The 244666-nt window shown below is 40.7% G+C and overlaps 4 protein-coding genes across 7 annotated transcripts in view; 3 read left to right on the plus strand and 1 right to left on the minus strand.

Annotated features, from left to right (window-relative positions):
• The first annotated feature begins 2870 nt into the window (after positions 1-2870).
• Positions 2871-30282, plus strand: ADSS1 (adenylosuccinate synthase 1). Its single transcript, XM_070733310.1, has 13 exons — positions 2871-3128; positions 12346-12448; positions 14293-14355; positions 15578-15628; positions 16275-16341; positions 19171-19278; positions 19871-19952; positions 20922-21048; positions 22478-22632; positions 24475-24599; positions 25417-25514; positions 27248-27397; positions 28545-30282. The coding sequence occupies exons 1-13, from the start codon at positions 2922-2924 to the stop codon at positions 28595-28597; spliced, it is 1389 nt and encodes a 462-aa protein (XP_070589411.1). The 5' UTR covers positions 2871-2921; the 3' UTR covers positions 28598-30282.
• A 3680-nt stretch (positions 30283-33962) lies between these two features.
• On the plus strand, positions 33963-38964 carry SIVA1 (SIVA1 apoptosis inducing factor). The gene is made up of 4 exons (XM_070733322.1): positions 33963-34268; positions 35851-36054; positions 38124-38280; positions 38758-38964. Exons 1-4 carry the CDS (start codon positions 34151-34153, stop codon positions 38813-38815), a joined length of 537 nt encoding a protein of 178 aa, XP_070589423.1. The 5' UTR covers positions 33963-34150; the 3' UTR covers positions 38816-38964.
• A 5739-nt stretch (positions 38965-44703) lies between these two features.
• AKT1 (AKT serine/threonine kinase 1) lies at positions 44704-200410 on the minus strand. 3 transcript variants are annotated; one of them, XM_070751237.1, is made up of 15 exons: positions 200364-200410; positions 199736-199959; positions 165392-165539; positions 92085-92213; positions 77317-77428; positions 75983-76130; positions 73858-73989; positions 72430-72495; positions 66732-66800; positions 65554-65679; positions 63661-63789; positions 54622-54836; positions 52149-52236; positions 47524-47626; positions 44704-46523 (listed from the first exon to the last, which is right to left on the minus strand). In XM_070751237.1, exons 3-15 carry the CDS (start codon positions 165435-165437, stop codon positions 46444-46446), a joined length of 1443 nt encoding a protein of 480 aa, XP_070607338.1. In that variant the 5' UTR covers positions 165438-165539; positions 199736-199959; positions 200364-200410; the 3' UTR covers positions 44704-46443. The 3 variants fall into 3 exon arrangements, with proteins under 3 accessions (XP_070607338.1, XP_070607346.1, XP_070607355.1); XM_070751245.1 differs by lacking the exon at positions 199736-199959 and having other exon boundaries at positions 200364-200405; XM_070751254.1 differs by lacking the exon at positions 199736-199959 and having other exon boundaries at positions 200225-200365.
• A 38785-nt stretch (positions 200411-239195) lies between these two features.
• The window catches only part of ZBTB42 (zinc finger and BTB domain containing 42), an 8352-nt gene continuing 2881 nt past the window's right edge, over positions 239196-244666 (plus strand). The window contains exons 1-2 of one of the 2 annotated variants that reach the window (XM_070751269.1): positions 239196-239465; positions 241287-244666. The exon at positions 241287-244666 is cut by the window's right edge and continues 2881 nt beyond it. In XM_070751269.1, coding sequence (XP_070607370.1) covers positions 241301-242737 — 1437 coding nt within the window. In that variant the 5' untranslated portion in view covers positions 239196-239465; positions 241287-241300 and the 3' untranslated portion in view covers positions 242738-244666. The remainder of the gene's footprint in view (positions 239466-241286) is intronic. The other variant, XM_070751279.1, reaches the window with a different exon arrangement.

Consider the following 244666-nt stretch of genomic DNA (forward strand, 5'->3'; position numbering starts at 1 on the left):
GGAAGGAAGGAAAGAGGGAAGGGACAGGAACAGAGGAAGGGTGCAAAGAAAGCAAGGAAAGGTGTGAAAGGGGAGAGTAAGAGAAGAAGGAGTGAAAGAAGGGAATGAGGGAGGAAACAAGGGAGGAAGGAGAAGGAAAGCAAGAAATGGAGGGAGGGAAGGAAGGAAGGAAGGAAAGAAAGAAAGGAAGAAAGAAAGGGGGAAGGGACAGGAACAGAGGAAGGAAGCAAGGAAACTTATGAAAGGGGAGAGTAAGAGAGGAAGGACTGAAGGAAGGGAGGGAGGGAAGAAGGTAGGAAGGAGAAAGAAAAGAAGAAATAGAGGAAGGGAAGGTAAAAGAGAGAAAGAAAAAGAGCAAGAAAGAAAGCAAGAAAGAGAGAAAGAAAGAATGAAAGAGAAATAAAAATAGAGAGGGGGAATGAAAGAAATGGAAGGAGGGAAGGAAGGAGAGAAAGAAAGCAAGAGAAAGAAAAAAGAATGAAAGAGCAAGAGAGCAAGAGAGAAAGAGAAAGAGAGAAAGAAAGAAAGAAAGAAAGAAAGGCAACTTCAAAGAAAGGCTCACTGAGCATCTCTCACTCTCTCTCTCTTTCTATCCCTCTTTCTTTCTCTCTCTTCCTTTCTATCTCTCCTCTTCCTTTCTCTCTCCTCTCTCTCTCCCTCTCTTTCTACCCTCCTTTCTCTTCCTTCCTTCCTTCTCTCCCTCCCTCCCCTCCCTCCCTCCTTCCTTCCTCTCCATTTCTCTTTCCCTCCCTCTCTTTCCCTTTTCTTTCTTTTGGTCCACTTCTCTCTCTCTCCGCTTCTCCACTTGCCTCCCCCTCGCGCCTCGCCCTTCCCACCCGGCCACCCGCGCGCGCTTACCAGCAGCAGGAATTCAAGTACTGTAAGCCCAAAAGAAGCCATTGGCTCCGGGCGGCGTTCATGGCCCCCCCGAACCCCCAGCCCAGCTGGAGCTCCCTCTCGCCGCCGCCATCTCCCTGCGACTGCCTGCGGCCGCTGCAGCCCCCCCCCTCCCACTGGGCCACAAAGGACATTTGCCGCCGACGCCAGTAAAGCTTCAGCTGGGCGGGGCGCTGCCGGTACTTCCCTCCTGGGGCTCCCGCTCGCAGCTGTCCCCCGGCTTCTGCTCGATGCCGCGGTTTTCGGCGCTGTCCTGCTGTGCCCCAAAGACGGAAGGCGGGAAAAAGGCGAGAAGAATGGAGCGGAGCTCTCCTTCTTCCTGCCTTCCGTCTTTGGGGCCCAGCAGGACAACGCCGAAAACCGTGGCATCGAGCAGGAGCCAGGGGACAGCTGCGAGCGGGAGCTCAGTGCTAGGAGCCCTGTCTGCGAGCCAGATACGGCCATCAAAAGAGCCATATCTGGCTCGCGAGCCATAGGTTCCCGACCCCTGCTCTATCCCATCCCTAGCCTTAAGGTCTCTCTATGTGTACAGGTATGGGTAGATACTAGTAGTTCTCGTCTTACAACAGTTCATTTAGTGACCAAAGATACGACACTGAAAAAAGCGACTTATGACCATTTTTCACATTTATGACCACTGCAGCATCCCCATGGTCATGTGATTCACTGGACAACTGACTCACATTTATGACGGTTGCAGTGTCCCGGGATCATGTGATCTTCTTTAGTGACCTTCTGAAAAGGAAAGTCAATGGAGAAACCAGATTCACTTAACAGCTATGTTACCAATTTAAGGACTGCACTGATTCACTTCACAAATTTTATTCATTCATTCATTTATTTATTTCATTTATTTATTTATTATTTCATTTCATTTATAGGCTGCCCAACTCCAGACTCAGGACTGCGTACAACATATAAAGAAAACAGTATAAAAACAATCTAAAACCCATTAAAAACCATTCATCTCATTTTGTAGCTGGATCAAGGTGTTATCTTGAGTCCCATGGGATTGGGCGACATATAAATCAAATCAAATTAAATTAAATTATCGAGTTGCTCAACAGCCACAGACCTGCTGGCAAAGTGTACAACACTTAATGATTGTCACAGGGGTCAAATAAGCAATGAAGAAACAATCAATATTAATAAAAATCTTAGGATACAAGCAACAAGTTACAGTCATACAGTCCTAAGTGGGAGGGAATGGGTGATAGCAATGATGAGGAAACAAAACCTAGTAGAAATAGAAGTGTAGACTTAGTAAAAGGTTTGACAGTGTTGAGGGAATTATTTATTTAATTTATTATTAATTATTTGTATATTTACCTTTAAGCCTGTCACATGACCTTTAAGCCAACCCCATCACGATTGTCAAGCCACTCCCACCTGGTCACGTGGCCAGCAAGCCACACCCACAGTGTGATAGTAAAATATTTTTGCAGCCCTTCACTGTGTATATCAGGGGTAGGCAAAGTTGTCTCTTCTATGACTTGTGGACTTCAACTCCCAGAATTCCTGTGCCAATCATGCTAGCTCAGGGATTCTGGGAGTTGAAGTCCACATGTCATGGAACAGCCAACTTTGCCTACCCCTGGTGTATATCATACACACCGATTACCCTCAACGCCTGTATGCTGTTGCTATTCTTGTACTGTAAACATTTTCACCTTTATCCGGCTACAGTAATTACTATGCGCAGCCATAGGTTGAAGTTGAACAGGTTGCCCCCGCGAAGCCTGCACCCGCCTCTCGCTTTCCCCGCGGAGATATCCCCCCTCCTCATCCTTCCCACTGCACGTCTAATGGTTGCAACCGCCCTTCCCACCCTCTCCATTCAAGCCCACGACACCCACGCGACGAGGGCGAGAGCGACTTCTGCTCCTCTCCGCCGACGTCAAAAGCCCCGGCTGCGCTCTGATTGGCTCCCGGTGTCCTTAAAAGGCGACGAGCGAGCTTTGGGTGGCGAGAGCGCGCGAGTGTCTGATCGGAGCCGTCCCGTAGGAGTGACCCGTTTCGCCGCGATGTCGGGCACACGGGCTGCTGTGGCGGCTTCCAACGACCGCGCCTCTCGCCCTGCCGCCGCTCTCGGCGCGGGTTTGAAGCGGTTGCGAAGTGAGCCGGGCGGCAACCGGGTGACGGTAGTGCTGGGCTCTCAGTGGGGCGACGAAGGGAAGGGGAAAGTGGTGGATCTCCTGGCCACCGAAGCCGACCTCGTCTGTAGGTGCCAGGTGAGTCAGGGTTGCCCCGGGACAGAAACAGCAGCACCTCGACCGGCCTCCTTGTCTGCTGCTACACTGGAGCCAATTTCGCCGCTCGATTTTTTAAATTTTGCTGCTGTGGCTTTTAGGATGCTACTTGTTCACCTGCGCAGGTGAAAGGTTGGGTCCCTGGAATGTTTGAACACTGGTGTGGATTATGGAAAAATAAACAAGGGCATGCTGAAATATTGGTAATGGCATATTGCTTCTCTGTTCTGATTCTTCTTCTTTTATTTCAAAATTTTATTTAAAATTTTATTTAAAAAATTTCCTCCACATGGTTAATGCATCCTTCCCCTGCTTTTACGCTTTAGAATATTGGATCGTGTAGCACATCATTTCCAGCTACATTATCCAGTTAGGAATTGTAATTGTACACAGGAGGTAAATGGATTACTTGGCTGGTGGGCCTAATGTGTGTTTTCTTAAACTTTATGGCAATTTTTTTACCCTGTTGCCAGGTAGTCTTTTCTGTTTTGTTCTATCCTTGTCCAAGGGTGAATTTTGTTCAAAATTTACCTCATCATTATTTTTTCCTTATTTATTTATTTATTTATATTATTATTATTATTAATAATAATAATAATTAGATTTGTATGCCACCCCTCTCCACAGATTATGTATTTATGTATGCATGTTTTAGCTGTGTTTTTGTAAAAAAATTTATTAGATTTATTTCGTACATTTTGTATCCTGTCAGCCGCCCCGAGTTTTTGGAGAAATGCGACATACAAATCTAATAATAATAATTATTATTATTATTATTATTAATAATAATAATAATAATAATAATAATAATAATAATAATAATTACTATTTATTTATTTGGACTTCTATGCCGCCCAATCTCAAAGGACTCAGGGCGGCTTACAACAATATAAAAATACAAGAACAATTAAAATAAGTCAGATATACAATTTTAACTATAAAATCCAAATTAAAACCTACACTAACTAAACAATCAACATGCATACACGACATTCATACGAGCCTGATGGTTGATTAATTCATGGGCCTCAGGCCTGCCTTTTCTGTCTTTGACTTCTGTCATTTCTCTGCAAATAACATTTCTTTTGGCCTTTCTTGTAATCTTTTTTAGGAGCTTAGTGAAATGGTCTGATCCCAAAATGTACCATTAATCTAAGGCTACCAATGCACATAATGCACTCCCATAATTTGAACTGTTTATTTATTCTTGTTTTTGTGATTTACTTCCATTTTAGTCTTTGGCTTCTGTTGCACATGTCTTTCTTATCCATGTCTAGAATGAAGCTGCTGTAGATAGGGAGAGAGGTTTTTAAAGACTGGCTACAGACTAAATGCCATCTGGGAAGTGGAGGGGAAAACAGTTCGGGGTTATAAATAGAAATAGCTGAGCCTTGGTGACAAATGACATAAGATCTGGAAGTACAGACAAGCATGATGAATCTACCAAAATTGTGTGCGTCTGGAGAGTGGCACATATGCCGGGGTGTCTGGTGACGGCTGTCTGCAAGAAAGGTTGAAGGTGAGAAGAGGAACAGAGTGGAGATTTATTACATGTTGCTTTGGACTCATCAGCTTCATGCTTCTTTGCTATGGTACATTATTTGAAGCCAACTTTGATCACTCGATCAATGTTGTGTGTGGGAAGAATGTCTCTCTGAGCCCTTGGAGCTGAAGGATTATTTTAAGTGTAGCCCCGGAGGGATGCTCTTTGTTTATTCTGGAACCCCAGAGGAACAGGTGTTTTTTTTCTTCTCAGACTGGCTTCATACAATGTGCTAAACCAAACCAAATAAATTCTGTTGCAACTTAGTGTAGTCTTATAAGCAGTAGCTTATGGCAAGACTTTGTAGGAATGTTTTTTTTTTTTTTTGGTGGTTGAACAAAATGTAAAACTTATCAGGAAAGACTTAATGAACTCAATCTGTATAGCCTGGAGGACAGAAGGAAAAGCGGGGATATGATCGAAACATTTAAATATGTTAAAGGGCTAAATATAAGTTCAGGAGAGAAGTGTTTTTAATAGGAAAGTGAACACAAGGACAAGGGATCACAATGTGAAAATAGTTGGACAGAAGCAATGTGAGAAAATATTATTTTACTGAAGGAGTAGTAGATGCTTGGAACAAACTTCCAGCAGATATGTTTGGTAAATCCACAGTAACTGAATTTAAACGTGCCTGGGATAAATATATATCCATCCTAAGATAAAATACAGAAAATAGTATAAGGGCAGACTAGATGGACGGCGAGGTCTTTTTCTGCCGTCAATATTCTATGTTTCTAGATGGAAATAATGGTCTAAAGATCTACATATTCTTTAGGCAGTTCCAAAACATGGAGAGATTAAGGAGTTTGTTCATTCATTCATTCATTTGGACTTATATATATGTTTCCCTGAAAATAAGTCACCCCCGAAAGTAAGACATAGGAGAGATTTCATTTTGCAGCATTCCCAAACAGAACATATATCTGAGGCACAATCTGAGGTTAGTTGGGGGGAAGATCAGAAGCAACATGAGAAAATATTATTTTACTGAAAGAGTGGTAGATGCTTGGAACAAACTTCCAGCAGATGTGTTTGGTAAATCCACAGTAACTGAATTTAATTGTGCCTGGGATAATATATATCCATCTTAAGATAAAATGCAGGAAATAGTATAAGGGTAGACTAGATGGACCATGAGGTCTTTTTCTGCCGTCAATCTTCTATGTTTCTATGTGACTTAGCATAAGGTGTGAATCCATGCTTGGCGTAGTCTGCCTTATATGTAGGATTATTGTGAAAATAAAAATATCATTTAGACTTAGATTTGTATACTGCTTCAAAGTGCTTTACAGCCCTCTCTAAGTGGTTTACAGAGAGTCAGCATATTGTCCCCAACAACCTGGGGCCTCATTTTACGAACTTTTGAAGGATGGAAGGCTGAGTCAACCTTGAGCCTACTGAGATTTGATCTGCTAAACCGCTGGCAGCCGGTGATCAGCAGAAGTAGCAAAAGTGGCTTGCAGTACCGCACTCTAACCATTTCACCACCGAGTGTGTATTGCCTTGAGTAGTTTGGAATAATTGTCAAAGAAAGATTAAAGGTGGTGAACTGAACTCACATATCTTCTTGCATTATTATTATTATTATTATTATTATTATTATTAATTAGATTTGTATGCCGCCCCTCTCCGTAGACTTGGGGTGGCTTACAGCAATGATAAAAACAATATATAATGACAAATCTAATAGTTAGAATCTAAAATAACAATAATACATTTAAAAAGTCTAAAAAACAAGAAACCCCAATATATATATAAAAAACAAAAAAACATATATACAGTCATACCATACACATAGTTTCTCATAGGATCATTTTTCACCATCGTTAAAGCAAAAGGGTACAAAGTACCAAAGCTGACAGTGTATGTGTAGGTGTGTAATGAACACACATTGTAGAGCTTTGAATAATAAACATGACTACATTTCATCTAGTCCTGCATTCATTCTGCTTTAAATTAATTGCAGGTTCTCATAAATAAGTTAAATTTATTTTAATGTTTTTTGTTTTGTTTTAAGATCTAAAGCAATTGTTTTGGAGTTATTCTAAGGGATTGTACAAATAATCTAGTTCAGTGTTTCACCATCCAGCAACATATCCCACAACATACTTAAAGCTGGAAAACAGCTTTCCTACCTATTTTCTTTGATTCAAATTAGATACATGAAATATCTGCTTATATTCTAGAAATTGGTTCAAAATGTGAAGCTACCATGTGGCGATGGAGTTGTAAAACTGCATATGGAGAAAATAATTGAACATTTTCTTCTGTGCTTTTGCCGCCATGAAAATTGCCAGCAATTCTGTAGTTGCAAAGAAAAGTTAGTATACACAGCATCTTCCAAGGAAACATTATGAGATTGTAGTAAAAAAGAAGAGAGGACTTAGTAACCTTGGATGATCTCAAAAGCTAAGCAGAGTAAGTACTTAGATCAAAGGCAGACATGAAAGGCCAGGGCTGTAGGATAGACAGCAATGACAACCACATTCCTATTCCTGAGAAGACAAAAAAAAAACCACCATGATCCATCTGTGTAAGTCACTAAGAGTCATGCACAATGCATTTCATGTGCAATCTGCTCTTGGTCTGTGTTTTTAGACAGCTGTTCTAAAACAGGATGAAGAACTTTTGAGTATCAGGAACCATCTTTTTTTTTTTTTTTGAGTGGGAGCTGAGCTGGCGATGTGGTTGGATTAAAACTCTAATAAGAAGTGTGGGATTTAGGGGGAGGAGAGGGTTGTTGGTTATCTACCTTAACCTTGCAGCAAGAAGGAAGATTCCTGTTATAAAATTTATGTGATACAACATTGGGCCTTGGGATTCACTTTTAATTGCTTTAAGTCAGGGCTGCAAAAGTGATACTTCTGAAAAACAGAGGTCTTTGCCAAGCAGGAAATCAGATAGATAGCTCCTAGCTAACATTCTTGAAAGACATGCTGTTTTAAATGCAGATCATTAACCTAACAGATTTGAAAAGTGGTATGCATGATAACTGTTTTTTAAAACCTGGAATTCAAATAAAGGGAAACTGTTGGTACAAATGAAATTTAATATTTGTGATACAATTGTTTATCTAAGGTAGTGTTACCTACTCCCTCAAATAATTTTAACATTTCAAATAGCTCCAGAAATAAAAATCAACACGAGAGAACAGTGTTGAACAGTTCAATTTTAACAGTGTTAAAATCCCTAAACCTTGTAGGCTAACAATATAGATAACCCACTTAGTCTACAGCTATAATTCAGTCTTTTGGGTTCCATATTTACTTAATATAGAGCTCATTGCCGAATGAGTGCATTTACTTGATAAATCTTAAAGTTGGACTTTCTCTTTAGTAAGGAGACTGAAGTTTTTGGTTTTGGCTTTCTGACGATCATCTGTTTGACCAATGCTGGAATAAAATGATGACCTGATATGACTTAGTTCCTCTAACAGTACTATAATTAGTTATTATAAGCTTTTCCAAAATATTCAATCTTAAACTGACAGAATGAATCAGAGTAGTAAAGAATTGGGAAAGGGACTGGACATGGCAGTATGGGAGCAGGTATGAAGTGGTAATGATGACTGTGATAAAAATATATCTATGTTTCTTTAGATGTAGGAATCTTAATTTTATTTATTTATTAATTTATTATTGATTGATTGATTGATTGATTGATTGATTGATTGATTGGATTTGTATGCTGCCCCACTCCGGAGACTCGGGGCGGCTAACAGCAATAATAAAACAGCATATAATAATAATCCAATACTAAAAACAATTAAAAACCCATTATTATAAAAAACCAAACATACATACAGACATACCATGCATAAAATTGTAAAGGCCTAGGGGGAAAGAGTATCTCAATTCCCCCATGCCTGGTGGCAGAGGTGGGTTTTAAGTAGCTTACGAAAGGCAAGGAGGGTGGGGGAAATTCTAATCTCTGGGGGGAGTTGGTTCCAGAGAAGGCTCTTCCCCTGGGTCCCGCCAAGCAGCATTGTTTAGTTGACGGGACCCGGAGAAGACCCACTCAATTTTGTTAGTAAAACTAGAATGACTAAACACTTTGAATAACATACTACATTTTAAATATTTTTATTTATTATGACCGGTCTTTACTTCAAAGTCTCAGAGGTTTTTATCTGTGTTAGTCACATGTTGATTCTTTCTAGTCCTCAAATGTAGTGACAGATTGATGCATTTTACGACTGAGTAGGAATATATTTCACCACCAAGTCCAATAGATTCTTGACAGCTTACAAAATCTAATGCAGAGTTGAAACAATTAAAAACAGACAAAACAAGATAGGTTGGAATAAAAATAGCCAGAATAAACTATGATACAGCAGCAAATACGTTAACCTCAGGCTTAGGAACCAAACCAGGTTTAAAGTGTTTTTCAAGACTCCAGGAGAATGGTTGCCATCCATACTTCTGATAGAATGCTGCAGCATAGAAGTCTGGAATCTGAAAAAATAATGGAAATTCATATCCCAGTCCTTTATTTGAAAATTGTGCATTTCACACAACGTACAATATTCAAAGGTAGATTGGAATAATAGAGAACATTGTGAGATGTAGAGGCTTTGAATAAAGTCACAACTTCTAATTGGAAGTTGTGTGTTGTATCTAACCATCATTAGCAAGGTAGCTAGTTATGTATACATAGTAATACAGGTGGGATACAAATCAAATACATAAATGTTTTGTATGGACATATATGTCATGCTGCCATAATTGAACATGTACCGTTTGCCATCCATAAAGTTTTGCCCACATTTTATGGGGACTAGGATTACAACAATAAATATGAATAAGGTGATTTATTTCACATGTTGCTTTTTAAAAGCCAAGTAAACTGATACAAAATAGAAACTTATGGACTTAGCATCTGTTAAACACCTGCTTGCACTAAGAGGAAAAAAAAATGGTGACATTGCTATTTTAAACTTGGTTTTCTCCTTGGGTACTTATAAAATTGCAGCCGGATCACCCATATTCCATGAAAAGGTCAAGTTTAAAGTTACCGACCTCTGTCAGAAAACAAGGTTGGTTTCCTAGGCTCTTGTTTGTGCTTCAAGCTCAGCTATAGGTTAAATAAATAAAAACAAGATAAGTCTGCTGTTTTGTGTAATAGGTCAAGCAGTCAACTAAATGCAAATGGCATTTGTTTAATCTTTTTCCTTACTTTCTAAGATTTGCAAGTCATTTAATAGCAAAATGCAATTACTTTGGCTATTTAGTTCTCTAAGAAAGTAGAAATTGACACAGCAGTGTTAATACTGCTATAACATCAGAAAAGTAATTTTTGGCAGCAGTTCTGTTAATGTCTTTTAGCCTTTGTGCTACTGCAGCGGGGGACATAAAATTATGGGGAAGAAAACAAATAAGAGCTTTTAAGTAAATCCTGAGTAGCTTATCAGTATAATCTTTTGACTATACAGTACATGCACATATAGAAGACACAAAAGGTCCAACTTATGAAATTGATCTCTTTAACAGTGAACAAATCCCTGGGCCATTTGCCGGTTGATTTAAAATTAGTCACAACTAAGTTTAGGCAGTTTTTCAGGTTTTAACCATTTAGGTTTAACATTGACACTGTTGTTCTGAGCTGATAGATCCTGCAGGCCAGGTCTTTGAAGCCTTTTGGTGAAAAAGTGGTCACTATGGACCTCAATTAAATATGTTTTCATTTAGGTGCATCACACTTTCCTCAAATAAAATGTTAAAAGAAATATTTAACAGGAGTTTGCCTCTCTATCAAAAGGTTAATGGTAATACAGTACTCTAAGGCCATGGCCTGTTTTTCCATGATACAGTACTGCTCTCATCTTGTCCTAGCCCATGGATGCAACTACGGGAATCTTGAAGCTGAAATAATCTAACTGCTTGTGAATGTAATCAAATAAGTGTCTGGGGACATTATTTCTTTATTACCATATTAATTTGGTAATTAATATGATCACCCTTTAGAATTTATTGATCTTAAATGAAATTTAGGAATTTCATTTAAGATCAATAAATTCTAAAGGGTGATCATAGGTCAGCTTTCACTTTAGCCATTCTCTTTGCAGCATTCAGAAAATAAAAGGAATCAAGCATTTTGTTGTGGTTTCCCCTTCAATTGTCAGTTTCAATCACTATAGAAACATAGAAGACTGACGACAGAAAAAGACCTCATGATCCATCTAGTCTGCCCTTATACTATTTTCTGTATTTTATCTTAGGATGGATATATGTTTATCCCAGGCATGTTTAAATTACTGTGGATTTATCAACCACGTCTGCTGGAAGTTTGTTCCAAGGATCTACTACTCTTTCAATAAAATAATATTTTCTCATGTTGCTTTTGATCTTTCCCCCAACTAACTTCAGATTGTGTCCCCTTGTTCTTGTGTTCACTTTCCTATTAAAAACACTTCCCTCCTGGACCTTATTTAACATATTTAAATGTTTCGATCATGTCCCCCCCTTTTCCTTCTGTCCTCCAGACTATACAGATTGAGTTCATTAAGTCTTTCCTGATACGTTTTATGCTTAAGACCTTCCACCATTCTTGTAGCCCGTCTTTGGACCCGTTCAATTTTGTCAATATCTTTTTGTAGGTGAGGCCTCCAGAACTGAACACAGTATTCCAAATGTGGTCTCACCAGCACTCTATATAGTGGGATCATAATCTCCTTCTTCCTGCTTGTTATACCTCTAGCTATGCAGCCAAGCATCCTACTTGCTTTCCCTACCGCCTGACTGCACTGTTCACCCATTTTGAGACTGTCAGAAATCACTACCCTTAAATCCTTCTCTTCTGAAGTTTTTGCTAACACAGAACTGCCAATACAATACTCAGATTGAGGATTCCTTTTCCCCAAGTGCATTATTTTACATTTGGAAACATTAAACTGCAGTTTCCATTGCTTTGACCATTTATCTAGTAAAGCTAAATCATTTACCATATTACAGACGCCTCCAGGAATATCAACCCTATTGCACACTTTAGAGTCATCGGCAAATAGGCAAACCTTCCCCTACCAAACCTTCCCCTATGTCACTCACAAACATATTAAAAAGAATAGGACCCAGAACAGACCCTTGTGGCACACCGCTTGTAACCTGTCTCTGCTCAGAATACTCGCCATTAACAATAGCTCTCTGATGTCTACGCTTCAGCCAGCTGCAAATCCATTGAACTATAATAGAAAAATATAAAAGAGCGAGTTTGGTCTAGTCTAGTGGTAGAGGCACCACACTAGAAACCAGGAGATTGAGAGGCTTTAAATATGAAAGCTATCTGGGTGACTTTGGGCCAGTTACTCTCTCAGCTCAAGCCACCACACAATTGTAGTGAAAATTGGAGGAGAGGATTAGATAAGTTCACCACCTTGATTTATTTATAAATATGGTAAAGGTGGCATATAAATAAAAAGCAATTGCCACAAATTACAAATCTGATTGCTCAACAGCTAGTTAGTATCAATTTATAGGAGAAACGAGAAACTTTTTGCAGTCTCTTTTTTGTTTAGAACTATTTCCATCCTATTACTATCTGTAATCTTCATATTATCTATCTCTGCTGTAGTATCACAATAAAAAAATTCTGCTGGCTGTATTGTTTTTCACCAATAGTAATCAATGAAAATACCGTATCTTATTTTATTTTTGGCAGGGTGGAAATAATGCAGGTCATACTGTCGTTGTTGATGGGAAGGAATATGATTTTCACCTCTTTCCTAGTGGTATAATTAATCCTAAAGCGGTTTCTTTTATTGGTAAGTATTCCATTCAGACTCATAAGATCCAAATTTAAATGTACTGTAGTTAGATGTTTAATATTAGGATGTATTAATTTGCAAAATTTGGATTAGAATTTTAGAACTACAGTGGTACCTCAAGATACGAACCCCTCGTCTTACGAACAACTCGTGATACGAACCCTGGGTTCAGAAAAAATTTGCCTCTTCTTACGAACTTTTTTCGAGTTACGAACCGGCGTTCGAAGACTGCTGGGAAGCCGCGCGGCTGTTTTAAAAGGTGACAGCCGGGCGGCGGGGCTTCCCAGAAGCCTCCCGAACGCCGGTTCGTAACTCGAACAAAGTTCGTAAGAAGAGGCAAAATTTTTCTGAACCCCGGGTTCGGTTCGGGAGGTTGCTGGGAAGCCCCCCAGGCCGGCTGCGACCTTTTAAAACAGGCGCGGCGCTTCCCAGCTGTCTCCCGAAGCCGAACGCGGAAGTTCGGCTTTAGCGTTCGGCTTCAGGAGACAGCTGGGAAGCGGCGCGCCTGTTTTAAAAGGTCGCAGCCGGCCTGGGGGGCTTCCCAGCACCCCCCGAACCCCGAACCCGAAAATGTGTTTGTTTGTTTGTTTGTTTGTTTGTTTGTTTGTTTATCAAACACTATACTTTTCTGCCCACACTGAAAAAAAATTAGAGGGAACATTGATTGCAATGTCTCACTTTGAGAGTTACAAGATTGATTTCAGTCTTGGGGGCGGGGGAACAAGATAGAAATTGCAACAGGCTGAGCTAATTCTACTTCACTGTAAAGCTATCATGCATATACATGCATGTCTGAAAATACACATCTGCTTTATAGCTCAAGGAACTAGGGAGGGTCCCTTCTGAGCCGCTTGCCCTTCCCACTCTTCAGTTGCAGGTTATGCTATCTCTTATATGACCATTCCTTGATCCAGTCTCCCAAGATCTTTCCCACATACCATCATAAAGGAAAAGATACTAGATTAAGCTGGCTTCAAGTCATAGAAAACTTCAGAAAGACTTCTAAGGGAATGGAAATTCAGATTAAATTGGAGTAGACAATAAATGGCTGTTGAAGTTGGACTGTTAGTTATGGGACAGAAAAAGGTTGACTGGTAAGCCTAAAATAGCCTGCTTAGTGTTAATGCTGCTGAAAGCTCATTAGTTCCAAAGTGGTTCAACATCGACAAATTAATCTGGGGAAGTGCACTAAAGACCAGAAAAGGATGAATGGAACTGGGGGGCAATCATTCAACTAATGCAGAGGGTATCCAATGAGGGTGGCAGAATGTGCCAAAAGGTAAATCAAAGCCTTCCAGTTAGATAAAGGCCAGCTGTAGATTTTCTGAGAGCACAGAAAAAAACTTTGCAATCAATCTCTAATCCTTCCTTAGAGGAGAAGGCAGAGAGACACAGCAAAGTGAAACCTTATACAGTAATATGGAACCTAACTCAACAGTCTATTCTCTAATAATTCCATTTTAAACTTTAATTAGAAAAGCTGGAAAAATCCAATCTGTTGCAAATTCTTCTGATATAAGAATAGCTATATTTAATAATAATAATAATTTATTAGATTTGTATGCCGCCCCTCTCCGAACACTCGGGGCGGCTCACAACAATAGTAAAAAACAAAATTATAGTGAAACAAATCTAATATTAAAAAAGAAGCATATAAAACCCTACCATATTTAAAAACCAAACAATACATACATACCAAACATAAAATATAAAGAGCCTGGGGGAAAGGTGTCTCAACTCCCCCATGCCTGCGGTATAGATGGGTCTTGAGTAGTTTACGAATATTTGCCTAATGCTTACTATTTTAAGGATGATATTTTACTTTTGTGTGTACATTTTAGGTAATGGAGTGGTTATACACTTACCTGGCTTATTTGAAGAAGCCGATAAAAATGTGAAGAAAGGTTTGTACCTAATATTTTTCTTTTAAAGAGGGGGGCTTGTTGTGTTGAATGGTATGCATATGTATTTTTGATTGGATTATTTGCTTTGCGGGTTTTTATAAATGGGGTTTATTGTTTTAGCAAATAATATTTGACTTCTTTTTATTGTACTATACTTTTTTTATATTGTTGTAAGCCGCTCTGAATTCCATTGGGATTGGGCAGCACAGAAGTCGAAATAGATAGATAGATAGATAGATAGATAGATAGATAGATAGATAGATAGATAGATAGATAGATAGATAGATAGATAGAGGTACTCACCCTTATTTTAAAAGGATATTTTAACATTCCAAAACCAGAGAAAATGTACCTACCTCAGTTATTGTGGATGAAAAAAAAATCAAGAGATGGCAAATTACACTTCCTTTAAAGACGCTTTTAGTGACTGTTTCCAGTCACAATTCAAAGTGTTGGTTATGACCTATCAAAGCCCTTCATGGCATCGGACCAGAATATCTCCGAGACTGCCTTCTGCCGCACGAATCCCAGCGACCAGTTAGGTCCCAGAGAGTTGGCCTTCTCCTGGTCCTGTCGACGAAACAATGTCGTCTGGCGGGACCCGGGGGAAGAGCCTTCTCTGTGGCGGCCTCGAAACTCTGGAACCAACTCCCCCCGGAGATTAGGATTGCCCCCACCCTCCTTGCCTTTCGCAAACTCCTTAAAACTCATCTCTGCCATCAGGCATGGGGAAATTGATTCCCCTGGGCTGTTTCCGCTTCACGTATGGTTTGTATGAGATGTATGATTGTTTTTTATATTAAGGGTTTTAAATTGTTTTTAACTATTGGATTTGTACTGCTTTGTTGTTGTGAGACGCTCCGAGACTCCGGAGAGGGGCGGCATACAAATCTAATTATTAATAATAATAATAATAATAATAATAATAATAATAATAATAATAATAAAGGTTTAGTTGGGGAATTCTGGGAGCTGAAGTCCATATATCTTCAAGTTGCCAGTTGAGAAAGACTACTGTAGATTTTTCAGTCCTCTATATCAGTGTTTCCCAACCTTGGCAACTTGAAGATATTTGGACTTCAACTCCCAGAATTCCCCAGCCAGCAAATGCTGGCTGGGGAATTCTGGGAGTTGAGGTCCAGATATCTTCAAGTTGCCAAGGTTGGGAAACACTGCTCTATATAGCCTAATTCTTGTAACTGGTACATATTTCTTCTGATAGGATTAAGAGACTGGGAGAAAAGACTTATAATATCAGACAGAGCACATCTTGGTAAGTAGTATTCAGAGAGAAAAAACAAATACAGCATTTTCATATTGTTAATTTTATTTATACGGGGGACAATTCATATTTTTGTATACATTTTCTTTAAAGTTTTAACAAGAACATGAAAACTAATACAAACTAATATGGCATAAAGAGAACAAAGAAAGAAAAAAGAAAAGGAAATAAAGTGCAGAAAAAATATAAATAAAATATATAAATTTGCAGCAAATACAAGTCTGATTGCAAAGAAGCTTTTTTGATTCCCCAATCTTTTTCTAATCATGAAAACTACAAGTCATAAAGGCATTTTTTTCTCTTTCATGCAAAAAGTCTGCAAGAGTTTTCCAGTTAGCCATAAATATAGATACTGTCTTCTCTCTAATTAAAAAGGATAATTTAGAAGCTTCGTATTTTTGTCTATGAACAGATAATTCTTATTTTAATATATTTGATACAACTGATGGCAAATTAAAATTAATACTGGTTTGACATGAGCAATTTCTTTATTTTGAAGCATGCTGCTGCTAATATTTACACCAGTTTGATGCCTTCATTGTTAGAACATCAAAAGCATAATTGTATGAAATATTTGAAAATCAAACCTTGCTTTATCTCCCTCAAATCTTCACGTGAATTTTCCTCTGCTGTGCAGTGTTTGATTTTCACCAAGCAGTTGATGGACTTCAAGAAGTACAGCGTCAAGTACAAGAGGGGAAAAAGTAATTATATATCTTGGAATACTTGAATTCTGCTGCTAGATGTGGCATACGTCTGGAAATAAAACATATAAAATGCAATGTAATGCAGCAATTTTGGGGGGGGGCTGTTCTTGCTTAAAATATCAACTTACATAGCATGCATGCACCAGTTTGATTCAAACGTGCAAGAGTCACAAATTGTATAAGAACACTCTGGTCCCTATATGTGTCATGCATATATGTCACTTCGACCAGTGTTTCCCAACCATGGCAACTTGAAGATATTTGGACTTCAACTCCCAGAATTCCTCAGCCAGCATTCGCTGGCTGGGGAATTCTGGGAGTTGAAGTCCAAATATCTTCAAGTTGCCAAGGTTGGGAAACATTGACTTAGACTGTGCTTGTATAAAAGGGATGCACCAATAAAAACTGTACCTCTATATCCCTGGCATCTGTTCTGAAGAAAAATAAATGTGCTTTACAAGCAGTGCATGGCGAGGCAGGTATGGCATGGCGAGGTTTTTGTTATGTGAAGACTTGAATGCCGGTCCGTGTCTGATGCCCATATTTATTTATCTTGCTGTCTTCTTCCTATCTACACTGTTATTTATTTTATTTATTTATTTTATTCGATTTTTATGCCGCCCTTCTCCTTAGACTCAGGGCGGCTTACAACGTGTTAGCAATAGCACTTTTTACCAGAGCCAGCCTATTGCCCCCACAATCCGGGTCCTCATTTTACCCATCTCGGAAGGATGGAAGGCTGAGTCAACCTTGAGCCGGTGATGAGATTTGAACCGCTGACCTTCAGATCTGCAGTCAGCTTCAGTGGCCTGCAGTATGGCAGCTCTTCACGACACAGCACACAAATAGAAACCTTGCTGTTATCTCTTTGGGAAAATGATGAAGCTATGGGAACACTGACTAATGTAAAATTTAGACAATGAATCATATGTAATACCTTTCCTGAGGCAAATTTAGTGACATAGCATTACCGCTCAGATTATTTGTGAGAATCTCTTCAGGTTTATTCAGTTATACAACTGCCACTGCTGAATTAGTATTGCAGCAAAGCTGAACAATGAACAAAAAGGCACCTTTGTATTAGGGTTTTGGATTCTAAAAGTATTTTGAACTGCCAGAATCCGCCTCAGATGATATTAAGCTTAATTATGAGGTGACATTTATTTATTTAGTTATTTATTGGATTTGTATGCCGCCCCGCTCCGTAGACACAGGGCAGCTAACAACAGTGATAAAAACAACATGTAACAATCCAATACTAAAATCAAATATACATACAAACATACCATGCATAAATTGTAAAGGCCTGGGGGAAAGAATATCTCATTTCCCCCATGCCTGACGGCAGAGGTGGGTTTTAAGGAGCTTACGAAAGGCGAGGAGGGTGGGGGCAATTCTAATTTCCGGGGGGAGTTGGTTCCAGAGGGCCAGGGCCGCCACAGAGAAGGCTCTTCCCCTGGGCCCCGCCAAACGACATTGTGATAGAAATGGATCATTGTGTAGAAAAATCTCTTTCATTATTAACGCCAGGTTACGCTGGTGAGTATTTACGGATATAATCACTAGGACACTGAATCAGAACGGCACATGGTAGGGAGGAAAGTAATTATTAGTAAACTTTTGGGGAAAAGATGATATAGTTATTCACATGCTTTTTTTCCCTTCCAGTTGCCCACAGTCATGTCTCTCGGCTAGAGGTTATGTTTAATAGGTCACTCAGCTGGAAAATGATATCCAGTTAATCTATTTAGAACAATTCTGAAACATCTGGCAGTGAATTAGTGAAAGGAAGCATCCTCATAGCAACCTTGGCCCACAGTACAGTATGGAAAAGTACTTGTACGTGGATAGCTTTCTGATCCAGTTCAATTAATCAGTGTGTGGTAATATAGCTACTGCTGGATTCCCTAAAAGAAAGACATTGTGATCTTTGAGATGATCAGAACTTTCCAAACATAGAGGACTGGAGTTTGGAGGATGTGCAGCCGAGAGGAATAATGCCTTGCAAAGACAATATATCACTCAGTAACCTTAAAGAAATAGAGATTGGGAGCATTCTACTTTTCCAGTTATATTTGTTGTTTACCTTTTGCCTGAGAATCTTCAGAATATAAATGCCTGAGAATATAAGAAAGATAAATATTTAAGGATCTATATAAATATAAGGAAGATAAATATTTCCATCTCGATCATTTATTTTAAAAATTACTGTATATAATCTTTCGTTAAAGACAAAACTCTGTGAGGCTCACCACATAAAAATTAAACAATATATAGAGCAATAAATTTCAAAAATAAAGACCAGTAAAACCCAAAAAGAAAAATGTGGTGCCAGAATCACACTTTTAATTTTAAAGGGATAGTTCCTGTTATCCCTTTATTTGTTGCTACTTTTAAATTGGGGTTTGTCCTGATTTCTTTTAAAAAGAAAATGAAGTTGACAGTTGATAAAACAGGAGATTATGTTGTTATTCCAATTATACCAGCCTTCCCCAATGTCAACTTGAGTTTCAAAATAATATCGTTCTGTGAGAGTCATCTCTGCAATCCATACAACTTTCTTCTGTTCAAGCATGAAAAAGGAGGAAGCTTTTCCCACAATTTTGTTAGTTTTCTTTTCTTTTGAGAAATCAATCTGTTGTGGACCTGAAAAGATCAAAGATCACATAGGCGAATATTTTTTTCTAATGCATGCCTGCATGCATGCACATCCAGACTACTCATTTTAACCAATTCCCATTACAAAGCATTTGGAAATATCTGTACTACTAAATAACTAAACAATTCAACAGCTGATTCCACTCAATTGTCTTTTCCCCCCGTTAGCATTGGCACAACAAAAAAGGGAATCGGACCAACTTATTCTTCCAAAGCTGCACGGACAGGACTTCGGATTTGCGATCTTCTTTCAGACTTCAGTGAATTTTCATTAAGGTATTCTAGTCCACTGCACAGCAAGGAACCTCTTGGATGAGAACTTTTGTTTACTCTTAAGATACTGTAGAGAAGGGAGAGTATGTATGAATGCGCTCTGTGGGAAAGAGTTGGGGGAAAGATCAAAAGCAACATGAGAAAATATTATTTTACTGAAAGAGTAGTAGATCCTTGGAACAAACTTCCACCAGATGTGGTTGGTATATCCACAATAACTGAATTTAAACATGCCTGGGATAAACATAGATCCATCCTAAGATAAAATACAAAAAATAGTATAAGGGCAGACTAGATGGATCGGGAGGTCTTTTTCTGCCGTCAGTCTTCTATGTTTCTAAGATAGTTGTGCATATATTGCTGAAGATAGTTATGCATATATTACTGAAAATGAGCTGGATTTGGAGATATATTTATTTCATTGACTTTAATAAGAAATTCTGATTATTTTCAACACTTAAAAACCTGTTGTTTTAACATACAACCTGGTCTTCGTGCATATTTCAGATTTTTTTTTTGCTTGTGATTTGTAGGGAAAAATAGAATTTAAAATATCTATATACAGTGTAGGCTGCTAATTGTTGATGTTTTGCAGATTTAAAAATCTGGCTCATCAGTACAAGTCAATGTTTCCTTCTTTAGAAGTTGACATAGAAGGACAACTAAAAAAACTAAAGGTAAACCACTAACATTCCCATCTTGAAACTTTGAATTTTAACAGAATAAATAAACCTAGATTCAGTAGTGGATTGCTACAGTAGAGCAGTGTTTCCCAACCTTGGCAACTTGAAGATATCTGTACTTCAACTCCCAGAATTCCCCTGCCAGCATTCGCTGGCTGGGGAATTCTGGGAGTTGAAGTACAGATATCTTCAATTCACCTAAAGAATTTATAACCTCCTGGACAAAGCTGAATATTTTTTTGTCCTATATGCTATTAAAGGAAGTCCTCAACTTACAACCATAATTAAGGCAAACGTTTTATGTTGCGAGTTAACCCCCTTTTACTACCTTTCTTGCCCCAGTTGTTAAGTGAATCATTGAAGCTGTTAGGTTAGTAACATGGCTGTTAAGCGAATGTTGTTTATTCATTTGCTTGTCAGAAGATAGCAAAATGTGATCACAATATACCAGGGCACTACAACTGTCATAAATGGGGGATAATTGCCAACAATCTGAATTTTGATGACATGACTATGGGAATATTGCAGTTGTAAGTGTGAAAAATAGTCATGTCACTTTTTTCAGTGATGATGTAACTTTGAACGGTCACTAAATGACTTATTGTACCTGTAAGTCCAGAACTATCTGTAGTTATTAACTATTTCAGCCTGAAGGGGTCTAACTGTTCCAGTCATCTTGTTCAGATCCTTGAATGCTCAAAGTCATCCAAAAGAATCTGACAAGATGCCATTTATTCTTCTGTAGATTAAACTGGGAAAAATTCAGAATTTGCCATAATAAATATAATCAAACTTATTCTCGTGTCTAACCAGCCTATCACAGTTAGCAACCTGTATATTTCTTCCTTGATTGCCTAGAAATTGTGGTTTTTCTGGTTTGGCTTCTGATATGCTTCTATTCTTAATTTCCAGTCAATATAGGAAAAATATAATAACTATATATACATATGTGGAATATTGCAGGGATATGCTGAAACAATAAGACCAATGGTGAAGGATGGAGTTTATTTTATGTACGAAGCACTACACGGCCCTCCAAAGAAAATTCTGGTGGAGGGGGCCAATGCAGCATTGCTTGACATTGATTTTGGTATGTCACTTGATACAATATATGGTTGTCTAGCTATGTAGAAATCTGTGTAATAAATTATTTTGTCCAGGCACTTAGATATGAGAAGTGTTAGATTATTATTTCATGCGTAAGATCCATATTAATGACATAATAATGCATACAGATAGAAATAAAGCATGTCTTTCCTGAAGCCTGACAGGCCACTGAGATAAATGGTGGTTTCACACATTCTTGAATATTCATATTTTGTATGATCACGAGTCTTAATAATGCTAAGAGTAATTGAAATTAATGGGGACCTGGTACTGTGATTTCAATGGGTATAATTATGACTTAATTTGGATCCAACCATATCAGTGCATCCCAAAGTGTATCTTATATAGAGGTTAACATGAGAATGTTAATAATTATTATTAATAATAATAATAATGCAAGTGAGTAAAGATTAGGAGCAGAATTCCAAGAAGGAATTTGTTTTGTGCTGTATATATGGGATTTCTTCAAAGTTGGCTTTTTAAACCATTTGTTTAATTTGTTGCATTCCAGAACCAAATGTATAACATATTTTTACAAGCATACAGTTATTCCTTGTTTTAGAACTGTAGTTGGAACTGGCAATTCCATTGCTAAGCATGGCCACACCAACTTACAATAGCAGTTGCAACAATTTTGGCTGCCATTGTTAAGCAAATCCCACCCAGTTGTTAAGCACAGTCACCCGATCACCATTTGCAATGTCCTCCTGTCATCCTCTTTGACTTTGCTTTTCGGAAGTCAGTAGAGATGCTGCAACCATCATAACTGCAAGGTGCTTGTCAAGTGCCCAGATGGTCATCATGTGACTATGGCGACACAATGATGCTGCAAGTATGAGGAACAGTTGTAAGACTCCTCACTGAGCACTGTCATAATTCTGAACAGTTGCTGAATGGAACAGTTGCTAAGTAAGCACTACCTGCATATGGATGTTAAATGTACAGCGCCATGGTGGTGCAGTGGTTAGAATGCAGTACTGCAGGTTAATTGTGCTAGCTGCCAGCTGTTTGGCAGTTTGATTTTGACTGGCTCAAGGTTGACTCAGCCTTCCATCCTTATTATTATTATTATTATTATTATTACTTGGATTTGTATGCCGCCCCTCTCCGAAGAGGTCAGAAAAATGAGGACCCAGGTTGTTGGGGGCAATGTGCTGATTCTGTAAAGCATTTAGGAGAGGGCTGTAAAGCACTATCGAGTGGTATATAAGTCCATTGTGTTTTTTAATAGTATAGAAGAGCATAATGTGCTTGATAAACCTTCTGGACTATGCAGATTTCTCCAGCACATGTTCATGTGATTCCCTGATCTTTAAAAGTCTTTAAGAAAGTGATATGTTGAACATCTGTTTGAAATAAAGTGCATTCGTTTACTAAAAGCAAGATGTACCTAATTTTTTACTTTTTGCTAGGCACATATCCTTTTGTGACATCATCAAACTGCACCGTGGGTGGTGTATGCACTGGGCTGGGCATTCCTCCTCAGTATATTGGAGAGGTTTATGGAGTAGTAAAAGCCTACACAACGAGAGTGGGAATTGGAGCCTTTCCAACTGAACAAATAAATGTAAGTTTGTTATTATAATTAAAATAGTACAAATAAATTAAAATAAGTATAATACAGACTTGAGTATTTTATAGCCCACATCTGCCCCTTTTGTTGTCCCTATCCAGTCCACATGAGGTCAGTCAGAAATTAGAAATAAAATGTAAATAGGTGCACCGCAAGCAGCAGGACAGGGGTGGGTTCTGGCTTACCTTGCTATCGGTTCGCTTCCTGATACGTTGCATGGTGTATGTTACGCCACATGCACACATGCGCAGTGCTAAAACCCCAGCTTCTGCGCATGCACAGAAGCAAAACCCAAAATGGTGGCACTTATGGCACCGCCGAGAGAGCCAGTTTGGGGGTGTGGCAGGCCTGGGTCGCTGCTGGTTCTATCGGTTCCATAGAACTGGTCTGAACCGGGAGGAACGCATTTCTGGAGCAGGTGAAGCTGAATCAGGTCTGGTTCTGCATGATTGCTATGCACTTCGTCAGCCAGTTGACAGCCATGGGAGGGGGAGGAGGGGGAAGAGAGAAAGCACTTTTCGGTATCTATGCAGCACTCACTCCCTGCCTGGAGTAGCCTGAGGAGACAAGAGCAACTACGGTTTAGGGCAGGCAAAGTTGGCTCTTGTATGACATATAGACTTCAACTCCCAGAATTCCTGAGCTAGCATGATTGCCCCAGGAATTCTGGGAGTTGAAGTCCACAAGTCATAGAAGAGCCAACTTTGCCTACCCCTGGTTTAAGGGGGACACAGGCTCATCCACCCACCACCTACCTGAAAGTGAAGCCATGCGGGCAAGCAGGTGGAATATAACCAGGAGAGCAGCGGTGGTGGCAGAAGAGTAGCAGCTGGGCCAGGCTAGACTGAGGTTAGGCTTTACATTCCCATCCCCTCAAAATGTTGGTCCCAGTAGCTAAAAGTTACCAAGACGCCACAATGGGGCTGATAACCTCTCTGACAAAGAGCAACAGGAAGCCAATTGGTTTGGCCCTCAACAACAGTTCGTTTCTCATATGGCCCCTTGGGAAAATTAAATTATAATATGTTGTAATGATCCTGTGCTAATATATTATATGCCAGTATTATGCCAATCTCAAACTTTATTATAAAATAGAAAATGTGCGGATGCTCTCCCAATTGTCTTAATTTGAAGTGTGATTCCTCACCACCATCATAGCTCCATTTTATAGCATACTTTCAAATGTCTTCTTACAAAGTATCCTGATCTGAATCTGATTTGAAAAATTGTGTCATCTCCCACATACACTCCATGATTCTCTCAATTTGGAACTCTTAATTGGTTTAAATTATTAATTTTTTACTGTAGCTTGTAAACCACTGGAATAGTGGACACAGTGGTATAATAGAGTAAAGTTAATCCAGAGTCACATTAGACACAGATTGGATTGAATCAATAAATAGACTATTAGGGGAAACGAGCATCATAAAGAACTGCACCCCAAATTCTGTATTTTGGGTTGAATTAAAAATACACAATATTCTTAAATCCAAAGTATGATTTGAATGACTAAATGAGGATTAGATTTTGTTTTCTTATGTACATTTATTTCACGCATATATTAAATGCTTTTATATATATATTTACATACGTTAACATATTTTTGCTGATAATGAAAAGGGAGACTAGTATAAATCTATTTGTTATAACATACGTTATAATCTACAGTTATTACCCTTCATCAATGTTAATTTTGTTTCACTTAGTGTGCCATGTTGAACATCTTTTGTCTTCTAAATTTGTATTTTTGACATGACAACAGTTCATTTACTAGTGGCTTTTGACACCTGGCTATGACTACTGTTCCAATCTTCTGGGTATCTTTGTCTCTGTTAGGAAATTGGCGACCTTTTACAGTCACGAGGTCATGAATGGGGTGTGACTACAGGCAGGAAAAGACGTTGCGGCTGGCTAGACCTTGTCATTTTGAGATACGCTCATATGATCAACGGCTTTACTGCGTAAGCATCACAGATTTTGACCTACAGTTGGAACTCATAACTTTTAACCCGGTGGAGTACAAATATGTAGGTAACATTATAATTAGTCTAGCAAAATTATGTTTTATATTTTGATAAGAAGCAGTAGCACTTTATCCCAAAGAAAATAATTTTTTTCTTCAGTGGCCTTAAACGTCTTGTGTCAATAGTACTGTACAATAAACAGCAGTCATTTTAGGGGCTCTAAACCAGAAAGAAGCAGGAAATTGAAAGTAGTATTTAAATGGTACATACTTGCTATTTCTGTCTCATCATAAAGTTTTGCATCACTGTTTGGTCTTGCAATCTGAAATACTGTGTATCCCCTTGATACACAGTGTTTGTTATAAATTCTGACTGATGTGGAAGGTCAATTAGCACTAACTAAAATTAAAGAGAGGCCAAGTGATATCTGTGATTGACCTGTAAGTTCCTCTGAAAATAGGTTCTGAATTCTTGAAGCTTGAAAAAATAAGCTTGATATCTGTGGATTGCTCATACTTGAAAAAATTTAAATTCACACTCTTTTTAAAATATGGAACATTTAATTCTTAAGTGCCATAACTAAATTATTATTTGTATGTATCTAAAATTTACTATGTGATATATACCTGAGTATTTTAAATGCTCCTTAATGTGTATATTAATTTAAACTTTATCCGACTTGTAACATTTTTTTATGGTTATTGCAGAACAGATCATGCTGTTGGGATATCCCATAAACTTAAAAAAACAGGTAGAAGGGATTCAATGAGATGTTGAAAGAGACTAATGTATCTATCTAATATTTTCTGGGCAGTTTGGCATTGACAAAACTCGATATTATGGATGTCCTTGATGAAATCAAAATTGGTGTGGCTTACAGGCTAGATGGGAAAAGAATTCCATACTTTCCAGGTATGTTAATAACTGAATATGTTACTTTGAACTAGGTTGATCATTTTAATTAGGTCACTCCAAACATCAGGAGACAAAACTGATGAAGATTTTGCTGCCCACTTTTATTTCCCTTTCAATTTTCTTGCATCCCTTGGGAAGGTTAAAGAAGATTTTAAATAAACATATGGCTATAGCCCTTCAAAAAATTTAATTTCCAAGAAAGCCTAAGAGTTCATACAGAAACTGCAGCTGGGCTTCATAGCATGCAATATTCCTTTATAAAGAAAAAAGAAAAATCTGAAAGATATTTAAAAGGATGTGTGACACAGGAACCTGACAATTATCAAAGGTCAGGTTTGTACATGTGCATTTTGACACATTTGTGCACCACATATACACATTGTGTAATGGTAATAATTAAGAACTGAGAGGATCTGGTCTTTTCCCACTCTCTTTTAATTGTTAACTATTACAGAACTTATATATAACACTGCCACTTCTGTGAACCAGCCTGCAAATAGACTTCATATAAGTGCCAATACTTTCCTCCATTATTTCACTAAAGATACTTCTAGACAAATAGATAATTATACAGTTATTCTGTCTTTTTGAAGTCAAGAAAATGACACCTATATTCTGTAAATAAAGTAGAGTGATTGTTCAGTAATGATCTCACCTTTTTGTTCTATATAATGTGATTTATTCTAAAAGCAATGATAACCCTTTTTGAGAAAAAGGGCTTTTGAGACCAATGGTCATGAAAAGGGAGGAAGTTTCCAAGGTTAGGTTAAAGGTTTGTCTATTGCAATGATTGCAAATCTTTTTTCCCTCAGGTGCCGAAAGCACACACTCTACCGTGCGCGTGTGTGCGCCCACACCCATAATTCAATGTCCCACATGTACCCCACCCATACCCTATGTATGCATGCATGACCCTCTCCACACTGCCCCATCCCCTTGTATGCGGGCACGCCTCCGGTCCTGTTTTCCAACTTCTAGTGGCCTGGCAGGCCCGTTTTTCACCCTCCACAGGTTCCAGAGGCTTCCCTGGAGCCTGGAGAGGGTGAAAACAACCTCCCCTGCCCCCCTGGGCCCTCTGGATGCCAGAAACATCTTGTTTCCCAACTTCTGGTGTGCCCAATAAGCCCGTTTTTTTGTCTTCCTCAGGCTCCAGAGCAGTGGTTCTCAACCTTTCTAATGCCGCGACCCCTTAATACAGTTCTTCCTGTTGTGGTGACCCCCAATCATAAGTCTAGCGCCAATTCTCCCAACAGAGCTTTAAGCTGATTGGCAGGAAGGTCAGAGGGACACCCCCACTGTAAACGCCCGATTGGTCGGATTGTAAAAATATGTTCCAAGGCGCCAGGGTAGAAGCTTTAGTTCCCAACATCATGGGAAATTTGTCTTTCCCCATGGTCTTAGGTGACCCATGTGAAACGGTCGTTCGACCCACAAAGGGGTCCCAACCCCCAGGTTGAGAACCACTGCTCTAGCCTGGGGAGGTGAACATGCCCTCCCCTCTCCTCTGGAGGCCGAAAATGCTCTCCCAGCCAAAAATCAGCTGGCCGGCACGCACATGCACAGTGGAGCTGAGCTAGGGCTTGCATGCTGGTAGATATGGCTCCATGTGCCACCTGTGGCATACATGCCATAGGTTCACCATCACAGGTCTATTATGTTTTCAAATGTGAACGCTAAATAATGATTACATTGTTCTTATAACCTGAATAGTTGCCTTTTCACTTTTAAAGCTAATCAGGAAATATTACAAAAAGTGGAAGTGGAATATGAAACAATGCCAGGTTGGAAAACTGATACAACTTGTGCCAGAAAATGGGAGGACCTTCCACCTAAGGCACAAAATTACATTAGATTTGTGGAAAACCATGTTGGTGTGTCAAGTATGTATTTTCATCATTACTGTTCTAACAGAGTTTGCTTTGTTTATTAAGTTGTACATGGAAAGATTTTTGCCAATTAGAAAAGCAGCAACTTTCTAGGGATAGAGATAGATTAGAGGTCCTAAGCAATTCCTTTTGCTGAAAGAAAAATTAACTAGAGTTATTGTCATGCTTTTGTGAAACTAGTATTTGGTAGATTTCCTGCTCTACAGATATTTGAAAGATGTTTAGTAGCTGCATATTATTATTATTATTATTTATTAGATTTGTATGCCGCCCCTCTCCGTTGACTAACTGATCAACTTTAACTTAATCCATCTCAGTATTGATGGCATTTGTTAGAGACTTGCTGATTAAATAATGCCATTGCTAATACTTCAGTGACTAAGAATTATATAATATGATTCACCATAGTATTTGAACCGCAGCAGTGAAACAAAATTAATATATTTTTTTAAAATAGTATATTAAAAATGCTAATGGATTCTGGTTTTTTTTGCTGTTTCCTACCAGATAACAAGCAACTTTTATTACATGGTTGCCTTTGAATTAATTGCTTTTATATTTAGATTCTTAATTTACTCTCTAGAATTATAGCCTAAATGGAATCCTCAATTTAAGAGCATAATAGAGCCCAGAATCATGATCGTACAGTATGGTGGTCATTAAACAGGTCAGAAATAACAATGCCCAATTTTACCACCATTTTGTGGTGGCCATTAAAAGAAAGCCATGGTTGTTAAGCACCACTGTCATTAAGAGAAACCTGTCTTCCCCAATGGGCGGGGTGGCTTTTATTTGGCCAGAAATTGGAAGTAAAAGCCTATCAGGGATGGTTTGCAAGGTGACAAAGCTGGAAACTAGCAAAAAAACCTCACACCAAAAATAAATGACCATGTGATGCTGCAAATGGCCATAAATGTGCACCAATTGCCAAGCGGCCAAAACTGGTCATGTGATCATGGGGGTTTATGTGGCTGGCCATTGGAACTTTAAAAATGAATTGAAAGTATCTCTGGGGAGGTCTATCATAACCTTGAATGGTCACTAAGTGACCAGGACTACTTGTAATATATTTCATTATGTTATTTATTCGCTATTTATTCATTGTGTTATTTCTAATTATTTCTCTTTTTTTCCTTTTCAGTTAAATGGGTTGGAGTTGGAAAATCAAGAGAATCAATGATCCAGCTCTTTTAAGGGGCCCATAGAAGAGCTGCACTGAGAAAGGGTTCGCCTAATCTTTTCTGATCCCAGACTAAGATGCAGATGCTTTTAAAATCAAAACAACCTTCATAGACTATGATTAGAAAAGAACGTTTCCTCTTATTTTAAAGTATTAAAATGGCTTGAAAACTACATAAAAATAATTAGAGTGGATTGGTTGAGGAGAATATTAAGATGTATATACTACTAAAACTCTCCTGTTGGTCTGTTTGTAATCTTCAGGTGGGTGAAATGGTGCCTTATAGGGCAACTATTTTTAATCAATGTTCTTTAAGTGGACTAACTTAAAGGATGCATCAAAAACCCAGAGCCCATTACTCCCATGGAATTGAAACTGCCACATACCGTAATCATCATTTACAATGCTCCCTGCCAACTTCCCACAAGGAAAGTCAATAGGACATTAGCAGGCAATAGGAAGCCACTCATACTCCAATTGCATTTTTTACCTTCCCATATTCATTCTGTTTCTCTATTGGTAAAGAAATTTATTTATTTATTCGATTTTTATGCTGCCCTTCTCCTTAGACTCAGGGCGGCTTACAACGTGTTAGCAATAGCACTTTTTAACAGAGCCAGCTTATTGCTCCCACAATCCGGGTCCTCATTTTACCCACCTCGGAAGGATGGAAGGCTGAGTCAACCTTGAGCCGGTGATGGGATTTGAACCGCTGACCTACAGATCTACAGTCAGCTTCAGTGGCCTGCAGTACAGCACTCTACCTGCTGCGGCACCCTGGCTCTCTGGAAATATCTCTGGAACAATAATAGTGTTCCCATTTGTATGTGAGGAAATAGTGAGATATGCATATATGTTATTGAAAACAAAGTGCCTAATGGTGCACTGAAATAAGCCACTCCTTTTAAGTCTGTGAGCCAAACCAGAATTATTTTGGCGTCTGCATTTGTTATAAATAAACATTCTTCAAATAACAAAACACAAGCAAAAGAGATTATGTCATAGAAAAGGAGGCAAGCCAATATCTGAAATCATTTGTCGGCAGTGGTCAGACTGGAATGGATACAACTGTTAGAACCTAAGATATGGAACTTCCTTCATTCAATATTTTCTGATAGTGCTCCACATGAAGTCCTCGCAAGTTCTGTATGTTTAACATAAAGCAATGAAAATGTATTTTAAAAGACCATAGCAAAATATTATCTTGCTGTATATCACTGTGAAAATAAATACCATCTGTAACGTTACTGAAGAGTGATAAAAAAATATTATATTTTGATGAAAGTCAAGGGAATAAGCAATTCAGAATGTTAGTCTGTAAAAATAAACTATTCTGGAGCAACCTTTAAAAAGGCAGTGACTATTGACAACAAAATAAGTAGCATACACAAAGAAGTGTTCTGGTTGTGGATCTGGCAGCATGTCTACATTTATATAATTTTGATGTAGCATTCCTGAAAAATTGGGACTATGATATACCCCTTCAAGAAAATGGAAAGCATGCAGCAGTGCGCCAAATGCTGCTCTTTTAAGATCACTATTTTCAATAACAAAGGCAGTTATGAAAAAGGGAAACCTTTCAGAAAAGATTATATCATATATTGTTTTTGTTGCATTTCCTGTGTGCTAATTTTTATAGGCGGTCTGAATTGAGTGGCAATATTAATGCTATTAATGCAATAAATATATGACACACTTGTTACCTGACTGGGATTTGAAAAATTGTCAGTTTGGGTATTGCCACATCATAAATGTCTTTTTTGCTAGATAGGAGTAGGATCACAATCATCATCGGACTTAATAGCAGTTCCTATATGGATGCTGGTACTTTGGGCATTGATTGCGTATATTAAGTATTTACCAGTCCCTTAGTTAAGATGTTACACAAGTGAATATACCGGTAATCATTAAAAAGTCTAAAGAGTTTGAGTGAGAATACGTTCCACAAAGCCAAGTGTTCTACCCTGTTTTTCATTGTAGCTCTCACATGTTAGATAATGTGTAGTAAAATCTTTGTTCCTAATTTACTGAGAATGTGGTCTCTTCTTAAAAATAGAAAAGATGGTGGAAATTCTCTTTCCTGCTGATCAGTAGCAATTTTGTATACAGGCACCACTTACATGACTACTTTTCTCAGCGACTGCAATCCTGGCTCTCATAATTGTGATCATTAAGCAACAGTGCAGACCATTAAGCAGAGCACCAGAGATAGGGCCCACTCCACCATGCCCAGGAGACTCAGGCCCTTCCTGCCCCACCATGCCTGGGTCCTTTTTTTTTTTTTTGCTTTTGTTCCTGTAGCTTCAGGGATACCCAGTCAATGCAAGGAGGGGCATTCCTCCTGAGACAGGTCTGTATGCAGATCCAATTCTCATAATTTTTGGTTGCCTCCATCTCCATATTATGCACCTTGGAGATAGAGACTTCCAAATGATCACAAGAATGATTGTGTTTGCGAGCCTTCCTAAGCATTCCGGCTCTCCTCTGGCTGGACAGCTAGCAAATGTCTCTCTAGTCTTCATAATGGTGTCAAATCCTGGAAAGAGAGCTAGAAAATTAGCAAACACCATAGTTATGAAGGCTAAACAATTTTCTAACCTTCAGAACTAGTTATCCCACCTGATTGGATGTCTCATAGCCTTCCCTATGGATTAAACATTGCGCCAGAAAAAATTCAGCTATAATCTCCTTCTTTGTATCTATGACATAAGATGGTTCAACATTATGCTGCACCAGTTATTCCACAATTACAAATCAAATCTATTACCTTAGTTGTATTGCAACAATTGCTGGGAGCTATCAATTGGTTATGCCCTTTAAATTATCTACTTCTCAATAATTTTTTAAAAATAAAATATCTACGGTACTTCTCTATTAAGCATAATTTTGGAAAACAGACATAATCCCTACAAACACCATGATAATGACCAAAATACTGGAATGTGCAGATTTGTAAAATGACAATACAATTACAGGATAAAGAGGACACAGAATTTTACAAAATTTGGGAGAACTGGTATAAGTGGTTGGAACACAAAAAAGAAAATAACAAATAACAGACAGGATACTATGGGTGGTGGAAAGATAATAAGAATAAAAAACACTAAAAGTAACGAATATAATTCACCATTGTGATAGGTAAAGCCGTAATATATACATATAATTTCTTTTTTCTTTTTTCCCTTCACTTTTTTCTTCTTGTTTTTCCACGTTCTATGTTCTTAGGTTATGTTCCTCATGTTCGTATATATTTTTTTGTATGTCTGTTTTGTATATATGTCTATTTTGTATATTGCATGTTGTTTTAAATTAACTCAATAAAAATTATTTTTAAAAATAAATTACCTACTTCTCCATTAAGTCCATTATTTACTTTATTAACTAAAGCGAAACATCCTAGTAATCTTATCTCAATCTTTTCAAATAGCCTTGGCAGATTTTGTAAGAGAGATTACCTTTCATCTTCCAAAGGATTCCCATCTTTCTGCACCTTTACAACTGATTCATTCACAACCATGTATGTGCACTGATGGCCTGCTACCGGAACAGTAAGGTGCTACATTCTGGTAGTGATTTTCGAGATGCGTGCACAGCTGCACACCCTTGAAGCATACACATGCGCCCTTGCATGAGATTTGGCTTCTGTGCATGCGCAGCAAGTGAAATCTCACATGAAAATTTCATACAAATTAATAAATTAATAAATTATTATGAAGACAAAATCTCGTGTGAAGCAAAAATATCAGCGAAAATTACAAAAATCTCGCTTGTGCGAAATTTCACTTGCTGTCCAAGTGCAGAAGCCAAATCTCAGGCCTTCGTAGTCATTTGCTGCATGTATGCCTTTGAAACATGCTCCTACCATCTTCAGGGATAAAGGAAAAACTCTGTGCTATTGCTTTTCAGGACGATTCTTCCCTGCAATGGAGAACTCGGTATATTCTTCCTCAAATTACCCCTCAACATTCTGAATTGGTAGCCGTCACTTTAGCCTTTCAGCAATTTTCTTCTAGTGTTGTTATTTTGGATACTCATTATGTTTGCCAATCGGTTCATAATCTCCCTGTAGCTTACTTAGAACCTAGGATTGATGCTAATCTTATGGCTCTTTTCCTTACTCTTCAAAAATTTGTCTTCAGGAACAACAGTACCCTTATTTCATAGCCCATATTCGAAGCCAGGATTTCTATCAGAAAGGTAATCGCTATGTTAATCGTGCTGTACATTCTTCTACCTTGTGTTCACTCTTTACTGATCCACTTCAAAGCCATCATTTTTTTCATCAAAATATTAAGGTTGTGGCTCAATATTGTGGTATTTCTCTATCACAAGCCCAACAAATTGTAAATGTAAATGTAAACCCCCAAAGAAGAGGTAAATGACTGTATGGCTGTTGTCTGAATGTATATGATTGATTTTAACGTATCTCAGGATTTTACATTGTTTGTTTATTGTAAATAATTGGATTTATCTATTGTATTTTATTGATTGATTGATCGATTTTGTCCAATACACGATAAGGGTTTTAGTGGGTATACACATAGTAAAATACATAATGAAGCTAATAGAGGATATACCCATAGTAAAATATATCTAAGAAAGAAGAGAAGATATAGGAATAAAATATATCAATGTAAGAACAGAAGAAGAGATATAGGAATAGAAGAAAGGTATAGGAGATATAGGAGAGCAATAGGACTGGAGACGGAAGGCACTCTAGTGCACTTATGCATGCCCCTTACTGACCTCTTAGGAATCTGGATAGGTCAACCATTGATAATCATGGGTAAAGTGTTGGGGGTTTGGGGATGACACTACAGAGTCCGGTAATGAGTTCCACGCTTCCACAACTGGGTTACTGAAGTCATATTTTTTACAGTCAAGTTTGGAGTGGTTAATATTAAATTTAAATCTGTTGTGTGCTCTTGTGTTGTTGTGGTTGAAGCTGAAGTAGTCGCCAACAGGCAGGACGTTGCAGCATATGATCTTGTGGGCAATAATGTTTAAGGCGTCTTAGTTCTAAGCTTTCTAGACCCAGGATTAAAAGTCTAGTCTCGTACGAGTGGAGGAGTGAAGGGCTCTTCTAGTGAAGTATCTTTGGATATTTGTATGTTGTAAACCTCCCCGAGTCCTTGGAGAGGGGCAGCATATAAATCCAACCAACCAATCAATGCCCCTGTCATTTACGGACACGACTTCGCAACTAACAACAACAAATTGCAACGCGACTCGCTTGAACGCTTTCATCCTCCGCGCCGGCGCCCTTTTTCGACCCCGGCCCCGCCCCGCTTAGCATCACATCTCTCCCCGCCAATGCGAGCGGCCTCTAGCAGACTCCCACGTTCCCCATCTCGCTTCCCGATTGGCCGAAACTCCGACGACGTAAGCACGGGCGACCAAGCAGGCGGGCCCTCTCAGGGGAGTCTTGTTTACGGCCCGAGCTCCGTTTTTGCCGCGCAGGAAAGGCAGGCAGGGCTTGATAATAAGCCTCGGGTGCCTGAATCGTTCCTGGCTAAGCCAGAGTCTGCGGAATTCCCCGAGCCGCGGTCGGCGGGGTGGGGGAAGAGATGCCGAAGCGCTCCTACCCGTTCGCGGACTCGGCCCCCGTGCAGCTGAAGACGCGCGTGCGGCTGAAGGAGCTGAGCCAGGGCGTCATGGGCGAGAGGTACCGGCGCGAGATCTTCGGTGAGGTGACGCGGGTGGGGGCGCTTCCCCCCCTTTTTGTCCCCCCCACGCGCGGGGGGCCTTTCCGCCCTGGCTTTAGCGAGATGCGCCTTCTTTTCTCCGGCTCGGCCTCCGGAAAGGCGACTGTTTCGGAGGAAGAAAGAAAGCGAGTCTCTCTTCTTTCCTGATAACTGTAACACGGCGGGACCGGTCGCCCTAGCTTGGCTGGGGTGTGACCAATTTTTTTTTAAAGCACTCTGTGTATGCTCAGAGATGCTCCGCCTCGCTTTCGAAAGCCTGGGACGCACAAGCCATTTGATAAAAAAGACGGAGCTCGTTATTCATCTGTCAAGAGTCCGAGTCAATCAGTTATATCTATCTATCTATCTATCTATCTATCTATCTATCTATCTATCTATCTATCTATCTATCTATCTATCTATCTATCTATCTACAGTAAGACCTCACCTATCGCTGGTGTTATGTTCCAGACCCCACCGCGATAGGTGAAATCCGCGATGGGGAATTTATCTTCTGATAGTACTTATTTAAGTATTTATATTGTAATTGTTTGATAAGTTTTCATTGTTTTAAGTGTTTATAAACCTTTCCCACACAGTATTTATTTTAGATACAGTATTTAAATAGAGTATTTACAATTTTAGATATATATTTTTTGAAAAACCTGCCGATCGAGTTCCGTGGGCTGTTTAAATCTGCCCATCGACTTCCTCAGAAACCCGCGAACCAGCGAAGATCCGCGAATGATTTTTCTCATTAATATTTCTTGAAAATCCACGATGAAGTGAAGCCGCAGTAGGTGAAGCGCGGTATAGCGAGGGACTACTATATATCTATCCATCCATCCATCATCCTCATATGCATATGCATATACATACAAACACACACATAACGCACACACAATAGGACAAAACCCCTTAAAAATAGGATAAAACAAATAATAGGACAAATCTAAAACCCACAATTAACACTCACAATGGCTAAAAACCAAGATCCAAGAAATTTGATTGCCTTGCTTTCCCTAAACACCCTTGATTGCAGAACCAGGGTCCATTCTACCACAAATATAAGTGCACAGTTCTCAGTGTTTTGTGTTCCATCTTCGAGGCTGTTTTATGTTCTTGCTGGCTTAAAAGACTACAATCTCTAATTTGTAATTTAATATTGCATAGAGATGTTCCATGTTTTAAGTACCATACCGTGATGAGCTCATATCAAACCAGCTTGAACCGAGGTATTTAACTATTATATATAATTTTGACGCAATATGGTTTGGTTTTAGGTAAATCACACGGCTGTGATTTCCAACACCTAGAAATTCTTTTGCAGGAAAAAGAAATTTAGAAGTTGCTCACAATTTTCTTTTTTGGTTAGCTTGAAGGGTACAATATTTGGTTTGAAAAGTCCAGCTAGCCACCAGAAGGCAGAAAAAAGTAACTGAAGTCATATTTGTTGGTATAAATTTGTACTTAAGAGGTTATACAGTAGACAAAATTGAATGATGCACTCTATTGTCACTCTGGACAGTACAATTACAATATTAATAACATTATAATCATTGTTCTTGTTCTCATTCTTACAGAAAAAACCAAACAACTGCTCTTCAAGGGTGCTCAAACATACATGAACAATAGTTGCAATGCAAGTGCAGTGGGAACATATCAAATTGCACAATATCCAGAATCATGTATAGACAAATCAGAAATTTGTTCCCGACACAAATGTAATGGACAAATGTTAATTGGGCAGGATGGAAAACTTCGGCAACCCTGCACAAGTGAAATGGGTAAGGATGGTTAGTTAGTTACCAAGCATTTATGTAGTACGGTATTAATTTTCCATTTGCAGTTTTCAACCTGTTTCGTATATTTATATCTAGACATGCTGTTTTCTTGTAGTTGTTTTCAACCATAAGAGAATTCAGAAGTTGTGGTTACGTATGACTAACCTTCTCATATATTACTGTCATTGGATCATGGTGGTAGTAGCTGCATTTCAGTACTTAAGTTTGTGTTGGGAATGTCCTCACATTATATGCTCTGCGGCACCAACTTTTTTGCAACATGGATCTTTAGAATATGAAATTATAATTGGAAAAGACCTTAGAAGTAATTTCATTTAGGCAGTGCAGAAATGATACAGGTATATAAATTGTAAGGATATACAGCCAGCCTCCATCAAGTTTTCTCAGTTGTCATTCATAGTTTATTATTTCTCTCACAACTACTAGCCTGTAGTTTCCAAGAAAACTCCAAGAGCAATGCAACTATATTTGTACTAGAAGAATATATGATTAAGTTATGCTAAATTGAATGTTTGTTTATACTCAGGATTACTGTATCAATGTATAATTGCTGTATCAATGTATAATTTACAACAAATTATAGATTATTGCAATGCGGTTTTAATTGGTTGGATGTTTGTGGATGTATCTAGCTAGTTTCCTTTTAAAAAGAGAAAACAGCAAATAATAGCAAGGCTGGTTCACAATGTATGAAGTTTTGTAAGTATGTATACAGTGATCCCTCGATTTTCACGGGGGTTATGTTCCAAGACCTCCCGCGAAAATCGATTTTCCGCGATGTAGCGGCACGGAAGTAAGAACACAATTTTTGGCGCCCGCCCGCCCGATTTCCCTCTGCCCGGCTGGGGAGGTGGATTCGCCGCCCCCACCAGCCCGATCTCCCTCCGGTGGCTGGGGACGCGGATCCAACGCCCTCGCCAGTCCGATCTCCCTCCGCCCGGCTGGGGAGGTGGATTCACCGCCCCTGCCAGCCCGATCTCCCTCCGGTGGCTGGGGACGCAGATCCACTGCCCTCGCAGCCCGATCTCCCTCTGGGGGGGGGGATGAACCGACGATTGGGGGCTGTCCGTCCCTGTTGGGTGGCGCAGGGCAGGCACAGGGAGGGAGGGAGAGAAAGGAAAGAGAGAGAAAGGGAGGGAGAGAAAATTGAATGAAGGAGGGAGAGAAAGACAGAGTAAGAGGTAGAAAGGATAGAGAAAAAGGAAGAGAAAGGGAGGGGGAGCACTTTCGTCCCAGCTATCAGCGAGGGGGCTGCAGGAGAGGTGGGGGCAGGCGTTCTCACAGAGAGGGAGAAAGAGAGAGAGAGCAAGAGGGGGGAGAGTGGAAGGTAGAGAGAGAGAGAAAAATGATAGAAAAAGGGAGAAAAAAGAGAAATGAGAAAATGATTGAAGCCTAGAATGACAGGAAAGAAAGAGAAAGAGAGAGAGAAGTGACTCTTGGTGATGACGTATGACGTCATCGGGTGGGAAAAACCATGGTATAGGAAAAAAAACGTGGAGTATTTTTTAATTATTATTTGTTTAAAAACCGTGGTATAGAGTTTCGCGAAAATCGAGACCGCGAAAATCGAGGGATCACTGTATAGAATATTGTATTTTTATAAATAAATTTCTGAATATATTATGTAAAAATTAAATGCAATGTTATATTCATTGGATAAGTGCAATTGATCCTGATATTGTATTTAAATGATGTTATCTGGTGTGGGAATGGGTGAAAAGTAGTATCACCTGATTTGCATCTAGAAAGTCCCAGGCTTGCTCCCTGCTAACTTCAACTCCACTAAGTGATACCTTATATATTGGATAAATCTATCTTGATCAATATAAACGATTATGTACTAGAGTCCAAATAATCTGATTGGATTATATTAGAAATACAGTAGATAGAATAGATAGAATTCTTTATTGGCCAAGTGTGATTGGACACACAAGGAATTTGTCTTGGTGCATATGCTCTCAGTGTACATAAAAGAAAAGATAAAAGAAAAGGAGATGTTTATGGCAAACAGTGCTGAAATCTAATTTACCAATGTCTTTGTTTATACACAGTTTTGCCGGGTGCAGTATCAAAAGCCTGTTCCTCCTGTATAAGAACAGTTGACATCAAAGACGTTTGTACGCAGTGTGATCAGTACATATGCCAGAACTGCAGCAAACTCTGCAGCTGTTGCAGCACCATTGTCTGTTCATTATGCTCAGTTATAGAGTAAGTGCTTATCCAGATAAGCTTTAATTTCCTTTGGTTGTATTTAACTTGTAAATTCTGGAGGGAATTTGACAAAAACTGTATGCAAAGTTAATAAAGGTGGTATGAGATGAGGCTGCAGAAAGTTTTGCATTAAGAATTTTAAGAACTTGATACCCAGAAATCAAATTCATTTTTAATTCTTGACAGAAGGGAATGCTTTTACATACTACAATTTATTACTTGAATTCAGTAACATTGGAGACTGTTAGATATGGCTGAATTAATTACTATAGTATATAACTAATTCAATCTTTTATGTCAGGATTGCCTAGTTGGATCTTATTTGAATTCAGTAAGGCAATTCTTATGTTTTTCTCCTCACAGCTTAATTTTTTTACAGCATTATGGTATATGGAAGAGCCATAACAAAAGTTGTGTCCTCTTTGAATTTACTAATCAAAATGAGACATTAAACTATTGTCTTTTTTTTTTTAGATCAGAGGATGTTGGAGATCAGGTCTTTTGCAGTGGCTGCTCAATGTACAGAGAATAAACAGCTGTTTTTAGGAAATGGTTGTCATTAGTGTAAATAAAGTATTGCTTTTAAATAATTAGGTTTTTGAGATACTGGAGTGCCTTTTTCTAAATATTGTATATTCTGTAATTGTAGTTTAAAATAATAAATATTTTCTATTTTGATAATACCTTATTTTTTGTGATTATTTAATATAATATGGATCTTATGTTCCTTGTAGAGAATATAGAAGGGATTCTTAATATCCCCAGATAAGCCCTTAGATTTGGTTTGTAGATCTTGTAGACCTAGTAGAGAATATTTGTTGTATCAGCCGGGGGGATAGGAGTTGGAGAGTGATAAAATATCTGAGTAAGCAGGGTGCGTTTACTTGAACATAACCTGACATATTGTTTTTGCAGTATCTAAAGAAAATTGTTTGTAGATTTAATTTCTAATTGAAAATCACTATCCCAATCTTAAAACAATTCTTGTATTTTAACAGTTCTATGTGAAAAAACCTTGATAACATATTTAAGAAGTTAACAGTATTTTTTATTTTAAAAGATGCATGTTTCTTTGTATTAAGCTAAATGATACTAGTGCTTGCCATACAAATCCAGTCTTTAGACAGGTTAAGCTAAACACAGAGTCTCTCTTTTTATCTTATATAAAATATACCAGGTATGCTACATAATTGACACAGGCCCTTAAAATAATGCCTGCTAATGTGTATGATATACAAAATTTACTTATAAGGATATGTTATAGGTTAGTATGATTAGTAGTATGATTAGTTTTATCATACTTTAAGATCATTACAACTTTAACTTCAATGTGAAATTAATACTACAAATCCCACATTGAAAAAATATTGCTTGTTTCCTTGTACCCCAGCAAATATTGCATTCAAATATTCTTAGCATTCTTAATACTGTGTTTCTGAGGACTGAATTATCGTATTAAATAGTATTTCATATCTGTAATTAAATTCTTAGGTGAGAAAATGTAAGACTTTGTTGGGAAATATGTAAGATTCAGTTTGACCAGTCAGGATCAACAATAAAATTGTCTTGTGTGATCTGAATTGCGCTAGAGAAACAATATGACTCAACTAATTTAGGGTGGGAATGGGGAAGAACTCTTAGCTACTTTCACTGCTATTAGTAATGATCTTCCTACACAGGACTTTAGTGTAGAACTGTTTCTAGACAGTATTGTTTTCAACCACATACCATTGAAATTGCAGGGTGCCATGATCTGTCCAAACACTTGTGCCATAATTCCCATACTTGAGGAATAATATTTTTCAAACATTCAAATTAAGAATCTAGTACTAACTCAACAAATCCCCACTGCATATGTCTGAGTTCCATTGGATTATTGAGTTGGATTACTTAGCTATGATTCTGATCCTCTTGGGGAAAAAATCAATGTAGAACTTTAGGAATGGCTGCAGTTTTATTACCATTTGTTTTACAGAATAATTGCAATTAAAGTGACTAGTCTTCATTAAAAACAATATTACTATTTCAAACACTTTCAGTCCCCCTACCTACGATGTGGCTTTATACATGGTAATGTATTTACGCTAAGCAACAGCAAGACAGAAACCAAATCTGAAATATTACTTGCAACATGTTTTGATCTTTAACAAACTAACCAATCAATTGAAATTTAAGCATTTAATTAGAATTGTAAAACACCTTGGAAAGAGGTAATAACTATTGGTTCCACCATGAAATAGGAAGTAGGGACGCATTAGGAGCGGAAAGAGGTGTTTGGCCTTCACTTCATGATTAAATACTCTGACTTGTATTTTTCCAAACCATTTAAATTTGAACTAACATATTTTGGGGAGTATAAGATATAACAGAATATAAGACGCACCTTAGTTTTGGGGGAGGAAAACAAGGAAAAAACAAATCTGCTTTTGTTTCCCAGAAATTTGCCTCCCAGCAATCAGCACACATAATATACACTGTTTGCTGTGTATTAGTTTATAGTTTGTGTTGGAAGGGGTCCTGTGGGTCTTCTAGTCCAACATCCTGCTGTTGCAGGAGACCCTATGGCAGTCCAGTCTCTTCTTGAAGGTCTCCAGTATTCACCACCTCTGCAGGCAGGCCATTCCACCAGTTGATCGCTCTCACTGTCAGAAAGTTCTTCCTTATTTATAGGTTGAATCTCTCCTTAATCAGCTTCCATCCGTTGCTCTTTGTCTGGCCCTCCGGTGCTTTGGAAAATAGGTTCACCATCAGTGCCCTAAGCCATTTTGTTCAACCTTTTTTACTCGTGCATCAGGATGAGAAGGGCTTCAAACTGTATGTGGGGAATTACATGTTCAGTTATAGACTTATAGACACTTCTGCTTTGGGGATAGGTTTGGAGATCTAGAATCACTATGGAGTGGGGAGCAGCTAATTTGCATCAGTTCCTTTGGACTTGTAGCCTCTCTCACTATCCCTTCAGTGTCATTCTACAGTGATTCAGATTATCGTAAATCGTATTGAATATGAGTTAGCTTTAAATAATAGAACCCTTTTTTTTCTCCTATGTTTTTTCTTGCTCTGGATCATGTCACAAATATAATGGGTGTGGAAGTGGAATCTACTATTGGATGATGATTTCTTACCAAGTGAGTTTCCTGGGTTCTAGGATTTTGGTCAAGAAGCTCCTGGTTGGGTAAAATTCAGTCTCCACCTGGGAGATTATATTCTTTAGACTTCAGTGCTACATTGTTTCTCCAGCCTTGTTTATTGATAAATGTCAAGTCTATGGAAATAACTGTATTCATCAAGCACTAATACAAATCTATGAAAATGAACAATACATTATCCATGTTCAAACAGGGAGATTGAGTTGCAGTACTGCCTCTCAGCCGTAAAAGCCTTGCGGTGACTGGGCTAGTTGCTCTTTCAGCCCAATTTTCTGACCTCACCCAATCTGCTTAGTGGACCAGGGCAATGAGCTGTAGAATTTTTTTCTTTTAAACCCAGCCAGCTTTTGCCCCATGTATTATGTTCTTACCTGCTAGAATCTCTTCTATCTGGAACCTATCTTTGAAAGTGTTTTGAAGTGACAGTTAATTCAGAATATGGTGGCATCTTTATGAATTCTTAGTTTTCTAATTTATAAAACCTTATATAGCTTACGGCCCAAGTAGCCTAAGAGCAGCCAGGCTCTGTCAGTGGTTCTCAATGCCAGGAACCCTTAATACAGTTCCTCATGTTGTGGTGATCCCCAACAATAAGTCTAGCACCAATTCTCCTAATAGAGCTTTAAACTGATTGGCAGGAAGGTCAGAGGGACACCCCCACTGTAAAAGCCTGATTGGTCGGATTTTAAAAATATTTTCCAAGGTGCCAGAATAGAACCTTTAGTTCCTAACACCATGGGAAATTTGTATTTTCCCATGGTCTTAGGCGACCCCTGTGAAACGGTTGTTCGACCTCCCCGCCCAAAGGGCTTCTTGACCCCCACGTTGAGAACTACTGCATCTACTTGATCTTGCTTCCTAAAATTGGCCATGAAAATTCTATCCCATTATCCTGAAGTACATTGTATAAGTGACTTATGAGGAATCTCTGTCAATTAGGACATTCTTCCTGCCTTGAATCCCAACTGATTTGCTTGTAATATCTCTGGATGCCTTTCCAGTGACAACTGAATATTCCATTTGTTTTGAAGAAGCTATATTTTATCATATACATTTATCTGTTTTGAGAGTTCTATCAGGTGTTCCAGACTGACCAAGCTAAAGGAAAACAAAGCACAAACCGTCCTGTTTCTGCTTGCAACAGTTGTCAGTTTAGGTGTTAAGGCCGAACGACAGAGTTGACACCAGCATGCATCAGTCCTGTTAGGACCTACTGCGAACACTTAGCCTTGAGGTGCCTCCTCACTCTCCGAGAAACAGTTGGAAGCTTAATTTAGCAGGGTTTCTTTTTTTTTATTTCCCCAAAACGCTTTTCTCATCAACACTCCGTTCTGGGGAAAATGTAAAACAAAACCAAGCTGCTTTGTGCACAACTATTGCATCACAATTAACCTTCCAATGTTGGCTTAATAGAAGATCAAGTAATATTTTGCCCTGCAAAGCTCCAAGTTAGAGCCAGGTAATTAAACCATTAAACCATTTTCTTCCCTGCATGCTTAACGTTACAGAAAATCTTTCTTGGGGACCTTTCAAAGTTTATATCTGGAGGTGGAAGAATTTTTAGGAGTAAAACCAGGACTTTGTAGCTCATTCCTGAGGAAAGATACACTGCTCCCTCTTTAGAAACATAGAAGACTGATGGCAGAAAAAGACCTCATGGTCCATCTAGTCTGCCCTTATACTATTTCCTGTATTTTATCTTACAATGGATATATGTTTATCCCAGGCATGTTTAAATTCAGTTACTGTGGATTTATCAACCACGTCTGCTGGAAGTTTGTTCCAAGGATCTACTACTCTTTCAGTAAAATAATATTTTCTCATGTTGCTTTTGATCTTTCCCCCAGCTAACTTCAGATTGTGTCCCCTTGTTCTTGTGTTTACTTTCCTGTTAAAAACACTTCCCTCCTGAACCTTATTTAACCCTTTAACATACTTAAATGTTTCGATCATGTCCCCCCTTTTCCTTCTGTCCTCCAGACTATACAGATTGAGTTCATTACGTCTTTCCTGATACGCTTTATGCTTAAGACCTTCCACCATTCTTGTAGCCCAGGCTCATTTATGCTTAAGACCTTCCACCATTCTTGTAGCTCAGGCTCATCATTTAAGCAGAGTTTAAGAAACGTCTTGATTAAGAAGATCCTTTGCACAATTTATCACTTGTCAAACTTAATTGGTTCCAGGAGGAGGTTCATAAGTTGAAAAGTTCGTAAGACGAAACAATGCTTCCCATAGGAATCAATGTAAAAGCAAATAATGAGTACAAATCCTTCAGGAAAATCCCAAACTTTAGAAGGGAGGCGAACAGAGGGCAGGGAGGAGCAGCTAAAGGGGGCGAGTGGAAGAAGCAAGGCTAGGCTAAAGGGTGAGTGGGAAGAAAGAAAGGCAAGGGGGGCGCCCCTCCCTTTTCTTTCTTTAAAAGACACCCTTTCAGTGCCTCTGCAAGCACACTGTTCTCTGCACTCTTTCCCCCTCCAAGCCGCCCCTCCCTTTTCTTTCTTCAAAAGACACCCTTTCAGTGCCTCTGCAAGCACTCTGTTCTCTGCAAACTCTTTCCCCCTCCAAGCCACCCCTCCCTTTTCTTTCTTCAAAAGACACCCTTTCAGTGCCTCTGCAAGCACGCTGTTCTCTGCAAACTCTTTCCCCCTCCAAGCCGCCCCTCCCTTTTCTTTCTTCAAGACATCCTTTCAGTGCCTCTGCAAGCACACTGTTCTCCTACTTTTGTTAATGCAAAGTCTTTCCCCCTCCAAGCCGCCCCTCCCTTTTCTTTCTTCAAAAAAGGGGGAAAAAAGAAACCCCTTCATCCCAGCAGCAGCGGCTTGGGTTCGTAAGATGAAAATAGTTCGGAAGAAGAGGCAAAAAAATCTTAAACATCGGGTTCGTATCTTGAAAACTTTGTTAGAAGAGGCGTTCGTAAGATGAGGTACCACTGTATAAGGTCAGGAGTTTGTTTCAGAAATTTGTCACATTCGCAAATTCCTCTTCTTGCAGCTGAAAATACAGATATAACCTTCATACATTTTCAATGAAATCAAACTGACTTTGTCAAGATCATAGGACTAAAGACTTTATCAATTTCAGTATGCTTACGACCCAACACATTAAATCCCTGCTAATATAGATCAACTATTTTAATAAGTAACATTAATCCTCATAGCTACTGTTCAGTCTTGGCTACTGAGAAAAGTGCATTATATAGAAACGTCTACATCAATTTTGCTTCTTTTTCAATCCCCTATACATTCTACCAAAACCAAGACAAAACTAATTTGTTAAAGCACATTTTATTGAAGTACTTTTGAGGGAAACTTTCATATCATAAGTAAAAATACTAGAACTGAATGTTGTTTAAAAAAAAAATACAACACACACAACAATGGAATTTTGTGTAAAGGGAAAGTTGTGGGTATTTTAAATAAATTCCCTTTCAAATAAAAAAAAAACGTTAAGGAACTGTAACATAGGTCTTTTCTTTTAAAACAGGTAAGAGAAACAGAAACACAAGCGTGTCTAAAAGAACATAAAGCCACAACTGAATAAATTCATTCACAGTACGAGAGCTTAAAATCCTGGCCCGTGTCAAAAAGCAAAAATATAATTTTGTTTGGTAAATCCAGAATGATGTGGCTGTGAAAATACAAAATAAAGTGACAAAAGATTTTAAAAAAAGAAATAACAAGGGAAAAAAACCTTGATCGTATAAAGTTTCACCTTAATATTTTTTTTTACATATAGCCATTGCAACCACTGATGGACTTTTGCCCATGCCTCGTGGTACCAATCCAGCTTGCCCTCCCTCCCCCGTATAACTTTAAAAATGTACATTGAAGAGTGGAAAACAGATGGACGGGATTTCAACGTGCGAAATATCTCGCCATGTTAATGCCTCTCTAAAACCTGCGGCTGCAATCTGGTGCCCTCCAGATGTATCAGGATTATGCACTGCAGAATTCTGTGGCAGCTGAAAGCCCACGCTGCACAAAAATATTTGCAGCTGTGACCCGTTTTCTGGAAGGCACCAGGCTGTGAAAAGATGTAATACATATATGAACAGGGCCTATCGCTTCACTGCCAAAAATATGACTCCACTGCCAAAAATATGACTTTTGCTCAGTAAGATAGATGTTTCTTCATTTAAGACTATTGTGCGTGGTTTGCTTTTTAATGTGTACAAATCCTGTCCTCTCTCCTGGTCAATTTTTGCATCTTTAAAGTGTTTTCAGTTGAAATAGGTAAAACTGATTTGTTTTTCTAAAGTATAACATCCCAGAAACATGCTGGGACAAGAATGTAGTATAACTAATGTGTTGTCTTCATTAGGACATTATGTAATTTTGAAAACAGATCATTCAGCTCTGTTTGATATGTAATGTGTAGTAGCAGTTGTGCTAACGTCTTTTTCTTCTTGACTATCTCTCTGAAGTCCCACATGCCATTCCTATAAAAGGCTTCCTAGAATTGCCAGCAGATTTCTCGTGGCCGTGATGGCCCAGAGTTTGTTCGTTTCTTGTGTTGCTGCTCTAATTATTGCACTACCAAAGTCTGCCTCTCATCCTAAATAAATCTAATTGTTCAGAGTGCAGCTTTCCTATTTACACATAATGAACAATATGAAATAAATTAAAAAAACAGTTGTGTTTTTGCTTTGTTTTTTTTTAAACCGCCAACATTTGCTTTAGACTTTTTGAAAGAAAACTTTTGGTGCACATTCTTAAAAACCTAAAATGTCCTTTTGTCTCTCCAGGAAAAAAAAAAGTTTTTTGTTTTTTTTAATAATGCATTAAGAATGGTTTCGTATCTTCCTTCTCAAAATTGCAGAGATTCTGACTCAAAAATTCATCAGGATTGTTTTAAATACATAGCCTGTGAGGCTTCCTACAAATTCAACTAAACCGTAATACAAACATAGTTTGTAATTCATGTATCGTAGAGAGTTCTCTAGTGTCCATTGAAATTAAAGGTCCCCAAAATGCAGTCTGATTGGTTGAAGTTATGGACAAGTGAAACATTAAGCTGTTCCACTGGCGGAGTAAGAGAACTGAGGGAAGTGTGGCCTCCGTTCGTTATCAACACAATCCATGCTGTCATCTGTAAACAGAACGAAAGTATGGTTAAAGCATTGATACTGTGGTATGGAAAGTACACTGCGCATTAAAGCACGACTAGATCTTGGCTACACACACACACACACACACACACACACACACACACACACACGAGGCTTGCCTGTTCACAAATTACAGTCATGGTTACTCACAAAACGCACATTTACTAGAAAGTAAACCAGGGTGTTCTCTACCAATGCAACCAATGCATTTGAATCATTTCAAATGATTATAATCCTAGAGTCTGGCTATGGGTTTTCCACTTTAGCAATTACTTATTCATTTATTTTAATTTTTTTTAAAAGTCACATTAGAAATCAGTCCAATCCCCTCCCAATTTTGAATGTGAACTAGCTGTTTATGCCAAAAACGTTGTCTACATCCCACAGACCTCTTTTGCATTCATGTATTTGTGTATTAGCAACAATGTGATTTAAATTTGCTTTGCTGTTCAAAAAAATATTGCTAACGGCATAAAGAATTCAGTGGATAGGAATCTTCGTGTTTATATTCTTAAAGAAGTCCAATACAAATAAATGTGCTTTGGTTTTGATAAACAAACAAATAAATTTATCCAATTAAGGATATAGAATTGTAGTGAACTGGGCACCGTAATTGTAATACCGCTAATATTCTCACAAGGATAATTGTTTCCCAGAAATAAGATATTCATTTTTGTCTCAAGTTGAACACCTGTACAGCAAGCAGAACCCCTCGCAAAACCACCTCTTTCTATTAATATTTGTAATTTTATTTTTATAAATAACTAAAGTAGATAGAGAAAGAAAGAAAGAAAGAAAGAAAGAAAGAAAGAAAGAAAGAAAGAAAGAAAGAAAAAACTTTGGTAGCTTCAAGCACTCTTTAAAAAAAAAAAAAAACCCTGGCATTTTGTGGAAAGAAAGAGTCAAAGGCGAGAATTTATTAAGCTTTCAGTTGAGCCATGTGTCCTCTTGCCCAACTAAAGCACTTTCAAGTAGTATTACCTTGATCAGGGGGGGTGATAGTGATCATCTGTGCTGTAAATTCTTCATCAAAATAGCGTGTATCTGTTTCAGACGTCACCTGGGGTTTAAATGGAGGTACCAGCTGTAAAAAGAAATAAAACATGGAATTGAGTTATTAGCATAGGGAAATCTCAGCAACCCTCCACAGGTAGCCGAGTCTGAGTTGCTGAAATTTGGCAGCCAGATAACCAACTTTTGGCAGTATAATATTTTTATATTCTTTTAAAAATGTAGTATAGGAATGGCAACACTTCTATTTCAGCTTTAAGCCCACTCAGATCTCTAATCCCATATTGCATGAACTCACTGATGCTTGAGCCAGTTGAGCTTATTTTCTGGCTTTTAGTTAAATTTCAGATAAATTGTTACAGAATAATACTAACAATAACAGTACTACTACTACTACTACTACTAGTAGTAGTAGTAATAATAATAATAATAATAATAATAGTAATAATAATAATAGTAGTAGTAATAATAATAATAGTAATAGTAGTAATAACAACAACAGCATTATAGCCCTCTTATAAAGGAGAATAATGTAATTAAATGAAAAGCCACTTCTCTGATTCTGTGCTGGTTGGTAGTTTTGATTTCAACACACCTTGAAAATGATCACCTTTTCCCTCTACAAACAGGTATCTCAATATCTCTTCAACGAGTCATGTTGGACGCAAACTTCCCTAAGCTCTATTCCTTATTCTGCCTGCCACTAGTATTAAAATTTCATGTCCTGACAGTTTTTGCTCATCCTGGACCTAATTGATTAGTGCAAAATCCTTGCTATGGTTAAGCTAGAACCATGATGGTGAACTTGTGGCATGTGGAGCCATGTCACCTGGCCCATTCCCCTTCTTGGCTTCTAGCATGCATGCGCGAGCAACTCTTAGCTGGCCCTTGTGTAAGCATACACGCCAGGCAGCTGATCGTTGCGTGCACATGCGCGGCAGTAACAGGAAGACTTGTTGACTGGAAGTTCATTTCCCCTGGGCAGCTCCTTTTCCTGGTCACGGCCCAGACAAGTGCGTGAAGTGCTCCCTTTTCGGCACTCAGTGCCGTGCATGTGCCAAAAAGGTTTCCCTTGCCAGTCATGTCCAACTCTCGGTAGCGGTGGTTCAATTTCGCACTCAGCATTGTCCAAAAACCCTTGGGAACTGTGATGAGATACAGCCTAGAACTGTACTGGCTTCTTTGGCAGCTGCTGCACACTGTTGGCTCATATTTAAATGGTTGTCCACTAGGACTCCAAGATCTCTTTCACAGTTGAGCAATGTACCACATAAACTGTACGTGTGCATTTTGTTTTTCTTGCCTAAATGTTGAACCTTACTTTTTTCACCATTGAATTTTATTTTGTTATGGCTCCACATGCCTCCTGTGGCACCTGTGCCATAGGTTCGCCATCACTATGATAGGCTGAAGACTTAAATGGCTTGGCTGTCATTGTGCTGTATTTTTCCCTAAAGAACGGGATACCGAAACTCTATGAGGCTAGTGTTTTTAATTCTGTGGCTTTACCAGTTTAGCACCAGGTTGGGACAGCCAAAGTTCAGAGACTGGACTAGTCTCCCCTGTCCTTATTGCTTCCCAAACATGGCAAACAAGGATATGAAGTCACCATCTCTTGCTGATCAAAAAGAAAGGTGGGGAGGAGCAACAAAACCCAAGTGTCCTCATCACCTTCCGTGACTTGGCTTTGCTGGGTTTTTAAAAAACCTGTTACTCCTCCTATGTTATAACAGGATGGGGCAGAGGAGGAGAAGAAGCTGAAGTAGAAAGCCTAGAACGACTGTGTCCTGCAAAGAGACCAGCCTCAGGCCTTCTGCAGAGCCGTGACTGGCAGATTTATTCTTGCCAGCTGGACATAAGAGACAGAATAGCAAAGTCAGCATCCTTCTTCAGTGAGTCACACAGCTGCAATACTGGTGGTGTAGTTTGGTGGCACGGAAAACGAATGTTGCACTCAAGGATCAGTGGATAGCATTTTAATTCTGCAGTGGAGAAAGGTCCAGACTTTTCAAAACTGTCTTTTTTTAAAAAAAAAAAGCATTTAATGGTGTGGAAGTTTCATTAGTGCAGGATAGAAGGTTAAGGAATTAAACAAATTTAGCCTTTCATTCTCAAATTAAAATCAACCATCCTCCAGTGTAGGATTTGCCCCCACTCCCACCCTGAAGTTTGGGAATTTCTAGCTGTGTTTCAGAAGCTTCAAACTAGAAGAATGGTATGTATTGCAGCTGGTTTATTTTTTAAAATAATTGCTTTGATGCTTTGAACTATTGTGAACGCTGACAGCATGTTCATAGAAATATCCAGAGTTTAAATTTTTTAAAAAGCATTATGTAGAAGAAGTCAAACATCTTTGAGACCAAGTTACAAAAAGGATTTAGAGGCAGCAGTACATTTTTAAAAAAAGATAAAATCAGAATACTCTTAGCTTTATAAAGCAAGAAACTATTTTTTTTCCTTTGATGTTTCAGTGGATATGTTTTTTGCCTTGAACCATCTCCAATACTTTTTGTATTTATAAAAATGCTGGATATATTCTCCCATGGACAATTGGAGATGTAGAATTTATATTCATCATAAGTCATCAGCAAACTGAAGACATGATCATTAAAACCTTGATTCCAAATAGACAGAATGCATTAACCACAAGGCAAGCGAACAATGCCTGCTAAAGAAAATGGGTATTTTATATACCCAATACAATTAGCATTTTGGGAGTTACACCTGCAAAGAAATCCAAATATTGAAGGGAAAATGACAGCCCAAAATAGCCCCAACAGCAATATGATTAATGTTGCCATATATACTGTATATATATGTTGTGGTTAGCTCTGGCCCAGCTCCTGCCCCAAGGACTGTGGATGTGGGGGAGACATCCACATGCTGCAGGCCTGTTTTGCCCCCGGTGAAATCTGATGATGAAGGCTCCTCTGACCAAGAAGACATGAGTGACAGGGAGGAGGAGAGTGTGGCAGACAGCTCAGAAGGAGATCAATTATCTAGCTCCTCCTTGGATTCAGAACAAGAGTTAGTGATACAGCCACGCATGAGGAGAGCGATGCATAGGCAACAACAACTGAGAGATTATTATCAAAGAAAATGAGGCCACCTGTGGTTGGGTGGGGTTGTGGTAATTAGTGAGGCTGCTATAAATAGCAGCCTGTGGGTTTGGCCATTGTGGAGGATTATCTGATCGTTGGGTTTCGTGACTGCTTTACTGACTTTGACTTTTTGTGTGCTGATTTTTCCCGCTTTGAAACTAAACCAGAGCAAAGTGTGTTTCACTTTGTGAAAGAAGAAGGACTGTGAATTGCCTCACAGCTGCAAGCTAAGTATCTCAGAACTGATAAGGGACTTGTACAAATTACCAGTTTGTTTGGAGACGAGTGCTCTTTGCTATACCAAAAGAGGGCTTGGTTTAAGTGAATTTTCATTATAAAGAACATTGTTTTGAATTTTCAAACGAGTGTGTGTCTGAACTTTGTACCTGTGAATTTTTGGGAGGATTCTACCAGAGAGCCCGACAGAACAATATATATATATATATAAAATCACAAAACAAAGCTGAGCTTTTCAAAGATGTCTTGAGGCATTAACTAAAATTCATGCTAATCAGACAGCATGGCTAGCTCTTTTCTTCATTTTTCTCTTTTAAGTCCCACTGCCAAAATGGAGGGAATAGTGGAGAAAAGAAAGTGAGCCTCAGAGCAAGTTTGTGAACTTAAAAGAAGAAAAGTGGAAGCACGTTGCCAAGTACTGGTACATTTAACTATAAACAACGTTTTCATCTTAATGCATTAGGCTCTTTTAATTAACTCAAATGGCAATATGCTTGGAAGTGTTCGTGCTGACCTCAACATTCAATAAAAGATTAATGAAAAAATCAGCTTCAAGGGCCTTGTCTTCAGTGCCTGAGCCAAAAAATCCATCTCAATCAGCAAAAAGTTGGTGCAGTTCAATGCAGTAGCTAGGATCATTTATGTGCAGTGCCACTAAGGGGCAGCAGAGAGCTACTCTAGGAAGGATATTAGTTTTGCAGAAAGAGAGAAAGAGAGAGAAGGCTGGACTTTTGGGACAGAACAATTCTTGCAATGCAACATTTGCAAATATGGGGGACAGGTTGGGACCTTGCAATTCTAACTTGTTGATGGGAACCTTTTGCAAACTGAGCTGCATTCAGGAATTTTTAAAAAAAACTGCAAATAGAAGAACGGCTGAAAAAAGCACAGAAGTAAAATGACTGTTTTGGATAGTTTTATAAGCTGGTTAAATTCTTTTTTTTAATTAAAGTGGCATAAAACCCAATTAATTGATCAATTCTGCATTATGTACAGATATGCAAAGTGCATATCTGTACTTTGGATCATATCTAAGATTACCTAATCTGCACCACGTCAATTTGGATATATAAAATTTCAAGATGAAACAAAAAAGTTTAGGTTTTGTGTACAATAGAGGTTTTTTTTTAATGGTGGGGGGGAAATTAGGAATGTGAGGAGACCCATCTTCTCCAACTGCAGCATGCTAGCTGACCCGGGAGTTTAACGCCATTAACACAATCTAAAAAAAAATCCCATCTTAAAAGCTGTAAATACCTTTTTCTCATATACATCTTGCCAAACAATGCCAGAAAAAAATTTGTGCTGCATAATCTCCTTTGCATCATCTGGTCCACCACCTAACCTGTTTTGGGGAGTAGGGGAGAAAGGAAATCACCAACATTAATACGGTGCATTTATTTTAAATTCATTTGCTTTGATGTGCTCCTAATGGCATATTTTCATTCACAATAAAAGTACATTGCTAAGAAATAATGAAGAAATGCCAGTTCTATTAATCCTTTAAAAAAAAAAAAACTTTTTAGGAGCTTCCTGGAAGTGTTGGACACATGCAATTAAAATTATAAGCAAACCACAATAAAGCCATGTCAACTTGACCAAAATACTTGAACATCAACCCACAGACTATCAGGCTTTTGAAAACCCACTCTTCCCACATCACTGCCTTGCTGCCCAACTCACTGTGGCCTATGAACACCCCTCAAGATACAGAAGGTTTTGTTCTATATATCAAGGAGAAAGACTTGAGACATTCTTTACTGTTTATTATCCAGGGATAATGAAGAGCATTCACAACAATTGTTTCTTTAGAAGGCAGCTATGTCCCAAACATAATTAAGAAACAGCACTGAAACAAAAGGAAACACTGTGTTTGAAATGAAACACATAGCACACGTAGTGATTTTATGGGGAAAAACATCTTCATTTGTTTTAAGAGTTTCTATTTCCCCACTACAATAGAGTTTCTCAAATATGTATGCATCTATTGATACAAAGACTTTCGTAGTGTTTATCTCTTTGAACCCACAAGTTAGCCCAAACCCTCAGGGGTGGGTTCTAATCAGTGAAGGGCTGCCCTGTCACCGGCACTACCGGCACGCTCCCGGAGGCTGGCCCGGGGAGCTGTGCATGCGTTGGCAAGAGATTCAGCTTTTGCGCATGCATAGGAAACCGAATCTCATGCAAGGATGCTCTCGCAAATGAAATTTCAGTGACTTTCACCGATTTCTTTGCTTCTCTGCATGCGCAGAAGCAAAAAACCCGGTGAAAATGGCTGAAAACTACTGCGGGTGAGTGTCTTTGCGTGAGATTTGGCTTTCTTTGCATGCACAGAAGCCAAATCGCGCACCGGGTGTGTGTGTGTGTGCCCAGCAATCACGCACAGCTGCACATGCATCAATTTTACTACCACTCTATAGAGCAGCCTACACCACCAGCAGCCCATCTCTGGTTGCAATGTATCTTGCAGCCGGTTCGCTTCATTGGTTCTAATGTACTTTACTGCTGGTTTGCTTCCTCCATGCCACATGGCTGTGTGCATGTACAGTGCCAAAAAAAAACCAATTTTTTAAAAAAGCAGAAAACAAGATGGTGCCCTCATGCACAGTGCCAGAAACTCAGCTTCTGTGCATGCTCAGAAGAAAAAAAATAAATTCAAAAAAACATCTCAATAAATTTTTTTAAAAAAAGATGGTGGCACCCACAGACCAGCACCTACCCAACTAGTTCCGTGATGTCATCATGACATCACCAGCGCGTCACTACTGGTTCGGGTGAACTGGTCCAAACTGGGAGGAACCCACCTCTGCCAACACTGCATTATACTGCAACACTTTCGGAATCACGGCACGTAAAAATGTGTAAAAATCTGATTCCTATGAAATTGAAATTTCCACCATATTTAGGCCAGTTTTATTTGTAAAGTTATGGCCACTGCACTGTCCCTGTGGTCAGGTGGTCATGATGTCTGATGCTCCCTGTCAGCTTCCACAAGGTCAACGGGGAAAATATATGCTCTTCTTAAGTTGTTCATGGAGCCATCCAACATTGGGGTAAAGATAAATATGGTCAGCCTAAAATTTCATATTTATTCTACTCATATCAAATTGCATTACCTTTCCCTCAAGGGATGACCAACTAATGTGTGCCTATGTGTAGATTATATGTTTGAAACTTTATCAGGGGACATAAAACAGCTAAATGATAACAAACAACGCACATAACAAGATTTGGATATACAGTGGTACCTCTACTTACGAACTTAATTCGTTCCATGACCGGGTTCTTAAGTAGAAAAGTTTGTAAGAAGAAGCATTTTTTGCATAGGAATTAATGTTAAAGCAAATAATGTGTGTGATTGGGGAAACCACAGGGTGGGTGGAGGCCCTGTTTCCTCCCAGGAGAGGCCCCATTGAGCCTTCTCCCCGCCTTTTTCAGCCATTTTCCTTGCCAGGAGATTCCTAGAGAGGCCCCACAGAGGCTTCTCCCTGCCTTTTCCGGTTACAGTTTCGGAGGCTCGGGTTTGTAAGTGGAAAATGGTTCTTGAGAAGAGGCAAAAAAATCTTCTTATCTAGAAAAGTTTGTAAGTAGAGGCGTTCTTAGGTCGAGGTACCACTGTACTGAGAAATCAAAATCACAATGAATGGAATAATGCAAAACATACAGAAGACACCTGACTGGTCAATCAAGAATCTGGGAAGCATTCAGGTCAAATGCATTAAACCTTCACCTTTGCTTTGGATCCTTCTTCAGCAAACCCGACAGAAGAGACTTTGCTTCGGGTGACAACGTACGTGGGAACCTAATCTCTTCCATTAGGATGAGCTCAAAGAGTTTCTCATGGTCCTGATTATAGAAGGGAAGACGTCCACACATCATTTCATACATGACAACTCCTAAACCCCACCAATCCACTGCACGGCCATAGTCATTATCCTCCAGCACCTGTAGACAATGGCAAGAATTCTAGATCAATGGCAAGCTTTTCACAAAACAAAGTAAAATGGTATTGTTTCCTCTAACAAGTTGACAACATTAAAAAAAAATCCTACTGAACATCCATCATCAGGTACAATGCAGTAAGTACATCTAAATAGAATAGAATAACAGAGTTGGAAGGGATCTTGGAGATCTTCTAGTCCAACCCCCTGCTTAGGCAGGGAACCCTAGACCACCTCAGACAAATGATTATCCAACAACTTCTTTAAAATTTTCAGTGTTGGAGCATTCACAACTTCTGGAGGCAAGCTCTTTCACGGATTAATTGTTCTGTCAGGAAATTTCTCCTTACTTCTATGCTGCTTCTCCTTTGATTAGTTTTCACCCCTACCCTCAGGTGCTTTGGAGAATAGTTTGACTCCCTCTTCTTTGTGGCAACCCCTGAGATATTGGAACACTGCTACCATGTCTCATCTAGTCCTTCTTTTCATTAAACTAGACATACCCAGGTCCTGCAATCGTTTTTCATATGTTTTAGCATCCAGTCCCCTAATCATTACCTTTTAACCTTTTCTCTGTAGTCTCAACATCCTTTTTCATCGTGGCAATCAAAACTGGATGCAGTATTCCAAGTGTGGCCTTACCAAGGCATTGTAAAGTGGTATTAACAATTCACGTATCCCTCTGTTAATGCAGCCTAGAATTGTGTTGGCTTTTTTGGCAGCTGCTGCACACTCCTGGCTCATATTTAAATAATTATGGACTAGGACTCCAAGGTCCCACTCACAGTTACTACTGTTGAGCAAGGTACCACATATACTATACCTCTGCATTTTGTTTTTCTTGCCTAAATGCAGAACTTTACTTTTTTAACCATTGAATTTCATTTTGTTAGATAACGCCCAATGTTCAGGTCTGTCAAGATCCTTCTGTATATTGAGTGGAGTGTTGGCTATTCCTGCAAGTTTGGTGTCATTTGCAAATTTGCATATATCCCCTTGTCCAAGTCATTGATGAAGATGTTGAAGCGTACTGGGCCTAAAACAGAGCCTTGGGGTACACCACTGCATGCTTTCCTCCATGTAGATGCAGTTCCATTGAGCACTACACCTGATGTGCTTGGTCAGCCAATTTCAATTCTGGTGGTGGTGGTGTCTAACCCATTTTTCTACTTTGTCGAGTAGTAGGTTATGGTCTACTTTATCAAATGCCTTACTGAAACACAAGTAAATTATATTGACAGCATTCCTCTGGTCCACTAATTTTGTCACTTCAATCTCACATCATCCTTAGCCAGTTATATTATCTAAGATGCCATATCCTCGTGGAAAGCTACCTATCTTCCTCTTTAAGGAAATGTCCTTCAGAGATCTGAACTACACATCATCTCCAGCGAACAACACTGGTTGTGCTGGATATCAATGATGGGTATTGCAATTTGGAGGCACCAAATTAAGGAGTGTCTGCTGTAAGACTTTGCAGCAGACTTGTTATTTCAAAGTTAGAAATCTGTGACAACTTTCCGCCGCCCCAAAATGAAAAGTTGTTCAACTTCCATCTCCTACCATTTCTGCTGCCTAGGCACAATACAAACTGGAGTTCTGCATCTTCTGATCAGTTTCTAACAACATGGTCATAATGAAGATCTCAAATATATGACACTGAAAGCATCAAGAGCAGGGATAGAACATCTTGGAAGTTTGTTCTCTATTTATTAGTGCCTCCCTGTTTGCTACTTTGCTTCGGGGAAAAAAAAATTGGAACCTAGAAGATGGCTTGCAGTGAAAAACCAAAGGCTGCCAGGTATTGGATTACCCCACACAGGTCTATTTACAGCATCTTCTGCTGTATGATTCACACTAAGCGACAGCTGGTTCTGCAGCTGCCCCATATATGTAGAAGCCCAACACAGCTGCTTCATCTGCTAGGATTCCAGGAGCCAGGCTCATCAGCCTCTATGAGCAATCCGGGAACAGGGAGGAGGGCTTTGACACTCCTCATGTGGGGTTGTGCAGCATGCCAGTTGACCCCTGTTCAACCAGTGTCACTCTGGGAGGACATTTCATCTCCCTGGACAGAACTTAAATCAGGGCTGGAGTTTGCTAGTGCAGGAGACACAGCAGTATATTGCCTTTCTTTTTTTTTGGCTACTTATTCCTCCTTCTCATTTAAAAAAAAACAAGACTCAATACATTTTACAAGGCCATTTACAAAATTGCATTTCTCCCAAATATTCTTGGGATGGTCTACATGATTTTCTGGGAATGTTTTTGAAACAAGAGACAGTTTTTTTAAAAATGCAAACATTGAACAGTTTGTTAAAAAGGCACACATCCATCAAAGTAAACTATCCTAAACCTTAAGCAAACAGCTACATAATTTATTTCAATGATTAGCAATAGTAGCCAGAGGGCAAGAAACTCTCTTATACACGGATATGGAGATTAATTGGAAGGAAATTTTAATAAAAGTGAATTTCCTGCATTGGTTCTATTAAAGACATTATGACGAACCATAGAAGACATATTATACAGTAATAGCTACACTCTCATTAATACTGTAGTAGTCTAATACTGCTTCTAAATCTAGCAGAACGAATACTTCAATGACCAAGAGTAGCCCCAAATACAATCCTCAACTGTATGTTTTAAACTTCTTACTGGCTATATGTTTAGTACATCTGGATTCTGCTAAGTAAAGGAGATTTGAACATGCAGAATTATTTTGTTGAACCTCCTAGGTGGAAAATAGGTTTTAATGTTTTTTTTTTAATGGATTAATGTTATTTTTGGCAAATATCTTCAATATGGAAAGCCAGATGTTCTCTGAGTAATGCTCCCTTGCAGTGGATTCAAGTAGCTAGCTTGGAAGACTATCATCAGCCTCCAAGAAGAGTTCTCTTAAGTACTGAGAACCTAAGATTTGCAAAGCAAAAGCATGTTCTACTAGTTTTCCCCCGGACGCCATCACTCTGCTAAACAAATAATTCCCTCAACACTGTCAAACTATTTACAAAGTCTGCACTGCTATTACTACTAGTTTTTTCATACTGACAAGCTCAAACATTTTCTCCCACTTATGACTATATGACTGTAACTTGTTGCTTGTATCCTTAACATTTTTATTAATGTTGATTGTGGCCTCATTGCTTATTTGACCCCTAGGATATTCATTAAGTGTTGTACTTTTATGTACACTGAGAGCATATGTACCAAAGACAAATTCTGTGTGTGTCCAATCACACTTGGCCAATAAAGAATTCTATCCTGTTCTGTTCTATTCTACATCAAGATGCTATTTCAAACTTGTCAGTATTTGAAACACAAATGAAAAGGGAAAAATCTACATATGGTAGGAGAAATATTAATGCCCTTGCATGGTTTTTAATTGGAGGAATAAATAAGGATAGGATTTAAAAGAAGGTCATTTTACTTAAAATAACTGACTGGTCAAGTTGGAAGCCAACAATGCTGAACAGCTGCATGGTTGGAATTTACAAGAGGAGGCACAGCAGCTGTAAACACCTTGGTGACCAATACATCTAACACATCAAAGCTGACGTGGTACAGCCGCAGCCATCTATGTACCAAATTCCAGCATGACCCTAAAACAACTATGCAGCAACTGTACAAACAAGTTCGAAGGCCGGGTTCCAATTACAAACAGATGACAACAAGGCAAGCCTCACTTTCCACTTTTAAAAAAAGGTTAAGTGACTTCATTGATGTGGGACATTTGCTAGTACATGCTCATCGGTGGGTTTGAAAGCCAACTCACTTGACATGATATCTAAAGGCCAAGAGAAGTTGAATAACACCCCCCCACCCCCCCGGAGATGTTGTTCCCAAATTCAGGTTATTTAGTATTCTTTGAAAATTCAAACATGCTTATAAGAACATAAGAAGAGCCATGCTGAATCGGGCCAAAGCCCATCGAGTCCAGCATTCTGTGTCACACAGTGGCCCACCAATTGTCCATGGGGATCTTGAGCAGAAAGAGAAGGCAAGACCCTCCCTTTCCCTTGACCCCCAACAAATGGTAGTCAAGGGAATCCAGCCTGCCTCAACCAACATAGAGGCAGCACTTGGACATCCATTTCAATAACCATCGATACACTTGGCATCCGTGAATCTGTCTAATCCTGCCTTGAAGCAATCCAGGCTGACACTATCCAAGCTGCTCCCCATATTATCCAGGTAACTGTTTCAACATTCATGTAAACGGGCCATATTTTTAGTTCCATCTTGCAAAGTTGCGATGGACCTATGGACTGAAACAGAGTAGCTTTTCTCTGAATCTATTCCTCCCCCCCGCCCCGCGCCATATGTTGGATTGTAATTCTTGTCACCTTTACTCAGCACAGACAGTTGTGGGGACAGAAAAGAGCTGGAGGGAAATGGAACTGGATTTGCAGAGACCAATTTCCCCAAGAGAAACCAAGAAACCACCTTAATCTTATGTGCAGGCAGTGATGGGCTAGCAAAATTTTTACTACCACACTGTGGGTATGTTTTATGCATTTTGTTTCAACATCTTTCAGTGCAAATTGGGTGCTCTGGGGTGGGGCTCCAAATTTTGCTACCGGTACTGCGCTCCTGACTGTACCCGTAGGAGCCCATGACTGTGTGCAGGGTTACTGTGAGGACCAAATGAGTACAGAGAAAAGTCATGTACAATGTCATGTTTCCCTGGGAAGGAGGCTGGGATAAAAATGTACTAGATAAATAATTTGGGTTAGACTACACAGCTTACTTAATATATACACAGGGGTGGGCTACTGCCCGGACAGGAGGTGTTGTGGTTGGCTCTGGTCCAGCTCCTGCCCCAAGGAGTGTGGAGGTGGATGTGGGGGAGACATCCACATGCCGCAGGCCTGTTTTGCTCCCAGTAGAATCTGCCGACAAAGTCTCCTCTGACCAAGGAAGCATGAGTGACAGGGAAGAGGGGAGTTTGGCAGGCAGCCCAGGAGGAGATCAGTCATCTGTATCATCCCTGGATTCTGAACAAGAATTAATAACACATCCATGCATGCATAGAGTGATGCATAGGAGACAACAACTGAAGGATTATTACAAGAGAAAATGAGGCCACCTGTGGTTGGGTGGGGCTGCTGTAATTAGTGCTACAGATAAAAGTGCAGCCTGGTGTTTTAGCCTCATGGCAGTTTATTTGATTCATTGTTTCGTCAAGATCGTGGTTTTTGCTCTTCAGGATTGTGTGTGTGGACTCTCTGGACTTTAGAATTGGACTCAATTTCCCCGTTATTGGGTGAGCAATTGGACTGCGTTTAACCTGTGCCTTGTGTGTACCAGAAAATCCCTTTGACATTTAAAAAGGGAGCGGTTTCTGTTTTTCTGTTTACAAAAACTTTTGGGTTTTCCTTTTATCATGTGGTGTGTGTCTTCGTGGACTAATTACCCTGTAATTACGGGTGGTTGAGACACGCAGGCCGAACAGGAGGGGACGCAGTGGGGTAGCAAAAATGAAGCTCCACCCCAGAGCACCCAATTTGCACTGAAAGATATTGAAAGAAAATGCAGGGCGTCCTGCATAAGCCACACCCACAGTGTGATAGTAAAAAATTTGGTAGCCCTTCACTATATATACACCACATGCAGTATCGGGTTCCTACCACTACGGATTTTTGCTTCTGCACATGCGGGGAAGCAAAAAAATCACAAATTTCTCTCTCGCACACACATCCCTTCACCAGATTTTGCCTCCTGCGCATGCGCAGAAGCAAAATCTCACTCGGACGTGCACACACACCTGAGACATAAAGCTGTGCGCACAGTGCACCAGTAGCAGCAACCCCTGCCTGACCACATTTATTTATTTATTTATTATTTGGATTTGTATGCCGCCCCTCTCCGAAAACTCGGGGCGGCATACATGGTGTGTATATTCTCATAACTTCTGGAGTCATTAATCACAAGAAGAAAAAGCACAAACACTTGGTTTGAACTCATGATAGAAAATTAATTTTGCTGATGTAATTCATTGCCATGATATACACTGTTCAAAAAAATAAAGGGAACACTTAAACAACACAATATAACTCCAAGTAAATCAAATGTCTGTAAAATCAAACTGTCCACTTAGGAAGCAACACTGATTGACAATCAATTTCACATGTTGTCATCACATTCAACTTTATACAGTACAAAGTATTCAATGAGAATATTTCATTCATTCAGATCTAGGATGTGTTCTTTGAGTGTTCCCTTCATTTTTTTAAGCAGTGTATTTTGCCAACTGCTAGAGAGGTGATGGTTTTTATTGTTCTTATACCTTTATGTCACTCCTGACTCTTGCACTATGAGTCTAAAAAAAGACTAATTTGACTCCTGGAAATTACTAAAAGTAGATTAGACCAAAGTTTCTCCACTTCAACAACTTTAAGATATGTGGACTTCATGCTTTCGGCTGCATGCAACCTGAGGAATTGAAGGAGTTGCACTCCACACACCTTAATGTCAGTGAAGTGCAGAAACAATAGATTGGATTAATTCTTTGAAGACCATTCATGCGGCATTTTCACCATTTGATCCTGTTGCAATTATAAACCTTTATATTCTCATTCATTCATTCAACTCAAGAATGGCAAACATGCCTAATACTCCTGTATTCTATTTTCTCCACAACAACAACTCTTGTGAAACGGATTGGACTGAGAGATGGAGGCTGTCTGAAGTCACTCAACTGGTTTCCATGCCTAAAGTGGGTTTAGAGCTCAGAGTCTCCTGGTAGCTAGAACACACCTTAATAGTTAAATCAAAATTTCTCTACTAGTTCACAAGACTTGGGCAATGCAAATTCAGAAAAGCCAAACCGAATTCTCAACAGCTTCTATCTACATGTCTAAGTAACAAATTTCAAATCAGATTCAGACAGAAAGATATCAAACTATGCTCCTTAAGGCAACCCAAGGCAAACCAAGAAAGGATGTTTTCTCTGCTTTTATTCCAATCCCCAACTTTGCATTTTCTCAGATGGAAGTTAATGTTTAATCTTTTTTTATGGGAAACCCTAACGAAAGACAGTGTATGAAAAGCAAAATCTGTTTTTTGTGCATTTCAAAGTGATTAATTTGTTACATTTATATCACAACATAACCCAATTAACTCTCAGAAATTCACACCAACACATATAAAAATCTAAAGATAAGTTGTTTGCAGAAGATGCATAGGAAGAGAGTAAATCTAATTTCAAATAGAAGCTATTCAAAGGTCTGGTGCTATTACTGAGGTGCAAAGCCTCATGATTTTCAGCTCTTGGGAGTGGGAACCATAAGCTCCTTCTTATGAAAAGATCACGGAATTGCCAATTTTATTAGAGAATGCAGTCCTGACAGGAACCTGACGCCAAGCTGCTGAGGGCTTTATAGTTAAAACCAACACTTTACATTGCACCCAGAAGCTCCTTGGTGACCAGTGCAGGTGTGACATGCTCCCAACACCAGGTGTTAGTGAGCTCATGGACAACTGTATTCTTAGTTTCTTAGTTCTGAAGCACACTCCCATGTTATAGTTCAAACCAGGTGTGATAAGAACATGAGATATTGCAAGTTTTTCCCTCTCTGTGTAAATGATTTAGCTTTACTAGATAAATGGTCAAAGCAATGTAAACTGCAGTTTAATGTTTCCAAATGTAAAATAATGCACTTGGGGAAAAGGAATCCTCAATCTGAGTATTGCATTGGCAGTTCTGTGTTAGCAAAAACTTCAGAAGAGAAGGATTTAGGGGTAGTGATTTCTGACAGTCTCAAAATGGGTGAGCAGTGTGGTCGGGCAGTAGGAAAAGCAAGTAGGATGCTTGGCTGCATAGCTAGAGGTATAACAAGCAGGAAGAGGGAGATTGTGATCCCCTTATATAGAGCACTGGTGAGACCACATTTGGAATACTGTGTTCAGTTCTGGAGACCTCATGGACAATACAAAAAGATATTAACAAAATTGAACGGGTCCAAAGACAGGCTACAAGAATGGTGGAAGGTCTTAAGCATAAAACGTATCAGGAAAGACTTAATGAACTCAATCTGTATAGTCTGGAGGACAGAAGAAAAAGGGGGGACATGATCGAAATATTTAAATATGTTAAAGGGTTAAATAAGGTTCAGGAGGGAAGTGTTTATAATAGGAAAGTGAACACAAGAACAAGGGGACACAATCTGAAGTTAGTTGGGGGAAAGATCAAAAGCAACATGAGAAAATATTATTTTACTGAAAGAGTAGTAGATCCTTGGAACAAACTTCCAGCAGACGTGGTTGGTAAATCCACAGTAACTGAATTTAAACATGCCTGGGATAAACATATATCCATTGTAAGATAAAATACAGGAAATAGTATAAGGGCAGACTAGATGGACCATGAGGTCTTTTTCTGCCGTCAGTCTTCTATGTTTCTATGTTTCTGATAGTGCTGCAACTGGCATGTCAGCCAAAGCTGGGCCAAGGTCCCTGGCCATGGCATCTGTTTACTATTGAGTAGAAACTGGATATCCATGAGGACCCCAAGTCATAGATCTGCTCCTTCAGGGATATCTAGATCCACCTAGAGATAATTTTGGAGCAGACAGAGACCTCTTGCTTGGGTTCAACTTCAGCTTGTTCTCTCCCATCCCAGAAAAGTGAAGTGGCTTTCAATAAAAGAGATACTTTAGCAGAGTTAACTCCAGCCTTTAGTGTCAAGGCAACATACAAACCAGAATTCATGAACACTCACAACATTTACTTGACTTTTATACAGTAATATTTTGGGAAATATCTTAGCATCTATTTTTGATGAAGGAAAATCCCTGGTGATAATATAAATATAATATGAATGGTACCTCTGGGGCAAGGTATTCTGGTGTTCCACAGAAAGTCTTCATTGTTGCTCCATCCTTGATCCCTTCTTTACATAACCCAAAATCTGTTATTTTTATGTGTCCATCTTTATCCAGCATCAAGTTTTCCAACTTAAATAAAAACATATAAAAAGTTAGACATGAAATTATCAGGATAAGTACTGAGAATCTTCAACATATTTGTAAAATTATCTTTAACACGTTTGTAAAAGTATCCTAAAATGATGTTATTTGGAAGAAGTGCTACAGATCTTACACTTACACTTTAAGTGTTTATTACTGTAACACTTAGGCTCCTCCATTTCCAATGATTCTGAGCAGCCTTCCGTATTAGTATCAGAAAATTAAAACCAAAATCAATATATATGACTACCATTTATCAGTCCTATGTGCTTTGCTGTGCTGTGCAGGTGTATGAGTCTTTGAGTTGAGGTTGATTTCTGATGACTGCTTGGACAAGTCCCTGACATTTTCCTTGCAAGATTTCAGAGGTTATTTGCAATTGATTACTTCCTAGGGTTGAGAGAGAGTGACTGGCCCAAGATCACCCAGATGGCTTTATGCTTAAAGTGAGATTAGGACTCCTGGTCTCCAAGTTTGTACCCTGATGTCTTAACCACTACATCAAACTATCCTCACAGCCTTATTCGTTCCCAATGTCTTCTGAAAACTCATGTTTTTCTATTGCTGTCTGAAACTATGGTAACCAGAAGTTGTATTGGGTATTTGGGGTACATTATAATCTCTACATAGTAATTTGATTTATTTATTAATGTTTCACACTTCTACACTGCTCATCTCACCTACCTGGCTTTTTAAAAGCAATTCTAAACATTACTATGATGTGGCAGCTTTTTTCCAAAGATATTCTCTGGGTGTTTTAGGGCATTTTGGGAATTGCAATTCAGATTTATCAGATTTATTGATGATTTTATCAAGGAAACCAGAGTTATCTTCATACTTGCTCAATCCTATATTTTTGATTGGGAGCCACCCAGATTTTTTTATAAGATAGGTGAATATATATAAATCTATAAACCTATAAACCAACCAACCAACCAACCAATAAATAAATAAATGTTGCCGATATGGGATTTGGAGATTAGATAATGATATATTCTTGTATAAGTCTGTCAAGAAATTAAAATTGCATGGAGAATATTCTTGATTAAACTACAGAGGACTAATCGCCCAAAGCATCGGCTATCCATGCTTACATCCTTTGCTTAAAAGCTGCTGAAACAGAATCAGGACTGCATTGTTTCTTTCAGAATGATGGAATAAATTAGGAGTTTGGAGAACTCTATCCCTAACCCTAAATCCAGCTGTTTAGAGTTTTGACTAGGGAAATGCCCCTCCTGTCAGTTTTTACTTGAATTTATTAGGCTTAATGTAGAACAGCACTTTATAAAAGGAGAGGAGCTGCGAGTGATATTAGTGATATTAGAAATGTGATCAATGAGTCATCCAATACAATCAACTGATGAGACCAAATTTAAAAGTTCAGAGCGCTTTGATTTTATTTTTATTCTGAGGATGATTTCCAATTTAGCTTCTTTAAAATGTTGGTGTTTTGTACTGAGACTGTATTGTACAAGTGAAGACCTCCAAGATCCCTTCCAAATCCGTTATTCTGTATTTTGCAAATGTATTTAAATGTTGATTTTGTATTGATTTTATCTCTCTCTCTATATATTCAATATATTGATTTTCAATACAAACTGAAAAAGAACGTACTGAAGAGGTATTTGTACAACTGAATGGGGTTTTTGACACGTGAGGAGAGGAACCCTGTCTCATGCAGAGATGGGGAATCATTGATCAAACTAGCACTTTTTAACAGATTTAGCACCACTCCACCTCCAATCTACATACCTTTAAGTCTCTATATACCACATTTTTCTCTGAATGTAGGTAGTCCAACGCCGATACAATTTCAGCCCCATAGAACCGGGCACGATCTTCAGAAAAAACACGTTCTCGTGATAGGTGGAAAAATAGCTGCAATGGCAAATCATTACATATGAAAAGAAATTTATGCACTGGCTATAAAGGAAAGTCAGTGAAAATAATTAACATGCATTGCTTATTTCATGTTTCCACTTGGAATATTTCCTTCTGGTTTTGTTAGATTTTTAAATGATTTTTTAAAAGCACTTTTTAATGTCTTATACTAGAGCAGTGATTTTCAACCTTTTTTGAGTCGGGGCACATTTTTTACATTTACAAAATCCTGGGGCACACCACCGACCAAAATGACACAAAATGACACTCTAACACAGTACATACTATACATATAGTTAATAATATAGTTTCTAAATGTATTTATACCTCACTCGCCAGGGCCACACAATGACAAGTGTGCGGCAGCAGTGGGGACCTTCCTAAGTGCGGATGAGAGGCGGCCTGCTATTGATTCATTGCTAGTGGTCGGGATGAATCCTAGGTGGTGATTGATTAGTGAGCGTTCCCTGAGCCTACATTCTTCCTGTCACTGATAGCTGGAGGGATTGTGAGGGGAATGTTTATGTTCGGATGGAGGTGGCTGGTGGCGGGGTGGATAAATGGCCTCCGTGGGCCATATCTGGCACATGGGCCGTAGTTTGGGGACCCATGTTTAATTTCCCCACAGCACACTGGTTGAAAAACACTGTACTAGAGTATGTTTAGTCTAGTGGTTAAGGCCCTATGCTAGAAACTGGGAGGCTATGAGTTCTAATCCTGCACTAGGCATGAAAGCTACTTGAGTTTCTTTGGGCAAGTCAGCCTCTTTGAGCCCAACCACTTCAAGAAAGTAGGATGAAACATGAGTGCTATATTCAACACATTTATTATTTATTAAAATAATAAAGGCGGGATATAAATAAATAAATTTAAGAAATGCCAAGGAGCAGTATTTCCTCCTTATACATACAAAGCTTCTGCTCTATCATTAATCAAGGGCTGGATCTTTGCAAACTTTTTTAAAAAGTTAATAGGCAAACTGAGAGGTTTTCCAACCATTAAAATGACATCACTTAACAACATTTGATTTTGAGGAATATAATCCTTACCTCCCCTCCATTAGCATATTCCATAACAAAACACAAACGGTCATGCGTCTGAAAGGAATATTTCAATGCCTATAAAAAAAGTAGACAAAAATCTTAATTTTATAACATCTGTAATACTTTATAACCTACCAGTAGTTTACTGGTGTTGGACCGTCCCCTGAAACTTCCACAAATTGCATTTGCTGTTAACAGAAAATGATGAATTCCTCTCTACCAATGCTCCTTTCTAAAAAGTGAACACTTTTAGTATACATTATGAATACAGTGATCCCCCGGTTATTGCGTCCCTGACCATTGCGAACAGGGTAATTTGCGATTTTTGAACCCGGAAGTCAAAACACCATCTGCGCATGCGTGCCCTTTTTTCTATGGGCACGCATGCGTAGATGGCGCCGGGCAGATCAGCTGCTGGGCGGCTTCCCTGGGTCTTCCCCCTCTTGCTGGCGGGAGGGCGAAGCCCCCCCCAGCACCCGCTCGCCCACCCTTCGCCCGGGAAGTTCGCCAGGAGTCAGCGGAGAACGGCGCGCCTGTTTTAAAACGATCGGAGCCGGCCAGCTCCGATCGTTTTAAGCAGGCGCGCCGTTCTCCGCTGACTCCTAAAGCGGGGAAGTTCGCCAGGAGTCAGCGGAGAACGGTGCGCCTGTTTTAAAACGATCGGAGCCGGCCGGCTCTGATCGTTTTAAAGCAGGCGCGCCGTTCTCCGCTGACTCCTAAAGCGGGGAAGTGCGCCAGGAGTCAGCGGAGAACGGCGCGCCTGTTTTAAAACGATCGGAGCTTTCCAATGAGTCCCGAAGACAAACGTCAAACTTCCGCGTTTGTCTTCGGAACTCATTGGAAAGCCGCGCGGGTGTTTTAAAACGTCGCCGCCGACATGGGGGGCTTGCTAGCACCCCCCCAAACCCGGGTTGGGGGTTCGGGGGGTGCTAGCGAGCCCCCCATGTCGGCGGCGACGTTTTAAAACACCCGCGCGGCTTTCCAATGAGTCCCGAAGACAAACGCGGAAGTTTGACGTTTGTCTTCGGGACTCATTGGAAAGCCGCGCGGGTGTTTTAAAACGTCGCCGCCGACATGGGGGGCTTGCTAGCACCCCCCAAACCCGGGTTGGGGGTTCGGGGGGGTGCTAGCGAGCCCCCCATGTCGGCGCCGACGTTTTAAAACAGCCGCGCCGCCCCCAATCTTCGGCTCCTTGCTAGCGCTGCGGAAGTTAAAAACACCATCTGCACATGCGCAGATGGTGTTTTTACTTCCGCAGCGCTACTTCGCGAAAACCCGCTCGTTGCGGGGGGTCCTGGAACGGAACCCTCGCAACGAGCGGGGGATCACTGTATTCTTGTTTTAATTGCAATTTCTTTCTTTCTTTTCTCTTGCTTTTTATGCATATTCCTCTATGGCACAGACTTTTAGATTGTACTGAACAATACAATGCCGAACAGGTATAATAAAATTTGTGGAAGAGTTTGCAATGAACAGAACAGTGTCAACAATGATGTTGTTTATATTGGAATGAAAGAACTTTAACAATATTAAAGTTCAGAGAGGGGCGGCATACAAATCTAATAAATAATAATAATAATAATAATAATAATAATAATAATAATAATAATAATAATATTATTCGATAGTGTTCAATATTCTCCCTAATTTAATGTTTCCCTCTGATGACTGTTAGATGCATATTGTTGAATAATGGAATGATGGTAGCAGTTGTAATAAAACTGCTAAAGTGTACAATATATGAATAACAAAATAAAATACACTTTATTTACCTTGGACATTTCTTATAATTCAGTAACGACATTCAGCTAAACTCAAGAAGTGAAGATAGATACAAGAAAGATGCTGGAGTATTTCACAGAGAAGGCCGATAGGGAAGATTATGCCCAATTCTGTTGCCAAAATTGTGCACCAAGAAGACATCCTAACTATATATTTTATTATTTACTTATTCACATTTATAGACATTATTGGTTTTTAAAATTAATATTAATGTGCTTTGAATCACTTCTGTTGTATGATTCTGAATTTTTTGTACTTTTCTACGAGCGGTGAATCGCTCAGAGTTTATTTTATTTTATATTTATGTATTTATGTATTTATTCATTCATTCAATCAATCAATCAATCAATCAATCAATCAATCAATCAATCAGATTATCTCAGGGACCGCCTTCTGCTGCACGAATCCCAGCGGCCAGTTAGGTCCCACAGAGTGGGCCTTCTCCCAGTCCCGTCAACTAAACAATGTCGTTTGGCGGGGCCCAGGGGAAGAGCCTTCTCTGTGGTGACCCCAGCCCTCTGGAACCAACTCCCCCCGGAGATTAGAATTGCCCCCACCCTCCTCGCCTTTCGTAAGCTCCTTAAAACCCAGCTCTGCCGTCAGGCATGGGGGAACTGAGATACTCTTTCCCCCCAGGCCTTTACAATTTATGCATGGTATGTTTGCTTGTAGGTATGATTGGTTTTAAAATAAGGTTTTTTAGCTGTTGTAGTATTGGATTTACATGCTGTTTTTATTATTGTTGTTAGCCGCCCCGAGTCTACGGAGAGGGGCGGCATACAAATCCAATAAATAAATAAATAAATAAATAAATGAATGAATGAATGAATGAATGAATGAATGAATGAATGAATGAATGAATGAATGAATGAATGAATAAATTCATTCATTCATTCATTCATTCATTCATTTGATTTTTTATGCCACCCTTCTCCTTACAGCTGTTGCAGCTTACAACATTTTAGCAATAGCACTTTTTAACAGAGCCAGCATATTGCCCCCACAATCCAGGTCCTCATTTTACCCACCTCGGAAGGATGGAAGGCTGAGTCAACCTTGAGCCAGTGATGAGATTTGAACTGCTGATCTGCAGATCTAGCAGTCAGCTTTAGTGGCTACAGTACAGCACTCTACCTGCTGCGCCACTGGTGGTTATATAAATTGAGCAAATAAATAAACAAATGAAAGAGCTCTACTATATCTGATCAAAAGCTCCATCTAGTTTCCCTTCCACTAATGTTTTGCTCTAGGCAACCAGAAACGCACTGCTTCTGGATAGGAAGCCACCAAGTGGTGATGCCTCCACTCATCATGCAGATTTTTGTAGCGCAAAGGAGTGCCAGCTTGGTTTGACATGCTCTCTATTCCATTTTGCTTGGGCTGCAGCCCAGAAGTAACAGCTGGGGTTTCAGAGCCAGAGAAGGAGTCACAACGCTGGCCTTAAGATAAAAATAAACATATCCATAAATAATAATGGATTGTATAAGACACCATTTTCTGGATCCACAACAAGAACTCCCCCCCCCCCCACATTGCCCCAGCTCTGGCAAGTCCTGCTGAAGATACATTACCTGATCATGAATCACCTGGTTCCCTTAATGAAAGTAGGACAAAAGGACTTTATGTTCTAAAAGTTAAGGAAGTTAAAAGTGCCGCTTATCCAAACTTTTCACTTATTTACTTTGTTTTTTATGCTTCTCGATTCCTATTTGCTGAAGTAACAGAAGATTCAAACCGATCTAAGGCAAATACATGTGTTAATCTGATGTTCAGGAGTATGTATGTATGTATGTATGTATGTATGTATAGTTTGTTTGGAAGGGACCCTGTGGGTCTTCTAGTCCAACATCCTGCTGGTGCAGGAGACCCTATACCAGCGATGGCGAACTTATGGCACGGGTGCCACAGGCACGCGGAACCATATTTGCTGCCATGCAAGCCATTGCCCTAGTTCAGCTCCAATGTGCATGTGTGTGCCGTCCAGCTGATTTTTGGCTGGCACAGAGGCTCTGGGAGGGCGTCTTTGGTTTCCAGAGAGCCTCCGGGGGAATGGGGGAGGGCATGAGTTTTCAGAAGACATTGGGAATGAATAAGGCTGTGAGGATAGCTTGATGTAGTGGTTAAGACATCAGGGTACAAACTTGGAGACCAGGGAAGTCTTTGGAGTCTGAGGAGGGAGAAATACAAGACTACTGGGCCCTCTAGAAGTTGAGAAACAGGCCATTTCTGGCCTCCAGAGGGCTGGGGAAGCTGATTTTGTCCTTCCCAGGAATAGAATTATGAGTGTGGGCACTTGTGCATGTGTCATAGTGCGTGCCCACCCACTTTCGACACCTGAGGAAAAAAAGATTTGCCATCACTGTCTGATACCATCCCAAACATATGGAAGTCCAGTCTCCTCTTGAAGGTATCCAGTGTTGGGGCGTTCACAACCTCTGCAGGCAGGCCATTCCATGAGTTGATTGCTCTTACCATCAGAAAGTTTTTCCTTATTTCTTGGTTGAATCTCTCCTTGGTCAGCTTCCACCTATTGCTCCTTGTCTGGCCCTCTGGTGCTTTGGAAAACAGTGTGACCCTCTCCTCACTGTGGTAGCTCCTCAAGTATTTGAAGACTGCCATCATGTCCCCCTTTGATAACAAACTTTTTAGATTCAAATGCTCTCCTGAAGAATCATGTCTTTGCTGGTCTTTGGGAGAAAACTAATGTCTAGGGCTACATGTCTCACAAGAGGGAGCTATGATTACAAGATTGACCTTCCAAGCAGCTGTAGCAACTTGGGTTATCATATGCTGAACCAGCTGAAGGTTCTACGTAGTCTTCAAGGACAGCCTTATATGCAGTGAGTTGGACTAGCGCATAGACTGGGTGACAAAGAGTCTGAGTTGAGTTGGGAAGACAAAAAAATGGATCTTTCTTTCCCCTATAATCTGCAACAATGCTTGCCAGGTAACCAAGCACAACTGCAAGATTAGCTCTCAGATCTAAAGACTCTGAGGAATTAAGGACTTTTGAAATGAAAAAGGATAGGCAGATGATTATTTTTCCCCCAAAGTAAACTAGCCTCAATCAAAAATGGATTTTTTTAAAAAACAACAACATGTTTTAGAAGTGTGTTCCTAAATAAATAATGCTAGATAAATTTTTGTATCTCTGAAAAATTGCTTACATGGTATTTAGATTGATTGCGAGCATCCTGCTATTTGCTGGAAAGCAAATGTGTGCGTAAGGAACTGCACGCCTGGAAGAATATGAAGATTACAAGATATGATGCTGTTTGGGTACAAAAAGAGTTGGACTAATTCATAGAAGCCATAGGGACCATTGGCTAGTAGACGTGATGGCTGGTTGTCTCCCTCTGGAGGCCATCTGCTGGGAGAAATATGGGCTTCCTCGTGCAGTTGGTTTGCCACTGTAAGAATAGAATGCGGGACTTGATGGATCACAGGTCCAACCCACTAGGGCACTGCTCATGTTCTAAACTTTTGGCACCTTACATATTTTTAAAGCTTATTTCCAAGGCTGTACTAAAAACAAATTGCCAGCAATACTAGAAATACTATTCAATCATCATGATGAGCAGGCACTAATTGCTTTATCTAATATTTTCCAGGTTCTAGAATCACTAAGGTCCCATCTGTACCTTTTTGGATGAAAAAAAAATTGAGTGTGCGTGGACATGTGTCGATGCATGCACGTCAGATAAAGTTCATTCCCTTACAATTTTGGCATAATAAAGCACTATTTGTCCACAAATTTGCTCCAAGTTGTAGAACATAATTAGGTTGCTTATCGTATATTCCATCCAATTTTGAGAAACATATGCCTCTGAAATTTGCTTCTGTTGGTGAGAACAAACACAGAGGTAACTATCTTTTTTCATTCATAAGCGACTTTAAAAAAAATCACACAAGTAATGCTTACTGTCAAAAATGGATGCCTAGAATTCTGCAAAACCCGGTTTTCTGTCAGAGTATGTGCCACTTCATCCTGTAAGATAACCCAAATAGTAAGGTGAATATGTGACAATTCAATTTTACTTATTAAAAACTACTTTTGACAAAAGAGTACATAATACAATCTTTCTAAATGTCCTAGAAAATGAAGCAGAGCACTCAAAAGTCATTTGATATAATACAGATAAGAAAAATATGGAATCCTTCCAGACTGCATCTTCTCCTTACTTCAGAAACCCAAATTCAAGCATCTCTGCCAGATGGCTCTCTACCCTCCATGTAAATACATCCAAGGAAGAAGACTCATCACTCTCAGAATAACTGGCACCACCGCTGAAGGTTACTGCTACTGTCAGAAGGCATTTTTGCACCTTATAGTAACTTAAACGTATTATTCTATTTTGCATTCTGAACTGTTGAAGAATAGGCCATGATCTGTGCAACAACTTGTTAGAAAATGGAAAATTGATATTGTATGCCCTGATCCCAAACTATTCAGACCTTTTAATCTCTCTTTCCTGGACTCTGTTCCTAGTGTCCTGACCATCTTCATAGTTATTCCTTTAACCTTTTTTCCAGTTTATCTGAATCCCTACGTGTGATGCCAAAACTAGAGAGAATACTCCAGAGGTAGGAACTGACCAGTACAGCATAAAGTGAAATTATGATTTCCCTTTGTTTAGAAACTATACTTCTGTTGATGTATCTTAAAACCTCATTTGTTTTTTTGTAGCCACATCGTAGCTGTTTCATACTCAGTTTGCACTCAACTACTACTACAGATTTCAAATACTGTATTTTAAGATTAATATTGCTAAGCCTGTTCTTCTGCATCTATTTCCTGTTTTCTAAGTGAGGGAACTTGCACTTGCTTCTATCAAATGTCTATAGTCTATCTTGCTTCTATCGAGTTTTATTTTGTGAGCTTGAGTCCAATTTTGTAAGATCATTTGAATTTTATTTCTGTCTTCTAAAGCATCGGCTGCTATTCCATAAATTTGATAAGGATTCCTTCTCCATCTTCATCGAAAACATCAATAAAATGCTGTAGAGTGAAGAAACAAGGTTGAACTAGAGAAGCTCACTTCATATTTCAAATGCACATCTGATGAGAACCCTGGGTAGTATGATATTTGAAATAACTACATATCCACTTAAGTGCCCCATCGTTTAGCTTACACTTAGCCTGTGTTAGCTTGCTAATCAGTATATTATGCTTTTTCAGATTCTTTGTTATATTAGAGGGAAAATGATGTCAATTCTCTGAGAATTTAATTCATAAACGAGATGAAATACATCTTGATGTTCAAAAACCTCAAGTTTGAAAAGTCCTGACATATTCAGCATCTAGAACAAGGTTCTAGAAATCAGAAGAGGTAAACCATGACATCTTTACCTTTGCAACAATTACTTCTTTCTTCAAAATTTTCATAGCATAATAGCGTCCAGTTGCTTTCTCTTTCACCAGAATGACTTTTCCAAAAGTACCTTTTCCCAAGAGCTTAAGATACTCAAATTCATTCATAGTCTGTTTGAAGACAGGTTTAAAATGTTACAGGCCAATTAAAAAGTAAATGAAGGAAAATAACTAACAACTTAGACAGATCAACCAATACTCTTTATCACAAGAATCCGGATTTTCAAAAGAAGGATAAATCGTAGTGGCTAAGGTTGTACATTATGCTAAAAACCAAAAATAGACTGAATAAACTATGGGTTAAAAGGATGAATGAACCCAGATACTCTATGGCATGGGTGTCAAACTTGCGGCATCACATTGTCATAACACGACATCTTGTGACACGTTCCCCTTTTGTGGAGCTGGGGTGGGTGTGCCTTTGTGTGACACATCCATCCCACGGGCGGCCAGTTTGATACCCCTGCCCTATGCATTTACATAGAGATGTAAATAAATTCCTTACTAACTATATTCCAGAATTATCTGAACAAACAACTGTTTCAATGTATGTCACTATCTAATGTTTGTCAACTTCAGCAATTTTAAGCAACTACCAGAATGCTGCTGGCCAGAGAATTCTGGGAGTTGAAGTTCATACAGCCTGAATTTGCTGAGTTTGAGAAACACTGACCTAAGCAAATGAATTAAACTTTCCTATTTGCTACAGTAAATACAACAAATTTAGTACTCTGGATAAGGTACAGATTACAACTTAATAATAGCACTTACAATTATATACCACTCCATAGTGCTTTACAGCAATTTATAAACTGCTTTATGTCAATATATTGCCTCCAACAATCTAAGTCCTCATTTTACTGACCTTGGAAGGATGGAAGGCTGAGTATTCTAACCACTGTATCACCAGAGCTCTTTAATTTATATTTAAGGTATATTAAGCTATACCTGCCTTACAGTCTAAAATGCAGATATGGTTAAGCATAATCCAATTTCCAGCCTTCTGGATATTTCCCTGTTTTAAAATTTTATTAGAAAGTATTGAATCCAATCATATAATTTGTCCCTTACCTCTAAAGGGACTTGCCATGATCCCTCAGAAAATGTTTAATTCATTTAATTTTTCAAGAAGAAACTCGTGTAAAGTTACCCCAGACATTTCTACATCAGTTTCTAAACCCCAACCAACACAGTTATTGCTTAGGAATAGTAAATGCTGAAATCAAAATAACTTGAAGAACACAAAGCTATAAAAGATATTCAAATTGGTGGTCTCCCAATTTGAAGGTCATTAGATGCATTGAGACTACATGAGGATTTTGGAAATTGACAGGTACCAAATTGAAAAAGGCAGCATACGTAAATTGCTATTTTTTCAAGTTGTTTTTGTTGGATATTTTTCTTGATGAGTAATTTTTAGATAATTCCTTTTTTTTAACCAGAGGTACCATTTATCCCAAGCTTTGTAGAAATCTGTCTCATCCTTGTTTTGCAGTTCCATTGTTAGTTTGGACATTTCTGCGCATTCCATTATTTTAATCAAGAGTGATAGAGTAGTTGGGGTTTTTTCTTGCTTCCAAAATTGTGCATATAAAATCTGTGCGGCTGTAATAATATGGATTATAATATATCTGTTTTCTTTACTAAAATTTTGTCTTGTGATTCCTAGTAGAAATAGTTCGGGTTTCGCATGGATAGTCTGAGAAGTAATTTGTTCTAGTATAGTTTTAATTTTTTCCCTTAGGGCAAAACACACCAACTACGAGCTCAAACTACAGGCCGCAAATCATGAAAGACCCAGCTCTAACGCTGGTTTTCGCTTCTCTATCCCCCCCCCTCCTTCTTTTCCCTATCCCCCTTCCTTCTATATCTACTTCCCTCCCTTCACAACCCCTTCTCCCACTCCCCAATTACTACATAAGTAGAGTGTAAAAAATGTACAATATGCATATCTCTTTTGTCTTTCTGTATTTGGTTTTTATTGTATACTGTATATTTAATAAATTTATTTTTTTTTAAAAAGAAAGAAAGAAAAAGGCAGCATACGACACCAAAAGACATGTGGAATTCACATGAGTGTGTGTGACTGAGAAATAATACTTACTACTTTGTGTTTTGGTTTTATCATTGAAATTTCCATTTCTTCAGCCCCTGAATTATCACTGGGCGAACCAGATCGAAAATCCATGTTTTCTTCCTCTTGCTTCTTCAGGCTGTCTGCTACTGTTTGGATGGCTTTTGTCCATTCTTCCCTAAGAAAAAAAAATATTTCATTACGATGTGTGATTTTGGAAGAGAGTAGGGGAAAATACAAAGCTTACTTCCATGCTTACTTTCCCAAAAAATAATTGGGCTTCAATCATGTTTGAAATGTAGAAAACAGGAATAGGAATACTGTTACGAACCACCATTTTCCTTCCTAAGATATTTTAAATTCTAGTCTGGAGTAAAAAGTGTTCCTCTGGTTTATTTATTTATTTATTGGATTTGTATGCCGCCCCTCTCCGTAGACTCGGGGCGGCTAACAACAATAATAAAAACAGCATGTAAATCCAATACAGTACTACAACAACTAAAAAACCCTTATTTTAAAACCAATCATACCTACAAGCAAACATACCATGCATAAATTGTAAAGGCCTAGGGGGAAAGAGTATCTCAGTTCCCCCATGCCTGATGGCAGAGGTGGGTTTTAAGGAGCTTACGAAAGGCGAGGAGGGTGGGGGGCAATTCTAATCTCCGGGGGGAGTTGGTTCCAGAGGGCCGGGGCCGCCACAGAGAACGCTCTTCCCCTGGGCCCCGCCAAATGACATTGTTTAGTTGACAGGACCCGGAGAATGCCAACTCTGTGGGACCTAACTGGTCGCTGGGATTCGTGCAGCAGAAGGCGGTCCCTGAGATAATCTGGTCCGGTGCCATGAAGGGCTTTATAGGTCATAACCTACACTTTGAATTGTGACCGGAAACTGATCGGCAACCAATGCAGACTGCGGAGTGTTGGTGTTATATGGGCATTTTTGGGAAAGCCCATGATTGCTCTCGCAGCTGCATTCTGCACGATCTGAAGTTATTATATATATTATATGGTTGTTATATAGGACAGCAGGACACCTGGTTGGCAGCAGATGACATAAATTTCAATCTTTAAGGCTATTTTTTGGGAGAGGTAGAATTACTAGACTCTGTTGTGTATGCATGCAATGCACACTTTTATTAGTGATGCACAATTGCAAGCCGTTCCTTCTATAAGAGTTCTCTATTCCATCCCAACCCAGTCTGATGAAAAAAGTGAATTTCATGGGAAAGGAGAGTGTAAAGCCCACAGCACCAAACCAATAAAAAAGGAAGCATTTGAGAAGATGGAGCTCTCTAATAATGCTGAACATTTACATCTGCTTTTGCAAGTTGTTTTTGTATTTAAGACTGAAGGAAACATACCGCTCCTCTGGAGTCTCCACATGAAATGTTCTTTCAATTACTGTGGTCCACTGGAGGCATCTGATGATGAATGTGTTTGGTTTAGGTCTCTCTGTCTTCATCAACTGGCACTCTAGCGCAGATTGGGGAAAGAAAGTCATGGTATGTAAGCAGGTTTAAATAATCATTTGTCTTTATTCTTATCCAGCAAACAGTTGTGATTAATCAGGCATATAAATTTCTGTAAGTAGTTCTTCAAGAAAGAGACTAACAGGACAGATTAAAATGGGACTTCACTTACAGTGGCTGCTTTATGATATGGAAAGCCATCAGCACTTTCGCCTGGCCACAAATCAAAACAATATGATGTGCCCATTTCACCAAGCATATAAAAATGAAATTACTATGAAAAAATGTTCCACATTTCTGACCATTTAGGAGGGTCGCCTAGAAAGTAATGCACCACATTTTTTTTCCTCAGCCTACAGTAATGGTACGAATGAGAAACTTTAGGTATACATTCTTTGAATTGTCAGTAGTGCATGTGTAAATTTTGCGTTTCTTCAGATAGAGCAGCTGCAGCAGTGTTACGAAATGGCATCTGAAAGTGATGTACGTTACAAGCAGTGTGTCGTCATTGAATTTCTCACTGCAGACAAAGAAACTGTTGCAAACATTCACAAATATTTGTCTACAGTTTATGGAGAATCTTCAGTCGACAGAAGTACGGTTAGTCACTGGGCACTGAGGGTGAGGCTATTAGAAGACGGTTCGGAAGATTTGCAGCATTTGGGGCAGCCAACCACAGCTGTCACACCTGACAAGACGCAGCTTGCTGATGCGCTCATTCGCGAGGACCAATGCAATAACGACTCGGCAGTTGGCGCTGAAGCTGTCAATCAGCAAAGGAAGTGTGGAAGAGATGATTTGCACCGTGCAGAAATGGCTTCGTGACCAGAACAAGGAGTGGTACCCACAGCGCATACATGTCCTTGTGTCTCGTTGGAGATAGACCATAGAACAAGGTGGACATTACGTGGAAAAATAAGGAGTGTAGAAGAAACATAATTCTTTCTTGTGTGTAAGATTCATTGTGTTCAATAAATAATTGTTGAAGAAAAAAATGTGGTGCATTACTTTCTGGGCGAGCCTCGTAATGTACATCACTTACAGATGCCATTTCGGAACACTGCTGCAGCTACGTTGTGTGTCTGAAGAAATGCAAACTATACATACGCACTCCTGACAATTCAAATAAGGTATATCTAAAGTTTCACATTTGTACCAATACTGTAGCCTGAGAAAAAAAAGTGAAATACTTTCTGCGTGACCTTCACAGTATAGTTAGACCATGTGTAATTGACATACCATAGATTTTAGTTGTTATTTATTGCTTTATACTAAAATGTTTAATTATACATTTACTGAGTGTTTTAATTTGTTCTGGTCTCTGGTCTATGACTGTAATAAACTAAATTGAATTAAATATTTCTGACTGAAATAAATAGCTCACCATATAGCCACCTCACTTTGTGAAAAAGCATAACTGCCTTCAAATAATTTAAATCCTGCACCAAGAACTTATTTCAGCTCGTTGGCATTTTTATCCTGCACCTTTTACAGCTTTCCCTTACTCTAACTACAGGTAGTCTTTGAGTTACAAACAGTACCTGCGGGGCACTGAGACCCAGGGAAAGAGAGTGCAGTACGTGTACTCTACAGTAGGGGTCTCCAACCTTTGCAACTTTAAGATTTTGGACTTGAAATGCCAGAGTTCCTCAGCCAGAAGCTGGCTTCCACTCTGGGAGTTGAAGTCCACAAGTCTTAAAAGTTATAAAGGTTGGAGACCCCTGCTCTACAGTATATGCATGTGTAAACTCAAGAAGGCCTAGGAACAGTGTGGCATTCAAAAAGGCAGCAGGGGAAGAGGAGAATAACCACAGTGACGTGTGACTTTCCATGCTGGCTTCTGCATTGATTTTGGAAAAGGCAGCAGGGAAGATCACAAATGGCAATTGTGTCACTGTGGGATGCTGCAACCGCTGTAAGTGTGAGCTGGTTGCCAAGCACCTATATGATGATGACGTGACTCTGGGAATACTGCAACAGCCAGAATCCCAAGGACTGGTTGCAAGTATCTGTTATTCAGCACATGGTTGATAAATGGATGGTCAGTATGTGATATATACTCGTGGTATACAGTAATCCCTCGCTACTTCACGAATCATCTTTCACGGATTCGCTATTTCACGGGTTTTCAAAGAGGGCTTAAGTCCATTAAAAATTCATAAAATTCTTCTACAGTACTATTGTACTCTATTAAAGAAACTGGTAGGATATCACATGTAGTTCCAGCTGAGAAACATTACAGAATGACTGTTTAATGCAAAGGGTGGGTTTTAAAAGTCCATTTATTTATTTATTTATTTATTTATTTATTTACTTACTTACTTACTTACTTACTTACTTACTTACTTACTTACTTACTTACTTACTTACTTACTTACTTATCTATTTACCTATTTAAAAGTCCAAATTTATCTATCTATCTATCTATCTATCTATCTATCTATCTATCTATCTATCTATCTATCTATCTATCTATCTATCTATCTATCTATTGGATTTGTATGCCGCCCCTCTCCCTGAACTCGGGGAGGCTAACAACAGTGACAAAAACAGAATGTAAAAATCCAATACTAAAAACAGCTAAAAACCCTTGTTATAAAAACCAATCATACATACAAACATACCATGCATAAATTGTAGAAGCCTACGGGGAAAGATTATCTTAGTTCCCCCATGCCTGACGGCAGAGGTGGGTTTTGAGAAGCTTACGAAAGGCAAGGAGGGTGGGGGCTACATTAAAAATATCTTTCCTCTACTTCACGGAAATTCGTTTTTCACGGGTGGTCTTGGAATGCATCCCCAGTGAAAAATGAGGGATCACTGTACTTGTAATCAGATGAAGAGGAAGCTTCAAGAAGACAACCATTTCAATGAAATGTCATCTTCTAATACCATTCTGGTTTCATTCTTAAATGGTTGTATGAAGCTCAAGAGCTAAAAGAGCCACTTTTAAATTTAAATATCAAATGCCAAAGCAGACCTGATTACTGATGTCCAAGTGTTAATAACGGCGATATAAACATAATCTACTATCAAGAGAATGTAGCACATTTCAGTTGCAATCATTAGATTTTCGGATGTTTTTGTCTTTATAGTCTGGTATTATTAAGGCAGCAACTCAAAGTTCATGCTTCCTTATAAAACTAAAAGCTTCCAACTTGCACACTTACAAAACGATTAAGTATTCATCATCCCTGGCTGAATTTCTTTCCTCTGCTTTCTCTTCACTGCTGCATTTGAGTCCATATATTTATGCCTAATTTCCTGCTGAACTTGTGAAGCCCCTCAAAAAGTACTTTGCTTTTTTTCTAATGACATGAAGATTTAGTTCTTCATTCAAAGCACACCAAGGATACTCTGCATCCAACTGAAAGAATTCAAGTAGACTTAAAAGGAAAGAGTGCATTACATGACTACAAAAAGATATTGACAAAATTGAACGGGTCCAAAGATGGGCTACAAGAATGGTGGAAGGTCTTAAGCATAAAACGTATCAGGAAAGACTTAATGAACTCAATCTGTATAGTCTGGAGGACAGAAGAGAAAGGAGGGATATGATAGAAACATTTAGATATGTTAAAGGGTTGAATAAGGTCCAGGAGGGAAGTGTTTTTAATAGGAAAGTGAACACAAGAACAAGGGGACACAATCTGAAATTAGTTGGGGGAAAGATCAAAAGCAACATGAGAAAATATTATTTTACTGAAAGAGTAGTAGATCCTTGGAACAAACTTCCAGCAGACGTGGTAGATAAATCCACAGTAACTGAATTTAAACATGCCTGGGATAAACATATATCCATCCTAAGATAAAATACAGAAAATAGTATAAGGGCAGACTAGATGGACCATGAGGTCTTTTTCTGCAGTCAGACTTCTATGTTTCTATGACTAAAGAAAATATGTTTTACCAAGAAAAGTGCACAATTTTAGGTGAGGAAATGTCACTGTTTATATTTGTGTTAATTCTGTAGTCATGGGCATCACTTTTTAAACTGGACCTGAATTCATAAAACAATTCTGCCAGAGTAGATAACCTGGCATTATCCTGATCATTGGGAATACAACTTCAATAAGCTTCAGCAACTATAAGAATTGCATTCAAAAATTGAATTCGTCGGGAAACTACGAGCTCACCTACTGCTTGTTTGTCCAGTAATCTATTTACGGAAAAATCGATGTTTTGGCCAGAACAATTTGAAGTCCTAGGACATGATATGGTTGGAGTGCAGTTTAAAGCACCTACTCCCACAAAGTGAAGCATGAAACTTTGAAAAGTGATTATGGCAGACTCACATGAGTGTCAGCTTGATGGCCTTCTCTGAGGTGGAAGAAAGCCAGAGAATATCTATCAGCTGCTGTCAAGGGGCTTATTTGTGCAGTTCACATAGTATGTGCAAAAGAACAGCCTTGAGGCCAAAGGTCAAGAGGAAAGCCTCAACAAACCCTATCTCAAACGGGGAGAAAAGGGCTAAGGACATAAGGGCAACCAGAAAAAATGAAGTAACAGAATACTAATTGCTGAATACTCCAGGCACTTCAAAACATTTCCAATGTGGCAAAAGAACAGAAGCAGGGGGATATCTTGCAGAATGGAATGTGCATTAGGAGATCACTAGAATAGATAGAAGATAATTCTGTCATAATGCTCAGCTTTGGAAAATTCCTAGAAGAGTCAGTACTGAATAGGTGAACGTCCCATAAATGTGATGTATAAAGACTATAAAGAGTAATTGTGTTTCCTATCCCTGAGCAAATGCTAAGCCAGATATACAGTGATACCTTGTCTTACAAACTTAATTGGTTCCGGGATGAGGTTCTTAAGGTGAAATGTTTGTAAGACGAAACAATGTTTCCCATAGGAATCAATGGAAAAGCAATTAATGTGTGCAAGCTTAAAATTCACCCCTTTTGCCAGCCGAAGTGCCCATTTTTGAGCTGCTGGGATTCCTCTGAGGCGCCCCTCCATGGGAAACCCCACCTCTGGACTTCTGTGTTTTTGCGATGCTGCAGGGGAATCCCAGCAGGGGAATCCCAGCATCACAAAAATGAGCGCTTCACTGGCAACGGAAGTCCAGAGGTGGGGTTTCCCAGCGAAGGGAGCATCAGTGAAATCACAGCATCAAAAACACCGAAGTCCTCGAAACTCCACCTCCAGACCTCTGTGTTTTTGCGATGCTGCGATTTCACTGAGGTTCCCCTCGCTGGGAAACCCCACCTCCGGACTTCCGTTGCCAGCGAAGCGCCCATTTTTGTGCTGCTGGGATTCCCCTGCAGCATCACAAAAACACAGAAGTCCGGAGGTGGGGTTTCCCATGGAGGGGAGCCTCAGGGAAATCCCAGCAGCGCAAAAATGGGTGCTTCGCTGGCAACAGAAGTCTGGAGGCGGGGCATCCCAGCGGTGGCAGTGGGTTTGTAAGGTGGAAATAGTTTGTAAGAAGAGGCAAAAAAATCTTAAACCACGGGTTTGTATCTTGAAAGGTTTGTATGACGAGGCGTTTGTAAGATGAGGTATCACTGTATATGGAAACTTAAATGGAAACAAATGAATAAAGTATGTATACATAGGCAAATCTGGTACACTCAAAAAGATTTGGACTACATATCCTACAACCCTGAATCCGTCTGGCCAAAGAGAAGAAACTAGAGGAGTTATAGACCAATACAATTCAAGGGCATCAGATTAACTCATTTCCTCCCACTTATGACTGTAACTTGTTGCTTGTATCCTTAAGATTTTTATTAATATTGATTGTTTCTTCATTGCTTCTTTGATCCCTATGACAATCATTAAGTGCTGTACCACATGATTCTTGACAAATGTATTTTTTCTTTTATGTACACTGACAGCATATGCACCAGAGACAAATTCCTTGTGTGTCCAATCACACTTGGCCAATAAAGAATTCTATTCTATTTTAATTATTAATACAGGGGGAAGATGGCACAATTAACTAAAATGATGGCATGAAACTTTCACTCACACTTTTGATGATTTTATTTATTTATTTATCTATGTATCTCTCTCTCTCTCTCTCTCTCTCTCTCAGATTTGTATGCTGCCCCTCTCTGTAGACTCGGGGAGGCTAACAGCAATAATAATACAATGTAAACAAATCTAATATTTAAGTTAATTTAAAAAAACCCAATTGCTGGGTATCACTATCATCCAAATGAAATCCAAATCCAAAGAATACAGGTACATTTCTTATTGCTGCACAATCAATACATCTAGTTGTAACTACAGTATATTTTTTGAAAACTCGGTCTCCTCACAAGAAGGAAAAGGGGAAAAAGAAAATCCGGACCTTCTGATTTATAGGAATCAAATTCTTTAATAATACAATGGTAAAAATCTAAATATTATCAGATTCTAGTTGTCTTTGTTGTCTGCATTGACCTATGGATTTATGTATCCCAGAAGCAAGGATAAGCCTTAATATACCAACAAGAGCCATGAACAGATGAATATTTTCCTGGTGTGGGCCAAAATTATTCCGTCCTCCCTTGGCAATTGTTGACCCCCACCCTGATCCATATGCAGTATTTTTTTAGTACTCTAACAAGAGAAGATTGGAAGAGGAAATGTCGTAAGAGAGTTAAAATTATTTTGACCTCAAATGTGACAAATTGTACTATTATTGCTGTATGCTACAAGCAATGGAATAAGACCAATTAAAATCGACATGTTTCCTCTAAATCAGCACTCTCCCATTGATATTTGTTAAGCTTGCTGATCTAGCAATCTTTAAAAGTACACAACAAGATGAATAATAAGAGATTTGTCAGTTAATAACCACTATAATTCAAGAATGTCACAGAGAAATGTTTTGTTTAGTGAACAATATGCTGTCTAATTACCCTGCTCAATCATTACAGAATACATCAAGAAGCAAAATTTATCTGGAAAAAAAAATCTTGTAGAATACAGTGGAACCCCGACATAAGAGCTGCTCTACTTAAGAGCAACTCGAGATAAGAGCTGGGAGGGGAGAGATATTTTTGTTCTACTTACAAGCCCAAATTCGAGATACAAGCGCCAAGGAGCTGTCCCCTGAAGCCAAACGCTAACTTCCGCGTTCGGCTTCAGGAGACAGCTGCGAAGCGGCGCACGTGTTTTAAAAGGTTGCAGCCGGCCTGGGGGGCTCGGGGGGGTGCTTGCAGCTTTCTTTCTTGCTCTTTTTCTTTCTCTCTTTTACCTTCCCTTCCTCTATTTCTTCTTTTCTTTCTCCTTCCCACCTTCTTCCCTCCCTCCCTCCCTTCACTCATTCCTCTCTTACTCTCCCCTTTCATAAGTTTCCTTGCTTCCTTCCTCTGTTCCTGTCCCTTCCCCCTTTCTTTCTTTCTTTCTTTCTTGCTCTTTTTCTTTCTCTCTTTTACCTTCCCTTCCTCTATTTCTTCTTTTCTTTCTCCTTCCCACCTTCTTCCCTCCCTCCCTCCCTTCACTCATTCCTCTCTTACTCTCCCCTTTCATAAGTTTCCTTGCTTCCTTCCTCTGTTTCTGTCCCTTCCCTCTTTCCTTCCTTCCTTCCCACCCTCCGTCCATTCATTCACCCATTCCTCTCTTGATCGCTTAAAGCCGGTCCCTGGTGCAAAAAGGGTTGGGGACCTCTGTCCTACAGGATTGGGTGGCAGAGAAGTTGAACATATGTAAATTTAAAAGTTTAAGAAAGTTTACAAGTTAAGTGAAAGAAACTTCATTATTCATTTATATGTACATGTACATTTCTTCATTAAAAACATGTCTTTCTGCATAATTTAGACTAACTTTGTGAGTTTTTTGAGGGCTGGAACCAATTAAAATTATTTACATTAATTCCTATGGGGAAAAGTCGTTCGAGATAAGAGCTGCTCGACTTAAGAGCCCAGGTCCGGAACGAATTAAACTCGTATCTCGAGGTACCACTGTACTTTGAAGAAAAATAATCACACTATATTTCACCAAAATTGCTTCTGGCATCATCATCCTCAACTCCATTAAGTTGCTTAGATTCATTGTTATTAATTAATTAATTTATTATGGTATCAATTTATTTCCTAACTTCTAATGTAGCAGACAAAGGGGGGGAAATAGAACAAACCCGCAAATTATAATTTAAAGCACAAGCAGCTACATCTGATCTAAAAGCAGACAGAGTGATGGCCAAATGTAACCATAGTGAATTCAAATTAGGTAATGTGCCAAACACCCCTTTTCATATTTACAATAAACAGGTTTAGAATAGAATAGAATAGAATTTTTATTGGCCAAGTGTGATTGGACACACAAGGAATTTGTCTTGGTGCATATGCTCTCAGCGTACATAAAATAAAATATACATTTGTCAAGAATCATGTGGTACAGCACTTAATGATTGTCATAGGGGTCAAATAAGCAATGAAGAAGCACTATTAATAAAAATCTTAGGATATAAGCAACAAGTTACAGTCATACAGTCAACATGGGAGGAAATGGGTGATAGGAATTATGAGAAAAATTAGTAGAATAGAAGTACAGATTTAGAAGAAAGTCTGACAGTGTTGAGGGAATTATTTGTTTAGTAGAGTGATGGCGTTCGGAAAAAAACTGTTCTTGTGTCTAGTTGCCCTGGTGTGCAGTGCTCTGTAGCGATGTTTTGAGGGTAGGAGTTGAAACAATTTGTGTCCAGGATGTGAGGGGTCAGTAAATATTTTCCCCGCCCTCTTTTTGACTCGTGCAGTATACAGGTCCTCAATGGAAGGCAAGTTGGCAGCAATTGTTTTTTCTGCAGTTCTGATTATCCTCTGAAGTCTGTGTCGATCCTGTTGGGTTGCAGCACCAAACCAGACAGTTATAGAGGTGCAGATGACAGACTCAATGATTCCTCTGTAGAACTGTATCAGCAGCTCCTTGGGCAGTTTGAGCTTCCTGAGCTGGTGCAGAAAGAACATTCTTTGTTGTGCTTTTTTGATGATGTTTTTGATGTTAGGTGACCATTTTAGGTCTTGAGATATGATAGAACCTAGAAATTTGAAGGTCTCTACTGTTGATACTGTGTTGTCTAGTATTGTGAGAGGTGGAAGGGTTTCTCTTAAAGTCTACCACCATTTCTACGGTTTTGAGTGTGTTCAGTTCTAGATTGTTCTGGTCACACCACAAGGATACTTGTTCAACTTCCCATCTGTATGTGGATTCATCATTGTCTCGAATGAGTCCGATCACTGTTCTATCATCGGCAAACTTCAGTAGTTTAACAGATGGATCGTTTGAGGTGCAGTCATTAGTGTATAGAGAGAAGAGAAGTGGTGAGAGTACACAGCCTTGGGGGGCACCTGTGCTAATTGTACATGTTTACAAATATATTGAGCTGAAGAGAAGCGCAGGAAAGGGAAGATCCACAGGAATACCTTCCTACAATTTTCAAACTTTCTAAGGCAGGATCTGAAATATGTTCTCTTGGGTAAGGTCCAAGGCTACAGCTGGATAACCATCATCTGATCTGCCATTGCTTAGGTGAACCACTCTTAGGTATTTTGCATTTCCATGATTTTGTAGGGAAAGCAGCTTTAGGCTCCCGTGTCTAGATATCTGATATCATCAAAACTGACTGGATGTAGAAAAGAAAACAACATGATTTCTCTCCAGAAGATTTAGCACTTGCATGGGAGACTTTTAATTATCTATTTTATCAAGTTACTTAATAAAGTAAACAGTCAAATATAATTATCATAAGCAATGGAAAATCAGAATTTAAAAAAGGCTGGGAAACTGTTTAAAAAAACAAAACTAAAACATCTGACCCTTATTACTCAAATCATATTCTTTGCAACTTTGTGGAGAAATGCTAATATTAATTCAAATGTGGGAAAACAATACATTCAATAGCTTCAAATGAGACATAGATTTCTACTTCCAATATGCTATAATAAATCTTTCAGGCAGTTCCTATGCCCTAAAAATCACCATTCCTGAATCTTCGGAGAGGGGCGGCATACAAATCTAATAAATTATTATTATTATTATTATTATTATTATTATTATTATTATTATTAATACATTTCAAATACTTCCGTGTGTGCCAATAAGATTGTATGTATCTTTAACTTACAATGACTGAACAGCAACCCCTAAGTCATATGAACAATACTACTGATTTTAATTAAAAATCTGCCAACAAGATTTAAGCGTAAGGAAAGAGCACTAACCTTCTAAGGAATTAATGACATCACAAAAGATTTAGATTCTGATTTTTGAGTAGGGGAAAGAGATCTGCTAGAAAATATTCTATTCTATTCTATCTATTATTCTTTCCCAGTGGAAAACAAAAGATGCAACAGAAACAATTAGCCAATCACAAAGCTAAGATGGGTCTGACCTGGTTATGGGAGACTACCAAGAAATCTGACCCTGTTATTTAGGTGAGGAAATCAAACCAAGAAAATCTTGAAAGTGGATAGCAACAAACCATTTCTCTAGTTTTGGCAAAAATAGATAAGACCATTAAGTCACTAGGAGTAAAGTATTGGAAGCTGAATTCAAAACACATTTACTTCTTCAGGAATACTGTAACATTCCAAAAATTTATCTTGAGGGGAAAATAACTGCAATCCATTCCTGAATCTTGCAGAGATTTAAAATGTGCAGAAATTTGGCTGACACATAAAAGAGCAACAATAAGAGAGGCAGATCTCAGCTAGTGCACAAAACGCAAGTAGAGGCAGAAGATGATCAGGAAATACTTTGCCAAAAGATTATGTGAGTAGATTGATACTTAGGAGGACAAGCTACATGCAACAATTTGCCAGAAAATATACAATGCAAACCTGTGTTTTAGAAGGGCATGAACAGGTAAAGGCAAAGAAGTTGTGGGGGGGTTTTCCCTGTTGTTTCCAGCAGATCAACTAGACATTTTTGACAACCATACAGCAAGAATAAAACAAAATAAGGCAAAGTCTGCGCTAAATCATAACCTTTATAGACCAAGACTGACACAGCGTTATTGTTTGGTTAGCATCATGTTATGAACCCTGCATAATGGCCTAATGAGATACCCAGAAACAATGGCTTATAAAATGAACCCAAATTAAACAAACAATAGCAAACAAACAAATCCTATCTTAATTTTTATGAAGAGATAACACACTCAAAAAAATATTTTGCAATTAACTTCAGCGGGAAGACCTTGCAGTTTAAGTGAAAAGTGGTGACATTTCTACAAGACTGGTATCTACTTTATATTATGTTTTAAAAGCACCAGAAACTAATCATGTTGGGTTTTGAATGTATGGTGCAATAATATTTAGCATGGCTGGGGCACCTGAAGGCACCATGGTTCATGGTACATCGCCTGATTTACATATATAAAGGATAAATGTCTTGGATCTTCAAGGAGAGATGGAACAATTTTCTGAAACAATAAAAGACAAGTTCCAATATTCCTGTTGTTTATGAGTGTCAAGTTCTTATACCTAGATGTGGAAAACATACTTATTGATTGATTGATTGATTGATTGATTGTTAGAGTTGAAAGGGACCATGAAGGCCATCGAGTTCAACCCCCTGCCCAAGCAGGAACTCTATAGTACACCAGTCAAGTGGCAGTTCAATCTTCTCTTAAAAATGTCCATTGTTGGAGTTCACAATGTCCGCTGGTAGGTTGTTCCATTGGTTAATCGCTCTGACCATCAGGAAGTTCCTCCTTATCTCCATGTTGAATCTCTCCTTGGTCAGCTTCCAGCCGTTGTTCCTCGTCCGGCCCTCTGGTGCCCTGAAGAATAAAGTGATCCCCTCCTCTCTGTGACATCCCCTCGTATACTTGTAGACTGCTATCATGTCCGCTCTGGCCCTCCTTCTCTCTAGGCTATCCATACCCAGTTCCCTCAGTCTCTCTTCTTAAGTCTTGGTTTCCAATCCCTTAATCATCTTGGTTGCTCTTTTTTGCACCTTCTCCAGAGTTTCAATGTCTCTTTTGAATTGTGGTGACCAGAACTGAATACAGTACTCCAGATGTGGTCGGACCAGGGCATAGTAGAGTGGTATTAAGACTTTCCTGGTCTTGGAGTGTATTCCCCTGTTGATGCAGCTTAGGATTGTGTTGGCTTTTTTAGCTGCTGCTGCACATTGTTGCCTCATGTTTAATTGATTGTCCACCAAGACTACATATTCTCAGATGTACTTTTCTGATGTAGTTATTTTTTGTAGTACCTTCATTGATAAACCTGCATCACACACACCTAATTCCTCATTTTTCAAAAGAGAACTAAATCAGATTAAAATATCATTAATTCCTATTTGTGATCAACTGTTCCTTCTACCCCAAATATATTTCTTCAACAAAATAAGGAAGTTCAAGTGTGTTTAAAAAGTCTGTTGTTAGGAGAACTCTAAATTCCAATTCACTCATGGTGGCTGGGTCTTTGAAATATAACTAGGAGGTGAACAGTGTTTCTGACATAAACAGATACCAGTGCATTCAGATGCAAATTGCCATTATGTGGTTGAGAGGCACCCTAAATTAGCCTAGTATCTTCCTAGAATGTCAAAATATTTACTCTACCCAAGCACTTAAAACAAAAAAAGAGTCAGATTTCACATGACATGACGGAAGTTCAAACATCTTTCTCTGCCTTTGTTGGCATCATCTCACAGACTGATTAATGTCAATAAAAGAACCTTCCTTCTCCTTTTATCTGTAAATGACTCTCTAGGAACCTGAGGGAAAGGAGAGCTGAAATACTAGGACAGAGAACATGACTTTCAGAAGGACAAATATATGATTGAATTTCAAGACTATTTACTACCATGCTTCAGTAACATCACTTTGCCTATAAGAAGTAGATTGTTTTTGTAAAAAAAAAGAAGTAGGTTGTTTATGGCTATGTTGCAAGCTGGAGAACAGCTTCATAACAAGAGATGAGATAAAATATAGCAAAAAAATAAAAGGGGAGTGTGAGGGGAGAGGAAGTTTTGGTAATAAAAAATATGCAAAACCCATTTTGTTAATTGGTTTGCACATTTCTATCTGTTTCACTTTCTTTTTAAGCTATGGTCATCAATAGATTAAAATTGTCGTCACACAGTTCTGACGCTGTGTAACAATTTATTTATTATTTATTTCTTAGATTTGTATGCCGCCCCTCTCCGCAGACTCGGGGCGGCTAACAACAACAATAAAACAACATGAAACAAATCTAATATTAAAAATGACTAAAAACCCTTATTAAAACCAAACATACATACAAACATACCATGCGTAAATTGTATGGGCCTGAGAGGGGGAAGGAATATCTCAGTTCCCCCATGCCTGACGACAAAGGTGGGTTTAAAGGAGTTTACGGAAGGCAAGGAGGGTGGGGGCAATTCTAATCTCTGGGGGGAGCTGGTTCCAGAGGGTCGGGGCCACCACAGAGAAGGCTCTTCCCCTGGGTCCCGCCAACCGACATTGTTTGGTCAATAGGACCCGGAGAAGGCCAACTCTGTGGGACCTAATCGGTTGCTGGAATTTGTGTGGCAGAAGGCGGTCCCAGAGATATTCTGGTCCGATGCCATGAAGGGCTTTATAGATCATAACCAACACTTTGAATTGTGAGCGGAAACAGATCGGCAACCAATGTAGACTGCGGATTGCTTAGGTAGTGCTAGGTTTATTTCATTAAAGCTGTTATTTATTTATTTTACATGGGGCTTTAGAGCAGATGAGGTGCAAGTAGATTGCTGCAATCTGCTTCTGTTCAGGATTTTGATCAGATACACGATCAATTTTGTTAGCTTTACCTTCAAGCAGTTTTTTCCTGGACCTAATAAACAGATTCCCCTATAAAGCAGTCCCTATTAAGGACTGCTTTGAGGGTTTCTCCCTTGTTTCTTCTATTTTTTGCTTATTTCTACACACACACCCCTTGCTAAACTTCCCCTGTAAGCAGAAAGGGTCATTTTCATTAAAAATGAATATAAAAATAATGAATTTTTTATTATTTATTTATAATATATACAAGGTAACTGAATGATGATTCAGCTACTAAATATTACATGGAAAAAAAATCTTTATCCCCCATTTTTTTGGGAAGTGGAGGGTATGTCCTTTTATTCATAAAAGAGAGGTAGAACAGAGCTTGCATATCAATAAAAGTAAAAACTTCCAAAAAATGTACATGGAGTCCCTGGGTGGAAAGTCTGGATTCCACACATATTTTAGTAAAACTTTAACCCTCTATGAGACTGAAATGATGGCAGCAGTTCAACCCCTACATCCCTTATATTTTCTTTCCTTCTCTTTCTACCTCTTCCCTCGTCTACTCCCTTTTCTTTGGCTCTTTCTGGTGGAAGGAAGGAAGGAAGGAAGGAAGGAAGGAAGGAAGGAAGGAAGGAAGGAAGGAAGGAAAGAAGGAAGGAAGGACAAGCATGTGTATGTACTTGTATTTTTTCTGCGAGAATTCTATTTGTACATGTGTGCACATGCTTTTATAAATTCTTAGTTTCTTTTAAAGGGGAACTAATTTTAATCAATACTAATTATTTCCAAATTATTTATTTAGGGGTGTTCCTTTCTTTTGGAATACGATTTGGCCATGTACAAATACACTTATAATAAGTATGTCGAACATACAGGTTAGCAGAAAAATGACTTAAGTAGCTAAATCATTTTCAAAAGGTACAATTTGTTAGGGATAGATCTTGAAGCCTAAATCTTGTGAAATACTTACGAGCCACTGAAAAATTATTTAAGGGAGATTCTCGTTGGTCAACATCTTGAGGTCGCTCTTTATAGCCAATAAATGTTCCGTCGTTCATCAATAGAAAGTACCTTGGCCTCCATGTTTTAATGTACTCTCCTGAAATAGACAAAAGAAGAACCAAAATTAAGAATGAAAGTTTGGGATATAGTATTTTCTTCATACCAATATTACTGCTATAGGATATATTTAAAAAATGACCATATGCCCTATATTTCAGAAAGCTTTTTAGATTTTATTTTTTTAAAACTCACTTTTGCCATTTATTTTTACCATTTAACTTTTACTATACAAATGGTACCACTTAATACATACTTTGATTGCAGAAATCCTTTTTAATATTTCTGTCTCTCTCACCCCACTCAACCATTTTGTTCAATCAGGTCTGATTCTCAGAGACTGCCTGTTCCTACAGCTTTCTTGGCAAGATTTTTCAAAAATGGTTTGCCATTGCAGCATTCCAAGGGCTGGGAGAAAATGACTGGCCCAAGGTGGGACTAGAACACTTAGTCTCCTATTACCTAGCCTGATTATTTAATCAGCCAGATGTTCAGATTGGATTTGGCATTTTTATCCAGCTACCAGTCCTTCCTAAGCATCTGGGATAGGCAGATGTTGATGCCTGATGGTGTTAGAGATATCATTGACGGATGTAAGGTCAAAACATGTTTTGGCAGAGTCATCCAAAAAAAAAATCTCTAACATTGTCATCCAAATCTTTTGCTTCCCCTTTTTTCTAACATTTTAGAATTTAACCCCAAAGTAATTCAAAAACTGCATAGATTGTCTAAGCCGGGGCAGGCAAAGTTGGCTCTTCTATGACTTGTGGACTTCAACTCCCAGAATTCCTGAGCCAATCATGCTAACTCAGGAATTCTGGGAGTTGAAGTCCACATGTCATAGAAGAGCCAACTTTGCCTACCCCTGGTCTAGGCAAATGTCATACCTTTTTAATACAGACTAATTAATTTATAAATAAATTGATGCATAACATAAAATGCAATAAACTCATCTGCTTTTTCCATTCAACACAAACTCCATGATAAGCAAATATTTTCTACCATGTTTATAAATGTCAGCTTCAAAATAGAAAGCATACTTTCTTCTTCTTCTTGCTTATTTACACTGTGTGTGGTTAAAGATTGTATTTATTTAATCTTCTTTTTAAAAAAAATACTGAGGCAAAATGTCACGATATTTTTTATATACTTTTTTTATAAATGGCAAGAAAAAACAAAAATATTTGCTTTAAAATATTATTGAACAGAAATTTTTATACATTCCTGTTTGTAGACTATATCTTCTGAGTGAAATTCCAAGTCCATGTATTAGAAATGAACCCCTTCTCTGAGTCTTTATGTGGACAATGTAACCCCATGTACAATATATGGTGAGAGCCATAGTTCCCTCTAAGCTGAGCAGTGAGCCATCGCTCACTTAAAAATCATCATCAACTCAGAGTTTTTCAAACCTGCCCAGAAGCTGAGAGGGAAAGAGTGAGAGGGAAGGAGAGAGAGAGGAAGAGAGGAAGAGAGAGAAACAGATAGAAAAAAGAGAGGAAGGAAAAGAGAAAGAAAAAGAATGGGAGTAAGGAAGAGAGAAAGAAAATCAAAATCTAGTTTGAAACTAGCTCAACTATTTAAGTGGCATTTTGATATTGATAGAGTTGCCCTATTATGAGCTCACTGTTATAGACACACAGTACAGTATTTTATTTTGAAATTTTCTGAGGCAAAACAGGGTGGGTTTTTTGTTTGTTTGTTTATTAATTTATTTATTTATTATTTCTGTGCCACCCAGTCCCAAAGGGATTGCCGCTCAGACACTATACTTTTCCGCCCCCCTCCCCCAAAAAAATTAGAGGGAACACTGGTGAGAGCCACTAAGATTTATGGAATTACAAAAGAATTTATGAAGACCGTCAACCTTAAAAATACTCTCTTTCCCCAAAATAAGACCTCCCTTGATAATAAGCCCAATCAGGACTTTGAGTGCATGGCAATAGGGCCAAGCGCTTATTTCAGAGTTCAAAAAACATATAAGACAGGGTCTTATTTTCAGGGAAACATATAAGACAGGGTCTTACTTTAAGGAAAGCATCCTACACAACTGATTCCTGCAGCTAGGTGTGGCCTTAGAATGATCTCCAACTTTAGGGAAGGGTAAAGGAAGATCTTAGCAGGAGGCACAATTGGCTGGCTGAACAGCTCTTTGCCACAAGTCTATTCATGCAACTCTATAGTTCAGGGGGGTCAAACTGGCAGCCTGCAGGCCGGATGCATCATGCCATGTCCACATCAGCTCCGCAAAGGCGAAAAAGTCACGATACGTCATGTCATGTCATGCAATTGAGTTTGACACCAGTGGTATAGCTATAAGTCTTCTGTAAATGAAAAATCTAATACATCAATACATGCTACACATATATTAGACCAGGGGTAGGCAAAGTTGGCTCTTCTATGACATGTGGACTACAACTTCCAGAATTCCTGAGCTAGCATGATTGACTCAGGAATTCTGGGAGTTGAAGTCCACAAGAAGTGCCAACTTTGCTGTGTTAAGACAAATTGAGAGTGGAGGAAAGAGTAAGATGTGAATCTTGCCTTTCAACTCTTACTGTTTCTCCCATCCAATAAGCCAGGGCTGTTAGACTCACAGGCCCGCGAGCCGGATGAGTCATGTAGTGGCCACACCCATGGCCTGGTTTAGTAAAGGGGGGGGGGGAGTCCCGATACGTCACGTGACAACACGAGTTTGACACTCCTGCAATAAGCAATACTTCCAGCAATTTTTCTGCTAGGCTGGCAAAAAGTCATTAATTTATCACAAGATACACCTGGTACTGATTTAGCAACTGGAATTCATAACTTTCAAAGAAAATGTTCAGTGTTTCCTTGACATGCCCAGATACCTCACTTCCATTTGTGGTTTAATGCACTATTTTTCCATTGCAGTAGAAGGGCTTTTGAAAAGCAATTTCATACCAGATAGAGCTTTAACAGTTTCACAATAGCATTACCTACTGAACTTGTAAATCGTTAACACAGCTTTGTTTTACTTTTTAATCTGCTTGCAATTTGGGGTTTGAATTCTATATTATTTTCCTGGAATGCATTTTAAAAATCCTGTGTAACCTCAAAAAAGAAAAGAAAAGTCAAAACAGATGTCCTACATATTATTTTTCTGTTATTGTCATTTTTCATTCTGACAAGTGAAGGGATTTTTTTTCACATTTACATTTTGCAGTGCAAGTATTTTAAAACAATGGGTTGTGTCACTAATTAGCCTGCTGTTTTCTCAAAGCAACAGCCTTATTTAAGCAAATAAACTGACACACCTGACCTTTTGGGGCAAAACTACTCATTAAGCTTATATTTTTTTTAAAGCATACTTATCTTAATGCTGATTGCTGTTTTTTCTTTTTTTAAAGAACAAGAAATTAATTGCATATCCTTATCTAGATTGATGCACTTGTGGAAAGGTGTTTTTTTGTGTGAAGAATCAAGGTCATACTTTGGAAATGCTGAAGAACATTATATATACACACCTTATAGAATGGTGGAAGGTCTTAAGCATAAAATGTATGCGTAAGTCAGGAAAGACTTAATGAACTCAATCTGTATAGTCTGGAGGACAGAAGGGAAAGGGGGAATATGATCGAAACATTTAAATATGTTAAAGGGTTAAATAAGGTTCAGGAGGGAAGTGTTTTTAATAGGAAAGTGAACACAAGAACAAGGGGACACAATCTGAAGTTAGTTGGGGGAAAGATCAAAAGCAACATGAGAAAATATTTTTTTTACTGAAAGAGTAGTAGATCCTTGGAACAAACTTCCAGCAGACGTGGTAGATAAATCCACAGTACAACTGAATTTAAACATGCCTGGGATAAACATATATCCATCCTAAGATAAAATACAGAAAATAGTATAAGGGCAGACTAGATGGACCATGAGATCTTTTTCTGCCGTCAGACTTCTATGTTTCTATTATCTTTTTCAGACTAGAACCCATATACTTTAACTGACCAAGTAGTACATACAGAGACTGTTCACTGGAACACAGATAACTTGCATAATATAATTTCATAAAATACGAAAGTTTATTAGAACCATTATAGGAACATAATGTATTTGGTTTGTATTCCTCATGTGTAAAAAATGTCTCTTTAAGGTCACAGTTCTACATTTGAAGTAACTCAAGGCAGCTTTCACTTAGCATTCCAAATAAAATTTTCCTAAAAGCTCAACATAAGGGTTTCTCTAGTAACCAGTTTCTGCTGAAACATCCCTTTCACATTTTATTCCTTATTTTTCTAGGAACAACTGCCCAAGAACTATTGTGCAGCAGCTGATATATTCATCAGTAGCAAATACTTCAAAAGTGGAATGAAATCAACCAACGTAAATTCAAGTCAAACCCAATGGAAAGTACCAGTTATACCCAGAGTGTTGACTTTTCTCCCAGAGAAAAGTTGTTATGGTTTTTGTTATGGTTTTTCAGGGACAACGAGGAGACACCTGGAGATAAAGGAAACCTTTAGGTACTTTCTGGAGACAAAGGAGACCTTTAGGTACTTTCTCAAGGGGAAGAAAAAAGAGTCCATTCTTTACCCACTGTAAATAAAATGGCAGTAAGCAGAAAGAAATGCAGCATTGCAGACAATTTGTATTTTTAATTTTTTTAAATGAAAAATCCAATTAATGGCCTATTCAAGGACAGGGATGAGTTATTTATTCACAACCCAGGCAAAATATTCCACTTGCCATCCCAAAACAAACAAACAAAAATAAAATCTGCCACTGATTGATTGGAATAGTTATTGCCCAACTCAATTTTTATTTATGAGCTTCAGAACCAGACTTCGATCTCATTTATTTCTGGCTTTCCATCTCAAACTCCAGCTGTTCTAACTTCTTCCAAGAAATGTTTCCCTTGGGAATATGGACTGTGCCCTAGACACTCCTCTACAGATGGGACTCTCTTCCTCTCCCCATCTCACAGACCTCCTCTCCCTCTGTAGCACAGCCTGCCATCACTTCTCCCACCTGCTATAGGGCCACTTCCTCCTCATCAATTGCTGACCTTCCTCTACCACCACCATCCGTCCACCCCCAAAATATGAAGAACTAGCTGGCTTGACTATCACATTAGTTTTCTTTCTAAGTTGCTCTTAGCTATAATTGCACAAAGAGGTTTCATTTGTCTGAATTTTACAAAGCGCATCATAGGAGAGACCAAGACCAAGATTCCTTGCCTAGATGAGAGATGTTATGTTTATTTCTAGCTACGTAATTTTATTTGTGAAATAGCACTATGGTAGAGGCAGAAAAACTTAGATTTGGCTTTTCAAAGTATCAGAAAAGCTGAAAACTTCTCAGCTGTCTCTACTACAGTATTCTGTTTTCCCCAAAATAAGGCATCCTCTGATAATAAGCCCAATTGGGCTTTTGGGTGCAGGGCAATAAGGCCAAGCAATTTCTTCAGGGTTCAAATAAAATAAAATAAGACAGGGTCTTATTTTGGGGAAAACAGGGTAGGGAAACAATTTAGTACAATTAATCCAATTATTTATTAATTTATTAAAAATAAAATAAGTAAATAAATAAATAAATCCATTTACTTTAACATGTCCCATTCACACATACTTATCAAATGAATACTCATTCTTGATTTAAAATAAAATTATGACTTTAGTAGGTGGAAAAGGATATCTTAGATAGATGACAACTAATGGTGATAAAAACAAGGTATTCAGGAAGTCTTCGACTTATGACCACAATTGAGCCCAAAGTTTCTGTTATTGAGATATTTGTTAAGTGCCCCATTTTACGACCTATCTTGCCACAGTTGTTAAGTGAACCACTGCAGTTAATAAGTTGCAAAGGTTGACCACATGACCTTAGAACACAACGGTCATAAGTATGAAGCAGTTTCCAAGCATCTGAATTTTGATCACATAATCATGAAGATGCTACCAACGTTGTAACAAGTCATTTTCTTTTAGTACCACTGTAACTTTGAACAGAACTGTTGTAAATCAAAGACTACCTATACATATTGGGAATACAGTGTACCCTTGACATTCGCGGGGATGCGTTCCAAGACCGCCCGCGAAAGTCAAATTTCCATGAAGTAGAGATGCGGAAGTAAATACACTATTTTTGGCTATGAACAGTATCACAAGCCTTCCCTTAACACTTTAAACCCCTAAATTACAATTTCCCATTCCCTTAGCAACCATTTAGATTATTACTCACCATGCTTATTTATTAAAGTTTATTAAAAATATATTTATTAAAGGCGGACAAAAGTTTGGCAATGACATATGACGTCATTGGGCAGGAAAAACCGTGGTATAGAAAAAAAACCCAGCAAAATATTTTTTAATTAATATTTTTTGAAAAACTGTGGTATAGACTTTTCGCGAAGTTCGGACCCGCGAAAATCGAAGGAACACTGTACAGTATTTCTTTTTAAGTTGACTTCATTTTGACTCTTGCTCATTGCACAATCAAGTCCATGTGTAAATGGTTTGTCACTGCCTCCCTCCTACACCTTAGAGAAACTGACTTGGTTATCCTTCTAGTATGTGGATCTAATACATGATCTCATAACTAAACTACTTCTTTGGCCCACAATTCACTGGGGCATCTGACCTTTTAACAGTTCTGATTTCCTCCTCATCGTATCACACAATTCATTCCATCTTCTTGGTATACAGTATGTATCCTAAGTTCTCTCTATTGTACCAGATAGATAGATGTTCCAATTACTGGAGTGAAACATGGAAACATTTATGAAATAGCAGAATGAGAGGAAAGGGAAACTTTAAAATGAAGTTATGAATGAATTTACATTATATAAAAAAACCTTCTGATTTTTAAAAAACTGCATCTCTGCTTTCAGGCATTATTCAGAAAATACTTCCGCATTTATGAGTACCGTAGTAGAAAACCAAATGTCACTCTAACTTGTGTTAAGAATCCTTTGACAACCAAGTAAATCCATTATGCAAAGTTTTGAATGTTAACTATCTTGTATATTGAAAAGACAGGAAAATTATTCACAGGGAAAGGAAAAATATAAAGCTTTTTCAATTGCTCTGTCCTACTTAAGATGTAGCAATATAGAATTGCTTTTTTGGGAGGGTGTAGTTACCCTGGATGAAATAGATATATACCCTTAAGTTCCTCTTCCAATACTCTCATAAATACTTTCCGAAGAAAAGAGAAGTGGAACACCCACCCAATAGCCATCTGTATTCAGAATAAAGCACCCTTTTAATTTTAAATGTTAAAATAACCACATTTGTACTATGTCCCAACCTGAAAATAAACAAGCAAAGGAAAAAAAGGAAGATAATGAATGCCTGATTATGGTTTCACAAAATATCTGTTTCTGTTTCTTATAGCTTATACTACAACTATTATTGTTTGCAATGGTGCTTGCTTCCATAATAGAATGCCAAATTCAGCATGTATCTGGCTCATTCTTGAGTTTTAATTTTAATTATTTTATTCTTATGTTAAAATGTTTTCAAATTTATATAAAGCTTTTATGTTTTTGTGTCTATTTAAACACAATCCAGATTCACTTAATGAGGGTGATAGATGGTTTCTAAATTAGGTAGGTAGGTAGGTAGGTAGGTAGATGATAGATAGATTCAGAAACGAGATGGATGATAGACAGACAGAAAGACAGTCAGACTATAAAAACTGTATATGTAGCATAGACCAAGTCAACCCTATGAGTCATATACTATGACCAAAAAAGTGAGAATTCTTAACACACTTGAAATTTCTCCAGTATTTTGGAAGGAATAGTATGCATTAACAATCAGAAGGAAAATTACACAGAAAATTTGGTTCATTTTGTATTTCAAGGTGAAATTTTATCCTCAGAACAAATCCCACCCCGATACTTCTGTTGAATAATTTCCCACTGCAATTCTAACCCACAAAAATTGCCTGAATTGAATCTACAAAAGTTGCTTTAACTGAATGCTTTTTCTAATGTCAATGCTGTATGGCTTTCTTTTACAATCCCAAGCTTCTTTCCTTTTTTGGATAGAGAGCAGAAGCTATTATTCCTTGGTTACATTTTTTTTATATTACATACAAATCACTTTTCTCTAGGTTTAAAAATTACTCAGGGTGTCCCGGGGGAAAGGATTTTGGTATTTCCCTGGTATTTCCCTGTAACTTGCGGTCTAGTTAAGGTGCGGTTGTAGATGTCGTGATACCAAATGACTAAGCCATGGAGAAATATTGGTAGCTGAGGAAGCAAGTTGTTGCCAGCTTTGCTTGACTCTGCCAGACTGCGCGATCCGTTTTTTTTTTTAACATGATTTTCCCCTGACTTTTAAACATTTTAATACAGTTTGGTCCCGTCCGTCCCCCCCCCCCCCGATTTATTCCGGGTTTTTTCACAAATTCCCTCATAATTCCTTAATATTTCCCGAACCGCCGATTTCCCAGATAATTCTCTGATTTCCCTGTTTCCCAGGGTTTCTAGACAACCTGATTATTACAGTGTAAGTTTAATACTTTAGATAGGATAGAGTCAATAAATTCCATCTGAACCTATACTAATTTTTGTCACATTTGCAATACAGTTTAATTGATTTCTGCTTGATGCAATTACTACTGTGTAAATGACATTCATAGTTTTTCATACATCTCTATTTATGATCCTTTTAAAATTGGTTATGGCTCTCTCAATCAGAACCATGGCTCAAGCATTAACCTTTTCTCATTTAAGAACAGTGCCAGTTACACAGGCATACTGAACAATTATATTTTCACAATTCAATTGTGGTTTAGCATTGAATACAATTGTTATCAACAAAGCTGCAAGAAATCTAAAACCTACCTAAACAGCCTAAAAACAATAAGAGGAGTTCTCAGGTAGTCTGTTCAGTCTGCTGTATTATTTTGACAATCCTTTGAAACCTGATGCACTTCTGGTTAGTTAAATTTTATTTCCAATAATTCCAAGTCAACATTGCCACAATGATAGGAGGTTATGGGGACTAAAATCGGAAGTACTTTGAGTTAGGGAAGGCTGATGTAATAACACAAGTCTGTTTCAGCAAGCATAATTATATAATGAGTGGTCTGCTGTCTACCTTCAAGGCAGCAGTTCTTACTGCTAAAGGAAGGAAAAACAAAGCAAAGCCAAACCAAAGAAGAGGCTATTAATTTTAAAACCAGCAGTTGAGTTATATGAGTAATTCTTCCCCAGACATACATACCACATCTTTGGAATTAAGCCATTATACTGTAGGGGCTATAGGATGAATACAGCAGCCAGTTTGTTTTCCCCTTTTCTCTTTATACAATCACAAAATATAAAGTATATACATATATATAAAGTGGTACTGTATATGAAAGTGGTACGTTCACTGCAAAATATCATAGAACGAAAAGGAGGTTTCGCTGCTTTACATGGAATTTCAATATAGCAAGTGAGGCTAATTCTTTTTCACATCCTGGAAAATGACTCAAAAGTTGAATTTACATTATGGGAATGACCATGGCTAAATGGTTCAGCACAAAATTTTGCATTCAGAAGATCTTAAATTCTACCTTGAGTTCTCTTTAAAATGTTTCAGATAGCTGATGTTCCCTGCTTAACAGGCTGATGTGTTGCCTCAATAAAAGAATCATTAACTAGATAGACCAAGAATCCTCAAACTTTTTAAACAGGGGTCCAATTCACAGTCCCTCAGATTGTTGGGGGAGCGGGACCAGCTGGGTAGCCATTTTCACTTGTCGTTTTGCCTTATGGGGAATTTGTGTGCCCCATTTTTCATCTCCTCCGCCTCCAGCAGATTCTACAGGCCAAAAATAGGCAAAACCAGCCCTTTTTTATGGCCAAAAAGACCCGGGTTTTTTGCCTTCTGGAGCTTCTGTGTGCCATGTGTTTCACCTTCCCCCCCCCCCTCAGGAACCTCTCCGCAGGCCAAAATTGTTGTCCTTGTATTTGGCCGAAGGGTGGGCAGGGAGATGTGGGCAGGGAAGCCTTGTGGTCCTGCGGAGGTGGATTATTGGCTTCAATAGGCTGCATGTGGCCCGCAGGCCGTAGTTTGAGGGCCCAAGAGATAGAGAATAAAATAGAATAGAATGAATAGAACAGAACAGAACAGGATAACAGAGTTGGAAGGGACCTTGGAGGTCTTCTAGTCCACAGGATGTGAGGGGAAGCATTTTGAAATTCTCTGATATTTCCCTGACATTTCCCTATAACTTGCAATCTAGTTAAGGCACGGTCGTAGATGATGTCATACCAAACAGCTAAGCCGTGGAGAAATATTGGTAGCTGAGGAAGCAAGTTGTTGCCACAGTTTTGCTAATTTGTGCTTGACTCTGCCGGGCAGCTCGGTCCATTTTTCTAACATGATTTTTCCCTGACTTTTAAACATTTTTATACAGTTTGTTTTTATTTCATTGATTTATTCTGGTTTTTTTCACGAATTCCCTGATAATTCCCTGATTTCCGTTTTCCAGGTTTGCTGGACACCCTGAGTCCATCCCCCTGCTTAGGCAGGAAATCCTACACCTTTTCAGATAAATGGTTATCCAACATCTTCTTAAAAACTTCCAGTGTTGGAGTATTCACTACTTCTGGAGGCAAGCCGTTCCACTGATGAATTGTTCTTGCAGGAATTTTCTCCTTAGTTGTAAGTTGCTTCTCTCCTTGATTAGTTTCCACTCATTGCTTCTTGTTCTACCCTTAGTGGAGAATAGGTTGACTCCTTCTTCTTTGTGGCAAACCCTGAGATATTGGAACACTGCTATCATTTCTCCCCTCGTCCTTTTCATTAAACTAGGCATACTCAGCTCCTGTAACTGTTCTTCCTATATTTTAGCCTCCAGTCCCTAATCATCTTTGTTGCTCTTCTTTGCACACTTTCTAGAGTCTCGATATCCTTTTTGCATTGTGGAGACCAAAACTGAATGCAGTATCCCAAGTGTGGCCTTACCAAGGGGTGGTAAAGTGGTATTAACACTTCACGTGATCTTGATTCTATCCCCGTTAATACAACCTACAACTGTGTTGACATTTTGGCATCTGCTGCACACTGCTGGCTCATATTTAAATGGTTGTCCACTAGGATTCCAAAATTCCTCAAACAGTTATTACTGTTGAGCAAGGTACCATATATACTATACCTCTGCATTTTGTTTTTCTTGCCTAAATGTAGAACCTTATCTTTTCACTATTGAATTTCATTTTGTTAAATAGTGCCCAATGTTCAAGCCTGTCAAGATCCTTCTGTATATCTTGAATCTATCTTCTGGAGAATTGGCTGTCAGTTTGGTGTCATCTGCAAATTTGATGACTTTCCCATCTATCACCTCATCCAAGTCATTGATGAAGATGTTGAAGAGTACTGGGTCTAAAACAGAGCCTTGAGATACTCCACTGCATACATCTCTCCCTGTGGATGAAGTTCCATTGAGCATTACATGTTGAGTGCAGTTGGTCAGCCAGTTTTGATTCCATCTGGCGGCATTGCTGTCTAACCTACATTTTTCAACTTTATCTAATAGTAGGTTATGGTCTACTTTATCAAATGCTTTACTGAAGTCCAAGTAAATTAAATTGACAGCATTCCTCTGGTCCACTAATTTTCTCACTTTGTCAAAGAATGCAATAAGATTAGTTGATCATGATCTGTTTTTGACAAACCCACGTTAGCTTTTGGTTTCCATAATGGCAACAATATCATATCTTCCCTCATTTACTTGAATTAGTAATTCACCCTGTTTATTCCTCATACTTTTTGCATCGATGTATAGACATTTGCCTGCAATTTGACTGACCCTGTGTTTATTGTCTGCATAACCTGTGTTGTGCCTGATTACCCTTACTTTCTTGTCACCTGTTGCACATGGTATGGCACTCACTATTCAATGCTTGGTTTTGCTTGAAAACAGGGCTGATAATCTTACCCGCACACTCATCTATGTTGCATAAACCGATAACCCTATTAATTTTAGATTTTTGGGAACAGAAATGATTTGTATCAATTAATTCTCTGTCCCCGCTGTTCAGTTTAAATGTTTATCCAGAAAATCTGTGAATTTACTACCAAGTACCTCAGTACCTCAGTCCCTTTCTTTGATGGATGTTAACCATCTCTTTTGTCCAGTTTTTCATTGGACCAGCTGCAGACATCCTGACTAATAAAACCAAAGCCTTTCATTTTAAACCACTCCTTTAGCCACACACTAAACTCGGCTACACTTTCCCTTTTTGTTACTTATATACTGATAAAACCTCTGAAAAAAATAAGCCTACAACCTATACTATTAAATTCATGCCCCAAGCACTGGAAGTCATTCTGCACAGAAAGTACATCTTATAGGAATATCACTTAGACTTATATATTGCAATATCACTTACGGCAGGGGTCCCCAAACTTTTTACACAGGGGGCCAGTTCACTGTCCCTCGGGCTGTTGGAGGGCCGGACTATAAAAAAACTTGAACAAATCCCTATGCACACTGCACATACCTTATCTTAAAGTAAAAAACAAAATGGGAATGTACTATTTAGAGGGGGGGGGAAGAAGTCTGAAATTCATATATGTTTATGTTTTGTTTTTAGCTTTCTTTTGTTAACATCTGATTGGCTATACAGTACAAGGTTTTCTTGGCTTATAGAAAAATGTATAAAGAAAGAAGGAAGCACTTTGGCATAATGGTTAATAAGTTAGAAAAATAATTGATGTACTTTTTGAAGGAACATTAAGGAGGGAATTTAATTTAAAAAATGAATGTAACTGGATGACTAAATTAGAAAAAAAAACTTTTGCAACTTTTTTGATGATTGAATCATGGAAAATTAGATGGTACATTGTATTGTTTGAATGTATGTTAAGAGAAAAATAAAAAAATTACCCCCCAAAAAAACAGTCCTTTCCTCTGTCCCTCCATTTCTCCTTCCTTCCTTCCTTCCTTCCTTCCTTCCTTCCTTCCTTCCTTCCTTCCTTCCTTCCTTCCTTCCTTCCCTCCTTCATTCCTCTCCACTTCTCTTTCCCTCCCTCTCTTTCCTCTTTCTTTCTTTCTTGCTCTCTTTTCCCTGTGCTCCTGTCAATCACCGGCGGGCCGGATAAATGGCCTCAGCGGGCCGCATGCGGCCTACGGGCCATAGTTTGGGGACCGCTGACTTACGGTATATACCGCTTTACAGTGCTTTAGACCTCTCTCTAAGTGGTTACAGAGTCAGCATATTGCCCCAAACAATTTGTGTTCTCATTTTACCAACCTCAGAAGGATGGAAGGATGAATCAACCTTGAGTCTGGTAAGATTTGAACTGCCAAATTGCAGGCAGACAGCAGTCAGCAGATGTAGCCTGCAGTACTGCACTCTAATCACTGCACCATCGTAGCTCATTGTCACTAGATGTACCAAGAGAGTCACATCTAGTAAATGGAAGATTTTCATGCTCCAAGAACAGTTTCACATCAATAGTAAGTACACCAATATTTTCTCAAAGCATTATAGACAGAGAGAAAAGCTTTGACAAATACCAGACATGTAATAATAATAATAATAATAATAATAATAATAATAATAATAATAATAATAATAATATATTAGATTTGTATGCCGCCCCTCTCCGCAGACTCGTATCATATGTTATATCTTCATTATAAAAAATGTTAATTCTCCACCAATCAAACAAGAATGCCACATTAAGTAGGGAGATATTCTGAATCTGGATGCTATCATCCTTGATTGTTAGATTCTTACATTAGCAGTAATACAGAAATAAAAGGTGTTATTTGAAAGGCAGGACACTGCCTGATATTTAACTTGCATTGCCTTCACTGATTTAGCCCTCCGGATTTCAGACCTTTGATTTCAGACTTATCCTTTGGAGAATAGCATAAATTTTAATACAGAGCACCAATCTATTTTTATAATAGCCCTGATATGCTGCATTCATTTAGAGATAAAATGAATATTCCAGGACTAGGAAAATGCATTAAAATCTAAGTACAAATTCATTTTCTGAATACAATCCAACCGTGTTAAGTAATCTGTTCGATTCTAATAGATTTAAAGACTAAGTTAGCCCTGCTATAAAAATCTATGAAAATTTATTATAAATACAGGTAGACCTTACTTCCCAACTCCTTCATGCAGCCATTAAAAGTTGTGGTAATGCTGAAAACTGACTTTGCAATCAAGGCAACATATATGACATTTAAAGTGTCCCTCAGTCATGTGATTCTTACTATCCAATTAGTATACATTGTCATGTGCCTGACCCATTGTTTTTCTTTATTTTCCCATCACAAAAAGATTTGTTTCTACCTATTTACTTTTATTTGTGGGTCCCAGCTATCAAAATATGTAAGACAGATGTTATTCCATACAATCTGAATTAATTAGACCGAATCAACAGAAATGAACTTTGAACGATTTAATATTGCAAAGGCATGTGTACATATTGTAAGCATACAGTACAGGCACATGGAAATTTATATAGTAATTACTACATATGGGAAAACATCATATAAAGCTATGTTTCTTTTAAATATATACAAGTGTGCACATTTATGTATTAAATTCTGGTAACCAGAGTAAGTCTGAGGCAATATGCAGAAGGAAGGATGATTTATTTATTTATACTGATATGCCACCAATCTCACAGAAATATGACTCAGGTGGCATACAATAAAACTACAAAAACAGTCATTACAAAAACACTCTGTAAAAGCGCTAGGGAGAGCAAAGGAGCTTTAGATATTACATACAAGGTAGCCACTCATTAAATGTAATAATAATAATAATAATAATAATAATAATAATAATAATAATCAATCGGTACTATTGATTGATGAAGCAGTTCTGATTATTTTACATTTACTAAAAAGTCGTATTATTAAAAAATTGTCAGAAAAGGTGAACAGTTTATTAAGTATAGTTTAATTGAATGATTCAGAGTTCTGTAACACCTTAGCTTATGTTCTCAAACAAAAGATTAACTGAACAAAGATACCTGGATTAACAATTCAAGATTATAAAATGCTTTCTTAGAAATCTATTCATCTTCCAAACTGCCTGCTTTTAAGCAGACAATTTAAACTCTTCCATCGGTTGCCCCAAAGCGGTTTCCAGATAATGCGCACAATCATACAATGGTTTATCATGTATAAAGACTTTATGTCCATTGTATCCAACCCATATGCACAGCACATTAAAATTTCACATTTGTACCATCTTACGGCAACTCAAAAAAGCTCCCCTAATTATCTTTAAAAAAACAAAACAAAACAAAAGTAGTGTACTGTATATGCTTTTAAATATTTTAGAACAGGAAACCCTTTTGTTTCATGAAAAGTTAATTCTGCAGAGAGCTGCATTATGGTCTCTTTCACCCAACTTTCCACTAGTGTATTCACCAAATTGGGAGCTGTCTACAACTGATGGAGTGCTGAACATCAGAAACAGCTGCCACTCCCTGGGAAGTAAGTAGAGAATAATGAAGAGCAAAGCACCAGTGGAACAAAAGGAAATCCATCTTTATTTACCAACTGCTGCAAGCTTCTTGACGCATCAAGCTTATTTGAACATCAGTCTCCAATTCAGAGCAGAGTGCAATTAAAAAATAGCAACTTAACAGCCAGATTATCACTATTTTGGAAGGACTTTTTTAAAAAACCAGCAGCAGTTTAAAGCACCAGTAGTTCTGCAACCCAACAAGAAAGACGCAGACTTCAAAGGATAATTAGACCTGTAAAAAAAACAATTGCTACCAACCTGCCTTCCACTGAGGACCTGTATACAGCGGGAGTCAAAAAGAGGGCTGTGAAAATATTTAGAAACATAGAAACATAGAAGATTGACGGCAGAAAAAGACCTCATGGTCCATCTAGTCTGCCCTTATACTATTTCCTGTATTTTATCTTAGGATGGATATACAGTATGTTTATCCCAGGCATGTTTAAACTCAGTTACTGTGGATTTACCAACCATGTCTGCTGGGAGCTTCTTCCAAATATCTACTACTCTTTCAGTAAAATAATATTTTCTCACGTTGCTTCTGATCTTTACCCCAACTAACCTCAGATTGTGCCTCCTTGTTCTTGTATCCATATACAGACACTTCACATCCTGGACACAAACTGTTTCAACTCCTATCCTCGAAACGATGCTATAGAGCACTGCACACCAGAAAAACTAGATACAAGAACAGTTTTATCCCAAACGCCATCATTCTGCTAAGCAAATAATCCCCTCACCACTGTCACTAAGCATTCACTAAGGGTGCATTACTATTACTATTAGTCTTTTCATCATTCCCATCACCCATCTCCTTCCTCTTATGACTGTATGACTGTAACATGTTGCTTGTATCCTTACAAATTTATATCAATAGCTTACTAATATAATTTGATTTCTTATATGTACCCAGACTGTCATTAAGTGTTGTACCTTATGATTCTTAACAAATCTATACAGTATTTTCTTTTATGTACACTGAGAGCATATGCACCAAGACAAATTCCTTGTTTGTCCAATCACACTTGGTCAATAAAATTCTATTCTGTTCTGTTCTGTTCTAATTCTATTCTACTCTACTCTATTCTGCATAGTCTACATCTTGCAACCCTGAAAGTTCCCATAAAAATGTTGTGTGTGTGTGTGTGTATCCTAATGACAAAAGAATTAAGAAATAAATGGTACTACATAGTCCATGTATTAATTCTAGAATCCTAAAATTACTAAAATAATAACTGATTTAATTAAAAAGGGCAGAACACATTCTATTCAGCAAGTTCCATGTTTACTTAAGGTTTAAATTGCCAAAAAATGCTGGGGTCGTGTTCTAAACCGACTTGCATTATATAGGTAATATGGACCTTGTATTATAACCACTGCTTCAGTTCCGGAATTCACCACCACTTTGAAGGAGGACAATTGCTGGGACAGTTGGAGAAGGCCACGACTCAGAAGTGTTTGGTTTTCTACAATGGAAACTTGGATGCAGACTCTATTGAAGCTCCCATTCCAATCTCTGTGCAAGAGAACTTATGCAGAACTTGGGCAGAAAAGCAATTCTAGGATTTGCATTCACTTGCGCTATAAAAAATAGTGTTAACAGCCCTCCTCCATTACTCATAATCACAGGGTGGCTTTGATTCCAGTTGGCTGTGTGGAAAGGCAAGGAAGATAGAGATCAAGGACCAGGACAAGAAAGGATGGCTGGAAAATAATAAAAAAGAGAAGCAACCTAGAATTAAGGAGCGACTTCCTAGCAGTGAGGATAATTAATCAGTGGAAGAGCTTGCATCCAGAAATCATAGGCGGTCCATCACTCGAGGTTGATAAGAAGTCAATATTCTGAAATAGTATAGATTTTCCTGCTTGAGCAGGGGGCTGGACTAGAAGACCTCCAAGGTCCCTTCCAGCTCATTCATTCTGAAGTCCTTTCACTTATCTTTCAAATATACTGCTCAAAAAAAATAAAGGGAGCACTCAAAGAATACATCCATGAAATTATTCTCATTGAAATTGATTGTCAATCAGTGTTGCTTCCTAAGTGGACAGTTTGATTCCTTGGACTTATATTATGTTGCTTAAGTGTTCCCTTTATATTTTTGAGCAGTTTATAAGGATTAAATAATCCTCCTACACTGTGGTGGCATCCAGGTGTGACAAGTCTTCACATCTGGACGGAACCAGGTTGGGAAAGGCTCAATCAGATCCTTCCTTCAACTTGGCTGTTACTTTTGTGACTATGCTGGCCCTGCATTGAGAGCAGAGTGTAGATCAAAGCTAAAAGCTTCTAGTTCCCAGATCAGATTTTCTTAGCTGCAAAACAACTATACTGCTCAAAAAACCCAAAAAGGGAACACTCAAAGAACACATCCTAGATCTGAATGAATGATATATTCTCATTGAATACTTTGTTCTGTACAAAGTTGAATGTGCACAACAGCAGGTGAAATTGACTGTCAATCAATGTTGCTTCCTAAGTGGACAGTTCGATTTAACAGAGGTTTAATTTACTTGAAGTTATATTCTGTTTTTTAAGTGTTCCCCTTATTTTTTTGAGCAGTGTATAATAGGAGAGCCAATCCATTAAATATAGAATTGAATAAATAACTGTGATTGTATAAATAAAAATAGTAATGTAGCAAAATGTAAAATATAATCTTCGGAGAGGGGCGGCAACTCTATCTATCCATCTATATAGTCTTCAGAGAGGGGCAGCATACAAGTCTAATAAATTATTATTTGCTCGGAGTTATATTGTGTTGTTTAAGTGTTCCCTTTATTTTTTTTTGAGCAGTGTATTTTCAGTTTTTAAAAAATCCACTCACCTTCATGTCCACATTTATTTTTCTATCCTAGACGTCCAGTGTTTCCCAATCTCGACAACTTGGAAGATGTCTAGAATTCAACTCCCAGAATTCCCCAGCTGGCTGGGGAATTCTGGGAGTTGAAGTCCACACATCTTCAAGTTGCCAAAGTTGGGGAACACTGCCCTAGAATATGCATGTAGCTCATTGCCCCTTTTAGATTATTATTATTATGGAAAAAAGAGAGAAATTCCAGTTGAGGAATCTATTCAGCAGAATTTTGTGGGATGGGGTGGAAAGGGAGATGGGGAAAAGGAAAAGGAGAGAAAGGGGGGAAACGGAGAGAGAATGTGAGTGCAAACCCCCAAACATGCTAATGTGGCCGCAAATATGCTTTTGAGGCCATGAAGAGTTCTGGGTTGCCCCTTGAGGAGAGGCACACAAAGGCAACAATCCTGCAGATTATTTTGTTATTTTGCCATGCCCAGTCAGTCTTTTGGGATGCACATTCAGACTCAAGAGACAGCTGCAGGAGACTGGACTGTGCTCTGCATTTCAATCAGCCCGTGGAGACTCCCATGGAGGATGCTCCCCAATAGGAGAGGTCAAGCCCGAGTCAGCAGACCGTCTGCACCCAGACCCTTTGCTCTGGCAGCTTAGCTTTCTTTCACTGACCATATATGGGAAGCCTGTCTTGATGGCAGCCCTATTCCGAGGAAGGCCAATTAAACAGCAACGTGGATCGGCCTCCGCCTCCTTCCACAGGCTACTGCAGAGAGGACCCCAACCGCTTTTTCCATCTCCCCCCTCCCTCCTGCAGTTCAACCCTACATGGCCATGATTGACAGGAATGGCAACAGGTTAAGAGTGGCCTCTGCTTCATGTATCGCTCTGAATTGACTGCTGTTTCTCACGGCCAGCCGAAAACCAACAATATATTTGGCACCTGCTTCATTATCGTATCTTCAGGGAATTTGAGGGCGGGGAGTGTAAGGAATGATTAAATAGTCTCATGTTTAGAGCAACATTCACATAAAGGACAGATGGGAGGAGAAAAGGTTTTGCACTGTATCTGAAAAGAACCTCATTAAAAAAACAGAGGAATTTATCTATCTGGTACCAGCGCACATCTGCACATCAAATGGAATAAATGGACGGTTGATTAGACTAACCTTCTCCAACTTGGAGACCCCCCCAAGAGGCGGCCGGCTTTAGTTTTCATAATTCCTAACTTCATTCACATAATTCCTAACATCAAGAAGTAACGAATGGAAACTTATCAAGGAAAGATCCATCCTAGATCTAAGGAGAAATTTCCTGACAGTGAGAACAATTAATCAATGGAATAACTTGCCTACAGAAGTTGTGGATGCTCCAACACTGGAAGTTTTTAAAGAAGATTAGGGGACTGGAGGCTAAAACATACAAAGAACAGTTGCAGGAACTGGGTATGTCTAGTTTAATGAAAAGAAGGACCAGGGGAGACATAATAGCAGTCTTCCAATATCTTAAGGGTGCTACAAAGAAGAAGGATTCAACCTATTCTCCAAAGCACCTGAGGGTAGAACAAGAAGCAATGGGTAGAAACTAAATAAGGAGAGAAGTAACTTAGAACTTAGGTGAAATTTTCTGAGTTAGAAAAAGTTAACCAGTGGAACTACAGTACCTGCCTCCAGAAGATGTGAATGCTCCAACACTGGAAGTTTTTAAGAAAATATTGGATAACCATCTGTTTGAAGTAGTGTAGGGTTTCCTGCCTAAGCATGGGGTTGGACTAGAAGACCTCCAAGGTCCCTTCCAACTCTGTTGTTGTTGTTGATGATAATGATTTTGTTTTTGCTATGAGACTGGACAAGCTATTTGTCTGAAATGGTAGTCCTGCTTAAGCAGGGGACTGGGCTAGAAGATTTCCAAGGTCACTCCCAACTAATGCTTGTTATTCTTATTTCTCCCTCTTACACCTGAAGAACAAGAGTAGTTTCAACAAGAAAAAACCACAAGTGCTTTTGTACAGAATCACAAAGACATTTTTATATACAATTTCAAAACTTCGGGAATTGTGAAAACACTTTATGATGAATTGTTAAAGGACTTAAATTGCAAAGAAAAGCTCTTTAGAAATTACTTAATTGAAGTAAAACATTTAATTAAACAAGGATTCTTCACATCAAAGTTTTATGTTTGAGAAAGAGGTGGGAAAACACAAAGCCTACATTCCCAATTCTAATTTAACCTGTCTTAAAATCATTTCTTTTTTGGGTGTGTGTGTAAGGAACTGAAAACGTAATGTGCTTAGGTTTTTATTTTTATTTGTTATTAAAGGGTCTTTTGGTACTCTCTGAATGCACTGAGCTACTCAGCCAGAATAGTCATGGTTGTCTATCACACCTGGAAGGCACTAGGCTGGGAAAAGATAATTTAGCAGGTCCAAACAAACAAGCAAACAAACCTTCCACTGTATTGCTTACAGCAATTAATTTTCACTAATGCAAGATATTCCCAAAGGAACAAAAGAGAATTAATCAGCATACAAAATCCCTGATGCTCTCCTTTGGCACAGCTTACTCAAACTGCTTCTCAAGCTACAGCTGCCTCTGATGGAAAAAATGCAAATGAAATCTTATTAAGCGCAAACATATTTTTTTGAAAGGCTTTAATAGCGCTCCGTTTTTGTTACTTTGAAAAAAATGATTTAAGTGTCACATCACAAGATATTAAGACATCAGGGTTATGCAGAATACCATAATCTGGTTATGCTTTATGGGAGTTAAAAAATCATTGTTGTAGCTTGTTCTCATTCATTGATAGAATAAGACTGCTTAGATCCAGCCATGAGTGAAAGTGTGAGTTGTGTATGTTTTATTGGGATTTTTAAATTCAGTATTTTAACCTGTTTTTAATAATTGTTTTGCCTTGTGGGAAGCCGCCCAGAGTCCTTCAGGAGTTGGGTGGCATATAAATAAGACAAATAAATAAAGACCAATAAATTGTTATCTGGAGGAAGAAGTCTCAAGTTAGGTTTACAGTGCTAAAATATGTAATTGATATATTAATGATAAGAAGAAAAACTGCGGCATCACGAAGCTTAGTACCGGGAATAATACATGCATTAATGGGAATAAGGAGATCGCTGACCATTTCAATAGCTACTTCTGTTCAGTTTTCTCAAAAGACACCTTACAAAATAATACTATAGAGGTATATAGCATTGCTTCCAGCTGTACGGATTCAGCTCCAGTGATCTTAGAAGCCGATGTCTTAGAAGAACTTGAACGATTAAAGATAAATAAGGCAATGGGTCCAGATGGCATCCACCCCAGAGTTCTTAAAGAACTCAGATCTGTCATTGCTACCCCCCTGACTGATTTGTTTAACCAATCCTTGTTAACAGGAGAAGTTCCTGAGGATTGGAGAATGGCCAGTGTTGTGCCTATTCACAAGAAGGGCAGTAGAGAAGAAGCTGGTAACTACAGGCCAGTTAGCTTGACATCAGTTGTAGTTAAAATGATGGAGACTCTACTCAAAAAGAGGATAAATCAGCACCTAAAAAACAATAACTTATTAGACCCAAATCAGCATGGCTTTACTGAAGGCAAATCATGTCAGACTAATCTCATTGATTTCTTTGACTATGTCACAAAGGTGTTGGATGAAGGTGGTGCCGTGGATATTGCCTACCTGGACTTCAGCAAAGCCTTTGATACGGTTCCACATAAAGAGCTGATAGATAAATTAGTGAAGATTGGACTTAATCCCTGGATAGTTCAATGGATTTGCAGCTGGCTGAAGCGTAGACATCAGAGAGTTATTGTTAATGGCGAGTATTCTGAGCAGAGTCAGGTTACAAGCAGTGTGCCACAAGGATCTGTTCTGGGTCCTATTCTTTTTAATATATTTGTGAGTGACATAGGGGAAGGTTTGGTAGGGAAGGTTTGCCTATTTGCCGATGACTCTAAAGTGTGCAATAGGGTTGATATTCCTGGAGGCGTCTGTAATAAGGTAAATGGTTTAGCTTTACTAGATAAATGGTCTAAGCAATGGAAACTGCAGTTTAATGTTTCCAAATGTAAAATAATGCACTTGGGGAAAAGGAATCCTCAATCTGAGTATTGCATTGGCAGTTCAGTGTTGGCAAATACTTCAAAAGAAAAGGATTTAGGGGTAGTGATTTCTGACAGTCTCAAAATGGGTGAACAGTGCAGTCAGGCGGTAGGGAAAGCAAGTAGGATGCTTGGCTGCATAGCTAGAGGTATAACAAGCAGGAAGAGGGAGATTGTGATCCCGCTATATAGAGCACTGGTGAGACCACATTTGGAATACTGTGTTCAGTTCTGGAGACCTCACCTACAAAAAGATATTGACAAAATTGAACGGGTCCAAAGACGGGCTACAAGAATGGTGGAAGGTCTTAAGCATAAAACGTATCAGGAAAGACTTAATGAACTCAATCTGTATAGTCTGGAGGATAGAAGGAAAAGGGGGGACATGATCGAAACATTTAAATATATTAAAGGGTTAAATAAGGTCCAGGAGGGAAGTGTTTTTAATAGGAAAGTGAACACAAGAACAAGGGGACACAATCTGAAGTTAGTTGGGGGAAAGATCAAAAGCAACATGAGAAAATATTATTTTACTGAAAGAGTAGTAGATCCTTGGAACAAACTTCCAGCAGATGTGGTAGATAAATCCACAGTAACTGAATTTAAACATGCCTGGGATAAACATATATCCATCCTAAGATAAAATACAGAAAATAGTATAAGGGCAGACTAGATGGACCATGAGGTCTTTTTCTGCCGTCAGACTTCTATGTTTCTATGTTTCTATGTAATTGCACTTATCCATTATAATCTCAATGCGCTTTTCGCCATCCGTGCATCCAAATTTAAGTTGTATGCAGCTTTGGGCAGAAATGATTAGGCGAGCCATGCCCTTACGAAACCAGGTTGCTGAAGCTACATAAGATCTGATTGGTGTCAAACTTGGAGAACATGTGACAATTGTACTTCTTGCCCCATATGTATTTCATCTTGATGAATCAAGGAAGAACCAACATAAAGTTGCTACATAAGACCAGTACAGTGTGGAAGATTAACTCTTAATAAATTCCTGTACTGAGCCCCACTTACATCAACTGATATACTCTTCCTTTCCAGCTGTTTTTGCTGATACTATAATAATAATAATAATTAATAAATTATTAGACTGTTATGCCGCCCCTCTCCAAAGACTCAGGGCAGCTCACAACAATGGAATAATACAGATATAAATCTAATAATTTAAAACTAACTAAAACCCATTACCTTAAAAAAATAGAATTACTAATAATTCATGGGTAAATTACTAACTACTGCCGGTAATAATTTACCCATGTTATAAACTGAGTACAGGTAGTCCTTGACTTATGGCCATAACCGAGCCCAAAACTTCTGTTGCTAAGTGAAACATTTGTTAAATGGGTTTGCCCCATTTTACGACCCTTCTTGAGTTTTTAAGTCAGCCTCCACAGTTGTTAACTCAGTCAAACTGTTGTTAAGTGAACCTGGCTTCACCAAAGACTTGGCTTGTCAGAAGGTGGCAAAAGGGGATTGCGTGACTCTGGGATAATAATAATAGCAATAGCATTTAGATTTATATACCGCTTCATAGGGATTTCACAGCCCTCTCTAAGTGGTTTACAGAATCAGCATATTGTCCCCCAACAATCTGGGTGCTCATTTTACCCACCTTGGAAGGATGGAAGGCTGAGTCAACCTTGAGCTAGTGGCGAGATTTGAACTGCTGAACTAGAGCTCGCAGTTAGCTGAAGTAGCCTGCAGTGCTGCACTCCAACCACTGTGCAACCCCGGCTCTTTTAATGCAACCATCATAAATAAGAATTGATTGCCAAGCATCTGAATTCTGATCACATGAAAACGGGGATGCTACCACGGTCCTTAACTGTAAAAACTGGTCACAAGTCCCATTTTTCAGGGCTGTTATAACTAAACATATTGTTGCAAGTCGGGGACTACCTGTACATGAAACAAGACTAAATGCTGAGAACTTTGCAAGGCTAAAGGAAAGGCCGGGGGAGGGGGGAGAGAAATGTTGCAGCTAAGTATCTCAATTCTTCCCTGCCCAGGGGTGAAATGCTCCAGGTTTGCTCGTACCTGTCAATCATCGGAGAGCCGGTCGCGAAGGGAGTGCGAGGCTCCACCCACCCACCGCCATTTGGGTTCTTTTACCCTCTGCGCATGCACAGAACTCTTCGCACATGCGCAGAGGGTAAAGGAACCCAAATGGTGGCGTCTGGACAGGTGGGAGGAACCTCGCGCTCCCTTCGCGACCCGCTTTCCGATGACTGACAGGCATGAGCAAACCGGGAGCATTTCAGCCCTGCCCCCGCCCCAAACTTTTCATTGCTTCTGATCAGTTCCTGCCTTCTTCGCCCAATGCAGCTGCTGAAGTCTTATTACTGCTGCTGCTGCTGCAAAGGTCAAGCAGACAGAGGCCACCCTGGAGAATCTCGCTGGTGCCAGCAACTTCAAGGCAGCGGAGTGGGGGAGAAAATAAGCCTAACAGCGATTGATTAAGATATTCTCCAGCTGGGATCAGCTGCAGTGGAAATTCCTGCTCTGGATACTGAAAAAGGAAGAGAGAATGAATGTAAAGGGAGCCCCCCCCCCTCCCTCCCCTACTCTGCAAGCACACACACACACACACACACACATATGAGGTCATTTTTTCTGGCAGCACCTGCTGCCAATGCTGGGACCAGAAGCCATGAATATATAGCATTCCTTCCTTTAAACATCAGCTCTCTCATCCTTCTGGGAAGCACGGAGAGGAAAAAGGACGTATAGAAACCTGTTTGCTGACCGCAGCAAGAATATTGCTAATGAGAGCAGAGAGAACTGTGCTGGTTGTGTATAATTCGGTGCATGGTACAGAAGACCACATTCATAGAAACATAGAAACATAGAAGACTGACGGCAGAAAAAGACCCCATGGTCCATCTAGTCTGCCCTTTTACTATTTCCTGTATTTTATCTTACAATGGATATATGTTTATCCCAGGCATGTTTAAATTCGGTTACTGTGGATTTACCAACCACGTCTGCTGGAAGTTTGTTCCAAGGATCTACTACTCTTTCAGTAAAATAATACTTTCTCATGTTGCCTTTGATCTTTCCCCCAACTAACTTCAGATTGTGTCCCCTTGTTCTTGTGTTCACTTTCCTGTTAAAAACACTTCCCTCCTGAACCCTATTTAACCCTTTAACATATTTAAATGTTTCGATCATGTCCCCCCTTTTCCTTCTGTCTTCCAGACTATACAGATTGAGTTCATTAAGTCTTTCCTGATATGTTTTATACTTCAGACCTTCCACCATTCTTGTAGCCCGTCTTTGGACCCGTTCAATTTTGTCAATATCTTTTTGTAGGTGAGGTCTCCAGAACTGAACACAGTACTCCAAATGTGGTCTCACCAGCGCTCTATATAAGGGGATCACAATCTCCCTCTTCCTGCTTGTTATACCTCTAGCTATGCAGCCAAGCATCCTACTTGCCTTTCCTACCGCCCGACCACACTGCTCACCCATTTTGAGACTGTCAGAAATCACTACCCCTAAATCCTTCTCTTCTGAAGTTTTTGCTAACACAGAACTGCCAATGCAATACTCAGATTGAGGATTCCTTTTCCCCAAGTGCATTATTTTACATTTGGAAACATTAAACTGCAGTTTCCATTGCTTTGACCATTTATCTAGTAACCCTAAATCATTTACCATATTACAGACCCTTCATCTCCAGGAAGCAGTGATGGACTGCTACCCCCACGGGGGGTGAGGGGGCATGCAGTGGGGGTAGTAAGTTTATGCACTATTTATTGAATACTTAATAGTTTTTTAATTGTCCTTCCTTCTCTAGGACCTTAGCATGATCCTTAATTATTTTTAAAATAGGAAAGAATTAAATAGCATGTTTTTACCCATTAAAGGCTTTAATCATTTTAATCATTATCTAGAACTGAACTTTTATTGCAATTAAAGAAAATTGGGCTACTTGCCCAATTTGTTATCATACTGGGTTCAGTATAAAACCTTACTCCTCAAGAAATGATGCTGTCTATCATTTGTCCTTTTGGTGGCTATTTAAGTAATGTGACTTAATCAACTGAAAGAGTCCAAGCACCTATTTGAAAATTTATCTTAGTCGGTAAGCCACTCCCACCCAGTCACATGACCTTTAAGCCACCCCCCGGCCACATGATTGTCAGGCCACTCCCACTTGGTCACATGGCCAGCAAGCCACTCCTATCCGGTCACATGGCCAGCAAGCTACACCCACATAATAAGCCACACCCACAGTGTGGTAGTAAAATTTTTTGCAGCCCTTCATTGCCGGGAAGGAAATATTCAAACTTCGCGAATAGCCTATACCAAGGTTTTTCAAAAATATATTAATTGAAAAATACTTCACGAGTTTTTTTCTATACCACGGTTTTTCCTGCCCGATGACATCATATGTCATCACCAAACTAATAGTTTTTTGCAAATAAATAACAAAAAAAATAATTATTGTTAATAAATAATTATGTTTAGAAATATCAGGATCACTAAGTGTCTTATTCAATGGTGAGTACCAGTAATAATGATGAGTAAATGGTTGTTAAGGGAATGGGAAATGGTAATTTAGGGGTTTAAAGTGTTAAGGGAAGGCTTGTGATACTGTCCAAAGCCAAAAATTGTGTATTTACCTCCGCATCTCTACTTCGTGGAAATTCAACTTTCGCGGGGGGTCTCGGAACGCATCCCCCGCGAAAATCGTAGTAAATCTTTTTCTTTGCTATTCTAATGCTTTTAAACCCAGTCATAGCCTTCATATCCTCATATAGAAAGAGACATTCATTTAAAGTACTTTCCCGTCCCTATGATTTTTATTTATTTTTTGCTCAGCATCTAACGCAAAACAGATACAGTACAGCATCAGAGGTATCAGGGAGATAGCAGGATTTCACACAGCAAAAAGTTCTCTCTCATAAGCTCAGTTAGGTATAGGAAATAGTTTGTTGTAATTAAATTCTATTTCCCATTAACGTCAGATGGGGCTGATGGGATTGGGAGTACGAAATCATTTGGGGAATGGAAAAATTCTCTAGGAGTCAACTTCATGGACAAACTAGCTCAACCCAGCCACATACTGAGCATTCAGCAAAACAATTCTTAACGTCATTCATGCCAGCATGATAAATTTGCAAATGAGAGATGCAAAATAAGCAAACATTCCAACCTCAAGCTTAGCAACAGCAAACTCAGAGGCCAAAAGAGGAGGGTGTCATCTATTCCCATGAGATTTTAGCAATTAAATAGAAAGGACTCAGTCAAATCTTGCTAAAATGTATAGCTTAATATTTAATCAAGAATTTTAGAGCCATAGTTGGGCACAATTTAGTGGGGAAAGTTTCATGTTTCAATTTATTTTTTTTCAACCCAATGCGCAATTCAAATCTGATCCCCTCCCAGACTAAAAATATTTTTAATTAAACTATTTAAATTGATGTAATTTATTTTCAAAAGGCATCCACATAGACAACCGAAACCAAATTTGATGACTTCAAATTTAATCGTTTTCCATGCACATGTTTTACCATTCATCCCTACATTTCATATAAAGACATAATGGAGGTGTGGATGTTTGTTATGGATATGCACCAGGATCTGAAAAGTGTCAGGAATTACAATGGAAGCTTCAAGGATGCAAATTGTGCCCATGGTATAAACAAGTGATTTTCAACCTTTTTTCAGCCGCGGCACATTTTTTACATTTACGAAACCCTGGGGAACATTTTTGGGGGGGGGGGGGGCTAAAAAAGTTTGGACCAAAAAATTATCTCTCTCTCTCTTCCTCCCTTTGCTCTATTTCTCCCTCCCTCCCTCTTTCTCTCCCTTCCTCTTTCTCTCTCTCTCTCTCTCTCTCCATCCCTCTTTCTTTCTCTTCCTTCCTCTCTTTTTTGCTCTTTCTCCCTCCCTCCCTCCCTCTATGTCTTTCTCTCTCTCTCCTTCCTTCCCTCTTTCTCTCTCTCTCTTTCTTTCTCTCTCTTCCTTTCTTTCTCTCTCTCTTCCTTTCTTTCTCTCTGAGCTTCGCGGCACACCTGACCATGTCTCATGGCACACTAGTGTGCCGCGGCACACTGGTTGAAAAACACTGGTATAAAGGAATGTTTCCCTATAAAGAAAGAAAGAGAAAAGATTCTACACTGTGATCAGCTTTCTTGGGGAAAAGAAAACAATGAGATACAAAACAAGCAAGCAAACAAGAAAGAAACAGCTTTTACTCTCGTTCTCTTCGCTTCCTTATTGAAGTTTAATACACATTATTGTGGAGCTACCAGTGTTAAGAAAATTGCTGGATAAACACTTGTGTTAAACTCAGCGGAATGGCTTCGTGCCAAGCATAATGCTAAAGTTCCCCAGTTGTGAAATGAGCTGTTTTTACACACCAAAGTAACCACACAGCAGGCCTGTGGAGCCTGAAGACAGCTGACAGAGATGACTGTGGCCATCCCCCTGTTGTACAGACAGCCACCCAAATACCAACATCTGCTGTGGCACGATTTACTTTTTACACAACATTTAGCAAAACAGTGCCTTACGACTGCAGCATCGTTAAAAGGGAAGGAACAACAAATAAATAGCTTAAGACGCGAGTCTCATCAGACAATCCCAAAATTAAAGAGCAGTTTTTCTTGTGCAAGTTGAGCTTTGGATTCAGATTCTTTTTTTACTTCTCAAGTCTTAAACAAGATAACTGGTTTTATTTATTTATTTATTTATTTATTTATTTATTTATTTATTTATTTATTTATTTATTTATTTATTTATTTATTTATTTATTTATTTATTTATTTATTTATTTATTTATTATTAGATTTGGATGCCGCCCCTCTCCGTAGACTCGGGGCGGCTCACAACAATAACAAAGACCATGTAAGAACAAATCTAATAATTTAAAAACACTAAAAATCCCATTATTAAAAGCAAACATACACACAAACATACCATGTATAAACTGTATAGGCCCGGGGGAGATGTCTCAATTCCCCCATGCCTGATGGCAGAGATGCGTCTTAAGAAATTTACGAAAGGCAAGGAGGGTGGGGGCAGTTCTAATCTCCGGGGGGAGTTGGTTCCAGAGGGTCGGGGGCGCCACAGAGAAGGCTCTTCCCCTGGGTCCCGCCAAACGACATTGTTTAGTTGATGGGACCCGGAGAAGGCCCACTCTGTGGGACCTAACTGGTCACTGGGATTCATGCAGCAGAAGGCGGTCCTGGAGATATTCTGGTCCGATGCCATGAAGGGCTTTATAGGTCATAACCAACACTTTGAATTGTGACCGGAAATTGATCGGCAACCAATGCAGACTGCGGAGTGTTGGTGTAACATGGGCATATTTAGGGAAGCCCATGATTGCTCTCGCAGCTGCATTCTGCACGATCTGAAGTTTCCGAACACTTTTCAAAGGTAGCCCCATGTAGAGAGCATTACAGTAGTCAAACCTCGAGGTGATGTGGACATGAGTGACTGTGAGCAGTGAGTCCCGGTCCAGATAGGGCCGCAACTGGTGCACCAGGCAAACCTGGGCAAACGTCCCCCTCGCCACAGCTGAAAGACATTTCTCTAATGTGAGCTGTGGATCGAGGAGGACACCCAAGTTGCGGACCCTCTCTGAGGGGGTTAGTGATTCCCCCCCCCAGGGTTATGGACGGACAAATGGGATTGTCCTTTGGAGGCAGAACCCACAGCCACTCCGTCTTATCCGGGTTGAGTTTGAGTCTGTTGACACCCATCCAGACCCCAACAGCCTCCAGGCACCGGCACATCACTTCCACTGCTTTATTATAACTTTAAGAAAAATAAAAATAAATGAGGAGGGTGGGAGGATTGTGGAGATGAAGTGGGGGAAAGAAGAGGAGAACCAAAATGCAAAAACCAGATTTCTATCAAGTATGACAAACATAATCCATCATTACAGTGAAAATTACAGTTTGGAAGAGAATGAGGTTGATGCAATCGGCAGAAAAAGCAGATGTTGATGAGGCATCTTGACCAGTTCCAGCTTTCTCTTTGTAATTCTAAAGGATGAAAAGGATTATACAGTATGACTGGAAGCATACATTGCAGTATGAGGGAAGGCAAGTTAGGAGAGAATAATGCCTATTCTTTCGCCAAACAACTAAAGACTTTAGTTTGTGAAGTAAGGAACTTCCAACTTTAAAGTTCGTGGTTTAGAATCAATATATTAAGGCAAAGAAGGAAAACAGAGCTTGTATCCACAGGTGTTGTGTAGGTGCCCAGCCAGAAAATATTCAAGTGTTCATAAGTGTTCATTGCATTCATAACATTGCCACAGAAGTGGCCAAAGCAACCTACAGAGCAATACATAGAAGGATGGAAATTCTCCCTATTCTGATTGACCATGAAAGACCAGACACCCTCCAAAACTTAATTTTCAAAGGCATCCAAGTACAGAAAAGCATGCTAATTCCATCTGAAGACTATACTAAGTATTAAAATTGAAACATCCGATGCATGTCCTACTGTGTGGTTACTTTGGTGTGTAAAAACCACATCTCGGACATCAACACCCTAGAAAATAGGCGTTGATTGCTTACCTGAACGCCTCTTCTCGTACGGTGAGCGGGTACAGCAGTCACATGGGTTGCTCATGTCCAATCCGGTGGAACTGAGCCTAGTGTTAAAAAAGCTTGCCGGATCCGCCCCTTCCCCAGAATTCGCGAATCCATAGACTAGGCTCAGCTGTGAAGCTCTGTAGTGTTCAACTTTCATTGTTAGAGGAAGAAAGGTTATAGGAAGGTAAAGAAGACACATACAAGGGCGGGAAGTGACTGCTGTACCCGCTCACCGTACGAGAAGAGGCGTTCAGGTAAGCAATCAACGCCTATTCTCCGTACTGAAGGAGCGGATCCAGCAGTCACATGGGACATACCCAATAGATGGTCCCTAGGGTGGGATTAGATTGCTATCGTGTGAGATAACGGATTGGAGTACCCTTCTGCCGAAGGCAGCGTCCGCTGAAGCATAAGAATCAATCTTGTAGTGCCTGATGAAGGAATTTGGCGAGGCCCAAGTGGCTGCTTTGCAGACCTCCTCCAACGGGGCTTCAGTCGCCCAAGCGGCCGAGGTGGCTGCGCTCCTGGTGGAATGCGCTGTGATGTTCCTTGGAACTGAGAGGGAGGCCGACTCATAGGCCTTAGATATAGTCCCTCTGATCCAACGGCCTATTACTGTTGAAGACACTTTGGCACCCATGACTCTGGGGTGATAGGCTATAAAAAGTGCTTCTGACCTCCGAAAGGGTCCTGTGCGTTGGATATAGATTCTCAGCGCTCTAATGAGATCCAGGGTGTGCCATCTAATTGCCAAGGGATGGTCTCGTTGGAGGCAGAAGGAAGGTAGGACAATATCCTGAGTTCTGTGGAACATGGAACTGACCTTGGGTAAGAAGGTGGGGTCCAGTCGCAAGACTACCTTGTCCTGATGAAATTGACAAAGGTCCTGCCTGATTGAGAGGGCAGCCAGCTCCGAAATGCGTCGGGCCGAGGTAATAGCCACCAGGAATGCTACTTTAAAGGATAGGTACCTGAGGGACGCCGATTTTAGGGGTTCGTATGGTGCCTGCGTGAGGGAATGGAGAACCCGTGGCAAATCCCAGGATGGATACCTGTGGACCTTGGAAGGTCTGAGGTTGGCTATGCCCTTGAGGAATTCCTGAACTTCTGGGAAGGATCGGAGAGGCTGTCTGCGGGGACCCCCTAGGACAGAGGAAATGGCCGCCAGATGACGCCGGAGGGTGCTGGTGGAAAGTCCTTTATGGAAACCTTGCATCAGGAAGGAAATGATTCTGTGTATGGGAATGCACAGGGGAGAAAGGCCTTCCTGTAGACACCACTGGTGAAACTTGGACCACGTGTGGTCGTAGATTCGATTGGTCGAACCCCTTCTGGCCTTTAAAATGACCTCCACTGTATCGGGGTCGTGACCACGCAGTTCTAAGTCTCTCCTGATAACAGCCAGGCGGTGAGGTGGAACCACTCCGGGTCTGGATGGAATGAGGCCCCCTGCCGCAGCATATCCCCCGAAACGGGGAGTCGCCAAGGGTCCTGGACGGACAACTGTTGGAGATCCGCGAACCAGGGCCGGCGGGGCCAATGAGGGGCGATTAAGATTACTCGGGCCCTCTCGGTGAGGACCTTGTGAATCACGTCCGGGAGAATTGGAATTGGAGGGAATGCGTAAAGTAGGCCTGGAGGCCATGGGCTCCGGAGGGCATTGATTGCTTCCGCTCCCGGGGATGGAAATCTGGAAAAGAAGCGAGGGAGTTGGGCGTTCGCATTGGTCGCGAAGAGATCCAGAATTGGTAGGCCGAATCTGAGGCTGATTTGATGGAACAGGTCTTGATGGAGATTCCACTCTCCTGGGTCTATCGTTGCTCGAGATAGCCAATCCGCCTGGACGTTGAGGCTCCCCGAGATGTGGTCGGCTAGGAGCGACCGAAGATGTTTTTCCGCCCAAAGGCCTAACTTGAGGGCCTCCCTCATGAGGGCCTTGGATCTCGTGCCCCCCTGTCTGCAGATATGGCTTTTTGTGGCAATGTTGTCGGTGAGAATGAGAACGTGCCGGTTGGGAATGCGAGGAGAGAAATGCTTCAGAGCCAGGGAAACGGCTCTTAACTCTAGCCAATTGATTGGCTTGGAAGCTTCCTCCGGGGACCACGTGCCCTGGGCTATCATCCCCTGGGCGTGAGCGCCCCATCCCGATAGACTGGCATCTGTGGTGATGACAAATTGATCCGGGCACCTGAACGGGGATCCTTTGTCCATGGCCGGAGACTTCCACCACTTGAAGGATCTGCGAACCATTGGTGGGATGACAATGCGACGATTTGAGTTGCTGTGCCCCGATCTCTGAAAGGGTAATAGGAGCCACTGTAGTTCCCTAGCATGAAGGCGAGCCCAGGGAATGATGCCTATGCATGACACCATCTTCCCCAAAAGGGAAGACAGGGTTACTATGGAAACTGAAGGTTTAGACAAAATGCAAGAAATTAACTCCCCTATACTGAATTTTCTCTCGGGAGAGAGAAAGACCTGGGAGGATTCTGAATTAATAATGGATCCCAGGTGTAAGATGGATGTGGAAGGTTGGAGATGACTTTTATCAAAGTTGATGGAAAATCCATGGTCCTGAAGGACAGACATGGTGACAGAAAGGTCTGTTTTCACTTTCTCTAGGGAGTTCCCATGAATCAAAATATCATCAAGATAACATAAAATGTGAATGGGAGACGCCCGGATATAGGCCACCAGGGACCCCAAGAGCTTTGTAAAGACCCGAGGGGCCGAGGAAAGGCCAAATGGCATCGCCCTATACTGGAAATGCCTGCCTTGAAAGGAGAAACGTAAAAATTTTCTGTGGCATTTGGCTATAGGAATGTGGAGGTAGGCCTCAGTGAGGTCTAAAGAGACCATGAAATCTCCCGTGTGGATGGCGGCCAAAATAGATGATAAGGAGTGCATCTTAAACTTCCTATATTTGATGAATAGGTTCAGCTTCTTTAGATCCAAAATAGCTCTCCAACCTCCGGAGGATTTTGGAACCATAAATAGGATGGAATAAAAACCTAGACCCTTCTGACCGGAGGGAACCGGTTGAATGGCTCTGATGGACAATAAGTGGGAAATGGCCTCCTCCATACGGTTACAATCTGAGGAGGACCGGGGAGAAGGGCAGGAAATAAAACGTTTCGGGGGGGGAGAAATAAATTCTAAAAGAAGGCCTGTTTGAACAGTGTCAATGACCCAGGGGTCCTTGGAGGTGAGACGCCAATTAGAGGCGAAATGGGCTAGGCGACCACCTATGGGAATTGAGGAAAAATTACCATCTAGGTTTCTTTGAAGCCCTGTTAGAGGACGCTCCCCTTTGGAAGCGAAAACCTCTGCCCCTGGAGTTCCTACCTTGGGAACGAAAGCGGGGGGAATACTGACCTGGAGATCTCTGATAGGAAGCCGCTTGATCTTGCTGACGCCCTGGGCGACGAAAGGACTGCGTTTTGGTAGCCTTTTTGGTGGTTGGACCCAAAACTTTCTTCTTGTCCGTGGTTTCCGTGAGGAGTGGATCCAGAAGATCACCGAAAAGAAGGTCGCGCTTTAAGGGTCCCAGAGATAACTGCCACTTCTGGCGTACTCCCGCTTGCCAAGGGCGAATCCATAGGAGTCTTCTTGCCGTTGTAGAAGCTGCAATAGACTTAGCAGAAAATCTAGTAGATTGTAAAGTGGCATCAGCCACGTACTGAGCAGCTGCAAAGACCTTGTTGAAGTCTTGTTGACCTCTCAAGTCATCGGGAGGAATATGCTGTTGAAGTTGGCGAAGCCACAGAAGCATGGCTCTGGAGAAAAAGGAAGCCGCTGCAGAACTTTTAATGGCCCAGGAATCTGCGGTGAATCCTCTTTTGAGCATTTGCTCGATGCGCTTGTCCTCTGGGCGGAGGACTTCCTCTGCTTCGCCTGGCACAGCAGCTGCCGAGTGAAGGATCTTGACAGGTTCATCCGGTTTAGGAAAGGATAGGAGCTCCTCATAGGAAGAGGAAAGTTTGTACAATTTTCTGTCCTTGGTTGAGGGATTAAGCCCAGAGGCTGGGAAATCCCACTGCTTAAGTAAGGCATCTTTAAACAATTTAGGCATAGGAATTACCTCGTTATCCTCCTGTTCCTCTGTGAAGTAAGGTAAATTCTCCTCCGGGGGATCAGTGGATGTGGAGGCCTGTTTCTCCTGGGCCGCCAATCCCGTAGAAATTCTAGCTTTGAGGAGGAGAGATTTGAACAATTGAGAAGGAAAAATAGTAATTGGAGAAGGAACCTTTATTTGGGATTCCTCATCATCTGAGAGGCCTTGAAAAGGATCCTCATCCTCCTCCATATCCTCATATTCGTCCTGAGAGGAATCTGAATCATCCTGAATAGGAGCTCTAACCGCTGGGGAAGAACCCAAGGGGCGGGAGGGACGAGGAGGTGGAAGAGGTAAGGCAAGCTCATTGATGGTAGAGAATTTAGCATCAATGGCCTTGGACAACACAGAAAAAATAGATTGGAATTCAGGAGGTAAACTAGAAATATCAGCAGGAATGGCAGAAGAATCCCTGAAGGCCTGGGAGGATCCTGGCTGGGGGGAATCTTCAATAATATCTGGTTCCTCTGGACCTATTCCCCATAGGTTAGGTTGGGGTCTGTCTAGGTTTGGCTCATCCAGAGATAACACAGGGACCCCAGAAGGAGGCAGACTAGAAGCCTCTGGGGGGTCTTGACTACTGAGTACTTGGGCCTGTACTTTCAAACGCTTTGCTGATTTGTCATGGATTCTTTGTAGGGCTAGGTCCCTTCTCTTCTCAGCCCTGGTGACCTTGGTCGAGGGGCGGGCCCCTGAAGAAGAGGAGGTCGAGGCCTGGGGGATACTGGTAATCTCATCGCCTGTAGGCCTGGCCTCTCTGGGACCTTTAGTTGTGCCTCTCTTGGGAAAAGTAGCCATAGTCTGACAATTAACAGAAGACCAGGCTGAGCCAAATAACTGAATAATTAGGGAGAAGAATTTCAAAGCCTTCCCAAGAGGAATGGATCCTGCTCCGAGGCCTCGGAGCTGCTGAGACTTGAGGGCAATCTGGGCAAACCCAGAGTTCGTGTCCCCAAATACAGCGTGGCCAGCCTCCCTAAACTTTAATTAAAGTAACCAAGGCACTCTGGTTGGAGGCTTAGCCGGTGGAGAATTAAGCCTGAGCGTCCCAAAGCCCACTCCGGGATCCACGCGGTGGACTGAGGCCTACGCGGCTGGCAGGAGGCCAACACGAGAGGCCTAAATTTAAAAAGGGCGCGAAGGCCTTCGCGCCGAAAAATCGCTCCGTAATAGAATTCTTAAAGGGGAAGCGATCGACTAAGTCCAGGAGACTAGAAACAAGCGTCTCACTCCGCAGGAGGTATTTCTTAAGCCCTTTAACAATAATACAATAATGAATCAATGAATCAATACTTGCACCAAGACCTCCAGGCCAAAGGATTAAAGGAATCCACAAGCGGCAGCGGGGATCGTAAACGGCAAAACAGCCGGGGGAAAACGAAACCGCAACTTCTCCCAAGGAAAAAAGCCGAGCCACAAACGGCTGGCGCTATTAGTGCAAGTAAATAAATAAGGATAAACAATTCTTACTACTTTTGAAGGAAAAGATCGAAGGGAAGGTGTTAGAATGTTGAACGAGCTATCACAATACAACCGCAGGATATGCGAACTGAGCGAATTCTGGGGAAGGGGCGGATCCGGCAAGCTTTTTTAACACTAGGCTCAGTTCCACCGGATTGGACATGAGCAACCCATGTGACTGCTGGACCCGCTCCTTCAGTACGGAGAATGTCCAAAGATACTTCACCAGAAGAGCCTTTCACTCCTCCACTCGAAACAGAATGCCCTACGAAAGCAGACTATCAATCCTAGGTCTAGAAAGCTTAGAACTACGACGCCTAAAACACGATCTACGGTAAGTATTGCCCACAAAATCATATGCTGCAATGTCCTGCCTGTCAATGACTACTTCAGCTTCAACCGCAACAACACAAGAGCACGCAACAAATACAAACTTAATATTACTGCACCAAGCTTGACTGTAAAAAATATGACTTTAGCAATCGAGTTGTCGAAGCGTGGAACTCATTACCGGACTCAGTAGTGTCAACCCCTAACCCCTAACATTTCTCCCTTAGATTATCCACGATTGACTTCTCTAGGTTCCTAAGAGGTCAGTAAGGGGCGTACATAAGTGCACTAGCCCGCCTTTTGTCCCCTGTCCAATTGTCTTTCCTTATCTCATATATCATATATCTTTTCTTCCTTTCATATATCTTCTCCTCTACTTTTACATCTTTTCTTTATATATAACACTTCGTGTCTATCCTCTTCAATATGTATTGTGTATTGGACAAAATAAATAAATAAATAAATAAATAAAAAATAAATGTCATTATCTGATGTTCATGATTGTTGATTCAAATGGAAATTAACGTGAAAGCGCTTCAGTCACTCCCAGCTTTGGTGGTATCCCAATAAACATCAGAACTACTAACTACTAAGACATGTAAAAGCAATGAGTCCGAAAAACATGTTTCTTTTTAAAAAAAATTCTTTTCAAATATGATGGTAGTAGACAGCAGAAGCATTCATAAATGTTTTTGAGGTCAAATGTTCTGACCCCAAATGCCCTCTTCTGACTGAGAAAAGATACTCCAACTGCACAACAGATGTTCAAATAGCTCATTCCAACACTGCACCACTTTGAGTGAAATTGCAATAAGACTTCTGAGGTCAAAATATTTGGACCTCAAAACATTTTGCACACTATTATTGGATAGACTGTGCACAGTGGAAACACATGAGTTGCCGGATTTTCTTTATAGTTGGCCTTAATTTTGTTTAAAAATCCAATCTCAAATCCAGCTTCTTTCTCCCTCAGCCGTTTCCTTGACTTTGCTCTAAAACAGTGTTTCTCAAATAGTGGGGTGGGGCCCCCTAGGGGGGGCGTTGAGCAATGCCGGGGGGGACGCGTGTCTCCGGGGAATGTGCTTTTTTTGCTGCAGAGAGTAGGGGGTTTCTTTGCACCGAAGTAAGAGATATGAAGCACAAAGTAAGAGATATGAAGTGCATATTACAAACCTTAAGAGACACCATGGAAAAATATTTACAGTGGTACCTCATCTTACGAACGCCTCTTCTAACGAACTGTTCAAGATACGAACCCAGTGTTTAAGATTTTTTTGCCTCTTCTTCCAAACTATTTTCACCTTACCAACCCAAGCAGCTGCTGCTGGGATGAAGGGGTTTCTTTCCCCCCCCTTTTTTGAAGAAAGAAAAGGGAGGGGCGGCTTGGAGGAGGAAAGATTTTGCAGAGAACAACGTGCTTGCAAAGGCACTGAAACGGTGTCTTGTGGTGTCTTTTGAAGAAAGAAAAGGGAAGGGCGCCCCCCCTTGCCTTTCTTCCTTCCTGCTCACCCTTTAGCCTAGCCTTGCTTCTTCCACCTGCCCCCTTTAGCTGCTCCTCCCTGCCCTCTGTTCGCCTCCCTTCTAAAGTTTGGGATTTTCCTGAAGGATTTGAATGCATTATTTGCTTTTATATTGATTCCTATGGGAAACATTGTTTCATCTTACGAACTTTTCACCTTACGAACCTCCTCCTGGAACCAATTATGTTCGTATGATGAGGTACCACTGTACTAGATTTTTCAACTAAAGTGATTCACTAAATGTTGCAAGAAAGGTCGTAAAATGGAGCAAAATTCACTTAACAAATGTCTCACTTAACAACAGACATTTTAGGCTCAATTGTGGTCATAAGTTAAGGACTACCTCTTGCAGATTTACAACAACTGTGGCAGAAAGAATGACAGAATAACAGAGTTGCAAGGGACCCTAGAGGCCTTCTAGTCCAACCCCCTGCTCAGACAGGAAATCCTATATCATTTCAGACACACGGTTGTCCGATCTCTTCTTAAAAACATTCAGTGTTGAAGCACCCACAACTTTTGGAGCTAAGTCGTTCCATTGATGAATTGTCCTGTCAGAAATGCCTCCTTACTTCTAGGAATACACCAATAGTAGTACACCATCTGGACCATCATTTAAACACCACAAGCATTGACCAAATCACCATCAATCAATTGCAAAAGGCAGCTTTTCCAGGAACAGCTTACTTCCTATGGTAACTTTTAATATTATTAAGCAACAACATATGCCTGTTCTAGGTCTTTAGGAAAGATCTGATAGGTGGACAAAAACGACAAATTGTAACTGAACTTCTGGTTGATGTGAGATCAATAATGATAAAAACAGGGCTTTTCAAAATACCAGTTAGGGTGGGTACTGTTCAAATTTGAGGAGGGAACTTCATTAGAGAGAAGAGCAAAATATTAGTATGAAGAAGGCATGCTTCCTAGCAGTTTTTATTTGATGGAAACTGCTAAATCAGGGGTGTCAAACTCAAGGCCCAGGGGCCCCATCTGGCCCATGGGGTTGCCCTGGAAACAGTGAAGGACCAGCCCATTGTGCCTCTGCCAGCAAAAATGGAGTTAAGGAGAGCCGCAGGTGGCCCTTGAGAGTTCCATTTTCGCCAGCAGAGGGTTGCAGGAGACCATCACAGCCAAAAATGGAGTTCAGGAACCCATTTTCAATAGCAGAGCGCTCGTGCCGCCACAGGCACCCCCAACACAACTAATGTTGAGCTGGCCACAACCACCTTGGCCTCCCAAAGTCAAACACAACCCCGATGTGGCCCTCAATGAAATTTGATGCCCCTGTGCTAAATTATTGCAAAAATACTACAAAAAGCAAAAATGTCAATTCACATTATGAGTTAAGAACAACACTAAACCCAGAACACAAGAGTCGTACTTGAAAGCAAAACTTCTCAAACTCTGGAAGTATGGGTTGCATTTTTAAAAAAGCTTTTCAGGCTTGTGTAGACAAACCAGGAACAATGTTAGAACCTGCTCCTGCTAAACTAAGTTAGGGCCTGTTCATGATAAACAGGGGAACAAAGCCTGAAGTGAATTTTGAGAGATGGATGAGCCATCTTAAAACCATACACCAATCACATCAGGGCAATAATTGAGGAATAGTATCCAGCTAGTCATTATGTTCATTGTCACCGGAGTGTCCGTATAAGGGTATATACTGTATATACTCATGTATAAGTCCTTATGTGGACATTAAATTTGTAATAAAAATATCAAGGAAAACACACCACCCATGGATAAGACAACCTGCATTTTTCATGGCATTTTAGTTAAAAATTTGAGGAGCAGCTTATATGCAAATGGGCTTATACATGATATATTCAGGAAATAGGGGTACGTCAAAAGAAAAGTATTACCATCTATACTGAAAATAAGCCAAAAAACCCTGTTTTTTTGGGGTGTGCCTCAGCACCTGAAATTTCACCATGAGCATACATGGTATTAATGAAGTACATATGTTTATCCTCTATTTTAGAAATGAACAGCGTACATTGAAATAATTAAATAATGACACATTTCATTATAACGTTTTGTTGCAACGGATTGCAGTCAATTAAATTTATGCTATAATACATCTATTAATCTTCAAGATGTTTAAAGACTCCATTGATTGTGTTGCAAGAAACAACCAATAAATTATTAAGCAGAGATTTCAGCCTGGTTCTGTTAGGTCTGCAGAATTCTGACTCAAATAACCTTAAGAAAAATCCAACTCTTCCCCAAGAGCTAAACCCAAGGTTTGCAAAGGTATTTTAACTAATATATAGATATAATTTTGCCTAAGATTTCTTGCTAACTGTACAGTTCATTAATAATGTATCTCTTGTGGACAAAAAAAAAATCCATTGAGGAAGCACATTTCAATCGAAGTGGCCAGATATGAATGTAAACAGTAATGGATTCTACACTGCTGACCACTAGTATTTGCACCAGCTTGTATTCCAACCACAGAAACCCAGGATAAAACACCAGCAGAGAACATAATAGCATATCATATGAGAGATACATACAGATAAGCAACACAAGTGTGCATTTCTGAACTACCACAACCGGTTGTAGGCCATTTAATATCTAAAATGGAGCATGGAAAAATGAAGACTTTTGGACCACAAGATATCCTTCCAAAGTTACACCCTGCTAGCCAGACTATGGAACAAATCACTCACCAGGGTGAGGTACCAGAGGGCAAGTTTGTGAGGAAGCAGTCTCTTTGACAATTGGCAGCGGTGCAGAAAAAATGCTGTGTAACTATGGAAACTTCAACATACGTCAAAGAGGGCATCACATGAAACAGGCTTTATTTAAGTCACTTAAAATACGAGAACTCGTCAATCTTCCGTTCATACATATACACACACTTCAAGGCAATGGTTCCAGCACTGTGACTACTACATTGCAAAAAAGGGTTAAATGTTGCCTGGAGCAGCTAAGCTTGGTTGAAGGATGCAACATTGATCCCTTCTCTGCTTCCGTCAGCCTAGGCGTAGCAATAAATCTCTCATGAGCTCAACAGATTCACGGTCAGAGTTCAGATGATGCTATTACTGCAGATATGAAAGATGCTCTCATAATGAGGATGATTAGCTACCGCAGACTCCAGCCACATTTACGTGTCTTTCTCCTTCCCTTACAGAGTAATGGACTTTTTACCCATGTTTGTCATGTTCGCCTTGGAAGGCGAAGGCACCTACATAATGTTTTCCTAACAGTCTTGTCAGATCTCAGACTCCTTATTTTCCTGCTTTGCGGGATTCAACCCTCACGCCTTCCTAGGAGCAGTAACATTATCCTGAGAGCAGAGTAACATTGTCTTGATGAAGCTTTGCCAATGCTGACGAGCCTGGGAAAATTTCAGAGGATCTCATTCTTATCCCCAAAGCACAACCCTATTTCTGATCTCTAACAGAGAGTGTGAAGTGGCTGGGATCAACATTAATGAGGATCTCCCATGTGTAGCAATATGTGTGGTCCTAGTCCTGGGAAGTGACTGGATATTTCTTTTTCTATGTAAACTGAAGTATGTTCCCAACTTGAATCCAGAAATGGATATTTTTGCCTCAGTTATCAAGTTCCATGGGAAACAGCCTCTGACCAACACATAACAGCTAACTTCTGCCGCATGAATCCCAGCGACCAATTAGGTCCCACAGAGTGGGCCTTCTCCGGGTCCCGTCAACTAAACAATGTCGGTTGGCGGGCCCCAGGGGAAGAGCCTTCTCTGTGGCGGCCCCGACTCTCTGGAACCAGCTCCCCCCAGATATTAGAACTGCCCCCACCCTCCTTGCCTTTCGTAAACTCCTTAAAACCCACCTTTCTCGTCAGGCATGGGGGAACTGAGATATCTCCCCCGGGCCTATACAATTTATGTATGGTATGCTTGTATGCATGTCTGCTTAATAATAGGGTTTTTAAAATATTTTAAATTGTAAATTATTAGATTTGTCATGAACTGTTTTTATTGTGTTGTGAGCCGCCCCGAGTCTACGGAAAGGGGCGGCATACAAATCTAATAAATAAATAAATAAATATATAAAATAAGTAAACTTCTGTGGCGTCCACAAGAGTGAGAAGACTAACCAAGCATTCTTGGATGAAAGCAAAATCGGGTAAGGCAGCAAGGAAGCCCCATCTTGCTCCATGCGCCTCAAAATAATAAGCCCTCCCTAAAAAAAATAATGTAAAATAATGCACTTGGGGAAAAGGAATCCTCAATCTGAGTACAGTGATCCCCCGAGTTTCGCGATCTCGATCTTTGCAAAACGCTATATCGCGATTTTTTCACCCGATGACGTCACTCCCTTCCTTTCTCATCTTTCTTTCTCTCTCTCTTTCTCTATCTTGCTTCTTCCTCTCTCACACTCTCTTCCTCCCTCTCTCATCTCTTTCTTTCCTTCTCTCTCTTTCTCTATCTCTCCCCCTCTTGCTCTCGAGCGGCGGGCGGCACCCAGGGAAGGTTCCTTCGGCCGCCCACCAGCTGATCTGCTCGGCAGCGCAGTAGCAGCGAGGAGCCGAAGATGGGGTTTCCCCTTTGCGTGGGCAACGGGGAAACCCCATCTTCGGCTCCTTGCTGCTACTGCGCTGCCGAGCAGATCAGCTGCGGCGGGTGGACAAGCGGCGGAAAAGCGGCGGCCGGACAAGCGGAAAAGCGGCGGACAAGCGGGCAGGCAGACGGCTCCTCAGCTGCTGGGTCTTCCCAGGTGTGGAAGTAAAAACACCATCTGCGCATGCGCGGCCATGGAAAAAGGGGCGCGCATGCGCAGATGGTGTTTTTACTTCCGCACCACTACATCCCGAAAAATCGATTATCGCGAGGGGTCTTGGAACGGAACCCTCGCGATAATAGAGGGATCACTGTATTGCATTGGCAATTCTGTGTTAGCAAAAACTTCAGAAGAGAAGGATTTAGGGGTAGTGATTTCTGATAGTCTCAAAATGGGTGAGCAGTGTGGTCGGGCGGTAGGAAAAGCAAGTAGGATGCTTGGCTGAATAGCTAGAGGTATAACAAGCAGGAAGAGGGAGATTGTGATCCCCTTATAAAGAGCGCTGGTGAGACCACATTTGGAGTACTGTGTTCAGTTCTGGAGACCTCACCTACAAAAAGATATTGACAAAATTGAACGGGTCCAAAGACGGGCTACAAGAATGGTGGAGAGTCTTAAGCATAAAACGTATCAGGAAAGACTTAATGAACTCAATCTGTATAGTCTGGAGGACCGAAGGAAAAGGGGGGACATGATCGAAACATTTAAATATGTTAATATTTAGTTGGGGGAAAGATCAAAAGCAACATGAGAAAATATTATTTTACTGAAAGAGTAGTAGATCCTTGGAACAAACTTCCAGCAGATGTGGTTGGTAAATCCACAGTAACTGAATTTAAACATGCCTGGGATAAACATATATCCATTGTAAGATAAAATACAGGAAATAGTATAAGAGCAGACTAGATGGACCATGAGGTCTTTTTCTGCCGTCAGTCTTCTATGTTTCTATGTAAAGCAAAAGAGGACTACAAGTGTGCCTGAAAATAGGTTACTACTGCGTTTCTCTGAAAATAAGCCCTCGCCTTAAAATAAGCCCTCCCCAAAAATATTTAAACACATACGCAGCTAGTCCCTGCCATTTTCTCTTAGGGAGACAGACTGAAAATCGGGTAAGGCAGCAAGGAAGCCCCATCTTGCTCCATGCGACCAAAAATAATAAGCCCTCCCTAAAAAAAAATATAAGACAGCATCTCATTTTCAGGAAAACACAGTAAGCTTCAGAATAAGGTGAAGTGCATCTAAAAGGATTGTCATGTACAATATAGGTGTGTAAAGGAAAGAGAGAACCAGGAAGGTCACCTAAGAGTAATACAGGATAGCTGTCAGAACTGTTTATGCCCAGTTCCCACATCTTCAATGGTCATTAGAAAAACCCTGGAATGTTCCAAAATGTGTAAACTGACAATGGAAAGTTATGAAAAGGAAGACACAGGATGTTACGACGCCTGGAAGAATTAGTAGATGTTTAAAACCGTTAACAAAAAATTACAAAACTGGTTATAAAAGGTGAATTATAAAGAATATATAAACATTCTCAACTCCACGATATATGTATATAAGTAGAAGTTTATGTAAATAAAATGGAAGAAATATATACTGTTTATATACTGCTCAAAAAAAAAATAAAGGGAACACTCAAATAACACATCGTAGATCTGAAGGAATTTGCACATTTGCACAACAGTATGTGAAATTGACTGTCAATCAGTGTTGCTTCCCAAGTAGACAGTTTGATTTCACAGAAGTTTGATTTACTTGAAGTTATATTCTGTTTTTTAAGTGTTCCCTTTATTTTTTTGCCAATCCGTTAAATATAGAATTGAATAAATAACTGAGATTGTATAAATAAAAATAGTAATGTAGAAAAATGTAAAATATAATGGAAAGGGGTGGCATTTCTATCTATCCATCTATAGTCTTCAGAGAGGGGCAGCATACAAGTCTAGTAAATTATTATTATTATTATTATTATTATTATTATTATTATTATTGAAAATGAAATAAGCTGTAGAAGCGATTAGTTTAGCTATGTTTGTATGTATTTTGTATGTTTTTTGTTGTTGGTTCTTTTTTTCTTTCTTGTTTTGTATTTTGTATTTCTTTTTTGGATGTTGCTATGCGATTTTTAATCAGAAAATTTAATAAAGACTTAAATATATAAAAAGAGTGATACAGGATGAGACCATTTAAAGGTGGCTTCTCTGGAGAGGCAATTCGTTCTTCTTAATTGGTTTTGAAAGTATAAAATAAAAATCTAGATGCCAGACTAAAACATTTATTTATGACGTCAACATATAGAAAGTCTTTTAAAATGCTGAAAAGTAACTTTAGAACCAAATAGACCAACAATAAGATATTAAGTACTAAATGCTATTACTAAAACTAAACAGAGATAAAGTTTACTCTATGACAATTTATTCAGAGAGTGTTCCAGCCCAAAATTTCTGCTAAATTTTGTTAAGTGAGTTTTGCCCCATTTTACGACCTTTGACTTTGCTTGTCAGAAGGTCGTAAAAGGTGATCATATGATTCTGGAACATAAAAACAAGTCAGATGCCAAGCATCTAGATTTTGATCATATGAATCCTGCAATGGTCGTTAAGTGTGAAAAACAGCCGTAAGTTACTTTTTTCATTGTATGAGCGATCACTAAATGAACTGTTGTTAAATCGAGGACTACCTATACTTGTCAAAAGAAGCAGTTGCCACTAGAAGCAATTTTAAGGCATTCTCCACTTTTGCAAACATACTCAAGAGAGAATACAGTTGAGAGTTAATTAAATCTTTTGCCTTCAGTTTAACATCCAGCATTCATAAAATCAGGCTAACACTGCTGCTCCAAGAAAAATAATCAGCTCTCTTTTCTTGAATGATGCAGAAAAGCCATAAAAATTATAGTACAAGACCAAAACCATTAGCAGAATGTTTATGTTCAAATTAGCAACATTGGATGAATGGCCAACTTCATTTTAGCAATGAATGTTTGCATTGTCATTTTTTTTAATATTAAAAAAAAAGGGAAATATGCTATTCTATTCTACTGTGTTTCAATGCTGGAAAAACTGTAACAGAGGAAGGAACTGTTCCAGCAGCTAGAAAACCTACAAAATTCTTACCATAACTTTGGCACAGTGCATTTTTAAGCATCACAACAGCCCCATTATGCTGCATGGTTTGCTTTTTTCTTCATAAATTTACCATCCACTCTACCACTCTCCAAATGTTAGTTTTTATCTTTCTTAAGATAGAGGATGGGGAGAAGGATCAGTCCTTGCTTAATAACTGCTATGCTAAATGGACAGGCTCAACTATTGATTGTTATCTCTATTTCCACTTCAAAGGGAAACACATCTATTTCTTGACATCTGAGAACCACAGTGAAGTGAATAATCAAGAGGGCAAAATTTCAGCCTTCAGAATACTTTGGTGGAAGAATTACTTTTATTTTTAAAACTGTTATGTTGAGCACGACAGAATATTAATGCATCAATTTTATTTGGTTTTCCCAGCACTGTGCTAAACTTGTGCTGTATTGCCATCCTTGGAATAAAGAAAGAATTCAATGTAAATTTTAATTTGGATGATCTCAAAGCATTTTTGGCTTATTTATAGCCATTCAAAACATAACGAGTCTACTGAGAGGGGCGGCATACAAATTAAATAAATAAATAAATAAATAAATAAATAACTAGGCCAAAGAAATATGACTGAGGCCACAGTCTAAAATGAAATTCAAGAAGCCAATCAAAGAGCAAAGCATTATGCACAATGGAAGCAGTAGCATTATTCAGAAATACACATGCATATTTTTCCCATCTAAAGCACTGCCTACCAAACGATGCCTTGGGTAAATTCTGGATTCTTCAAAATCTGGAATTTTTCTCTATTAATTTTTGACATAGAAACATAGAAGATTGACGGCAGAAAAAGACCTCATGGTCCATCTAGTCTGCCCTTATACTATTTCCTGTATTTTATCTTAGGATGGATATATGTTTATCCCAGGCAGGTTTAAATTCAGTTACTGTGGATTTACCAACTACGTCTGCTGGAAGTTTGTTCCAAGCATCTGCTACTCTTTCAGTAAAATAATACTTTCTCATGTTGCTTCTGATCTTTCCCCCAACTAACCTCAGATTGTGCCCCCTTGTTCTTGTGTTCACTTTCCTATTAAATACACTTCCCTCCTGAACCTTATTTAACCCTTAATATATTTAAATGTTTTAATTATGTCCCCACTTTCCCTTCTGTCTTCCAGACTATACAGATTAAGTTCATTAAGTCTTTCCTGATAAGTTCTATGCTTAAGACCTTCCACCATTTTTGTAGCCTGTCTTTGGACCTGTTCAATTTTATCAACATCTTTTTGTAGGTGAGGTCTCCAGAACTGAACACAGTACAGTATTCCAAATGTGGTCTCCCCAGCGCTATATACAGTGGGGTCACAATCTCCCTCTTCTTGCCTGTTACATCTCTAGCTATGCAGCCAAGCACTCTACTGCCTGACCACACTGTTCTCCCATTATGAGACTGTCAGAAATCACTACCCCTAAATCCTTCTCTTCTGAAGTTTCTGCTAACACAGAACTGCCATTACAATACTCAGATTGAGGATTCCTTTTCCCCAAGTGCATTATTTTCCATTTGGAAACATTAAACTGCAGTTTCCATTGCTTTGACCACTTATCTAGTAAAGCTAAATCATTTGCCATATTACAGATGCCTCCAGGAATATCAACCCTATTGCACACTTTAGAGTCATCAGCAAATAGGCATACCTTCCCTACCAAACCTTCCCCTATGTCACTCACAAACATATTAAAAAGAATAGGACCCAGAACAGACCCTTGTGGCACATCGCTTGTAAGCAGTCTCTGCTCAGAATACTCGCCATTAACAACTCTCTGATATCTATGCTTCAGTCAGCTGCAAATCCACTGAACTATCTCCAAGGATTAAGTCCACTCTTCACTAATTTATCATGCAACTTAAAATTTGGGAGCAGATCCTGAAATTGGATGTGTTTTTTATACCTGAATACCATGCTCTAAGAGCTCCAAATAAAACCAATTTAAAAAGCTTACTAATGAAAAATTCATTTAATTCACAGTCTCCTCCAGCCTTACACCTCTTGGGAACCTTACAGCTCTGTATACTTCAATTCCTAGAATTCCCCAATAAGCATAGCAGATGAAATGTGGAAGATAAAACTCATGAATCTGATGTCTAGATTTGGAAAGCTGCACTAGACTATTTTCCCTGTTTCAATCTATAACAATATTGTTGTTATAACAAAGAGAGAAATATGCATAGCAAGATTTATTTTTTGGTTTCTACAACACTCTATTGGTTTTTATTTCTGTACAGACTATAGACAAGCAAACATACCATATTTTTCAGAATATAAGATGCACCTAAATTTTGGGGGACAAAAACAGGAAAAAAAGATTTCTGCCTCTGCCTACCAGCATCAGGATTACCAGTGTCCTCACTTCCACTCAGATTTTGATAACAAGCAGCATAGATCTTTTTGTCTGTTCTAACAATAAAAATGAATTTTGCTTTGTAAGATTAAAGAAATGTGAAGTGAATAAGAAATTACAAGTAATCATATATGATTATATAATATGTGTTTTTGTATTATTAATAAAAAATGTTAGCATCAGATATTCCTTGATTTTTTCAGAATCTACTTTTGTTGCATAAGGTAAATCTCAGATTTCTCCTATGGAAATGATCAGTTTACTTATATAAAGTGACTAACTAAGAAAAGCCTCCTCAAGTAATACAGTAGTACCTCGTGATATGAACCCCTCGTCATATGAACTTTTCAAGATTCGAACCCAGGGTTCGGAAAAAAATTGTCTCTTCTTACAAACTTTTTTCACCTTACAAACCCACCACCCGAACCCAGAAGTTCGGCAAAAGTTCGGGTTAGGCGTTCGGGTTCGTAAGGCCACCGAGAAGCCCCGCCGCCCGGCTGTCGCCTTTTGAAACAGCCGGGGGGCTTCTCGGCGTTCTCCTGAACGCCGAACCTGGAAGTTCAGCAAAAGTTTGGGTTCGGCATTCGGGAGGCCGCCGAAAAGCCCCACCGCCCGGCTGTCACCTTACCAGAAGAGCCGCAGAGCTGTTGGCCGGTCGGGAGGTTCAAACGAAGGTGGGGAATCCCAATAGGGAATTCCATGGGCGGAGCTTTGACGTCACAAAGACATCCTTCCTGGCATTGTCTATTGTGGCGCAACTGAGTCGGCCCGCCTGTATGTTTGAAACCCCCAAAATGTGTTCCGCTGTCATGGAGCTGAGCTGTTTCTCCATCCAAAGACCCAATCGGTGTGCCTCGTTCATGAGGGCCCTGGAATGAGTACCCCCTTGTTGATTTATGTGAGCCTTGGGCAGCCACATTGTCCATGAGGACATGCTATTCCTGCATTAGAGGTTGGAAACATCTGAGAGCAAGATGTATTGCTCTGAGTTCCAGTCAATTGTTGAATAAGTCCTCTGGAGACCAACACCCCTGGATCATGTGAGACTGAAAATGGGCACCCCAGCCGAAGAGGCTGGCATCTGATGTAATTGTGAGATGACTGACCTCTTTGAAGGTGCAGCCACTGGTCAGGGCTGCACCTTCCTTCCATCGGAAGGAAACTAGCATGGCTGGAGTGACTCGAACTCTGACTAATGAATTGCTGGTGCCCAAGGATTGGAAAGGCAACAGGAACCGGTGAAGTGCTCTTGCATGAAGCCGAGGACAGGGGATGCTCAATATGCACGATATCATCTTCTCTAGCAGCTGGGACAGAAGGGTGATAGATGTGGTATCTTTCCCCTGTTCATAAGAGAAAATGGACTGTCCCGCCATTTCTGGGACAGAAATACCTGGCACAGATTGGTGTTGATCCCAGGTGTAGCAGGTGAGTGGTGGGGTCCAGGTGGCTCTTCTCGACATTCACCGAAAAGCTGTAGTCCTGGAGGACCCAAATTGTGGCCTCACCAAAGGTTAGCTTCTTCAATGAGAATATCATCCACATAACACTGCAGCCAGATTGGAATGGACCTGAGATGTGCTACCAGTGTTGCCAGTACCTTTGTAAATGACCTGGGTACAGACGCAAGACCGAAGGGTAAATGGCCTTTACCGGAAGTGCGTTCCTGCATAGCAAAACCACAGGAACAGACAATGGGCCGGCAGGATCAGTATATGTAAATATGCTTCTGTCAAATCAATGGAAGTAAGAAATTTGCCTTCCCATATGCTTTCCAAAATGTACTGGAGGGAACTCATTTTGAATTGCTTCTAAATCAAATAGGCATCCAGCTTTTTAAGATCTAAAATAGACCTCCACCCCCCTCCTCCCCAAACTCTTTGGAACCACGAACAGGATTAGAGTAGAACCTCTGTCTTCTTTGGTCCCGAGGGATCGATGGCCTGAATATCTAGAAGATACAGAATGGCCGCCTCGATGAAGTCTCTCTTTACTTGGTTCCTGGAGACCAGGCAATGAATGAAGCGGTTCATGTGGCTCGCACTTCTATACTCAAGGTGGGGTTTGCGCTCGACCTGCACAGTGTGGGCTGGCGTGTGGGCGGGATGATGTTGGGCAGTGCAGCGCATGGGCTGAATTCATTGCTTTTGGCCACATTCAGCCCAGGGGGCAAGATTTTTCCACAGACCACCAAAATTTTCTCACGGACTACAAGTGGTCCATGGACCACCAGTTGGTGACCTATGCCCTAGATCAGTGATGGCGAACCTATGGCATGGGTGCCACAGGTGGCACACGGAGCCATATCTGCTGGTATGCGAGCTATTGCCCTAGCTCAGCTCCAGTACGCATGTGTGCACTGGCTAACTGATATTTGGCTCCCACAGAGGCTCTGGGAGGGCATTTTTTGTTTCTGGAGGGCCCCTGGGGGCGTATTGGGGGCGTTTTTGTCCTCCCCAGGCTCCAGGGAGACCTCTGGAGCCTGGGTGGGGGGTGAAACACAAGCCTATCAGAAGTTGGGAAATGGGCTGTTTCTGGCCTCCAGAGGGCCTCTGGGAGGGCAGGAGAGGCAGTTTTTGCCCTCCCGTGCATTGAATTATGGATGTGGGCACTTGCACAAGCGCGATAGTGTGTGCACACATGCTTTCGGCACCTGAGGGAAAAAAGGTTCGTCATCACTGCCCTAGACTATACAACTCCACAAACACTTGGAAGCTTTGCATTCAGACAAATTAGCCACCAATGGACTGACAGAAATAAACGGTATTACATACCAGTCAAGAGAGACAATACAAAGCTAAAAAAGGAAGTAAATAGGCGTTGATTGCTTACCTGAACGCCTCTTCTCGTACGGTGAGCGGGTACAGCAGTCACATGGGTTGCTCATGTCCAATCCGGTGGAACTGAGCCTAGTGTTAAAAAAGCTTGCTGGATCCGCCCCTTCCCCAGAATTCGCGAATCCATAGACTAGGCTCAGCTGTGAAGCTCTGTAGTGTTCAACTCTCATTGTTAGAGGAAGAAAGGTTATAGGAAGGTAAAGAAGACACATACAAGGGCGGGAAGTGACTGCTGTACCCGCTCACCGTACGAGAAGAGGCGTTCAGGTAAGCAATCAACGCCTATTCTCCGTACTGAAGGAGCGGGTCCAGCAGTCACATGGGACATACCCAATAGATGGTCCCTAGGGTGGGATTAGATTGCTATCGTAAGAGATAACGGATTGGAGTACCCTTCTGCCGAAGGCAGCGTCCGCTGAAGCGTAAGAGTCAATCTTGTAGTGCCTGATGAAGGAATTTGGCGAGGCCCAAGTGGCTGCTTTGCAGACCTCCTCCAACGGGGCTTGAGTCGCCCAAGCGGCCGAGGTGGCTGCGCTCCTGGTGGAATGCGCTGTGATGTTCCTTGGAACTGAGAGGGAGGCCGACTCGTAGGCCTTAGATATAGTCCCTCTGATCCAACGGCCAATCACTGTTGAAGACACTTTGGTACCCATGACTCTGGGGTGATAGGCTATAAAAAGTGCTTCTGACCTCCGAAAGGGTCCTGTGCGTTGGATATAGATCCTCAGCGCTCTGATGAGATCCAGGGTGTGCCATCTAATTGCCAAAGGATGGTCCCGTTGGAGACAGAAGGAAGGTAAGACAATATCTTGAGTTCTGTGGAACATGGAACTGACCTTGGGTAAGAAGGTGGGGTCCAGTCGTAAGACTACCTTGTCCTGATGAAATTGGCAGAGGTCCTGCCTGATTGAAAGGGCTGCCAACTCCGAGATGCGTCGGGCAGAGGTAATTGCCACCAGGAATGCTACCTTAAAAGATAGGTACCTTAGGGACGCAGATTTTAGGGGTTCGTATGGTGCCTGCGTGAGGGAATGGAGAACCCGTGGCAAATCCCAGGATGGATACCTGTGGACCTTGGAAGGTCTGAGGTTGGCTATACCCTTGAGGAATTCCTGAACTTCTGGAAAGGAACGGAGAGGCTGTCTGCGGGGCCCCGCTAGGACAGAGGAAATGGCCGCCAGATGATGCCGGAGGGTGCTGGTGGAAAGTCCTTGATGGAAACCTTGCATAAGGAAGGAAATGATCCTGTGTATGGGGATGCACAGGGGAGAGAGGCCTTCCTGTAGACACCACTGGTGAAACTTGGACCACGTATGGTCGTAGATTCGATTGGTCGAACCCCTTCTGGCCTTTAAAATGACCTCCACTGTATCGGGGTCGTGACCACGCAGTTCTAAGTCTCTCCTGATAACAGCCAGGCGGTGAGGTGGAACCACTCCGGGTCTGGATGGAATGAGGCCCCCTGCCGCAGCATATCCCCCGAAACGGGGAGTCGCCAAGGGTCCTGGACGGACAACTGTTGGAGATCCGCGAACCAGGGCCGGCGGGGCCAATGAGGGGCGATTAGGATTACTCGGGCCCTCTCGGTGAGGACCTTGTGAATCACGTCCGGGAGAATTGGAATTGGAGGGAATGCGTAAAGTAGGCCTGGAGGCCATGGGCTCCGGAGGGCATTGATTGCTTCCGCTCCCGGGGATGGAAATCTGGAAAAAAAGCGAGGGAGTTGGGCGTTCGCATTGGTCGCGAAGAGATCCAGAACTGGTAGGCTGAATCTGAGGCTGATTTGATGGAACAGGTCTTGATGGAGATTCCACTCTCCTGGGTCTATCGTTGCTCGAGATAGCCAATCCGCCTGGACGTTGAGGCTCCCCGAGATGTGGTCGGCTAGGAGCGACCGAAGATGTTTTTCCGCCCAAAGGCCTAACTTGAGGGCCTCCCTCATGAGGGCCTTGGATCTCGTGCCCCCCTGTCTGCAGATATGGCTTTTTGTGGCAATGTTGTCGGTGAGAATGAGAACGTGCCGGTTGGGAATGCGAGGAGAGAAATGCTTCAGAGCCAGGGATACGGCTCTTAACTCTAGCCAATTGATTGGCTTGGAAGCTTCCTCCGGGGACCACGTGCCCTGGGCTATCATCCCCTGGGCGTGGGCGCCCCATCCCGATAGACTGGCATCTGTGGTGATGACAAATTGATCCGGGCACCTGAACGGGGATCCTTTGTCCATGGCCGGAGACTTCCACCACTTGAAGGATCTGCGAACAATTGGTGGGATGACAATGCGACGACTTGAGTTGCTGAGCCCCAATCTCTGAAAGGGTAATAGGAGCCACTGTAGTTCCCTAGCATGAAGGCGAGCCCAGGGAATGATGCCTATGCATGACACCATCTTCCCCAAAAGGCAAGACAGGGTTACTATGGAAACTGAAGGTTGAGATAAAATGCAAGAAATTAACTCCCCTATACTGATTTTTCTCTCAGGAGAGAGAAAGACCTGGGAGGATTCTGAATTAATAACGGATCCCAGGTGTAAAATGGATGTGGAAGGTTGGAGATGACTTTTGTCAAAGTTGATGGAAAATCCATGGTCCTGAAGAACTGACATGGTGACAGAAAGGTCTGTTTTCACTTTCTCTAGGGAGTTCCCATGAATCAAAATATCATCAAGGTAACATAAAATGTGGATGGGAGACGCCCGGATATAGGCCGCCAGGGACCCCAAGAGCTTTGTAAAGACCCGAGGGGCCGAGGAAAGGCCAAATGGCATCGCCCTATACTGGAAATGCCTGCCCTGAAAGGAGAAACGTAAAAATTTTCTGTGGCATTTGGCTATAGGAATATGGAGGTAGGCCTCAGTGAGGTCTAAAGAGACCATGAAATCTCCCGGGAGGATGGCGGCCAAAATGGATGATAAGGAGTGCATCCTAAACTTCCTATATTTGATGAATAGGTTCAGCTTCTTTAAATCCAAAATAGCTCTCCAACCTCCGGAGGATTTTGGAACCATAAATAGGATGGAATAAAAACCTAGACCCTTCTGACCGGGGGGAACCGGTTGAATGGCTCTGATGGACAATAAGTGGGAAATGGCCTCCTCCATACGGTTACAGTCTGAGGAGGACCTGGGAGAAGGGCAGGAAATAAAACGTTTCGGGGGGGAGAAGTAAATTCTAAAAGAAGGCCTGTTTGAACAGTGTCAATGACCCAGGGGTCCTTGGAGGTGAGACGCCAATTAGAGGCGAAATGGGCTAGGCGACCACCTATGGGAATCGAGGAAAAACTACCATCTAGGTTTTTTTGAAGCCCTGTTAGAGGACGCTCCCCTTTGGAAGCGAAAACCTCTGCCCCTGGAGTTCCTACCTTGGGAACGAAAGCGGGGGGAATACTGACCTGGAGATCTCTGATAGGAAGCCGCTTGATCTTGCTGACGCCCTGGGCGACGAAAGGACTGCGTTTTGGTAGCCTTTTTGGTGGTTGGACCCAATACTTTCTTCTTGTCCGTGGTTTCCGTGAGGAGTGGATCCAGAAGATCCCCGAAAAGAAGGTCGCGCTTTAAGGGTCCCAGAGATAACTGCCACTTCTGACGTACTCCTGCTTGCCAAGGGCGAAGCCATAGGAGTCTTCTTGCCGTTGTAGAAGCTGCAATAGACTTAGCAGAAAATCTAGTAGATTGTAAAGTGGCATCAGCCACGTACTGAGCAGCTGCAAAGACCTTGTTGAAGTCTTGTTGACCTCTCAAGTCATCGGGAGGAATATGCTGTTGAAGTTGGCGAAGCCACAGAAGCATGGCTCTGGAGAAAAAGGAAGCCGCTGCAGAACTTTTAATGGCCCAGGAATCTGCGGTGAATCCTCTTTTGAGCATCTGTTCAATCCGCTTGTCCTCTGGGCGGAGGACTTCCTCTGCTTCGCCTGGCACAGCAGCCGCCGAGTGAAGGATCTTGACAGGTTCATCCGGTTTAGGAAAGGATAGGAGCTCCTCATAGGAAGAGGAGAGTTTGTACAACTTTTTGTCCTTGGTTGTGGGATTAAGCCCAGAGGCTGGGAAATCCCACTGCTTAAGTAAGGCATCTTTAAACAATTTAGGCATAGGAATTACCTCGTTATCCTCCTGTTCCTCTGTGAAGTAAGGTAAATTCTCCTCCGGGGGATCAGTGGATGTGGAGGCCTGTTTCTCCTGGGCCGCCAATCCCGTAGAAATTCTAGCTTTGAGGAGGAGAGATTTGAACAATTGAGAGGGAAAAATAGTAATTGGAGAAGGAACCTTTATTTGGGATTCCTCATCATCTGAGAGGCCTTGAAAGGGATCCTCATCCTCCTCCATATCCTCATATTCGTCCTGAGAGGAATCTGATTCATCCTGAATAGGAGCTCTAACCGTTGGGGAAGAACCCAAGGGGCGGGAGGGACGAGGAGGTGGAGGAGGTAAGGGAAGCGCATTGATGGTAGAGAGTTTAGCATCAATGGCCTTGGATAACACAGAAAAAATAGATTGGAATTCAGGAGGTAAACTAGAAATATCAGCAGGAATGGCAGAAGAATCCCTGAAAGCCTGGGAGGATCCTGGCTAGGGGGAATCTTCAATAATATCTGGTTCCTCTGGACCTACTCCCCATAGGTTAGGTTGGGGTCTGTCTAGGTTTGGCTCATCCAGAGATAACACAGTGACCCCAGAAGAAGGCAGATTAGAAGCCTCTGGGGGGTCATGACTACTGAGTACTTGGGCCTGTACTTTCAAACGCTTTGCTGATTTGTCATGGATTTTTTGTAGGGCTAGGTCCCTTCTCTTCTCAGCCCTGGTGACTTTGGTCGAGGGGCGGGCCCCTGAAGAAGAGGAGGTCGAGGCCTGGGGGATACTGGTAATCTCATCGCCTGTAGGCCTGGCCTCTCTGGGACCTTGAGTGGTGCCTCTCTTGGGAAAAGTAGCCATAGTCTGACAATTAACAGAAGACAAGGCTGAGCCAAATAACTGAATAATTAGGGAGAAGAATTTCAAAGGCTTCCCAAGAGGAATGGATCCTGCTCCTAGGCCTCGGAGCTGCTGAGACTTGAGGGCAATCTGGGCAAACCCAGAGTTCGTGTCCCCAAATACAGCGTGGCCAGCCTCCCTAAACTTTAATTAAAGTAACCAAGGCACTCTGGTTGGAGGCTTAGCCGGTGGAGAATTAAGCCTGAGCGTCCCAAAGCCCACTCCGGGATCCAAGCGGTGGACTGAGGCCTACGCGGCTGGCAGAAGGCCAACACGAGAGGCCTAAATTTAAAAAAGGGCGCGAAGGCCTTCGCGCCGAAAAATCGCTCCGTAATAGAATTTTTAAAGGGGAAGCGATCGACTAAGTCCAGGAGACTAGAAACAAGCGTCTCACTCCGCAGGAGGTATTTCTTAAGCCCTTTAAACAATAATACTATAATAAATCAATGAAGCAATACTTGCACCAAGACCTCCAGGCCAAAGGATTAAAGGAATCCACAAGCGGCAGCAGGAATCGTAAACGGCAAAACAGCCGGGGGAAAACGAAACCGCAACTTCTCCCAAGGAAAAAAGCCGAGCCACAAACGGCTGGCGCTATTAGTGCAAGTAAACAAATAAGGATAAACAATTCTTACTACTTTTGAAGGAAAGATCGAAGGGAAGGTGTTAGAATGTTGAACGAGCTATCACAATACAACCGCAGGATATGCGAACTGAGCGAATTCAGGGGAAGGGGCGGATCCAGCAAGCTTTTTTAACACTAGGCTCAGTTCCACCGGATTGGACATGAGCAACCCATGTGACTGCTGGACCCGCTCCTTCAGTACGGAGAAGAAGTTTCTCTTTAGGAAACTAAACTCAGACTAGACTAAACCAAACTAAGTCTGTTTTGGGGAAGAAACTGCAATTGTTTTCCCCACACCAAATCAACAAATAACTCATGTTTTCTCACAGACCAATGAAAGAATAGCCAGCCTGTACCACAAGCTTCAGGGGTTCTTTCAGTTATTCCTTTTGCGAGTCAGTGTGGCCACACAATGAACTTTGAGGTGATTACTCAGTTTATCTGAGCTTCCACTGCAAATGCCACAAGCTGAGTAACAGCTGGACTTCCTTGCATGGTTCTCTTATAAACAGCATATAGTTACAATAAGACTGGTTTTCTTAGTGTCCTATAACTGCTTTTATGTTTTAAAATGCTTTCCGTATTTACTTCTTGATTCAGAACCTTCCCTAATTGTTACAGCACTCCGTTCTTAACATTTGCGGTAAATCTGCTGTGCAGTATATTTTGAAACCCACCTTTAAATAACTCAAACCAAGGTGTTTTTCAAGCCATATGCAAACAAAACTGTACAATAAATATCAACAGAATACAAAATAAAATTTCAGTTTCCCTCAGTTCTCAGAAGAGAAATTTAAAAAATTGTGTCCTGGATTAAAAGTGATTTTTGACCTAGAATGTGAAAAAAGCAGCAAAACAAACTTTTTTGCTTTTCAGCAACACTGAATTGCACAATTACGATTCAACTTAGGCCTATGTTTATTTATTTATTTATTCGATTTTTATGCCGCCCTTCTCCTTAGACTCAGGGCGGCTTACAACATGTTAGCAATAGCACTTTTTTAACAGAGCAAAGCTATTGCCCCCGCAATCAGGGTCCTCATTTTACCCACCTCGGAAGGATGGAAGACTGAGTCAACCTTGAGCCGGTGATGAGATTTGAACCGCTGACTTTCAGATCTACAAGTCAGCTTCAGTGGCCTGCAGTACAGCACTCTACCTGCTGCGCCACCCCGGCTCATTGTTGGCATACCTTAAGTAAAGATGACACATAAAGCAGAAGCACCAGCAAATTTATATGGGAGTAAAGAGTCCTGTAACCAACACAGTTAAATCTATGAATGTCAAATAAATTGGATTAAAAGCCAACTGGGAACCAAAGAATTTCCTGCAAATGGATTTGGACACTATATGTGGTCTTTGACAGCTAATTGGATAAAACAAATGTGCAAGTTTCTCTTGGGAGAAATCATTCCTGTTCAGAACTGGTAAACTATCCGGAGATGGAAAAGCTTATATCAGAGGTCTTCAAATTTGGGAAGTTTAAGATTTGTGTACTTCAACTCCCAGAATTTTCCATCCAGCATAGCTGGGAGTTGATGTTCACAAGTCTTAAAGTTGCCAAGTTCAAAGACCTCTGGCTTATATCTACTTTCTGCCAAAGCACCCAAAACTTGAAAATGCAGCCTCAGGATTAAGGATATCCAGCAGTTTTCTCAGCCTAAGACTTTTAGCCTTTTGCAGTAAATGCATGAGGAATGACCTCTCTTCCCCCCAAGAATATAAAAATACAAAACACGCAAGAGGCGCCTGCACTTTTTAGGTCTGTTATTGTTTTAATAATTTTTTTAAAGCACAAATCTAATAAATTATTATTATTATTATTATTATTATTAATTATTAATTGCCTCAAGAAGTACCATACAAACCCAAGAAATAAAAGGGGGGGTTGCATACAAATGGTTTTAAAAAAAATATAAAGTATAAGTTGAAATGCATTGAGTCCCACCATTGAATTTCATGAGATTTTTTTTTGGGGGGGGGGGTGTTACATACAGGATAGAAAAATGCTTCTCCTACCATGTACCATCCTTGCTTTCCTTGTACTACAGAGCTTACACCACGTGCTTTCATGCCTTATATATGAAACACAAGAAGCAGAGGAAGTCAGTTGTAACTGCTGCTGCTATTGCAAGCCCAAGTCAGTGCAATAGGAATCACAAGGCTACTCAAGATCCATTGAAAACTGAACAGTTCATTCATAAGATCTGCAAAACTGTTGGCTTGAGGTCAGATAGATGACTAATTTTTCCACGAGCAAAACATCTGCTGTCCTGGAAGTAGCACTTCCTTTAAGTGACTGACTCATGGCACTGCCAGGAACTACAAAGACTGACACAGAGGAAGGAGTCTCATTTCATTTCCCCATTTAGTGCAGGCAAAAGGCATATAGGAGGCCACAGTGGAAACTTCTTACACTGCCACACAGAAGGTTCTGCAATATATTTAGATGTTCAACCCACCCAGTGCTCCTAGCTTTGTAGAAAATTTGCATCCCCGCAATGGACATCAGGCAATTGCCAAACCTAGGCATCATTAGAAGCCCTGAATTTAATTAATTAATTTGAATGCCCAAATGAATGGCCACGGGGAGACAAAGAGAGCTTCTATTTACTTCCTTGATGCAAAACTGCAATATTGAACTTCGAAGAGAGAAAAGAAGCCTATATGCAGGATCCCTGGCAAAAAGGACAAAAATTCTCATTGTTTTAATGAAATCTCAACTTTCTGGGGAACACCCATCACCACAGAATTGCAGTAGAAGCATCAGAACCTTTGTTGATGATGTTCCTAGCATAGGGGTCAGCAACCTTAAAAACTCAAAGAGTCGTTTGGACCCGTTTTCCAAAGATAACAAAAGACCTGGAGCCACAAAACCTGGGTGGGCGTGGCCAACTCAACGTCACTCTAAGTCACATGATTCTCCAGCCATGCCTACCCAGGTTTTTGCCTGTTTTCTTTACTATGGGAAAAAATCTCTCTCTCTCTCCATCTCTCTCCCTCCCCCATCTCTCTTTCTTCTTCTCCCATCACTCTCCCTCCCTCTCATCTTTCTCTCTCTCTCTCCCTTCCTCCCCACCCATGTCACTCTCCTTCTCCCTCCCCCATCTCTTTCTTCCTCTCCCATCACTCTCCCTCCCTCTCATCTTTCTCTGGCCATGTCTTCCAATGAGGCACCTATTGATGCTGTGACTAACACCATACGCCTTGCAGCTAGTCTTTTTCTTTTTGTTTCCGTTTTGCCCAGCATTAAAACTTTTTGAGAAAGCCGTATCTTTGAGTAATGTATCTGACGTATGATATAATTTGAGACTTTGTGTCTTGAACGAGAACTCTTGGTTGATTTGTTCAATGATCCATTTGTTTTCTCCATTATCTGTAATATTCTCAAGAAATGTCTTTAACACAGAAGTTCAAAAGAATTAACACTCTTTCATTTCTGCCTTTTCAAAGTCCAACTTTCATTCCTATACAGTATTGTGGGAAAAATCTATTTCTTGCACAATTCTAATCTCTGTAACTATGGGCATCTGAGCATTTTTCCCAAGGACATGTTGCTATTCCACACAATAGCAATTATTGGTAGTGTAAGATTTGATGTTGCTTCCTGCTCCGTTGACAGATGACCCTACAAGGTAGAAGCATTCTATCACTTAAAAATCTTCATTGTCAGTTCTAAGGATGATTGCTGCACCTGTTGTCATTAATTTGGTTTTCTATATAGAAACATAGAAACATAGAAGTCTGACGGCAGAAAAAGACCTCATGATCCATCTAATCTGCCCTTATACTATTTTCTGTATTTTATCTTAGGATGGATATATGTTTATCCCAGGCATGTTTAAATTCAGTTACTGTGGATTTATCTACCATGTCTGCTGGAAGTTTGTTCCAAGGATCTACTACTCTTTCAGTGAAATAATATTTTCTCATGTTGCTTTTGATCTTTCTCCCAACTAACTTCAGATTGTGTCCCCTTGTTCTTGTGTTCACTTTCCTATTAAAAACACTTCCCTCCTGGGCCTTATTTAACCCTTTAACATATTTAAATGTTTCGATCATGTCCCCCCTTTTCCTTCTGTCCTCCAGACTATACAGATTGAGTTCATTAAGTCTTTCCTGATACGTTTTATGTATATATGTATTTATTTATATATTTTAGTACCATTATTTTTCCACTATTTACTTGACTTCCATTACTAGGGCTTTCAGATCATTGCATTTCAACTATCAAAGTTACTGTTACTGTTACAAAGATATTATCAGCATAGCACAGATTGTTTGTTCTTTTAATTTATAAACCCATTTTATAAATCGTCATCTTCAGATCCAGTTTCCCATAATATATATTCTGCGTATATGTTGAATAAATAAGCATATTCAGCCTTGTCTTCACTCTTTTGTCAACCTGGAAACAATGGAAGCAATCTGTTTGTCCTTCTTTGGCTTCCTAGGAGTCCAATTTTATTAAAAACACTGACATAAGTGACACAACGTAAGGTTGCTCTGTGAAGCAAATGATGATATTATCCATTCAGTCATATCCAGGTTTTGGTGATTCTATGGGCCACGTCTCTCTACATCACTGGCTCCCAAACTTTTTCAGTCCATCGCCCTCTTGGTGCTAGAAACTCATCTTCAGTACCCCCCACCCCCTCCCCTTTCAGATGGGCGTGGTCAGGTGACCGGGTGGGCATGACCAACTTTTAAAATAGTATGTATGTGACACTTTGGTTTTAAATATTTAGTTTTTAGATAATTTTAAAATTAATTATTCTATTAATTGGCCTAGAAATGTTTTATTTATTTATTGTATCTTTTTAGCAAAATGTTGTCCATGAAGAAGGGCGGCATGTAAGTCCAATAAATAAGTAAGTAAGTAAGTAAGTAAGTAAGTAAGTAAGTAAGTAAGTAAGTAAGTAAGTAAGGAAGGAAGGAAGGAAGGAAGGAAGGAAGGAAGGAAGGAAGGAAGGAAGGAAGGAAGGAAGGAAGGAAGGAAGGAAAAAATACATTAAAAATAAACAAGTAAATAAGGAAGTAAATAAATAATGGATGAATGAATGAATAAAATAAATAAATAAATAAATAAGTAAGTAAGTAATGAATGAACGAATGAATACTAAATAAATAAATAAATAAATAAATAAATAAACGAACGAACGAACGAACGAATAAATAAATAAATAGTGGTGAAACTCACTTAACAACGCTCTTGCTTAGCAAACAAAAGTTTGGGCTCAATTATGGTCATAAGTCTTTTTCTTCCCTCCCTTCCCCCTTTCTGTATTTTTCTTTCTTTCTCTCTGTCTTCCTTCCTTTCTACCTTCTTTCTTTTCTTCCTTCCTACCCTTTCTACCATGGAGCCAGCGTGGATGGAAGGTGACCTTTTCTGCAGTATCCCCCTCCCCTCTTTGGATCGCCCTGCAATGGGGGAGGCTCTGTCTTTGTAGAAATGGGATGTGCAGCAACCTCAGGACATTCACTTGCCCTTCTGCCGCCCTTCTCAGTGGCTGCATTTCCACCAAGGGCCGCCCATCCACCCACTGTCCAGGCGGCTAGGATCGATGCCAGTCTCGAAAGGCAAGTGTGTGTGTTGGACTGCCAGGAAGGCCACCAAGCATGGCAGGGCTGTGGGGGAGGGAGTAGGCTGCCACCTCTCTTTGCCTCTTAGCACCCCGTTACCCCCTTGCCTCTTAGCACCCCCATGCCGTACCCCTTGCCTCTTGGCACAGTACCGCCCCCTTTGGGAACCACTGCTCTCCATCTTCTGATCTTGCACTACTTCTCTGAGTTGTTCTATGCTCCTGCTCAGTAGTGGGTTCTATATTAGGTTGCCACCAGTTGGTGTGCACGACGCTTCTGTGCATGAATGCACAATGCTTCTGGGCATGCGCAGAAACGTCCCAGGTGGGTAGGTGGAGCCTCCTGCTGCCACCACATTCATATGCTAGAATTCACTTTATATTTAAATTCAAGGAAGCATGGGGAATTTGTCCCCCCCCCCAAAAAAGCTACCATAAATATATTTTCATTTCCTTTTAGAGAAACAAAGGAAGAGAAAATTTTGAGAAACACATATATATTTTTACTGTAGATTTTCTTTTCATAAGCTTCTCTTGTTGTAATTATAGCCTGAATATGTTTCACAAGCTCACAGTATCAGACACTGGTTTTGGAAACATCCTGTGGTTAGTTTACTTAAAACTTTTCAAAGTCACTTTTTTTCCCTCCATTCTCAGTTTATTTTTAATCTGCCACTATTGTGAACGGAAAGACACTATTAAAAAGACACCCAAAAGTGCAAAACAAAAATAAAAACAAAGGGCACAATCCTGATACCTTCAGACACGAATTAAATTATGATAAAATACAATAATTGTTAAAATCTTCAACACAACAAAGCGGTCGGCCTTCAAACTGAGAAAAAACAGTAGAGTTTAGAATAGAGAATGCTGGATTAGGACAAGATCTGGGTTTAAATCCCTTCTCAATCCTGAAGATTAACTGATTTTCACTATGACCTACATAATCTTGTAGAAAGATATGCTTTGCAAGTTCACAAATATTTTCATCATCTGTGAAAGAAACTTCTGTCTTTTTCCCTCCTTTGTAGGTGTTTAGGAATTGCTTCCAAATATTCCTTGGTAATGTTTTTCAGTTACTTTATTGTCAGAAGTGGCGAAAAGTGCTACCGCTGTTACATTTTCAGTTACGTATTTTTTCATCGGTGTGAAAACATCCAGGGTGCTCATTCTTCCCAATCTCAAAAAGGCCATGAGAAGAGTTTTATTGTAATAGCTTTCCCCTAAGGCAGAGGTGTCAAACTGGCAGCCTATGGGCTGAACGTGTCACATGCACATCACGCCCACCCCTTTTCTGCGAAGGGGTTAAAGTCGTGAATCATCATGTGACGGCAATGTGACGCAACGAGTTTGATACCCGTGTACTACAGCAAGGAAGAACTTGACATGCACACCTGTCCCTTGCCCTCTTTGTCACTAAATAAGTAAAAGCAATTGGGCCTGTATGTAACACTGAGCTTTACAAATAAGATAGGGCAGCTGTTGGTGGACCAAACGCCCCAATGTCTAGCAGCAGCCATCTTTCAGTTCCTGGATTTAATTGCAAGGTTGATGGCGAAGTTCCTTTGCATTTCATCTAATCCTTTGCATAAGATGGAACCAGGTGCCTAATGGACCCTTTAGGCTTTCAGAGGCACTTACTATAGGAAATATGCAGGCAGCTTCGGCTTTATTGATCTTTGGTGCACAGAAATCTGTCCGGAGACTGCAAATAGTCCAGAATGCAGCCACGAGAGCTGTTATGGGTGTAGCGTGGTACACCCATATAACACCTTTGCTCCACGAGCTGCACTGGCTTCCTATTAGTCTCTGGGCACAATTCAAGGTGTTGGTTATTACCTATAAAGTCCTACATGGCTCAGGGCCAGACTATTTACGGGACCACCTCCTGCCGCATACCTCCCAGAGACCAATAATAGCTCACAGAGTTGGCCTCCTCCAGGTCCCGTCGACTAAACAATGTAGGTTGGCGGGACCGCGGGGGAGGGCCTTCTCTATGGCTCTATGGAACCAACTACCCCCTGATGTCTGTACTGCTCCCACCCTATTGACCTTCCGCTTTGCCAGCAGGCCTGCCGACAATGAATTGTCCATGTTTCGTGGTCAAATTTTATTTTATGAATGGTGTGCATGCATAAGATTTGATTGGTTTTTATATAAATGGGTTTTATTGGGGTTAGTTTTTTAGAGCTTATATTGACTTCTTTTTTATTGCTGTATCTTTTTGTATTGATATTATGTTGTAAGCTGCCCTGAGTCCTTTGGGATTGGGCGGCATAGAAGTCATATGAATGAATGAATGAATGAATTGCAGGAAGAGATGAAGCAAGTCAAGGAATGCCTGCAGTAGTGATGAAGAATGAACTCAACCAATCATAGGGTGACCGTGTCTGGGATCTTAGTATGATAGTCATTCTGACTTCATTGTGTCTATGTTAACTCTCCTCCGAGCTGCTGTGGCATGTTTTGCAATTTTTTCCTCTTTTTTTTTTTTTTGCAGACAAAACCCCTTGCATTTGCTTCTCAGACGTTTTCGTTGATGACTCTAGATCAGTGATGGCAAACCTTTTTTTCCATTGGGTGCTGAAATTGTGCATTTTCCCGCTATCGTGCACATGTGAGTACCCACACCCATAACTCAGTGGACCCTGCATGCTATCAGCAAAAATGGCCGAAATCTCACTCATGTGTCTTCACACAAAATTTTGTTTGCTGCGGATGCGCAGAAACGAAATCTCACTCTGATGGGGGTGCGCATGCCCGTAACAGCATGCCTCTGATCGTGCAGAATGCAGCTGCGATAGCAATCATGGGCTTCCCTAAGTATGCCCATGTTACACCAACACTCCGCAGTCTGCAGTGGTTGCCGATCAGTTTCCGGTCACAATTCAAAGTATTGGTTATGACGTACATCGTACCAAAATATCTCCGGGACCGCCTTCTGCCGTACGAATCCCAGTGACCAGTTAGGTCCCACAGAGCTGACCTTCTCCAGGTCCTGTCAACTAAACAATGTCGTTTGGCGGGACCCAGGGGAAGAGCCTTCTCTGTGGCGGCCCCGACTCTCTGGAACCAACTCCCCCCAGAGATCAGAATTGCCCCCACCCTCCTCGCCTTTCGTAAGCTCCTTAAAACCCACTTCTGTTGTCAGGCATGGGGGAACTGAGATAACTTCTCCATGCCTATATTGTTTATGTATGGCATGTTGTGTGCATGTTTTTTAAATTATGGGTTTTTAGTTTTAATTATTAGATTTGTATTGTTTTTCTATTACTGCTGTGAGCCGCCCCGAGTCTATGGTGAGGGGCAGCATACAAATTTAATGAATGAATGAATAAATGAATGAATAAATGAATGAATGAATAAATAAATAAATAAATAAATAGTCGCAGACGGTGCAACATTAGCGCTGAAGAGGGCAGGCCTTCGCTGGATATGCGGTTCTAAAACAGATTTATATATTTACATTATATAAATCTGTTTTAGAACCGCATATCCAGCGAAGGCCTGCTCTCTTCAGCGCTAACGTTGCGCCATCTGCGACTATTTATTCAGTATGATACAATAATTTATAACTGCTGTAAAAGGAAATCCAATTATTTGTTTTTATTTTAAAAATATCTCTAGAGTACTACGTGTGACCTAGAGGCTCTCTTACAAATAATGGATTATGCTGGGGGGAAATGTTTTGTTTTGCAGCACGACAACTTCCCATTACTGAATCTTTTAAATAGTGACATTTTGAGGAAGGAGACAAAGAAAGACATAGGAGTAACTGCAATATGATCTGGGGTTAGGGGAAGTTAATATCACTTCCTTGCCTCTTGGGTCTAGAAAGGGGAAGGGCCTATTTAATCAGCCTATCCCAGATTAATAGTGAATCCACCAAGGCAAGGGTGGGGGACTGTGGCCCTTTTATGACCTGTGGACTTTAACGCCCAGAATTTCTGAGCTACCAGGGCTGCAATGGCTCAGGAATTTTGGAAGGTGAAGCCCACAGTTCATAAAAGGGTCATAGTCCCCCACCCCTGCACTAACGTATCAGAGGGAGCTTGGAATTATTCCTGAGGTGCCTAGTCCAGTTGAGATCTTGGTTGCAACTTGAAATGAGAATGTGACAAGGGTCTTGGACAGACCTGGGCAAGATGGGGCCCGAGGGCCGGATGTGGCCCGCCCACTATCTGTGACTGGCCCACGTAGGTCGATCCAACTTTTCTAGATAAGAACCAGGTGTTCAAAATATAATATATAATTACATATGTATACCGGTATATATAATATATAGCATAATATAATATATAATTATAATTTATAATTATAATATAATTAACTCAGTTCTACCCAATAATATATAGTATTGGGTAGAACTGAGTTAATTATATTAGTCTAGCCCTCTAAAACCATCCCAATTTCTCATGCGGCCCTATGGCAAAATTAATTGCCCACCCCTGGTCTTGGATAATCCCTATGTGAACTTTCTGTGTTTGTGGATCTCATAGAGTGCCCTAGTTTACAGAATAGCTCCAGGAGAAGAGACGGCCACACGTGATGCCTAGAACCATGATGGCGAACCTATGGCACGTGTGCCACAGTTGGCATGCGGAGCTATATCTGCTGGCAGACCCAGCAGTTGCCTTAGCTCAGCTCCAACTGGCTAGCTTATTTTCGACTCGCATGCTCTAGGAGGGCATTTTCCTCGGGGAGAAGGAGGGAGGTATTTTCGCCCTTCCCAGACTCCAAGAAAGCCTCTGGAGCGTGGAAAAACAGGCCTACTGGGCCTATCAGAAGTCAGGAAATGGGAGAGCAGGGGATGGGGGGAGGGGGGGTTGTGCATGCATGTGCTGGGAGAGGGCAGCATATGGGGGGGGAGTCATGAATGCATGCACATGGGGGGTTGGGCACATTGAGGTGCATTGAAGTATAGGTATCGGCACGTGCATACACTTTCGGCACCCAAAGAAAAAAAAGGTTCGTCATCACTGACCTAGAACATTGCTGGAGAAAGACTAAGAACAAAGCAAAACCAAGCATAAGTGAGAACCTTTGTTAGGAGTTATTTTGTGGCGGTAAGAGTAGTGAAGAATAGTCTACTTCTTGACTTTTATGGCACCTGCAGATTGATTGATTTATTTATTTTGTCCAATACACAATGAACGTTTTAGTGGGTATATATATATATATATATACACATAGTAAAATACATGATGAAGGTTATAGAGGAGATACTCATAGTAAAATATATTTAAGAAATAATAGAAAAGAAGATATAGCAATAGAACATATCAATGAAAGAATAGAAGAAGAGATATAGGAATAGAAGAAAGGTATAGGAGATATAGGAGAGCAATAGGACTGGGGACGGAAGGCACTCGCCCCTTACTGACCTCTTAGGAATCTGGATAGGTCAACCATAGATAAACTGGGCAGCAACCCATCAGGGGACTATATCTCTTCTAGATAAGTGCATTGCTTGAAAGTATATTCATTTGCTCAAGATAAGAAAGGAAAAAGAAAATTCTGGGGTGCTGGAGAACCATCTGAAGGCTAAAGAGATGGGTTATTGCTAAATGGGGTTATTGTGATTAGTCAATTTGCAAAAATGAGCATGTTACTCTAAAAACCTCAAACACATCCTCTGAATTAAAAAGAATCATTGAGCTCTGCTTGAAAAGCCCATGAAATCTACTGTTATTGTTTTCCAGAAAAACACCTTGCACAAAACAGGAAGCCTCATTCATACATCTGTGGTTGCCAGCTTTAATAGATGTAACCTGTTTATTACAGTAGCGCTAACAACACACATTTTTCTTGCAACTGTAACAAAAGAGGCAAAATATTCCTTTCTCTGTAGGACAGCAATGATGAACCTATGGCATGGGTACCACAGGTGGCACACGGAGCCATATCTGCTGGCACACAAGCTGTTGCCCTAGCTCAGCTCCAATGTGCATGTGTGTGCTGGTCAGCTGATTTTTGGCTCGCACAGAGGCTCTGGGAGGGTGTTTTTGGCTTCCAGAGAGCCTCCGGGGGGATGGGAGAGGGCCTTTTTACCCTCCCCTGGCTCCAGGGAAGCCTTTGGAGCATGGGGAGGGCAAAGCACAAGCCTCCTGGGCCCACCAGAAATTGGGAAACAGGCTCTTTCTGGCCTCCAAAGGGCCTCCAGAGGGTGGGGGAAGCTGTTTTCGCCTTCCCCAGGCATTGAATTATGGGTATGGGCACCCTTGCATGTGCGATACTGTGCTGGCACGCTCTTTCGGCACCTGAGAAAAAAAAGGTTCACTGTCACTGCCATAGGAGGTTGGAGCTAGCATTCAGATAGGGTTGTCCTCGTCCAATCACACTGAGGACTGAGTTTGTCAATCAAATTCAATTGCAGTATCATGTACCATCTTGGATATACAGTGATCCCTCTATTATCGCGAGGGTTCCGTTCCAAGACCCCTCGCGATAATCGATTTTTCGCGATGTAGGGTTGCGAAAGTAAAAACACCATCTGCGCATGCGCGCCCTTTTTTCTATGGCCGCGCATGCGTAGATGGTGGAGTTTGCGTTCCCCGCCGCCCACGCAAAGGGGAAACCCCGATTCGGCTCCTCGCTGCTGCTGCGCTACCGAGCAGATCAGCTGCTGGGCGGCTGAAGGAACCTTCCCTGGGTCTTCCCCCTCTTGCTGGCGGGTGGGCGAGCAGCGGACATCAGCGAGGAGCCGGGGTTTCCCCTTTGCGTGGGTGGCCGGGAAGACCCAGGTTGGGGGTTCGGGGGGGTGCTGGGAAGCCCCCCAGGCTGGCTGCGACCTTTTAAAACAGCCGCGCCGCTTCCCAGCTGACTCCCGAAGCCAAACCCGGAAGTGGTTTTTTTTTTTAATTAATATTTTTTTTAAAATCGCGATATAGCGTTTCGCGAAGATCGAGATCGCGAAACTCGAGGGATCACTGTATTCCTACCGTATGCTCTGCAAGCCAATTTATGTGAGTTCACATTATTTTCTAACTTCGGCCATCGGTATCAGATGAGAGGCGGCACATAACAACCTTCGGTTTCAACGCCACGTGGGTGGTCTATTCCAGCAAATTAGAGATCCCGTGAGTGTTTGCATGAGATCTCTCAGACGAGCCTTTTGAAATTTAAATGGCCCCAGCTGCTTTTCTAGAGTTCTTGTTTGCCGGCTTCCCCTCTCAGTTCTCCAGTGGATGTAGCGACATCGGGTCTATCAAGCTTGCTCATCAGATCCCTGTTGTTTTCTTATTCTTTTACGTTTGCTTCAATCGTGAACACATAGAGGCTGACCATTTGAGCTTGCAACAGGTCGCGCCTCTTTTTTCATTCTGTGCAATGGAATTTCCCGCTCATTTAAGCAGCATCCATTTCAAACTAATTGGCCTTGCAATCCCACTTCCCTCAAGCTCTAACCATGACGGACGCTGATCCCCAGACCTCGGGGAAGAAGCGACAAACGTCAGCGAGGACTGACCTTCCTGATGAGGATTCAGCGAGTTCCACTCCTACTGAGGCTTACAAGCCTAGATCGAGCACTGGAGCGGGATGAGAAAAGGTGAGATCACGCACTTCAAAAGCTAACAGCAAAGGCGGATAGGCGATATTCATTACTACCGCCAGGCTCAAAAATCCATCTGCCTGCCAGAGAAGTAGTTATGAGATTGGACTATCCAACCATCACTTTGGTAAATACTGATGTGTGTGGGGATTTGGGATTTGCTTCCTCTCATCGATCAAGGCCTGTCAATATTCCTTCCCATTGTTTCAGCCCTGCCCCCCCCCCCCCATTGCACCACTGGCTTCCATCCAATCTCAGATTCCAGGGGCAGATCATAACACTATTCCTGTGGGTTGCCAATTACCACTAGTGCACGCTGGTCCCTCCTCAACCCTTGATCATTCTAATATACAAATGATCATTGTATTGATCATCTGAGTATTGCATTGGCAGTTCTGTGTTAGCAAAAATTTCAGAAGAGAAGGATTTAGGGGTAGTGATTTCTGACAGTCTCAAAATGGGTGAGCAGTGTGGTCGGGCGGTAGGAAAGGCAAGTAGGATGCTTGGCTGCATAGCTAGAGGTATAACAAGCAGGAAGAGGGAGATTGTGATCCCCTGATATAGAGCGTTGGTGAGACCACAATTGGAGTACTGTGTTCAGTTCTGGAGACCTCACCTACAAAAAGATATTGACAAAATTGAACGGGTCCAAAGACGGGCCATAAGAATGGTGGAAGGTCTTAAGCATAAAATGTATCAGGAAAGACTTAATGAACTCAATCTGTATAGTCTGGAGGACAGAAGGAAAAGGGGGGACATGATCGAAACATTTAAATATGTTAAAGGGTTAAATAAGGTTCAGGAGGGAAGTGTTTTTAATAGGAAAGTGAACACGAGAACAAGGGGACACAATCTGAAGTTAGTTGGGGGAAAGATCAAAAGCAACGTGAGAAAATATTATTTTACTGAAAGAGTAGTAGATCCTTGGAACAAACTTCCAGCAGACGTGGTTGGTAAATCCACAGTAACTGAATTTAAACATACCTGGGATAAACATATATCCATTGTAAGATAAAATACAGGAAATAGTATAAGGGCAGACTAGATGGACCATGAGGTCTTTTTCTGCTGTCAGTCTTCTATGTTTCTATGTTTCTATTGCAGCCATTGTCCACTAGTACATGGCAGGATTTCAGCAGATGACCTAGCCTAATCAAAAATCTGTGCCTCAACCGCCTAATCAATTTTCTGATCCCACTTACTGTGATCCCCAAAGGGTTGGTGACTTCTCTGGGTCTTCCAGTGGTGGTAGCCCAGCTCTTCGCTTGGAGGAGGGCGAGTGTGATGAAATAGCTTTATCGGAAGATGAGGGCCTGTTACTAGAACACCCAGTAACCATTGGGCTCTTTCTACTGGAGCTCTTTAAATCCTTATTGTACAAGGCCAGGAACACGGCCCATCTACGCAATGCCTCTCCTTCTTCTGGGTACGGGGAGAAGAGCCGGGGTAGCATACTGGTTAGAGTACAGCACTGCAAGCTACTGTAATTCAGCAGTTCAAATCTCACCACCGGCTCAAGGTTGACTCAGCTTTCCATCCTTCCGAGGTGGGAAAAAGGAGGACCCAGATTTTGGGGGCAATATGCTGATTATGTAAATCGCTTAGAGAAGGCTGTAAAAGCACTATGAAGCGGTGTATAAATGCTAAACGCTATTCCTATTCTGCAACTAATCCCATTTTACTGAACAATTACCAGAGCTAGATGTCATCCCAACTCCCCAATTATTTGTGGACAATGTCCAACATCAATATACAGCACCAGCACCATTCCACACGAGGTGTATCCACTTCAGCAGCTTGGAAAACTCAGGCTTCCTTGGAAGAAGTTTGCCGTGCGGCTACATGGGAATCTCCCACGCAATTCATTAGACATTTTAAGATAGACTCCTTTGCCTCAGCAGAAGCCGCCTTTGTCCAACGGGTTATACCCTGTTTCCCCAAAAATAAGACGTACCCCGAAAGTAAGGCATGTCAGAGGTTTTGCAGAATTTGCTAATATAAGGCACCCCCCGAAAATAAGGTGTAGTCAAGTTTACATACGGTACGGTGGAAAAACATACAGTACCATTCAAAGCTGTTCATAGCGGTACCGTAATAATCTGGTGTCCCCTGCTGGCCCCTTCCAACGCTTTGTACCATCCAGTACAGCAGACACAGTCTGCTGCTGTCTCACCGCCATTACAGTCTCCACTACAGTACGTAGACTGTAGTTCCTCTGGTGGCCGGAAGCTGCAATAGCGGGAGTATACTGTTGTACCATATAAATGCCGTCGTTTGTGTGTGTGGGGTGCCATACTGACAGGTACCATACCGTAATTAGTGTACCGTACGGTACACTTTCTTTGGGGGTGTCAGCTTTTCTGCCTGTGAATTTGTCTTATTTGAGAAATATAAGGCACCCCCCGAAAATAAGACGTAGCACAACTTTTGGAGCAAAAATTAATATAAGACAGTGTCTTATTTTCGGGGAAACACGGTACAACAGGTCGTCAAGTTGTTAGCTTGAGTGTTGTTCTGTGGTTATCGCTTGTTCCCCTCCCTAAGGATTTGCCTCAGCTTTGGTATGTCCCTATCTGAATGCTAGCTCTAACCTCCTATGGAGAAGGAGCATTGGCTTGCCCTTCCTCATAGGTTGGAGCTAGCATTCAGTCCCTTCCTCGTTTTACATTTGGGGACATATTTGGTGTTTTTTCTTGTTCACCATCTTTTTATCTCCAGAATTTCTAGCAGTCAACTTGTTCCGGATTCCTGTAAACTCCTTTTTTCTATGGAGTTTAACTGTCCAGGGTGCTGATCTACGTCGAGTCTGTCTGTGCGGCTTCGTCTAAACTGGGAATATATCCAAGATGGTACATGATACTACAATTGAATTTGATTGACGGACTCATTCCCCAATTGTGATTGGACAGAAGGAGTAAAAGCACTCACTGCTTTTACTCCTACTGTTCCTCCATCACCTGGTGTTTAAGGCAGCTTAAAAATGTGACAAAAAGGGCAGCTTTAAAGGGACTGAAAGTAGCATGAGATCTATAAGGGTGGAAAGGCAAAAGTCAAAAGAGCAGACATGGTTTCACGATCAAAATCTCACTCCTTTTTTTACATGTAGGAAGGGGCAAAGTTTTGATAATGTAATTGCGACCACCTTCTCCCTCTTTTTTTTGGGGGGGGGGGCAATACCTGGTCTTCCCTGAATAAGAAGAATGAAGGGATGGATGCTGAAGATGCTATGAGCATGTGGGTGAAGTGGCTTACCCCTCTTGTGCAGCCATCCCTCCTTCACTATTGCGACTTCATTCATAATGGCAGAATTTCAGCTGTGTTGGCTGCCGAAAGTCCCACCTCTTCGCTGCAGGTAAAAGGATCCAACTCCTCCTCCTCTACTTCTTTTCTTCAGCTACACCTAACGAAAAGAGAAGAAATAGCACACTATCAATCTCATGTAAACAAAAACACAGGTTAAAAATAGAAATGCGTGATGAAGATTTATTTTGCCTGAAACACATGCAAAACACATAACCGTAAGGAAAGAAACAGCAGATGCAGTGATTTGTATTTAAGTATTCCACATATTCACAGGATTAGAAAATATGGAAATGATTTTAGTAGTAAAAATGCTAAATCAGAAAGAATTCAATCTCAATAAGATCTTGAACTATGGAGAATTGTCAAAATGAAGGTTTCCTTAGTGTTACCTATAAACACCAGTACAGTGGTACCTACAAACACCTCTATTTACAAACTTTTCTAGATAAGGGTGTTCAAGATTTTTTTGCCTCTTCTCAAGAACCATTTCTCTTGAACCATTTTCCACTTACAAACCCAAGCCTCTGAAACTGTAACTGGAGAATGCAGGGAGAAGCCTCTGTGGGGCCTCTCTAGGAATCTCCTGGGAGGAAACAGGGCCGGAAAAGGCAGGGAGAAGCCTCCATGGGGCCTCTCTAGGAATCTCCTGGGAGGAAACAGGGCCTCCACCCTCCCTGTGGTTTCCCCATTCACACACAAATTATTTGCTTTTACATTAATTCCTATGGGAAAAAATGCTTCTTCTTACAAACTTTTCTACTTAAGAACCTGATCATGGAACAAATTAAGTTCATAAGTAGAGGTACCACTGTATTTATATTTTAGTTTACTTAAAAGTTCTGTTATCACTCACTACTTAACTGTTTTGGCACTTTAGATCGGCAGTCACCAACTGATGGTCCATGGACCACTGGTGGTCTGCAAGAAACTTTTGATGGTCTGCAGAAAAATTATTTGCCTTTTTTATACTGCATTAAATCAGTGGTCCTCAAACTATGGCCCGTAGGCTGGATATGTGCAATGAATGTTTGTGTTGTTACAGAGTCTCCCTCTTCGGGGTCTTTTTATGCAGGTCAGAGGAAGGCAGAAATTCCAGCTTGGGGTCTGCTTCAGCCTCTTGGTGCAGGGCTTTGGGCGAAGGCTGGAGGGAAGTGCCGCTGGTGGCAAAGAGGTGGAGGGCCTTGTTCCAATGGGGCTGCATCATGGCCTGGAACTGGCTGGCCATCTCAGCCCGCTGAGCATCCATAACCTGACCTTGCCCTCCCACAGATCTTCCCTCTGCTTGGAAAGACTATGCTCGTATTCCTTAGTGAGGTGCTTCTGCTGAGCCTCCTTTTTGGTCAGATCCAATTTGATTTTAAGCCAGCTCTTTTGCCAACTCTTTCTCATGGCAGCTGCTTAGCTACAACTGTTTCTTCTTGGAGCCATAAGGAGTCCGGGTAGGCAGGTGAGGAGTGGCTGGGAGGGGAGAGGGGAGTAGATGCTGGCAAGGCGCCCCTTGATGTGACATTGAGTTGGCCATGACCATGGCCACCTGACCACCTAGCCCCGCCCACCCTAATGACCAGCTGGTCATTAGGCAGGTCATATTAGTGGCCCACAGGATTTAAAATTACAAATGTAGTGGTCCCTGAGGTCTGAAATTTTGGTGACCTCTGCTTTAGCTATTGACTTGTATCTCAACAATGGCTGCATCTGTGTGTAAAACCTAGGTGTAAGAGCTTTCTGCATCACAATCTAAGTCACCTATGCACCCTAGCCTTATTTTGTTTTACTTTGCAAAAACAAAAACAGGGCCCAGCCACAGGATGCAAATATTTGCTCCATCCTTGGATTCACATAAATTATTGAAAACGTGCAAATAAATATTGGTGATTCTGTGGAACATAAAACAAAGATAAGATTCATCCACTTGGTCTAAAGGATTTCTTTGCTCCCAGTTTAATGCAACACGGGAACCCAGCCGCTGTAACTTATAAACCTTATTTATTTGTTTGTTTGATTTATTTCTATGCTGCCCTTCTCCGCAAACTCCAGGCAGCTCACAACAAAGAAAAATACAATAATAAAATATATAAGAAATCTAAACTTAAAAATCAGATCTAAAATCCCAGTTCATTAAAACAATCCTCCACATTCATCCCATATGCATTCCAATCGTTGATTGGGGCTAGGTGTAACACTCAATGGCCCCAAGCCTGCCTGCAAAGGCTTATACATAGCTTATACACCACGTGTGAACCTAGCCAACTGGGTCTGTTTCTTTGGATAAGGGAAATTATATGTTTGTCGCTATTGTTTTCATACTCCCCATTTTTTTTCTTTGGATACTGAAATCTTAATTTACCAGACTTTGATATAACAGACTTCATATGCAACAGACTCTGTTTTGATGAGTGCCTCTGCTAGCTTTCTCTTTGCTAGTCTAAGTTGGAATGCTTGTCCGCGCGCGATTTCGCTACCTGCCCAGGTACAGTAGCATAATTGTGCTGGACTCTGCTAGCATTCAGAGCCATGGGGCCAAGTACACGCCCCCATTCCACCTTACCAGCCAACCTCTGGTCTAGAACGATCTATATCATCAGCGATGGGCTACGAGCTGGAACGCTAAATTGTGCTCGCCGCTGCAGCTCATAAGTTCTTGCGGGGCCAGCGTGATTTTGCTGCTGCACCTGTGGAGTTAGAAAAATCACGCACAGAGCCACAGATGCACCCATGTTTTGGCATGTGCGGAAACAAAAAACCTCGCTGAAACACAGGTGCACCTGCGGCTCTGTGCGCGATTTTGCTACCTCCACAGGTGCAGCAGCAAAATTGCGCTGGCCCTGCTAGAACTTATGAGCCGCTGCGGCGAGCGCAATTTAGCGTTCCGGCTTGTAGCCCACCGCTGTATATCGTGGAAGGTTGAGATTGTTTTCAAAACTCAAAGCTGAGTTTTATTTTCCCATTTTGTACGTAAGTGGTTGAGGTTGACAGGGGACAATTAACGTACCACCACAGTACAATCAGACAGCAGAGAAAAGATTGAAAAGCAAAGCCTTCACAGTGCCGAATAAAGTAGGCATCACTCAGTTCAAATTATAATCTCAGGTTATTAAACAAAAACACGTGTAAGCCTTATGTGTACAAATACAGCCCTGTTCTTCTTTCTTCACTGCCCAATGTTTTGCAATAAAGTCAATAAAGTCTTCAGAGTTATGGGAAACCAGACACCAGGTTTAAAATAAGTATCAACCTTAAACCCATTTCAGACCATGGTTTGGTATGACAGTTTGTTCTGAAGCTGGAATGTATCATTTCTCAGTTCAAATACAAGAGGACTATGATTAAATTAAAAACCTGCAGAACCAATCAACATGAACCCAGGTGCACCAGCCAGTCTTCTTGTCCCAGAAGAAAGTTTTGATATTCAATGGGAAGGTGGCACTTTTTGAAATACACCATCATTTTGCTATCAACTTTACAGGCTCTGGAGACATTGCTAGAAAATAAAAATGATGCATGGCTGCAACCTAATGCTTCATAAATAAAGAAAAACAGACCAGGTGAGCACAATTTGTGGCCATCTTTATTTTAGGATAATAATAAAGAATATCCTGGCGCAATGATGAGAAAAACTGAAAAAGCAATATGGTTAATATATGGGTAGTCCTCAATGGACGACCGGTTACTTATCATTCAAATTTACACAGCCCTCCCCACAGGTGCATAGTATCCTTTTTTTGAAGTTACAAGGGCCACATACACACCAGTGGTCATGGGACCACATTTTGGATGCTTGGCAATTGATTCACCTTTGCAGACATTTTCAGTGTTTCACGGACACAACTATGATTTGGGACACATTTTGCTGGTTTCCAATGCTTATTTGTTTGTTTGTTTATAAATAAACAATGCTTATTTCCCGTTGTCATTAAAAAAATTCGACCATTGAAGAAAACCGGTTCACTTAATGACCCCGTCGGTTAATGACCATGGCATTCACTTAACTGCAGCAAAAATGTTTTTGAAAAACCATGTCTGGTCACAGGATGCCATGACATTCCCTTCCCCATGGCTTATAAAATTTATGTATGGCATGACTGTATGACTGATCTCTTAAATTGGGGTTTTTAGAATTTTTTAATATTAGATTTGTTTACTTTGTCTTTTTATTGTTGTTAGCCGCCCTGAGTCTGCGGAGAGGGGTGGCATACAAATCAAATCAAATCAATCAATCAACAAACAAACAAACAAACGACTTAAGACCATAATTCTGTGCTTGGTGAGCTTTAACATCAACTCATCATATATTGACCATAACTTCCATGATCGGAACAAATCCCACAATGAATCCTCAGTTAATGACAATAATTGGGACTGGAATTTCCCTCACTAAGCAATATGGTTGTAAACTATTTTACCCATGACAGAATAGAATAGAATAGAATAATTTATTAGATTTGTAGGCCACCCCTCTCTGTAGACTCGGAGCGTTCACAACAAAATAATAACAGTGTAACAAATCTAATATTAAAAACATGTAAAACCCATCATTAAAACCATACAACACAATCATACCATGCGTAAACTATATAAGCCTGGGGTATCTCAATTCCTCTAGAATAGAATAGAACAGAATATAAATCTTTGTTGGCCAAGTGTGATTGGACACACAAGGAATTTGTCTTTGGTGCATATGCTCTCAGTGTACATAAAAGAAAATCATTAAGTGTTGTACTTCATGATTCTTGACAAATGTATCCTTTTCTTTTATGTACACTGAGAGCATATGCACCAAAGACAAATTCCTTATGTGTGGAATCACACTTGGCCAATAAAGAATTCTATCTATCTTCTATCTATTTGTCAATAATCATGAGGTACAACACTTAACGATTGTCACAGGGGTCAAATAAGCAATGAAAAAACAATCAATATTAATAAAAATCTTAAGGATACAAGCAGCAAGTTACAGTCATACAGTCATAAGTGGGTGGAAATGGGTGATAGGAATGATGTTAAAAAGACTAGTAGTAATAGTAGAGCAGACTTAGTAAATCGTTTGACAGTGTTGAGGGAATTATTGGTTTAGCAGAGTGATGGCGTTCGGGAAAACCTGTTCTTGTGTCTAATTGTCTTGGTGTGCAGTGCTCTGTAGCAATGTTTTGAGAGTAGGAGTTGAAACAGTTTATGTCCAGGATGCGAGGGGTCAGTAAACATTTTCACAGCCCTCTTTTTGACTCATGCAGTATACAGGTCCTCAAGGGAAGGCAGGTCACAGATCAGTGACCAAATAAGTGACTGCTATGCCCAGCAGAGGGACAGCCAGGTCGGGGTAGCTGCTGTGTGGGTGGGAGGGAGCCAAAGATTTCTCCAACCTCCAGACCCCGCACATCCTGGACATAAATTATTTCAACTTCTACCCTCAAAACGATGTTATAGATCAGCGATGGTGAACAGTTTTTTCCTTGCGTGCCAAAAACTGCCTGTTTCCCGACTTCCAATGGGCCTTGTAGCCCGTTTCATGGAGCCTGGGGAGGACAAAAACGCCTTCCCACATCTCTCCAGAGGCCAAAAACACCCTCCCAGAGCTTTTGCGCCAGCGGAAAATCTGCTGGAGCTGAGCTAGGTCAATGGCTCGTGTGACGGCAGATATGGCTTCGTGGGTCACTTGTGGCATGCGTGCCATAGGTTCACCATCACTGTTATAGAGGATTGCACACCAGAACTAAACACAAGAACAGTTTTTCCACGCATGCCATCACTCTGCTAAACAACTAATTCCCACAATACTGTCAAACTATTAATACTAAGACTGTATTATTATTATTATTATTTTCATCCTTCCCATTATCTACCTCCTTCTACTTATGACTATAACCTTGTTGCTTGTATTTTTTGTAACTATTGTAATAAAAAAAGCTGCTATCTACTGAGTTCAAAAGCAGCAGTTCAGAGAAAGCTGTATCTTTTCCTGGTATTTATTAATTAAGAAAAACACTCAGAACAAAACAAAAACTTAACACCTTAGCAACTAACTTCTCACTGTAGTTATTTTTCCTTTAAGGAAATGTCTTATCTGCTGCTTGTTAGCAAAACTGAATGTAAATCTATGCAAATTCACCAAGGATGTGAAACAAGAGTCTATTATCAAGAGAGGAAAAAACCCACTTCCAAGCACAGCATTGTAGCTGAAGCTGAAGTATCTTTCATATCCTCAGTTTTAGCATTTTCCCACTCAATGTTTTCTAAAGCTGCCTTGCACTGACTCACACAGTACTTCTGAATGGATGACTGTAGTATCAGGCAGTATAGGTAGTGCTCAGTTTATGACAACAGTGGAGCTGCTTTTACAACCATTTTTACAACAGTAATAAAGTGAATCATGTAGTTTTTACAAAAATCGAATGGTTATTAATGGTAAAAATTTACCAAACATACTGTTTACAAAAAATATTTTAATCATACAAAGGCTATAATAGTTACTGCATGTTAAATTGTGTTCATACAAATAGTTTTTTTTATCACGTATTGAGCAGAAATGGCGCAGTGGGTAGAGCGCAGTACTGCAGGTCACTAAAGCTGACTGCTAGATCTGTAGGTCAGCAGTTCAAATCTGATCACCTGCTCAAGGTTGACTCCATCCTTCCGAGGTGGGTAAAATGAGGACCCGGATTGTGGAAGCAATATGCTGGCTCTGTTAAAAAGTGCTACCGCTAGCATGTTGTAAGCCACCCTGAGTCTAAGGAGGAGGACAGCATCAAAAAACAAAAAAACAAAAAAACAAACAAATAAATAAATAAATAGCTTTTCCTGGCGTGTTTAATATGTCGACATTCTCGCTTGATGCTCCAACAATAATCACCATCCTATGTACATCCCATCTACCTTGATACCGTGCCTCCATGACCTTCAAATCTTGGTGGAATCACTCACCCTTCTCATCACTGACTGCACCAAGATTTTCCGGGAAGTTAGCAAGGTGGCTATGTTAAAAAATGCAATTTGATCCTCATGTTGCAACTTAGCAGTTTGAAGTTGGTGGACAATTTCAGCGTAATTCTGTGCTCGTCTATTTCCAAGAAAGTCTTTAACAAAGTTTTTGAATGACAACCAAGCATTCTTTTGAATTTCTGACATTGTTCCAATAAAATGTTCATCTTCAACAAGCTGGGGAATTTGTGGACCATCAAAAACACTGGCCTTTATCTTTTCAAATGACAGGCTGGTAATGCCGAAATGAGATACGGGAAACAGTCTCCTTCAATTGGCAAAGATTTAATCTTCGGAGAGGGGCGGCATACAAATCTAATAAATTGAATTGAATTGAATTAATGAATTCCTTGATGAGACCCAATTCTGTATGCAGAGGTGGAAATATAATGTTCTTTCAGAGAAGGTTTGTGTCAGCCAATAGGAGAGCAATAGTGCTTCCTATGATCCATGCTCGATTCCATGGAGAGTGGTCACATTCTCATAAGGTGTCAAGAAAAAACTTGACATGGTAGAAGAAAACTAACTACAGTTTTGAAACCAGCATGCCTAATTAACTATAAAAAAGCTCAAAAATCAAACTCAACAGAAATTGTGTTACAAATTGTTCCCCAGTGTATTGAATACAAAGGTAGTAAACATTTAAGTACTTTGAAGAGGTGAATGAGGACAATCTTGCAAATAAAATGCAATAGAATAGAATTCTTTATTGGCCAAGTGAGATTGGACACACAAGGAGTTTGTCTTTGGTGCATAGAAATAAACCTAAACTTGTTGGAAACCGTATTAATCTGGCAAATAGCTAGTAAAAGTTAAGATTTTCTTAGTCCAGGCATGTCCGACTCTAACGGTCAGCGCTGATCTCTCAACCCATAGGCAGTGTTCATGTTCCCTTCTCCCTTAGCTGAGGGAGCCAGAGTTATCTGAAGACTTTTCCATGGTCATGTGGTCAACATGACTATATGCCAAAAGCACATGGAATCCTGTTATCTTCACACTACGATGGTACATTTATCTACTTGCATTTGCATGCTTTCGAACTGCTAGGTGGGCAGGAGGCTTGGGCAAGTAACAGGACCTCACCCTGTTGCATGGTGCTCAAACCCAGCTTTCCAGCTGTCAAGCTCAGTATCTTTAATCGCTGAGCCATTGCATCCCCTATAAATACCTAGTAAAGCAATACAAATTGTTATTGAGAAAGCTGAGGAAGGAACAACATTAATATCTCTGTTCTTCAGTGTGGTGCTTTTCTATGGAAGTGAAATAGAGAAATGATGAAACAAACTGTTTGCCCTCCACCAAGACTAAACTCCAGTTCATCTATGCCTAAAAATGATTCATTGTAAAGAACATCAAAAGGAGGCTGGATTCACATGATAAACCAGAAGCAATTTGGGGTCTACATGTGTCTTCCTAGCAGTCCCAGCTCTTATCTCTAAAGGCACTACGATGGTCCTCAAACAGCAGAACTGAATGAATAAAAATTATGATTGGTCCATGAAGTTCCAGCCATCACAGTGTGTTCCGCAGTCACAATATAGGTACTAGGCAACCAACCTGGATTTCCAATCAATGCAGTACCCTTTGGTCAAATGACAGCGATTTGCAACCTTCTTTGCTGGCTTCCCACAAGCAAACTTAATGGGGAAGCCGGCAGAAAGTCGAAAGTCATAAGTCTCAGTCATATACCCTCTTCACTGAACAGTTCATGATGATTCATTTAATAATCGTAACTGAGGACTGCCAGAACTGCTGTCACTAAGTGCCATGGTTACATGACATCATGATTTGCAATTTTATCACTTAGTGTTGGAAATTCCAGTCTCAATTACCACTGTTAACGAGGACTACCTGTTCAATGCCAGAAATTTAGTGGGACTTTTTTTGTTGTTTTTCTACTAAGATTAAAGTGCTACATGACCAAAGTCAAAAATTTCCTGAATTTACTAGAGATATCTGCCCAAGCTTCTCAGAGTCTAATAGTTAAGAAATGACTTTATTTATTGATTTTTTTTAACATTAAAATTTCCCTGAATGTTAAGTCTCATTTTTTATTTCTACGTTCAAGCATCAGTATCAGAATTCACATGACAGTGCTAAGCCAAGGAAAAGATAACATCACTTTTAGAAATATGAGAAAGCAACTTTATATGCAGGCTTGCAAAGATGCTATGGAACTCAGTGGCATTTAGGTATGAACTCATGTGCAATGGATTGCACCACTCATCTTCCCCATTCTACAAAGTTTAACTCCAGAGAGGAGATAAAACAAATTCTGAATACCTTTGCTCTAAATTAAATAACATGCAGGGGTCAAAACAGTTCACATTCAGGAAGGCACAGAACCAGAGCAACAAAGTTATAGAAGCAACATAACTTAGCGATCAATAATGATTTATTCTGAATAGGTTGTAATGGAGCATGTTTGTTAATATGCAACTATGCAAAACTTAGGTTTGCTCCAGAAAACACACAACATGTTTCTCAAATGGCTTAAATTACTAGAAGTTTTCATCCCAGTCATCATATATCCAAAATAAAGAAAACTATTTTCCTTGATGAGTGATGGTACAAATTATAAAAATTAAACCAATAAATAAAATGGGATGCAAATACCTTCATTTGGAAAATAATTCGTAGAACTGTTGTGAACAGGGGTAATTCAAGGTGAGCATATTTGTTTTCTCAGCTACTGGGCACGTGATAAGAGCAGTAAAAGTAAACCAAAGTACAAAGATGTGAAACTTCTATGAAAGTTTATATAGTACCAGAAATATGCCACCGTGTAGATTAATCAAAACACAATAAACATTTACTAGCATTTCTGACTTAATGAAGCTACATTATATATTTATATATTCACCATCATATTTAAGCCACATATACCTAAAATATAATTCTGGTAAGAAAATACCAATTGTCAGAATCCCTTTAGACCAGGGGTATCAAACAAGGCCCGCAGGCCAGATCCAGACTGCAGTACTGGTAAACATAAGAGGCTGGCCCGTGTTGCTTTGTCCCGGTCTACCCACATCGTTTTGACCCGCTCTACCCAATGCGAAGAGCAAACATTGGGCCAGCGTGGCTTCAGCTCAGTCTACCTAATGCAAACAGGAAACATGCCAGCAGTTTGGGGAGGGTAATCAAGATGGCCATGCTCATAGAAACATAGAAAACTGACGGCAGAAAAAGACCTCATGGTCCATCTAGTCTGCCCTTATACTATTTTTTGTATTTTATCTTAGGATGGATCTATGTTTATCCCAGGCATGTTTAAATTCAGTTACTGTGGATTTACCAACCACGTCTGCTGGAAGTTTGTTCCAAGGATCTACTACTCTTTCAGTAAAATAATATTTTCTCATGTTGCTTTTGATCTTTCCTCCAACTAATTTCAGATTGTGCCCCCTTGTTCTTGTGTTCACTTTCCTATTAAAAACACTTCCCCCCTCCTGAACCTTATTTAACCCTTTGACATATTTACATGTTTCGATCATGTCCTCCCCTTTTCCTTCTGTCCTCCAGACCAGCGTTTCCCAACCGGTGTGCCGCGGCACAGTAGTGTGCCGCCAGACACTGCCAGGTGTGCCGCAGAGCTACGGAAGCTCCAGCTGGGCGGGGCGCTGCCGGTGCCGACCTGGAGCGCCCGCTCGCAGCTGTCCCCCGGCTCCTGCCCGATGCCGCGGTTTCCGGCGCTCTCCTGCTGAGCCCCAAAGAAGGAAGGCAGGAAGAAGGAGAGCTTCGTTCTTTGCGCCTTTTTCCCGCCTTCCTTCTTTGGGGCCCAGCAGGAGAGCGCCGGAAACCACGACATCGGGCAGGAGAGGACAGGAGAGAGTGCGGGCCGGGCGGGGGCGCAGAGGCGGGCCGGGGCTGGGGAGCGCCCGGGGGTTGCCCTTTTGGTTTGCGGCTACAAGCGCGGCTCCCCGAGGCAGGCGGGCAGGCAGCTTCCCTCCCTGCGCCTTTCCCAGCTGCAGCCGCACCCCCCCGGTCCCCCCGCCAGTGCCCTCCCGCCGGGCCCTGGCGTCGGCGGCAAGTGTCCTTTGGGGCCCGGCGGGGGGAGTGGCTGCAGCGGCCGCAGGCAGTCGCGGGGAGATGGCGGCGGCGAGAGGGAGCTCCAGGCGGCGGGAGCTCTCTCTCTCTCTCAGCTGACTGCAAGTGGGAGCCCTGACGGTGGCGATTGGACGTGCTGCTGGACGCCGTACTGCTGGCGCTGCGGGCTTGGCATATACGGCGTCCAACAGCACGTCCAGCTGCCGTCAGGGCTCCCGCTTGCAGTCAGCTGAGAGAGAGAGAAAGAAAGAGAGACATATAAGAGAGGCAGAGAGAGAGGCAGCAAGAGAGGCAGAGAAAGAGACAGAGAGAGAAAGAGAGGCAGCAAGAGAGGCAGAGAAAGAGAGACATAGCAAGAGAGGCAGAGAGAGAGAGAAAGAAAGAGAGACATAGCAAGAGAGGCAGAGAGAGAGAGAAAGAAAGAGAGACATAGCAAGAGAGAAAGAGAGACATAGCAAGAGAGGCAGAGAGAGAAAGAGAAAGAAAGAGACATAGCAAGAGAGGCAGAGAGAGAAAGAGAAAGAAAGAGAGACATAGCAAGAGAGAAAGAGAGACATAGCAAGAGAGGCAGAGAGAGAAAGAGAAAGAAAGAGAGACATAGCAAGAGAGAAAGAGAGACATAGCAAGAGAGGCAGAGAGAGAGAAAGAAAGAAAGAGAGAGAGACATAGCAAGAGAGACAGAGAGATAGCAAGAGAGGCAAAGAAAGAGACATATAGCAAGAGACAGTGAAAGAGAGAGAGAGAGAGCAAGAAAGAGAGAAAAAAGCAAGAAAGAGATAGCAAGAGAGAGAGAAAGACAGAGGAAGGGAAGGAGGGAGAAAGAGCAAAAAAGAGAGGAAGAAAGAGGGATGGAGAGAGAGAAAGAAGGGAAGGAAGGAAAAGAGAGAAAGAGGGAGAAATAGAGCGAAAGGGAGGAAGAGAGAGGGTTTTTTTGTCCAAACTTTTCTTTAGCCCACCCCCCACCCCCCCTTTCAATGTTCCCCAGGATTTTGAAAATATGAATAATGTGCCGCGGCTCAAAAAAGGTTGGGAAACACTGCTCCAGACTATACAGATTGAGTTCATTAAGTCTTTCCTGATACATTTTATGCTTAAGACCTTCCACCATTCTTGTAGCCCATCTTTGGACCTGTTCAATTTTGTCAATATCTTTTTGTAGGTGAGGTCTCCAGAACTGAACACAGTATTCCAAATGTGGTCTCACCAGTGCTCTATATAGCGGGATCACAATCTCCCTCTTCCTGCTTGTTATACCTCTAGCTATGCAGCCAAGCATCCTACTTGCTTTTCCTACCGCCCGACCACACTGCTCACCCATTTTGAGACTGTCAGAAATCACTACCCCTAAATCCTTCTCTTCTGAAATTTTTGCTAACACAGAACTGCTAATGCAATACTCAGATTGAGGATTCCTTTTCCCCAAGTACATTATTTTACATTTGGAAACATTAAACTGCAGTTTCCATTGCTTTGACCATTTATCTAGTAAAGCTAAATCATTTACCATATTACAGACGCCTCTAGGAATATCAACCCTATTCCACACTTTAGAGTCATCGGCAAATAGGCAAACCTTCCCTACCAAACCTTCCCTTATGTCACTCACAAACATATTAAAAAGAATAGGACCCAGAACAGACCCTTGTGGCACACCGCTTGTAACCTGTCTCTGCTCAGAATACTCGCCATTAACAATAACTCTCTGATGTCTACACTTCAGCCAGCTGCAAATCCACTGAACTATCCAGGGATTAAGTCCAATCTTCACTAATTTATCTATCTGCTCTTTATGTGGAACCGTATCAAAGGCTTTGCTGAAGTCCAGATAGGCAATATCCACGGCACCACCTTCATCCAACACCTTTGTGACATAGTCAAAGACTCATCCAATCGACCACATCAGGCCAGCCCCCCAAAGTCAGCTACAGTTCAGATGTGGCCCTCAATGAAATTGAGTTACACCCCTGCTCTAGATGAACACCATATTTTTCGGAGTATAAGATGCACTTCCAATCCCCAACCCCCAACCCCCCCAAAATAAATGGGTGGAAATGTCTGTGCATCTTATACTCCAAATATTGTGGCGGGGTGGTGGTAATGCGCTGCTGATCAGCTGTTCTAGAATGGGCAGCAAATGGGCCACAGCAAACGGGTGGGACTGGTGAATGGGCCGCGGTGAACAGGCCACACCGAACAGTGGTGGCTAATGGGCCATGGTGAACGGGCACTGACAAACAAGTAGCAAACAGGCAGTGGTGAACAGTCCATTATGGTGGCGAATGGGTTGCGGCAAACAGGGAGACTAATGGATGGTGGGAGGCAACAGCAAGATATTTTTCCTCCCCAAATGCTAGGTGCGTCTTATAGTCCCGAGCATCTTATAGTCCGAAAAATATGATAACTGTATTGTAAACAGGGGCTGTAAATGGCTTAGTTGGTGGAACCAATCAATCAATTCATTTGTCCATCCATCCATACTCTGCAAGATGCATTCGACTGTATGCTGGGGATAGATCTATTTTCATTTTTTTAAAGTCTCCTTACAGCATCTAGACAGTGCTGTGAAAAAGTATTCATGCCTACAAAGCTTTTCTGAATTTTTAAATGTGGCTGCCACTTTAAGTAATCAGATCGCCAATGTGGGCCCTATTGATATAGAAAGGGAGTTTGGGTAAACAAACACTAACAGAGTTTGGTGCCTACTGCATTTGTTTCATAAACAAAGTAATTCAACGTGTGATACGCCAGTGCAAAAGAAGTAATCACTTCCTTAATAAATGGATGTACAGAATGATCTTTATTTGCAATAAGTACAGTACAACCAAATATTTCTTGTAATTGGTAATTGGTTTCTCAGTGTTCTGCATGTATTTTGATCCATAGCAAAGCACTTCAATTCAGTTTCTAGCATTAACTGCTTGTTTTAAGTCCTGCAACCTCTTCTTGAAGTTTAAGATTTCCCTTTTTTTCTTTCTCAACTACTTTCCTAGAATTACTAGCGCTGCAATAACTATCTTGTTGCAGAATCCACTTAACATTTCACTTTCATCTGATAGACACTCTGATAGTCTCTTGTAGAGTATTTTCCAATACTGCAAAAAGCAAAGTGTATCCTTTCTTCAACAATGCCACTAATAGCAAACAACTCATTACATTTGAAATAGCCTAGATGAGAAAATTAAGTTTACATTAATTTTATGATTACAACATCCACATAGATTCTAAGCAAATAATATATTTTGTTTCAAAAAAATTACAGGTACAGTACTTCATTTATGACCATAATTGAACTCAGAACTTCTGTTGCTAAATGAGACGGTTGAGTGAATTTTGTGCCATTTTACAATCTTTATTGCCACAGTTGTTAAGTGACTCACTGCAGTTATTCAGTTGTTACACAGATTGTTAAGCGAATCTGGCTTCTCCATTTACTTTGCTTGTCAGAAGGCCCCAAAATGTGATTGACCTCAGGACACTGCAACCATCATAAATATGGGTCAATTGCCAGGAGTCTGAATTTTGATCACATGATCTTAGGAAAGCTGCGATGCGCAAAATTCGAAAGGGGAAAATATTCCCAAAGAAGAGGAAGTTGTTAAAAAAATATTACATTGAGCTGAAATGGATATGATGACAAGATGGCTAAAAGATCAAGAAGGAACAGAATTTTATGAGATATGGAACAAAGTGTATATATGGATAAATAAGAAGAAATGAATAAAAAGCTAAGACAAACAAATAAACAAATAAGAGAATTGTATTAGTAGATATATGATTTAAGTGTTATATTAAAATTAGCAGGGATAAGATTTTAGAATTATGTTAGAATTAGTTTATGCATGAAGACCTATTATAAAAAGTTAAACAAATGTCTTCTTTTCATTTATAATAATAAGTTGACTTTAAGTATTTTTTTTTAAGTATATTCTTTTTTCTGTATTGAAATTTTTACTTTTTGAATAAGCGGGGAAGATACAACCCCATTTTTATGTTTAATGTTATGTTTGTCAGTTTGTCCATTTTATGAAAATTAATAAAATTTATTTTTTTTAAAAAAGGAAAGCTGCTAAGGTTGTTAGGAGGGATGGGTTCCTCCCAGTTAGGACCTTTAGTGACCTGCTGGTGGTGTAACATTGGCGTCACAGATCTGGTTCTGTTGTGCCGGTCTGTGCCCGCTACCATCTTTTTTTCTACATTTTTGCCAGATTTTCCTGTGTTTTTTCTTCTCATTCTCTGGTTTGAAAAAAGCCCGCCCGCCTGCCCCTGGCTTAATACTGACCTTTATTTCTTCGCCCAAAGCATAGCTGATCAGTTCCTCAGCTGTGTTTCGGGCGGAATCCATCCTCTGAGCATGCATGGAAGTGAAATTGCACAAGGGGAAGCGCACACATGCGGGAGCAAGACTGAATGCACGCATGCAAAACATGATGTGAACCAGTGGCAAAGGTAAGTGGAACTCACCCCTGGCTGTAAGTATGAAAAACGGTTTTAAGATATTTTTTTCTGGGATATTGTAACTGATCTGTTCCGTTAGCCCAGCAAATCAAACTCTTACTGTAACTCAGAACTGGCTAATTCACAAAGCTGAGTCACAAATACCACAGGATGATATGGCTAGGCAGCACACTTTAGAGGAAAGACAAGACCCAAGAGCTAGAATGCAAAGCAGATAGCTGGGATTTCCCTGTTTTTGCCTAGATTTTAGAGTGAACAGAACAGGGGGCATTTTATTTTTCAAAAATTGCAGTTTCATGTACTGTTTTGTATCTCAAAATGGTAAGAATTCACGCCTTTCATTTTCAATCAAAATTGAGTTCCTATAAAACGTTCATATACTATTCATCATTCTGAAACACACAAAAAAAAGTTTTTTAGAAAATACCTCTTAAGTAAAGAGATTGCAAAGGTAATGTGAATTTTCAAAATATGCATGAAAGGAACAATGTCGATACAGGAGATCATAGCAATAGCATTTAGAGTTATATACCACTTCACAGCCCTCTCCAAGTGGTTTACAGAGTCAGCATATCTCCTCCAACAATCTGTGTCCTCATTTCACTTACTTTGGAAGGATGGAAGGCTGAGTCAACCTTGAGCCTGGTGAGATACAGCCAGCAGTCAGCAGAAGCAGCTTGCAGTACTGCACTCTAACCACTGCACCACCAAGGCATCTTGGTGAGGGCCAAGGAGAAGGCATGGCCGGATATGTCTTACTCGGTCCCTGGCTAACAGACAAGAAGTTAACCCATTCTTCGACTCTCCAAGCAGCGCACAAGAGAAACAGCCAGCCTTGGTTGTATGATAGCCTCTTCCCCCTCAAATTCTGTACACCTTCTACATAATAAAGCTAAGAACTCTGTTCTGCAAGTGGAAGGTGGGAATCTATTAAACATGTGTTAAAGAGGGGAGGGGGAATACATTGCAACAAAGTGACTCCCTAAAGCAGGATTTCTCAAAGTTGGCCACTTTAAGATGTGTGGACTTCATCTCCCAGAATAGGCGTTGATTGCTTACCTGAACGCCTCTTCTCGTACGGTGAGCGGGTACAGCAGTCACATGGGTTGCTCATGTCCAATCCGGTGGAACTGAGCCTAGTGTTAAAAAAGCTTGCCGGATCCGCCCCTTCCCCAGAATTCGCGAATCCATAGACTAGGCTCAGCTGTGAAGCTCTGTAGTGTTCAACTCTTATTGTTAGAGGAAAAAAGGATTATAGAAAGGTAAGGAAGACACATACAAGGGCGGGAAGTGACTGCTGTACCCGCTCACCGTACGAGAAGAGGCGTTCAGGTAAGCAATCAACGCCTATTCTCCGTACTGAAGGAGCGGGTCCAGCAGTCACATGGGACATACCCAATAGATGGTCCCTAGGGTGGGATTAGATTGCTATCGTGTGAGATAACGGATTGGAGTACCCTTCTGCCGAAGGCAGCGTCCGCTGAAGCATAAGCATCAATCTTGTAGTGCCTGATGAAAGAATTTGGCGAGGCCCAAGTGGCTGCTTTGCAGACCTCCTCCAACGGGGCTTGCGTCGCCCAAGCGGCCGAGGTGGCTGCGCTTCTGGTGGAATGCGCTGTGATGTTCCTTGGAACTGAGAGGGAGGCCGATTCATAGGCCTTAGATATAGTCCCTCTGATCCAACGGCCTATTACTGTTGAAGACACTTTGGTCCCCATGACTCTGGGGTGATAGGCTATAAACAGTGCTTCTGACCTCCGAAAGGGTCCTGTGCGTTGGATATAGATTCTCAGCGCTCTAATAAGATCCAGAGTGTGCCATCTAATTGCCAAGGGATGGTCTCGTTGGAGGCAGAAGGAAGGTAGGACAATATCCTGAGTTCTGTGGAACATGGAACTGACCTTGGGTAAGAAGGTAGGGTCCAGTCGCAAGACTACCTTGTCCTGATGGAACTGACAAAGGTCCTGCCTGATTGAGAGGGCAGCCAGCTCCGAAATGCGTCGAGCAGAGGTAATAGCCACCAGGAATGCTACCTTAAAAGATAAGTACCTTAGGGACGCTGATTTTAGGGGTTCGTATGGTGCCTGCGTGAGGGAATGGAGAACCCGAGGCAAATCCCAAGATGGATACCTGTGGACCTTGGAAGGTCTGAGGTTGGCTATGCCCTTGAGAAATTCCTGAACCTCTGGAAAGGATCGGAGAGGCTGTCTGCGGGGGCCCCCTAGGACAGATGAAATGGCTGCCAGATGACGCCGGAGGGTGCTGGTAGAAAGTCCTTTATGGAAGCCTTGCATAAGGAAGGAGATGATTCTGTGTATGGGAATGCACAGAGGGGAGAGGCCTTCCTGTAGGCACCACTGGTGAAACTTGGACCACGTGTGGTCGTAGATTCGATTGGTCGAACTCCTTCTGGCCTTTAAAATGACCTCCGCTGTATCGGGGTCATGACCATGCAGTTCTAAGTCTCTCCTGATAACAGCCAGGCGGTGAGGTGGAACCACTCCGGGTCTGGATGGAATGAGGCCCCCTGCCGCAGCATATCCCCCGAAACGGGGAGTCGCCAGGGGTCCTGAACGGACAGCTGTTGGAGATCCGCGAACCAGGGTCGGCGGGGCCAATGAGGGGCGATTAGGATCACTCGGGCCCTCTCGGTGAGGACCTTGTGGATCACGTCCGGGAGAATTGGAATTGGAGGAAAGGCGTAAAGTAGGCCTGGCGGCCATGGGCTCCGGAGGGCATTGATTGCTTCCGCTCCCGGGGATGGAAATCTGGAAAAGAAGCGAGGGAGTTGGGCGTTCGCATTGGTCGCGAAGAGATCCAGAATAGGTAGGCCGAATCTGAGGCAGATCTGATGGAACAGGTCCTGATGGAGGTTCCACTCTCCTGGGTCTATCGTTGCTCGAGATAGCCAATCCGCCTGGACGTTGAGGCTCCCCGAGATGTGGTCGGCTAGGAGCGACCGAAGATGTTTTTCCGCCCAAAGGCCTAACTTGAGGGCCTCCCTCATGAGAGCCTTGGATCTCGTGCCCCCCTGTCTGCAGATATGGCTTTTTGTGGCAATGTTGTCGGTGAGAATGAGAACGTGCCGGTTGGGAATGCGAGGAGAGAAATGTTTCAGAGCCAGAGAAACGGCTCTTAATTCTAGCCAATTGATTGGCCTGGAAGCTTCCTCCGGGGACCACGTGCCCTGGGCTATCATCCCCTGGGCGTGGGCGCCCCATCCCGATAGACTGGCGTCTGTGGTGATGACAAATTGATCCGGGCACCTGAACGGGGATCCTTTGTCCATGGCCGGAGACTTCCACCACTTGAAGGATCTGCGAACACTTGGTGGAATGACAATGCGACGATTTGAGTTGCTGTGCCCCGATCTCTGAAAGGGTAATAGGAGCCACTGAAGTTCCCTAGCATGAAGGCGAGCCCAGGGAATTATGCCTATGCATGACACCATCTTCCCCAAAAGGGAAGACAGAGTTACTATGGATACTGAAGGTTTGGATAAAATGTTGGAAATTAACTCCCCTATACTGAATTTTCTCTCGGGAGAGAGAAAAACCTGGGAGGATTCCGAATTAATAATGGAACCCAGGTGTAAAATGGATGTGGAAGGTTGGAGATGACTTTTATCAAAGTTGATGGAAAATCCATGGTCCTGAAGGACTGACATGGTGACAGACAGGTCTGAAATCACTTTCTCTAGGGAGTTCCCATGAATCAAAATATCATCAAGATAACATAAAATGTGGATGGGAGACGCCCGGATATAGGCCGCCAGGGACCCCAAGAGCTTTGTAAAGACCCGAGGGGCCGAGGAAAGGCCAAATGGCATCGCCCTATATTGGAAATGCCTGCCTTGAAAGGAAAAACGTAAAAATTTTCTGTGGCATTTGGCTATAGGAATGTGGAGGTAGGCCTCAGTGAGGTCTAAGGAGACCATGAAATCTCCCGTGTGGATGGCGGCCAAAATAGAAGATAAGGAGTGCATCTTAAACTTCCTATATTTGATGAATAGGTTCAGCTTCTTTAAATCCAAAATAGCTCTCCAACCTCCGGAGGACTTTGGCACCATAAATAGGATGGAGTAAAATCCTAGGCCCTTCTGACCGGAAGGGACCGGTTGAATGGCTCTGATTGACAATAAATGAGAAATGGCCTCCTCCATACGGTTACAATCTGAGGATGACCTGGGAGAAGGGCAGGCAATAAAACGTTTCGGGGGAAGAGAAACAAATTCTAACAGAAGGCCTGTTTGAACGGTGTCAATGACCCAGGGGTCCTTGGAGGTGAGACGCCAATTAGAGGCGAAATGGGCTAGGCGACCCCCTATGGGAATTGAGGAAAAATTACCATCTAGGTTTTTTTGAAGCCCTGTTAGAGGACGCTCCCCTTTGGAAGCGAAACCCTCTGCCCCTGGAGTTCCTACCTTGGGAACGAAAGCGGGGGGAATACTGACCTGGAGATCTCTGATAGGAAGCCGCTTGATCTGGCTGGCGCCCTGGGCGACGAAAGGACTGCGTTTTGGTAGCCTTTTTGGTGGTTGGGCCCAAGACTTTCTTCTTGTCCGTGGTTTCCGTGAGGAGTGGATCCAGAAGATCACCGAAAAGAAGGTCGCGCTTTAAGGGACCCTGGGATAACTGCCACTTCTGGCGTACTCCCGCTTGCCAAGGGCGAATCCATAGGAGTCTTCTTGCCGTTGTAGAAGCTGCAATAGACTTAGCAGAAAAACTAGTAGATTGCAAGGTGGCATCAGCCACGTACTGGGCAGCTGCAAAGACCTTGTTGAAGTCTTGTTGACCTCTCAAGTCATCGGGAGGAATATGCTGTTGTAGTTGGCGAAGCCACAGAAGCATGGCTCTGGAGAAAAAGGAAGCTGCTGCAGAACTTTTAATGGCCCAGGAATCTGCGGTGAATCCTCTTTTGAGCATTTGTTCAATCCGCTTGTCCTCTGGGCGGAGGACTTCCTCTGCTTCGCCTGGCACAGCCGCTGCCGAGTGAAGGATCTTGACAGGTTCATCCGGTTTAGGAAAGGAGAGGAGCTCTTCATAGGAAGAGGAAAGTTTGTACAATTTTCTATCCTTGGTGGAGGGATTAAGGCCAGAGGCTGGGAAATCCCACTGTTTAAGTAAGGCATCTTTAAACAATTTAGGCATAGGAATTACCTCGTTATCCTCCTGTTCCTCTGTGAAGTAAGGTAAGTTCTCCTCCGGGGGATCAGTGGAAGTGGAGGCTTGTTTCTCCTGGGCCGCTAATCCCGTAGAAATTCTAGCTTAGAGAAGGAGAGATTTGAACAATTGAGAAGGAAAAATAGTAATTGGAGAAGGAATCTTTATTTGGGATTCCTCATCATCTGAGAGGCCTTGAAAGGGATCCTCATCATCCTCCAAATCTTCATATTCGTCCTGAGAGGAATCTGAATCCTCCTGAATAGGAGCTCTGACCGCTGGGGAGGAACCCAAGGGGCGGGAGGGACGAGGAGGAGGAGGAGGTACGGAAAGCTCATTGATGGTGGAGAGTTTGGCATCAATGGCCTTGGACAACACAGAAAAAATAGATTGGAACTCAGGAGGTAAACTAGAAATATCAGCAGGAATGGCAGAAGAATCCCTAAAGGCCTGGGAGGATCCTGGCTGGGGGGAATCTTCAATCATATCTGGTTCCTCTGGACCTATGCCCCATAGATTAGGTTGGGGTCTGTCTAGGTTAGGCTCATCCAGAGATAACACAGGGACCCCAGAAGGAGGTAGACTAGAAGCCTCTGGGGGGTCTTGGCTACTGAGTACTTGGGCCTGTACTTTCAAACGCTTGGCTGATTTATCATGGATTCTTTGTAGGGCTAGGTCCCTTCTCTTCTCGGCCCTGGTGACCTTGGTCGAGGGGCGGGCCCCTGGAGAAGAGGAGGAAGAGGCCTGGGGGATACTAGTAATTTCATCGCCTGTAGGCCTGGCCTCTCTGGGACCTTTAGTTGTGCCTCTCTTGGGAAAAGTAGCCATAGTCTGACAATTAACAGAAGACAAGGCTGAGCCAATAACTGAATAATTAAGGAGAAGAATTTCAAGTACTTCCCAAGAGGAATGGATCCTGCTTCGAGGCCTCGAAGCTGCTGAGACTTGAGGGCAATCTGGGCAAACCCAGAGTTCGTGTCCCCAGATCCAGCGGGGCCCAGCCTCCCTAAACTTTGTAATTAAGTAAACCAAGGCACTCTGGTTGGAGGCTTAGCCGGTGGAGAATTAAGCCTGGGCGTCCCAAGGCCCGCTCCGGGATCCACGCGGTGGACTGAGGCCTACGCGGCTGGCAGAAGGCCAACACGAGAGGCCTAAATTTAAAAATGGGCGCGAAGGCCTTCGCGCCGAAAAATCGCTCCGAGATAGGATTTTTAAAGGGGAAGCGATCGACTAAGTCCAGGAGACTAGAAAGGCGTCTCACTCCGCAGGAGGTATATTAAAGCCCTTTAATCATATTACAATAATGAATCAATAAATCAATACTTGCACCGAAACCTCCAGGCCAAAGGATTAAAGGAATCCACAAGCGGCAGCGGGAATCGTACACGGCAAAACCGCCGGGGGAAAACGAAACCGCAACTTCTCCAAAGGAAAAAAAGCCGAGCCTCAAACGGCTGGCGCTATCCGTGCAAGTAAATAATAATGGTAAAACAATTCTTACTACTTTTGAAGGAAAAGATCGAAGGGAAGGTGTTAGAATGTTGAACGAGCTATCACAATACAACCGCAGGATATGCGAACTGAGCGAATTCTGGGGAAGGGGCGGATCCGGCAAGCTTTTTTAACACTAGGCTCAGTTCCACCGGATTGGACATGAGCAACCCATGTGACTGCTGGACCCGCTCCTTCAGTACGGAGAATTCCCCAGTCAGCACAGCTAACTAGTTGTCAATGTTGGGAAACCCTGCTTGACTTCTCTTATCTACACAGACCAGTCCAGGCAATTTTCTTGGCAACAATATAGAAATAATTTTCACTGCCTTCTTTCAAGGTATTTTTTTAACTTCCCCATCTAGTCTATAGCCATGGGATCCTCTTGTAATCTGCTAGCCAAGAATTAACCATTCATTAGGTGCTGCTATCATGGATGGTTACCTATTAAACCAATCACTGATTTGTATAACCAATTTCTCTTTATTAAACAATCATAATTTTACAACAAAATCAGGGGAAATTTGTTCCTATTTTATTTCAAAATATCTTTTTGAAATGGAGAAATCTGGGGCTCTCAACATTACTTGACTCAAACCTCACTCCCATTTCCTTTTTATAATGAACGAAATTTGAAGAATCATAGATGTTAAACCAGCAGTAAGCGATCTGTTCCCTTTCAAACATATTACAATTCCTAGCCTGCCTAAGGTAGCATGGCTAATCATGAAGACTGATGGAAATTTTATATCATTAATGTAAGAATGCTACAATGTGGTTTATTATATACAGGTTTTGCAGCCTGCCTGAATCCAGGCACTACAATTCACAAATCATGGTTTATGGCTTGTTGTTATTGAAAATAAAAGCCAAATCAAGCCTCCCACAGAGTTGGCCTTCTCCGGGTCCCGTCGACTAAACAATGTCATTTGGCGGGACCCAGGAGAAGAGCCTTCTCTGTGGTGGCCCCGACCCTCTGGAACCAGCTCCCCCCAGATATCAGAGTTGCCCCCACCCTCCTTGCCTTTCGCAAGCTCCTTAAAACCCACCTCTGTCGTCAGGCATGGGGGAATTGAAAAATTTTTCTCCTTTCCCCCTAGGCTTATAGAATTTATACATGGTGTGCTTGTATGTATGATTGGTCTCTTAAATTGGGGGTTTTTTAGATTACTTTTTAATATTAGTTTTGTTACATTGTTTTTTATTGTTGCTAGCCGCCCCGAGTCTTCGGAGAGGGGCGGCATACAAATCTAAGTAAACTACAAATCTAAATAAACTAAACTAAACTAAACTAAACTCCACATAGAGTATGTGATATCAATAAGTAGTAGTACCATTGTTAATTCTCCGCAAGTTATTTTACTCGATCTTTCAACTAAATAGATATGTGCTGGGTGGTGAACGTTTTAAAACGGTTTTGTTTAAACCTGCCACTGCAACAATGGTTGATCCCCTTTTCCTGAATGTTATCACAACAAATGTAAGGTACAGCTTGTGAACTGTGGTCTTATTACGCTTCTCATGTACCGTAAACATGGACACAGTGCAAAAGAATTTCAATGCCCTCCACATAAACAAGAGCTAACAAATTCCTGATCACAAGACACACCTGTAAACTAACTGGCTACTGTCACAAAATGCTGATCTCCATCAATAATCACTTAAAATGCAAAGAGACTCCTTTCCTTTTTGTCATTTGCAAGGGAAAACAGCTATACTAGTTACTTTTTTATGAATTCAGTTTCCATAGTTCTTCAGAAAAATGAAATTACAGAATGAAAATACATGTATACCTTAGGAAAATTTAAAATGCACATTATAAAACCACAAAAACAGCAATCGCCTCAAAAGAAATTTTGAAACAAGGTAGAAAGATGCATCTTAAACAAAGATAGACGGTTGTGAGTTGAAATGGATATTGGCAGACCATGTACAGTACTCCAATTGTGGAACCACATCTCCCAATGGTTTCTACCATCCTATCATATCGGACAGAGTGGGCAAACTCCGTGTCCCATCAGTAAAGCAATGTCACTTTAAGGCAGGGGACCCCAAACTTGGTAACTTCGAGACTTGTGGACTTTAACTCTCAGAATTCTCCAGCCAGCATAGTTGGCTGGACAATCCTGAGAATTGAAGTCCACAAATCTTAAAGTTGCCAAGTTTGAAGACCTCTGCTTTAGAGGATGGGCAGCTAGGATGTGCTCCTTCTCTGTCAAAACACTTATCTTTTGAATAGCTCTCTGCTTCTAAGGCACAGATGACTCCAACATTTTGAAGACTATGAAGACCTCTATTTTTCCAGGTACAGTACTGGGGCCAAGGGAGTGTAAGTGTATAGATTGTTAGATTTCTTCCTTAATTTGCTTTTTGTGTTACAGATTGGGATTTTGTTTTGTAATTATGTATTCGTTGTCAGAATGTTTTTAATGTGGCTTTATTTATTTACAAGTGAATAAAACCTTTTTCTCTATTAAACTATTTCCCAAAGATGGCCATCATCTGGTCCTCATTTGAAACTATTCCATGAAGAAGATTCCATGACAATGCTAAGCCAACTTCAGCCTCTTTAGACACTGTGGAATAATTTGTAACACAATTTGTGTTGAGTTTGATTTTTGAGCTTTTTTACAATTAATTAGGTATGCTGGTTTCAAAACTATAGTTAGTTTTCTTCTACCATGTCAAGTTTTTTCTTTACACTTTATCAGAATATGACCATTCTCCATGGAATTGAGCATGGATCATAGGAAGCATTACTGCTCTCCTATTGGCTGACATAAACCTTCTCCGATGGGTGCCGGTGCATATAAAATTTCCACCTCTGCATATAAAATTTGGTCTCGTGAAGCAATTTATTAAAGCTTTGCCAATTGAAGGAGACTGTTTCGAATATCTCATTTCGGCATTTCCTAGCCTGTCGTGTGAAAAGATAAAGGTTGGTGTTTTTGATAGTCCACAGATTTGTCAGTTTGTTAAAGATGAACATTTCATCGGAACAATGTTACAAATTCAAAAGTATGCTTGGTTGGCATTCAAAAACATTGTTAAAGACTTCCTTGGAAATACACGAGAAGAGAATTACGCTGAAATTGTCCAACTCTTGCAGACCTTCAAACTGCTAAGTTGCAACATGAGCATCAAATTGCATTTTTTACATAGCCATCTTGCTAACTTCCTGGAAAATCTTGATGCAGTCAGTGATGAGCAGGGTGGGCGATTCCACCAAGATTTGAAGGTCATGGAGGCACGGTATCAAGGTAGATGGGATGTGCATATGATGGCTGCCTATTGTTGGAGCATCAAGCGAGATTGTCCACATATTAAACACTCCAGAAAAAGCTATAAGTGAAAATTTTTACCTTGTATACCATAAGTTTTGGAGTATAAGACATACCAGAATCTAAGATGCACCTTAGCTTTGGGGGAGGACAGTAGGGAAAAGTATTATTTTATCCCCTGGTTAGGGCTTTAAAAAAACTTTATTCGGAGAGAGTAACAATGAAAGAGCTTGCAAACCAGTAAGAGCTGGGAACATCATTAGCACCTAGTTAGGCCTGGAAAGAAACTTATTCCTAGTAAATCAGAGCAATGAAATAACCTTGCAAAGATTTAGGGCTTGGAAAACATTTCTAACAGAGAGAAACAATGAAAGACACTGAAAGGTAAGAGCTGAGAAGATTGTTAGCAGCTAGTTAGGGCTGGGGGGGGAGCTACATTTGGAATATAAGATGCACGCAAATTATCAGCCTTTTTTAGGTTGGAAAAGGGTACGTCTTGTACTCCGAAAAATTTGGTAATTACCAGTTGATTTTTTTAAAAAAAACTATTTGTATAAACACAATTTAACTTGCAGTGACTATTATAGCCTTTGTATGAATAAAATTATTCTTTGCAAGCAGTATATTTGGTAAGTTTTTACTTTACTTTCCCTTATATGCACAATTTGTATGACTTATGAGGGTATCCTGTAGTTTAAAAAGTTGATGTGATAGACAAAAACTGTGGTTATTTTTGGATCCAGAAGCCAAATGTTAGTTGAAAACAAGTCACAGATTTAAGTCAACAGAATTGCTGTTCCCCACTGATAATCAAAGACATTTGATTGTGAAAGATGCCCAGTGCATATCCCAAACACAGAGAGAGTGAGATTCAGTATTGCCAATCTGACAGCTGTTTTGCTGACTTCCTCCTCATCAGTGACTTGATCATTCAGGTCAAAACATGATGTTTCAGTTTGAACCCCTCTACATATATAATGCCTCAGCTAGACCCATTAGTTGCATACTCTGGGTCAATCAGAGTCTTTCAAAGAAATTGAGAAAATGAAAGTGGGAATACATTTGCACTTCCACATGCCTGTAAAATAAGATTAGGCTCTTCTGGTTTTATTTAACACTTAAACAAGCATTCCGAGCTTCCAGGGGGAAATATTCTGATAGTAAAGGAATACCACCACTCAACCAACCAGTCCCTCCACCCTGTACAGTGGGCACAGTTTCATGGCTGAATAAATATTAATTAACTGGAATAGTAGGCTTCTCACTTGTATGTCTCACATGAGCCTCATGGGGCTGGCTTCCAAGGAACCAAGCATAATTGAAATTACAGGTGTATTCGTATCATTTGTTTCAGCTATAAAATTAGTCAATTAGTATAATTCCTGGGCATCATCTCCATTCCTACATAAAAACATACCCTCCACTCCCACCAAATGTCCCATATACAAATACAGTGATACCTTGTCTTACAAACTTAATTGGTTCCAGGACAAGGTTCTTAAGATGAAAAGTTTGTAAGACGAAACAATGTTTCCCATAGGAATCAATGGAAAAGTGGTTAATGCATACAAGCCCAAAATTCACCCCTTTTGCCAGCCAAAGCGCCCGTTTTTGCGCTGCTGGGATTCCCATGAGGCTCCCATGCATGGGAAACCCCACCTCCGGACTTCTGTGTTTTTGCAATGCTGCAGGGAAATCCCAGTAGGGAAATCTCAGCATCGCAAAAATGAGCACTTCGCTGGCAATAGAAGTCCGGAGGTGGGGTTTCCCAGCGAAGGGAGCATCAGTGAAATGGCAGCATCACAAAAACACCGAAGTCCTCGAAACCCCACCTCCAGACCTCTGTGTTTTTGTGATGCTGCAATTTCACTGAGGCTCCCCTCGCTGGGAAACCCCACCTCCGGACTTCCGTTGCCAGCGAAGCACCCATTTTTGCGTTGCTGGGATTCCCCTGCAGCATCACAAAAACACGGAAGTCCAGAGGTGAGGTTTCCCAAGGAGGGGAGCCTCAGGGGAATCCCAGCAGCACAAAAACGGGTGCTTCGCTGGCAACGGAAGGTCTGGAGGTGGGGTATCCCAGCAGCGGCAGTGGGTTTGTAAGGTGAAAATAGTTTGTAAGAAGAAGCAAAAAAATCTTAAAACCTGGGTTTGTATCTCAAAAAGTTTGTATGACGAGGCGTTTGTAAGATGAGGTATCACTGTAGTAAGTAGTACAACAAGTTCCAAGTTATCTATTTCCTAAAATGCCAAACAACCCACGGTTGTAAGCAAGAATTTCCTCATGGTGATTAGCAGGGAACATTACAAAAAGTGGATATGCCTTTCATTTCATGCTTCAAAATATGAACAGGACTGTAACTAGGCAAAAACATCATTGACATATAACTTTATTACACAATGTTACATATATACTACAGTCTGTAGTACAGCCTGTTTCTATACTTTACAAAAATTTTCTTTCTCTTAAAGAAAGTAAATTCATTCATCAGTCATTATCATTGTGTAGAAAGCCAGTAGAATAAGGTGGTTATGGAGTACTCTAAATCAAAGATACTATGGTTTAAATCTCCACCTGTCCAGAGTTTATTCTTTCTCAATGGAACCTACCCACCTGACTACTAAGATAAAGACTCTCATGTAAACCCTCATCCAGCCAGACATAAATACAATAAACATTGTTCCTGCTTCTGGGCAGACAACCTTTAGTAAACTAAACCAAATCTGCTGACCTCCGTTTTGTGAATTATTAAGGGTACAGAGAATTAGGATGATAATGAAAACTACAAATCCCATATCTTGACTTCAACTGTCCTTTTTGCCAAACTATATCCCATATTTAAAATCAGCAACTAAAGGATATATCAAAATATAAAAAATCAGAGGTCCCTATCAATTCCATATCCAAAGCTAAAATCAGAAAGAGAGTTTGAATATTATAGTGACAAATCAGAATACAGACAACAACTACTGCACATACATGACTACAACAAGCTAACTGAAATGTGCAAACAAAACTATTCCTGAATTAAAAATATTTGGCTATAGTGGCATTTAATATTTGACATTTAAACAGATCCATACTACAAAAACCTTGATAACAGAAGCTGGCACAATCTTGCAGTTGGCATTTCAGACTGCAAGTATTTTTAAATACAGTCCTGTGCAAACCTCCACCCTACCTCTGCATCTGGAAAAGTATTTGCGCCATTTTAACACACGTAGGATTGTTTAAAGAAATGTGTATGTCATGTTGCACACAAATCTGTGTTGTTTGGCCTGACAATTTTAATGCTTTTACTGCATCCCACTGCAAGTCAGACATTTTAGGATAACTCTTCATGAAATGATGGAAGAAAAGAAAAAGAAAAAGAGAACAAGTTGACAATAAATACTGTATTTTAGATTAGACAAGACAAGTTTTCAGAGAGGGGCGGCATACAAATCTAATAAATAATATTATTTATTAAATATTATTATTATTATTGTTGTTGTTGTTGTTGTTGTTATTATTATTATTATTATTATTATTATTATTATTATTATACCAGAGAAACAGATATGATGAAGCCAACATCTGTAAGCAAAGCAAAATGACCTGACTGTTGTAAGCTGTCAGCTTTAGACTTAGGAATTTAGACTGAAATACTGTATATAGAAGAATATTCTGACTTCATTAATATTATCACACACCTATGTAGAAGCAGAATAACTTGCACCTCTAGAAATTTGTAAACTACCCAAGCACTGCTAAGGCACTTCTTGTACATAACCACTTAGAACATTGTGCCAGAGCTGCAATGACTGGAGGCATTGCAGATACTGTATGCAGGACAATTTTTCAGAAACCAATGTGCCATCCTGCAACTCAGACTTCAGATGTGGACCACTGGTCCATCAACCAAAGAATGGGCAGGCATAAACTTTGCAGGGATCCATCATCCCAGCTGATTTTAAATTTGTCAAGATTGAACCTAGGAACCTCTTTTTTGCTTAGCATCTAATGGAGAGACTGGCCTAAAGTCACCCTTCCTGCCCCAATCCTATTTCTTAATCACTTGTTATATTGGTCACCATCAACTCCAATTCACCTATTCAGACTTTTTCTCTGGGATGCAAGAAATTTAACCTGATACCTTTTACAAATACACCATGTGCTATTATGCTATATCAATCAACAGATTCTTTCAAGAATACAATGTGCAACTTTGTTTGATACCCAGGAAAAGCTTGAAATGTGCAGGGACTTTTCTAATATACTTCACCATTTGGGGAATGCAAAAGTAAACCCCTGTCAGTTTACTGATCGTTCCCATGCATGTTGTAAAATAAATCACTCTTTTGTGCAGGAGACTTGAATCACAGTTAGCAAGGAGAAATGTTCCATTAGAATCCTACCAATTCATTTTGTTGGACATGATGACATCTTACACAACTTGAAAATACCAAAAAGAGAATGTCAAGGGTCAATGCACTGTATTTTTTAAAGCAAGTTCTCCACATAATAAAGGAAAAAAGCATCTTGTCCATTACTTTGTGCTGTTACTAGACATTTGTTGTTCAAGCACAAAATCTTAAGTGCCAATTTTTTATGGTACCATGCAGAATTTTTCTTCACCCTAGGTGAATTTGATTCATTTGTCAGATAACCTGTGGTTCACTTTGTCCTTGGCAAAAATTCACCTTGTGATACTGTCTCTCTACTGACTTACCACTAAGAACTGTTGCAAGAATAAGTGAAAAACAAATCTTGCGGAAACTATTTTGAATACCTTGAAGTGAAACAGAATATAGATGTGATATAGATAAATGAGAAATATTGTGACTGATTTTGTTACATGTTCATTTCATACATCTTTCTTCCACTAGTACATATCATTTCCCTGTAAATAAGATACTCCCAAAAATAAGCTCTCCCCCAAAATATAATAATAATTATAATAATAATAATTATTATTATTATTATAATTTATTAGATTTGTATGCCGCCCCTTTCCGAGGACTCGGAGTGGCTCACAACAACAATAAAATACAATAGAATACAAATCCAATATAAACTATATTAAAAAACCCGTATTGCTAAAAACTAGCAATTCTAAAAGTCACACCAATCTCAAGTGTTTAAGTCAGAAAAGGTGAGGGGGGGGAATTAATCCCCCCATGCTTGGCGGCATAAATGGGTCTACAATATCTTGCGGAAGGCAAGGAGGGTGGGGGCAATTCGAATCTCAGGGGGGAGTTGATTCCAGAGGGCCAGGGCCGCCACAAAGAAGGCTCTTCCCCTAGGTCCCACCAGACGACATTGTTTAGTCGACGGGACTCGGAGATATTTAAACACATACGCAGCCAGTCCCTGCCATTTCCTCTGGTTAAGGTTACGGAGTTATGGAGACAAAGCTGAAAATCATATAAGACAGTAACAGGAGCCCTGTCTTCCTCAACACATGCCAAAATAACAAGACCTCCCCAAAAGTAAGGCCAAGCACTTATTTTGGGGTTGTTTTCAGGAAAACATGGTATTATCTCTGGTAATATCTCCCTCAATATCCATCATTTCTGACACAAAGGTTTTTAAACATTAATAACTCCATTGGTCCAAGATAACTAAATGAAAATATATTGGCTATGAATAGAAAGTCAATAGTTCAGTTATAACAGCAAAAGAACTTATGAAGTTCATTTACCTGTAAACAAATATAGTGGTGATAATTAACCAGAACAGCCTTGGGAAAAAAAGACCCAGAATTTATGCTACAGTGTAAAAGGAGACTTGCTCATTGGGTACTCACAGCAAAGACAAAGGTGAATGAATTACACAAACCAAAACTGGACTGCAACCAGTTTCTGTCCTCACATTGAAATTTTTCCTCCCTGAAAGTTACTCTGTTTACTTTCTAGCAGGTACTGAGATAGAGAGGTAAAACTTCAAAAAGAAAAGAAACTGAAATAGTAACTGTTATCATACAGAGAACTCGCAAGAAAGAACCTGAATCCTGATTTTCTTGATCTAGTTTTAATACCAGGCTAGGTTCACACAAAATTATAAGACATTATATTGATTCCTGGCTTTGGTTGGTAACATGAGCCCAGCCATTTTATTTCGATCAGGGGTCCCCAAACTTGGCAACTTTTAAGACTTGTAGACTTCAACTCCCACTCCAGCCAGTTATGCTGGCTGTAGCATTCTGGGAATTGAAGTCCACAAGTCTTAAAGTTGTCAAGTTTGAAGACCTCTGGCTTAGATATCCTTGCTTTGGGGCAGGAGTACAAAACGGGTGACATCTAAACCATGTTTGTTGTCCTTTGGGGGAGGATTTTATAGACCATTAAGGGGCAAATGGATGCTCTAAGTGTAGCAGATGCTTCTGATACCAATATTAAGCTTAAAAATTCCTACATCCCCTCCAAAAGGGGACCCACCTCTTTTGGGACACAATTCTTGACATGCCATGCAAAGTCTGGTTTCATCCTTTAGCTTATAGAAGTTGCACGTCTATTGTTTAGGCTTGGGGGTGTTATACTGCTTGAATCCAGGCAATTATGATGTGTGCAATAAACTGAGGCTAAACAAACCATGGCTCAACGCAATCTATGAACCATCAATGATTGTCATATTAAAGAAGAAGAGGATATAGGCAGAAGCAGCAGTTTTTCTTGGCATTACTGTTACCTTTCTGCCAGCGGTCAATGAAACCACAGTTCGCTCCTTGGAAAGTCCTTTTAGATGTTAACTCTATCATCACAAAAACATATATTTATGTTATCAAGATTGTTCACATCAAGAAAACTGGATGTATTTGTATGGCTGGACTATTTTTGTATAGGTTCGTAGTGTTCTCTGCCATGTACACTAAGATGCACATGTGCCAAAAATGGCAGGAACTGGAATTTGCAATCAACAGCTAACCTCCATTTCAAATTCCAGCTCCTGGACATTTTCATTGTCCAGGAGCTGGACAATGGACAATTATTTAGGTTCTAGATGGTGCATAGTCTGTGGTAGATGAAGAGGTGAGCAACATTAGCCTACAACTGACAGTTAGTCTCTCATACAAATACTATCCTCTTGCGCAGCTACTACCCGTGTTTATTGAACCTTTACAGTCTGAACATGTTGTAATGCAGAGACTATACAATCTGTTATAACCTCATGAATAATGTTCAAATCAATGGGGCATTTTCAGGACATTGAAGCCATGAATGTGCTGTCCAAGATTCCACACACATAAAGTCCATCTAAGAATTTTGCTTCCAAAAAAAAAAGCTCCTCTTTTGTTTTATTTTAAGAAGTAAATCGATCAAACTATCAACGTTTCTGTGTTCTCTGTCTAAGGCAGTGGTTCTCAACCTTTCTTATGCTGTGACCCCCTCATGTTGTGGTAACCCCCAACCATAAGTCTAGCACCACTTCTCCCAACAGAGCTTTAAAGTGATTGGCAGGAAAGTCAGAGGGACACTCCCACTGTAAAACGCCTGATTGGTCAGGTTGTAAAAATATGTTTCAAGGCTCCAGAATAGAAGCTTTAATAGAAGCTTCCTAACACCATGGGAAATTTGTCTTTTCCCATAGTCTTAGGCGACCTCTGTGAAATGGTCATTCGACCCCCAAAGGAGTCCCGACCCCCAGGGTTGAGAACCACTGGTCTAAGGCAAAGGATAGGTTATATTTTGTAAGCCGGGGCATATAAACCCAACGAATAAATATATAAATAAATACTTAGTTATTTCACTTTATCCAGAGTTAACTTAAAGGGGGTGGGGGTTGGCAAGCAACTGAGCACCCTCTACTTGAGCAGTCTGGGGAGGGGGCCATTACAGCAATCCAATAGGCGTCCTCCTAGCACGACATACGGTTTTGCTTCGTTTACACTGTCTGGGCCCGCATCTTAGTAAACACAACGTGTGAACGCGCCGCGTGTATTTTTTTTTTTAAACCAAGCTGGGCTGAACGAATCAAACCCAAAGGGGATGACGCAGGGAGAGCCGTTGGGTTTCCTAGTGCTGTGAATGGCGTGGGAGGGGGGCAGGAAAAGTCATAGTGGGTGCTCCTTTCCCAAGCACCCTCCTTCCTCGCTTGCCGCGCAGGCAAGAGACCGGGGCTACCTAGGAAGTAAAGAAGGAAAGGCGAAGCGAGATCCTGTCTCTTTCCTGCTCAAACAGCTGCGGCCAGCAAATGGGGAAGCCAGAGGTAAACAAACACCGCAGAGAGAGAGAGAGGGAAAAAAAGGGGAGGGGAACCAGCCGAGCGACAATTCTTTGCATCCGATTCTCTTGCAAAGGCTACGGAAATTCTCGCAGCGGCTTTTCTCGTCTCTTTCCCCAGACTCGGGTCCAAATTTTGTCCCGCCAAGTCAACGGCGGAAAACACACACACACACACACACAAACGGAGGGGGACGCAAAGCAAGGGCGCGGAGCGGGGCAAAAAGACTCCGCCACGCACCCACCTAGAGACCCACCGCGCCGTTTGTTTTCCCTCCTTTTTCGGGTGCAACCCGTTCTCTTCCCCCCCCCCCTTCAAAGCCTGGCGCCCAGCTTGCATCTGCAGAAAGCAGCCGCCGCCACTGCAATGCACTAAAAGGTGGAGGGGGGAGAGAGAGAGAAAAAACGGGGGAGAGGGATAAAGAAATTGAATCCGGCCAGGCCTCTACGCGCCAAAGAGAGAGAGAGAGAGAGTCACTTTTTTTTTTAAACAACGAGCCATTTGCCAAACCAACAGCAGACGCAGCGGGGAGAGCGAGGAAGAGGCGCAGCGCAGCCCCGGCCGGCCGCTCAAGACAATGAGCCAAGCAAGGGCAGCCGAAAGGCAAGAGCAGGCCCCAGAAGCTGCTTCCTCCCCATCTCTAAAAACCTGGGGGGAACGGCGCGGAGGGCTCACTTACATGGCCTGGAAGGGTTGCAATGAAAGCCGCTGGCCGGAGCCGAGAGGCCTAGGCGAGCTTGTTGCAGGCGCCTCCACCTTGCTGCTGCTGCTGCTGCTGGGTCTCCCGGGGAATCAGCCCATGGAGCTCCACGCCTGCATTCGGTGGCGGACGGAGGCCAGGAAGGTCGCCCAAAGCGGCCGGAGGCGCCCGGGGCTCGGGCTCCCGCTTCTCTATCCAGGCTCCTTTTGAAAGAGAGAAACGAGGCGGGCTGGGCGTTGTGGGCTTGGAGTGTAAGCGGCTGCCGTTCCCAGTTCCTCCAGCTTCCCTTCCTTTCCCTTCTTTGACTCACTAGCGCGCACACACACACACACACAGACACACACTCTCTGTCTCTTCCCCAGAACGCCCGCGGGGTCCTACCGCCCGGCATGCTCCTTTCCTTGTTTCCATTCAATTTTTAAAAAAGAAATAAATAACAACAAACGGCGGCCTCCCGCGTCAACGTACCGAGAGACTCACAAAACATTCCCTCAGGAAGCCCTCGCCCGCTTGCCTGCCCGCCTCCCAGGTTACCAACGCGCCCCTTTTTCTTGGCTTCCTCGGTTCACCCGGCGCGGCTTTGGCGTTTGGAAGGCTGCCGACTTACCTAGATGTGTTTTACCTAGCCCTGAACTCAATGGGTCTTACTCTGGAGGAGAGACCACGCAGACCGGTAGTAATTACCGGGCTAGGTAGGCAGAGTGATAACCAATTTCAGACAATTAATTGTAAGGATTTCCTCTATATTTTTAGATCGCTTCTTTGTTGCTTGTATCCTTGAGATTTTTTATTAATATTGATTTCTTATTGGACCCCCTGTGACCATCATTAAGTGTTGTACCTCATGATTCTTGACAAATGTATCTTTTATTTTATTTATTTATTTTGTTCAATGCACAATAATACAAATGCAGGTTATAAGCAGGGGTCCCCAAACTTGGGAACTTTAAGACTTATGGACTTCAACTCCCAGAATTCTCCAACCAGCTATGCTGGCTGGAGAATTCTGGGAGTTGAAGTATCCTCGAGGATACACTCAAGTAAAATATGTTAGAGAAAGAATAGAAGAGAAAATATAGGAATAAAATATATCAATGAGAGAATAGAAGAAAAGATATAGGGATAGATACTTTTATGTACACTGAGAGCATGTGCACCAAAGATAAGTCCCTTGTGTCTCCAATCACATTTGGCCAATAAAGAATTCTATTCTATTCTATTCTTTTTTTAAAAAAAATAATCTTTATTAAGTGTCTACATATAAAAATAGAAAGAAAAGAGAAAAATTAAAAAGTCATACAAAGAAAAAAGAAAAACAAGAAAAACAAATAAACATACAAACTTGAACAACATGAAACATATTCCGTTTCACTAGTGTTCTTTATATGCACATAGATATGGTTATTTGCTTATCATCAATTAAAATTCTATTCTGTTCTGTTCTGTTCTAGTTGTTAAAAATCTCAAAAACAATTTGCAGTACTGTAGATCAAGATCAACAACCTTTTTAAAAAGTATTAAAAAAAGATGGAAAAGGGGAAAAACAATTTGTTCATTCAAAATTCATGCAAGATTTTAACAGAATATGAATAAACTATTGTGCTAGTGTCTTAAACCTTTTGTAATGTATGTAATGAAATGTGTTTGCCTTTTATCTTAGTGTGTTTTACAAACTCAGCCAATTGCTATTTATCTGGTAAATCCTAGTTAAAGCAAACTCATTTGGGATGTGTGAAACTAATCATTTTTTAAAAAAAGAAATAAAAAATACAGTGTTTGAATAAAGTTTCACAACCATGTTCAAAGTGGAAAAAACGTCAAAAGACCACACAGTACTGTAATATGTAATACCTGGAGCGCAATAACACTTATGCTTCATACAGCAGTAATTCTTAAAGGGGAAGGGACAAAGATAATATGAGATGATAAGGCCCAATTCCTGGCTTTTTTCCCCATCCAGTGTTAGCCATACAAATTATTCTTACAAAAAAAAGTATCTTGTACTGTACTTCCTTAAGGTACAGAAATCAACCAGAATTGTTATTCCTTGTTGCTCACTTTTGGAGCAGAGTATACCATAGATTATTCTTTTTAGCAGTTAATCCAGGTTGGAATACAAGTACAGTGGTACCTCGAGATACGAGTTTAATTCGTTCCGGACCTGGGCTCTTAAGTCGAGCAGCTCTTATCTCGAACGACTTTTCCCCATAGGAATTAATGTAAATAATTTTAATTGGTTCCAGCCCTCAAAAAACTCACAAAGTTAGTCTAAATTATGCAGAAAGACATGTTTTTAATGAAGAAATGTACATGTACATATAAATGAATAATGAAGTTTCTTTCACTTAACTTGTAAACTTTCTTAAACTTTTAAATTTACATATGTTCAACTTCTCTGCCACCCAATCCTGTAGGACAGAGGTCCCCAACCCTTTTTGCACCAGGGACCGGCTTTAAGCGATCAAGAGAGGAATGGGTGAATGAATGGACGGAGGGTGGGAAGGAAGGAAGGAAAGAGGGAAGGGACAGGAACAGAGGAAGGAAGCAAGGAAACTTATGAAAGGGGAGAGTAAGAGAGGAATGAGTGAAGGGAGGGAGGGAGGGAAGAAGGTGGGAAGGAGAAAGAAAAGAAGAAATAGAGGAAGGGAAGGTAAAAGAGAGAAAGAAAAAGAGCAAGAAAGCAAGAAAGAAAGAAAGAAAGAAAGAAAGGGGGAAGGGACAGGAACAGAGGAAGGAAGCAAGGAAACTTATGAAAGGGGAGAGTAAGAGAGGAATGAGTGAAGGGAGGGAGGGAGGGAAGAAGGTGGGAAGGAGAAAGAAAAGAAGAAATAGAGGAAGGGAAGGTAAAAGAGAGAAAGAAAAAGAGCAAGAAAGAAAGCTGCAAGCACCCCCCGAGCCCCCCAGGCCGGCTGCAACCTTTTAAAACACGCGCGCCGCTTCGCAGCTGTCTCCTGAAGCCGAACGCGGAAGTTAGCGTTTGGCTTCAGGAGACAGCTCCTTGGCGCTTGTATCTCGAATTTGGGCTTGTAAGTAGAACAAAAATATCTCTCCCCTCCCAGCTCTTATCTCGAGTTGCTCTTAAGTAGAGCAGCTCTTATGTCGGGGTTCCACTGTATTTCCTCTAAATTTAGTATTACTTGAGAGCCCTGGTAGAGTGTGATAGCCAAAACTCTGGAGTCTGGCAGCACCTTTTCCAACTAACAAATTTGAAAAGATACTATCCAATTTCTTCTGCAATCTCTTCTAGTAGCATCTTTTAAATATATATTTAAATATATATATATATTTAATCTTAATCCTCCATTCTGTGAGGTTCTATGGCCTCAGACCAGCCACCATTTCCAATGAACACCAACATTTGAAGCTAACTCTTAACTTTATTTTTGTGTTTCAATTCATGCTAACCAAACAGTCGGAATGGCATCAAGGTAAAACCAGGGTTTGTCAACAATGTTCCATGGAGGTTCAGAATTCTGCAACAATTTGATTCTGTGTGGAGTTCTGTGAGAGGCTAAGGGAAGTAAAAGTTGACTTCAATGTAGACAATTTTCTATTTTTAGAACTTGGCCACATGATGGGGGCGAAGGGAAGGGGGTTCTGGGTTGTTGCTTCTTAATGATTCCAGGGAGTTTGGAAATCCTTGGCTTATAGTATTGGACAAGGATTGGAGAAATCTAGATTTAAATCCATTTCCAGACATAGAATTTAGTTACTTGAGGGACTGCCTATTTTTGTAACATCTGTTCTGCTGATTCAATCTGGCAGGGTTAGCCCACCCTGGGTTCCTTAGATTAAGTAATGTCATCTATTGGGATTCCCAGAAATGTGCTCTCTCTGTGATGGCGCCTGTCTTCTGGAATGAGGTTTCCCCCAGGATTCAAATGCCCCCCAGCCCCCACCCTGCTGCTGTTTTGAAGGTTGCTGAAGACTTTCTGTAAGCATTACTGAAACCCCGTTGTTGTTGTTGTTGTTGTTGTTATTGTTGTTGTTGTTGTTTTTGTTCTTCTTCTTCTTCATCATCATCTTCTTCTTCCTCCTCCTCCTCTTCTTCTTCTTTTTCTTCCTCTTCCTCTTTTTCCTTTTCCTCTTCTTCTCCTTCTCCTTCTTCCCATCTGGGTTTATCTCTGCAGCCTTCTTTTTTGTTTTGTGTTGTGTTGTATTCTCTTAATTTTAATGTTTTTCCAACCTCATGCATGCCACCCAGAGTCACTTTCTTTCTTTCTGGTCTACTCTACAGGATTGTTGTGGGAAGTGTTTGAGGAGGTTATGTTGTCTGCACTGGCTAGAAATATGTCAGAATGTACATCTAATGAGTGAAAAGCATCTTTACACTGATTCTTTGCCCAGAGAAAAGGTGAATACACATCTCAAATGTATATTCTATATTTTATTGTTAAGCCTCACTTGAGTTGCCTTAAGTTCTATTTCAATTTACTGAATAGACTACAATGGGTTGGCTTACTTATATCACTAAGCCATGGTTTATAAATGGCACTGGCTGAATTTACACTTCAAACAGACCAACAATATTATGTCTTAACATGATGTATGAACCCAGTGTTTCCCTAGCTCTTGCTTAAGCAAAAATATTTTATCATCTTTGAAACTTTAAAAAAACCCCTTCCAATATAAGACTATATAATTGACTCAAATGTACACATAATTACATTTATGGCAAAAATAATAATTAGCAAAGTACGATGGTACCTCTCCATGACCAGGTTCTTAAGAAGAAAAGTTTGTAAAAAGAAACAATTTTTCCCATAGGAATCAATGTAAAAGCAAATAATGTGTGCGATTGGTGAAACCACATGGAGGGTGGAGGCCCTGTTTCCTCCTAGGAGATTCCTAGAGAGGCCACATGGAAACTTCTCCCCACCTTTTCCAGCCCTGTTTCCTCCCAGGAGATTCCTAGAGAGGCCCCATGGAGGCTTCTCCCTGCCTTTTCCGGTTACAGTTTCGGAAGCTGGGGTTTGTAAGTGGAAAATGGTTCTTGAGAAGAGGCAAAAAATCTTGAACACCCGGTTCTTACCTAGAAAAGTTTGTAAGTAGAGGCGTTCTTAGGTAGAGGTACCACTGTATACATAAATAGCCGGGGTGGCGCAGCAGGTAGAGTATGGTACTGCAGCCACTAAAGCTGACTGTAGATCTGTAGGTCAGCGGTTCAAATCTCATCACCGGCTCAAGGTTGACTCAACCTCCCATCCTTCCGAGGTGGGAAAAATGAGAACCCAGATTGTGGGGGCAATATGCTGGCTCTGTTAAAAAGTGCTATTGTTAACCTGTAAGCCGCCCTCAGTCTAAGGAGAAGGGCGGCATAAAAATTAATTAATTAATTAATTAATTAATTAATTCGAAAAGTTTGACATTGGATAAAGAGTTTAACAAATAATATAAATTGATAAATATTATATAAAATGTTTAAAATTATTATTTCCTAATGTGTTCATAAAGACCTGGCTTTTATAGCCATAGTTAAAAATTTGTCTGTTGCCAATGTAATTTTAGAATCTCTATCTGTGGGTAACATTTTAGCCCTACATGGCACCAGACCAGATTACCTCTGGGACCACCTTCTGCCACATGAGTCCCAGTGACCGGTTAGGTCACAGAGTCAGCCTTCTCCAGGTCCCATCAACTAGACAATGTCATTTGGTGGGACCTAGGGGAAGAGCCTTTTGTTTGGGGGGACCGGCCCTCTGGAATCAGCTTCCCCTAGAGATTCACACTGCCCCCACCCTCTTCGGCTTCTGTAAAAGTTTAAAGACCTATCTGTGCTGCCAGGCTTGGGGCAATTAGATCCTAGTCCCCTGGCTGACGAGTGTAGTGTAGTAGGTGTGAATGGGAATGAATGATTTTATATGTTATTATAGTTTTTAAAGTTTTTTAGCTATATTAATTGGATTTTTTAGATGTGTATACTGTAATGTCCAAAGATACTTCACCAGAAAATGTCCAAAGATACTTCACCAGAAGAGCCCTTCACTCCTCCACTCAAAACAGAATACCCTATGAGACTAGACTTTCAATCCTGGGCCTAGAAAGTTTAGAACTAAGAGGCCTTAAACAAGATCTAAGTATTGCCCACAAGATCATATGCTGCAACGTCCTGCCTGTCGGCGACTACTTCAGCTTCAACCACAACAACACAAGAGCACACAACAGAGTTAAACTTAATATTAACCGCTCCAAACTTGACTGTAAAAAATATGACTTCAGTAACCGAGTTGTCGAAGCGTGGAACTCATTACCGGACTCCATAGTGTCATCCCCAAACCCCCAACACTTTACCTTTAGATTATCTACGGTTGACCTATCCAGATTCCTAAGAGGTCAGTAAGGGGCGAGTACAAGTGCACTAGAGTGCCTTCCGTCCCCTGTCCTATTGCTCTCCTATACTGTATCTCCTATACCTTTCCTCTATTCCTATATCTCTTCTTCTATTCTTTCATTGATATATTCTATTCCTATATCTTCTTTTCTATTATTTCTTAGATATATTTTACTATGGGTATCTCCTCTATAACCTTCATCATGTATTTTACTATGTGTATATTGATATATACCCACTAAAACCCTCATTGTGTATTGGACAAAATAAATAAATAAATAAAAATAAATATTCTATTTTGATTTGATATGTTGTGAGGCACCCCGAGTCCTGAGAGAGGGGTGGCATACAAATCCAATAAATAAATAAACAAACCTGTAAATAGCTTTCACAATTAATTCCTGTAATATCTTTTGTATCTTTGCCTATGCACCAAGACAAATTCCTTGTGTGTGCAATCACTCTTGGCCAATAAAGAATTCTATTCTATTCTATTCTATTCTACTGAGTTTCCCCATAATCTTTGTTTAATATAATAAAATTCTGATGTCATATCCCTGGAAAACAAGTACTGTAATTAGGATCACAACCTAACCAACCTTTAGGGTAACCTATTTAAACTACGCATCTCTGTTAATAATTTGAATCAACTACAGCAGTCCCTCCTTGTTTTTGAGCACATGTATTTGCAACCAAAATGTTAACAGTACATAGTCAAGTTTTTGTTTTAAAAGGGCATTGCCCAATTTCCAGGAGAATAACAGAATTTAGAACACAATTGGGAACATTGACAAGTGTTCTAAAAAATATAGCAGGCAGTTATGTTATTGTTGCTCATATTGTATTGTATAAAATTTGAGATACAATGTTTGCATGAAAAAACTGTGTTTTTAATCTCTCCCATTTTGAATAAAGGAATTGAAGCAAGCCCATTTTAACTGGCACGTTTAGTTCTATTCTGTGGACATTATCAAAATTCTCAGGATCTGTTAAAGTAAGACAGGGGTGTCAAGATGACAATTATAACTGTATGCTTGAACCCTTGTCCCTTTGTATATGCATGTGACATTGAGGGGTGGGGTGGAACTCTTAATTATGTGGTTGCATCGGGCATCTTCACTATTGTCATGGGTATCTGCAGGATCTTGCTCCTTTTGTCAAAATGACAAGCAGCATTATGTTGTTATGCTATAACCACTCTCCCTTTTATACATGTGTGTGGCATCACAGTGCACATAGAAAAGAAGTAGCTCCTGTCAAAGTCCCCATTATTGTTAACACATCGTGTTAAATGCAGTTTATTTGGCTTACCATTTAACATACAGTTTAAATGTTATTTGTGGTTTAGAATATTGCTAGACAATTAGATTAGATTTAGATTAGATTTATTGGATTTATATGCCGCCCCTCTCCGCAAACTCGGGGAGGCTCACAACAGGGTAAAAACAGTACATAATAACAAATCCAATACCCACCAATCCAATTACAATTTTAAACTAAAAAATTCATTAAAAACAGCCCCAGAATATTAAAAAAACACGCATACAATCAATCTAACACCAAAACAACATGGGCAAGGGGGAGATTTTTCAGTTCCCCCATGCCTGACGGCAGAGGTGGGTTTTAAGAAGTTTGCGAAAGGCAAGGAGGGTGGGGGCAATCCTAATCTCAGGGGGGAGCTGATAACAGAGGGTCGGAGCCGCCACAGAGAAGACTCTTCCCCTGGGTCCCGCCATACGACATGGTTTAGTTGACGGGACCCGGAGAAGGCCAACTCTGTGGGACCGAACCGGTCGCTGGGATTCGTGCGGCAGAAGGCGGTCCCGGAGATATTCTGGTCCGATGCCATGAAGGGCTTTATAGGTCATAACCAACACTTTGAATTGTGACCAGAAACTGATCGGCAACCAATGCAGACTGCGGGGTGTTGGAGTGATATGGGCATACTTAGAGAAGCCCATAATTGCTCTCGCAGCTGCATTCTGCACGATCTGAAGTTTCCGAACACTTTTCAAAGGTAGCCCCATGTAGAGAGCGTTACAGTAGTCGAACCTCGAGGTGATGAGGGCATGAGTGACTGTGAGCAATGACTCCCGGTCCAAGGAGGGCCGCAACTGGTGCACCAGGCAAACCTGGGCAAACACCCCCCTCGCCACAGCTGAAAGATGGTTCTCTAATGTGAGCTGTGGATCGAGGAGGACGCCCAAGTTGCGGACCCTCTCTGAGGGGGTCAATAATTCCCCCCCCCCCAGGGTAATGGATGGACAGATAGAATTGTCCTTGGGAGGTAAGACCCACAGCCACTCCGTCTTGTCTGGATTGAGTTTGAGTTTGTTGACACCCATCCAGGCCCCAACAGCCTCCAGGCACCGGCACATCACTTCCACTGCTTCGTTGACTGGGCATGGGGTGGAGATGTATAACTGTATAAATTGTCGTTTATTTTAATGCCTCGTGTTTAGAACAGCCTTCACAATGAAAACTTCTGCAGGAAAACTACTGTAAGTAAACAAATAGGAAAAGTATATTTTCATCACACACACAAAAAACTAGAAAAAAATTGCTACCTTTGATTTCCTTTTGTTCTCTTCAAGAGATTGCTTTCTATGTTTTTTGGAAACTAAATGGATTTGTCAAAGTCTGTTTGCTCAGCACCTTAATGTGCACATTAAAACTAAAGTGGAGATTTGTATTTGTAGCAAAGATTTTTGAGAATCCTGATTATACAATCTCCTTGATACCTTAATAGTATCTTACAAAACTACCTTTGTAGAGGAGGTTCGCCATTAGTACGTTCTAACTTTTTTTCTTTGTTGAAATAGGCTTTCCATATGTTCATTATTTATTTATTTAGTCTGAGATGCAAAGTGCTCTTATGTGCAAATTCAGCTGAAACTGGCTGGCTTTTCTTTGTTTTAACAAGTACAGTCAAGAAATATTTGGTGCCCTTTGTCTTATTAAAATAAGCTCTCCTGTACTGAATCCAAGCTCTCCATAGCAAAACTGGGCATGGTCTTTAGAGGTTTGTTTTGCACAATGTGTTTTTACGGCAGTGTCTGTGTTCATAAATTGGGCTAAACCTAAGGGTGGGTTCCTCCTGGTTCGGACCAGATCGCCTAAATCGTTAGCTGGTGTGGTGACGTGACAATGGCGTCACGGATCCGGTTCAACCAGTGCCGATTCATAGGCGCCACCGTCTTTTTAAAATTATTTTTGGCAGAATTTTATGTCTTTGCATGGCTTCTCTTCTTTCTCTGTTTCAAAAAGAGCCCATTTCCCCACCCGCCCACCTTTATTTCCTCACCTGAAGCACAGCTGATCAACTCCTCAGCTGTGTTTGGGGCTGAATCCTGCTAGGGAGCATGCATGGAAGTGAAAGTTCACATGGGGACGTGCGCAAAACGTCGCAGTGTGAGCTGGTGTCAAAGGTAAGTAGAACCCACCCCTGGCTAAACCATAAAATGGCTAATTTAATTTTGGCTTGCCATAGTGTGCAAATTCAGCCATTTTGATTCATAAACCATGATTTGGAGCCAATGTATAAGCCAGGACTATGCAAATGGGTCAGGGGTGCGTTCTCCCAATTAAAACTAGATTGCCTGAACTGATGATTCAGCGATGGCGTCACGGATCCGGTTGAGTGCTGGTCCGTGGGATGCCACCATCTTTTTTCATGAATTTTTCATGATCTTTTCTGTTTTCCTCTTCTCTTCTTCTGCGGCTTGAAAAAGAGCCCTCCCGTCCTCCCCTGGGTTAATACTGATCTTTATTTATTTGCCCAAAGCACAGCTGATCAGCTCCTCAGTTGTGTTTCGGGCTGAATCCTGCTACTGAGCATACACGGGAGGGAAATCACATGACAGAACTGTCTCCACAAGCTCTGCTAAACCACAGTCATTAGTTAATGGGGAAAATCCATTAATAGGTACCTACATCACTATGTTAATACCACCTCAATAACTCCTTTTTTATGGAGTTTGTGATACCCTCTGAGCTTGGTGATTTGCTTGTAGGAATTTCATTACCCAACTAGTTTTTTAAAAGTTATTTATTTATTTGTTTGTTTGTTTGTTTGTTTGTTTGATTGTATGCCGCCCCTCTCCGAGGACTCGGGAAGGCTCACAACATATAAAAAAACCCAGTATACAATGTAAATCACTAAAATTCAATTAATATAACTAACTATTCTAAAACCCTAGAACATTAAAAATCATTTATTCACATTTGAACAAGAAGCATACATCATACTCATCGGCCAGCAGCTGGGGTCGAATGACCCCAAGCCTGGTGGCATAGAGAGGTTTTCAGGTTCTTACGGGAGGCGAGAAGGGTGCGGGCAGTACAAATCTCTGGGGAGAGCTGATTCCAGAGGGCCAAAGCCCTCATAGAGAAAGCTCTTCCCATAGGCCCCACAAAGCGACATTGTCTAGTTGACAGGACCTGGAGAAGGCCAACTCTGTGGGACCTAACCGATCGCTGAGACTCATGCGGCAGGAGACGGTCCCTCAAGTAATCTGGTCCGATGTCATGTAGGGCTTTATGGGTCATAACCAACACTTTGAATCATGTCCGGAAACCAATTGGCAGCCAATGCAGTCCGCGGAGTGCTGGAGAAACATGAGCATACCTCGGGAGGCCCATGACTGCTCACGCGGCTGCATTCTGCACGATTTGTAGTTTCCGAACACTCTTCAAAGGTAGAACATCTTCAGTGCGCCACAGTTTAACTTTGAGCTACATATATTCTGTCTCATTGTAACTCCCTATCTGTCCCTGGTGATTGGCTCAGCCAAAGAATAGCAACCAGCGTGATTGCCATTTCTCTGAATACAAAAAAACTTTTATTTTCAAATTACATGGCTTTAGGTATGCAAACCACACAGTGCCCAATAAAACATAGAAGACAGGAGGAAATACATCAGTAAGGTCTAGTAACAAGAATGATACTCCAATTTAAATGGAGAGTTTTATTTATCTTTGTTTTATAAAAAAAAATATTCAGGAACATATTGTTTGGAGGATTGGGTTCCCTGCCAGATTAACCTACTGCATTCATCTCTGAGTACCTCATTTGGAATGGGGGAAGTCAAGCAAAAATAAACAATTGTTGCCTTGTTTTTGTAAAAAAAAAAGTGTTTATTTCAGTCTGCATTTAGTTTATTTATATTTATTTAAAACATTTACATATAGCCACCTATCTGATAACCAACTCTGGGCTGCTCCCAGTCAAAAGTTAAAACAGCTGCTGAATTCTAAAACTACATTTTACCTAAAATTTAAAAACATTAAACATATGTTTCAGGATAGTTGGCCTAAAGTGAAATTATTTTTCTAACTTTATAATTTAGATATTGTTAATGTTACAACACCTTTATATCTTATATGCTGCCTTCAGGAATATCAATGCTTTGAAAAGCAGCACAGAAGTCCTTGAAATAAGTAAATATACAGTGGTACCTCATGATACGAACCCCTTGTCTTACAAACAACCCGAGATACGAATCCGGGGTTCAGAAATTTTTTGCCTCTTCTTACAAACTTTTTCCTTCTTACGAACCCGCCGCCACCGCCGAGAAGCCCCGCCGCCCAGTTGTTACTTTTTGAAACAGCCGGGGGGCTTCTCAGCGTCCTCCTGAACCCGAACGCCAAACCCGAACTCCAGTGGCGGCGGCTTGGGTTTGTAAGGTGAAAATAGTTTGGAAGAAGAGGCAAAAAAATCTTAAACCCTGGGTTTGTATCTCAAAAAGTTTGTACGACGAAGGGTTTATTAGACGAGGTATCACTGTATATTTATATAGGGAACACAGTGGCTCAGTGGCTAAGAGGCTGAGCTTACTGATCAAAAGGTCAGCAGTTCAGCGGTTCAAATCCCTAGTGCCACGTAACTGAGTTGTGCGCCTTTGCCGTTTAGTCATGCCGTCCACATGACTGTGGAGACGTCTTTGGACAGCGTTGGCTGTCCATCTGGCTGGAAATGTTATGGGAGCTAAAAGCCCAGATTATCTGAAGCATATTAGGTTGGGAGAGGCTCTTTTGATGAGAAACAGCCTCATGTTGCTTATTACAAGCAAAGACTGTACCTGGCCAAGGTGGTTTTCTTTACAATCAAATATTTCAATAACAACAAAATACAAAGAATGTCGTTTAGAACACATTTCAAAATATATTTTTGTGGAATAAGTTTCAGAGAGTCTTTAAAACAGGATCATAGTTTTTAGGTGCCTTTTCAGAAATGTCGTCCTTTAAAACTACCTCTCTTTTCCGTGGGACAGTGACACATTCAGAATTATGACAACAACTTATTTGAATTATTATACAGATTGTTCAATTTGGAATTTGCAGATGCTCCTGGTTCTTATATATCCCAACATAACTAAGTCACAGTTTAAGTCAAAGTCAGACATTTAATAATTGCTGAACATTATATAAATGAAAGACAGGAAAAATGTTTGGCCACCTACAACTTGAGAAATGCCTGGCTGAAAGGAATGTGCCGGCAAGGCACCCCTCGATGTGACTGACATCAAGCTGGCCACGCCCACCCAGTCATTAGGCAGATCATATTAGTGGTCCACGGAATTTAAAATTATTAATTTACTCTTCCCTGAGGTCCAAAAGGTTGGGCGGAGGGGGCTGATCTACATGAAGGGCTGCTGTTTAAGGCAAGTAGTATAAATTGGGGCTTTTTAAAGGTCAGACCCCCACCAAATTTGGCGTGAAATTCCAAAATCCTTAGCCTAAAAGAAAAGATTGACATTTTGTTCTATTATTCCAATGTGTCTTTGACTTATAATATGGGCAACCACAACGTATTTTATGTTTGCTTAATAATGAGATCCTCACTGTGACTACAGTGCATAGGTGCACCAGTGTGCCTTCCGTCCCCTGTCCAATTGTCTCTCCTTATCTCATTTATCTTTTCTTCCTTTCAAATTTGTTCACCTATACTTTTATATCTTTTCTTCTATTCGTTTCTTTAGTTATATTACTACATATCTATTCTCTTCAATGTGTATTATGTATTGGACTAAATAAATAAATAAAATAAATAATATGATCATGAAGTTATTTAGCATCATCAGGACTCCTGATCTGTTCTCATTTTAATTTTTTGAAATATTATATTTTAACTGAAAGGGATGTATACTAAACAGCAAAGCACAAACCTCCACACTTATTTTTTATTTCAAAATTTTCCTTTAAAGTCGTATAGGACCTGTAGAGAACTCAGAAAATAGAAATATTACCTAGCTGGCTTAGTTAATGGCTATCTGTTCAAAAGATAAAGTAAACCTCAGACTGATAGAAAAACTTGAAAAGGTAACAGAGTAGAAATGTACCAGTTTGCTTTCTTGTGAACAGGTACTGAGTGACTGGTCGACCTGCAAAGCCACATCTCTAAAGGCAGCCACTGTGTCCCCAAGTTGAATAACAAGGTTTCTGGTTTGTTATGATGCCCTTGGCTCAAAAAGACTTTAGGGACTTCCGGATTAAGAGCACAACTTTTTGGGAGTGATGTCAACAGCATCACATTGAAACAGATTATTTTAGCCAACAACGTGGTAGGGAAATCATGCAAAACATGGCTGTAGGAAACTTCTCCAATGCTTTTACCAGCAGGGGTCATAGGAGGCATTTGTAATTTCTTCTGTGTAATTAAGCGGGGTGTGTCTTTGTGTTTGTGTGTGTGTGTGTGTGTGTGTGTATACATGAGTATGCTGTTTCTGCCATGTATCTGTCTGTGAGAATGTAATCAGGCCAGGGCATATAAGGCGCTTCTACTATAGGTGTGCTTATGTGTGTGAAATTTTATTCAGAATTGATGCATTGCTGTGGGGAGTTCATATCTCTTCTTTTATTATGTTACTACATGTTTGTCGGTAACTATATACTGGAATCCATACGGCAGGCAACATACTGTGCACTCTGGGCTATACAATCAGAAGGAAAAGAACTTACACTACAACAGCTGACAATATTCTGAGTCACTGTCCAGCCTCTTCTCCCAGAGGGAAGGTGATTTCTTTCTAAATGCTTTTCTTCAAAACCGTGGAAAGATCTAATCCATTTTCGAACTTGACCTTCCTTTTGCTGGCTTCTCCCACCACACCGAATTTTCTCATAAAAGGTTAAATTACCTGGGTTCTAACCTACTTTGCTGCTGGTTCGCTTCCTCCCATGCTGTATGGCCGCACTTTGTGGACATGTGTGTGCTTTGCGCATGCGCAGTATTTTAAAAGTTGGGTTTTTTTTAAAAAAGAGCTGAAAACAAGGTGGTGACCACATGCACAGTGCCAGAAACTCAGCTTCTGAACATGCTCAGAAGAAAAAATGAATTAAAAAGATGGCAGTGCCCAGAGACCAGCACAGACCGAACCGGTTTCATGACATCATCGTGACGTCACCAGCAATTCGCTATCAGTTCAGCCAAACCAGTTTCAAATTGCTAACTGATGTGGTAGTTGATTCAGTCGACAACATCTAGTTAAAAACGAGCTCTTTCCATTCGAGTAGACGTAAATCGTTCAAACGACAGCAGGACAAAAAAATAAGTGCCTAATTGACAACCTGATTTTAGAATTTTTTTTAAAAAGAAAACCCAATTTGGATTGATTTTAAGAAGGTATTCAACTTCCTACCACACAACTGGATAATAATCAAGTACCTAGAAATAACAGGAGTTAAAGGGCGAAAGATTTATACGATCTGAAGAGAAACTAGACTAGCCCAAATTTATCCCAAATTAAAACCAAATTGTTGGAGATGTGCAAACACAAGTGGAACATTCTTTCACATGTGGTGGACGTGTCCAAAAATTAGAACAATATGGATCAAAATCAGAAGTTTGGATATATGAAATCACGAAAATTAAACTATTTAAACCAGAGATTTTCTTATTAGGGATAATAGACTTTAAAGTTAAGAAAAAAGAATACCACCTAATACAACACATAATAACAGCAAGCAAGATTACTATAGCACAAAACTGGAAAAAAGAAGAATCACCAACAGAGAGAGATTTGATCAAAAAAATGCTAGACTGTGCTGAATTCGATACTTTAACGCAACAACTGAAAAATAATATGAAAGTAAAAGACACAGATACTTGGGAAATTTTTTACAAATGGGTCAATGACGGGAGGAGGGAAGAATAATAATAATAAATAAAAAATTAACAATCAAGTAAAATAAATAAACAAAGAAATGAGATTGAAAATACAACAGCAACCCAAACATGGATAAACTTTACTTTATTTACTCGTTGACAGTTTTTTTCAACCGAAATTTTATTGTTATTTCAATATTTTTTTAAAAAAAAGAATAAAGATGTATATATGTATAATATATATAGATATAGGATTTCGTTGATACATATTTCCGTAAAATCAAATTAAGATCGGCTGCAAAATGGCAGCAGGGGTAGGGAGGGGGGAATTGTTGTTGTATGTTGATGTAACAGAAAAGCTATAATTGTACCTACAATTTATGAACATGCAGGTCTGTTAATGTGTGTCTTTTATATATGTATATATTTAATAAACTCTATTTTTTTAAAAAAAGAAATAACAAGAGTTAGAAACTTTGTTCAAAGGCAGAATAGAACAATATTGCTGGTCGTTGTTGATAGACTGGGAGAGGTTAACACCAAGAGAAGAATATTTGAAGGAGATTCACAATCACCATTACTGTTTGTCTCTGCATTGATCTGTCTGACAATAGTACTGAATAAATCAAGCTGTCAAACATCAAAAACATCTGCCACCTTTCAGTATCTCATCCTCTTTAAATGGGCCACCTGATGGGTGTATAAATACCATTTGAAATGGAATTGCTGCTCAACACTGTCCAGATATTGCCAAAATATTGCAATGGAATTTGGACTGGACAAATGTACTACCCGTAACAACAGCAGGAAAAAAATAATAAGAACAGAAGAAATCAAAGTGCCCAATAGAAATAATATCAAAAGTCTGGATGAAGCAGATCACTACAAATACCTGGGCATCCTTCGGATTGACAACATCCAGTCTGCTGAAATCAAGAATGTTTCAGAATAGAGAATAACAGAGTTGGAAAAGGCCTTGGTCCAATCTCCTGTCTCTCCAATCTGTTCTTAAAAGTCTCCAGTGTTGGAGCACTCACAGCTTCCAGAGACAAGCTGTTTCACTTGTTAATATTTCTAGCTGTCAGGAAATTTCTCCTTATTTCTAGGTTAGAGCTCTCCTTGATAAGTTTCCATCCTTTATTTCTTTTCCTGCTCTCAAGTGCTTTGGAGAATAGGTTGGCCCCTTCTTTGCTGTGACATCCCCTCAGATATCGGAAGACTGCTGTCACTAGCCGTTCTGTAAAAATGTAAAGTTCAAATACATGGAGGAAATACCATCAAGGCAGTGAACACATAGGCAATTTTAAGTAAGATACACAGAATAGTTGAGTGGACTCACACTGAAGTAGAAACCTTGGATAGGAAGACCAGAAAAATGATGACAATGAATTATTCCCGTTATCCATGCAGCAATATTGAAACATACTATTCACCAAGGAGCATATATGAGCATGGAATTTTGCAAATAACACCAGACAATGAAGAAGTGGAAGTGATGTGCCGGTGCCTGGAGGCTGTTAGGGTCTGGATGGATGTCAACAGACTCAAACTCAACCCTGATAAGACAGAGTGGCTGTGGGTCTTGCCTCCCAAGAGCAATTCCATCTGCCCGTCCAGTACCGTGGTGGTGGGGAATTATTGACCCCCTCATAGAGGGTCCGTAACTTGGGTGTCCTCCTCGATCCACAGCTTACATTAGAGAACCATCTTTCAGCTGTGGCGAAGGGGGCATTTGCCCAGGTTCGCCTGGTACACCAGTTGCGGCCCTACCTGGACCTGGAGTCACTGCTTACAGTCACTCATGCCTTCATCACTTCGAGGTTTGACTACTGTAATGCTCTCTACATGGGGCTACCTTTGAAGAGTGTTCGGAAACTTCAAATCGTGCAGAATGCAGCTGCGAGAGCAATCATGGGCTTTCCCAGGCATGCCCATGTTACATCAACACTCTGCAGTTTGCATTGGTTGCCGATCAGTTTCCAGTCACAATTCAAAGTGTTGGTTATGACCTATAAAGCCCTTCATGGCACTGCACGGATCCCAGCAACCGGTTAGGTCCCACAGAGTTTACCTTCTCCAGGTCCTGTCGACGAAACAATGTCGTCTGGCGGGACCCAGGGAAAGAGCCTTCTCTGTGGCGGCCCCAACCCTCTGGAATCAACTCCCCCTGGAGATTAGGATTGCCCTCACCTTCCTTGCCTTTTGTAAATTCCTTAAAACCTACCTCTGTCGTCAGGCTGGGCTGTTTCCTCTTTACGTATGGGCTGTTTCCTCTTTACGTATGGTTTGTATGAGACATATGATTGTTACATTAAGGGATTTTAAACTGTTTTAATTATTGGATTTGTACTGTTTTTATTGTTGTGAGCTGCCCTGAGTCTTCAGAGAGGGGTGGCATACAAATCTAATAAATAATAATAATAATAATAATAATAATAATAATAATAATAATAATATAATTTGAAGAAGAAAATTAGAAAAATATCTGACGGGCAAGGAAGAAATTATACTAAAGGTTTACTGAATACTGGAAACAACTTAGTTTGTAGACCAAACTCACTTACAATAAAGACCAAAGAACAGAAAAGAGATATGGCTAGGCAAAGTATTACATGACCACTAGTATGTAAAAAATACAGGTAGCAGAAGGCAAAGCATATATCAAGATCTCTCAATGGCAAAGAGCGGGAAAGTTGAAGAAAGAGACGGAGGGCTAATTCTGGCTGCATGAGACCAATGAACAATTACATTTAAAGTTAAAATTAAGAGGTTAATTTAATAACAGACAAATGATGCATTTACAAAGAAGCTAAAGAAATAGTGGACCCCTTAGTCCAGTGATGGCGAACCGTTTTTTCCTTCGAATGCCAAAAGTGTGTGCACGCACGCACGCGTGCCCACACCCATAATTCAATCCATGCCCTGTCCCCCTATTCATGTGCATGTAAACCCCCCCCCCCACACCATTTTGACCTGGTAGGCCATCCTGATGCCTCCTGTGGGTGAAAATGGCCCGTTTCCTGACTTCTGATGGACCTGGTAGGCCTATTTTGCACCCTCCCTAGGCTCCAGAGGCCTCCCTGCCCTCCCAGAGCCTCTAGACAAGCTCTGTACTTACCTGGCATCCAAAACGGACCATGACAAGATTCCTGAGAGTGGAAGGGCAATCTGAAAATCAGCTGGACGGCGAATGCACACTGGAGCTGAGCTAGGGCAATGGCTTACATGCCCACTGATACGGCTCTGTGTGCCATCTGTGGCACATGTGCCATAGGTTTGCCATCCTGGACCTAGTGAGTTGCTGCAGGAGATCATAGGCATAATAAAGTAGTAAAAACTGTGGAATGGTACTGCCAGAAGTATCACTCAGGTGAAGATTTAATAAATGAAGAAGGCTTAATTGCTCTGGGACTTCACAGTTCAGACAAACATGTTGGGGACAACACCACAGAGTTAACAATAGTTAAGAGAAAAAAGTATAGATAGTGGACCTAGTAGTACCTGAAGACCTGGAATAGAAGATTCCTGAAGACCTGGAATAGAAGATAATGAACTAGAGAAAATCACCAAATCTATAGATCTGCACATAAAACAACTGTCTGGAAAAAAGAAAAGATCATACCAATAGTAATAGGCCTCTTGGGTGCAATTCCAAAACATCTGGAGCATCACTTGAAGAGCATCAGCACTGACAAAATCACCATCAGTCAACAGCAAAAAGCAGCTTTACTTGGAATAGTTTATATCCTGCAATGATACTTTTAATATCCTCAAACAACAGCATCTGCCTATCCTAATTCCTTGGGAAGAATTCAACAGGTGAATAAAAAATGCCAAATCCAGTCTAAACATCTGCATGAATGTATGATCTACAATAATACTAATTTATTAAAATTGATATGCTGTCTCACTCTCATTGACTATTTGGGATAACAAATATGTTACATTTAATTATATTAAATGTTCATTTTATTATTTCCCCCCAAACAGATGTTTCAGCTCAGTTCCACTGGAACAGAAATCGTTATCAGACATTCTGCCAGATGTCTGCAGGGTTTATCACATAAATGAAAATCACTTTGAGTATGATGAAACTTTCTCTAAGTCTTTGTTAGTAGGATCAAAGGTTGTTTTCTTCTTTGCCATTAAAGAATTGGAAGAACTTTTTATGCCCCAAAGCTGTATGTCCAATATCATCAACAAAAATACCAGGGTTTTTTTTAGTAGAGATGTGGCAATCGCCATGCCAAAATTTGCTTAAAGTCATGGAGTGACACCACAGCACTTCCAGAATAAACGGAGTGCCGTGTTCCCACAGGCAGAAACATAGGATTCTGTCCATCTGGCTGTTGCATTCTTTGGAATATTGCCTTGATTCTCCAACAAGGTCACAACATGTGTCCATTCTAAAGTTAATTTTAGTGTCCAATAAATCATTCAGTGACCTAAAAGTACCTCCCTGAAGGTATTTGAGGATTTCTCATGAGTAACGTACCTACTTGTCTGCTAATACCAGTGCAGGCCCTTTTGCCATCTTGATTCAAAGTGTTTTCCTCAAGTACATTTTCAAAACACTGAGACAAGAACAGAAATTTTATCATCCAGGATAAATTTACGTAATGCATGAAAGCCTAGGACAGTAATGGCGAACCTTTTTCCCCTCGGGTGCCGAAAGAGCTTGCACGCACGCTATCGCAAATGCGCAAGTTCCCACACCCTTAATTCAATGCCTGGGGAGGGCAAAAACAGCTTACTCTGCCCTCCCAGAGGCCTTCTGGAGGCCAGAAACGGCCTGTCTCCCAACTTCTGGTGGCCCCAGTAGGCTCATGTTTCACCTTCCCCCAGCTCCAAAAGCTTCTCTAGAGCCGGGGGAGGTTAAAAACGCCCTCCCCTTCCCCCCGGAGGCTCTCTGGAAGCCTAAAACACCGTCCCAGAGCCTCTCTGTGAGCCAAAAATAAGCTGACCAGCACACACATGCACATTAGAGCTGAGCCAGGGCAACAGCTCGCGTGCCAGCAGATATGGTTCATGTGCCACCTGTGGCACTGTTGCCATAGATTCACCAACACTGGCCTAGGAGATATCTGTAAAGAAGCCATACTTTTATGGAATTTGGATATGATTTCATGCTATAGTTTTGTCATATGAATTCAGATCTGGGTATTCTTTTCTAAAAAGCCATTAAGAACAAGCGTGCTAGAACAACGCAATAAGTGAAATGCCATATAAATGCAGCCATTATTGGAAATCGTTTGCCATTTTCTCTCAGTTCTGCAATATTTTTGTGATTATACACGGGGAATGGTACACAACATAAATCCTGAAGACAAAATCACAATCCCGGGAGTGAGGCTTCTCAACCATAGCAATATACTAATTTATTATAATTTCCATATGTGAGATCAGGTGGATAAGTATCAGACAGGGTATTCCTAGCAGTAGGCACCAAGACTATGACATTTGCTTGTATTTCCTCTTTTTATGCCTTTATATGGGTAGTAACAGGCTCTTCATTCTAATCTACCGCTTAATGTGGTGTCGGATGAATGCTGAACCTGCTGGCCCAATCATATCCTTTGTTGGGAAATAAAAGATTAATGGCTTAGCATTTCGTTATCATTATATCTCATATTTCCTCTAAGCTCAAAATGGCATACATTGCTCTTCCTATTCCAATTCTTCCCCTCAACAACAAACATAGAAAGCAGGTTTCTCTGAGAGCATGTGACTGGGAATGGATAGCCCATTTACTTTGGCTGCTGAAATCTGTTCTCAATTATGAAGTCTCCTTATTCTTTGCATATTTTGTTCTAAACCAGTAGAAGGTGAAATATATTTTGGGACTGACAACTGTACATCTGAAGCTCAACATAGAGGGGAGCTATAGCAGTATTTATTCTGGCAGTACCATTCCAAAGTTTTTACTACTTTATTATGCCTATGATCTCCTGCAGCAACTCACTAGGTCCAGGATGGCAAACCTATGGCACATAGAGGGGAGCTATAGCAGTATTTATTTATTTGTTTATTCATTCATTCATTCATTCATTCATTCATTCATTAATAGAAACATAGAAGTCTGACGGCAGAAAAAGACCTCATGGTCCATCTAGTCTGCCCTTATACTATTTTCTGTATTTTATCTTAGGATGGATATATGTTTATCCCAGGCATGTTTAAATTCAGTTACTGTGGATTTATCTACCACGTCTGCTGGAAGTTTGTTCCAAGGATCTACTACTCTTTCAGTCAAATAATATTTTCTCATGTTGTTTTTGATCTTTCCCCCAACTAACTTCAGATTGTGTCCCCTTGTTCTTGTGTTCACTTTCTTATTAAAAACACTTCCCTCCTGGACCTTATTTAACCCTTTAACATATTTAAATGTTTCGATCATGTCCCCCCTTTTCCTTCTGTCCTCCAGACTATACAGATTGAGTTCATTAAGTCTTTCCTGATACGTTTTATGCTTAAGACCTTCCACCATTCTTGTAGCCCGTCTTTGGACCCGTTCAATTTTGTCAATATCTTTTTGTAGGTGAGGTCTCCAGAAATGTGGTCTCACCAGCACTCTATATAGCGGGATCATAATCTCCCTCTTCCTGCTTGTTATACCTCATTCATTCATTCATTCATTCATTTATTTGATTTATATGCCACCCCTCTCTGAGGACTCGGGGAGTACCATCCTATGCACATAATAGTGATAAAAATGTACAGTTTTCTTGATCTCTACAATGATACTTGAGTATACAGTAATTAAGAGCACAGTTACTATCACTAGCGCAATAAATCATTTGAACACTGCCCAAAGTCACTTGTTGAGATGGTCAGCTATAGAATAGAATGGAGTGGAACGGAACGGAATAGAATAGAATATAGACATTTCAGATTTTGATAACTGTATCTCTTGATTTATTAGATAGATCTAGCCATATAAAAATCATATGTCAAAAGAATGGGCTTTTAATAGGAAATTACATGGTAGAACTGAAAATGTCGATAAAATGGGTATGACTTCACTCAGCTAATATGTTAACCAAGATTGTATAGAGGTGACTGAGGCCTCTAGCCCCTAGAATCATTCAAGAGTTGGACTTGACTGAATGGATCATCATAATCATCAATATCATTTTGGAAGTACATTAAGGCTATTCTGACAAATTCACTAATCCAATTTTAGCCTACCATGGTTTATGAATTCAGCCTGTGTGTTTGGTTTATCGGTTAGTATGATATGTGAACACTGAACCTGGATTATTTATTTTTTTATGTTATTTAGGTACCAGTCATCTCATTCTCAAAGTGGATGAATTGTAAAAGTTTTCAGATCTGTTGGCCACTTCACTGTTTAGCATGTTTTCAATTATTTATTTTATTTTATTTTTTATTATCTTATTTATTCACTAAACGTGAAACTCAGTCAAGTGAACATTTTAAAGTATCTTCTTAAAATATAAAATGTTCCAAGTAGCACATTTTTTTGCAGTTCCACCGGTGTTACTGCAGGAAGCTGCAATTTTTTGATGGGTTTTGTGAAATTCCTGGACATAATAACATGTGGTACCATGGTACCATGACAATTGGTATCACATAGAAACATAGAAGACTGACGGCAGAAAAAGACCTCATGGTCCATCTAGTCTGCCCTTATACTATTTCCTGTATTTTATCTTACAATGGATATATGTTTATCCCAGGCATGTTTAAATTCAGTTACAGTAGTCCCTCGCTATACCGCACTTCACCTACTGCGGCTTCACTTCATTGCGGGTTTCTGAGGAAGTCGATCGGCAGATTTAAACAGCCCGCTGAACTCGACCGGCAGGTTTAAAAAAAAAAAAATCTAAAATTGTAAATACTGTATTTAAATACTGTATCTAAAATAAATACTGTGTGGGAAGGGTTTATAAACACTTAAAACAATGAAAACTTACTAAACAATTACAATATAAATACTTAAATAAGTACTATCAGTCGATAAATTCCCCATCGCGGATTTCACCTATCGCGGCCAGGTCTGGAACGTAACACCAGTGATAGGTGAGGGACAACTGTACTGTGGATTTACCAACCACGTCTGCTGGAAGTTTGTTCCAAGGATCTACTACTCTTTCAGTGAAATAATATTTTCTCGCGTTGCTTTTGATCTTTCCCCCAACTAACTTCAGATTGTGTCCCCTTGTTTTTGTGTTCACTTTCCTATTAAAAACACTTCCCTCCTGGACCTTATTTAACCCTTTCACATATTTACATGTTGGTAAATATGTTAAAGGGTTACAGTACATGTTTCATCCATATCCATGTAATTTCAATGGCCATGTCTCAATATTTCATGATTTTTTCCAGTTCTTTTTGTTCAATAAACTATATACCTCAGCCCTCAACAACTGTGATGTCTGGTGTGTTGCGTTCCAAATAATGATCTGTCTGCATTCGAAAGTCCCCCAAGATCTTCCACCTTCTCATTTTTGGTAACTTTTTCTACTTTGTGCTCCCATGACTTTTTGGGTACATGTAAGTCATATTTTTTACTACATAATCACCAGTGGATTAATTTAGCAACTCGGTCATGTCTAGCTTTGTAATCATTTAGTGCGATTTTGCTGCATTCACATATTATATGTGACAGTTACAGCAGTTGTTGTTATTATTATTTTGTCATGTTATTTTATACTAAGTATTTATGCTTTTTGGGCATAAATGGGTGGCTGTGGAAATGCATAAATACAAACAAAAATAAAATTGCAGGTGAGTCATCTGAATACCAACTAACTTTCCTGCAATGGCATTACAACTAATGTTGTAAGCCATCCAGAATCACCTGTAGTGACAGAGGCGGCAAATAAATTTAATTACCAAATAATTTATTGCTTGTCGAGGAGAGGAGCGGCATACAAATCTAATAAATTATTATTATTATTATTATTATTATTATTATTATTATTATTATTATTTTAAATAAAATTTGTTACCCACTTTTCATTACAATTATAACTATTCTAAAGGAATGTTTTATATAAAATAAAAATTACATCATTGTCAATCATCTGCATTGGTTGCCGATCAATTTCCGGTCACAATTCAAAGTGTTGGTTATGACCTATAAAGCCCTTCATGGCACCAGATCAGAGTCTGCGGAGAGGGGCGGCATACAAATCTAAATAATAAATAAATAAATAAATATCTCTGGGACCGCCTTCTGCCACACGAATCCCAGTGACCGATTAGGTCCCACAGAGTTGGCCTTCTCTGGGTCCCGTCGACTAAACAATGTCGTCTGGCGGGTCCCAGGGGAAGAGCCTTCTCTGTGGCGGCCCTGACTCTCTGGAACCAGCTCCCCTCGGAGATTAGAACTGCCCCCACCCTCCTTGCCTTCCGTAAACTCCTTAAAACTCACCTCTGCCATCAGGCATGGGGGAATTGAGGCATTCTCCCCCCCCCCCCCGGGCCTATACAATTTATGTATGGTATGTCTGTGTGTATGTCTGGTTTAATAATGTGGTTTTTAAATGTTTTTTAAATTTATTAGATTTGTTGTGAATTGTTCTATTGTATGTTGTGAGCCACCCCAAGTCTACAGAGAGGGGCAGCATACAAATCTAATAAATAAATAAACAAACAAACGAACAAACCATAGCATTAGGACATTTTAGAATCAAGTGTTAATCTTATTTAGAGGTAAAAGCAAAATACATATTACACTAAAATATGGCTTGTTTAATAATATATTACCAAATTCATTATTTCATACAGGGGTGTGTATTTGTGTCTGCTATAAACAGAGCCAGTGTTTATCATGATGCTGCAAACGGTTTCAACTTTGGTTTTTCTCCTTCTACCAGACACAAAAACAGAGGAACGTTTATACACATTGCTTTATCTCCTCCCCCACTGAATAACTGTCAGGTTGTCTTTAAAAACACAGATGCAAAGCCAAACAAAAAAAGAAAAAAAATGTGATTGGTTCCTTGTTGTCAAGTTTGACCTTGGAAAATCCCATACCTGCCTTTCTAACTAGTATTTACTTCTCTAAAGGGGTTGTGCTTTTTTTTAAATCTTTGAAACGGAACAACTAAATAACAAAAACAAAGGTAGGGCAGTGCAGACACTACTGTAACACCCAGTGAAAAAGCTCAACAGAACAGAAAATTCATCATCAGCATAGTGAAAAACAAGGAAGAGAAGTTCCTGGCAGATGGTTCTCAAGAGGAGGAACATTGTGTGACCACTCCTCTGTTTTTAATACTTTGAATACTTTATCCACAAAGGGAAGGGCTCTTGCTTGGTAATAAAACAGAGGCTTTGCATCCAGAAAGTCCCAAGTCCAATCCTTGCGGTTCTATGATGATTTTTTAAGGATCAGACTATGGGCAGAAGGCAGGAATTCAATTTGGCTTATCGTTGTGCCTTATTCAACAAATCATCATTTAACATTATGTACATACCAAGCCAGTTGTAACAATGTGATTAACAAGTGGGGATGCCCTGCATTTTTAACCTTGGTGGGGCAACAATAATCTTTTAAACCAAAGGTGGGGAAGAAACCAGTCCTAAAACTTTTAGCCATTTTTTTTTGGCCTAATCACATTATATCAATGGTCCTTGGAGATCATATATTTTCTAAAAATGGCTCTCTCCAAGCCTAAATAACTACTTTTGTGTAACATCTTACTGGTGATCAGTTGGTCCATTCTGTTGTTCCTGTTGAAAGCTGTTATATGTGTTTGTCTGGTAGTATGGGTATGATATGGCATATCAGACTTTAATACAATTGAGAGAGTCCAGAAATATTTCAAAAGAAGAGTCCTACACTCCTCCTCTCGCAACAGAATACCTTACTCCACCAGTAGAAATGCTGAAATTAGTCAATTTACAACTATGTCGCCTTCAAACTGATCTAACTCATAAAATCATGTACCAAAATGTCCTTCCTGTTAGTGACTACTTCACCTTCAACTGCAACAACACACAAGCACATAATAGATGCAAACTTAATGTAAACTGCTCCAAACTAGACTGCAGAAAATACGACTTTTCTTTTATGTATTTTTTGTTGTTAATTTAGTAAATAAACCAATAAAAACTTTTTTAAAAAATAAAAGAAAATACGACTTCAGCAACAGAGTGATCAACACCTGGAATGTTCTACCTGACTCTATGGCTTCTTCCCCAAACCCCAAAATCTTTAACCTTAGATTGTCTACATTTGACCTCTTCCCTTTTCTAAAAGGTTTGTAAGGGGCGTGCATAAGCACACCATTGTATCTACCATCCCTGTCCTACTGTCCTATTGTCTTCTTTTATCTGTTATCTAATATATGCTTAAATAAATACATAAATGAATAAAATAAATAAAATAAAAATAAATAAATAAACTAGGCCTCCTACTGATGTAATGTCCAGAATCTTGCCCAGCAGGACCCCTTCTTCAGCATTTGGATCTTATTATTAGTCATGGAAGAGCCCCCTAAGCAGGAATTCAATTCAGTCTTGGGGATTAAGTCATGTACAGTTTAGATTTTCATAGCCTCCATGTGGACTTGACTGAAAATACTTTCTTTGGCAATGTAATACCAGAGGACTATGCCAGAAAGTAGTTCTGTAAGTCCTTTATAGAAAATATAGTAATCTACAAGCAGCTCCTTCACCACCAAACATATTGTCTTGATTCTACTTATGTTGGTGCTCCACATGCCAGATCTAGATTTAAACTAGAAAGAAACAACACATGTTCACATACACTGAACATGAGAACATTTCCACCAGCCCTCTGCGATGAGCAGGTCACTGTCTGTCCAAGCCCCTTGCCCCCCTTTAAAATGTTTATGTAAAACTGTTAATAAATGTCATCTGAGGTAAGATATCATCCTCATGCTGTACTTTATTTATTTATTTATTAGAGTTGAAAGGGACCTTACAGGTCACCATGTATTGTTTTTATCACTGTTGTGAGCCACCCCGAGTCTACGGAGAGGGGAGGCATACAAATCTAATAAATACTAATACTACTACTAATAATAATCATAATCATAATAATCATAATAATAATAATAGCCCCCTGCTCAAGCAGGAAACCCTACACCTCCCCAGCCAGATGGCAGTCCAGTCTCCTTGAAAACTTCCAGAGTTGGGGCATTCACAACCTCCGCTGTCAGGCCTTTCCACTGGTTGATCGCTCTGACCGTCAGGAAGTTCTTCCTTATTTCCAGGTTGAATCTTGCCTTGGTCAGCTTCCAACTGTTGTTCCTTGTCCAGCCCTCTGGTGCCCTTTGTTACCACACGTGTGGAAGTATGTGGCATATGGATTGTGTGAGGTTCTTGAAGGCTAGAAATAAATTCAAAAGCAAATAAGCAAATAAGGAAAACAGAGTTGCTGTTTATCTAGATACACCTTGAGTCTCAGATGATCTCTCTGGTAGCTCTGGATGAGTTGCTATCTTGTTGAAGGAACATGGAATCACAGCTTCTGCTTAATAAACCGGTAAACTCATGATGGAGGGGCTTTTGTCAGCCAAGGCAATAGCATTTATTGATTGATTGATTTGATTTATTGATTTGATTTATTATTTAGATTTATATGTTGCTTCACAGTGCTTCACAGCCTTCCCTAAGCGGTTTACAGAGAGTAAGCATATTTTCCCCAACAGTCTGGGTCCTCATTTTACCGACCTTGGAAGGATGGAAGGATGAGTCAACCTTGAGCCTACTGAGATTCGATCTGCCAAAACTGATGGCAGCCAGGGATCAGCAGAAGTAGCTTGCAGTACTGCACTCTAACCACTGCGCCACCGAGGCTCCTAGGAGCTGTTTGTAGATTACTATATTTTCTATAAAGGACTTACAGAACTACTTTCTGGCATGGCCCCCTGTAGTATATTGCCAAAGAAAATATTTTCCCAAACAAGGTGCCCTGCAGATGCATTGGGCTGCAATTTTCATTATTTCCAGCCAGCATGACTAAGCCAACTAAATTCAGTGAAATAGACATCTGTCAATGACACTGTAAATTTACCAAGTCACCTTGAAAACTAAACAATAGAGAGGCAGAGGAGAAATGTTTTTTTTTAAATTGTGCACAAATAATTTTCTCACTTCAAAATTCTGATAGGAAGAAAGAAGCTGTACTACAGAAAAATTGTTTGTTCAAGTTATTATATTTTATTATCTACTTTTCTTCTTTAACACTTTCTTTTTTGACCTAGGTTCCATGATGAAGGGTAAATACGCAAAAAAATCAATTTCCAACCCAGTGGAGCTTAAAATCTGTTAGATTAATGATATGTTAATGAATTTATAGAATATCCATCCTATAATCCTAACCCTAATCTTAACCCAGAAAATGTTGTGGAGAAAAGAAACCAATTAACATACTGTACTGTTGACATGACTAAGTTTCTGAGATGAGAAAAATCCAAGTTATTGTGTGTGAGAGCAGAAGGTTTTATAGTCGCTTAGTTCAAATTCTGAAAGAAGTCAATTTCTTTCACCCTCAACCTACTTCATTGGGTTGTTGAGAGGATATAATGCAAGAAAAAGGAAGAAATTCCGCATGCCACTGTAAGATATCTTAGCTTGGATATTATGAGTTCAGACTGCATTTATACATCTAATTAAGGGTTGGTGTGTTTAAAAATGGGTTCATAAATAAACCTCAAATGGCTGGACTCATAAACATAAAAAGCAACTGACAAGCAAATCAATTGGCTGAGTTTACTGTTACTTTGTGTTCTGTCTGGGTCCCCCCAGACACCAACACCAACCAAAAAGAGTATCCAGACACACTGGTAAAAAGCAAAGGCAGTTTATATACTGGAAAGCAAACACAGGTAACAAAAACTGTTCTTACAGACAGGAACACGATGCAGTTTCACAGAGGTTTCACGAAGGCCAGGCAATAAAACACAGGATTCTTGCTGGCAAAAACAACTCTGGAGATAATAAAACCCACGCCTCCCCCAAGTCTTCCAGGCTTCTAGGCCACAAGCCAAGATCAGAGACGCCAAGAATCGAAGCAAGGTCACAGGACTCCCAGTTGATAACTCTCCACAAGACTGTAAGGGCGGGCCTGCCTTTTCAACCCTGCTGAGGAGAACCACACCCAAACCCAGCTGTTGCCAATTCAGGGATGGAAATATCTTTCTAATTGGCCCCTTCTTTGAGCTGCACGTCTCTGCCTCATGTCTATTATAGCCTGTGCGTCTTCATCCAATGAATCCAGGCTACTAGCTGGGGAGGGGGCCCCCTCCGGGGGTCTCAGGCTGCTCTCCCTCCTCCTCCTCCTGACGTTCCTCTCCCCCGTCTGCCTGGTCCTCCCCCTCCTGGTCACTGTCCTCCTCCTCTGGGCATGGATCCGGCAGAGCTCCAGCCGGTCCCTGAGGAGCCTCAGGCTGAATCACAACACTTTGCTAGATAAATCCAGAAGAACTTGTACAATTTGTGTGAAGCTAAAATAGGGTTTAGCTGTTTGCAGTTCAGGCTGTAATGCAAAGGAAGTCATTTTGGCTTAACATATAGGAGGAGCGTCCTGACAGGCCATTGACTTTCAGCACTTTTTCATGAGAATTTGTATTTTAAACCCCAAAAAACTGTCACACTGAATATTGTCAGCCATAGAGACATTCAGTAATTAAAGAGTTAACATATGTGCTTTGTCATTAATCACTCCCATATTCCATGTCATATCCTCCTATATCACTTCCGTCCTCCTCCTGTTGTTGTTCTGATTATTCTCTTCTTCTCAAGATGCCATTATGTAAGCTGTTTATATTCCTTTGTCTCTCATGACACTGCTTGTTTTCTACTTTTATAATAAAAGAAATGCTTGTTTTGATTAACACTGCTGGGATCTTTTAAATCCATCACCTCCACGGGTGTAAAGGTTCAAACGGACTTTTACTATCCGTGACATGGTAGCAGAGGATTGTTCTGCTTTAATTAATTAAGTCTGATATGCCTGCAAAGAAACAGAGGTTTTATCCTGTATCAGTCACCCTCAGTTGGTTTCTAGCTCTACAATCTAGAGCCCGAATCTCTTACGTGGTGTCCTGGTTTCCAAGGCAGAAACCTAATATATCCAACAGGTGATCCCTGGACCACTGGTGGTCCATGAGGAAATTTTGGTGGTCCACAGAAAAATTATTGCATTTTTTTATATTGCACTGAATCGCGGGAGGAAAACCCCTGATTTAGTGCAATGTAAACTCAAACTACAGATGTGTGCAATGAAGGTTTGCGTTTCTGCAGAGTCTCTCAGGGTCTTTTTGTATAGGTCAGAGGGGGACAGAAATTCCAATATGGGGTCAGCTTTGGCCTCCTGGTAGGGGGCTTTGGGCAAAGGCTGGAGGGAAGCGCCACTGGTAGCAAAGAGCTGAAGGGCCTTGTTCCAGTGGGACTGCATCATGGCCTGGAATTGGCTGACCATCTCAGCCCACTGAGGTGCTGGTTCCTGGCCTTGAACTCTTGCAGGTCTTCCCCCTGCTTGGGAAGCCTATGCTCATAGTCCTCAGTGAGTTGCTTCTGCTGAGCCTCCTTCTTGGTCAGATCCAATTTGAGCAAGCCGGCTATTTTGCCAACTGTTTCTTATGGTGGCTGCTTAGCTCCAACAACTGCTTCCTATTGGGGCCCTAAGGAGCTCTGGCAGGCAGGTGAAGGGCAAGTAGAGGCCAGCGAGGCATCCTTCGATGCGAGTGACATCACATTCGCCATTATGCCCACTCAGTCACATGACCACTAGCCACGCCCACCCAGCCAGTCATTAGGCAGATCTTATTAGTGGTCCGTGGGATTAAAAGTTATGAATTTAGTGGGTCCTAAAATCCAGAATATTGGGGACCTACACATTAAGTCAGACCAGAAGTTAAATTATGATGGCCTTATCACCTCAAGGTTCAACTACTACAATGCTCTCTACATGGGGCTACCTCTAAAGAGTGTTCGGAAACTTCAAATCGTGCAGAATGCAACTGCGTGAGTGGTCATGGGTCTTCCCAGATACATCACTCCGTGGACTGCATTGGTTGCCGATTGGTTTCCGGACACAATTAAAAGTGTTGGTGATGACCTATAAAGCCCTACATGGCATTGGACCAGATTATTTACGGGACCACCTTCTGCCACATGAGTCCCAGCAACTGGTTAGGTCCCACAGAGTTGGCCTTCTCTGGGTCCCATCGGCCAGACAATGTCATCTGGCAGGGCCCAGGGGAAGAGCCTTCTCTGTGGTGGCCCCAGCCCTCTGGAATCAGCTCCCTCCAGAGATTCGCACTGCCCCCACTCTCCTCGCCTCTCTCAAGGGTCTCATTTATGTCACCACACATGGGACAACTAGATCAAGCCCCCTTCCCCTGTCTATGAGATGTAATGTGTGGTTGTGAATGAGTTGGTTGACTTATTTTAATATACATGGGACTTTTAGTAGTAATTTTAATTATTAGATTTATTGTCGTGCTGTTTTTTGCATTCTGTGAGGCACCCCGAGTCTTCAGAGAAGGGCAGCATACAAATCTAAATAATAATAATGATGATGATGATGATGATGATGATGATGATTTGGATAAGCGCCTTAACAAATGTTATCTATGGCTCCTGAATTGTCCAAATAAGTCATAATTAGCCAGGGATAAACCATACATTGAACACAACCAAACAGAATATTTTATTGTCTTAAAGTTTTAATTTTGACCAAAATGTGTTTTCATTGCTGTGGACCTCTTAGTCGTCCCTCAGAAACCAAGTCTTCAGAGGTGACTTATGAACCACCCATTTCTCTCTGGAGAATTGCCAAAACATGATCCTAAGTACCGTAGTTACAGCAGGACAGTGAGATTTTTATTTTATATTTTTAATCTGGGATGAGATTTGATAGCTGGAATAAAGCCAGCAGGCAGAGTGGGGTTTTAGCATTTGTTATGTTTCAATTCAGATTTTAATTAGGTACTTTACATTTTTTAAAGGAATTGCTATTCAAACAGGACTTTATTTTCTAACATTGGAGTAACATCAGCTCGCCACCAAAAAGATATCTCCAGCATGGTAGTTCAGTAAACTTCAAATTTAATTGACTAGCAGAGGAATTTTACCCATTAAAGCAAAACATTGAATGGGATATTATATAGACGTAAAGGATTTTGTCTGTTATGTTATCAGTCCGTTAAACAAAAATCTGTTAAATTTGAAAGTTTACTCTGTAGAGGAATCTATTCTCTTTCTGAGTTGCCTATCAATGTGCTTTCTAATAGAAAATTGGAGAATATACTTTGTCCACATTATCTGACGGGAGCATATGAATTTTCTTATTAAATAAAGAGAATTCATTGCCCTTCACCATAATGAAAACTTCAGAAGGCTCCAAGGTGGTTTTTCCACTGTACCTCCAAAATCAAGGGCCTTGCTTACAGTTGCTAAAAACAAGCCAAATCATAATTACCTGATCACCTCACAGTCCTTAATTATCTCAAACCCAAGTATAATAACTTCATGCATTCTGCTATAAATCTTGGTTTCATTAAGTACAGAACACTGAATAACTTAGAACGGGCTAGATTTGCACATTTTGCCAAGCCATAAATTATACATCTGGTTGGATTCATACAAGAAGCTAAGTCAGAATGAAACAAACCTTATTAGTGCAATGCATGATGTGATGACCCAGGGCAAGGCACAGAGGCAACAGAGCCAGCTGATATTTCGAACTCCCCCTTATTGCTCCAACTTTCCCCCAAAAGCTCCCATGTTTATGGCAAGTCCCTGAACAAAGCACTTACACACAGGAGTCCAATAAGACAAAGGAACAAGGCAGCAATAAGGCAAGAAGTCCAGCAAACACCAGCATCAGCAACGACACACAAATTCCACGAATTCAGCACTTGTTCTTGACAAGTGTCCCTACCCACAGTGTCTCCTTAAGTCTCAGTCCCCAGGTGCTCCTTGTGAAGAGGGGCGGGGCGCTCTCCTCCCCAGTTGTCAGGTCGACCTATGCTGCTCCAGCTTCCTCTCCACTCTCTGTGCTCAGGGATCAGGTCCTTGCTCATCGCCTGATGTCTGTTGCTCCTCATTTCTGCTGCCTATCCTGTCTTCTTCACCTCTCGGTCGTACTGCCACTGTTCTTCCCTGCTGACAAACCATCCCAAGCCTGAGGGATCCAGGGCTGCCTCATCCTGCTCCATCCCACACTTTCCTCTGGGGCCAATGAGGCCACCCCTTCAACCTCCATTGGATCCAGCTCCGGCTTGTCCTCTGGGGACTCAGGCTCTGACAGGTCCATGACACACGAATTCGTTCAATCTATTACAAACTGTTGGTCCCAATCCCTATATAATTGTAGCTAAAATATAAATATTACATAGCTTGTCCCTAGTTAAATATTGGACATCTTCTACTGCTTGATACCAGTAAGCTGCAATTACTCATAAACACTGTACAACATGAGCCTAGAAATGTTGAATAAAATAAAATTTGCAATGGAACTACAAATGCTATAATGTATAACAATACTATGTATTGTTGTTGTAAGCAGCTCCGAGTCTCCAGAGAGGGGTGGCATACAAATCTAATAAATAATAATAATAATAATAATAATAATAATAATAATAATAATAATGGAAGCAGAAAATCGCCAAAATCTTGCATGCCCACGCATCCTCTTGTGAGATTTTGCTTCTGCGCATGCGCAGAAGCCAAGTCTTGCTTCGACATAACGCCCACCCAGTGGTTACCCAGAGCTCTGCATGCAGCTCCATTTTCGCTACCGGAACACTGTCCCCTGCCTGTCCAGTTAGGAACCCAATACTGTTCCCAGGTGCCATGTGGTGAGATGGGTATAAGGCTAATCCTAAATTTGAATGTCTTAATTCCATCACCCTGGAGCTGAAGTGGGGCAGGGGAAGGGAGCTACAGGAAGCTGCTTTGTCTTTAGAACATGTTTCTCCTTTTCTCCACCAGGGATATTCTATACTGCTCAAAAAATAAAATAAAGGGAACACTTAAACAACACAATATAACTCCAAGTAAACCAAACTTCTGTGAATTCAAACTGTCCACTGATGGACAATCAATTTCACCTGCTGTTGTACACACTCAACTTTGTACAGAACAAAATATTCCATGATAATATTTCATTCATTCAGATCTAGGATGTGTTCTTTGAGTGTTCCCTTTTATTTTTTCGAGCAGTGTATATAGTATTCTGCATTTCTGCTATTTCCCGAAATATTTTATTCCTCTAGTGGGGGAGTAGGTGCTAACTTCCTTACAACTTCCCAACTTGGAAGTTCTGCTGGAGAAAACAAGTTTGCTGCATTTGAGAGGAAGTTTCCATTTTTCTATTTCTGATAAGGCAACAACTGCAGCTTTAAAAGTTGCAGGCAAGCTAGAAATTCAACAAATCCGGCTTTCCTTTAATATGGAGAAGTAATATTAGAAAAAAGAGCCAATTTGGTGTGGTGGTGGTTAAAGGGGTCAGATTGGAAACTAGGTGACTGTAAGTTCTAGTTCTGCTTTGAGCACAAAGCCAGCTGGGTGGCCTTGAGCCAGCCACATACTCTCAGCTGTAGGGAGAAGGCAGCAATGGCAAACCACTTCTGAAAAATCTTGCCAAAAAACCCCCCTGCAGAGTCTTGTCCAGGCAGTTGCCAGGTGTCAACACTGACAAGAAAGAAAAAAAGTAGAAAGCTGAGCATCATATGGCAGGTTATTTACTTATTTATTTTTATTCTGTGCAAAAAGAAAGAACATTCACATCTGGGTGGTCAAATGTATGTATTTATTCAATTTTTATGCCACCCAACTCTAGGCAGATTGTATGTAGAACTGTAGAAAGAGAGAGAAGATCTATCAAATAAAATGAAATTCAATGGTGAAAAAAGTAAGGTTCTACATTTTGGCAAGAAAAACATAATGCACAGGTATAGTATATGTGGTACTTTGGTCAACAGTAGTAACTGTGAGAGGGATCTTGGAGTCCTAGTGGACAGCCATTTATGAGACAGCAGTGTGCAGCAGCTGCCAAAAAAGCCAACACGTTTCTAGGCTGCATTAACAGAGGGATAGAATCAAGATCACCTGAAATGTTAATGCCACTTTATAATACCTTGGTAAGGCCACACTTGGAATACTGCATTCAGTTTTGGTCGCCACCATGCAAAAAGGATGTTGAGACTCTAGAAAGAGTGCAGAGAATAGCAACAAAAGATGATTAGGGAACTGAAGGCTAAAACATATGAAGAACGGTTGCAGGAACTGGATATGTCTAGTTTAATGAAAAGAAGGACTTGGGGAGACAATGACAGCAGCGTTCCAATATCTAAGGGGTTACCACAAAGAAGAGGGAGTCAACCTTTTCTCCAAAACACCTGAGGGTAGACCAAGAAGCAATGGGTGGAAACTAATCAAGGAGAAGCAACTTACAATTGAGGAGAAAATTCCTGACAGAACAATTAATCAGTGGAACAGCTTGCCTCCCGAAGTTGTGAATGTGTCAACACTGGAAGTTTTTAAGATGTTGCACAACCATTTATCTGAAGTGGCGTAGGGTTTCCTGCCTAAGCAGGAGGCTGGACTAGAAGACCTTCAAGGTCCCTTCCAACTCTGCTGTTATTCGGTTACTGTGGATTTACCAGCAGACGTGGTTGGTAAATCCACAGTAACCGAATTTAAACATGCCTGGGATAAACATATATCCATCCTAAGATAAAATACAGGAAATAGTATAAGGGCAGACTAGATGGACCATGAGGTCTTTTTCTGCCGTCAGTCTTCTATGTTTCAATGTTATTGTTTTTATATTATTATTATTATTATTATTATTATTATTATTATTATTATTATTATTATTATTATTATTATTATTATATTATTGCCACCTTTTGATTTGTAAGCAGTAATAATAATATAAAAACATTATTATTACAGTATTGTTTTGTTGTTGTTGTTGCTGCTGCTGCTACTACTACTAAAATTACAAATATAATTCCAGTCTTGCGGACCCAACTTTGTTATTTAAGAGATCTATCAGAATGTTTACATACATGGCAAGACAACATTTTCATCACCTACCCAAACCTGGGTAGTAATTGTTTTACGTATTTATGTCACTACTTTATTGCTATTCCAAAATGGTTTGACAATAGAACAATTAAAATACAAGTAATATAAACAGTGCTTAAAGTAATGTAAAATAAACATAAGCATAAGGGTGAAGAGAAATCCAATATTAACCCTGCAATTACTGCAGGAAAAAGAAATACTGTACTTATATAGATGTAACCAGGCCTGCTAACCACAAGGTGTGGCTGAGCAATACATTGGCTATGTGCCAGTTAGTTATTGATCAGTTTGCTCTTGCAGGACTTTTATGCTATTTTCATGTGTTTTCTGCTCTTTTTATGTTTTGTTTTAATATGTGAACTGCAGCATAAAAATATTATTTTAATATTGTCAGTGTTTTTTTTAATATGAGATGGGCTGCCATAGAAGTGGAAATAAATAAGTATGCGTTGCAAACCAACTATCACACCCCTACAAAAATTTACATTCCCCAACCCACAACTCATTGGCCAGTTATGCCTACTCGATGACAGGCACATGGCGTCATGCCAGCCACGTGGTCCGGCTTGCAAACTCACGCACGCGCGTCTTTCCGGCAGAGGCGCCCTCCGTTTCCTCTACTATAACAGGACCGTACCGAAGACCCAACTATCACTAAGACGTTTGTAAGCGAGCATTTTGAACGGAGCCAATAGTAGCGGTAGTTGGCCAGTGTGGAATCCTTTAGGGTGCAAGTATCCTTTAGGACAAGGGTCCCTAAAGTTGGCAACTTTAAGCTTTGCTGGCTGGAGAATTCTGGGAGTTGAAGTCCACAAGTCTTAAAGTTGCCAACTTTGGGGAGTCTTGCAATATTGCGGGATTCTTAACATTCTATTTTAGGAATGAGTAAATCTTAATGTGCCCAAACCTACCGCTAAGCGTCCCTGTCCCAAAGTGACGAAAAGGTGCAAGCCTCATCAAACGGGGAAAGCCTCATCAAACTCTTCGAAAGTCGAACTCATTCCTTCCCGGGTGAATTTATGTAACCCTCGATCGCGTAGGTAGGATTGCGTATTTACGTTGGCTTCAAGACCAGTTGTCAAACTTAAGAGAAAAAGAAGATACAACAGTAATTTTGCGCGATCTTCTGGGTATTAGGATAATTTTGAATGTGGAGAAATGTGTTTTTTTTAAAAGCCCAAAATAAAACCTGTAAGTTATCCGAAACGATGTATTACGTGTTCAATTGCAGTCCATCAATTCTATGCTTGCCTACTCGAATGAATGTTAACCCCGTCAATCTGGGATTTGCAGTCAATATCGTTCCTTAGTTCCAAGGGAATTCTTTTACAAGGTGGCGTTTCTGTTTATTAAATAAATAAATAAGTCAGTCTGTCAGTCAGTCAATCACAGGTTGCACCTATCGTGTATGACAGCCTTGCAGCCGATTTGTGTGTCAATTACTGTAAACTTTGCTTTTCGGGTAATCTTACGGTGCAACTAACTCAATAAACATCCCGGTACTTGGAACTTTTATCCCATCTTCCATTGATGATTATATTGTTAGGAGATAGGATTGCAGTCCTCCTCTGATTACAATTCAATAAATGTCTGTGTAATACTTCTGATGTTCCAAAGCCCGTATTAGGACCCCATAGCGTTGGGCGACAGCTTTACTCCGTGCGCTTGGTTGGAAGGGTTCAGTTAAAAAGCAACCCGTCCGCGCAATTTTGCACATGTCTGTTAATGGGCTCTTGTGTGTGCAAAAAGCGCTCCGAGGAATCCGGCGTTATCGAGCCCCAACTACCGAGGCGGGTCTGCCAACAGAAACACTGCACCGGTCGGATGCAGTTTCAACAACTGCCAAGGGGGGCAACGAACCGCTGCTAGCAGTCGAGAAAAGTACAAGGAAAGCACCAAGTCCGAATCCAACAGTCCTCGAATTTAAATTCACTTGTTTTGCTTTTCAGTTAGCGGCGGGTTTCCTTACTTTGGGTGGGAGGGGGCAGGAGGAGGAGGAAGAATTCATCTCTTCATCCTACACTTTATTCTATTTTATTTATTTGTCAAACAAGTATAGTATTATAGTACTGTACATATTAATAGAAAGGATAATAGTACTTTAATAGAAAGGATAAAAAGACAGTAGGACAGGGACATTAGGCACAAAAGTGCACCTATGCACGCCCCTTACAGACCTCTTAGAAAAGGGGAGAGGTCAATTGTAGATAATGTAACGTTGAAGATTTTGGGGTTGGGGGAAGCAACAACAGTCAGGTAATGAGTTCCAGGCGGTGACCACTCTATTGCTGAAATCGTATTTCCCGTCACAACTTTCTCGTCACAAAACCAAACGCAGCCTAATTTTCTCCCCGACGGTTTTAAGAGTGAAACATCATTGCAGCATACAGATACCTGCTCCCCCCCTTCTTTTATATGTAGCCGTCCCCCCCCCTTTCCCAGTTGTTCAAAACGGATTTTTTTTTTTTTTGCAAAGCTACAGCGCTTCCCTAACATCTCCCTCATAGCGCCCTTTACGCCGCCAGTGAGTTGGGACTGGGACGGAGGGAGAGGGGGGGGGTTGAGTTAAGAGGAGTGGGGCGGGGAGGTTGAAGTAAAAAAAAAAAAAACCCGAGCAGGATTTACAAATGCAAAGAAGCAGCTGAGGACCCGCAGCAGCTGCTGCTTCTGCCGCCGCTGCCCAGAACAGAAGCCCTGGCAGGCTGGCTGGCGGCGGAAGGGAGGAGGGACTTGTGTGTGTGTGTGTGTTTCTTTTCTTTAAAGCGGAGGGGGTTGCCAGCAGCGGCAGCAGTCAGACGACGGTGCGTATATACAACCGGCCGCAGGCGCGTCAGGAGCAGCGCCCCGCCGGCAGCGCTTAGAGCTCGGCTCGCTATTGTGTGCGGCCCGAGAAGCGAAAAGAAAGCCCGCGCGCACTCTTTTTTCTCTCTCTCTCTCCCTCACACAAGCACTCCCTCACCACCCCGGGCCCGGAAAGTATCGCGAGAGCGCCCTGGCTTAACAACCTGCTTCGCAACACACACAGGAGCGCTGCCGCTGGGTTACCAGCAACAAGGAGCAAGCTACGCGGAGCGGCCGAGGGAGGGGGAAAGCACATCTGGGGAAGGCGGCTAAGAGTTTTGAGGTAGGGAAGTGGAGGAAGGAAGGAAAGAAAGGAGAGAGAGAGAAAAAGACTCGAGCACATGCCGGGCTCCAGCGGCACCTCTGAGCAGCCCCCGGCCAGGCGGGTGAGTAGCCCGAGCAGCATTTTTTTTCAACCCCCCCCCCCAAGCTGCAGGTCCCCCCCCCCCATCCCTCAGCCGAGCCTCCGCGGTGTGGGGTGGGCGGGTGCGGAGAGGCCTTTCGGTTCTTCCCCGGCGGAGGATCCCATTCGCTGCCCCCTCCGGAGTGTTTTCGGCTTCCGCGCTATTTTGGGCCATTTGCTGGATTTGCCTTTGGCTCCGCCGGGCGCCGAGCACAAAGAGAGGGAAGCTGAACGGGGTTGCCTTACAAAGTTAGAAAGAACTGGTGGTGTGCGTGTATGTGTGTGTGTATGTTGTTGCTACTTTAGGGGAGACCATCCAAAGGCAAATCAGCCCTAGAGGGCGATGTGCTTTTTTTAAAAAAACGGGGGCGGGTGGGGGGTGTAGAGTTGAAGGATCCTTAAAAAGTTTGCAAACTGCAAATCTCGAACTTTTGTAGGTTTCCCCCCCACCTCCCTCCCTCCCTCCTTTCTGCTGCTCCTCTTCCGCGCACCCCTCCAAAGGTCAAGCTGCGTGTCCTCCATTAAGAGCAACTAGTAATAAGATTGTTATTTAAGCAACTTTCCCGGGGTGGTGTGGAAAGAGGGGGGGGGAGGTGGCGACAGGATTTAGAAAAAAGGAGGTTTAAGTTTTATTATTTTTTGGGGGAGATTTAATAGATGGCTATAAATGGGGGGGGGGGGTGTTTGTTGCTGGAACTTTAAAAGGCAGCAAGCTGTGGTTGGCTGGTAGCTAGATTTGAAGTAACATATGGCATTAAAAGGGGCACAGCTGGAGGTAGCATTTCCATCGCAGTGAAGTCAGAGCAGCTGACTCTCCAGCTTGCGGTGTAATTAGCAAACGGAGCACTCCTCCCATCCCTCTCCTCCCTCCCTCCCAGACGCTCTTTCCTTTCTTTTTCCCCCTCCCCTCTTTCCCCCCTTTCACACACACACACACACATTCTTCCGTTACAGGCTAGCAAAAGCCTCTTCCCAAACATTTGGGTGATGGGGGAAGGGGGAGACCCAAAGAAAAAAAAAGAAGAAGCTTAGACTGTTCTAGAACTTTTGGGGAGGGGGATTCTTTTATTCCTCCCTGTGAACCCTTCACTCTGTTATTCCCTGGCTATTCAAGGTAAGATCCCTGAGATATTATGTCCTCCTCAGAGGAGCCTTAATTACAGGTAGCTGAGGAGGAACTGCAAAATACCAGGAGGGGATTTGTGTGTGTGTGTATGTGTGTGATTTTGCTTTGAATAACTTTTTCAGAGTTGCACCTTAGTTTTAACTCTGCCCCCTTATTATATAACCCTGATTTCGGCTTTGAAGGGCGTGGGGTGGTTTTAAAAGAACAAAGCCGGTGTGGTTATTATGATTTTTCTTGGATTAATAATATTTTTAAGCGTGGGGGGGGATGCAAAATACATTTTTTAAAAAAAAAAATCAAAGCAGTTGTGGCGATCCCTGGGAGTTAAGACTTCCAGGAATGCATAAAACTCTGAAGTCAATCTCCAGTCCACCCCCCCCCTCCCCAGTTTTAAAGCCTTGAGTGGCAAAGGTTGGAGGCGTTACTTCCTTGGAAGCTTTGGTTTACTTAAGAGTCAAGTTTTTCCTGTTTTTCAAGCAGGTGCTCTGATGTGGGGAGGCATGATTGAATTTTTTTTAAAGAAAAAAAGTAAAGTAAAATTTGCAATCAGTTAACAGGTGAACTGTTATCCCCAAGGTTCCAGTTATCCCCTCCCCAACCAATCTGTTTGTTTATTAATAGCTGGTTTTGAAGCCCTGTGGTTTAGAGTAGCATTCAAGTTTTTCCTGTTTTGAACAGGTTATGAAGGAAGAATGGAGTTCCCAGACCATAGCCGGCAGTTACTGCAGTGTCTGAGTCAGCAGCGTCACCAGGGCTTCCTGTGTGACTGTACTGTTTTAGTTGGAGACGCTCAGTTCCGAGCCCACAGAGCTGTTCTCGCTTCTTGCAGCATGTACTTCCATCTTTTCTACAGGGACCAGCTAGACAAAAGGGACATTGTGCATCTGAACAGTGACATTGTGACAGCCCCAGCCTTTGGCTTGCTGCTTGAATTCATGTACGAAGGCAAGCTGGAGTTCAACAGCCTCCCGGTTGAAGATGTGCTGGCTGCAGCCAGCTACCTTCACATGTACGACATTGTGAAAGTCTGCAAGGGCAAGCTGAAAGATAAGGAGTTGTGCGGGGATGAAAAGATGAACAACGGCAGTGGGATCCCTTTGGAAAGGGACATGCGGGTCCTTGATGAAGGAGTGCCCTTGGGGCGTGAGCTCAGCCCCGGGAATAAACAAAAATTGATTGCTTCAGAATACGAAAGATCAGCTGGGAAAGAAAAGGACAGTAGCTATCTGGGCTGGTCCTCTGAATTTGTAAGTATCAACTCTGCATTAGCAGAAGCAGAATTCGACACCGTGGTGGCAGCTGAGAAAACAAGAGCTAATGTCTGTAGTTCAGTGGGACCTTTGTCCCAAAGATCTCTTAACCACTCCTTGGCTTCATCTGGCATAGAGTGCGCTTTAGACTTGTCTTTCAAGCCTGTGGCTGGGAAGGATTCCTTCCACCCCTCCTATGTCTTTGGACAGCTGGCTTCCAATGGTCAGCAGCAGAGCGGCAAACCCCTGATTAAAGGTGAGCCAGAATCTTTATCAGACGGAGAAGAGAGGGAGGCAAGGTGCGTAGAAAATCAGCGTTTGGGGAATTCTGCCAAGAGCCTGATGACAGGATTGGGAACCGTGTTTGCCGGGAATGGCAATTCCCAAGAGCCAGAGGAAGACTTGGATCACGAGCGGGAGGTGAGTGAAGATGACATGGATTCCTCTGACATTCCGTCCTTGGGGGTCTTGGTGCCTCCAGGCCACATCTGTATTTGCCCGCTCTGCAGCAAAGTCTTTCCTAGCCCGCATGTCCTCCAGTTGCATCTCAGCTCTCATTTCCGCGACAAGGATGTTTCCAGAACCAGGCTTTCTCCTGATGGTTCGGTGCCTACCTGTACACTTTGTGGCAAGACTTTCTCCTGTATGTACACCTTGAAAAGACACGAGAGGACTCACTCGGGTGAGAAGCCATACACCTGTGGTCAGTGCGGGAAGAGCTTCCAGTATTCTCACAACCTGAGCCGCCATGCCGTGGTGCACACGAGGGAGAAACCCCACGGCTGCAAGTGGTGCGAGAGACGATTCACTCAGTCGGGCGATTTATACAGACACATCCGTAAATTTCACTGTGGCCTTGTAAAGTCACTGGTGGTTTGAGAGAAGTTGCCAGAAGGCCCCATTTATTGGACTTCTTTTACTCTGTCGATTCACTTCAGGCAAATTATATTTTGAGGGGTTGGGAGAATGTAATGCTACATTTCATAGAGGGAAGGCCTCAATTGGGCATTTTCCTCATCCTTAGGCCTAACGTAGGCCTGCAGTTACCCTTAATACTCTGTTCGTTTTGGAGTAACAAGCTGATTCTCAGTCTGAATTCCTGGATAGAAGCTGATTTAATCTCTTTGGTTTACTGTAATTGGTATGCTTCCGTCTTGGTGGATGTGCTTCTGATAAGTTGGAAATATGGTGCGGAAAATAGAAACCTTGATCAAAAGTGCTCCTTGGGTGAGATGTACTAGATTTGCCTGCATAACAGCTCCTCCCTCCCACTTTAGCACTGGTATCTGCAGTGCAGATGCCTCAAGTAGGCAATTTCAGAGTTCTAATGGCCCCCAGTTCCTTTCCTGCTTTGGATGTAGCTTTTTTTTTAGTCACTGTTTTTAATCTGTTCCAGACAAGCAAAAATTCAGAGGGGGAGGGGGAGGGATAGGCTTTTTATTTATGAAGTGTGTGAGAGAGAAGAAATCTGAGTTCCATGTGCCTCATGGGGGCTGTCTAGAATTCTTCTGATAATTTTCACTACAACTTGAAGAGGCCTTGAAATCAATGTAAGGTGAGGCTGAAAATCCCCCCCCCCCTTTATCAGCAGGTGATAGTTTTATTCTTTTAAAACTCTTCCCGCCAAATTGTCAGCCTCACTGGTGCTGCTACTCTTTTTGCCTTTGCCAATATTTTGGAATTTCTCTCTGAATTTACATTTATTGTCAATTGTAGTGGAATACTTGTTCTCCACCTTTCTTAGTATTGTTGCAGCTCTGATTCATCCGTGGCCCTGATTGTGTGTTGCCCCCCCCCCCCCCCAGTTATCATGTATAGAATTGTGGGTGTGAGCTTTGGCTTTTGTAGATGGAAAGCCAGAGTGGTTCCTGCATCCCCTAGTATGAATAATTACCTGCTGTGAAATGGATCACGGGTGGAATGAAAGGAGCTTACCTGTGCATTCATACCTGAATTAATGCTGAAGGGAAACCTAGGAGAGAACCTTTCAAGATGAATCTTGAAAATAGTGTAGGAGAAAATCAAGATGCAGGCATTACATTCACACTTCCTAGTGTAGTCCTCTAGTTTTGCTTCTAACAAAAGCACTTTTTTCAGGTAAATAATGATGGGGAAATTGGAATTTAAAATTTTTCTTTGCCTGTTGAGAGTTCCTAATTCCCAAAAGATCCCTTCCTTCTTTAAATTACTTGACATGCATGGTTTTTAAAATTGGGGGTGGGGTGGGATTTCAGAATCAACAAGATACTGCAGATATATTCAGTGGTGGAAACATACTGTAATAGTTTTACTTCAACAATTAAAATAAGTGGTAGTATTTGAAGGGCCATTGCATTTTTTTTAGTCCTTATTTTGCTACATGTAAAAGATCCAGCCCTCACTTACCATCAACTGTAAAGTTATGTTTGGTCTTAGATTGCCAAATGTGATTAATCCTCCCCATACCATTGTTGTTTGATTGCAGTCATTAGGAAATGGTGATGCCTTGGCTGGCTTCTATAGGTCAGAATTCTGCTCAAAGTGCAAGATCAGGCTACACTATTCTCCCTCCCCCACTGAATAATTCAAATTGAGTCTCACAGGCCTGTTTTTATTTGAATCAGGCCATGAAGACATTTCTCTATGAAGCATTCATAGCTGCTGTGCCCATCCATCTGTTCATACATAAACAGATAATTTGTGTATTAAGGATGAATGTTCTTCCTTACACATTCACACATGCTTCACTCCCATTAGCACCGACTTAGACCTATCTCTAAAACATCTGGCTGCTGCAGGAAGTCAATTGATTAGGGGGGGAGGAGAGGA

The sequence above is a fragment of the Erythrolamprus reginae genome, chromosome 1, assembly GCF_031021105.1.
Source record: "Erythrolamprus reginae isolate rEryReg1 chromosome 1, rEryReg1.hap1, whole genome shotgun sequence".
NCBI classification, from domain to species: domain Eukaryota; kingdom Metazoa; phylum Chordata; class Lepidosauria; order Squamata; family Dipsadidae; genus Erythrolamprus; species Erythrolamprus reginae.

What these genes read in the sequence shown, in the direction of transcription:
- ADSS1 (XM_070733310.1), top strand. Translation starts at nt 2,922, where the DNA reads ATGTCGGGCACACGGGCTGCTGTGGCGGCTTCCAACGACCGCGCCTCT. An exon ending in TAAAGCGGTTTCTTTTATTG is followed by an intron (nt 12,449 to 14,292) that starts GTAAGTATTCCA and finishes TGTACATTTTAG; the next exon opens with GTAATGGAGTGGTTATACAC. An exon ending in CGATAAAAATGTGAAGAAAG is followed by an intron (nt 14,356 to 15,577) that starts GTTTGTACCTAA and finishes TTCTTCTGATAG; the next exon opens with GATTAAGAGACTGGGAGAAA.
- SIVA1 (XM_070733322.1), top strand. Translation starts at nt 34,151, where the DNA reads ATGCCGAAGCGCTCCTACCCGTTCGCGGACTCGGCCCCCGTGCAGCTG. An exon ending in ACCCTGCACAAGTGAAATGG is followed by an intron (nt 36,055 to 38,123) that starts GTAAGGATGGTT and finishes GTTTATACACAG; the next exon opens with TTTTGCCGGGTGCAGTATCA. An exon ending in TCATTATGCTCAGTTATAGA is followed by an intron (nt 38,281 to 38,757) that starts GTAAGTGCTTAT and finishes TTTTTTTTTTAG; the next exon opens with ATCAGAGGATGTTGGAGATC.
- AKT1 (XM_070751237.1), bottom strand. Translation starts at nt 165,437, where the DNA reads ATGAATGAAGTCGCAATAGTGAAGGAGGGATGGCTGCACAAGAGGG. An exon ending in TAAAACCAAAACACAAAGTA is followed by an intron (nt 73,990 to 75,982) that starts GTAAGTATTATT and finishes GTCTTCAAACAG; the next exon opens with ACTATGAATGAATTTGAGTA. An exon ending in AAGATGTATATGAGAAAAAG is followed by an intron (nt 47,627 to 52,148) that starts GTATTTACAGCT and finishes TTCTTTTTACAG; the next exon opens with CTGGTACCTCCATTTAAACC.